Consider the following 288,358-nt stretch of genomic DNA (forward strand, 5'->3'; position numbering starts at 1 on the left):
ACCATTAATATATAAAAATAGACAGTACACGAAAATTTTGCTTGGTGTTAGGAATGAGCAGTGTCTGTGTTTTTGCCTATTACATTAAAAAACTGATTTTTGTTGAGTCTGGTGTATTTTATCTGAGGTAAGGACAAATCTTTAAATGAAATTCATAATATGGCTGTGTTTATCTAGTGGCAACACCACATAATAGAGTTTATGGAGTTTGCGGCAGATGTTAGTGTGAGAAGATATTGTGACCCAATTTTAAAGCAGCGGTACGGTTCTGATAACCGGCCAGGGGAAATCAGATAACACTAAGTATTGTTTTGAGCTCGATCCAGGAAATCTACAATAAATAACTATATATAATGCAATCAGAAATGAAATGAATACTTCCCATATTGTTCACAGTAAATATTTTATCTGCTGCAATTTTAAAGTTTTGATGTAATGTGTTACCAATAATAAATATGCCTAAACTTCGACAATAAATTTGATATTTAAAAATACTTCTGTATGTAACTATTGTATTTATGGACAAGAGAAAAAGCTACCGATAAGTTAATTAAACAATTTTTGTCGAAAAAAGTAATAAACAATATTTTCATACTGCCGATTATAAGTAAAACTCAATAAGAGATTTGTTGATAAAAGAGAAAAATAGTTCCCAAGAGAACATGCGGAAATTGAGCGAGGTTTTTGATAGTCCAGTTTACATGTTGAAATGTTCACTTTGTTTTCAAGCTGCATATGCAAGTGCAAATGAGAATATAAATTTACGTCAGAGTTTTCGGAAGTTTATTCAGGTTGTCGCAAAAATGTTTGATGCCTGTCACTCAGAATTTTTTGGTGTCGTAGCATATTGTGCTAATCATTCTCACTGCTTTATAGTCTGTGTTTCAGGTAGCAGTTCGTATACATGTCCCCACACAAACAATTTACAACAACACAAAAATGAGGGAATGAGATGCAGGTTATGAAAACCAAGCCCCAATACTTTGCATGCGCTGAGGAAATAGTTGCGTCTCTGATTAAATGTTTGCTTAAAATGTAAATAAATTACATATAACAGCAGCATAATATTCCGACCATAAAATATATTATATAAGGGTGTTATTATACTCTGTACCTGATGTCTACATGATGTTTGACAATGTATCACTCAGTTTACAGATGAAACTAATGGAAAAATTCTTCTGAGTGGTCTCAGACACCCTCATTCTATGTTGTCCAAAACTGAGATGAAAAGTTTTATTCTCATATAAAATAATAGATGGCATTATAATTTTGTATAGTTCATTCTTCACGTTTAAGATAACAGCCCGGATGGCGAAAGATTGTGAACTCCATGGTAACAAGCTTTCCCCGAATTTAGTCTTTTTAAATTAATTCGTAAATACAGTTTTTACTTTTAACTTTTTACTGTCGTTTCCAAATATTTTAATTTTTCCACATTTTCAAAGGATTTATTAGCTACCTTTATATGACGTTTTTTCCATGCAGTCCATGGCCACAACACACGAATATGTACTTAGTTTTCTCTGAGTATACTTCCAGGCGCCCTTCCTAATTAGTCTCTAACAACTTCTGTTTTTCTTTGTCACATGTTTTCGTACAATTAATTAAAATTCCCAGTCTGAACCACACGCTAATGTGCCCCATTCAATTCCAACCCTTTTCTGAATATTCTTGATTACACATTCTGAAGAAAAATGAAAATTCAGCGGTAATGAAGAATCTTTGTTCAAACAAATATAATGTTAAGACGGTCATTAAAATGTCAGGGGTATGAAAACCAAATGCAGTCAATTCATAAACAATTATTTCGCTAGCACGTCCGAAATTTACTGTATTACGGAAACCTGGCTTAATGACTCTATATTAAGTTAAAATATTTTTCCTGAATCCTATTACGTGTTTCGTGCCGATAGGGATTACGTAAGCTCCAATAAAAAACGGGGAGGTGGAGTGCTGACTGCAGTTTCAAAGTCTTTTCGTGGCGTTAAACGAAGGTATGATCTGGAAACGATTGAAGAGTGTGTGTGGATTGAAATTCCTGTTAGAGACAACCACAGTCTACTTATAGGGAATCATTACTTTGCCCCGGATTGTGATATAAAAGTAATTTAAAATTATCTAAACACTTTAGAAGTAAATCTAAACTCGCATCTCTGTCGGGTGGTCATGTTAGGAGATTTTAATTTCCCAAATTTTGACTGGCGAAACGGCACCCCTTCCTCTAATTGTTACTACTATAACAAAATTAAAGGAAATTCTCTTTACGCCACCTCGTGCTTTCTTGGTCTAAATCAGCGCAACAACTGCGTTCCTAACAATGCTCTGCTCGACCTTGTCTTTACAAACTTCAGCGATCTCAGCATTTCTCTTTCTCCTCACTCGCTGGTCCCTCCTGACCACTATCATCCGCCTCTTGTCCTTAGGGCTAACGCACACGTAAGACAAACAGTCAGACGACTGTTTCGTCGTTCGCACAAAGCCCTTAAGAACATATGGAGATGCGCACACTGTTACGACACGACAACGTTCAATGGTTCTGCTCTCGGTGCTATCCTCATTACCTTTGATTTTTCAATGTTGATTTTCATTCCATACTCTCTACCTGTTTCCACTAACTTGTCCATCATGTTCTGTAATTCCTCCTCTTCCTTCGCCAATATTACTAAGTCGTCTGCATACTTTATAGTCGTTATCACTCTTCCTCCAATTTTGAAGTCTCCTGTTCCCTCCAGAGCTTCCTTGGGAAGCCATTCCCCGTACAGTTTAAAAATAATGATAAGCAGCATCCCTGTCTTACACCTCTACCTATCTCAACGCTGTTGGTGGAACACGCATAACGTAGAGAAATGTGCAAATATTCTTTTTTGTGGATTATTGAGAAAGTTGTCTTAGGGGCCCAGTGGTGATAATATCAATATACTTAAAGTGGTTTGAAAAGATGGGCTGGATTCAGCCGGCTCAAGATGTGGTTCTGGGGTGGGTTTTCCTAAACACAGTAATAAAAATTCGTTTTCAGTAAAAATAATATTTTTTTAACACATGAGTAGAAAAAGGTTTATTTATAAAATTTACGAATGAAATAATGATACATACTTTCCAATAGAAATTTTTATTTTCGAATTCATTTTGGGACATAAAATAAATGTTGTATTGGACGGAGTGTAAAGGGATCTGCTACCAAAAAATATATCTTTTTTTTACTATTTAATAAAAAACGGAGAGGAAATTAAATTTAAGTTGACGCAATGTACCAGTACCCATGGGAACGTCCAGAGTTGGAATCCCTATGATTAGGTTACCTTTCCTCTGAACGTCCCCTTCCCTCTGCCAACAAGGCCGATTCGTCCAGAACTAAATTAAGGAATAAATAAGTTTATTCCAGGCTGCAGAACGGTGAGTATACCTGAAAATTTAAAAGCCAGAGGAAGCTGTAAACCAGAGAAGATAATTTAAACTGAAAAAAAGAGATGCATATTTTAAGTTAATGTAAGAAATGTCGATATCTGCTTTCCTATATATACCAAATAACTAATTTGCTTAAACATCACATCATGAAGTAGCATAATGATCTTGCAGCTCTATGAATTCGGTCTTTCAACATTAAATTAAGGCTGGTCAGCTTCATGACCGGACCAATTTACTCCTGACGCAGAATGTTGGGGGCTTGAAAAGCCACAGAGGAGAAAAAATTGCAGACCGCTGCTGGGAATAGAACCACGGTTGCCTTGTAGCTTCAATGACTAACATCTCCTTGACACAGAATTTCCTCTTTCTTATTCGCTTTAATCCTTTAAAGCCAAAGGTAATGTAAATAATATTTTAAAAAACTCAGATCCCGTTTCAAAGAAACTACAAGCCACCATTACAATAATCAACAGATTAACGACAGATAAACGCTGTTTAAGAAATTAATAATCACTGTTTGTTTCGAAATTCGAACGAAACCCATAGATAAAATCTGATGCGAAATGCAGAATTATTGAGCTCGATCTATCTAATACATTGGAGAAGGTATTACCCTTTCATACCTGAATACTAATGATCATCCATCGTTCAGACGCAGTGAATTTTAAAACTTTTTCAAAACGTTTTAATAGACGATGGATAAATTCCAAAAGAAAGAAAGAAAGTCGTGAGTTATTAAATGCCGTTGTATTAAATATATTAATACTTGAGATATTACTGGAATTACGCCGGATAAACAATGACATTGAAGCGGTCCTATAATAATAGAGAAAACAATAAGATTACTTTATTTATTCGGTCTGAGCGATACTTTATCAAGAGCACAAGATACTTTAATGAATGTGGCGTAATGCGAAACACAGCTTAATGCTTCTTCTTCTTATTTTCCTAAAGGACTGGATAAATGGGGCCTGTCATGAGGATTAGAAACGAAATTAGTCTTTCCATCTGCTTTCAGTAGTGCCTACAAGAAATCTCCTTTTTTGCCTCTGACACTGGTTCTGGGTCATCGTGGAAAATGTCAGACGATAATCTGTATTCCTCAATAAGTTTTAAAGCCAGCAAAACATGAGTAAGCAAAGTGCACCTGTTGTCTTATGAGGTAATATTTACGTAAAATGTAGGCTAATACCTTAAGATAAAAATACTTTTATAATTTCATATAAAAATCTTTAAAATTTGTAATTTTTCCATGCTGGTCGTATGTCTCATTTCAAAACCATACATGTATAATTCTTCCTTTAATTATACCAGATTAATTTAGGTTTAGTGATATCGCACTATTCCATTCCGAGCTGGATAAATGTCTCGTAATAAAAAAAAAGACAGTGTTTAACAGAACGAATTATGGGTTTTCGTTTTTCTTGTATTTTATTTGTGTCTTTTGTTGATGTAAGCGCCAGGTTACTTTACGTCCTACGTTGCATACCCCAATAGAGATTCTGGCTCGATTCGCCACGGTTCAAATTACGCAACGGGACGGCAAGGTATTTGAATTTTTATGAAAATAAGTCGATGTGGTTTAGTACTGAGCTTATACATAACTCCCGTCACATCTATAGTTTTCTCAGTTTCTAAGTCGCTGACTCGGTTGCTCAAATAAGCGTGTTTGCATATTAGTCTATGAGTACCTTACCTAATTAACATTGTTATTCCTTCCAGTTGGAATATTTCAAAATACCAGGCCCAAATAATAACAATTGAGATCTCAAAAACCGCCTACAAGAGGAAATCTTGATGTCAGCGGAGCTTTGCCTCAACACTTCTATCTTTCATTCCTCTTTTTAACTGATAAACCATATAATACTTTGAATGATGGCTTTATTAAAATGTCCACACACCGTTTGTATATAATTCATTTTTGTGTACTTTAATGTGTACATATGGCGACGTTGAACATATTCTTTAAACTACATTACACAGCACGGCTCCATTTTAAAATGAAATATGAGCCAATTATGGCGGAATTTGTAACGGAACAAGACTCGTGTTTTGTTTTCTGTGTTGGATTGCACAGTAAATAAATAATGCGACGCGCACTATGCTCGGAAAGCTGTGTGTAATACACAGAAAATAGTAGAAAATAAGTGCACGACGCAAATTTGTTGTTGTTTGTAGAATCAACCACACCTAAACTATTTGTTGGTGTGATTAAGTCTGGTGATCAGCAAAATATGTAACATTTACTTCGAGGAAACTATGACCCATGTGCTGACTGTGGTAGAAGTAAAGTGGTGGAAAGACGAGCAGCTTCTGTAAGTTATTTTATTTGCTTTAATATGAATACTGAGAAAAGCCATAAATTGAAAAGCTGTTCGGGGTTCTACTTTACTCCAAACTTTCAGCTTTTCTCGCTGATAATTTCTGTAGTCTGAAATTCTATCTACATTCTATGGATGTGTAATTCGTTACTAATCTCCACTCTTCCGCACATTTCGAAGAGAAATTCCTGGTACTGAACACAGAAATATATTTCATCAGCTATATTTCTATTTAAATTTCTTATTTTAGAAAGAAGACGTTTAATTATTCCGCAAACAGAAAGTATTTGTACTGGTTATATTTAATTCTAGATTAAAATCACTTATTACTCTTAAAACACAATAGAGATCAGAATAAAATTTATTTAAACAAACCATTGAAGAACAAATGCATGCTATAAGTAACATTCTTTTAATTACCGTCTTAGTAATTTAATTATCTGGAAAGTCTGTCTGCCTGTAATTAATTTTACACGTAATATTAATAGATATATGCGATGCTCAATAAACAAATAAATGAATAAAAATGGTCATGTTAAAGGAGGACTTACGAGTAAGTTAAAACATCATTGTAGACATTATACTTATAGAAGTAGTTTCGAGTCATATTTAATATCTTATAAATCGGTTTATTTCCTAATGTTATCAAGATGAAAGCAATTGAAATTAAGAGGACGCGTACACGAACATGGTTTGTTAGTTATCTTCATGTAGAAGAGTTCAAGTCAAGTATCTAAAAGTAAATAAATAACGAAGGATAGAAAAAGGTAATTGAGAACTTAAAGAAAGTTCTGTATTCCACTGTATCAGAGGTATTTCTTTCAACGTAGAATTCTAGTGGAAATGTTCTCCCGTGTAATAGGAGTTCGTCGTTCCTTCGCCCAGCTGATGGCTTCTCAGTGCCCGGGGCATAAGACTAGGACGATTTATGGTGTCCATTATGGTACCAACGCCCTTAGCTTACGGCTGTTAAATTTCGTACACGGAAAATCTTAAATATATTCTTCTTGATACCAGTCTTAAACAGAACGTCGTTTCCATTTACCTTAGAAAGCTGAAATTAACACAGTGGTACACATTTTACATTGCAATAATAATTATTATTCATGGCTTTATAGCAGAACCGCTATTGAGAAGCTGAAAGTGGTTAGATGGCCAACAAATTTTACATCTTTGGAGCCAAAATGTTCATTGTCGTCTTCAGAACAACTAATTTCTAGTAAAAATAGCTCAATTCTCTCAATATCAACTTAAACAAAAATAACCCAGTAAGTTCTCAGAAATCGTATTTATTGGTTTTTTCAAAATTTTATAGAAATATGATTACGATTTACGTACAACTTGAGGCTGATTTGATAGTTTTGTTAAAATGAAGTTAATATGAAATATAGGCTATAAATTATCAATCACACGTCGCTTGTAATTTTTGGACTTATGACCAGGTACCGACGAAATATTATAATTATCATCTTGTGAGGCTGGCTACGCATGTACAGCACATGGGAAGTGGAAAATATACAAAACAATTTTGTCGGGAAACCTAAAAGTAAATATTTTTTGGATATACTAAGCGCAAATAGGAAAACAAAATTAAAATGTTTCCCAACTATATTGTGTATTTCCTGAACCTTTAGGAGTTATTCTTCTTTTCCCGAATTTGTGAAAGGTACAAATAATGATGTTGCCTATTATGTAGGAAAATAAATTAAATTGATACAAAGAAACGCCAACCTTACGAAACAGTATCTGAATTGTGACCTGTCCCTTAGAAGCTATAGGCTACAAAGTGATAACGAATAACGAGAACAATTTTATTGCCCATTTCAAGAATGGTGTAGCATTACTCTAGCTTAGTATGAAGCGTTACAAAAACCAAAGTGTTCTTCGTTCATAGTCCGGTGCAGTTTACGATTTTAACTGCATGGCAGGACCGTGGTTGCCTTGTCACACCGCAATTTATTTCCTGATCCCCGTTTCCCTCGTTTCAACACACACGTGGAACTAAACATTTTAAAAAACGGTATTTTTCAAATTCTAAACCAACGTTATGCAAATTAATCTTTTTAATAAAGGACCATTTGTGTCTAAAGCCGCTGTCACAATAGTTTATCTACTACGAAGTTACAGAGACAATTCAGGTCACCATAACGATCTAGTGTAGAGTCTGTCCTAAAAACTGACACTCATTCAGGCAGTGAAGATGTTCCTGGGTTATGGTACCCATAGGTTAATTACCGATGTCACAAGAGCTAGCCATTCAAGCCTACATTGATCTATTTAAATTCAGTCTATGTCCTTACACACACTTTATGTAATATTAATTTAATATTAATCCTCTATTTATGACTATAGCCCCAAGGTGATTTTACATGTTGATATTTACCAATCACAATTTTCTACATATTTTTCATCTCAACGACATAATTATCATATACTACCTATGCAAATTACGGAATTTCTCATGTAATTGTATCACTTCTGTTATTATCTCTTCCTGGAAAGATCGCATTTAAAATAAAAAAACAACAAACCTTTTGATTATGTACATACTTTGAAATGTAATACCTGAAACCTTTGAGTCGTTCGTCTTTAATCTATTCTAAATTAACGAAAGGAGCAGAACTGGCATTATAAGCGTTCTTATTTATATATAGGTTAAACTATAGTGGTGGGAAGTCAGCAAGAAACAAATCAGTTCTGAACATTCTCTACAGTTCAGAACTATAATGGCCACTGTACCGCAGGCTGGGCCATTATTGGCTAGATTTGACTGTCTTTCTGGTCCACTGACAGCCAAATCTCCAGGGATTAAAGCAATTGGAAATCCATCCATTCGAACAGTAGACGGGAAGGGTTGGTTACTGGAATGACGAATCGCCCAGAGATTGCATGGAAGTGAGATCTGAAGTGTATGATGCAGACCCGGGTTACTGTGCTGTTTTCATAAATTAAATAGAAAATACAAATATACGTTATTTAATGTGTTCCCAAATATTGTTTCTATGTCGAGTGTTTCCTATTCTCAATAACGTAACTATATGCAAAAAGCGATATTCAAATGTTACCTACAATCAGTGACACAGTGACTCTTACGCACGCAGTAGCCAGAGGATACGCGATTTAAGATGCTCTCAGCAGATTATCACAGTTTTCGAATATTTTGACGTGAAAACGTCTTTAAAATCGATGCCGGGTGTGGGGAGGCAATCGCGCCCAAATGAGCGACAGTTTCTGTCGAAGTAATTTCAAACTTCAATAACTCGGCTACAAATAGACGTAGCGCCGCCATCCTAGTCTCGTTTTAAAGAGGAAGGATGATCGTTTGTGCCAGTACCGCTCCGACATTGGTGGCGGCCGGACGTCGCGAACTGCGCACGCGCAAATTGAACCCACGATTTTCGACTTTCCGGATTCGACACGTGTCCATAAACGGGATCATATCTCAGAGACTAATTATCCGATCCGAGTGAACCAAGAGTTGTTTTGAAGAGGAGTGTATATGTTACAACTCATCCTGGGCTCCAAGTGTGTATCTCAGAAACTCAAAAGGATACGAGGCTGTGAATTTGAAAACGTTTGAAAATTTCCCGATTTTCTTAAAATGTCGCGATATATGAGGGCAAAGTACAACCAGAATTACAAAAATCGGGCACGAATGCGTAAAGCACACAATTCCAAAGAGAATGACACCGAAAACGCCGGGCCCGGATCCAAAACCAACGCGCAGTACTGCCGCGAATATAGGCAACGTAAGCGCGCTCTGACAACTCAGGCGGCATCTGACGAGCCTGGGTCAAGTATGGATGTGGATTTCGTTGCTGATGAGATAGAGAGTGCAATGGAGGTCGACCGAGACCCATCGGACCCACTTGGCATACCCAATATGGCGACGGGGGCCCAAAATTGGACTTGAACCGGGGCCGACAACTACTTTAAAAAACAAAAATTGCCTATCAATTTTTTTTTCTACGTACTCAGAAAAGATTGACCCAAATATTTCTTAAAGCCTCATTTTATTAAAATTTCTTTTAAATTTCCAAAGATCTTGGCAAGAAAGACTACTATGAAATTGAATGCTGCATTGACAAATATTTTTTGGCTTTGGAAATCTGGTTTACATGAGTTATTATATTATGGTTTAATTATTGCAGTGACTTAGGTATATTTTGAAATATCTATATGGAACTGTCATTTAAAATTAATGTGGTCTACATATATATTTAGATATTTTATTTAGGAACACGATTACGTCAATGGCTGCCTGGAAGCAGCTGAAGTGACCTAATTTTAACTTAGGCATAAATGGAAAGATAATATTAAAATGTATCTTAAAGATACACACTGTGAGAGTGTTGGCTGGGTTAAAGTAATTCAGAATAACGTCCAAAAGAATGGTTTAATGAAGACGTTTTTGACCAACTCAGCGGTTATTTCTCAATAAATACTTCGCTACATTTACTTAATTATTTAACGGCTACTAATTGAAATTTATGTTGAGGTATCATATGAAAACTATGCCTAAATCTAATTTTGGCATCAGAATGTTTTGTGTTAAACGTCTGCCCATGGTAGGATTCTCGCCTCTGAATTGCATAAGTCAGACAGTCGTAATAAAGCAACTAGAATTTTTAATGTAAACAAGGTCAGACGTGCTTCGAATAAAGAAGAGAAGTATGTACATACGCGGAATGTATAATTATTTGAAACTGAAAAATGCTTCAGAATGCCAGTAAGAGCTTTCGCTAATTGCATTGTAGACAAACTACTGCTATTATTACAGCTTGAAATAAACCGTGCAACTCGGAGATACTGTAAACTAACGGACTCTAGACGACACGGTTAATCATGATTCGACAAGACATAAACTACTGGAGTGTACATAAAAAACACTAACTTCTTTAGAGAATTCTGTATCACGGTTGACAGCAGAAATATTCATATTAAAGTAAAATTAAAGATGCCTGATTTGAAGATTTCACCGCGGTTTCAATATGATGATGTACCGTAGGTTAGCAGACCTAAAGTTTAAAGAACACGTCCTATAACACAGGTTATGTGACGTTACTTTGAAGTTTAGCATGATAATTAACATCATTACAGAAGATATTTGTGAAGACGTCAAATGGATTGCAGTGGCACAGAATTCTGTCCAACAGAGGAATTTTGTAAGTACAATGATGAACTTTTATCTTCATATAGCAGTGGGTTCATTGAACATTCTAATAGCGCTACACGTTTCGGTGAAGGCTGTCTACAGTAGAGTTAATTATAATAATCTCAGTTTTAGTTACTTATTGTATTTCGTTCCATCAACAGCCCAGTAGCCAACTACAGATACGGCACAAATAATAAATTAAATATAAAGCCAAAATAACAACAGGAACACGTAATAAATATTAAATAATTATCTACAAAAATGCAAACTAGTAAATAAATTCTACAAAAGAAATTACTTTAAAGCAAGCGTAAGCAAAACCTAATATTTACTAAATATGCCAACGTCTTAGTCTTTGGACACAGTATTTGAGGCTGATGCACGTTTAATGGATGGCCAATTTTTACGTGAAGCACCAACAACAAACAAACAAAAATCTCTAAAATTAAGACAAGGAATGCGAATTCCAGCAATTACGATGTAGGAAGAGCAGAATTAATATCCATTGTTAACATTAACAAGAAAATGTGCACTTAAGTGGCGTCTCCCTCATAAGCTATGAAAGGTTTTGTATTCTAAGGCATTATCGCAACTTAATCGGAGGACAGAAACGATTATAACATAGGTTATAAATTTCCACTGAACGCTCTGGTATCTGTAACAATAAAGTATTTAAAGATAAGAGAACTTCAGGTTCCGTAACAGACGATGAGCTTCTTGAACAGCTACGCGACTATAAGCTTCTCAAGAATATCTTTGCTCCCTGCAGTATGTTGTTCATAACAATATATTATTTTTAAAAATGAGTATTGTTATTTTCATATTCGCAGGCATATTTTTGTCATTCAATAGGAACAAGAGTCGAATATAATCAACAAACGACAGATGATATTTTTGTATGGATTAAAGGAAAATATTAATATTATGAGACGTACACACCCGTGCCTTTTCTTTAAAACAAGTTGGCAGAAATGTTGCGTTATATTTCCGTTATACATTGTGTATACGGTTATAAAAAGTGGTATAATGGGCTGGCGTGTTGTGGAAATAGCCGCCAGGTTTAGTTCGTTAGCACAGAAATTACAAGCTATATTTGGCTTGTGCATCCTTCTCACAAACACAACGGCTCGACGCCTACACACTCATGCCTTTGTATGAAGCTTCGAGAGATCCACGTTTTGCTTGGTAAAGCTCTGATCTCTGCTTTGAATGCAGATGGAAATGAGAAATCTGTAAATTCAGAAACTACTGCATTTGAATACATATATTATCTAAAACCTTTTAGAACGGTAAATATAATTTATTGGATTTCAAATGCCGTCTCCAATAGTACAAATAATTTTTACACATCTAATGACTGAAATCCTTCTTTATTATAAACTTCTAAATTAAATACTATCTAAATCTAAATACGCCCTTAATTTTGATTTGTATTGTTTATAAGTAAGCTATGATATATTTTTCTTATGAAACGCTGTGTCGATGCATGACAGATATTTTTATATCAGTTTACATATGAAACATTACTCAGATAAGAACGCAAATTTAAAGTAGTTGTTGAAAAATAATAATTGAAAACTAAGAAAATTGCAAAACTCAATTGTTGCTAGGCAATTAAATGATGCTGATTACGAAAGTTTGGACATATAGCTCGAATTTGAAACATAATTTCATTTAAATACCTCTTATATAACTACCATTACAGATTACAGGAGGTGAGAGGATTATATACCAGGATCTGTAGACACAAATTTGATTTATCTACCTCATAAAGTGTCTTATACGACTGTGTTTGTTAATAATGTTGGTCTTAAGTTGCATACAGTCACTCAATCTGTCAGAGATGAAGTGAGGGAGTAATTGCGCCAGTCGGCGATTCGGTTGGTCAGTAAATCCATGCCACGTGGACAAATGTGAAGAGCTATTAAAAAGAATCTGATTGTGCCTGTCGGAGATAAATGTATTTTTCGATAACTATTCATTTCATATTGATAACGCGTTTTATAAGCCTGGTCATCAATTAAAATAAATCATATGAACACATTTGGTTCAGATACTTTTATTTTGGTTTGCTGCAGCGTTGCTTTAATCTACGAGCGACGTATAACCACAGTTTTTTCAGTTTTGTGATGCGTACATTTAGTTACTTCAACTGACACTATATTTTCATGAATAGCCATCACTCTTACACCCTACAGCAAGTCCTCACACCTTCCTGGTATTGCAAGCCACCAGTTTCGAATATATTTCCATATTAACATTCTGCACACTCATGTTGTCATCCATTCGAGGTCCTTCCCAGTCCATTGCTAACTCTTATTTTACACTGTCTTAACATGGTCCTACATTCCTCGAAATTTTATCACATGATCACCCAAATACTAAACCAACGGCGAGTTGATCCTCTATCAAGAAAATATATTATTTATTTACTTACCGTTAATGAAACCACACTGCCATTATCTCATACTACATAAATCGGTCATAGGTGTCAAACAATCTTTTGTCTCACAATTTATTTTATTTTTAAACGAACTTAACTAAGATAAATTAAGTTCAACTGATTCGTTCGTAAGCAGAACTACATGAGTAAACATTTTTAGAGAATTTAGCTACTGTAACTATGGCAACCAGCACGGATGAAACGACATTAGTCCTAGACAAATATTCTTTTAATGGAAGTTCATTCATTAGGTTTTGACTATTTAAAAACTAATTAAACTCACAGATACTTAAATAGATAACCCCAGAAATGATAAAGATATATAACCGACGTTTTCTCATGGCAGCGTCAACTTAAACACATTTTGTCACATTTATTATTATTTCTTTTCAAATTAATATTTTAGAAAATATATACAATTCGTTTAATACTATATTGACATGAGGAATGGCGAATAGACAGAGATGACCATGACTGCATATAGAGCAATTTTAATGACAGTAGTTTTTAGTTAATCAGAAGAATATTCCTTAACATGACAAAATTAATATTGAGGAGATGGGTTTGCCACACCCCCATTAAGTAGGTCTTATATACAGTTAACAGCGGGCTTTAAAGGCCTAATTAAACAATGATAATATGAATATGGAATATGAAGCTCATAGGAAAACAAAATATGAATACACAAATTTTCGTCTAAACTCTGCAGCACCAGTGATTGATTTGGAGACTTAGTAGCAGATAACTGGTTAATAATAAGATGCAGTATTCAATGAAATACTATGCGAAGATGAACTGAAATGGTTCAGAAAATATTCCAGCGTCTGATTTCTGTAAAGAATACGATGAATCATTTCACAAAAGCACGGCACATTCTGGACAAAGGAGTAACAATAAATTGAGCAGAAACCTGAACCATAATGCTAGTTAATAAAACGAATAATGACAAAGATAAATTGAAACACTTTATGCTAATTTAATCAATAGAGTTTAACTGATCTAACAGCTACTGAAATTAACTTACTTACGCAACTTGCTTTTAATTAAATTGTTTGTAATCTACTATTGAATTTATAACGTACCACTTACTTAACAGTGAACATCATGTCCGTAATTCAGACTCATTCATTTCCCTTTAAAACACAATCTCATTACGAAATTGAGTGTCAGTGTTTCGTGCTCTGTACTAAGGCTCAAATAAACACTTCTTTACTACAACCGTAATGGCGACGACAGTTTAATTTCAAGCTGCTTTCTAGAGTAGGATGGTTAGTTTTATACTTACTCGTCTTTTGGATCGGTTTCTCCATGCTTTTAGTGACACTATGGCAAGTCCTTATATTATTTATTTTCGAATGAGGTACAGCGACTACACGCGATGGTTTTGGAAGGAAGTTGGAGTAGCCTAATTACTTGTAACCCCAGAATTTTCTTCCTGCAACAAAAATACCGGTGTTATTTTTGGATGTCAGGGTTCTATGGATAATTAGAAACTAAGTAAAAGCAAACCTTTCTTAGTCTTCCGTCCACACACACTCTGGGTACATACTTGGCGTGTGGCATTGTTAAGCCGGTCAAATGTTGTACAGATATAAATATTCTCGCTCATATTTCAGAAGTGAAACGTGGGTTATGAGAAAATTCTTAGGGCATCACTGGGCTTTAGGAGACAGGCTGCAAGACTACAAACAGAGATATCCTAAAATTGTCACTGAAGCTGCAACCAACACGTATGAAGAATAAAGGAAGGCATTGCCCCTAAAGCTATTTCCAGACTTAGAAGAGATAAAACGATCTAAGAACAAAAGAAAATACCAATTAGGATTCTCTTGATCGCCCTCTGAAGCACAACAAATTACACAGAAATAAGAATTCAAAATGTGATAATGCGGAAAGTGAACCTTTCAAATACAAACCCTCCTTTGTGGAAAGTCCGAAATTTTGTGCAAGTTATCTGTATTAATGTTAACTGATGGATGGTTTTCTGCCCGCTTCTAGAATTTCCCGCCGCAAGGACCTATCGAGGTTAAGAGCGCCAATGAAGCCTCAGATTAGTGTTGTCAATGTAATCAATGGTATATTGGATGGAACCTATGAGAGGAATTCAGTTTCACATCGTGGGGAGGGGTGATCGAACACTAAACAGCGCTTTCGGCATTAAGTTCGAAAGGCAGGAGTGATTTGGCATCCAAGGTATGCACACCGTAAGACCTGAAGTAAAGCCACTAAATTAATCAGGATTTTATATCCCAAAGTCTTGAAATATATAAAGTTGAACCTGATGATAGACGTAGGTAAGATTTGAAACCAGCTCCCATGACAAACGCCTCTTAGCTAACTCCATGGAACTTGATAGTCGCTGGGATGATCAAGTAATTTACTGCTTCTTACAGATCACAATACTGCATTATCGTACTGACAAGAGCTAGCCAGTGAACCTCATCCTGAGCCAGTTGAATCCAATACATTATATATTTAGCTTCCCAAATGTGCCTGTGTCTCCCAAGTGTTATTCTCGTTTCAGGGTTTGTAACTGAGAAACTTTGTGTGTATTTATATTTTCCGTATAAAGGGTACATGTCCCACCTGTTACAACATTCTTAAGTTTACCAGTGTGCCGCCACTAAGTTTCACGTACGCAGTGAATTTTTATACGAAACTTAATATTCGCATGATACAATTCGACAAAGGCAGGATCTTATCTTTCGTAATTAGAATTCTTAATACACACATAGAGCCAAGGTGGTCTAGCGGTTAGAACGCTGGCCTTGTAATCCTGGGGTCTCGGGTTCGATTCCCGGCGGTGCCCGAATTTATAACTTGTGTTGGGCAAGGCCGTGGTCTAGGCATCACGAAGTTTTCCTCCGGGGGCTTCCCCGGTTTCTCCGTGGCATCCCAACAATTACTCCATTCACACACAGAAGAAGGCAATGGCAAACCACTTCATGGATCATCTGCCAAGAACGTATATGAACAGGTCCCAGTCCGAGAAAAGGATGGAAGGATCCTGTTCATATGGACCTGTCGTCAGACAGAACACTAAATAAAAACACTGGTTCATCATCGATAGTTATATTCGATATATTATGTTATATTTTCAAGAGCCTCATTTTTATAAGCCAAATATTTGTATGTAGATACATAGTTATGGCCACGTATAGTTATGTACCTCCTTATTAAGTAGAAATTTTGTAGTGTGCCATTATGAGTCATTGATAAATTAGGGTGTACCGCGGTAGGAAAAAGTTGCCGAACACTGTTTTAGGTAGATATTATTTAGAGGCCAAAGGATTGAGGCAGAATATTCATCCGAAACCAGTATTTACCTACAAGCACACACGATGTCAGTATCCAGAACACCAACATGAAAACTCTAATAATATTTAACGAAGAGATGATTTATGAAGATTCTTACTGTGCAATTATTTCCCCCTCTCCCTGTCACGTCTTCTGTCACAGGTTCAAAAGGTTCAAATTATTTCTAGAGTTTAATGCTTCATTCTGATCATACAAGTTATGTATTCCACGGCCAGGATTACTTTTTAATATTTGCACTTGATCACTTTACTGACTTAACTCTCGAAGTTTCCGACACGTAGAGTCTACGCAGAATGCTTAATACAGTAACAACGAAGTCCTGATAACTAAAATACAGACAAAATTTTTTTTCTCAGATAAGACCTTCTTTTTATCCATTCTTCATCTCGTGCTTAGCCGCTATATGGAATCAAGGCGTGAGAAACTAAATTCGATTTCCTGTTGGCAGAATTCCAGGCGCCAGAGTTCGAACACAGAATGTTAATCACGTGATGCTTACGTATGCAACGACATCACCTGAGGACGGGTTTCCAGCGCGGTAAATTAATGTATCTTTTCAACACGACTGTGGTACTAGTTGAATGACCGTGCCCGAAAAAGATGAATGGTAAAGCTAATATTTTTCTTTGGATTGTCTTATAAAGAAAGATTAAGTGGATGGGACATAGGTCTCACCTGGTGGAAACACGCGTATATAAAATTCGGTTGGAATGATTTATGATGAAATGCAACTTCGTAGGTCTGGGGCAGAGGAGATTGGAAAATAAATTGATTATAAAGTTATGAACCGGACTGATGTGTGCGAAGGCTGGAAAGCATTGGGGCTCTTCTGTGGTGACGCCATGACACTTCAACCTTACAATTGGAGATTCGTAATTAACAATGTCTTTGAGAAATAGATTGCTACAGATATTTATCTTAATGGAAATGACCTATCTTGAACATTTAAGCACTATTTGCATTTTAAATTCTCTTCCGAACCAACAGTTTCACTACAGTAATAATGACGTGTTCAGACACTGTAAACTGTCTTAACAGTGAGGACAAAATGGTTTTCTCACCCTCCCTGTACCATCCACTTTTCACACACTCAGTATCCGACTGGATACACAGTTAAAAACACCACGCCACAGAAACGGAGTGGAGTCTTACAAGGGCAGATCCACGCTCTGGCTTATTTACTCCTCCGAATGAGACTCCGGTACTCACTGGACAGGAGTTTCGGTAACTCCTTAGCCGATCGGGGCACAACGGAGGCAAAGAGAAAATCCTTACAACATTGTCCTTAATTTAAATTTAGTATTGTAGTAGAAATCAAATTACGTCATTGAACTAAATTACTATTTAACAAGTGGTGATCGCGGAGAGCTGCCGGTCTCCAGTTCTTGTTAGAGTTATAATAGGATGCATACAGGCCTTAACACACACACACACACACACACACACACATATATATATATATATATATATATATATATATATATGTATATATAACATGACCGGGAAATACTGTTGTATAACTAAAGACTGTTTATAACAAATTCTTCTCGGGCTAGAATGTTTACTTTCCGCCTAGGGGCTACATAGTATGTGGTGAATACCATTTATTTCTCTCTGTATAGCCTCTCTGCAAGAATGTCAGATACTTTTACCTTTCCTTCTGTTAAGTACATAATAATTGTTTGATACTAATGCCTCCATAATTTTAATTGCCATTATTGCATGCCGTGCAATGAGAGACAAGAGAAATAATAATTTATTAAAAATCTAACAAAAGAAAGATATTAATAAGAATGAACTAGGAAATATGAACAATATTATAATCGATGTTGATATTACGGATTGCAACGCCGTGAAGACTTGTAGATAGACACTAATGTTTTGGAGGAATATACTGTCTCCATCTTCAAGTCCGAGAATTTTAAATTTGAATAAAAATTAATTAACGGGGCAGTCGACCTTACCTCCCTGTCTGCTCAAATTGCCACTGTGACAAAGCCAAACCTCGGCAGATTTTTGTATGTGTCTACATTACCAAAGAAAACTCACAACATCTAGAGTAGTGCGGTACTGGTATATCTTAAAACCTAACCTAACAACACATTTTATGGAGATGGTTTAAGTATATCAGGGGATACGTAACAGATATAAGAAAATAATAAACACAATGCAAGTATTTTAAATAAATTCTATCACATTTTCTGTTCTCATATTTCAGTGTTCCAAACTCTTTTCAAGAAAACTGAAGCTTCTTTCTGTCACCTGTTTTATTTGAGCTGAATATTAGAAACAAGTGGACACTTCCACGTGCTCTGTGGCTTGGGGGGGGGGGGGGCCTGCCCTGAGTGTATACACGCAGTTAATGGACACACACGTCTTAATCGGTTCTGTCATTATCACCACTTTTCCTAACTAACTGATTCCATGCAGCAGAGACATTTTTGAGCTAGTCTTACACCTCGTAAAATTTCTTGCATTTCTTATAGGTTAACATATTATGTAAGAACCATTCTATAGGAAATGTCTTTGTTGATGTCTCTTTTCTGGGTTGTTGCGCAGTGTAGTCATCGTAAAGATAATGGAGGTGTAGCAAGGACCTCTGAAACGTCGATAAACCTCAAATCCTACAAATGTTCTTATTTCCCTCTTTTGTAACAATTAACTGCACTTTTAGATATAAGATATTATAAAACGTTACCATCAAAGTACAGATATTTTGGAAGTTCACAGAAACATGCAGCGCAGACATGCTGTAGTTCTTCAGCGACAATAAGGCTGAACGTGTTAAGTCGATGATGGGAAGTCACTATAGACGACAGAGCTTGCAGGGTAAACTAACACGTATAGAAAATAATAATGTTTCGTAAAAAAAAGCAAAATTGTCTTAGGAGGCCTCTAGTTTTTCGTTTGAACTTTATGTGATAGCTCGAGATTTTTCCCAAATTAGTTCCAAATATCTGTAACAATCTAACTAATCGACTGACCAACACAAGATGCAAAATCAATCTTGAAGGGATAATAGTCACTTATATGGCTAAAAATTCCTGACTTTCCTGTATACAGACAAAAACATGTAAATTATAACTTTTTATTTGTCCAACAATTCGGCGTATGTGGAATCATTCTGATAATAACCTTATACAGAATATGTACAATGCATAACGCTTGTCTGTTCTTCTATCCACAGTAGACCTATTATTAAATTTGCAGAACCAATTTCAGAGGTGGGGACCAGCCCTGTTTCTACAGTAATTTCATTTTGTAAGTTGTCTCACCTTGTTTCTCTCTGACCCCACTTCCAATTTTCTTCCACACCGCTCAATATTACCCAAAAGCATTTTTCTGCCGGGCTTCAATAATACCCAATGCGATGAGAAATCACGACCAGACTATATTCCAGCCAGCGAAAGAATTTCGTCCCTTTCAGAAGCAGGATAAGAAAGTGGGGGAGATAGAAAAGAGAAAAAGATATAGGTTTAAGAGGGAAGAAAATGGAAGACATAAAACTCGAAAAAATTGATGAGAAATCAGCAGAAAAAGATAGGACACAAATGAAATTATTATCCTTAACCTGCAGTTTTCCGAAACTCAAATATCACGTGAATGGACTTACTCGTAGAGTTATGTATGATCCGATAGAAGAGTATTATGCTCCAACTTTATTCAATAATTGAATTTATAAAACTTTTGTTCTTAGTGTTTAATTAACTAGTTATCACTTTAATGCATGCTAAAGATGATATAAATCACATCCGATATACGAAATATATTTTCACTATAACGTAGGTAATGCTCATTTCTACCAAATATCTCTCCTACTCTTGCACAAAACCTCCAGTTTCGATTTCGAAGAGGCTGTCAACGTCACCTTCTTCACCAAGTAAGTAATTAATTGGCTCCATGGTACAGGGAATTTATTCAACTGCTGATAGTTTTTTAGCGGGTCAAAATAACTGTTCTTGTGAAATTCAAAGGATTAATTCCGTGTTAATAAGAAATCTTAAGTCGATAAAATCATGAACTAATGATCAGCAACCTTCCACACGCAAATGGTCTCTTCCTCTTGGGTTTTTCAAAGAAACGTTTTATTCAGTTCTTGATTCAGCTCAAATACGTAACATGTAACTGCCATCAAATACATTTGAAGTCAAGCACAGTAACAATGCTGAGTAACAAGTGCAATTATGAAGTTATTTTGTTGTGAGATTCTCTCTTCCATTTTGTGACTTGACAACATTTCTCTCTAAAGAAGCATTGGGGACAGAGCGAGGTATCGTGGAAATGATTGCTTAAAACCCTTTATTCGTTTCTTGAATTCTAAATTCCTGATTTACTAAGATCATTACTGTCTGTTCTTCTGCTTCTGGCCACGAAGTTAGACTAACAAATTATCTGATTTTAATCTCATATCCATTATTTTTTGGCTTAAATTATATCCTGAAGCAATTTCTTGTTATGCCCAGAATAATGATTTTAGTGTAGTACCTGCTGTTTTTTAGCGCAACGTAAATCGAATTTCAAGTACAAGTAACTGAATATGGTCTTTTTAAACGCGAAGATTGAAGTCCTTTTGCACTTATCTAAGTCCAACACTATAAAATCTGTGAAAAAACACACATTTAACGAAACTCTGTATCCCTTTTGGAAGGGAATATCAGGATTTGAAAGTTAGTAAACTTTTAAGAAAATTAGAAAAAAGAAAGTTATAATTAACACTCGATTTGACAACGATTGATAGAAATATAACCACTTTATCATTAACTGCTTGAGATGACACATGTACGAATATAAGGCTGTTGTTAATAAATTTCCTCTCAGATAAAAGACGCGTTTATATAATGTGTTTTGTTTCTGAAGGTGCTTAGAATATGAATTATAAACATCGTTTTACTACTATATGAATCTATGGCCAGTTATCTTCAGTCGGTCACAACATGTTGGTGTTCGTCCTGTATAAAATAACGTAATTTTAAAAATGTTAAATTTTCTGACATTGGGACAAATTTCACTAAACAAGACGCGAGTATTGATACTGACTCAAATTCCATTAACAATGTAGGCTGTTAAATTTATTGTACCTAACTGAATTTAGGGGTAACATTAACTGTGGATTTACAACGACGAAGTGTCATTATTCTATGGTAGCACATTCTAGAGGACATTTTGTTTCAATAACTGAATGTACAAACAGACATCCCCTTAGAGAAGTGATTGATTAAATTATTCTTGCGTTCCTCAACATTTCTTAATCTTTTTGAACGAAAATTCTGTATGCGTTTTTATAAGCCCTCATGCCTTATATGTATGCTATTCAATTTTTCTCCTTCATTCGATTATTATAGTTAAGAGTACAACTTATGAAGCTCCTTATTACGTAATTTTCTCCAGAGTAGAGGAAAGGACTACATAATGAAGAGCTTTAAACATTTTCCATAAATATTCTAGATTTTTCAAGTAAACGGTAAAATACTTATTTTCTTGAATGTCGTTCTGAGTGAATACTAAACACCCTACTTAAAAATGATATTATTTAATAAAGCAAAGAATAATATTTGGCCAAGCACAGGCGGAAACTGAGTTCAAGATATTAAAAGTTATAGCAACAGTGATTTTGTGTGTAAATAGGAACACTGAACTTCAACAGAAAGACAAAACAACATTGAAGCAACAGAGAGCGGTGGACGGATACCGAATTGATCGTCATCATTTATTTATTTATTTCCCTCAAAACAGGGAGAATTTCTCTAATTACAGGAAGCTAACACAATTCAGCATTTCTAAAGGTGTATAATTTCTAAACGTAACCATGACGGAACATTAATTTAATATGCTACTAGCAGTGTAACATGCACAGATGGCTTTAGCAATACCCTACCCAATGATTCAGAGAACCATACAAAATGGCGTACATTTACTTGACTTTCGAGCAACACAAATACATTTTAAAATGGTACTGGATATTTGAGAATGTATTTTAAATATATGTTAACATTATGAGACTGGCGTGTTCAGGCAATAATATAGGAAACATCGATCATCAACGAGTGGGGAATATTCTGCTATGGTTTTGCAGCAATTCACACAATCGCCAAAGAAATCTGTAAGTCGCTAGGGAGAATGGAATTCGGATCGCAGAGCTGAGTTTTGTGAACGAGGTGGCCGAACATCCTCAGATTTCCTGACGAGGCAACATTCAAGCTAAAGGTCACAGTGAACCGACAACTGCAAATACTAACATTCTGACAATCCGAACATTCATGTTGACAAGTTAATGAACTTACCAGGATTTACGATCCCGTGTGATGTGTCATTCAACTGTACCTTGAGACAGAATTTCTTTAAATAGGCATTTACTATTTTGAAGTAACTCATCAAGCTAGTTCTCGCAAGAAGAAAATGACATTTACTTCCAACAAGACGGGGCACCCCCACACTATAATCACGATGTCAAGGCCTATTTTACACATAATATAAAGAAATAATAATAATTCAATTCAATTATTTATTAATAATGTGCTTTATTTAAAGTTAGAGGGCCAATTGCAGATAGCACAAAGAAACACAACAAAAGAACAACAATAAAGTTGTCAATTACATGACTTCAGCGAAAGTTAATGACAAAGCCAACTAGTGAGCGGTAAAGAAAGAGACTACTTAAACTTTGTTTGCAGAAATACGAGCTGCTTATTGAATTGTATCAGTACCCTAGCAAAAATAAGGTAATTAATTTATAAAAAGATAATTGAACACGCAAAACTGGAACAAACAAGATACTAGATTATGACAGTACATAACTTGGATGATAGCAGCAGGCCTATAATTCTAATTACACAAGTCAACGTTAGAAGAAGGACGCAAAAATAATATAAATTTATATAGAATGCAATTAATAACTAATAAACGGAAAGAATAATAGTTAAGGTGATTCGTGGCAAACCTCCCCCCATAGGTTTCGCCACAGTTTACAGTAATATTGCTCCAGCAACAGCAGCAGGGTTGCAAGCCTGGGCTTTGTGAAAGGGGCCAAGGCGAAACGTTGCTTCCGATGGAATAGATGTGGTCAGCGTTTAGACGCTAGGCCAAACGCAAGTATTATTAATTAATTAAAGGAAAATAATAACAGAGACGGGTACACGAAAATAGGCACAAGAGTCAAACTTTGTCTTTAACGTGGTGCAGACAAGCGAAACAGCATCAATTATTATTTCAAAGAGTTTTCCATGTCAGAGGCTCTAACCCTGTGGGAAAATATAAAGATAAATAGTACCCTGGTTCATATCTTTCTAGTACCAATAAGGACGGAGGGTGAATTCCTCACCCCAATCATGTTGCTGTTGTGGGTCTTGGCAGGAATTGTTTGCAGGCAAGGAAATTCCTTCACAATCACAATCAAAAACAGTTGCGAAACCATTGTGCGCAGCGATATTTGTTGTCTTGAATACAGACTGCGTAGACCATGGATCTTCAGCATCAATTTCTCGTGTCAACTAAGAAGACACAACACTTCTGATATCCGCGTTGTTTGTGGAAGTGCTGTTCCAATTTAAAGGTGTTTGTGACGGACAACCTTCCTGCAACTGCGTCAGGTACGTACGGGATGTTTGAGCGGTGGACGTACCCTGACAAAGGCCAGAGGTTATTCGAAATGTGACAGCGCTGACTGCTCTTGCTAACAAGAAGAATAATGAATGGTTTGTCCGTTTCTCGTCAAATTAACTATTCGCCTAGGTTGGGATAGAGCCCAGTAAATGAAGTCTGTGAAGAAGTGGAGACGATTTAGTTTGTTTCATTTCCTTCGTCCCTCCCTCCCTCCCGGTCTCTCTTACTTCCATCCCTTTTTCTTCGTTCCAAACTTTCCACATCGCCTCTCTTCAAACCTCTTTCAATCGCTCATTCTTTCCTTCATCTTCTTTATTTTTCATTCTTCTTCTCCTCCACTTTTCGATTTCGTATTTTTTTGGTTTTATTTTTCTTTGTATTATCTATATTTTTGTTTCCTTTTGTATTTTGTCTCCTTTCTCCTTGTATATTTTGTCCCGAATCTTCAGCAGTATTCCTTCTTGGGCAATTCCACAGAGCAAAACACAAACAAAACTTCAAGAACAGGATACAATAAATATATATTTTAACAGAAAATTCCCCGTTTCTGCTCTACAGATTGTCCCTTAATTTGAAGAAAATATGCAGTGATTTTTACTATATATTTTAGAAATGGAGAAATTTTCATATTCGCTATGGCTGTAAGCAGTATATATAATTATATTATATATTTCTTATATAATTGTATTATTATTATTACACCTCATTTCTATTCCACACTATAATGACACTTGATATAGAATCACTTTTCGTGCTCCAGTACATCATAAGGCCCTCAATTAAAACTTAGATACTTAATGACATCTATCATCCTCGGCATTAAAAGACGCCGTCTCCAAAATTCTGTTGCAATTAGGTGTGCTTTATGTATAGTACGAAGTGTTGATTTATACACTTCACTAATATTAATTATATTAGTTATAAAAAGTGTTATTATGTATTTAACTCATAGGTTTGACGTGTAAAGATCAATCTCTAAGCTAGTCGGGTCTTAGGCAGAGACATGCAGCTGCAAACCTTAATCAAGTGTTTCTTTCTTTGATAAATATTACTCAACGTAACAGCTGTTGTCACAACACTCCTACACCCCAAAATCCGTTATCGCTCTGAGCCTCGTCGGGTTATTCCTGTTTTATTTAGGGGGGGTACAACGCTTTATGCTACAAGAAAACGGAAGGATTTCACCCACTTTCCCGCGCAGCTCCAAGTCAATAGTAGAACGTTGCTAGCTTTGCTACGGTGCGAATTCTGAGCCGTCTTCACTTGCCTGGACTCCACTGCTCGCGTTGCAAGCGTGTGAGATCTCTCTGTGACCTTGACGCATGCAACTAGGTGACTGCTACACAGATGGAGGAGTGTTGTGTCATAGTAACTGATTATTATTTAAAGTCTGTCAAAACAATCGGCATTTAGGGCTAGAATCAAATTTGATTTTTCCCAAATAATTACCGGGGACGCTGACAACTGAAATGCTACGTTCAGTGTCACGGTCTTAACACTGAAAGATACGTGTAGTGCTGATTTCAAAGTCATTGAATTTGCGAGGGTGAGGGGAGGATCATATTTAGTGCCGCCCAGACCACAGTGCGGTTGCGCGCGGTGGTGGGTGGACACAATGGGTCACGGAGCGTCTGAAGCTACTTTTCAGTCGCTCGTAAACTGTTGATTCTAGCGGTCGCGATTCTTGAAGTGCGCCCCATTCAACTGCTATCGTGTGACTCAAATTGTAGTATTTTAACTGTTTCCAACATCGGGTCTGTGTCACCTCACTACGTAGTGACTAACAAGTGTGATGCGTTTTCTGTCAGATATGTCCAGACAGACAAATTCCATGCTTCTTATTATCAAATGATACGTATGATCGAACTTGAAACATTGCCAAAATTCTTTCGTAATTACAAGATTTGTACATCAGACTACAGTGCTACATTCAGTATATTTACGAACTTGTCTACGAGCGCCAAACATGAGCACGGCACTAACCGAAAACATTCTCTACATAACAAGAATCAAAGAAATGTGTAACAACTAAAATTCAAACGCCAAAGTTTTGATTGAAGTATCTAATACGTCTGTAAAGATCCATTTCAAAGGATATTAACATGGTACAGTCAGTCGTAATAACAGCAAGTCCCATTAGGTGTCTAGCCAAATAATCTACCGGCCCAGTGCTCAATTTGTATATAGTTTTCTGAATAAAGAAACTTCAGTGACAGTGTCAGGTTTGAATTATGTCGGTATTTAATGTACTAGCTCGTAGCACTGGGACAGAAATATTTTATGCAAGATCTATGGCAGCCACTTAATAATAAAATTAATTTTATTAGTAATTTTGCTAAAGTGAGAAAAATAAAATAATTGTGAGCTTAGATTTCTGAACTGAAGGCATTCTTTAAAATACTTACAATTTTAATTTGAAAGTTTCCTCTGTCACACATAACAGGAAGCTGGTATTAATTCATCAACTCCGAGTTTCATAAAACATGTAATCCAAATTAATTTCTGTGAGTGTCCAACAAAGTTACGTACAAACTTGAGTGCTTATATCTGAAATGTTGGCATAGAACTTGGAAAAACAGAAAGTTTTATAACTTTCTGCTATAAGCCAATTTTTATGAGCTATTGTCTTGCGGGGTGTTGTAACAAACATCCTAGCAATGAAGAGTGTGTTATAATAAGCCAAGGACAAACTTTACATCAGGCCTAGTCTGAATACAACAACGTTTTTCTCAGGGTTATCTGTGATCATAGTGTAGTTGACGTCGGTTGAGTTAACTGTGTTGATCATCCTTATCAGCAAAAAACCTTGTCAAAAATATATTACAGATCTGTTTACATTTTATCTGTTTTAATTTAACAGACGCTGAGAAAAATTTATTAACCTAGGACAGCCATCACCAGCAAATAACACAATAAACATAAATTTAATTCTGAGATGGGTCTTAATTGGTGTACAAAGTGTGAAAAAATTTGTTTCTGAGAAAATGTGAAGACCTGTGTATTATTCATAAACGTATGATCATGCCAAAACCAACAAAAAGGGACATAATGTGATATTTATTCAAAAATGTAGTAAGAAATCTTGTTTTCACATTAATGTGAAACAATTTAAATGGATGTGGTTTTTGTGGCTAAATAACTACATTATTAACTGTCAAAAAACAGATTCAAATACCGAAGTGAAGAAGACTGACCCTACATATGAATCAAGCAACAGTCCATTTTATTGGTGGCCAATTTGTTACGATGTCCTATTGTTACACAGTACTGATCTCCACGAACAACTCAAATTTTATTGCCTACACCTGATGAGAAATTCAGATTTTGAATCTACGGAAATCTACAATAAGTAATGGCTATTTGATTATCGTAATGACGAGAAATTTCGATATGCGAATAATGTATCTTCTTTTGTTATTTATTATAACATTTATGCACTACAAAATTACAGATATATTTTTAAACAGGCCTAATTAAAAAGTAGATTTAATTTCAAGAAAGTTTTTTTAAACATAATACTAGTGCGTCTACTTTGACTCATCGGAGATGATAAGAATACCAACCACCCGGGCGTCTTTGTTTGTACGACAGTGTTTCTTGTGTACTCAACAGGTGGTCCCGCCTCGCAAATGGAAGACTGAAGCGCGTATTTCTTGTAAACAGCTCAGGGATATTTTAACGAATAAGTGTTAAAACACGTCAGATATCCACATTTTCTTTCAACCGATCTTGCACTTGTTTCAAAATCATAAATCGACTCTGTTAATTTATCTGCTTCATTCAACAAAAATGTAGTTATTTTCAGAAGAAATTTGAAAAATTACAATCGCTGTGAAATTGTGTTTGTGGGGGCAGAGGTGTACACAGTGAAAATAAACAGCACACGCAAACAGTAATTCACATGACGTGAATTTACAGCATGATGGCGAGTTTAAATTTGAAAAAATCATTAGTGTCGTGCTAAAATACAAGTGATATATATATATATATATATATATATATATATATATATATATATTATGCATCTGTTTCATACATTAACATATACGTGTTCTAAGGAAAATGTACGGAGAAGTAACTCTTTTGTTTCCAAAATATCCTGCTCACTTCGTTTAATTTTTGGCTACTGTTCACAATGTAATTTAATTTCTTTATTTAGACTAACGTTAAATCAATAAGATTGATAATTTAAATTTAATTAAACTTAATAACTGCATTTATAAGTACAGGATCCTCGTAATCCAAATAAGAACAGAAATATGTGCCGATAACTGCGTAAAAAAATCTGTTTATTTCAATCGCTAGGATCTGCCCTTTAAGAGGTGTCTTGAAGAGCTTCAGTGATTGATTGCGTTTCTGTTTAATCAAAAGTGTGCGAATGAATTGGAGAGTCTGTTGAACACCGTACGGAGATGTGATAAACCTTCAGTGTCAGTGTTGAGTGTGATTTATGGATCCCGTCCGGTAAATTTTGATTATCTAAAAATAAACAAAAATGCCGAAGACTGATTCAAGCGCGAGATGAACCAGCTTATGTGCACAAAAATACATGAAAAATCTTCAAGGAACGAACATGAGGCCTAATGTCTTGAGTAAAGCTAAAAAATAATTAAAAATAACGAATATTTTCCATGTGAGAAATTCTTGTGTTCTGCTTTGCCTCTTGCAGAAGGCTATCAAGATTATTCCAGTTAATAGTAATAATTAGAATGTCTGAAACAGCCTCCATGGCCATAAACCAGTCACTGTATTTTATGGTATCCACCGTGGAGACCAACTGCTCCGATTTCTTCGACAGCAATTGCCGCTCTAGCAAAAATGACACCGTGGAACACTACGACATTATCCACGACCACGCGGTCCAGGCATTGTTCTGCATCCTATACACCACAATCTTCGTTCTGGGTGTGTTCGGAAACGTGCTGGTGTGTTACGTGGTTGGCCGTAACCGCGCTATGCAGACAGTGACTAACTTCTTCATCACGAACTTGGCTCTCTCAGATATCCTGCTGTGCACCCTGGCCGTTCCATTCACACCACTATACACCTTCCTGGGTCAGTGGATATTCGGCAGGGTACTCTGCCGCCTAGTTTCATGCGCTCAAGGTATCAGCGTGTACATATCGACACTTACACTCACGTCAATAGCCATAGATCGCTTCTTCGTGATAATCTACCCATTTCAACAGCGCATGCAGCTCATCACATGCATCATAATTATCTTTAGCATTTGGATGTTCTCTTTGATAGTCACTCTTCCGTATGGAATATACATCAGACATAGATTCTTGGACGGTCGGTATTACTGCGAGGAATTTTGGCCGTCAGAGGACTTCCGGCAGCTGTACGGTGCCCTAACCACTTCCATGCAGTTCGTACTTCCTTTCATAATCATAGCTTTCTGCTATATTAAAGTTTCCCTAAAATTAAACGACCGTGCCAGGGCTAAGCCGGGTTCCAAAAACTCCAGAAAGGAAGAACTTGACAGGGAGAGAAAACGCCGTACAAATCGCATGCTTATCGCCATGGTAACGATTTTTGGCGTTTCTTGGCTTCCACTGAACCTCGTTAATCTCCTCAATGACCTATACATTCCAATCGGTTCGTGGAAATACTACAACCTGTGCTTCTTCATGGTGCATGCCATAGCGATGAGTTCCACATGTTACAACCCCTTTCTTTACGCATGGCTCAACGAAAACTTCAGGAAGGAATTCAAGCAGGTTCTGCCTTGCTTCGTACCATCAGGTAGTCGGTCGTCGGCTTCTGGAGCTATGGGAAGAACCGGAGGATGGCGGTCAGAAAGAACATGCAATGGAAATGAAACAATGCAAGAGACTCTGTTACCCACGTCCGTCATTCATAGGGCAGGTTCGGTAAGAATACAGATGGCGACTGACGCTCCGACTCCTGGCAAGGACACAGACGAACATGTATTGCCGGTACAGAACAAAGTGTCGGAAAGTGATTGGCGATGCAAAGTTGACCACGTGGATGTGGAGACAGTCCTGGTCCCCGCGGCAACATACTCTACAGGAGACGACTCGGTGCATCTGCAACTCACGATTGCAGGCGACAACAGCTCAATGTCATCCCCGAAGGCAGCGAATTCGTTGAAGACGGAGATTAAGGACACCGCTCAACTGGCCGGCATTCTGAGGGAGACTCTGTAATCCTCTGCACAGGTAAGTTGTCTCACGTCCCGGCAATGTTTTTGTTGATATCGTCATTCATATGTATGTTTATTCATTACAGTTACACACAGAATTCATGTTTACATAACAATGCACAACTGCCTGAGGGATTGCGGGAATTTATTTAAGTGCAGTCATCAGGCAATTTGTTGTTTTATGTCAGTAGCCTGTTAATTGTTTTCATATTTTTAATGTATGGACAGCGGTTGGAATCGAATTCGGGTCTGTTAAGCTTATCTTTTATTACAGACTACATCCACCATAATCACGATTACAGAAATAATCACTGTCAAAGATTTACAGGCATATTTACGGTTGGCAAATCAATCACTGCCATAAAGCTTTACGGAGAAAGTCCGGAGCAGTGAATGACCTTATGTTATACAGTTTGTCCCACTTAACGTGAAACCCACCAAGACATGCAGCCGTAGCAGCAGCGAGCGAAGTTCCGGGAAATGTATTAGTCGCAAGGCGGAACACAGCCGTCACATGCTGATAGCTGGGTTCCGAGTTACGCAGGACTCTTTATCCAGTTCATCGAAAAGTTTTGATATGTTACAGATATCGCAGCAATATCCTTACTGTCAAGTATGGTCCCTGTACCGATGCTTATTAATTAAAGACTTCTATGCCTGTTATTCTCAAAACCAACTTGCAATAATTCTGTCCGTTAACGATACGCCTGATTTAATAAGAAGTTGCAACTGATTACTTTTTCGTAGAAACGAGACGGTCAGGTAAGAAGCCTGCTATTTTCTAAACGTATCAATGTGCTGCGAATAATGTATAAGAAATGTTTTAGCAATGAACATAAAAATTACAAATCAACACGAGTGCATGTTTTGTACTAGTAGGCAAATACCTCACCAATACGTAACGTTGCAACGTTTGTAGTTTTCAAAGAAAAATACATTTAAGTTTGTCGGTTTTATCTTGAGATAGAAATTATGCTATCAGTAGTCAATTATTTATTAGTTTAAACAATTAAACAAGAAGCCGAATCGATGTACGATATTTATTATTCTGCATTATACAGAAACTAACCTTAACAAAAGTACTATTATATTATGGTACAAAGTTGCTGGGCACTGCATTGAGTGGGGAAAGGAAAACAAAGACACATTCACAGAAATCATATCGCATGCATGTCGTTATAAAGTAATAAACACATGAACAAAATTCTCATATCTCCAGTTTGCGTATGTTTTTGAGAATAATTACATCAAAGTATTTAGATTGTGCTGGAAATGTAGGTGAAATAAGCATGAAATGCTTACAGAATTTTCCTTGGGAGAACTTTTGAAGAATAGACACTGAAAAGACCAACAGGCAACTGCGAGGATAATATTAAATGGTTTCTGGTATGATACATTGAGTATGTGAAGTTGATTAAATTGATGATAGTAGAGTGGGCTTTGAGTTCCGAGTTTTATTACAAAAGTTAGCGAGGAAAATTTAAAAAAAAAATTACAGAAAACGTGACCTACCAGAGTTCGAAAAATTAAATAATTGTTTGTTACAAAGAGAATTGACGTAGAAATTCCGAGATGCCAACTAGGCCTACATTTCTGCGAATGTACAGGTGTTAATGTTTAAATGAAGAAATGTTCTGTCATCGTCAACAAGTACTGTATAAAATTAGCAGTTGTTAAAGATTATATTTTCCAACTTGCTAGTAGGTCGGATTTTTCTCGATACCGTAGCTCTGGATTCAAATCTATTCTTCTGGCTAGCGTACTGTAGACCAAGAGACAGCTGACAGCCATCATCTTAAGAGGCGTTTCGAAATAGAAACGGAAATAAACAATGTGGTGAATTGGGAACTGGCGGATATGATGCGACCGGATTTTTGGCGCCAACTCTCGCATCTGTCACTAGAGAGCATAACGTGTTTTGAATGTTTTCACAGATGTGTTTTAAACAAACAAGACAGAGACATCAGCACTTGCGTTTTCTTCTGAACTTAACATTTCACTCATTTCGAAGAAAAATATCTGTTTACAAATAACTGAAGCGCTTTGACATTTAGAGTACATGATATTAATGCAAATCATAAGCCACATGTACGTTGAAAAATATTATGAAAGCTGTATTACATAAAAATATAACTATATCCACTTTACAGCATCACATTTGACTATTTACAAACAAGTGATTTCTGTTTCGTTCGATCGCACAAAAAACATATCTATATGATTTAAGACGACAGTGTATTGAAAGAAAATAAGTATAAAATTAATCTATATGGAATATTAGGTAAATATAATCTTCCTTAAGGCGGTATATAATACTGAGTGATGAGTTTCAGACATCTGGAAGTGAATTAAGAAGTGTCACAGGTAAACGGATTCTTCAGAATTGCTCATATACGCCCTTATGTTACACATGTGGTTTAAGGCTAATAACTTGAACTACTTTAATGCATATAAATAAAATATAATATGAATGTTATACGTAATTATTATCCCAAATTCATAAATCCTTCGCAATTATTTCTAGGGCACAAAACGTAAATTAGGCTAACATTAACTGACTGATTAAGCCTTCATGGATTTAGTCAATAAATTTCCCGCCTTTTACGGAAACCGAAGGTCCACCACCATGTTGACCATAGATTGTTATTGCCCGTTTCCTGAGCAAGGTGAACAGTTCTTTAATATTACTCTGAATATCGCATTGCTACACCATCTACTTGTAGATATTATAAATGGTCCCTTGGCTTTAAATTTTCCAACAAAAATTTCGCAAGAATTTCCCATTTCTCCAATGCGTGCTTCAAGCCCCATTCGTCTCATCGTCCTTAATTTAGTCACCCTAATAATGGTTCATGAATATAAATTGATAAACTCTCCATATTTAATTTTTCCACCCCCTGTTAAAACCTAAACCGAGATCTTAATGACCAAATATTTTAAAAGTTATCTCAAACATCAAGTTTCACTCACACTCATTCAAAGTAACAGGAAAGATTAAGCTTGTAGTTTTACATATTTTATGCTCTTTAATCTTTGCGTTTATAGATAGAACAGTAAGAAGTCGAAGGATTTTAAGTGAATGTTGGCATGGATTTCCGGAATATAAATTGCTCTGAATTTCTTGGCATATAAGATTATTCCACTGCACCTTATTTTACCATCGTCACAATAGTACTAATCTAAAGTGGTAATAGACTCTTTTACATGTAGTTATACTTGCAGCAGACACCAAATGCTTCAGTATGTTTACTGACATCACTCGTAATGTTTGAAAAACACGTATCAAAGTCTAGCTATCTATAGCTACAGAACTAACAAACAGTCTAACTAAATGTTATGGAATGTTCCTTCACCTGTGGATTGTAATTCAGCTGTATACAAGGAACCCGAACGTCCATTGCCTTTTCACAAAAGCATAATATTGGATTATATCCTGAATTAGGTCATTCCAGCTTAAAACGTTAATGACTATTCTAAATCCATGTTCATGTAAATTCGGATTACCTGCATGTATTTACTTCTCTTGTGTGCTACATAACCGGCCAATCTGAATGTTTTTAGTTTAATAAGCAGATATAAATTTGGCGACAAGTATAAACGTAAAGATCCATAAGGTTCATGCAGTTGTATTCGTTCTTATATTCTTTTCTCGTTCTTGGGTCTGAAACGATTCCTAATACGCCCTCGACCTCTGTCGTTTCCACAAACTGACAGACAAGTTACTAAATTAGAAGAAATATTTTAAATTATAGTTATAATTTACATTTTTTAGGTTTACAGTATATCTGAAAAATAGTAAATTAAGAATTTAATGATAGGATACATTTCCCTAATATAATAACACGGAAATAGTGTCTAATGCGAAGTGATGAGATTTTCGGACGCCATTCACAATGTACTACTAACATCCTAAAATATATGCAGAACAAGTGAGCCCTGTTCAGTTCCGTAGAAAAATTGTATGAGAAACTTCCTTTTAAGAAGGTCGGTCTATATACGGCTTACACAAATATCAGTAGTAGCTTTCAAGTTTAAACTGTTTAAAGCTGCATTAAAAACAAAAATAAATTTAATTCCACGAATTATTTGCAGAAATCGTATACAATTATTATGTAATGGTAAGGTCGGCTACGTTTGTCTACAATCTCTGAAACTAATGAACGAATTTCAGCGAAATTTAGTACAGGAGGTCTGGACTAAAACTTGTTACTTAATGTATTTTCGGTTAGAATCATTATAGTAAAACCAGTTATTTATGTGAGGCTTAAAACGGCTTATTGTCCTGAAATTTAGTACTTACGTGACATGAAATGCAGATATTACCAAGAACGGTTAGTTTTACAACAACTATTTTTTGCAATGTTGACTATTTTACAAAATACAGAGGGAAATAATTTTTGAATCTCTTCAGCGAGTGTTTATAGTGATTAGCTTCCCAACAAAAGTTCTGTGGCCAATCTGAAATAAATAAACATCAACGCCAGTTTCAGAGAAATTTATCGCCTGATGGTTTGACTAGCCCGAGCCAAACCGGCGCAATAAACCTGAGCTATGGACGCCAGGGATTAGCTAGTGTCGGCAGAGCAGCTGTCTGCACACACCCGCAATGATGAGCCCAGGTCCAAGCACCAGCAGTCTGGATGGACCTTAAGGACAGAAAACTGAGCACGCTGGCTTTCCTGATCTGCGTAGTAATTCTTATACACGGAGTTTTACTTTAGGACTATGAGTTTTGAGGTTCTCACGGCTTAGAAAATATCGATGCTAGTCTTCCGGGTTGTGGCTTCGTGTAGTCTGGTAGAAATTTACCGATGTTTCAGAGTAGTTGCACCGCCCTGATGATGGTGGCAACAAGTACCTCTTAAGCGTCGATAAAATTCTATCAGACTCTAAGACGCTAGAAACCAGAAGACAGCCATCTTATTCAACAAACTGTCTAACAAACGGTTCGATTCCATGCAGCATAGTCCTTGAGAAGCAGACAATAACTTAACTAGTCCAGAAACGCCTTTTATGTTACCTGAAGCTTCATTACTATTTCCACAAATTCGCCACCTGTCCCTACCCTGAGTCATATCGAACATATCTACGCCCTGTCACCCTGTAGCCTATTTTTAAGATACGTTTTAATATTTTACTAATATCTACGCCTAGGTATTTGGAAGAAAGACGATATGCCAAAATATTCAATTATTTCTGCAATGAAACTTGTCTACGCTTGAAACGAGCACCTAGCTTTCTTCAACTAAACATTCAGAGATCTAGAGGATAAAATGCTCCAAGAAAAATAAAACATTACGAGAAGTAATGGTCCCACGGAGTAGGAACATTTTGCTTCTACCTAAAGACAAAGAAAAAACATTGAAACGTCGCATGTCTTACAATATTTTTACTAAGGAATTTTGTATGAGTGTCATGTTTCGCTTACCGTGGTACATTTGATTTGACTAGCCTAAAATACAAGGAGGTGATCTTTGCGGCTTCTAAGTACTTTGTTATAAAATATCTTTCACTGGACACTTACTTAATCATTCCTACGTCCAAACATTTTCCTTTGCACTTGAGTTTCAAAACACTTGTAATTTATGTTTATTTACCGTCATAATATAAATTAATTTTTACAACCATACAAAATAAATAGCTACAAGATTTATGAATTTTAGTCCCATGACGTTTCGAATGGTAAACTAAATTCCACTTACACTTCCTTAAGTAACTACACAAGTACTGTTCTAGACATTTTCTGAGATTTAACTTATGTATCAAATATATATTGTCACGAAATTTAAGTGAACCATAACTAACTAGATGGACGGAACAGAGCTTATATTATAAACCTATTTGTCGTTCAGCTATTCTAGAAATGTATTGCCTATCATGAAACCAGAATGTTCATAAGGTATTAATAAAAGCTTGTCAATTATCTCTCTACTGATTTAAATAAATCTACACTCATTCTAAGATCCACTTTAATATTATCCTTCAATCTGCACCTAGCTCTCTGAAGTCTACTATTCCCTTCAGGTTATCCGGCTAACATACACCTGCTTTGCTAGTTTATCCTGTGCATGCTAAGTGTATCACCTATCTCAATGTTTTTAATTTAATCCTCCTAATGTAATTTTCTCCAGAATTTTTTTATTTCATTTAGATGCAAATGTTTTCCTCAGACCTAAGTTTTTTATTACCCTTAACGTATATGGGATTTGAGATATTCACGACGGGAAGACAAGACTATGAACTTCAGAAATGGGACACCGTGTGTTCACGCATGTGGTTACCAACGTTTCCAAAGAATCGACAGCGCCAATTTTCAGAACAGAAACCCCGAAGGTATACGTAATAGTTTCCTACATGAAAACAGTTTCTAAAAACAAGATATTCACAGTCCAAACTATCAATTATTCTTATCTTGATGTGAGACCACGTTTCACACCCACACAAAACAACAGGTTACATTAGACTTGTGAAGATTTTAATCTTCGCGGTTTTAGCCAGCAGACGGGAAGACAGTTCTGAACTGAGTGGTAGCAAATTAAATTTAGTGATTACAAGTGAATTACAAATCACGGGATTTTTATAAGTTTGCAGTTGGTACTATACCAGTAGTACCGTCATCATCCCCGCTGGTACTCATCCATCTTAAAAGCCATGGCCATAAACCGAAATCCATAAAAGCATGAATTCGTAACAATGTAGGCCAATAAATGTCACTCATTACCAGCAGCGATAACCATTAAGATGATTTCATGGCCTGAGTATTAAAAACACAAATCTGATACGAATATGAATTACTAATATGCCACTAAGATAGAAGATCCTCGTGCCAGTTTTATGCGCAGAAATTTTATTTCACAAGTACTGACATATGTATGACGGCCATATGTTTTAACGTCAGTTTTATGATAACTTTGCGAGGATCAGACGAGATTTTACTGCATTTGCTGGCCTCATAGCGTAGACGAAAACTACCGAAGACGGAAATTTCTGTCTACAGGCCTGCATAGAACACTTTAAAAGTTGAAGGTGTGACATTTGACTTAGAATGTTAAATTATTGCAATTTTTAGGTGTATGTGGAGGCAGCATATCTACTTTAGACACTGGTCATATGGTAGAATGGCCATTACGATAAATGTTAATTACTGTACAAAACTAATACCAAGAAGTGACAGTATGCACTTTAGAACCAAGCAACATATTTCACAGTCGACAGGCGACTGAATATGCAACAATCTAATACAAGATTAAATTAATAATGAAACTTGACATGAAGACAGGTCACTATTATGTTGTGTTTAGTTGTTTCACACAGTTATGTGGTACATTACGTCATTCATTATTTCAAAAACAACTTAATATTATATTAATTCGATGCATCAAATTTTCTGGGTTTTAAAGTGGTTTTTACGTTTAGATAAAAGTGGTAGCAGCAGTAGATATCAATTGATGTAAATTGCTATAGGCCTGGTAATTGCTGTAAAATAATGTTACAAACAATCTTGCGGAAGAAACGAATAACCACAACAAAGTAATCCTAAATCACAGAAGACATCTATCACATAAACTTAGCTAATGTGCTAAAAATATGAACACTGGCTCTAAAAGAATTTTAATAAAGGTACAAAGAATGTGATATTTCATATACATTCCATAGACTTGAACCACAAATACTGAGTACAGCTGGCATGTCTGTATCTTCTTATATATAAAATTTATTAAATTGTGTGTGTATGTTTACTTATAGCTCGAGGATGGATCTACAAATATGCATCAAAATTTGCATGCTTATTTCACAAGACCAGGAAGAGGCCGCAGAAATGTTCAAAGCCCAAAAAATTTAATGAATTCGAGTCCAGGTGAGGGAGATCCCTGTAGTTCGGAAAATAAGCACGATGGAAGAAGGGCGCCAAAGGCGAAAGCTGTTTGTGTCAAAATGAGATTACAAGAACGAAGATTACAGACCTAAAATCTGTCCTGATTTCGAGCCTCGGTGAAATGTTGGGTGTAGGGATAATTGTTTTCTATGATGTTCAACGACACGTAACAGTTTATCTGAAAGATGGAACACTACAGGACAATAGAAACTGATAATTTGTCGAATTCCCCCGCAGTAACACTACGCTGGTAGTTACCGATAAAAGGATCCAAATTTGGGTAATGTGCTGATTCTTATATCTATGAAGTTTGGTTACTATGGAAAAGAGCTGTCATGACATCAGAGTCAAACCATTCCGCCGATGTTTTGCAGTGTCTTACAGAATTGTAACCTCGTCTACACCTCGTATTGTTTTCATAAATATGACCAAACAAACGACATTATTAAATGAAAATAAATTAGGTTAACTTAATAGGTGATCTTCGGTTAGCATAAAAATGGGTGAATTAAACTTCGTATAGTACAACATATTTGGCTAGCATGAATTCCGTAAGATACCATCTACGGTTATTTATTTCATCTGATTAAAGTGTTATTTTGACCTCTGACTATTAGCTTGGCTGGAATGAAATTTTCGACTTACAGAATTTAGAGTGATTTTTTTTAGAGAAGAAGTTTATAGAACTGTAATTTGGATTGTGAACCCAAGAATAACTTTAATTGTAAGAAAGTGAACGAAAATGATCATTTATCACTGTACTAAATACATGTTTAGCAAAGAAATTTTCACTTACTATTTCTCTAAAGCAGGAGAAACAGACGACATACGAAGTTCGTGAGATCTCCATGTTGATCTTCAAATGCTACAGTAAGCAAATGGTTCATGAAGATCTATCATGGCAGAAAGTTTGAGAACCCATGTGAGCCTATTGCTGCTTCCACATCTGAAGGTTCCGTGTTTGTATTATTAATATACCATGACTTCAAGAAAGAGCAAGTTTGGGAGACCACAAGTAGCTTGATGTTCACACCAACATGAGAATCGTTTGTAAACCACGAGCTAATATTTCAGGATAGCATAAGAAATCAGAAAATTAAAAATGATCACTTCCAAGTTCTGAAAACTGCTGTCATATTAACGACCAGATGACCGAATGTGATTGAGAAAACATTTTGATCTAAAAGTTCTGAAAACTGCTGTCATATTAACGACCAGATGACCGAATGTGATTGAGAAAACATTTTGATCTAAAAGAGATGGCTCGAAAAGACGCTGAAGAAAACTTCTTTATGAAGAGCTTCATCGTTTCTGCCCTTCGCCAAATATCATTATAACTATGAAGCCAAGGAGGATGAGATAGGCAGGGCATGGAACACGCAACAACATTTTGGTGGTGAAACCTGAAGACACAGACGTAGATGTGAAGCCAATATAAGGACAAATCTTAGGGAAGTTGCCTGGGAAGATGTGGACTAGACTGTTCTGGTTTACGGTAGGGACCGGTGACTGGATGTTGCGAATACGACAATGAATCTTAGGGTTCTAGACAAGTAAGGAGTAGGGGAAATTTCTTGACTAAATATGCGACTATCAGGCACTTAATAAGGATTATTTTCTAGAGAGTAATTAACAGTAAAAAAATTTCAGATTTTAAGAATGAGTTACACATTCCACACATACACAACAACGAAAATATCAGAAGAAGACAGAGCATAACGTTTCGTTCTGTAATAGTTAATTCACAGGTAGAGATGTATGAATTTAAATATATAGAATTATTTTACCAGTAACATTATTCTAAATGAAGACTTGGTCTCTCGCTCTGGCAGAACAATATCGAGAAACAGCATTGTAGAACTAAAGCATATGAAGTGTGGTAGACACAATAATTTCTTCCCGAAACGCCTTGTATTTTTTCGCTTGCACAGTATGAAGCAATTATATTCATAGCAAAAACAATTGTTTATTAATTTTAACATAAAAGTAACAAGAAGATAACATAGAGCCCAGGTAATGACCAAGCTTTTGCGACTCGAATTAACTTCTGGAACAGAATTTTGTATTTATTAGGATGATATATGAAAATAACAAAGATAAACATTATTATAATCCACATGACTTTGGTAATCTGTATGCAGCAGAACATCTTAAGTGAAACCGGCTGGTATAGAGCTTAATTTTATTGCTGGCATTAAGGACGGTTTGTAGCGATGGGAAGGGTGGATAATAATCCAAATACATCTTCTTCAAGTCAACACCGAGCCGGTAAGAGCTTCAAATACACAGCGCAGCGCAACTTAGCTTTCTGGCTTTTTTCAGACTATTCCATAGAGACAGCGTTTGCTAACTTTGCTGAGAGTGTCTGCGATTTATTAAACTACGATAAGGGTAACCCAACCAACTTTATAATTAAAATCTAGATGAAGGGGTTGTGCTTCTCACAAACACGTCTTTAGTTTTTATCCTACATGGCCAGATTAGTTCTGGGGTCCATCCACCGGCCTGTAGTAACGATACGATTTAAAACACTGGAACCTATTATAAAGCAAGGATTATTTTATGCTGCTCTATATCCCGTATTTTTAAAATATCCTTTTGCCCTGGTTATGAATTTAAATGAAGCATCAGGTCTAAATTGGGAAACTTGAATACATATTCCTAACATAAATCAATGGAGAGTAAGCCATAAAATTTTCTCAAGTCTTCAAACTTACTTTAAGTTTAATATGTGACTTTTATAGAACTTAATTTAGGACGACTGGTAAACAGTATTAGTTTCGGTAGCTGCTTATAAATATAGATAAAATCCAGCTCATAATTTATACATTATTTACATTTTTACTTTCTTTTGAAGATGGCTGTCTTCTGAGTTGTTACGCTCTGTAATCTGGTGGAAATTTACTGATGTGTCGGAAGTCGCCCTGATGATGGAGGTAGCAAGGAACTCTGAAACGTCGGTAAACTTCTACCAGATTACAAGGCGCAACAACCCAGAAGAAGCCATCTTTAAACTCAGTCGTGAAAATCTGATATCCTATAATTCTTTCTCTTGTTAATTACATTTCTTTCATTGCCACTGCCACTGTTTCTACCTCAATTAAACTGGCAATATAACTGAGATTACTTTTCTTGGTACTGGCTGATTTTATAAGAAATGTAATTGTGATACTGTCAGAATTTTTTGGTTAATATTCTACAAAAGTAAACTGCTTTGTGTAATGTCTTGGCCTACGATCCTTGATTAAAATTAGACAGCTGAAAGGTTCGTATTTTATGCTAACATAATTGCGTTCATTCAAGCTGCTATAATTTCCAGAAAGTATGAAAAGTTTGGCACCAGACAAAATCTGTCTCTTCCGCTACCTTTAATCTTACCTGCCCGATAATTACTGTCTGTTGTAATACATAAAGCGACCCGTTTCCACGCCGTCTCGTTGCTACGCAACAGTACACAGCTTAAACTAAAACAATAACATTATGATACAGCCCTCGTCACCATTTGGCGACATGGCGTCAAAAAATAGAAAGACACGCCTGATGTCACATCGTTTTGTGTTTATATCTCTTTTCAATGATAAATAATAATAATTTAGTATTTTTCTGCAGTAAACTAACTTTGTATCATTTAAGAGTTTAAAGCGATTAGTTGTTATTGTTGTAAAGTGACGAAACTTAAGAAAATGGATGTCTTCTGGGAAATTACACTGTGTAGTCCTGCAGAAGCTTATCGACGTTTCAGAGATACTTGCTGTCTCCATCATCAGGGCGATCACTCGTCACTTTTTGCACTTTGTTTACATTATTGTGAAATGCCCATTATTTCTTAGACTACATGTTTCGACTGACAGTTATTACCAGGTCCATAAATTATGCAAAAGTTACTGAACATTTTTGAGTTATAAAGTGTGTTTTTGCGAAAGGCTTAATCCTTTAATGTCCTCAATATATTCTGTTTGCAGCACGGTACGGAAACATTGCCTAAAAAGGAGAGAGTGAAGATTTTTAAATATTTAACAACAGAATATTTTAAGCAAATATTGCAGAAATTTGTATGTGATTTATAGACTTGATGATGTCTGAGTATCAGTCAAAACATGTGGACTAACAAAAATGGAAATTTAAAATCAGTGCGAAAAATGTCAATGTGGAGTAAGTTTCAGATTGTTGACACAGAGAATAGCGTGGTTTTTACTCTGTACGATTGCTCAGTGGGATTTCGCACACCAAGTCCTGCGATTGGACCTGACAATCTAACCATTCGTCTTCCAGCTGGAAAGACGGCACGAATTGTGCTCGAAGAGGCGTTAAATAAGACTGTTATATAGAAATAAACAAATGTACTTCTTCTTCCATTTCAAACAGGGTAATGTGAAATATATTTGCAGCATTGTCAGACCAAGAAACAATTTAATAATTTTTGTGAAATTTAAAGAACACAGAAGAACAAATAATACATTCGTTACTACGACTAAACATACAAAAATGTTTTAATACTGGTTATGCTATCATCATCGTGTTGTAAAAGGCTTACTGTATTTAGCCTATGGGGGAAGGCATACAAAATCAATGTCAGGATTAAATAAATTATTTATAGAATATATGCCCTGACAAATAATGATAAACAAACATCGCATTCGAACCGTACATAACGCTTGGAGCAAATGGCCCTATATCAGAGCGCCCATAAAGAATCACAAGTTGCCACATGCAGTACCAACTGAGCATCAGATATGGCCGCTCTCTCGTTCTATTTTTATTTTCGTATGTTGCCATTAAGTCCAGCAGTTATAACCTGAAATAAACTGGATTTACAGGCAATGGATTTACCAGCGATGCTTGACCGGTTTAAAAATACGTCCCTTCCCTCTGTCTACTAATTGTGTAATGTTCCTTTCATTGCTTACTAAACCCCAACGTTTAATTTGAAAAACACAAATTGCTTGTTTTCCATGAGAATGTGCATTGCCTTCCTATGGCTACCAAAACGCATCTGACTTACAGAAATTGCCAATACCGTGTGTCCAATGAAGTGGGTGGTATGCTACGTTACGAAATTTAGAATTTTTATAGGATTTGAAATTTTAATGGCAGTGAGTCTGTAGAAGTTTACCGACGTTTCAGAGGTCCTTGATGCGTCCAACATTAGCGCAATGTCTCCCTAATAATGCAGACAGCTGTTTTGTTTGTTTGTCATTAGTCTTTCGACTGGTTTGATGCGGTCCTCCATTTTCGCCTATCTTGCGCCAATCACTTTAGTTTCACATATTTTTACAGCCCATAACCTCAAAAATCTGCGTCACTTATTTCAATCTTTGCCTCCTCCTACAATTTTTCCCTTCAACTGTTCCTGCCATTACCAAATTAACCAATCCTGGGTGCCTAAGAATGTGTCCCACCATCTCATCTCTTCTTCTGGTAAGATTTTTCCATAGACTTCTTCCTTCGCCTATGCTGTCTAAGACCAGCTCAGTACGAAATGGAGACAGCAAAGACCTCAGAAACGTTGGTAAACTTCTATCAGACTACATGGCGCAACAACCCAGAAGACAGCCATCTTCAGAATTCTTGTGTGTACGTAGGCCAATTATTATTAGTCACATGCATTAAACCAGGAAGAGAAATTGAAGGTGTGCCAACCGAACTACTTAGAATATATCTCAAAGAATGCCAACTTCTGCAATTTATCGGGAGCTACTTTGTACCACCCTAAAAGAAGAAGGGACAGAAGTCGACCACCAAAGAGATGGAAGGTTTAATTTGATTACCCGTGAGATTGAAACAGGTCAAAAGGTTGCAGTTGATAGTGATGAGGTGCCATCAAATTTTTAAGAACGTATTTATGAATTACAGATATTACAAAGATGGTTTTCGTATTGCAGGCCTACGTAACTATGTAAAAGTAGATGCTTAATCACGCAACTAAGGGCATGTCAATTAGGCCTAAAATCTGAATGTATGGGAACTTAGGATGACAACTTCTTTGTCGACACTTCAATTCAATTCAATTCAATTCTTTATTATGATGTCTACGTGGAACACATTTCAGGTTAAAATGGAAAATCCTAAATAATACAGGTTAAAAGAATCTACATAGACAAATAAACAGATACCGGAGCCAAAGTTTATTTGGATGATAATCATGGGGTCAAATATGACGACAGTGTACTGGGAAGAGTGCATGTGTCTACGACGTGTGGAAACTAATAAAACAAATCCAATTTAAGACGATTTTCTTCTTGGTCGTTGCGTCTTGTAATCTGGTTGAAGTCTATCGATATTTTAGCGGCGGAGGCAGTAAGCACCTATGGAACTTAGGTCAGCTATTAGACTACACGGAGCAACAACATTGAAGACAGTTCATATTTATACTCGCTGTCGTGAGAACCCGAAATCTCACAAATTCAATTTAAAATTAGCTTAAACCAACACTATATTACCCAAAAGAGCCTAACTTATCTTATTCTATGACCGCAATATGACCTAATCGAAACTCGTGTTATCGCGCGCAGAAGCGAACAAACTTGTTCCGATACAGACAATAAAATCTAGATTTTGTCACGTCCGTTCGAGAATTTGCATGCATATTCAGTGGACTGTCAGGCTTAACCACCTTTTCTTTTGGGGAATCCCTGAGTGCACAACATAATGAAGTTCTTCACAAACATAATATAGGATATTTAATATCGCTTCAGACAGCAACAAATATACGTCGCTTGCGTGCTTTGTGGCTAGCGTTATTAAATTTTTAATACAGTTTACTTCTGTTATCCAAAAACGAGTAAGAATAGACAAAGGCGTGGTGTTGTACGGTATGTCTGTAACTGACACCATTGCCAGTGAAAACGATTGCTTTTTAATCTATGCTGAATTTTTATTACTTTTGTTTATTTTTCCTCCAAGCAAGGAACGTAACTCTGGATTAATCAGTTTTCAACTAACCGCTCAGCTTTCCGCTGCTATGTTCGGTTAGTGCGTAAAATTAAAATGGAAGCCCATGCTAGTCTGTCGCCGGTATCAAAGTCGTTTCCGACGTTGACCGCGGGAAATCACAGCAATTTCAGAGGCGCGTGGGTACGCGACGTGCTGAAACCGACTTAATTTAAAGACGTAATTTCGTCAGACTAGATGATGTTCATTTTATACACCGTACTGATGTACGGTAACGTAGGCATGAATTTAAATTGAGAACTTTGCAAACGACGATTCTGCTCTAACATTTTCAAAGATTTCTGAAAAAAGGTCTCAAATTTAAGATAAATTTAAAATTTGTTGTAATAATTCTTGAGTTTTCGGGAATGTTGACTTTTAACCGACACAATACTCGCCTCACTGTACACTGGCAACTGAAATGTTTGCTGAAATGTCTGGAAACACCCAACATTCAACGCGACCTACTACCGAAAGTAGAAGTCACACGAATTTAGGCATTATTTTTGTGACATGCATAACATGATTGCATAATGTTGTGGAGTTCTCTGTACCTCCGTCTGAATGATAGATTGTAAGGTTACACGTTCATTAACTTCAAAGATTATCAGAAAGTTCTTAGGAACAAGGCACTTTCAACTCAGGAGCAAAACAAATTGATCTCGATTAAGAAATAAGAAAGTTACTAACAAAATAAAGTTATTTACAATGATCTGGCTTCAGTTGAACATTTTGAGGCCTAGTACTAACCCCTCCGTAGTGTAAACGGTAACATGGAACACTTCTTTATCAACACTTTTCTGGAATTCTCTATCAGCCTTCTATTTATTATTTTTCAGCCAGTTTATTATATTTCTTATGAAAAATGTATGTAAATCTTCTGTAATATCATCATTCTTCTTTATACTAAAATAGGACTCATAACAGATGACGATGTATATCTTTTGTCTGCCTTTAAATGGAAACGTCATTATCCTAAATGTGGAAAGTTTTAGTATTTTAACATATATAACTTTTATTTGCGTGCTTATTTGTCCTGTCAAATACATTTTAATATTTTGGAAAACTTTTTGTATTCAGAACGTGAATTTCTCTGCAAATAGCCACAAAGTCTTTTTAAGTAAAATTATTTTAAACTTTTTATTTCATATTGAAGAATGAATATTACAAAAGAAACTCTTAATGACTGTTCTTGGGACATAAATATTAGACACAGTCGGGAAATGTTCACTTTCAAAATAATCGCATACTGTCTGGTCTGGGCTTCGAGATGTTCACGCATTTAATAGATATTCAACCAATCCATTTCCCACTGAACGTTTGATTAGGATATTTCCGAAATAATAGGTCATAATTTGAAGCTGTAGCATCCTGCTGCACGACTTAACCTACTATTATTTCAGACCCCATTCACACTTTTGCGGTACAGCCCACATTTACAGAAGGGCTAAGTTCAAGCAAACCACGTGATCGACATTTTCCTAGAACCTTAGCCAACGGACCGAGTAAATGTCCGTCGAAATTGATACCCACATCATGAGATGGAGCAGATGCTACTGAAATTCATAATAGATGTACTGAAATAAATATCCATGGCTCAACTAGAAGAATATGTATCGTCTTGAAAACGCCGTAATGTCTTGATATCAGTCTTGCTTTTATCATAAACATCTGTCACTACGTTTATTGGTATGTCCAGGTGTAAATGGGGTTATCTTTTCATTATCTTTGCAGCTCTACGCCAGGAATATTTCCTCCATTGAGAAGGTCTGTACCCAATGTTTCGCGTGAGGGAGCAAGATTATTAAATTTCCGCAAAGAACATTGTTCTTTTGACTTTGTAACGTCTTCGCTGTCTCCCCTCCTTCAACCGAATCACTGGAAAGAATTCTACATTCTGTCTCTTCATCGCTCTTGGTTTCCACGTAAAATACTGGTCTATAAAATATAAACAATAAAATTAAAAGGGAGCATAGTTTTTTATACTTTTGGGGCTGTACGAAATAATAAAATATTTTTCTCTTGTATTTCGATAGATTATCAGAGAATCAAAAAGTATTTTAAACAAAAATTGTTATTAATAAGATCTTTAATTTGTATTCTAAGTATGTAAAAGTTATCTATAGTGCTTTCAACTTCATGCATTGTAGACGTTATGTTAAAACGAGTGACAACAAAATTAAAATTTTCAGACGAATTAGTGTAGATATTCTCCCGCATCAGACATCGCACAAATTAAATTCAGCCACTTACAATATGAAACCTACGAACGGACAGACACATATCCATTTCTGTTCATTCTGTGCACGAAGTGCAAAGAATGTGCAACAGAAGACAAATGAAGCTGATAAGCGTTCACGAATGTTCACTATAAATTTTGAGCGGATATTTACGTGTTTGAGCGTAACCGACAGTAAAAACCACTCAAAAAAAATACACCAGTTTCACGACATGGGGTATTTTTAACCAGGCTGATAGAACAATGTGATTTTCACAGCCATTTGTTTGCTTGTGTACAACATTAATGTTACAAGTTTTCCAGTTTCAGTCACAAATTCTCCAAAATAAAGAAATAATTAAAAAATACGTTTAAATAATGATAACCATTCATTTATAGACGAGAATAAGTTCTTCCCCATAAACGCCATGCATATTAAATATATTCCATAAAATCTTAAATATTTGAAAATAATTACGCTATAATGCCGATTAAAGTATGTTACTTGATTTAAATGTGTGTGTGTGTCAATTGTAGAAAGTTGTAAGCGTCTGATGTAAAGACAGTTATGGATTATGAACTAGAAGACTATAGAAAGTTATCATGTGTTGTTTTAAGAGATGTCCATATTTTATCTAGGGGAACTAAAGCTACTCACAAACTTTCTCATGTAGGACAGCTAGCCTCATGTTCGAAATTCGAAGCCTGGATCTACCGAGTACGAAGCAGGAGTTCTAGCCACTATACAGTGACATTTGATATCGCTAAACTTAGATTTCTGCAAGTACTAGAATAATTTTGTATTCTCTTATATGTGGTCACCGTTTAAACACGCCACCACTGTTACGTTTGTACATTTTGCTTCGTTGAATACAGGATAGCTTAATCAGTCATTATTTCCTAGTAGCTGGACGACCGGGGTTTTGATTCCATTCGGGTCCAGGGATTCCACCACCACGTACAGGCCTGCTCTGCGGTCTCGTTTCTAGCGAACAGTGGGGGCTCTTCCCCTGGGGCCGCTGAGTAGCGCTGGGACCGGAGAGTTCAACTGACCACAGACGTCTGTCTAGTGTCGGAGTTATGAGCGTGCCCAGCTGTACATCTTAAACATCATATCGCTTAAATAAAATGTTTCTGCCATTCAGCGCAGAACTTTTTCGTATTTCTGTCTCATAGATACTTTACGTATTAATTAAAGCAGTCTTATATAAACGAAAGTAATTTATTTTACCTATTGTTTGGCACGATATGTCGAGTTTATTCTGTCACTAATAGGGAATGATAATTTATAGATAGTAAATATTTGATAAAATGGCGCTGAAGAGAATATTAAAACCTAAGGAAATAACAGTAGAAAGTAATCTTTACAATAAGAAGCCATTCTTCATAAAATATTTAATATTTTCGTAAATATATAAAATATGTTGAGATTAACGAATAGTTAAGATAAATGCATAAAAAAATTTAGGAAAAAATTGCCTGGGAGACTCAAGTGTAGATGGAAAATCAATATTAAAACACATATCAAACTATTGGCCCGAGGGTCTGGTTACATAGATTATGTTCGGGCTGAAGCTGGGTTCAAATATAAACAGTCGAAAGTCGTAAGGAACATTTCGGATATTCTCTTTTTGCAAATGGAAAATTATTCGTATTTGCGCTCATCCTATACATTTAACACAGTCGGACTCCGGAATCAAATCCGAACGACTTAATTTTCTTGGAGATTTTTGTAGTTGCACTCCTCCATCAGTTCGAGATAATTGTTTAAAAAATTGGCAACTGATAGTTTTGTACCGCTCCTCATGCACAAAAATAACCTTAGATGTTCTTAGGTCGTCGTAAAAAAATTCATTTAGAGATTAGTGGCATTTTTTCATTGTACGGTAGTCGGGGCAGATTTGGATATGTCAAGGCTGGAACCGAATGAATTCGGGCTTTATTTGGGTACGGGTAAAATATTTGTTAATAAACTTCGGGCTCGGACCAGTCAGGGAAAAATTCTAAAATTTCGATTCGTGCAGACCTCTACTATGAACACAGAAATGTTCCAAGCTGAATAACAACGAGCATTTCAGGGCCGTCGATGTAACTCCTCACTGGTTATGAAAGATTCTGACTCATGAAGTTAGTTTTATGGACATAAAATACCTCAACCACAACCCATTTATACCTCGGTGTCGCGGCACGAACTCCTCTGCTCTCTGATGACGTATTCATGGCAGTGAGAAAGTTTAAACAGAATCTGCAGACTCCGCGTCAAGTGTGAACTGTATTTCTAGAGCAGTGTCGTCTTTTTTCAGAGGAGTGCTGTTTCCTTTTAGCGGTGTGCTGACTCTTGTTAGAGATGTGCTGTTTCGTATCACTTGTCTTGAAGCTTCGAGTCTCTTCCTCTAAAAAATACGGACAGCGGTTTACGGGAAGCCGGTACTAATGTTACACCACTACAGCCATTACACTCAGACACCACTCTGCACCATAATGTTGAGATTGTTCCGCCAGACATGTTGCAGAATTCCGCTACACGTCCGTTGTACGGCATTTCTGAAAACGTGTGTCAGTCTACAGACCTAGTGTTTTATAAGGTAAAAAACTCGATGTTTTTGCAGTGTCAACAACAGGATAAAATCAAAAGGTGTACGTCCTATCATATGATGAACGGATTACACATATTTCCCTAGATAATTCTTTACAAATGTTATTGTAATTGATACAAAATAAATCTAAACAAAATACTATCGTACGTAGATAATCACACGCAATGCAGAGATAGAATATTTTTCTCTGCATTTCGTTAAATAGCCTATTCACCGTATCGAAGACAACTAGAAACCATCTTACGATACAGGAAACATTTTTATGATTAGCTATTCTGTGAATAATACACAACTCGGCTGTTGACTCATTTAAAGCGTGGGTTATATACAAACGATGCAGATGAAATAATATGTGCTAGACGTAATTTAGTATCGATTCATAATACTAAATTTAATCGAAATCTGTCAAATAGTTTCGGATATGGAAAAAAACCCGGACAGATGAAATTAAGCGGTCTCTTTATTGTACGTTGGTTTATATACATTGTAAGAAGTATGCATAAAATATAAACTTATATTAAAAATTCTTTTTGGTACTAGCAATACTTGCATGCTACGAATAATAGTTACAGCACTATGCATCGGTTTCCAGAGCCTCGTTTATGGTCATGAATCTTACCAAGGAACTGTTATCAGAATCAAACTCGTCAGAAGAATCCAACTAGGAAATGTATGTAAAAATGCCTTGAAAGATCGCCCTGATAATGGAAGCAGCAAGGACCTCTGAAACGTCGGTAAACTTGTACCAAACTGCACGGCACAACAACCCAGAAGGGAGCAATCTTTAGACTCACCGCCGTGATAACCTCAAATCCTTCAAATCATCCCTCCCCTCGTACACACACAAAACACATAAATCGATGCCTCGAGCGGGATTAGAACCCGCGATCTCAGTGCTCGATAGGTCTAAGGACGATAATTTTTATTATTCAACTCATGTTATTCAGGCTATTGAAGCAAAACGTTAAACTAGAGGAAATTTAAATGAAATCACAAGTGAAGATACATATATTTCAATAGGAGGATTATATTAAAATGGATTCTTATAGGAATAGGATATGAATTTATTGGACCGGTTAAACAAAATCAGGGTTGTATCCAACAGAGGACTTTTGTAATACTAGCTAAATTAGTATAAACGTTGCCAAGGCACGATGTATTAAACAGTTAGGTCGTCTTTTACAGATCTTATTTAACAAGCCAAATTCAATTAATAAAGTTGCAGTACCCTAAGTAAAGATGTGTAAATATAATTTAATGTTAAACAAAACAAAAATGGAAATTCATCCTCATTATCTCCCATTCATGTTTATTAATTAGAGCAGAAATTGCATGTGTCGGAACCATGTGACGCTAGGGAAATGAGGTTGTAGTTTGTTCCAGAGAGGACCGTACCAGAGTTGAGGAATGTAAGGAAATGTCTGTCATAGAGTAGTTTGGGCACACCACGTACACACACAGCGTGTCAAATATACAAATTCTATGCTCTGTACAGTTTCGTTTCTGTAGAAATTTGGACGACTGCCTTACTTGGAAGGAAAGACATGAATTAAAAGTGTGTGAAAACAAAGACTTCAGGGAAATATCTGTGCTGAAGTAGAAGACGCATTTTAGATGTTACAAAACGAGAAAATCTGTGTTTTTAAAAGTCACCCATTAAAATAGTGTAAAATATAGGCAGTTATAAGGGACTAAATATGCGACTCTAATGGGGAGACAAGAAGTGCATAGAAAATTTTCGTGTAGAAAACGCTTTGTGTAGCAACTACGAAGACAAGACAATACAGGATGTTGAGAGATAGAGAGATTTCCATAAGACTTCCGTGACCGAATAAACAATTTTGGATCGGTTGGACATGAAGAAGGCACGGAGATGAGAAATAAATGAATATTTTGTCTGGAAAAACAGAAGAGTTGAGGCCACATGGAAGAAACACACGAAGATCTAATATTTTGTCTTAATGAAATACCCTTTTATGGTGTAGAGTTGATTAGTGGGCACAATATATAGTCCAGTGCTGATGTCATGTGAAAAAGACAATGAATTTTCGAGTTCTATACAGAAACGTAATTTCTGGAGAGCGAAATGATTATTAATTTCTCAAAGATCGCGCTCCACAAAGTTACATATTTTTCGAAGTTCAAATGTAAATAAAACAATTCAGGTAACAAGAACTAGTAGATATAATTAAAATATGCGACCTTTTTAATTACAATTTACAAATATCGTGAGAAACTGTTTACGATCTGGTAATTAAGAAATAGACGACAACAAATTTTATGAATTTATAAAATGTGATATCTATAACGAGATTGATTTTAAATTAACGAATTGATTTGTGATAAATTAATAAGAAAATTAATTATAAATGCAAATTTATTAATGACAAAACAGTATCTGGGACTTCTGAGACGGCATATTTCTGTAAATCTTTAGGTATGTATTTAATTCCACCTGCACCGTATATTTAAACATGTAGACATATGGACGGTTCCAGGAAGCAGAGTGCTTCAGCTAGTTGAAATTACAGAATACACAGTTTAGAAGAGATATGAAATTATAAGTTTCCAAACCGCCTCTTAATAATTACACAACTTTAGATTAATCCTGCTGCCGAGCTGCGAGGTTCTTGAATGATCTTCGGTCCAATTAGTCGAACTGCTGTTTGAACTGCGCACTAAATTGCTGCAAAGCATACATGTAATTTCTATGTCGGTAGTCATTTTATTGCAATACGTGTTTGAAAACAGGATGATGAGGAGAATATCGAAGATAAAGAAAGCAACATAAGGGTTGAGAAAGTTGTGTAGTAAGGAGCTTGATAATTGGACCCACCAAGTCTTACCAAATGATCAAGTCGAATACAAGGAGCTGCACTGCAAGAGGGACAAACTTATAAATAGATTTCTCGTAAAACTTGAAGACAAGAGAACATTTAACATGTAGATGGGAGAATAGTATTACGATGAATATTAAAAAAACAGGACGAGCAGTGGAATAAAATAGTTCAGGTTAGGGACCAGTAGTTGGCTCTTGTAAACATGGTAATGAATGAAGATTTCTGTCTTGTGAGTTGTTGCGCCGTGTAGTCTGGTAGATAACACCAACGTTTCAAAGGTCATACTGCCTCCGTCATCAGGGCCCTGATGACGGAGGCAGTATGACCTCTGAAACGTTGGTTACCATCGACCAGACTACACAGCGCAACAACCCAGAAGACAGGAATCTTCATCGCCCTGATGACGGAGGCAGTATGACCTCTGAAACGTTAGTAAACATCGACCAGACTACACAGCGCAACAACCCAGAAGACAGAAATATTCAGACTCACCGCTGTGAAAACCTCAAATCTTACATGGTAATGAATCTTTGGCTCTTTGAGTCTTTGGAGAAGAATTTCACAATCAGATCATCGAGTAAAATATTCTCAAGAATGATTATTATCCATTTAGTTAAATTGTTTAGTTAATGGTGGTTAATTGATTAGTTCGCTACTTGTTTATACCCCACTTGTTACTTGGTTTACTAGTGACGAAAGTTCTAGAGTTATACTCGTGCTGACAATAAAATGTGTCGTATCGATGTTGGTTTTCTCGGCTGTAACGCCGTGTGGATTTGAAAGTGGATGTGGGTGAAAGCAGTATGTTGATCCGAAACCATCGTATCTGCCTACAAATCCGCATGGCTTTACAACCCAGTACCAACATCGAGAACTGCACAGCCATATAAGAACTTCACATCTCAACATTCCTGCAAATAAAATACACAGACTAAAAATTGGCACGTAAAATATAAAATGTAATTAAATTAAGTAAAAAGTACTGTCACATACTTTGCAGCATTGTATTTTAGAGGCTGAACCAACTTCATAAGTTAAATCTCCCTACAAGGATATCTACAATTCGCCGTGGTTGGTATATCATTTCTCCGACATGTCTGATATGCATGTAGTCTGAACAACGAAGCGTAGGCGTAACGCAGTACTCGTAAAGTTACTTCTCGCACTCTGCAGAAAGGATAATACTTTGTCGAGCTGATTAATGTCACTACCTTAAGATAATAACAACAAAGATTTGTTATGCGGTACCCGGTTTGAATCCTGGCCCAGTTACCGATTAACTTGACAAAGATGTCAAAAGTTTTCTAACATGGCGAATAGTATTATAAAGTACGCTAAGAACAGCTTCTACCTAACCGTATCGACTCAATGTTTCGTATCAATTTCTCACACGATCAAGAATATCCGGGGCAAAATTTGAAAAAAAATACTGAAAATAGTATCGAAGTGACAACCTTGTTTGATACTTGGCAATATCTCCTGACGCCACGCACCAGAGGAGCGGGCGACAGCTTGACTCAGTTGTGAGTTGATCCACAGAACAATCGAGTTTATCTGTCCTTTGTGTTGTGAAATGGATAGGTTAAAGGATCTACATGTTTGGATCAAGTTCTGCCAGAAACTTGATAAGACGGCCACAGGGGATAAATCATGGGTTTATAGCTAAGACCCTGAGGCAAATCCTCGGCCGAAATGATCGAGGCAAATCCGATAAAATACCAAGAAAATGCTGATGGCTTTGTTTGATGCGGAGAATCTGGTTTATTACGATTTCCTCCCCAAAGGCCAAACTATGAATCAGACTGTCTACAGAACCGTTCTGTAAAGCCTTCAAGATGCAGTTCGTCGTAAACACCCTCAAAAATGGTCTTCCGGTATCTGATTTCTGGACCACGACAATGATCCGTGCCACGCGGCCCTGGGTGTCAGGGTATTCTTGTCCAGTATCCCCTTGGTTCCCCACCCACCTTATTAGATTTCGACCCCAGCCACGTCTCTCTCTTCCCCAGACTGAAAAGCACCCTTAAGGGAAAACGATTCAAAGACGTCACGTAGATACAACTAAATACGACACTATAGGTGCGGGTCATTCCAAAAGGACCGCTTGAATCGCTGCATGCAATCTACAATAAATGTTGTCTCGGATTTTTGTGATCTGCCTTCGTATCACTTTACATTACGTAATTTATGCTGTTGAAACAATGTGATTAAATAATATATAAATTATACCCCTGGTCATAGTTATATATTGAGATGGAGGAAAGGCATTATAAGAAATAAGAATGAAAAGACGTATTAAATGAAGTACGCGTTTTATAAAATCATTTTTTGCGATATTTTGTACAACACTGACTATTCACTTATTGCAGATGCGATTTTATTGTCACAAAACTATCACACTACAGATATCAGTTTGCATAGGGCCATTAATTATTTGTTCTTGAATTCCATTAATATCCATAACATTAAAGATAATTCAAGAAAAAGTTTCAGATTTGAATGATGTAGTTAAATTATAAAAATTAAAAAAATATTTGTACCGAAGATTTTAATGATTATTTTAGACTTCATATAAAGTACGGGTTATAACTAAACAATTTATTCAAAAATTAAAAATAATCACGTCAACCAACATTTAATACCATTCACTGTCATTAAATAAACATACAGACCGTCTCAGAACTAGGCATTTATTTTATGTTTTTTGTGCAAAGAAATGTCTAAGTTATAAATAAAAGATACCTGGGCCCATGTCGTGCCAGCGGAAAGCCTCTGAAATTCTGCCAATTATATATCTAACTTAGTAGCGAGCGTAATGTGTTTAAATTCTATAAGTTACTTATTCCGATGGAGCTGTCAAAGGATGTCCGACGTGACGCATCTCTTCCATATGGAAATACGAGGAATTGTGTTGCTTAGTGTGTATTGAACTCAGGCTGTGTTCTCCTCTGCGCAGTGTTGTGCTACGTGTCACAACTCCAAAAAGGATTCCCTTTATATTCATGGATAATGCATATTTATATGGTCTTCCCTCGGCCTCACCATTGAATTAATAAGCAACGCCTGTATTGCAGTTTACTAGAGAGTCATTTAAATGGTAACAAGTTAAAAAACTTGACTTTTTATCAAACTATATTTTCTGGTGCAATTTACGTTCTGGCTGCTGCGAATATGATGCCTGTTTTCTGAGTTCTTGTTTCGTGTAGTTTGGTACGAGTTTATCCGTTTCAGAGATCCTTGCTGTCTCCATCATCAGGGTAGTGATTGCCCAGACTAGGTGGTGCCACAACTCAGAGAAAAGCCAACGTTTATATTTTCTGGTGTTTACTGTGTAATGATCGGCAGCTTGGTTCACATAACTCTACAGGGCATGGACATTCGTGATAGTCGTTCACTTGATAAAGGCATTACCTACCTACAAGTTTATTATAATTTGCACACAGCATCTCGCCATTTGACCGTGTTCACAGCTATAAGAATAAACTGCACGCACTGACACAAAGTATCTTTAAGATTCAATTAAATATTACCTTCTATCTAAGCCTGTTTCTTTCAGGTTTCCTGCTACAATTTTGTACTCATTTATCCCATGCGTTCTACTTGTACTTGATGAAGTGTTCAATGAGTATAAAGGTCCTCAACATATAGTTTTCTCCATTATCTTGCTACTTCCTTCCTCTTATCCCTAAACCATTGTTCTCAAACACTCTCAATCCATTCTTCTCCTAAAACTGCGTCTCTTGTCATAATATTAAAAAGTAGGGCTTGTTTTGCAAAATCATACCGGCCAAGTTAGTACCGGATTAACTCTCCAGACTTGAATGCGGGGGATAAATGGCATGGAGGTAAGGTTAACGCGGTGAAGATGAAACGACGTGGATTGTTAAGTACGGCGCTCCATAGAACTGTATAGATGCCTTCCATGCTCCGGCCGCTGAAAGCAGCTTCCGCTAATCGTGGGTTAGTGGGCTTCATCGTACTCGGATTCGGACTGGTCGTGGTGATTCAGAGAATGTTTCCCATTGCCAGGAATGAAAACCAGGTGATGAAGCTCTTCGCCAATGACGTCAGTGACTGAAGTAATAGGGTTCCGCTCTCGAGAGGTGAGGGGTACGTCCTGTTCTAACAAGGCTTTTCGTTACGTTCCTAAATCTTCCAATGTAAACTACTCTTCAAGTAGTAATAGATCGCTCCGTTTCAAATCTCCACTTACAAAGTACCCAGGATTATATTCCTGTCTATTTTGATTCAGCATAATATTTGCATTTGAAAATCGGTCGTTAAATAACTTGCTGACTAATCTAATTTAAGTTTCCTTGTAATAATTTAAATGCGAAACAAGATACCGGATCAAATAAGATAAGTAAAAATATTCTGCGTACACCAACGGTAAAAAAACATTCCCACTATAAGTCTTGTAGGCGCTTGGGGGGGGGAGTGGAGGTATAGTTCCTCTCTTTCTTGACCTCGGCACTAGATGGAGTGAGTGGTCAGCATCACGCCCCGGCCGGCTTTATCCCCGAGAAAGGACCTCGGTGCTAATTGGTTAGGACGGTCTGGACACAGAGGTTAGAGGAAAAATCCTCTGCCCCTGTTGGGGATCGAACCCCAGTTAGTAATTATATAAATATTAGCAGTGGTTAATATAGCGATTATGTTATCAGTTCTGTATTTTTAATAAGTTTTAATAAATTGCATGTCTATTCATATAAGCAGTAGTATTCCGAAGATAACAATTCTTTCTGTTTGAGTTCATGGCCCATAATGACTATCTTTGAAGAGTGTAACACTTAAAATCTAAATTGAAGCAGATTTAAAATTAGACAGTGTAACAGAGTATTGATCAAATGCACGACAATACAATGCATTAAACTGACTGACTAGTTGAATACGTTCCTGTGTTAGTAATCGAAGGTTCAACACCCCTAACACGAAGGCCCTCTACTGGACATGATCCATCACTCGCTCAGTTTCCCATTTTAGTCGTAAACAATGTGCTCAGCTCACTATATTACAACCTTGATAATACCGGGAGATTTGTGGAAAATCACGAAGTGTGTCATTATATAATACCCTAATATGCTGGCATAGTTTACGTCATTCCTTTTATTATATTTATTTTATTACAATGGACGCGAATAATGTTCAGGACATTATCGTTTTACTCTCTTATAGACACAACATTTCGGAAACTGCTTCTATCTACAAAACGTGTCTGGTAAAACCCAAGACGATAAATAATGTTCGGAATAACATTCATATTTAATATAACGCACGATCCTCAGAAATGTTTAGATTTAATTCGTATTCTTCTCTCTGAGTAAGAGGCTCGCACATCATCTGCCTGTCTCTAATTCACCAGATTTCTGTCCAGTTACACCCACGTACTCAACAGTTCGGCTACTAACGTACCCATGCATCCAGCTACTCATCCACCAGGGCGACCGTCGCCATGATGATGAAGGCAGCAGTTTCCTCTTAAATATTGGCCAATATCTACCAGATTACACAGCCCAACATTCCAGAAGACAGCCATGTTCATTTTCATATTTGTTTCAGCAAATTACGTATCACAGAATTAAACTACCACTTTGTCTAAAGGAGAGTAAGAGGATGCACTTTTAGAAAGTTTACTACTAATGTTATGTCAATAAGAGTATTTTTTCTTGATACCCTGGTAAAGTTTTAAGCTGTGGTTACGGCCCGATAATGCAACGGAAGACTTTCATACATCACGAAAGTATATTATATTGTATTCTTCACATTTTATTATTTACAGCTGATATATTCGACGTTTCTGGAGTTTACTCTATACCAATGTTCAGGACATTACATTTTATTATACTCAGAGTTCATATTGTTGTTTTTTCTTTAAAAATTAGTAGCAACGGATGGGATCGAATCTAGGATCTTTTGATTACTAAGTTTGTACGAAATCATTAGACCATGTAGACGGCCCTGGTACGGTATACATCGTCATTGATTTCAGAACAAACAGATATCAATATAATGACAAAGACCACCTGAAGACATGAGAAGAGCCTTCCTAAAACGTCGTTTAACTAAAATATAGCTTAAACAGTGCACAATGTCAAACATAACATTGATACTATAATAAACACTGTGTCAGAAACCTTTTATCTTCTCTTCCGTAAAGAAGGTGTTCCTACGAAATGCTCCAGCAGGGCCGGTAAGTTGTTTCGATTTCTTGGCTGATTCTTGGAATATTTACGTAGTTTTTGCAACTGCATATGTCGTACAGTGTCAGTGCAGCTGGAAACCTTAAAGTGGAAAGCATGTAGGACAAAGCTCTCTTGGTCTAATTTAAGAAACTATTTCACCGGAAAGGGACTGAGGAAAATCACATAAGTTGTCTTCCGTCCCACGATGGTTCTATTCCCAGAGTCAATTTATACTACACAGTTACAAACTGTCATTGGAGACGAAACGTGACCTTTATTGATGTAAGCGTTTCTCCTCCTTTCAGCAGTTTGCTTGATTGTGTTGAATGGGCCTTCAGCGCTCGCTGAGGTCAAAACCAACAATTCCAGTTACACTCTCATCCTATATTGTCAAATATTGTTCGTGTCCGGTGCCGTGTACAACTATATTCTATGCTACGATCTTACGTTATTGTTCAAGATCCAAGCAGGAAACATTGAAAGGGAAGGAGTTATTATAAATAAAAATGTCATAAATAATCAATAAGTTATTAAAAAGATAACTTACAACGCTTACATCTCTTAAAATGTTACAATCTTTATACAAATTTCGACTATGTTAAGTTGTTCACGTCGTATTATTTATAAAAGAAAGTATGTAACTACGTATTTTAATCAGAACTATCAGAGTGCACGTAAAATTACTGCGGGAAAATTCGACTGACTAACTCAGTAGAAGTGGCAAACTATATCGAAGATCTATTGCCACATGAAAATCCAGGCTATTTCACTAAACGTTATAGACGCAGTAGGAATTCTGAAAACATAAAGATAAGACCGTATGCAGTAGCATGAAGTTCAACTTTAATAGAAATTCGACGATTGGTTAAAAAGATTTTATTGGGCACAGACACGATACGATGGAATCATAAGCCTATATTACCTTATATAACGAAACAGAAGGAAAATGCAGAATACATATTTCATAACTTTAAAGTATTCAATGGACACTTCTACGGTTTTTGTACTGGCATCTGCACCATAATATACGTGTAGAATTTTAATTTTGGTGCATACGCGTCCACAATAAATTACATGATGCTGAAATATAAGTTTATATATACTATAAAAATTTAACGATGCACAAGAAATGAACATACGACATAAAATGTTACTGATTTCATTAAGGTTATAATTTTATATATTGTTAGATAAATGTACTGTATAATAAAACAAAAAGAAAACATTTCGTGTACCAGTAAATAGTCCAAATGCTCTATTGTCTAACTTCGATGAACAGAGAAACTAACACAAAGCAAAAGATTGTTGTAACGTATGAGAGACACAATCTATTGGAGTTCACCGTTCAACTATTTTTATTGTATCCATGGAACCCAGGGCCCTCGATTTTCCCATCAGTGCTTTACAGGAAGTAGTGAAACCGAATGAACGCTTCTCAGGATATGGGATTAGAGTTTTTTTGCGATGGTGAAGGCCTACATTGCAATTTTCTGAGTTAAAATACTGGCAGGTTCTGTATATCATTAGCGACGTTTCGGAGAAACCTTCAATTTTTATTTGATGTTGTTTCGGGCTGTAAAATAGTAAAAATACACAAACTTCGGTGATGTGTTGATTTGAGTCACTTTGTTAATGGCGGTGCACGCGGAAAAAGTTGTTTCGCTCAAAGCAAGGGCGAAAAGAGACAGGAGGTCTTCAACAGGCTAAGAAATGGATTTCGTGTTAAGTAACATGAATCAAGCTTAAGAAATTAAGGCGGCCATCACATACGTGACACTTGACGTAGGAAAACGAGCAGTCGAGTCTCCCACGTTCCAAAGATCGACTTTCACGCAATAATAAATAATCAAACGTTCGACCAGGCCGAGTCCGAATACCAAAATTTTTCAATGTAAGACGCAGATCCAAGTCTCACTGTTACAGCTACTTGACTTTTTATACAGAACAGCGGCAGGTAACTGGAACCTTGGCCATCCTCCAGATGATACATGAATGACGATAATGACATGGAAAAACCGAATGACGTTGAGAAACACCTCTTACAGTGCCACTCTGTCCAGTACAAATCCCATACGGACTGACCTGGGCGCGAACCCGGGTGTCGACAGTAAAACAAAAATATGTACCTCATACGAGGTTTACGGAAAGTTTTAAGACTGTGTCAATAGAGGGCGAACCGGATGTAGTACGAGCTTCTGCCGCTAGGGGGGTGCGGCCTACATTCATAGTAAATCAGTGTGCCAGCCGGCATCATCGAATTAGCATTTGTTTCTTAGTTACGGGCGTTTTGGTAGTGCATTACACCGACCCTCCTGCGATTTCGGAATGGCGTGTGCATCAAATTTTGCCAAAGACTCGCCAAAACGGCTACGGAAACCTATGAAATGCTAAAGCAAGCATTTGGGGAGTCCGCAATGGGTCGTGCACAAACTTTTGTGTGGCATTCACGTTTTAAAAATGGCCGAACCTCTGTCGATGATGACGAGCGTTCTGGACGACCATCTTCGAGCACAACGCCCGAAAATGTTAAGAAGATTCGGCAGGCCATTCACGAAGATCGACGTCGTACCATCAACGACTTGTGCGACATTGTTGGGATAGGCTATGGGACCTGTCAGCTGATTCTAAAGGAAGAACTCCACATGCGACGCATCATGACAACGCGCCAGCGCACACCGCCCTCAAAGTTCGGCAGTTTTTGGCCTCAAACACCATAGCCGTCATCCCGCACCCTCCTTATTCGCCGGATTTAGCTCCGTGTGACTTCTTCCTCTTCCCAAAGGAAAGGAGATTTGAGACGATACAAGATATTCAGGCAGAATCGCAGATGGTGCTTGACAGGCTGACAAAGAAAGATTTCCAGGGATGCATCCAGGCTTGGCAGCGGCGCTGGGATCTTTGTGTTCACTCCCAGGGGAACTACTTCGAGGGTGATGGATGAATTTAATACCTGAAATAAGTGTACGGGTTTTTATAGAATATAGAGTTTGGTAACTGGTTTCGACGTTCGTTAAATAGACTGCGAATGCGACTACAGCCAAGACAAGGAGTCGCACTCCTGTCCGGCGAGGACACTGAGCCTAGGCATCTAGAGGATACAACGTACAAGTACTTCCGGTTTAGCACGGTGGGACTAAAGAGGGTTTAGACAGGAGACTGGATTTTGTAACGCCATTTCATGAAATGGCGTTACAGTAACGTACACTGAAGATATTAAAGTGTTTAACATTTGAAATTTGTTTATTTTTGGATCGAAATGTTTACTCTTTTATCTGAAGTTAAATTTATAATCATTTAAAGATTTCTGTAGATTGGATTCTACGAAATGATCAAATAAGTTTAGCCTAATACGAATTTTCAAGTACAAACACCGTAAAAAGAAGTGTAACCAGACCAGTAATATTATTATGACCACACATAAAAGTTGTCTCCACTATAACTTTCCATAGGAGGTTGTAAAATCCTTAGAAAATTCAATGAATCCAAGACATTGCCAGTCACTTGCCGAGTAACTTCGCACTCTCTTAAATTTGTTCTGATAAGTTTAATCTACTTTTATGGCTTTCAGTGTAAGAAACGGAACTTTGTTTTGTGTACACTAGTGATTGTTGTTCCGAATGTGGAGGTGGATGTGTCATTTTACCCTATAAGTACGTGTAGTTTGATTTTAATTTCTAGTTATGACGCATCTACAATCCTTTCACTCCAATGAAGTCTTCCGAGACACACACAGTCATTTCAGTTAACTCACTAACAAACTAATTCCATAGAGAAGAACTCTTCAAAGAAAGCTAACAGTTGTTCAGCTAGGCAACTAAAATATGCTCCTTTTGTGGAAGCCGGTTTAGTATGACGTCCGCAGTGGCCTGTCCCTGGTCAATATCTCGAGTCAAGAAAAAAGATTCCACAATCTCGCGCTCTAATATATTTAAAGTTCATCTAAATATCATCTTCCCATTTTCGCAAATGTATTCTAAATTGTCTGTTCCGTTTAGATTTTCTATCAAACTTTTGTATAAGAATTTAATCTCCCCAATACGTGCAAATGCCTAACCTACCTTAACCTCCTGGATTTGAACATACCAATAATATATTTTCAAGTACAAATAATGTTCCTCGTAACGAAATTTTATCCATTCTCCTGTATATTTCTGTCTCTGAGGTTTAAATAATAATAAATTATTTTGATTTACATACATAATATATGTGCTTTATCTCAGTTGACGTCCTTGAGGAAATAAAAAATTAACACAAGAGATATATTTCTGCATGTTGTCATCGTCCGGTTCACTTATGAATAGTGCATATAATTCTAAATAATTATCGGGAAGGTAGAAGGTGAAAACGATTAAAAGTTAAAATAGAAAAGCAAGAAAGAGTTAAAATTAAAGGTTTAAATTAAAATTCTGTATTGGTTCGGTCCAGGTTATAGATATTATTATATTTATACGATTTACCTTGATTTGTCTTTAAGGGAACACAATTCATTTTGAAGAAAGTATCTGGTCATAATAATTCAATAATTCTGAAATATGTAATATTTCTCACTTTTTTGAGGAAATGTTTGGTACCACATTCAATATACACCAAGGTCACTTCCTCTGCTTGCGATCTGCGATCATACACTCAGCGGACAGAAATTATTCTTATTTCTGAACTACGACAACAAAGGAAAACATTTTAAGAAAGAGAAAACAAAAGAAAACAGTAATGGGCATGCACTCCTGACCAAATACCAGTCTTACATTTTCAAATGTTGGTAGGATTTCACATAAAGCCGATTTTAATATAGAAAACTGAATAAGTTGAGAAAGTGCCGTTAATTAAACTAAAACCAACAAAATTCCAGCCAGATATACACGTCGGTAATATGCCAATATGTTACAGACTGATTATTTAACCATGCTTCTCTCAGTATTATGTTAAAGGTGTCACACAACGTCGAATAAACAGTAAGGTGATCATAAATAGGCGAGCATTTAGAGCCAGAATTTTTCTTCGACGTGCGATATATAACTTGAATGTTTAATGTGTGTCGCGTGTAACCCACCGGAAGATCCGGAAACTACCCAGACGGAATCGAATTTGGTACAGAGACAGAAATAATCAGAGACCAGACTTTAGAATTCTGTTATTTGGACATCACGCTTCTCAAACAGCTAAAGAGTTCTATAGAAGAACTTCAATCTCGAATACTATATGGGAGGCAACCCCCTCCCCCCACGCACCTCTACGGACCCGTGAATGGCGCTTCGTAAATACGTTTTATGTTGTAATAAGAAATAATTTAATATTTATAAAATTTAATCTTAAAGCCTTGCATACCGTTCAGTGTTAAATATTTATAAAAATCATTCATATAAACAAAAATATTTACACTTAAAAAAAACACTTAGTGTCAAGTGAGTTTCGACATACAATTCATAAGACGATGATTTGTTTGCGACATTTTTATGCGCCAGCCATCGTCCTATAAATTGTATGTTTTAATATACAGACTAATGAATTAATGTCTTTGCCACTGATGATGACCTCTTGAGGTCAAAATGCTTTTGGCATTAAGTGTTTTATCAAAGTGTAAACAGTTTTGTTTGTATGCATAATTTTGTTTTTTTAGATAAATGTTCATAAAATTTATGTAATATAAAATAATGCACACTTAAAAAGATGCTACATTTGTCCGTTAACACATAGGTCTTCTATGAAACAAAAATTTCCCTTAAGTAATAGACTAAATCTGTTCTAGTTTTATCATTTGTTCAATATTTCTCTGCACTTTTAAACATGCTGACAGCATTAGGTAATATTTCGTGTTCTCAAGGCGGCGAGTATGAAGAAAGTCTTCTGAAATGTTGCTTTGTGTAGTCTAGTACAGCATTTTTCAACCTATGGTAAGTTTACCACTGGTGGTACGCGAACTAAGTAAGAAAATGAAAGGATGATATTAACACAAACAAGTTTTCCCTAAAAGCGTTTGGTTAGTGATACATTTAATGTGTTAAATTATAATTAGTGGTACGCCAGCGAAAATGGGTGACAGCCCCTGGTCTAGTAGATAATTACCGACATTTTATTGGTGCTTTCTGCCTCCGTCATCGGAAGGTTTTTCAAAGTGATTATCAGTGAATTTTACTCGAAACTTCATTCCTACCGTATTCATAATTTAAAATGTCTCGCAAAGAAGTGTTGATCCACAATTTGCAAAAATGCCGGAGAGGTAGATTGTGTAAACTCGGGATGTCGCTGCTAGGAAGAAATTTCCACGAGGAAGAGAAATCTTGACTGGTAGAAAAACTAATTACGTCTTTATAGTTGCTCTTCGGTGCAGAATTATTCTGAAAATTTCGGTCTGTATTTCTGAGGAGATTCTCAATGGAGATTACACAAGGTTTCATGAAAAGTTTAACGTACCTTTTATATTCTTGGAAGACGGTAAATGTGTTCTCAAAATAATTCATAATCACACAAGAATATTTTACATATTTTTAAAATTTTGTACTAAAATTTCCATTTTAGTTTAAATTTGTTTGAATGAAATAGAAATGAGACTAATGTTTTCGTGTAAAATCATGAACATAAAGTAAAAACGTGCCTTTGAACGCCGATATAGAAGGAAAAGATAGTTTCTTACATTGAAATAAAAAAATAGGTTGTGTAAACGTCCCATTATATGTGTGACAAGAGCTAGATCCCTAAGCCATTCGTCCTGCTTACAGCAGTCTGCAGTCAACTCCCATTTCTTCTAAATTATAAAGACAATATTTTCCAGTTTCCAGAATCTTTCAAATGACTTTTATTTGACTTGCAACAGACATTACAATTTAGAAGGAATTAATTATTTTCGTCCCATTGAGTTTTAGGGGATTAGATTACAAAATTCCAGCTCGAGCTTGAATTTTGCTTCCTACTGAATGAAGCACGTAAGAAAAATCTAAGTCATTGACACAAAGATCCTCCATGTAAGTAATGCTATAACATTTACCTATCTTGAGTTTCATATATGTTTTCCAGCAAAGCTACACAATAGTTTGAGTTTACTATCATTGAAAGGACCCCGCTATGTAAATTATACATAATTTTTCCCAATATGCCCCTTTTTCAATATAAATTTCAATTCCTTTGAAGCCTAAAATTATTCATACCTTTCGTGGAATTAGTTGATGCAAATATAACAATTTTTCAATTATATCATATTTCTTGTTAGTGCAAAGCACAAAAAACATACATGAGTTGTATCAATGTCATCAAACCTTCCGCCAAAAGCTGGTGGAAATTATTTTCATCCAACTAAGAAAACAAAAACAAAAAAGTTTTTGTTCAACATTGCCAGTCAGCAAAATGTTTATTTAAAGTATGATGTCATGAACCATCTACTTTATTTTTGGCTCACGACTATGTTTTGACAGTTCAAAATACTTGATTTTATAATCCCTTCTCTTTCAGAGTATGGTTTTTGCTTAGAAATATTTCATACGACACAGTTACCATTCTTATTAACCTCTATTTTTTTTTGAAAGACTGACAGTTTTTCAGACAATACACTTTTCTTTTTAGAAGCAAAATAGGAACGTCAAGTTGAGCCAATAGGATACTTGAATTAGATGATTTAGTTTAAAATTCCTTTTTAAATTAATGCATTTTCTAAGCACCGCAAATCAAACATACTGGTTCTGCATCTATTTTATTTTATTTTATTTATTTAGTGTTCTGTCTGACGACAGGTCCATATGAATAGGATCCTTCCATCCTTTTCTCGGACTTGGACCTGTTCATATACGTTCTTGGCAGATGATCCAGAAGTGGTTTGCCATTACCTTCTTCTGTGTGTGAATGGAGTAATTGTTGGGATGCCACGGAGAAACCAGGGAAGCCCCGGAGGAAAACTCCGTGTTGCCTAGACCACGGCCTTGCCCAACACAAGTTATAAATTCGGGCACCCCCGGGAATCGAACCCGAGACCCCAGGATTACAAAGCCAGCGTCCTAACCGCTAGACCACCGTGGCGTGCATATATTTGATATGCAAACAAAAATCAGTTCTTCCCAAGTTAAGCTAAACTCTCCGAGAACATTATCTCCATATTTCCCTTTGGACTTGGGGTTTGAAGAAATGGGCTTATTGAAGGACATTTTACACAATGGATTTCACCAACAAATATGAATGAAATAACTAACACTAATAAAATGTAAAACACTGCAAGACTATCGAACAGAGCACACAAATATAACTTTCGGAACGACCGACGAGACGTTCGTCCTTGCAGAAATGGTGTTATGATGATTTCATTAGTGATGGACTAAAGCCAACAAGAGGTAAATATAAACCGTATGTTCCCATTTTGTTGAAACCTGGGTCGCAGTTTCTGTTAATGAAAGTGAAATTTACATTGAATATGTATGTAATCGTTACTGATTTTCAGATCAGCTGTACAATCTTTGCGTTTTTTATCACAAATCTTGAAGTGTGCCATTCTCAAGAGCTCCGCGTACCACAAGTGGTAAGATTGCCAAGGGTTGGGTACCCTTTGATATAAAGATGGCTGTTGTGGCCTTTACGTTCAGTATCTTGGCATTGACTAGGAGACAAAGGACAAACCGCAACTTTCTCAGTTCGGTTAGACGATAACGCATCTGAGATTCCTAACAACAGGAAGCTACATTAATTCCCACTCGCTTGTCATTTGTATACTGCGGTATTTTGTCGTGGTATATTAAACGTGCGATTCCTAGACTTACATTACTTCGACCACGGTAGATGTGCAGATATAAGCATAAGAAATGTTCAAACAATAATTAAAGGGAAGAATAAATTTTTATATCCGCCTTAAAATAAAAATCAAGAAGAAGGCAATCTTCATGTATTACAAATGACCGAGAAACAAACGTAAATTTGTGAAATATAATAATTCACAAATTTATTCTCATGTTTATCTATCGCCTTTATAAAATACACTCATCAGAGTGACTGTTGTATCCTTTATATAAGTGACAATAAATGGTTTAAATAAATTAAGTCGTAAAACAATTTTACATGAACACCAAGTTTTATTCGACGTAAATATATCCACTAGTTAGACTGAAAAAGAAGACTGACGCAGTGCCAGTACATACGACGTTGACGACGTCAAGTTGAAGTATCCGATGCCCTTAACATTATTCATTATAACTATGTACAATAAGTGTTAAATTATACAAATACAATTCAACCCGTTAATAACTTTCAAAACATCTGACAGATTATCATAAAACGATGCATGAATAGTACGCCACTCTATTTCTCTATACCTTTGTACTTTATGACTATTCATCAATAATTCTACCATCATGGCGATAACGCGAATTTCTCGAGTCTAAGCAACACCGTCTTAAAAATACAGATATTTGAACAATGCAATAAGAATGAATATCAAGCAGACCTCGGCAATGGATAGAAAAAAATGTTCACTTTCACACTTCAGTCGCTGTACCCCGACAAATACGTTCCCGATAACTGGATGGGAATAAGAGTCCATGACAAAGGGACATATCGTGTTTCTGCCAGTAATCTGTCTTTGAGACAAAGGAATAGAGAATGCGAACTTTGAATCGCAACTTGCCTTGAGTAGCGGAACACGAACACGGGAAAGAAACTGGTACTCGGACGAAAGAAATTCAAAATCCTCTTTAGAAGCCACGTATGTCTACCTCAAAAGATGATAGTGCACAGTCATCATCTTTAGCGTATGGTTCGGATTTTATGTGGGCTGTATCTATTCTGGATTAATTATTTTTTCAATCTAACCGCTATTTACTTGATTTCAATTTCACGGCTACCGGCGACGAGCATGAAGATTGCTGTCATCTGGGACGTTGAATCGTATACTTTGGTAGGTATTAACTGAAGTTTCAGAGGTAGTATGCATCTCTGAAACGCCGGCCAGTATCTCCCAGACTACACAGTGCAATGTCCCAGAAGACAGCCATCCTCCCCTTTCAGTTTCTTATTCAATATTTCTAATCCAAAATGGATATTACATAAGGTATTTTGACGTAAAAACGTCTTTAAAATCGATGCCGGGTGTGGGGAGGCAATCGCGCCCAAATGAGCGACAGTTTCTGTCGAAGTAATTTCAAACTTCAATAACTCGGCTACAAATAGACATAGCGCCGCAATCTTAGTCTCGTTTTAAAGAGGAAGGATGAACGTTTGTGCCAGTACCGCTCCGACATTAGTGGCGGCCGGACGTCGCGAACTGCGCACGCGCAAACGGAACCCACGATTTTCGACTTTCCGGATTCGACATGTGTTCATAAACGGGATCATATCTCAGAGACTAATTATCCGATCCGAGTGAACCAAGTGTTGTTTTGAAGAGGAGTGTATATGTTACAACTCATCCTGGGCTCCATGAGTGTATCTGAAAAACTCAAAAGATACGAGGCTGTGAATATCTTCAGAAATTCTTTAAACTTGAACTAGTGAATGATTTGGACAAACCAACCACGCAAGGGAAAACTTGTATAGATTTGACATTTGCAAGAGGTATTCAAATAATTTCAAAGCCATATGTATCCTACTTTTCATACCACTAGCCTGTATTCAATATATTCAATTTGCAAATGAATTAAACGATTCAAAACAAAATTTTTGTTTAATTTCAATATACTACACATGATTGACGTTTTCACGAAAATAACTGCGGCAATGTTCGACACTGCCTATCAATTTTTTTGTTTTGCAATTTAGTAGTTACCAAGTTTTATTGAATGTTCTGTCTAATATCACCTGTTTCTTTAACTGTATTATTCAAATTGAATGTGTTTTATGTTCGTCGAATGTCAAAGTTGCTTTGTTGGTATCTGAGTGCACACCCCAGCTGATATTCCTGAATTTTTGGGACACTAAGGCTTTAACTGTGTTAGCAAAACAAAACTAAAAGATGCTGTCTTGAATGTTGTCAATCCACTCAAAGTCTCACACACTATTATTGTAATAATATTCTCCCATCGGTCCTTCAGATTTCCTCGCAAAAATCTGCATGCATTTGTCATCTCCTTCACGCGTCCTCCATGTTCCATATAGCTCATTTACCTTCAACTGATCACTTTAATAATTTTTGGTGAAGGTAAAAATTATGGAGCTTCTCATTACAAACTTTTTCCAGCGTTTTTATCTTGTCCTCCCTTCGGGCCACAGGTGAAATAATACTGACACCTAAGAATAAATTTGTTAGACTTCATTCTGTACCGCGAAACTGCTTGAAAACTTCTCGATTCTGTGGAGAGTTTGTGAGCCGTAGTGAGGGAAGTGCTGTAAGTGATTAATTACAGGAGTTTGGTCTTTATAGCACAGTAGACTACTTTGTGTAAGCTACTGTGAAGTGATCGGGACAGTAAACGACAACTTACCGGCCTTTTAAAATTATAGCTCTCTCATCCACGTTCTAACAACACGAAACTTTGCGTTGCCATGTTCTAAATCTGCCATAATAAACGAGCTCTGGGCCCAACCCACCCTTCATTCGCCCAGCCTGGAGTGTTTGCGGGCGACTGACGTTCACTTTGAGCTGCTTAATAATTGAGGCCATTTTGCATCCAGTCTTCGTGTCAGGAATGGGCTACGCTACTGGTCACTATGTATCCTTGCACTGCTAATGATCGGGTAACGTAACAGCGAGTTACACTAAATGTAGTAATAAATTGAAATCAAATTGGTAACAAAATTAAGATGAAAGTAATTTCTATAAATGCTTCCTTCCATTTAATACAGAATAATTATCTTCAAGTCTTCAACTCACCTACCTAAGGACTCAATGGTTAAAACACATACAAGTATAATTTTACTTATTGTTTTATTTGGATATAAAACTTGGTTTCTCACTCCGAGGGAAAAGCTCTCTGTCTACAGTGAAGTATCGCCGATAACAGTGTGCTGAGGGTGGTATATGTACATGTTCCTGAGATAAATGATGAAGTGGTAAAGGCTAATCAGCACACTAGGAGATTTAATTATGATTACAACTTCTCACATAATATTACTAGCATGATGTGACAGAAATTGTAATATTCATCGCAGAAAGAAGAAATATATTCAGAATTCTTGATCAGAAAATGTCGAGGGACGAGACCAATTACAAGACAAAGACGTAAATTAAATGATAATATTAATTTGGATGTTGGATAAATAAGATGTTATCTAATGGCGACTTTTAAAGTATGGTGATAAATCACAAGGCTGTATAAAATATCAGAGTTTTGTTAACCAGCCAGTAATAGTCTCTTTAAGGAGATTCGACCACCTACTCTTATACCTAAGCTGAATGCAACCAAACGCAGGTAAATAGTATCAAGTTATGAAGATCGGATGGAATTTTATCGATGTTGTTACGAACGACACTTCGTAAAAATGAGTAGGTAAACATGCTACGACGCATTTAATCTAAAAACTTAAATTTAAATATTTTTTCGATGTAGTTTAGATCTTTAATATATTGAAGAAATAGTTCGACAAGCAAAAATCATTTCTGACAGCGCAGTATTACATATGCAGGGCGAGCAAAAGCCTCCAGAAACTTATCTTACGATCATCTTAATCTGCTTAGCTCTCCGTGTCACTAGACACCGTGATGCATTTATTGGCAGTTCCATATTCATGCTGGCTTAGATAATTGTTATGCAGACAGAAGTTGTTCGGAATCTTTTTCATCCCTTGCAATAAATTAGTGAGAAAACATAATCCACGATAATTTCAATTCATGTCATTTAAAAATCATAATTAATGACGGTAATATCACTCGATGCAGCGATGGAGTTGGCAGAATAGCAGTACCGCAGACAAACAATTTGAAGCTAAATGTCACAGGCAGTTGATGGAGAAATCTTTAATTATATTAAAGTTAAAATATCCAGGAAAGTTCCATAAGCCACAGTTTACACATTCTAACTCGAGATTCTGACTAGTCAGAGTAAAATATATGCAAAACAATTTGCAAAGTTTCCTTGCAAGTTTTAACAGTTTGGTCCACCGGAATATAAAGGTTCTTAACATGGCATTCATGACATTTAATAGAGCAGCTATTCCGGTTTTACACTTTGTTTAATTCTCGTCATAAAACAAAATAAACCACCCTTCTGTCTGGCTAGCTTCATCATAAACGAGCTGAGTTTTAAGAATCTGAGCATTTAACTGAATTCTCGTAAGTACGCGTGAAGGCTACAGATTCTCTTGCTTGTGGTAGGTAATCTGCAAAATGTAATCGAATTCAAGTCGCTCTACGAGGGAGCGGAAAATCTTTCTAAAGCACAGCATAAATGCCTAATGCAAGTCTATTCCCTTAAATGAACAGAATACCGCCATATCTAATAGCTGATTTATTCTTAATTTGTGCCTCTCTTTCAACTGATAAAGTTAACATGGCGTCGAATAAAATGAGATGATAAATGATGACTAAAAAGGGTTTCTATAAAGGATACCGGGGTTCCTTTCTCTGTGGTAAAGTGGCCTGGCGCAATGCTTAATTATGTACCAATGATGACGATACCTACATATTACCGCTTCAAGGAAAAATGTTATGCCGCAACTAATGACATGACAACATGATCATGTATTTGGAAAGAGGAGGTCATAGTCTATTTGAAAAGACTAGTTCGAAATTTGCTTGCAGTGACTGAGAGAAATAAGTTAAAACCTGTTAGGATGGCTGGTGAAATGTCCTAGATTCTAAACGGTAACCAGTAAAATAAAAGCATATAGCTTTATCGCTACACAAACCTGTTTAAAGTTACAGGGAGTATCATAAAATGTTAATAACCCAGATTAGTGGAAACAGAGCGAGATAACAATGTGTCATGCAACCAGTGGAACCATTCAGACAGGATAACTCAGTCTGTATATCAACGTAATCGCAAAATACGGACACCGCGGCTTTATCCAGAACTAGTTAAATCCATGCGAAACCTCCACAAACTGTTTCCCTTAATATTAGAGCTAGAGCAACTCACAACTTAAAGTGATTGAATGCAGACGACTGTGGGATCGATTCCTTTTTCAGCGTTGGAGACTTTTCTCTTTGCCATCACGTCCAGACCATCTGGTAGGCGGCCAACCCTGTCATTTCCAAAGAAAACCGGATTAAAGCTACCGGACCTGAAAATAACTTCAGTTTAGTGTCATGGAAAAGAACAAATTTACTTATACCTTCACTGGTAGATGATTAGGCAGAAGAATGACTTTATCTAACAACCAGAAAAGAATTAAATAAATCACATTGTTATAAACACTAAATAAAATAAATTTGAAATCTACATTTTAAAAGAGAAAATTATAATTGAGGTACGAAAACAGAGTAAGAGTTATTTTGGGAATAAATTGATAAGAATAATATTAGGATCCAAGGGAGCTGAAGTAAGTGGAACTGTATAAAACTTCACAATAATTACTCATTAACTTATTCGTCTTATATTACGATAAAGGTGAACCTAAAGTTGGTCAATGTGTCCAAAAAATCTTTTTTTGAAATAACGACATGCGCCACTTAATTCGAATTGAATATTTCACACTGTTTTGAAGAGTAAATAAAAACTACCCTGCCATCTGAATATAAATTTCCAAAGGTAAGATTTGAGGTTCTTACAGTGAGGAAAAAAATACGGCTGTCTTTTGGGAAGTTGAGCATGTAGTCAGTTAAATAATAACCGACATATCAGGGTACCATATTTTCTACATAATAAGGGTGATGTATAATTTTTAGATTTCAAAATTTGTGTCTTTCCCTGGGAATTTAAAACCCAAATTCCAGTTTTATTTTTTTGTTTTTCCATTGTATATTTAATGTAGGATACTATATGCTAATTCATCACTTACTCTTATAATGGTTTAGGTAAGCAGACCAATACATTTTGAAGTTTCTCATCAATTATACAACTAAATAAATGTTAAGTTTAAATGTTGTCATTAAAGTTGAATTTGTTTTCAGAAAAACAAAAGCAGTTTTTAAGCTGGCTTAATGAACTCACTGAGTTCAAATGTCAAACTAACGTTTTAGGATATAATTAAAAAAATTAAAGTTCCGAACAGTGAATTCATTTGAAGTTTATAATTTGTCCAAATAAATAAACGTCAAAGAGGGTTTACTGTCTGACTCAATACGACATTGTCAGGTTCTAGTAGAACGTTGATACAAAACAGCTTTGTAACTGAAATTCGTTCTGTGTAATACTCGCACGTCAATATGTATGAATCTCTGTGAATTAAACTTCTCATTTGTGTAAGCCGGTGCCATCAGCAAATACATTAATGCGCATCGGGACTTATTCTGCAGATTATCCGCATGGCGCATTCAGTGCGCGAGTCAATTTGTGACAAGGGTGTGAGCAGAGATAACACCGCGCCTACAAACACAGTATGTGCGTTCAGCTCGTTGTTGAAGTGTTTACATGCATCACGCAATTGGATCGGCGTGCGAGCCTCGCCCAGACAGCTAGTAGCCTTTTGTAGTGAACTGAAATTCATTCCTTTTCTTATGAAGTTTGTCTTTCGTTGGGACGTAAAACAGCCAATTACAAAGCGGGGTGGAAACAGCCTTCAGGCGAAGTCTTGAGTTGAAGCATGGCAGTGGTATCGTCACACGTTCAGTGTTGTCGGCCTTTGCGAATCTTGCATCTTGAACCACATCACTCGGCTGTAAGGTATAACATACTTGGTAACACTTGTGAGTTTGGCTCTACCACGTCACCCAACCGAAAACGGCCGTGAAACATGTCTCATTCCACACTCCACATCATGTTACATAACGTTCTGTTGATTAGTTTACACCCAGGATTCACAAAAAAAATCTTTCCTAGTGTACTAAGCGTCTGGTACTAGCAACTCGGTTTGCTTCTACCAATATACAGGTAAGCACACACCATATGTTTCACACGTCAGACTTCAGGCAGATCAAAGTTCAATATTCGTCATACCGAACAACTAACTAATGGGTAACCTGTGAGTTTACAGTACAGCCGTTATAATGTCACTTTACCAATGCAGTGTATACATAATATAGAACAATGCAGCCATTTCCATGCCTAAATAGCATCGTGATATAATACGTACAACACACGCTGTCAAACTGCGTCAAATACGTAGATACCAAATTTAACTTAACGTTAACCACAATCTGTAACTGATAATCTGATAAATTTAAGAACAGGTGGATTATATAGAGTGCTGACGATGGTGTGTGAAAGCCGGGGTTATTGGGTTTTTTGACTTTGCCCGTCGTCCAAGGTTAAAATGTGTACGACGTTTCGAAAACAGAATCCGTTTTCGTCTTCAGGTGTATGAGGCAAGGACAACTGCTCTGTTGGGTGCGATAGAAAGAGCTAGTCTCAATCATTGATTTAAGAAGACGAAAACGGATCCGGCTTTCGAAAAGTCTTGTTCATTTTAACCTTGGACGATGGGCAAAGTCCAAAAAACAAATAACCCCGATTAAGAACAGATATTTATTTCTAACTCAACCTAAATATCAACAATATAATCACAAACAACCACCTCCCATAATTTTACTGTGTAATATTTAAAACATATCCGTATATATAAAATAAAACGTATATCATTGTACGACCATCACCTTGGTTTAATGAAGTAACTTAATAAGACAATAGAATACAAGAGTTCAAGGAACCTGAACATGCCCTAATCTGGCCAAAATGTGGTGTAACGTTTTACTGTTGCAGCAGAAGGTGATTCGTTGACGAGGAAACAAGAAGGACAAGTCCCCTTCTCTGTTAACGTCCACTGATACAACAAATGTCTGTTTGAATCTCGCTATTAGTAACATTTCTATAAGTGCATATGATTCTTTGCACTTATATAGGCCTTTCTAACTACGTACTTAGAGGACCTCTTGGGACATTGAACGTTATTCAGCTAGTCAAGAAATTCTGACCTTATGGACCACATCTCAATGTAATACATTCCACTTCATCAGTTCACACGAAAATTTTGTCCGAAAAAATTGATAGGCAGTGTCGAACACTGCCGCAGTTATTTTCGTGAAAACGTCAATCGTGTATCGTATATTGAAATTAAACAACATTTTTGTTTTGAATCGTTTAATTCATTTTTATAAATAATTATTTCTTAATTGGTACACATCCATACTTGACCCAGGCTCGTCACATGCCGCCTGAGTTGTCCGAGCGCGCTTACGTTGCCTATATTCGCGGCAGTACTGCGCGTTGGTTTTGGGTCCGGGCCCGGCGTTTTCGGTGTCATTCTCTTTGGAATTTTGTGCTTTACGCATTCGTCCCCGAGTTTTGTAATTCTGGTTGTACTTTGCCCTCATATATCGCGACATTTTAAGAAAATCGGGAAAGTTTCAAACTTTTTCAAATTCACAGCCTCGTATCTTTTTGGGTTTTTAAGATACATACTTAGAGGCCAGGTTGAGTTGTAACATATACACTCCTCTTCAAAACAACACTTGGTTCACTCGGATCGGATAATTAGTCTCTGAGATATGATCCCGTTTATGAACACGTGTCGAATCCGGAAAGTCTAAAATCGTGGGTTCAGTTTGCGCGTGCGCAGTTCGCGACGTCCGGCCGCCACGAATGTCCGAGCGGTACTGGCACAAACATTCATCCTTCCTCTTTAAAACGAGACTAAGATGGCGGCGCTATGTCTATGTTTAGCCGAGTTATTAAAGTTTGAAATTACTTCGACAGAAACTGTCGCTCATTTGGGCGCGATTGCCTCCCCACACCCGGCATCGATTTTAAAGACGTTTTCACGTCAAAAAGTTTAATGTTGCCTACAATATAGCCTAAGAATAGGTATTCTGTTCTGTTGGACTTAATTTCTACCCTTGAAGACACAGACGATAATTCTTCGGAAACGTTGATAACCATACAAGAAATAGACGATCGGTGTCACAACTTAGAATACCACATTTAAAATTCCTTCATGTTGAGAAATTCAAATTTCAAATCAGGTTTAACTTATTTCGGAGTCCTCTCAGCGATTCTCTCAATCCAATTAATCAGTCAGCCCGTCAGTCGAGCTAGTCAGTCATGGAATTAATTCCATGACTCTCAGTTTTATCAGCCCAATTAGTCAATAAACCAGCTCTGTCCACTGCACGCCATTGTAATCCTGTTTTTTCATTTAGTTTAACTCAGTTGTGTTCTGTTGGTCAGTGATTCTCTAAAGCCATTTAGACTTACAGTCAGACAGTCAGTCAAATCTAGTCCAATTATGTCAGCCTATTCAGTTTTAACAATCAGCCACGGTTAAATCAAGAATCTCACTTCAGTCAGTCAGTCAGTCAGTGACTGAATAAGTCAATTAAAGAGTAAAGTCGATTCAGGCAGTCAGCAAGTCAGTCCAATGTCGTGCTGTATTTATCTGAAGGGAAGAATATGCCTTGGAATTGAGAGAAAGACATCAAAAGCCATTACCCAGCTCCGTTTTACTGCCAGTGTGAGTGAACAGTAGTCTTGAGAGACTGCAGGCGATATTAACTAAGCAGTTTAATGACTGCTTCCTTGACGACGTGAGGATTCTTATTTAGTGTCGACGCTATTACTGTGAGTGAGGACGAACAGAGAAATGGACGGAAGAGGAATAATGCATTAAAGGAACACGTCTGATGTAAATTCCACACTAATTAACAATTCTCTGTTTAATGTAAGTTTTCCACGCAAGCCATTAATCGTGAAGTTTCACAGATCGTTACAAACAAATAGAAAATGCACCAAGAATTTAGTTCGGCGATCAGGAAAAATTATAAAATAATAACAAAGAGAAGATAGAAGAAGAATTTAAAAAATTTAGAATGCCATTTTTTATACTTTGTGAATAAAATTTGACTTTCATTATCAAAAAATTCATCTCCGTACGATGCAGTGGAATCCACTGGCATTACTCAGTTCCTGATACGTTTCTGATTACTTTGACTAAATAAATATTGTAGCTGACATCACTTAATGTGGACGAATGCTGAAAGCTGACAACGAATTCAACACAAGCTCTTGGGTAAGCTCTAATCTCTGTTTAGATTTGAATGAAGAGATTAGCTCTACAAAATACACAACTACACAACACCTGTAGCTTTCCATGTGAATATTGCAATTAACAAAGCCTATAATGATAATAGGATTGGCATGCAGTTTATATTAGCAAAATGTCTAAATTATAGTACGAGTTATTAAATTGTTATATGACTTAAAATCACAATAACGCTAGCACGTTTGCCCTATTAATGGTATAATTACGACAATATGAGAAGTCTTAACAGAGATTCATTTAGCATCATAAGCTTCTGAAGAAAGTTTATTACACATAAAAATTAGAACCAATAAAATTAAAATAGCCTATTGTTAACTTCTTAACCTGTCAGAAACTAAAATAATAAAGATATTTATTTATATTATAGTGGAGTAATCTGTGACGTCAAATAAAAAAGCAACCAACAGCAACATGTAAACGTCTAAATAGTATTTGTTGTTCTGAATTCCTGCAATGTTTACTTATTTCTGTGTGCATATTTAATTTATACTTTCTTCTATACTTCATTTGGACACTCAATGGCTGAAAAAGAGGAAGTATTTTCAAATATTCTGCATACACACTAACCGATGTTAAAGTCCATACTTTCAATTCTTACTCACTAGAATGCAGAATCAATTTTCCTTATGCAAGAAAGCAACTGTATTTTTCAATTTCCTGATTACTGAAGTATTTTTCTGCGAGGATTATCTCCTGCATGAAATGGTAAAGGTATAATTTTATACAACATGCTGCCAATGCTTAGAAATACGGGTTATTTTTTTATTGCAGATAATTGTCTTCTGCAAACCCCGCGTCTCCATGGCAGGTTCCTAGATTTGTCACGAAATTCAGAATTATTTATTTATAATTTAATTAACAACACCTTTTCAGTAACTCAGACAATATATCGTCAAGTGTAAGGATAGTATTGAATAGTGAATTTTAAATTATGTGCAAGGAAGCAGTTATGACCTATTTAAGGTACTATTTTCTAATTTACTCTAAGTGAATGAGTAAAACCCTCTGTCAAGTTAGACGGTGTCCGGTCCGAGATTTGAAACGGAGATTTTCCGAATACGAAGCAGGAGTGCTAACCATTCGACCACAATGTTCGGTTCCATAATTATTACCTGGCTAGAAGTTCTTTGCTAAAACACTTTATTACAGTAGTGTTCCGCAGCCATTTTGGTGGTGCAGAACACTGCTATCAAAATTTCTGCTATCGCGGACTCCCTCCCCAAAATTATAGCACACACTTTAAAATTTTTATCAAACAGAATATAGACTAACAAAATAACAGGTAGAAGGCATAGTTTTGTCATGTGTTTCCTCCGATGTAAGTAAAACAGGCGATAGTAAAGAATAAAACTTGCAGAAATACTGTATAAAAATCAATAAAAGAGTAGAATCTACACCTCCAATAGTTCACAGACTTCTCGCTGAGGTACACTGCATAATTTATTGGAACCTTACATGTGTAGCTCTGCTTCATATTCAGGAGGTACCAGGTTCAAGTCTCGGCCCGGACCCTGTCTATAGTGAATGAGGTTTCACTATGTTTTCCTCAGTCCCAGGCAACTGTCTGGATAGTACCTCAAATTAGGCCACAAAGCTTCATTCCACTTCATTTTCAGTTCGTTAGTCACTGCCATCCTCTCATCCGATGTTATATAGCCTAGATACCTACAGTCTTTAAATAAACAAATAACAGATAATTAAATAAAAAATAGTATATTTTCGATATTGGGTGAAGTCAATAAACACAAAATTGTGCTTGCTTATACATTGACCTAGATAAATGAAACACAAAAGTTGTATACCTTAGTATGAAAAGGGAATTTACCTTTTATTTGACCCCCGACTTCAAATTATAATCACGTCTCCTTTAAACACAAAGTTAAACCAACTCATTACGTGGACAATTACACGGTATCCTCCTCAAATCATTGTAATGCTGTAGAAGTCGACCATCAACTTCAGATGAAATGAAGGATTCTCACACAGAAACTCAAGAGAGCACAATGGAAAAAGAAAAAGTTTAAGCTGGATCTCTACGTAAAGAAATCAAATTAAACCTTTGGCGCAGCCGGTATTTCGCATGATAGGGATTAATTTGTTTAAATGGGAGGAGTTGGGGAGCGAAATTCGAGAAAAAATAATTTATTTTTCTACAATATGTAATCTCTTTACTAGTGACTACTTATTTCAACGTCAAAATGCAATATACTGTTCAATTTGTTTACTAACAACGGTACTCATGACTCTTTACAGACCAGTATCTACTGCTTTTCAGTTTTAAAACAACAGAATTCACGATACTCTGCCTTGAAGTGTTACAATTACTCAATTTTGTTAACAGTGGATATTTTGGTTAGTGTGTAGAAAGTCTTCATCAGCTTTGGCAACGATTCATTTGTTTATGGTTTAATGAAATTCTAAATGTAAACTTCACAACATCCAACAGTTATGGATGACAAATGGAAGGTCTGTGTTCCCAACATCTTCTTCTGCTCTTCACAGATAGTTCCAGGGTTTTTCGACTCCACTGCCATCTTTTGGACATGTTTCTCGGTTTCTCCATCACTGCCCTCTGTGTTTGTGTGGGAAATCAGTATTTACTGTAATAAGTTATTTTTTCTATTTACAGAATAAATATCTTTTGTATATTTCCGGTTATAATTTTATGTAATTAGTTCACAGTCCTCATAAATTTAATTTCAGCTGCTTTAGTTTTAATAATGTATTACTATTCTTGTTCTTCTCAAAAGTTCCAGCTTCATGTTGCCTCTTTTCTTCCTTGTCTTTTTAATGTGCTGTTTATAGTCCCATATATTCCTCGACAGAAATACATTTTATTATTCATAGTTTAGTAAGCTTCACATTGCTTACAAGTTTGACAACGCGTAAAATTTGTCATTCAACTTAAAACTGAGTTTATGTTTTTTCCAGTTTTAGAATTTTGTTTTTATAGATTTTATATAATGTACATTAGAAACAGTCAGACGAAGACCGATTCTGCAAGGCATCAGGTGAGGATATTTTTTTTTTTGGGGGGGGGGGGGGACCGAAAAATCAAAAAATGCTGGAAATTGTCCAAAAAGCGCACAAAACAAAAGAATTTTGAAAAAATTCCACTTTCAAATTTTTTTTAAATCTGCAGAAGATAAGATATCGGATTTAATTGAAATCCCCCCTCCCCCTGCCAATGTTTCTGGCCAAGCTTCACCCTTTCCCCACCTGCTTCAGTATCCAACAAATTTTTGCCCTCTTCTTAATCTTCGCCCTGCTAATGAAGGCAGTTAGCTCCTTTGAAACGTCTGTCAGCGTACAGGGCTTAGCATTCCAGAAGACAGTCGTCTCCATCTGTACTTGCATTATCTGCAGTACTTAGTTCCATTTCTTGTAATATGTGTAAGACAAACAAACGGTGTTATAAACTCCAAGTAACGAAATCTGGGCAAGAAGCAATTACAAATATTTTTGCGAACTCAGCGTCCATTCAAGAAGAACTGAGAAGGAAAATAATGATACCAGATGCAGACTTGGCAGATATAATTTAATGAAGCATATAAATTCCTTAATGGGCTGTTCCCAGAGATGCAGACGCAGAAGGGCAATGTCATCGAAAGTGCGTAATCAGCTCAAAGTTCTCTGTCCAATAAAAGAGATCGGCTGCCATTGTCATATTAGGGGAGGCGGTTTTCAAAAAGGCATATGATTAATAATCTTTGATCTCGAAAGTAATGACATCTTTAAACTTGAACGTACATCTCAAACAATGTAGGGGCCTACATGCGTGTAAACCTTTCGATTGATTTACGTGTACCGTTTAAAGTATTTTTTCTCTCTTCTCTAGTGTTCAATGTTAAATAATTTCAGCTATCGTTGAATGTTATTATAAAACTAAAAATATTAAAGATATCTTATTCCTTACAAGGGTCGTGGTTTAAAAATACCCGTTTTTTAATTTTACTATGCAGTCTATATTATCGGAATACCACACAAAATAGATACATTCAAAAAACTACTATGACTTGTTTCGAAATTTACATATTTTAAACAACGACAAAGAATTGAAAAGAGGATGTAGGTAAGAACAATAAATTTGGAGTGCTTAATATATATATATATATATATATATATATATGTATATATGAGTTTGTAAAATTCAAATAATAAGTTAGTAAATAAATATATACACACCTACGCACATATTCTGCAGTATTACCATAATTTCAAGAGAAACATAATATCAAGCCGAGTAAATCCTGCAATACTTAATAAAATTTAATATTAAAATACTGCACCATTCTTCATTCTATTTTTGGTGGTTCTAAACTTTCGAAGGACAGATTTTTAAGTTATCAACTACATCATCTTTAAATTAATAGTTCTGGATTATAAGTGTAATGGATTAGAATCTATGTCTGTAATGTCTGCTTTTCAGCACGTACATTAAGCTTGTACGGATTTCGTTCTTTTATTATTTTCATGGGATAATTTTGCATTTCACCTGCAGAGGGTATTTATATATTTCCCATGACTGTAAACATAAAAGCTATTATTTACATTAACACTGTCAATGCACCTATATAATTGATACATTTTCCATTTTATTTCCGGTGGAACATGAAATTTTAAATAATATCCAGTTTAATTTTGTTGTTCACTGGTTTAAAGTATTAACAACCAACATCTACTTTCACAAAAATAGAATAGAAATAATTTATTAAATACAGACTGCGTTTTCAATATTGTTATAAATATTTTATTTCCTAATTTCGCCAGATATTTTCTTAAGTTTTGCGAAATCTTTAAAACATGCTATTTGGATATTTTCAAATGGCGAACGAATCTCCCGAGACTTTTCTTCAGGAGTACCATAGTAACAGATACTCGTACATTTATGTGCCAGGTGTTTATTTCAGTTGATGCTAGTCCTCGGAGCGACGTTCCATGTCGTCAGACATCGCAACAAGATTGCCCGACGGTGACTCGAGGGACGTCGACACCGGAATGTAGGTTAGCAGCGAGTGTAGGAGGCAAATTGGCAAACGTCAGCTCGATCTACTTCATACACACAAGCCCGGCACATCTCTCACGCCAAACGTTGTAAAATAAAAAGTTGGGCTAGGTTGTGTGGAAGACAGCAAACCGCAATGTGTGAAGATGGATTCACTCAGAATCTTAAAAGTCGGTATCAGTATCGAGATACAGACAACAGATAAAGTTTAGACTTATAATAACAACAAGAGTATATTATTACTAACTACTGCGTTATTTTATTTTGAACAACTCAGTTGCTATGGTACTCATTTGTCATTGATACAAATTTGCAGTAAAACGTTAATCAAAATACAGTTAGGCCTATCTATAACATGGCAAAATCAAAAAAGAGTTTTTTTTATTAAATTCAATATCCACCATTGGAAAATATGTTTCCAATGAAAGAATCATACTTCAGCGATTTCCTCGTTTTGTTATGTACTAATTACTTGGTACGACGAGCGCTTGTAAAAAAAGTATAAAGTTTAATTTCACTGGGAGTTATATTGCACCAAAACAGTCCAAAATTAAATTTGCTCTTCAGGATCAAATTTCACCGTTGAATGCAAAAGGATATGAAATATCCGAATGAATGAACGAACAGGAAAATAGACACTCGTGACCTCTCCGGAAGGCATAGCCAATTCACACATGCAAAATATCCCTTCCACACATAATATGAATTTCAGGTGTTAACCGTAAATCGTCTGCTAACTCTCGTAGTGAGGGTTTGTGTAATAATGATAAAAACGGATCATAAATCATTTATAGAAGGCTCAAGGGTAACTGAAGCAAGAACTACCAGAAATTCCTTGTCGTATTATATACATCTAAATGTCAGCTGTCACTATTTGTTTCTTTCCTAAAAACCTTCCTTGCGGCAAACAGCTTATCTTGTACGAGCTAGAAACATGGTCTCTGACATTAAGGGAACAATACAAATTGAAGAGGCTTCAGAACAGCTACTAAGCTACTATGGAGTACACTTGAACATAAGATGGAGGACATGATGGGGAGGGGTTGAATTTTAATAATAAGGAGCTTCATAATTTGTATTTCTCAACATAATAGTTGTGACACAATCAAGGATGGTGGGATAGGCTGAGCATGTAGAACGCGTGTAACAAATCAGAGAAATAAACACAACATTTTAGTCAAAAAAAAAAAAAACTGAAGATAAGATGCCACTTAAAAGACGTAGACATTGATGAAAGGATAGTATTCATGTTAACCTTAAATAAATAATTTGCAGATTTGTGAAATTGTTTTTTAACTACTTAGGATAGGAAAAACTTGAAGACACAAATAATTTACGCAAAATTAAAATTGGGGCTTACAAAAATATTGATAATTTCTTGCCTACCTTAATGACTATTAGCTTCTTAAGACATACTTTACTTCATGAAGTTAGTTTAATCTAATTGATAAGTATGAAGATTCAAACAAATTTCTTTAGAGACTTATCCGGGTATCAAATAGACCTGTATGGTTTCCTACATCTGCTAGATTACATAATTTGGGCATCCGCCATATGTTGACATTGAGACATTTGTTGTCAGTAGCGGCTCATGGCTTAAACTGTTGTTGGGGATAAAAACAAACTAATATGTTGAATATGAATTACTCGTATGGCATAGTTGGGTAATAATAATAATAATAAAGATGATGTTATCAATGTGATTAATAATAATTTTAATAGCAACATTATTATTCGATGGTGACTTTTTTGGGTTGACGCGCCTTGTAGTCTGGTAGAAGTTTACCATCGTTTCCGAGGTCCTTATTGCCTCCGTCATCAGGGCGATGAGTCATAATGATGGAGGCAAAAAGGACTTATGAAACGTTAGTAAACTTCTAAGGGATAACACGGCGCTAAAACCCAGAAGATGGCTATCTTTGGACTCTCTGCCTTGAGAACATGAAATCCTACTTATAATAATAATAATAATAATACAAATAAAATATTGTTATAATTATTACTCTTATTTTATGCATAGGGATTTTAATTCTCTGTATTATAGTATCCTACGTCTGTGGCCATATAGATACTTTCATTGCACCATTAAATCGCATGCTTCAAGTTATTTCATGAAGGCTATATGTAATAATAAATTCGCTAGAAGTTATCGTATTTATACAGAAACTGCCCTTTTCGATGTTTCTGAGAACAGAAAACTCGATTACTTTCAGATCGAATCTCGGCGTGTCTGCAATTACATCCTTGTGGATATAAGTACAGCTAGAAAATTAAAACACTCTTGTCCCAAGGAGTCCCTGAGGAGTACTAACTTAACGTTCTGACTCCGCCGTTGAAAATGGTGTTAATAATACTATTTCCTCTAGTCTGTGTAGTTCTGAGGGGATGTTTAGCAGAATCTTTCCTTTGACTATACTCCAAAGAGGAAAGACGAGTTATACATTGACAGATGGATCATTTCTATAAACTACAGGTAATTCCCTCTTTAATTTATCCTTTGAAGACACAGGATGGTATTTCATAACACCATTCACAGATTTGCTAGGAAAACATTCTTTATGCACCATGAAAATCAAACTTGCTTCTTGGAAAGTATGTTTTACTTGTGTCACTGTTACATCACACGCTCCTTTTGCTGCCACATATTTCCCCCTAATATCGGAGTTTTGTATAGCTTTATGAACGATTACTGTATTTCTGACACTTTTTGCCACAAATTGTCCGCGTGCTACAAACTGAATTTAAAACAGATAAAAAATACAGAATAACTCGTCATTCAACAATCGAGCTAGCCAAACTGACTCTCTGTAATATATATATATATATATATATATATATAATATATAATATATTTGGTTTAGACTATATACAGAGATCTGTGGCCGCCTAACACCAGGTTTACATACGTAGCACTATTAGCACTACTGCTTACTACAACTATTCACTAATGCTACTCTACATGACTATTCCTTAATCCCTAATACTATTTACATAACTCTTTCTTATTGCTCTCGTGCCTTCTATCTCAGTGGCAGTTCTAAATTCCTAATTTTGACCAGCCTTTTACATCTTCCTTTGTACAGAAATTTCCCTACATCCCTGACCTCCGTGTCATTCGTAGTGCTTAAAATTTTCTTGAAGGCCAACTCTTCGCCAACGGTGAACCACTTGTTCCTCAGGAGCTGTTCCCTCCACCTCCCGGTTTCAGTACACTGTAATATTATCCCAGCCATTTTTATCCTGAATAATGTCACAGCTTTCTGGCAGAGCATCCTTGTTAATTTACACCGATACCTCAACTCTGCTTTGAAAGTTGCAAAGTATTTCCACGGACGTTGGGACAGTGCGTTCACAGAGATTTCTTAACAAATCTAGACACTTATGTAAATAAAGCAGTTTTGCTTATTTCACTGTTGAACATACTTCCATCATTTCTAAAATCAGTTGATGAACGAAACAGAGAATGAAATATACATGAGAAAATGTATATTTGATCTTGACTTTAACCTCATATCCCCCTCCTCCACTGAAGACAGTGGCGCCACCGTACGTTTGAGCAATTAAATTTTGTCCAAGTTTGTAGCGTGTACTAAACTTGACGACGCCAAACCTTCAGCCGTGCGATTTTGAACTTGAATGAAGGAACGGAATTTTCCAACCTGGACGTCACGTTTCACGTTTTGTAAACAACGTAACAAACTGAGACTTACATGAAACGTCCGTCGATTCTTCGGTTTGAACTGACACTAAGTTATCATCTCAAATTTTATTCATTTATATTTGCTTGTATACTCTATACATACAGTCCACTAATTCATTTTGAATTGTTCCAAGTGTTTCTTGACACAGTAGTGCGGGGAAGGTGTTCATCTAAAACGCAATATAATCTTGCTAATTCTGACACTAGTTCCAGGAATGTTCGCGATTGTACGGTGTTTTACTTTCATCATGCCCTCTGACGGATTGTTCGTCCGTTCCAATGAACTTTATACAGATTATTATCTTGCCTAAAGCTTATTGTGGTGGTGAATGGATAAACGATAACTCTTATGTAGCTGAGACAGAATGTTTACTGAAACGAAAAGTTTATATTTTACATCATTGTGATGTGCACTATAGAGACTTTGTATTTCTTTTATTCATTCGGATAAATGTCACAGATCTCTAATGCCTATCACAGTCCAATTACTTTTGCTCTCAAACAAAACGAGAGAGAAAGAGAAACATTATTTATTTTCCTCCTTTACAGTCAACGATCTTTTATTGTCAAAACAAGACGTAGAAAATGACCTATTTTGATTCTTGCCACTCTGCTGAATTTTAAAGTATCTAGTTTGATGCCCATCAACATTTTTTATTCCTAATTGTTCTTCTAAGGGGGAAATTAAGTTTTCAGAAGTACGTCTATTCTATTCATTATTTATTAATAATAACGAAACAAGTACAATTTCATATAAAATAAAATAATTTATATTGTTCCTAAGAACACAATTATAAACATAAATAAAACTTTAATTAAATATTAGACTGCGAATAATCGAATATATTACTCCGATATCACTGCTCAAAACTGCAACTGAAGCTTTTCGATACACAGAATATTCTGGCCCCAGTTCTCACCTCCGAAGTAGCAAATGGACGGAAGAATATTTCCAGGAGGCTGGAAAAACATACAGACGTTAGATTTAGAGTAAAGCCCATCTGCTATTCTGTGCCTTCAGTGAAATTTAATTTTTATTAAGATGACAAAGGTAAAGCCTCCAGCAAAACCTTTTAGACTTTACTGGAAAATAATTTTCTCCTTGTTTCTGCTAGTAGTCTGTGGTGAAATCCAATAACATGAGGGGCTCTTTTTACGCAAGCCCGGCAAAGAATCTTAACAAAATGCAGTTCCAATATATTATTGATATGCGTTACAACGTATATTAAAGCAAGCTATGTATTTGGCAAGTGTATTTCCATGCACTAATTGTTCCATTGAACTATTTTGTTCCTTTGAGAAAATTTTAAACGCAACGTATGAACTGCTTTTTGAAATTCCACTCACATTTTTCGCTGCTCTCCTTAACATAGTGTGGCTTATTCTCAGAAGCCTCCAAGGAAGCACCGACCCTTCTTGTTCTGTTCTGAGAGTAATGCGGTACTAAGGCCAAGTTAGTTTGTAGATTTTACCGAAGAATTTGCAATTCTGCACAAGTTCCTGGACAAAGGGCAAAAACTACCAGCGGATTTACAAAAGCATCAAAACTCAGGATATGGAATATTTTTAATTACAAAGGACTTTGGTGATGAGCTCTGAAGAGACTTAGCAGCTTCAGATAAGATATTACTCGAGGTCTATGAAACTCGAACGTGTGTAATTGCCTCGCTCTGTGCCAGATTATCGTGCCAGCAGTCAATCACAGTTGTTGACAGAACTTCAAAGCTCTCACCAAGTTGGTTGACGATAATATAGAGGAACTTAGCACAACTTCGTGTGCAGAAGGGAGTCTCTGAGTTCCACCAGGATTTGTTGATTAAATCTTGGGTTTCATGTCATCGCTATTTCAGTTCCACATGTAAAACATCAATGAAGGATATGGGAAGATAATCATGACTCAGTGAGAATTTCGAAAGAGGCAGTCGCGGTTTATGTGGTAATTGAATAATCAAAGTGAGGAGAACCTTGGTGATCCTCAAACAAAATAGCCGATAGGCCGACCGATATTCTGTCCATATAAGCTATCGTCTAATTACTGCTTTAAAGTGTTACACTTGAATTAACCTCCTCAATGTCCAGTGTGCAAGAATAAACATTACTTTCTCAAAACATCTCAGCAAGTCTCTCTGAAATATACTTTTCTGCACAACTTTACATATTCTTATATTTACTTTCACATAAGAAACGTAAATAAACCGAAACCAAATGTCATGGATTCTTTGTTGAAATTTATGTACGATCTGCTTCAGACAGGCATTTTTTGACGTTAAACATAACTCAGGAAAAAATTAAATGGTAAACGGGAACAATAACGTATTTACCAAGTACGATGATTCTTGTTATACACGCTTCTGCTTTACACGTTTTTGTATATCCATGGCTTTATTTCAGTATTATGAGGAAAATCATTACCTATCCGCTTCTAGATGTTAAAGCACCGAAACCTCTCCAGAATTATAAAAGAAAACGATGCAGATAATAAGCTTGGAATCAAAGAATTTTTGTGATAGTTTAACATCAAAGTAGCTACTTTTATGTGTTTATTATATTTTAAGCATTTTCATTACATGCGGCGATTTGCAGGAAAGCATCTCCCACACACCAGCACGTCTGATTTCCCCAACCATTTAGAATGAATAAGCCTGCCTCGAACGTCCGTCCATTGCCTTTTTGTCAGTCTTAAATAGTTAAATTTATTTTGGGATTTAGGTCAGTCTGGATAGCACAGTAACAGCGGTGTATAAGACAGCTAAAGAATTCTATCGATTTTAAACATTTTTACAGAAACTAACACCTGCAATTGACACAGTAACCTCTGCGGTAACATAAAACCAAGGTTAAGTTTCTTTACGTATCACACATAAAAGTGTTGAAAATATGTGCATACAGAACCCATGGATGCTGCCTGATCCCAGACAGCATTTTACACAATTTACTATGACTTCTCGTATTTCAAATATGTATCTTATAGGAAATGAAAGGAAAGTAATGAATTTTTGTGGCTTGGATTCTATGTTTGTTAAGTTTTTATTAATTTATATTAACCTAAATATTCACTACAAAACTGAAGAATTTAAAATAAAACAGACGTTAAAAGTCCTTTCTAAAAATTTTGTTAAATGAAATACGACGAATTATTGGATGCACTTGATAAGACTTAGTTCTCCTTCGTTATTGATTCTGGAAGTCTGAAGGACGATTCGAGATCCTGCTTTCTACAACCTTTTATGAATTATATATAATCAATAATTGTATAATTAGTTTTTATAAGTTTATTCAGTTTCTCGTAAAAACGTCACAAAATAAGACTAAGACCCATGGAATGCCATCTATGAGCGGAAAACAAACGGGCGACTATAGTTTTGAGGGATATAAAACAGTACGTCAAATGGGACAGACCTTGGTTTCAGGTCAGACACTGAATACTCTGAGAGTTGAATATCTGAATGTTCATAAACGGGATGATGTGAATAACTGGCAATCGCCCTACTCAACTGAAGAACAGTCCGGTACTTGGTTTTTTATTCTTTGGGCCATAAAGTTCGGTAAGAGTACTGCAGGGCCATAACACAGAAGAGAGCGTCTACCTTCAACTGAGAGCTTAAATTCCGCCTTCGAGGCGATCGCATTTGACTGAGTAATTCAGTGCATCGTAAACAGGAGATGATTACTTACCGTGTACGTCAAGCATGTCAAACTCGTGGCCCGCGGGCCGCATGCGGCCCACAACGAATATTTTTGCAGCCCAGCCAATATAACGGTATGTAAGAAACGTTTTAATAAAAATTTCGTAACTTAATTTTTACAATATCCTGTTATACATAATTATTAGTAACGAACTACAACGTTCGCCAATGACTGATTACTATAATCGTGTTCCATCCATTTCCCTTACGCGCAGGCGCACCATTTCCCCCCACTAATACTAGCAGCGAATATTTTAGCAGCCGATTATATATACCTACTACCACGTGCCAGTGCCACGTCATTAGTCTTGTACTGACTTGAGAGAAGAGATGCCAAGTGTTAGGAAGAAAACATTAATTTTATCGTTGTTCTTGTTCTTTTTTTATACTATACTTTTCGAAATAAACCTACGTTTCTATGAAAATTGAAGTTTTTGTTTTTTGCGGTCCACATAAACTTAAACCTTATTTATTTGGCCCGTGTTAGCCTTTGAGTTTTACATGCTTGGTGTACTTTATATTAGCTGCAAATAATACTGATACCACTTAGAAATAAGCCATTAAGATTTACCAAGGAGCAGGGGAAACTTTTTTAATTGTTGATGTTGGATATAACACAATATGTGTGTAGAGAACAATGTGATGAGGAATATGTTTTGATCTAAGTGAAAGAAAATTACAGGTGGGTAGTGAAATATTCACAATGAAGAGCGTCATAATTTTTATCACAAGAATATAAGGTGGGCGGAGTACATGGGAGAGTTTTATAAATGCATACAAATCTTAGCCGTAAACCGTAAAGGGTAGTCATTGGAGCAGAGACGAAAGACTAGTTTTAAAATCGGATCTTAAATAAATAATTTGTGAGTATTTGAACTCTATTTGTGGCACACGATACGGTTTAGTCGTAGATTTCTGTGGAAACAGTAGACTACTGTATGTTCAGCTTCCATAATAGGCGGAAAAGTTATTTCTTTACTTGAGTGACTATTAGCTTTTCAAAACAAATCTGCTCCATTGTGTTAGTTAAAAGGCAACTATTAAATTTAAGGTTTTAAATGGTGTCTTTTACATTCATGCTCGTCGCAGCAAAGAATTTTCTATCCTTTCCGAATCTTCCAACCGTGTTATTTGACATTCCCTTATTCGTGTAATAATATCAACCATTTAATTTCCGTCCTCAAATCTGAAGTGTAGGCCTATTAGAATTTAACAATCGATGTTCATTCAGCGCTCCAATAAAATGAATTTTTGCCGATAAATCATCTTTGTATTATGCTGTCATTATATCAGATCAACATGGAACAGATCTTTCATGCACACAGAAATATACATTTTAAAAATCCTTAGGAATATAATTTCAGTGCGAGCAACCAAAATATTATTTTTGGCTTGAGAATCCACCACATTAGTTACTATTAATGCTAAATGAGTTAATTTAATTTATAAGTGATATAAATAATTAACTTAATATAAATTAAAATAAACATATTAAATCGTATTTCATGAAACAGAATACTATGTTTCTTTCCGCTGCAGTTCTTTACAGGGCACCTCGTATATCCACTTTATTGTCCACTTCAATGCCAAATAACACTGTAGTTAACACAGTGTTGATAAATAACTCACGAACCAAAGGGTTGACGTTCGCGCATGGAAGAGTACGGTTTAAACACTGAAGGCTTTGTGGTTCGTCCCATTTGTATAATTCCAGGATAAGAACAATGAAGTGACGTTAGAACTCTTCCCTCAAGTTCTCTGTTGACTGCTCAAGCCCATTTATTCTCTTCTAAAAATAAAACTATCATTACTGAAAATGATTATATGATTTCTGAGGAGACTAAGGAACATGCATTTTGTTTGTTCGTTTGTATATTGTTAATCCAAAACAACATTAAAAGGCTATATCTGTTGGTTTCAAGTTACTGAGCACGAACGTTCAAATTTCTTCTGAAGGTCTGTGACGATGGCGCGTTGTTGAAGCAAATTACTTTGTAGACATTAAATCTGGGACGATGCATAATGTCCAAAAAGTAATTTGCTTCAACAAAACGTCGAAGAAAAATATCCTCATTGAATGTTACAATGTTCGTCAATTTAAATTTCTAAATTAGGTGAGTGGTGCATGAGTACACTTTGTTTCTCCTTTGTTAATACTCTTACAGACTACAGGCCTACAGAAACCTAATACGAAGTGTCCTCATTTTCTCTCTTTGTTTACTTTCGTCTCAGATTCTTTTACTAGATGATCATAATCGGATTTGAAGCGGACAAGCGATCTATAGTCGACGCGCCATTGTTTTGCTACTCTTATGGCTCGACAAGAATGAATAACTTAACATAAAATTGGCCAACAGAATTATGTATTCAAGAGATTGCCATAAATAAGCAATTTAATTATTTCTGTAAAATTTATTCACTTAAAACCGTAGGCAAGAAAGGACGCTTTAGCTTATTATGAAATTTCTTAGTTTGTTTATGGAAGTAATCTTAAGAAATAAACTGCAAACAATAATTGGTGACACAAAAATGTGATCAGTTAAAATTTAAAGAACATGTAGACAGATACATAAAATTCTTTCACAGAAGAAATAAAAATACATGGATTTATGAAAAACCAATTTAACTTTGCGACCTTAGAATTGACTTCAGATAAATCATTTCTTTTGAAGAAGAAGCAAATTATGGCAATATGTATTTTATATTACTAAAAATATTTGTTAGTACCAATCATGCAATTTGTCTTTTTTCAATCTGTTCAATAGTAGTTATTGATATCACAGCTGTTTTAACTAATAGAAGATAAAAAATGATATAATTTTATTCTTACCAAAGTGATGTCTATTCCCATAAACAAAATTTTCGTTTATAATGAGGGCATAAATTACAAGTATTTGCAAACAAAGTAACAAGAAAATTATTTGGACCTAAGAAGATTACGCTATTAGGAACTAAGATTAGGTTTACATGGGATCAGTTTCAAGATTTATGACATCACTTGGTATCGTTTGTGAAATGAAATTTCGGTGTTTGTGATGAACTTGGAGTGGAAAAAGAAATACGTTCAGAATTTGTAAATAGAATACGTCTTGAAAATTGTTTCTTAGAAGGTTAAGAATGAGATGGGACGGCAATAATGAGATGGAAGACAGAGTTACAGATTCTGTAGACCGGAAGTGAGTGAATATGTCTCATTGTCGTGTCGTATGATGGGTTTTAATACGTGAAATGTGGAATCTTCTGGAGTTTATACCAAACAATTATTTTGCAGGTTCCTTTAAGAAACTAATCGACAAACTATTGGGGGTCTTCATATAGTACTGTGCCACACTGTAATTGGTTCCTCTACAACGAAGTGATCTATTGTGATTGCAGTTGTGTGAAGTGAAAGCAACTTGATAACATGACTGATGGTCTAGATGTACATTCACTGGGAAACTCTCCACACTCGAAATGAGACGCCCACTGAACAATATTGTACTACAGTCTCATGGGTAATTAACAATGTATAGTTTGTGGGCTTGACGTCATACAAAACATAAAAGTATTTTCGGGTGAAATAATTTTTATGTCATTGAAAACACGGATAGAACTCGGTGTATGATTTGCATAGCCAGCCCACTTCAGCGTTGCATTTACGAAACGCATTGTGATTTAGTTCTGCGAGCGTAGATTTATCGCTCCACGAGTCCGTACGATTGAGCTGCAAAAGTACGCAACAATTTTCAATTTAATTTGGTATTGGATGTGTATGAAGAGTTGCGAAAAGACTGCCTAATCATCATATATCACGTAAAGTAAGGTAAATATTTGCAGGGATTCTTTATGTTTTAGCACAAGCAAAGAATAACATATGGGTACGTTCTGTCTGCCGCGTCCTTCAACCGACATCGTGCTGCCATCTATCATTGGTCCTACGAACCGATTATTCTGCCATGAAACTGGATAATGAGTGAATGGATTTCCGTAAAATTTGGTTTGAAGGCTTTTCCACTTAAGGCCACACCAACCTTAAACTTCTTTTAGTTTCCTGCACCTGGAAATATCAACTTGATGGATGTTAAAACTTATAAGGTGGGAGGACGATTTTAAGTCATGACGTCATTACCCATGGTATTGTGTGACGACTGATTACGTCATCTTCCGTCATTTTTTTACTAGTCAGAAATAACTCGAGAGCGGTTGAACAGATTGTCATCAAATCTGTTATGAAGGTCATGTCATTGGAGGTTAGAATAAACTTGTCATTTTTTAATTTCCTAGAGTCGACAATGCCGAATTCAGGAAACCACTTAAAATAGTTGGGTTCATTAAAATATATTTAATGAAACCTGTAGTAACATCAGTGTGGGCAAACATTTGTGTTATGCATTTCCTATATGGAGTGGCCTCAATTAAGGAGGTACTTTCTTACGACCGCTTTTCATCTCTACTTTAGAATATTTCTGGCCCATGCTAACGATGTTAATTTACTGGGCGAAACCATAAATAAAAAAACTACCGAAGCTCAATAATATTGCAGACGGAAATTTCGTCTAGAAGCAAACGCAGAGAAGACTAGGTACATGTTAATGTTCCTTCACCATGCTACAGGAAAAAATCATTATATAAATTTAACTCGAAGAAATACAGAGCAGACTAAATATGGGGGATGCTTTCTATCAGAAAATTCAATAAATGGAAAGATTAAAATATACAAGACTCTAATTTTACCTATTTTCTGTTTGGGTGTGGGTACAGGGCTCTCATTAAGAGGAGAACAAAAATTGAGCACAGGAGAATTTATGACAGTAAGAGGGAAGAAGTGACAAGAGTCTGAAGAAACAAACTGCACAGTTAAAACTTACATAAATTTTATTTTTATCTAGGTATTTTAAAGTGATAAAAAGGAGGAGGCTGAAATGGAATGTGCATGTTGTACTAATAGGGTAGATGAAGAATGCGTACAAATTTGATTTGGATAGTCTGGAGCGAGAAACTTAGACGAATCTGAGAGGATTTCATTTATCTGGTTAAAGATAGGGGACGGTGTAGGTTTCTTGTGAACACATTGATGTGGTCCATAAGATGCGAGAACTTCCTCGAGTGTCTGACCACATTATTAGCTTTCCAAGAAGAACCCTGTTCTATGAAGTTAGTTAGAATGAGGATATATCAGCATGATGAATGCACGAATTTGTGAGGTGGTAAGATGATTAAACGCGATGTAGTCTTTACCCACGAACATCTACGATGACTGATGACTTCATCAAGCGTGATGATATAACTTGGGACGCTTTAAAGCAAAAGTAAGTCGAGAATGGTTAAACGATTTTTTTTTGTGAAATTTGGAGTCTAGTTGAAAATAGTGATTTAAAATTTCCTACAGTCATTAATACCAACGTAACGGTTCCTCATACATATGTTGTGGAAAGATGATTACTTAAGTAAATATGATATACCGCGACGACTGACTACGTCATCGCCCATGTTAATATATATCAGAGATTATAGGAACCATCTATCAATGGCCATACAAACCATTTGATTTCACACCCGTCAGACGAAGTTTAATGAGTACCTTCGATTATTTTGTGTATTAAACAGAGCAGGGCTTTGAATATTGATTTTCAGTAGTGAAGAGGATATATTTTTCAACATGTCTGCCCTTACAATATTAAGAGAATGTAGACAGACATAAATTAGGGGCTGTGCGAAAGAGTTACATTGCAGTCACTACGTCTTAATCTTACGAGCAGTACATAAACTTATACCACATTACGTTACCCCAGGATCTTATAATAAGTTATGCTTCTTCAATACCTGACACCTCCGATGAAGTTAAGAACTACCAAAACTGAGAGACCTTCAGTGTTATGACACTCACACCAAGTTTGAAGAAGTTCAACCTGTTCGTTTTCAGATTCATGTATTTCAATAAAATTTATGTAAAGGGACTTTGCGAAACCAAAACGAATAACGAATATTCCCGGATATTCGGTCAGAGGGTAAACCTGTGTGTGGGTGTTAGAAATTACAAGGATGTACGTATGCTATGGAGTGGAGATGAGAATTTATTGATTTTCAGTCGTAAGGAAACTGACAGTCGCTTCACATCACGTGTTGTTTGGTCGCAGTTTGGAAAATAAAATTCGCTAACAAAGATATTGTATTACTTGTTAATTAATGTTCAATGCGAAACAGAGTTTCGCAGTGCATTGTGCCTGCAAGTCCCTCCAGGCAAATTCCGGCATAGTAGCTTAAATTAGACTACGACCGCTTCCTTCCTCATCCTTTCCAATTCAGTATTCACTGTCATCTTCTTAATCTACGCTATATAGTCTGAGCTACTGAAAAAGCGTCGTTAAATAATAGTAAAATAACGCGAATTTCGGACGCATTTTATTTTACTACTAAATAAACTCGGCTGACTCACCATAAATATACTACTGAAACTCACATTAACATTACTCTCGTGTATATAATATTTAAGAATTTATTCCTAACCTCAAAGGAGGACAAAACAAGTAAAAATAACACACACAACACTTCACTATTTTAAGAAAATGAATGCTGTTTGCAGTAAGAATCATACGGAACCCATTCATAAAATGCAGTCTTGCTGATTTTTAAATGTGGGACATATAGTCACCACTACGCTTTATAGAGTTAAACAAGCTCTTCTATCAGTGACATAATACACATAATCACATGCATCATGCAACGTTCCTATAATATATTGGGGGCACATGCATATATACAACATGAATCTAAACCTAACTTTAGAATATACTTTGCAATCTGACGGATAATTTAGCGTATCCAAGTTAAGAGTAAACAGATTTTATTGCTTTCCAGGTGACCGTTCTTCGATTAACTTCACTGGACTTCCATATAACGAGGTACTTCTTATTGACACAGCGAATCTAAAAATTTTGATACAACCTTCAGACTACCACCGAGGAGCAACCTACGTTTCTTCGTTTCGCAAGACAATTCCGAATTATATCAGTCTCGATCTTGGTAAATACTGAGCAAAGAGACCAAGTTTTATGAAATTTCTACGCCTAATAGTTGCACGAATTTCTTCCAAAGACTGTGGATCGTTCATTTACACGTTTCCTTCCAATGTACCCCACAAATTAAAGTTACAAAGATTTATATCGGGTGATCGCGGAGGCCAAAATCCTCAACTTATGACTCGTTCGCCGTAGAATTAACATAGCGCAATCATAAAATTGTTGCATTATCTTGATTCACAAAACGCCCATACAATATATCTTCATCAGTCAGTTGATTGAAAAAGGGTAGCAAAAATCAATATTACACAACATTCGAAACCGGCTGTTTTGTGAAATAACATGGGCCTAATTGTCCTCCGCGTACCAATTGCACACAATACCTCAACCTTAAATCATGCACTGACAATTCATTTATAGCATTAATGTTTTCTATGCTCCAGTAATTTTTACTGTAACCACATAATTTGTTAATTCTTGAAACGACCTACAGCGTTGTATACTTGACTAGCAATCTGAACGCTAAATCTATGTACGACTGTAGATTTTAAAGGCCGCAACTTTACTCACTTTTTACCAATGTGAGTTTTACTGTTTGCCAACCTACGCTGAACAGTCAGAAGACGTAACTAATTCTTAGGGCTTGCTTCTAATCGAGCCCCCGTGACATTAAGTTCTTATTCAGTCAGGACATGAGTTTTTGTGGATTTCTTTAGTTCAGCACCGATCCCACAAAACGTATTTGTTACTAGATTATAAAAATTTCCTTTACACCGCACTGTGTTGCTAGGATACTCTCTAAAAAACTTCGTGTAATATTTCCTTAAGAAAGAACGATGTAAAAATGCACAGAATATGAATCATTTATGTACAAGACTGTATTTTATTTTTAAACATTATACTTTACGACACTGCTATCTGAATTTGTAAGTATCCCAAGAATTGACCATGCTAAACAAACAGCTCTATTGATATAAGCCAACAAACATAGCATCGGGCGGCTGAGCGAAAGTTTGGCGGCAAACAGCGGGCCAGCGTCGGCGAACAAGTTTCTAACCAATCGGTCCTAGGACAAATTGGATTCCTCATTTCAAGAATTTTATTTGACAAACAAATCTTAGATTCTTTGTCAGTAACTAGAGGTCATGCTTATGCTGATTCATATCCATTGTAATTACATAATGGATCCCTTATAAGCTACTGAAAAAAAAATCATTGTAAGCAATTCAAAACACGCCCCAGATGGCCATGTGACGTGTGGGTGTCACGTAACTGCGTACTATCAACCGTTAATTTCCATTATCTGTTGCACTATATGGACAGTAAGCAGTTTGAAAGTGCGCAGACATTGTAAAAACCGTATTGTCACTTTGAGGCCTCCGTTTTATCGTTTAATACGCGTTTTGTGGAAATAACCACACAGAAGACGTCAAAAATACGTTTGTGGAAATGCTTACGGAATTCAACTTGCCGAACCGCAACAAAGTGCATCAGCTGATTGACAAGTTCAGTGATACCGGAAGAATCGCGGACGCGAGGGATCGGACATGCCACGTGTTCCAACAGAGTACAAAGTGGACTACTGGACATTTCCGGCTGGGAAATACAAATCTGGAAAAAAAAACCACGCCCAGAAGTCACAGGAAGCTTACATCACATATTCATCAACGTGGAGCGCGCTTAAAATATCAACTGTACCAGCATTCGTATATGTTAACATCAGTGCATGAACTCAAAGAGACTTTTTTCCGTAGGAAATCATATCAGCAAAGATGCCTCGTTTCATTTAGCAGCGTGTGATCGGCATTTACTCCGAATAATATTACAGAGGCAAAACAGTGTTATCAAATCTTATTGCACGGTTATTGTCAACGATAATTTTAACTTGTTACGCAGTCCGTCACTGGACTTGAATTAACACATCGCCTGCGGCTGCAAATAATGCTCCACTGCATCACGTCTGCTTCATGTACTTCGTGAACTATTAATTTCAAGGCATATTTAGCCATCGAGGTCGACCGATATTAGTGCCATGATTTTTCTCCATGGGGAGCAATTAAGGTTGCAGTCTCTGTCATTTGAGGGATACTGGATACTTTGACGACCCGTTCTTCAAGTGCCTGAGCACTGCGGGTCCCAACCTTTCGTTGGCTTGATCTATAGACATTCGGTAGGTCTCCTTGGACTAGGGATCAGCCCGTCGCAAGGCCTCTACCTGTACACAGGACAGCACAACACAGAAAAACGATGAAAAACTTCCATGACTTGAGTGGGATTCGAACTCACGGTCCCAGTGACCAAGCGGCACAAGGCCCACGCCTCAGACCGCGCGGCCACTGCGGACCCCCATTTAAGGGAAGTCATCTCTAATTTCAATTTGGAATATTCCCAAATGCAAATTTCCAAAGAGATAAAACGAGTAGATGAGTGAAGATGGCTGCATTCTGGGTTCTAGCGCCTCGAAGACAGCAAGCATCTCTGGATCGTGGGCAAACCCTTCCTACCAGAGTTCACAGCGCAACAACCAAGAACACAGCCGTCTTCATACTCGCTGCCGGGGGAACGTTGTCGCACTAAGTAGATTCTTGTGTACAAGCACGTGGGGTCCACTTCCAACGCGTGTTGTAACTGGTAGCTCTAAGGATGTTCATCATGAGAAATATATTTGTTCTTACAGGTGCAGAGGGACTTCTAAATCGCGCTGTATAAATTCTAAAACATTGTAAATGTAAAAAATCCTATTATAATAAATATCGGTCTGTCTGAATTTTGGTATTTACTGGTAACGGATAGATGATGATGGTGTTATTACACCAAAACGTAAAGCCAAATGCAAGTTTGTATAATAACAAAGACAGCGCTTTGTTGCTGGCTTATTTTAGGAATTCCAAAAAGGTTGATCTTTTCAACAACATTAATTCCTCACTGTTAATTTTTGTTCACCAAACTTTTTTAACCAATGGCAGACTCTAATTTGTATTACTGTTTCTAATTACACAAGATGAGATATTGCCTTTTTTTAACTACAACGTAAGAATATATAATTTATTATACTAATTCACGGCACACCTGAAATTTTGTGACAGCACACCAGTTGTGAAACACACACACACACACATATATATGTATATATATTGCTATTATATGTCTTTGAAATATATCAGAGGCCGAGTTACACAGTTTCATTAGTTGCCATCCTCGCATCAAAACAGTTCGTGCAGCCGCCAACTTATTTTATGTTGTAAGATTTGAGGTGTTCACAGCGATAGAAATTTTCATCTCTATTTTATATTCTTATAAAGAATGTATTAAAATGCTATATATTATTGTGTGAACTGCTAAATTAGGGACCTTGTATTCGACGACACTAATGACTCTCTAACCTCACGAATTCGTTGAACACAAATGATTCTTCTGTTGAACTCAGTAAACTGAAATATATCAAGACAAGAAAGGACACGAAAGTATGATATTTATACGGAATTTCAAGAAAATATGTCGATCAGTGTGTAAAACATTGATGTTTGTGTATTTAAGTCAGGGCACGGGCTAATTTACTCAGCTAACATAACAGCGAATAATTAACCATTTGTTCCGTCAGAACTCGAGAACTACGATTATGGTTAGGGATCAAATTGTTTAAATTTAAATTAACAGACCTGCCAATAATGAAAATACTGTAGTTATAAACTTACCGACTAAAAATATGTGCTAGTCTCATTATGGTGATGGAAGCATTTTAATAAAATAAAGTTCCATAAATCATTTCCTCTACTTTTTATATATCACTGATTTATTCCTCTAAAAACAATTTTTATTCACTTTAACTGTACGCTTATTCATTATTCCTGAAAACGTAAGCATGATGGTATCCTGTTCAAGTAAAATTTATAACAGATCTATCCGTCGATTATTCTCATAGGATAAAAGAACTTTACCTATCACAGTGTTCTTTTCTGTCTCGAAATAAGAATAAAGGTACCTAAAAATCCCTGGTTTCGTATGTAGATTGTTATAGAAAATGTCTACAGCATATATAAACCATCACTTCTTTTGCTTCATGACCTATGTACCTATAGAATTCTGCAGTTTCCACTGGGTCCATATCCATCCTTTGTCCCCATAACGAAACCATTGAAATTCCTTCGTCCAAGATTTCCCATTGACTGCATTCTTTATCAAAGACAGCACCCTTCATATATAAGATGTGGACGCAGTATCGTGAAGAGAATCTCTCGAAGAAAGAGCCTTTGTCCTTTTTTCTTCTAACTAAACGGACGGCTTGAAAATACGCGCGCGCGCACACACACACACACACACAAATTGGAACCTAACTCCAAAAATATGCTCACACATATATATAGTTCAGGCAGTTATCAATACAATACGAAGTTTTCTCTGTGTCAAATTTCACTGCAGAACAATTAGAAATACAAGAATAAATGGTAATAAAAGTGTTTTCCCTCTTCACACATGCTTTTTAAAATACTATAACTATTAAAATTTACGTTAATATAACTTCAACCTTTACCTCCCTGATACTAATTCCATCGTGTCTTATTATTCTTAAAGGTCAATAATATCTGAGCTAGTCACTAAATTCACTGCCATTTTTCTGGCTCGAATTTTAAGTACCTACTTCGCATGATACCGAGATTCAATCTTAGCCTCAGCCACTTGAAATCTAATTCATACACATACATATTGTTTCCTGAAACTCCATCTTAATGTAATCGACACAGGATTAATAAGGAATCTTCTTTCTAGTTATTTTTCGATTAAAATTCTGTATTAGTTTTCATCCGCTTATGACAGCTTTATGCTCCGTCCATTTCACCCTACTTGATGAAGTCACTAGATGGCTCAAATGTGAACTTTTTTACAGTTTCCTGGTACTTATTCTTCTCAGGACCGAATGTAATTCTCAACAATATGTTCTCAAACGCACTTATATAGGCCTATTAATTAGCGCTTCTTTAAATTAGTCAGTCACATTGGTGTCTTTGTTTTAACAGATATTTGGCATAAATAATTTCAGTTAATGGAAGTAAATGAAAATTCGCATAGAGACAGATACGAGAAGAAACGTAACAGTATTAAACAGTGGTTCTTAATCATTATTAACCGCTACCCTAACTGCGGGATCATAAATAAATAAGAAAGGAAAAAAGTTAAACAGTAAAACATTTTTAACTGTAGGCATGTGCAGGTGTGACCGAGCTTCGCAAATTTACAAAAGCAGATACTGCACCATGAAGTTTGGTAGAATTTTGCGGATGTTTCAGAGGTATTCCTGCCTCCATAATCAGGGTTATCATTGCCGTGATGTTAAGGGCAGCAAACACCTGTGAAACGTCGGTAAACGTTTGCAACACAAAATGGCGCAACAACCGAGAAGACATTCATCTTCATAACCGCCGCACTAAGAACCTGAAATCTGAATCAGATATCTGCTGAGCGGGTAAAGAACAGATAAAACACAAACAACCACATGTAAAACAAAGCAATTTTTAAATTTAAAAAAAATTAAGAGAATGCCACAAACTTAGTTCAAACAATGGCTTTGGTTTTTATTCGAAATGATTTCAAAGCGCTGAAGACGGACTACATCGTAGTCAGTCATCCATTTTGTGACCGAGCCCCTATCGAAAATCGTCTTCTCCCCTCTTCTACTTTCTGTTCGTAATAGCATGGCGACAGAATTTTGGAACATAAAGCAGAATTAATTAACAATTTATTTAGAACAAATATGGGAATGTGTCCTGTAACAACACGGTGTTCAAATAATTTTCAAATATTTTAATTTAATTTTACCTTCTAACACAGTTTTTTTAGTCTTCTTTTAAACACTTTTCCTGAAGAAAAATTAACAATGTGAGTAGGTCTATAATTCATGTTTTACAGAATTTTAGTCTGATAAACTGAAAGTACGAGACCACTTTGAGAACTAGAAGTGAATGAGTGGATAATAAAAAATAAAATTCGAATATGTTGAGTGGATTCATGTGGCTCGGGTATGCGTCCAGTGGTGGGTTATTGAGAACACGTTAATAAACATTGGGTTTTCATCAACTTCGGAAAATTTCTTGAACTGGGTGACTGTCAGTTTCTCTATGAGGACCGCAATGAAACAATAAGTGTTCTTCACCATGTACAATAACTGACAAAATTAATTGCCTGACCGATCTAACATCCGATCAGTTAACTCGCTAACAGATCCCCGTATAAATTATTAGCTTAGTTCTTTCATTCCACGATTATTTCCAAAGCTATTGCTCTATTGTTACAGCTCGTATATTTTAGACAAAACTTTGGCATGTGTCATAGCTAAGGAACTGCTTCTTGAGGTCGAGCGTATAAGCTGCTCCTAGCCTTCAGTGTCTTGCAGTAGACAGCCAAGTGAGATACCAAGAGCTGGTGTCGCTTTCGACATCCAAACTGTGAGTGTAATTAATCTTTTGAAGCCGAAGCTCGTTTAATTAATGTTGAAGAATTCAGCTTTGCCTTGAAGAACATAAGTCACCACCACAAAGATTAAATGGTTAATGCTATTTAAGGAAATATCACACGAAACCCAAAAATATAAACTGAAAGTTTTAATTCTTGTCAAAGAAAGAGGGTTGTATAGTTACCACTGCCCTTTAAAAGTTAATGTTTGCCAGAGCATATATGGAAGGTAAAGGAAAAAGTTTGAAGTAATAAGATAAGTAAGATACAACCGAAATATCGCACTAAACTTAAAAATAAACATTTCACAAATGTAACATTATTTACAAAATTAACATTAAATAAAGGTAAAACGATTTCTCTTCACGCTAACACATGCAATGTATTGTTTTGTATTTTACATGCATATAAATAAATATTTTAAAATATCTCTTTTACGAGAGGAAGGTCAAATTTTATCAGAACAGCCCTCAGACTTTACAATATAAAATAAGCAAACTATTAACACTATAAAAAGACACTAGTGCCAAACGCGTTTCAACCTCAAGAGGTCATCATCAGGTTGAAACGCGTTTGGCACTAGTGTCTTTTTATAGTGTTAATAGTTTGTTTGTCTCAGAGTTCATTTATTTGTTTATTTTATATTCTATGCACTACACGGTATGCAAAGTTTTAAGACTCAGACTTTACGTTGATCACTGCTTAGTTTCATTATGATGTGGCTTCAGTACATCGCGAAGATAAGGATAAAATTGTCAGATAACTGCTGCGTATGCATAGGTAACTAATATCTGACAAGTAAACTCATGCTCACAACTAATAGTAACATTACCAGCACGTGTGCATCGCAGTGGAGAGGGGTAAAACTTCATGGGATATATTCCAGCAATTAACTTTTCATCGATAACCGACCATCGTTAAATAACTTATGATCGAACTAACATTAATTACTCCATGATGGTCTTGAGGCTACAGCATGATGTATAAACTTGTGATATTCAATTTTCATGATTGTGTATGACACATATGAGGAGACATGTTTCGTCAAAATTAATTAAGACTTATCCAGTGCATTATTTACCATGCCTTCTCATAATGCCATGGGTTTTGCTTCCTTTTATGTTAGTAATAATATGGCGTCACTGAAGACTTCTCGGGTGAACAGTCATCTTGGAATTGAATTATTCACGTTTTCGGAGACCTGGTTCTCCCACCATTATTACAGACTAATCGATTAATTCCACGCTCACACGACTGATCTGTCGAGCTGACTTGATTGATCCCACCGAAGCCCTGATGTTGGAGGCACAGATAGTTTCCGAAACTTTGGAAATTAAATCAATTCTGACATGAAATGATCGACCGAGAAGACGAATTTATCTGAAACATGTATAAGAATGTTAGAAGAAGTACTTGTAAGTACTCGGGGTAGAAAGTTGGATGAATTTACAGCAAAGAATTAACTGTAAATGGAGTGAGATAAGCCTGCAAACAATAACTTACAAGTAATTTTCTTTTTATTTACTTACTTTCTCCGTTTATATTTCTCTTTTCTTTCGTGTTTATATATGCATATGTTGTTTTCTTTCGTGAAAGGGCATCACCCTTTGACTTCTTCCTCATGAACTAGGTTATAAAGTATTCACATTTCTTCTAGTAAATGGTTGTTGGAAGGAAACTTGTGATTTCTATTTTGCTTACGTCATAAGCTCTTCAGCCTGTTATTTTGTAAGCTGTAAGTACATTATAGAAAACTCGTGCTGTGCTTGCAGAGACAAAAAAGACTCTCAACAATTTCCACTAATGATCTTCTGCTCTCTTTTGATATGTGAGGAAAAAAAGTAATTTTCGGCGGGTCGCAGATTTCATATTCTTCTTCTGCGTTTGTTAATGCAGTGACTGAATAAGAAGCCGGTCAAATATAACGCACTCTTTCAGTTACATTGAGTGGTAGCCCTGGTTTATTTCTACAGCTCATGTATTTCCAGTAATATGACATCTTGTTTAAAACCTTATGTTCATTTTTTTAGTTGCTCGTTTTCATTGAAAATATCCCAATTTAACAGTTGTAAAACTCAGGGATTTCTTTTCGTCATTGGTATATTTATTTCCGTTCCGTTGACAACACTTCACAGAACCTTTTATTGTGAGTATCATTTACTCTATTGTAGTAAAGGCGAATTTATTTACTAAGGAACAAAGTAACTGGTAGAAGATATTCCTTGAGCAGCTGAGAATATTACCCTGCCTGTCTAGAAATTACAAGTTTATATGGAACACAAAGGTTGATCGCATACAGTTAGCCCGTCTGTGGGGCATATCCGGTCTCATAGCAAAATGGCCGAAGCCTCAAGCTGTCGACTAACATATTTTGAAATCCACTGCGATATAAGTAGCCTACGTGCTAATCTGCAAATGTCAAATTCTTGAAGTCCCATATACAGGATGATTCTAAAAGCACTTTACAAATTTGAAAGTGTGTAGAAATTTATTCAGAAGGCTTATAGAATCGGTTGAGGTGTCATTTTGTAGCAAAACAAATCAAGGTTTACCTCAAACAGTCATTTCGGTTCGATGTGATTGCCATTGCTGATACTGCAGACATCCCACCTGAAATCAATTTCTTGCCAAACACGATACAGCATATCTGGTGTCACTTCTGCAACTGCGGCGGTAATTCGAGCTTTGAGCTCGGTGAGACTGGCAGGCAAGGGTGGAACAAACACACGATCTTTAATGAAACCCCATAAGAAAAAATCGAGAGGTGTCAAATCTGGAGAACGAGGTGGCCATGCTATCGGCCCTGTTCGACCAATCCACCGACCTGGAAAACTGTTATTCAGGAAGTCCCGGACTTCTGTGAGGTAGTGAGGTGGTGCGCCGTCTTGCTGGAAGTGAATGCGTCCTTTTTGGTCATCTTCGTCTAACTGTGGTATGAGAAAATTTTCGAGCATATCCAGATACACGATACCGTTGATGGTTCTCTCATGGAAAAAGAACTTTGCTAAGGGCACAAAACACGTTCACCTTTGGGCTGTCACGAACATGTTCCAGAGATGCACGTAGATTTTCGCTGCCCCAAATCCTGCCATTGCAGGTGTTTACCTTACCACTGACATGAAATGTCGATTCATCACTAAAGAGTATGTAGTCCATTAATGTTTCGTCTTCCTCTATCCGATGCAACATTTCTTCACAGAATTCCTGACGAGCCACTTTATCTTAGCCAGTAATTTCTTGCACAATGGTAAATCTGTATAGTTTTAAGTGCAAACGTTTTCATAACACGCGCCAAACGGTCGGTTGTGAAATGCCAGTCTCACGAGACGCACGTCGCGCTGATTTCGCAGGACTACAGACAAAGCTCTCCCTTACTCGTTTCACGACAGCATCAGAAACACGCGGGCGACCGGAGATTTGTCATGGCGAACAGAACAACCAGTCTCAACAAAATTTTTGTGCCAAGAGTAAATTGTAGGTCTACTGGGAGGATCCTTACTATACTGGGTGCGAAAATTTCGTTGAGCCATTGTCGCAAATTTCGTTTCTTCAAACCACAGCACACAGCGAGCGCGCTCCGCATCTGTGAAAGTAGCCATTTTGAAATTAACTGCCGCTTGCGCTCGCGGTGACAGAATTCGGTACTACAGCACAACGTGAGTCAAAAGTGATTTGTTTTGCTACAAAATAACACCTCAACCAATTCTGTAAGCTTTCTGATTAAATTTCTATACACTTTCAAAGTTATAAAGTCCTTTTAGAATCACCCTGTATAATGAATGAATGAGTCTAGAAATTTCCCGTCTTCAAGCAACCCGGTGATACGTTACCGTGAGCCCGTCCTCAGCCAGAAGAATCCAACCGACAAACTCATACCCTACTTAGACCAATTTTAGAACAAAATACAACATAAATTCTGTTCTTATATTTCGCCTTGCGGCCCGAACTGGGTTTTGTGTATCTTACCGCTTAATGGTGAGGTAGTGCCTGTACGCTCACATGTTGCGTCTCCGAAACTGATCAGCGGATTAGATAAAATTTGGCACCGAAATCTACACTAAAACATGTTTGTGAATTTTAATTCTGACTTATCAATGTACAATACAAAATACAATTTTCACTTTAATTCAGGCGTAAATATTCTTATGACAAATTCATTGTACAAATAATTGTAATTAGGAGACTGGCGCTGAAAAATGGTAGGATTCGCAAGGTGGCCCACTATTTGAATTTAGCAGTAACTGTAAAAACAAACGAACAAGCCTAGCATCTGTTTGCTGTCTAGTTGTGTGCCTGCAGTACCAATTGCAGATGATAAATTCCTGTCTGTTAGTGCACGAAAATGTCTCAGAAGTGCTGATTACGAAGAACGCTTAACAAATTCATCTAAATAAATTTACTAATATTTAGATAAAACTAAACACGGCAAATAATTATTATTTTAATACATAGAGAGAAAGATTATGTAATGTAATTTTATAATCTGTTAACATATTAAGGTATTTTTTGTTACGAAGCCGAATAAAAATATAAGGAATTTGGAGAAAATGGTATTCCTAAGCCGGACCAGGCTGTTAAATAACCCGCATGTACTTTACCGCTCTGCTTTGTGGCTTCCAAAGTGTGTAACATTTTCACAATTTCTATTTGCCCCTTTATTCTCACTTGTTTAGGGGCTATTTATGCGAAATATCAGAATTATATTTGCAACATTAAATTAGTTTATTAAATTAGCCTGGTCAACTTTAGAACTTGTATCATTGCTAATACGTCACTGATCTCTACTAAATTAATTTAAAACATTTTTTGATACAATCCAATTTAATGCAGTACAAATACAATTAGGACCTGCCACTTTGAAGCTCTATAGGACAATGCTTTACACCATACATCTGAATCTACAATAAATAAAATTTAAGGCCACTGATTTATGTAAAACAGAAAGAATGTATTTGAGAAAGTTTTCGTATTCCACAGTAAGCATTTCACTCATGATATATTGGCCGTCCTGCAAACAAGTTTTCCGAAATCCTGATTCAGCTGCAGAAAATATAAAGTTTCACACTATACGCTTGGGAATGTGTTTTATTGCTTCATAACGCTCTTTTCGTGAGAATTCAACACGGCCTGTCTTCTGCTCACAGCCAACCTCTCAATTACCGGCATGGCGTCCTTTAAAGGGATAAGGGTCAAGAACAGAGCTCTCATACTCCGCGCGTGTGCAGTTTTTAGACTTTCCCAACAGAAGCAATTTTCACACTGGCTTTCCTAGCTTCCGTTTATTTCTTTCTGTTCAAGATAGAAGCGGCTTTCCGAGACAGAAACAAATATAGTATACAAACTATTTTACCACCTCCAGTATAAAAGCGGCGAACAACATATTTTTAAAGAGAATACTTATCTACATAGACTTTAAAGCAGAACTTGACCACAACTTCTTTTTTAAATTTTTCAATCTAAATTATGATAATGGTAGAAATTACGAATTAGCAATTACAATAATTTTTGGTCAATTAATTAATTAAATATATTCGGCAGAGTCCTTGAAAAGCTCATATTCGCTTAGGTCATCAAGAAATTTTCGCATTCTATGGAACCCAAAGTTTCGCCAACGTGATCAGAAAATCCCGCCGCAGTTTTATACTCTAACTAGTCAAATCCATTCTAAGTCTCAGATCCTATATCTGGCTCTCCCAAGTGGATTATTTCTATGGGTTCTATGATTTTCTTAACACCAATATGCATGGAGTATGTCTCATGTGTCTTTATGTAATCACAATACAATATTTAACGAATAATATGTAAAAATTATAAATCCTCTTATTAAGTGAGTTCCTCTACTTCCTTAATCTTTCTTAAGGGAGTGTTCTTGTAGTTTTTATATGCGCTTAGACCGAATTCGAAAAGAGTGTCTGTCGCCTGCATGTATCATTAAAAATGTTGGTGAACGCAAAATGAAACATAACGGATTATTGTTTAGTCATTACGCGACACTGACAAACATTAACTGCTGTCGCTTTGTATATTCTATTATGGATATAGTTCTATACAAAGATAGCATTTAAAAATTTGTTTATTTAAATAATTAAAAATTCAATAATATAGAAAATTATGCATTATCTATGAAAGTCTTTAAAACACAATTTCGACTACATGAACCGTGTTCAATAACTCAACATTTAGCCTACAAAATTTACTTACAAGTTTAATTTTGTTATTAAAAATATATATAAGTATAAATGATATTTGAGTTTTTAATTCTTTGTCGCAGTTAATATTGAAGTATTACAGTCACTCAAACACAGCGTAAGTAACTAATCTCGAAGCGTCAGTTCATACAGTTTATTTAACGACGTCTTTTCATTAGCTCAGACTATAGAGCGTCGACAGTATCAGAATTACAGTGAACATAAACCGTATTATTGCAAACTCCGGTCAATCCCCTCCCCACCCCTCAATCACAAATTAGTCGGCTAGCGAAGTGCGCGTGGTACATATCTACCCCATGTAGTGTTCCAACAATTTCTTCAACAGACAGACTCAAACTTCCAGAATGAGATAAGGTTTATTGCATACTGGGTCGTGTGGAGTGAGAAAACTGTTGATTACCTAGTGGAAAGCCTTGCATTATTTGTGATTATGCAGTAATACGCGGTTACCGATCGGCGTCAGGAGACCGGTAGAATAGTATTGAGACGTAGAATGACATTAGTTCAAGAATTCCTTAGGTACGACAAAGAACTGAGATTAGTTTAGCGAGACAATGACAAATATAATGTGGTGTGGTGAACATTTTTGGAATGTCAGTGTACTCAAAACCGTTCAGCTTTTCAATGTTTGTGGGATCATTTAAACATAGAAGTTATAATTATTAGGGTGCAGACCTCTTGAGGCTGCGTTCATAGTGGCTCGGAGCTCCACAAAACCTGACCTAACCTAACAGGTAATAGACAATCTTTAGTCGAGATTAAAGCTTTTAGAGAACGTGAAGTTGACCTCTCTACCCAATATAGTGTAAGAATAATTTGTTGTACTTTCACTTCCGCTCAGCCAAACGTCTTCACGGCGTTTTGCATTTACAGAGGACAACCAAACGAAGAGCAATGCTCCACGTTACATGCCGTCCTAAGAATAGAGTTCACAAGTCGAGGTAATGAACTATATCTCAGCAATGTACAGGAGGGAACCTTATAGCCAAGCACAACATTCTTTCTACTGAATCCTTACTCAATTTGCTGGATTTGTCGTCGAATAGGTCTTCTACCATTAGAGGACCTTCGAAGAGATTTATAAAAGCATCTGAAACCACACAAAGTACTACGTAGGAATAAAACTACATCCCGAAATAAGAGAACCACAAGTGTTTCAACAGATTATAGGACTGCAGGTCAAAGGACTGAGTGTAATCTTGGTGACAGCGGTACCGGAGCGCGGTCTGCTGAATGAACAGCACCACATTATTTTTAACCAGTAATAATCCGCTTATATCTTCTGTGTGCTAAAAGTTACAACAGTGGATTCAGCACGCAAAGACGAACTTATGTTTGAAGTAAATGTTTGAATTTCACTACTACACTCCCTTGGGCAGTTGTTTACACAAACAAAACACTGATATTATTAAATATAACGATTTCTGATATTACACATGACAATGCTACATAAAAAAATATATAAAAAAATAATACACACGGCAACTAAGTATTTAGCATGCACAAAACTTTTCGTAAGCAGAATACTCTACATGAGAGGGTGCTAAAATATCAGAATGCTTAAACTAACTAGTTTACTTCAAATTAGTCTCTTCCGTTGGTGGGTATAATTTAATTACATAGAATAATTCTTGGAATTTTTAACGATGCTGTTCCCGATATTTACTGGGGATTTTCAGTCGCTATGTTTATGGCAGTGTCGAATTGCGAGATAATTTGAATTAAATTCAAAAGGACATTTATGGATATGTGGCAGCTTATTTTATTAAACAAAACATATATTTACTTCGAGGGACTAAGGTAAAGCGAATGTATTTCGTATGTCAGGGTAGCCAGTTAAATCTACAAATACAGTATCAAACCAAAGTGACCCGAACGGTAACACGAATGTCAACGTCTGGAACGCGACGTTTGATAAAATTTCAAATTCATATTTAATGTAATATTTATTTATACGGGAATGCTTTAAATAATTGGTGACTATTTACAAAGGTTTGAATGTGACCGTTATAACATATTTAAAATACGGTTTCATTTTTCGCCCTAAAAGACTAAATAAAACCGTGATAAACCTCAGGTTAACTGGTAACCCAGTCGAGATTAGAGCAAGAGATTTTGACAATACAATTCTAGGTTGTCACAGTCACATCAAAATACCTGGTGGCCTTTAGTATCTTGCTCCAAAAATTATTTCCAGAATATGATTAATTTTTCTGTTACAATAATAAAAATTTGTGTAATTCAAAACTTCGATGCGTTACGTTTTGTACGATTTATAAAAATGTAATTATAACATGTCCTATGATTGCATTATCCATGTTGTATTTCCACATAAGTTTTGTTGTTGGTGCTACAGCATGGCAGGAGTCTATTCAGTTCAAATAATTTCTAAGCCCTCTTCACAACGACGGCGACGCCACACATGGGTGATCAGTCCACTTGAGAAACTCGCCACAAAAATATCGACGGAATTCTGGACAGTTGCACTGGGTAGTTTTTGGTCTCGTGCCAACGTTTCAGAGGGCAGTACGACTTCCATCATCAGGTTAGAAACCAGAAGGTAATCGATATTTACACCGCAGTGAAAACCTAAAATTTCACAGAAGGATAAAATTCCTTACTAATTATATTGTTCAAACTTCTGTGTTAATGTGAAGAATGGCGAGAGACAGACATACACACATCGATGGGCGTACAGGATGTTGTTAGCCGTGGCAAAGCTTTTTGGACACCTGATAATGAAAAGTTTGCTCTAACGTGAGACGATTAATTAAAGAGAATGTTTAATTAAGCTGGATGTGATTGGAATGCATTTACACTTCCCGTAATGAAACCGTCTCTGGGGCAATGATGGCAGAGAGGATACGCTATTGTAATTTACTTCATTTTCGTAATTCCTTGGGCATAATTTATGCCTAGAGCGAGTTTTAATTAAATGAGAAGAAAGTAGTGACCTATTTGGTTTCTTTATACTCATTAATTTTTCATATTTTTCTCATACTTGCGTCCCGGTTTATCGTAATTAAAAATGCATTGTCTGCATAATTAAATCTTATGAATAATTAAACACAATAATTAATGCTACTATTAATTACATTATTATCCATTTTTATTATAATAGGAGAATGGAAACATTTCGGAAATAAATTGAAAGTAATGAATACTTATTTGATTTTCCTTGGTATCCTAAATGTTTTTCCAACCTTAAATTCGTAACCAAAGGGAAAAATAAATAATATGGGCATAAGGATGTATTTTCAGATATCCTACCTTCTCTATTGTAAATGTATACATGTTTAGTAAATCCTGCATACTTCAACAGAGTTTAATGACACAGACCACTGTCTTTAAAGTGATCGCATTCAACACAATAGCATGATTCATTTCTATCTGTACAGTGAATTGTAACGATACAAAGCCAATACATTATCAAATTACATTTGCTGACATTTCATGTTTCAAGAATTAGACTTTATATATGCCTTAATACCAATCCTCAAAAGGGAAGGACAAATTAAACGCGGTACAAAACAAAACATTTATTCGCCATTCTAAGAAATTTGAAAATAAAATTATAGTATCAAATTTATTTTCGTTGCTATGTTCGGAATCAAATGTGGACAGTGGCTTTGTTGGCATTGGAAATAATAAGATATTAAAATTAATAATTTTAAAACCGTTATTTGGAAGAACGAAAAGCAGATGTGAAAATAAAATTGTACTGGATTTCAGGGAAAAAAGGAGTTGACTGAAATGTAACTGGAATTTGCTCAGGATCCAGTCCAATTGAATGATTTTGTGTTGCAGGTGCTGAACCACTGATATATGTTGTCAGAAGGATAGCGTTTACATCTCTTGGTACTTTTAAAAATTTTAATTAAGCTATTGGAATTTTTATAATATCTTTGTTCTTCTCAACTGAAGTATCACTTCCGTATAAAAGTATCGGACATGCCATTACGTTATAAAATCCCGAGCTCATAAAAAGCATATAGAAGAATGCTGTTCAACAGACGTTTGGCTTTCAGAAACATGTTAACATATAGCATGTTTTTATCCAAACAGACACAAAGGATATCAATATTTGAGTGGCTCGAAGCACTATATATATATATATATGCTCTTAGTCGCCATTCAATAAGCAATTGTTGTGACATAAACTTAACTGTCCAATATTACTGTTAGTAGTTCGTGGAATTCACAGAACTAAGCTCCAAAATCAATGTATGAAAATACGACAGAGGAACGTAATTTGCAATAGAATTATAACACTTTGGCTCCATACATTACAGGTCTCAGTGATGTCATGGGCTGGATATGTTTTCAATGAACGAGAAAACAGATGAATATAGAAATGGAAGTGAGGGGCATTTTCATCAGAGGGCCCCTTAAAAATAGAGATGAATGCAGGTGATTACTAACACATCTTAAATAATTAGATTGTTATTGTGTTTTGTCATATACACATGAAACAAAATTTGTGAACAATCTCTCGATAGTGCGATTGCTTACTAAAAAGCAATCGAAAACGTTTACAGTATACGAGGTGCGATCAGAAAGTTTTAAGACTGTGTCAATAGAGGGCGAACCGGATGTAGTACGAGCTTCTGCCGCTAAGGGGTTGGGCCTACATTCATAGTAAATCAGTGTGCCAGCTGGCATCATCGAATTAGCACTTGTTTCTTAGTTACGGGCGTTTTGGTAGTGCATTACACCGACCCTCCTGCGATTTCGGAATGGCGTGTGCATCAAATTTTGCCAAAGACTCGCCAAAATGGATAAGGAAACCTATGAAATGCTAAAGCAAGCATTTGGGGAGTCCGCAATGGGTCGTGCACAAACTTTTGTGTGGCATTCACGTTTTAAAAATGGCCGAACCTCTGTCGATGATGACGAGCGTTCTGGACGACCATCTTCGAGCACAACGCCCGAAAATGTTACGAAGATTCGGCAGGCCATTCACGAAGATCGACGTCGTACCATCAACGACTTGTGCGACATTGTTGGGATAGGCTATGGGACCTGTCAGCTGATTCTAAAGGAAGAACTCCACATGCGACGCATCGCAGCCAAGTTTGTGCCAAGGCTCCTGTCTGAGGACCAGAAGCAGAATCGACTTCTCGTTTGTCAGGAGCTCAAAGATCTTGCCGGATCGCAGGATTTAGTTCCGTGTGACTGCTTCCTCTTCCCAAAGATAAAAATTCAGCTAAAGGGAAGGAGATTTGAGACGATAGAAGAGATTCAGGCAGAATCGCAGATGGTGCTTGACAGGCTGACAAAGAAAGATTTCCAGGGATGCTTCCAGGCTTGGCAGCGGCGCTGGGATCGTTGTGTTCACTCCCAGGGGAACCATTTCGAGGGTGATGGATGAATTTAATACCTGAGATAAGTGTACGGGTTTTTATAAGTGCAGTCTAGAAACTTTCTGATCGCACCTCGTACGTCCTCGTCACCGTTGAATGACGCAAGCTGTCAATTGATCAAGTAGCGGTCGCCTCGTAGTTGTAAAAGACATTCGAAGCGATTTCAGTCAGTTTCATGGCAGACGGCAGTGCGCCTCACGACATTAATTCGAACACGCTTTAATATGAAGATAGCTGTTTTCTGGGTTGTTACGCCGTGTAGTCTGGTAGACGTTTACCGACGTTTCAGTGGTCCTTGCTGCCTTCATCATCAACCAGATTACACGGCTCAACAACCCAGAAGACAGCCATCTTCACATTCACCGATGTAGAAACCTAAAATCGTTCGCGTTAACATGTCGGAATCGATCGTAGTCACAGCTGCCTGAAGTCTCGCCATGAGATCCTCGATATTCCTGAGAGGGACTTGGGAAACGTGCTCCTTCAGATTTCGGCACAGTAAAAAATAAATCGGAGTTGGATCCGGCGACCACGTTCCTGGATATATAGCGTTCAACCACTGTCAGACACCGTCCCCATAAAGCGATGGAGCTTCGTCTTGCTGAAAATGCAATCTCTGCTTTACGGCTAGAGGCACGTCTTCAAGCAGCCCCGGTTGAACAGTTTCCAGAAAATCACTATGTCGTCGGACAGTCAGCCAGTCAGGCAGAAGGTAGGGGCTTATGGCAATGTCCCCGACGATACCAGCATAAAATGAACTTGATACCCACGTTTGCGGTAATCATGAGGATTATCCGGTACCCAGAGGTGACTGTTGTGGACATTGAACACACCCTCATGATTAAAACACTCTTTGTCTCTCCACAGAATGTTGTGTGAAAAGAACTTTTCGCAGCGTGATGACTTAGCCATTCGCAAATTTACATCTTATAGGACGGTCATCTGGAAACAGATGTGAGTGGTGACAGGAATGCAGTTGCTTGTCATAAAGTACTTCGATGACATTGAGTTGCGATAATCTCAATTCTCGTGAAATTATCAAGTCAGTATCTGCGTATTTCCGTGCAGCTGTTACAGGCACCGAGGGTTATGACCACGTCACAGTATTCGCCGTGTGTGTATTTCACAATCATTCCGCCACAACTGAGCACTGTTGTGAATTGTGTGTCTTAATAACGCACTTTGTGTTATGTCTTGACAAAAAAACACTGTTGAGAAGTGTATTACTCCATTTGACGGTGAATTATATTTCAAAAACTAAGCGTCACAGGACATATGTTGTGTAACATTTTCGACTTATATATATGCGCATACATTTACACACTTATACAGGATATCGAAATGTTAGTTTGTACAATCCTCATGTAAGATAATGTTAGTAGGACCGACAGTAATTTAAAAATTGTTATTTTCTCCCATGTCCGCACAATTTAATTTTTGCGAAGGAAAGCGAATTATCAATTTAAGCTAATGAGTGCATCTCGTACATGTTTATAGGTATTTGTTCACTAGACTAAAACTCTGAATTTGATAGGTGAGAACACTTAAAAATCTCTGTATCTTCATCAGAAAAATATAGAAACCTACAGCTAAGGATATATAATGGAGTCTCGATTATCCTACCTTCGGTTTTCCGAAATTCCGTTTCATCCGAAGTACAAATTACAAATTTATTAAGAAAGAAACTGTTTCATTTAAAAATTTACAATATGTTACATATTTTTTTGTTCGTAACTTCTTATTATTTGACGCAGTATTATTCTTTCTTCGTAATTTAATAATGTCGAAATTTGCGCTGATATTTTCCCTCGTCTTTTTTTAGATTAGTCTTTTGTGCTATTCAACATTTTTGATTATCCAGACGTCCTTCGGTCACGTTTAGTTCAGATAATTGGTAGTGTACCATATAAGTCTAATGCACACTGAAGCGCACATTGCAACAGCTGAATTGCAAGTTGGATGTATGCCGGAATTCACATCAGAATGAAATGAAAATGAAAATAATATATTGTTTTGCAGGTAACATTTTCATTTGATGCTTAGTCTTGTTGAATTTGATAAATATTTAAATCTTACACACTGATATTATTTCATTGGAACTCTGTACAGTAAGTAACTGAATTTTGTAATTTTATTTTCAACTCCGACATTTACGTGCAGTTTAATTACCATCTGATACAGTCCTACTTTCAAGGTTCTGAACAGCAACTGTGATACACTGACTAAATTTCTGATTGAATAATCTCACTAAACAGAGTAACAACTCAGAGTTATTTAACCGACTAATAAGATGGGATTTAAAAAACAAGAATTTGAAACGCCGCGTCCAAAAACTACCGTGAAGCTCAACCTGAGCCGGTTAAAACCAATTAATATCATGAACCACTATTTCTGTAAGACACGATTTGGTTTAAAGAGTAATATCAACCACCGGCGATCCCTAGCAGACATTTTTTTATAAATTTCGATTTTCTTTGGTGCATGTGTCATTTTCTCCTATTATATACTAAGTAAATCACCAAAGATCTAATTTTCTCTATGATAAATTGTCTTCCTTATTTTAGAATTAGATATTTAGGCCTATGTAAATCTATCAAGAAATTTTCAGTGTTAATCTAGCCCGAAAGCGACCACGTTCACAATTTCCCTATCCTGAGCTACATTAATCCAGTTCACAGTCACACACTATTTTTATGAACTGTATGTTAATATTATTCTTATTTCTATGCCTCAAGATAAAGATTTATATGTTTTGTAGGTTCGCTTATGCATTCTGCTCAAAAATACACACACAAAAGAGACTATATATCGAGTCTGAGAGAATGTCTACTTTGAAATGAGGCTGCGTTTGTGAGAAAGAATTTCGAACCTTAAGTTCTCTTTTGTATATGGTGTCGCTTTTGTAACTTTTCAGTCAATATTCTTATTACTTTGAAATTGCTTTGTAGTTTCATACCAGTTTGACTTTGATGCTACAGAATTATTGCGCTTACAAGTTTTACTTTTTTAGTTTTATTCGAATTATTTCCCAGGAATACCACACCAACATGGTAAGGCCGAACACGTTAACTTCTGTTCCACAAGAAGTACATAGGAACAAAGTTTTCTTTCCCATTGACTTCGAAATTAACACTTGGAAGGAAAGGTTAAACTTCTTTGACTCGTATGGTGAATTGTTTTAAAATCAGTGTCAGATTGTCAAACAAATTGAATGGACTGGAAAATGTTGTTTTCTGCTTTTTATAAAACATGACTTTTGAAAGGATTTTTAAGGTGCACTAGTGTTTTGAAGTTACAATGAAGTAGAAAGCTTTGACGACGTTCTTAAGCTAGCTTAATTTTCGCGAGGAACTGGATACATTGGCATATGTCATTAATCTTCAGACACTATAATCTATAAATTAATATATAGAATTCTGAATACAGGGATATTCTATACCAGACAAATTTAAGTGGTGAGTTGTACATAGAAGAAGGGTGATTTAAGTCTACATAAATACGGGTCGCCAAATCACTAATTTTCAAGTCAGTTCCCTTGATACATGCTGCAACTGAACGGACATGTATGTAGTAGCCTTACGCGCATTGCACGGCTGTACGGCACATTGCCTACCGCGTAAATGGCGGTATTGTATTGTTATTGAACTTTGTACGCAAACAGAGCATTAGAGTTGTACCAAATGACGCTGGTCGTAATCACCCTCGAACTGCACTAACTGCTGTGTACAGTAGTCTGTCTGTCTGTCAGCGTAGCGTAGGTGTGGTGTTAACTCTGTTTACCATCCTCGCCAGTCTTCATCGGTACATCTGATAGGTCTCAGACCTTCCCAGCTAATTATCTTAGAAAGTTAGAATATTTAGATGATGACTGTTATCTGGTACACTTCTGATGCTATGTTTCCGTAAGATGTATTCGTTACCATCACGCGGAAGACGATTTGAAGTACAGCCGTGCATTGTTCATTAGCGTTCTTTGTTCGTCTCATACGTATTTTGTAGTCGTCACCAAATTGCATTCTTCAAGGTAATACAAAAATTGTACAATGTTGCAATACAGACAGCTGAAGCAAGACAACTCAGAACTCACAGCGCAGCTAAACTGGCAACGCTGTACTGTTGAATTTGACCAACGTAGTAAGGGTGGAGGGGCCATGTCCTTCCATTGCTTTGAAGCATGCAATAGCAAACATTCGTGTGCAAGTAATATAATACATTGATAACATCTGGTGATGGACGTTGGAGTCCGAAACACAAGTTTTTAACGAAGCATCTTTAAAACAATGTTAGTTTGATAGTATATATGTGATTCACTGGAGATAGTATAACGGTATGATATTCAAAGTAAATAACATTTCTATCAATGAACCTTTTAACCTTGAGCCATTTGTACCTGAGCCTAGTACTTTTGAGGCTGAAGTTTCAATTGTTAAGTTCAAAAGGTAAAAATCGCCAGTTAGTGATCAAATTCAGGCAGAAGTGATTCGAACAGGAGGTGAAAGATTACGTTCTGAGATTCATAAAATCCTTAATTCTATTTGGAACAAGGTAAATTGCCTCAGCAGTGAAAGGAGTTTATTATCATATCAATTTACAAGAAGGGCGATCAAACTGGATGTAATAATTAACTAGGTATATCACTGTTATTAACTCCATACAAAATGTCATCAAACATCCTTTTCTCAAGGTAAAGTCCATACGTAGAATAAATTTTTGGGGGTCATTAGTGTGAGTTTCGACGTAATAAGTCAGCTATTAATCAGATTTTTTAATCGTCGGACACTAAAGTAAAAATGGGAGTACAATGAGACAGTAAGTAATCGATTCACATACTTCATTAAAGTAAGATAAGTATTGTACAATATTCTCACTGGATTTGCTATACCCATAAAACTAGTTAAACTTGTTAAAATGTGTTTAAACAAAGTCTAAGTTATACGTAAATTTTGTGTGACACGTTTCCTGTTACAAATTATCTAAAACAAGGATGTGCTTTATCGCCATTTCTTTTAAACTTTGATTTAGAATACGAAATTTGTAAGGTCCATGAAAACCAGGTGGGACTGAAATTAATGGGAGACATCAGCTTCTTGTCTATGCTTATGATATAAATCTATTGGGGATAACGTAAATACACAAGCTCTAATTGAAGCTAGTAAAGAGGTTGGTCTAGAATTATACACAGAGAAAACTACATATAGGTCTATGTCTCGTCACTAGAATGCAGTGCAAAGGCTTAACATAAAGACAGCTAATGGAACCTTCAAAATGTGTCAAAGTTCAGATATTTGCGAGCGACTGTAACAAATAAAAATTTGATTTATAAGGAAATTAAGTGCAGATTAAATTTGGGTAATGATTGCTACCACTCAGTTCAGAAACCTTTGTCTTTTCATCTGCTGTCTAAAAACGTAAAGATTAAAATATACGAAACTATAATTTTGCTTGTACTTTTGTGTGGGTGTGTAACTTGGTCTCTGACAATAAAGAAGAAAAGCAGACTGAGAGTGTTTGAGAACAGGGTGCTGTTAAGAATATTTGTACCTAAGAGGAATGAATTACTTGGAGGCTGCAGAAAGTTCCCTAATTAGGAACTTCATAAGTTTTACTTCTCGCCAAATATAATTAGACAGATCAAGTCAAGGAGGATGAGATGGGCAGGGCATGTAGCCCACATGGGAGAGAAGAGGAATGCATACAGGATTTTGGTCGTCAAACCAGAAGGAAGAAGACCACTATGAAGACCTAGACGTAGGTGGGACGATAATACTAAAAAGGATATTAGAGAAATAGGATGCGGTGGTATGGACTGGAGTCATCTGGATCAGGATCGGGATCAGTGGCGAGCTCTTGTGAACACGGTAACGAACTTTAGGGGTTGAGAAGTTCTTTAATGGCTGAACGACTGCTGGCTTATCAAGAACGACTCGGATTCATTTCATAGAGTATGTAATTTTGTAAACTGTTTTATTAATTTAAATGCAGAATCTTGTCTCTCTGTAAAATACGGGTCACTCAAGTCCGTTAAAATTGACAAGGTGTTTGTACAAGGTTAAATTTCAATTAGCGTAATGTCAGGGGTTAAATAATTTAACTTTACCTTCCCTTCCAGCAGGATGTAACGTGTCAGCTTTCTTTCATTATGACCAACCAAAGTCTAAAAATTACTAACTAAAAGGTGAATGAAAATGGAACAGTTCACAGCTTTAATACGTCTCTAATTAATATTTAACTTCGAAAGAGTTCGTTAAAATCTAAAGAACTTCACTCAAAATCATATTGTACCATATATAATTATAATCCAACGCTCTATGAATTATAAGCAGATTTGAAACAGTTGATTAATGAGCTCAGATACAAAGCCATGACAGAATAAAACATGTATCAATCTATTGCCCATGAATCATTATGGTCACCTAGAATACAATCAAATTAACATTATCGCGTCTGAACATGTCGAGCCTCGCCTTAACTCTGGGATTCTTTCGGATCTGTGGGTATTAAATGTACATAAATTCTCTACATGTGATACAGCCGGATATTCACTTTCGCTAATAATACACAGAACATGTAATTATTTTCCTACAATATATGTCTATATTTCTTTAGTGATGAAGCCGAGAATAGGGACAACTGGAGAGCTCTTTTTGGGCAGAGCAATGGACCTGTCGTAAGACAGAACACTTAATAATAATAATAACAGTATTGTAATACTCAGTTAAGATCATAGAAATTTCATTTGTGTTTACTACAGTAATTCGCTGTCCTTTGTTATGGGTCATATGCACAGTGTGAACAAAATGAAGTCACATAAGTGTGATGGTATTTGTCACTCTTTCTTTCCATCCGTATGTTTTAAACCGAAAGTCGTTGATCGGATTTGGCAGAATTTGGTGTGTTATGTCTACCCAGAATACGTACTTTTTAAATTCTTACAATCGGTAATATCAACATGGCTAACGTAAGTATCTTTGAGATGGGTGCGACGCTATTGTCACTTAATATAAGGTTTTTGGGTTACAGTTTCGACAAATAAGTAACTTTTATTAAGGACAGTTTTGGGCCTTAATAAATTGTATAGTTAGATTTACTTTGATTGAGGTAGATAATGAATCACTGTAGCTGTTCATTTTGAATTTGAAATGAAGATAAAAAATGAACAACAACAAATGATGCTTCAGTCATTTCAATTAATGAACATATAAGGGCATGGCGACAATGTAGATTTCAGGTAATGTCTCACAAGATATGTTCGTGTAAGTAATAAGTTCTTCACAAGAATAAAATAAATAATTTTAATACTAATATTCATCGTAATAGTGATCTGCAACATATTTGATGATACATTATATTACAACCGTTTGTAAAGGACACTAGCCCAAGACCTACGTTGCGTTTCTTGATCCAAACTGCCTAAATATAATATTAACAAGTTTACATTAAAACAGATTTTATAATTGAAGTAACAAAGTTCTGTTTTATAAATAACTCCCTCAAAAATTAATAGGCTAAAAGAAATCCCGACACATAGGTCTGCTTTACAGTCCATTAAAAGAAATCACTACAAAGGCCTTCCATATTCTTAAAATCCATCATTCACATACCATTGAACGATGTATAACATATTCAATAGAAAAACATAGTTAAATGAAGAAAAATAAGTCAGTTATAGTTTCTGGCTGACGACAGTAATGGTATAAAAACGTGACTCTTATTTTATTGCCACAAACCATGACGGCTTGGGTTTTATCAGTTTATCTCAGTTGGAGACACATTCCCACGAGTCATTTTGAAATACGCATTGCTCCATATTGGTCAGGCCTAGTGACTCTCTCGTACATTGCAAATAATATTGTGTGAGGGGGCATCACTTTTCCTTGTCGAAACTAAGCATGATTCTGCCTTTCCGTCTCTAACAGTGGCATATCCCTGAGTTGATTCACAGGAAATGAAGATTTTTTCATGTTCTGTTCCTTCTCCTTTAACTTGATTAATGACATCCAGCGAAAAAAGAATTACAATCACATTTCCATGGTAACGCTGAATATCAGAGTAAATATGACCAAACATAACCCTACTCTTTGGCTTTCATGTTAGGCACAGACTAGGTTTCTTTTTCTTTGAAAACTTTATATTTTTAATGTTGTCATGCCATAATGCCCATGTGTTTGCGGGCTCTAATAACATCTGACATATGTCAAATCTCAAAAATCTTGGTACCAAAGTCATGACAGTACATATTACCATAATTTTATATTCCTGACTTCCCTGTCACTATTAAAATCAATATGACGGTTTCTGAGGTTGAGAAACGCCACTGCTGAATTAATACGGGCATTTCGAACCATTATAGACTATTCAACATTCACAAATATTTATGTTTACTTGAGTTCCATTTAATATAATTTTCCACTTTTACTAAGGTGTCTCAAGTTGCCTCTTCCCTTCAAATTTTCCGACAAAACCCCCAAAATGATTAAATTACTCTAGGGAACATAATCCATCTTGAGAAGTTACTGGTCTTTCATCTAGTGAAGAAATTTCCAATATTTTATAGACGTAAATGTTTATTGTTTTGTTCACAAGAATCCGCTATTACTTGAAAACAATCCAGAATTTCACAACATGTTTTAAGGTAAATTCTAATATTATCTTCCTATTTGGACCCAAGTCTCCTTAACGGTATTTTCCATTTAGGTTCTCTGGATACCAATTCTATATATTCATCTGCTCTGTGACTTCCACCTATTATTTGCTAACGCTGTGATGTTTCAAATAATATGATTATCTAGTTAAAGAAAGCCTCTTGTCGAGAATCTCACACTGCTTATTCAATACCAGTAGGAGAATATTTAGTGTGATGGATTTACGTTCATTTGTTTGGGAGGCACATCCACTTCCGTCTAAGCTGTTATGAGCGTTCAGTCTGAGTGCAGTGCAAAGAGCAAACGAAGGCCTAGTTTGTACGAAAATGGAGAACTGAAGACGCCTGAATCGGATGTTGTTAATAACTAGGAATATTTCCTTCTCTGCTGATATATCCCTTCTGCCCCCAAACAGCTCATCTCAGACACGTCGACCGCCAAGAATATGCAAAACTAGAAAGCGCAGTGAAACTAACGATCTCTTGCCTTGGAGCAGTTTTGAAATTGCAGGAAGTGAATGGAAAGAGACGGTCTCTGGGTAGACATCTTGTAAACACACTCTGAAATAGTTTATAGCCTATAAAGTTGTGACGAAGAAGACGGATAGATTGGGAACAAAAGAGACGCATGCCGCAAACTTTGCGATCCTGTAAGTGCCAAATAGTGCAATTCACGTTCTTTTTTAGTAAATATCACAACTTCGGGTCACTTTCCTTAGCTGATAATGTATGAGATTAAAGTTATTATTTCTTATTCTAAACTTAAAAATTAACAATGCAAACAACAATTATGACACCTCCTTTCCTCCAAATGGTTTAATCTACATGGAGAGTCGGGGAAAAGCCAACTATAAATTCATGATTATACAACCAAGTGAGACATTTCCGTAACTTACACCGGTATAGATTCTAAATATGTTACTTTTATCCTACTCGCACACAAATCAACGATTCGTGTCATCGCCATATTTGTAACCGTTAACACAGAAACATTTCTTTGAACTATCAGAATTTATATTTTCATCTTGGTGAATCTGTAGATCGTGGTTTTCTGGGTTTTGATGACATTTTCAAGGTAAACATGGAAGCTATACGTTTCTCTGAAACTTTGTTAATATCCAAGAAGATCACACAGCATCACAATCGAAAAGACCGGTATTGAAATTTTCGTACAGATTCGTACGTAAGCTTCCAACCGCCCTATACATAGTTTCATAAGTATTGGTCGAATTGTTCCTTAGTTACTACTTCTTTTCTTCTTTTGTAATCAATCCTAGGATTGGTTGGCAGCAGCTTGAGCTGCTGATATTTGGGATATCCTGAGGATCTTTAATGCGGTGGATTCCCCTTGCCTTCCGCATCCTATGCCGTTGACCCATCCGGGTTTATCCGCCTTTAGGGGTGATTTGTCACCCCAAGGGCATGAGGGTGCCCTGAACCTCCACCAGCTCATTCACCCTCCGAAGAGGCTGTTGGCACTTGGTAAAGGGGACCACTTATACCGATGGTCACTCGAAGTCCAAATAAACTTCTAAATGTAAATTTCGCTCGGCCACCATGTTCTTGTTACACAATTTACAAAATATATCTTCAGTAATGTTGCATACTTTCGAACAGTTACTGCGTGGTCAACTAGAAAATTTAAATAAAGCAACTCTTGTGTCGCTCCACACTAATAGAGCCTGAGAAATAAACACAATGTCATCAAATAAAAAAAGCAGGAAAGTAGGAAAAAGCAAAGACAAAAAAGGGAAACAAAATAGAAATAAAGAAATGAGAATATTGAATGAGTTCGGAAATGTGTGGGCAGCTAAACTATTCTGGCGCCCTCGCCATAATTTTACGTTTGATCTTTCTGAATGGTGCTAGTGACTAATGAGGTCAATAACGTTTGAGTGGGCGCTGAGCTTGGCGTCTGTATGACTAGGCTATGACATCATCGCTCAGGACTTCCCATCCAACGTCGACTCTTGGCCGATGATGGCTGCGGATTCCCCAGATAACCTAACCCAACTAAGAATGCCTGAGAATTTTCCAACTGAGCCACGCTTGAAAAGACGAACGTATGGTCTTTATGAAAATTGCCCGTTATTGCTGCCCGATCTTAACCGAGAATGGAAGGTGTCGATAAACTCTAGTAACAATACCAAATATAAAATTTCGTGTGGACACGCTAATATGTCGGTATAAAATGCTGTTGTTTATGTAACTTCAAGTTGTGAACGCAAGTAAGGAACGAGGGGATGAAGGAATCGAAAAATAGTAGTCCAGACTGAACATGATCTTTTCAAGATGTTCTGTACCTCACTCTTTAGCGTGCTGCTTGAGTTTAATAGAGAAACAGCTGTTTGCTGTGTGACTCCCATCAAAGTAACGGCTGTGTTCCTTTCATCTACTGTGGAGTTCAGACGTCACGACCTTTGTAAAGTTCAGATCCATAAATGTGCTTAAGAGGTACTTGGGTAATCGCCCCACCGCTCAGTAATGGAGGTGCCACTGTCCAAGTCATCTCTAACATAAATTTCATGGGCAAAACCGTAATATTAGTTATATTACACTCTTGTTCTGCAGTAAATACTGTATGAAAAAAATAACGTGGTCTGATTTTAATGACTTGTTCTGGATTTTATTTTCATTATCATATGGATGCAAAGTTTGGAAAGGGTCACCTTTTGCATTAGCTACTGATCCAATGGAAAAATGTTTCCTTTAAAATCAAATCAACAGCTTCGATTATTTGCCGTTTAACATGTTTCCGATTTACTCTGAGTTTATTTCGAGGCCTGTTACAGTGGTAGACGCTTGCGCAATGCCTCACTGTTTACCATTTGTATGTTTGAATATTTGAATATTGGAATAAAATGTCTTGCCCAAAAATTGATTCCGTGTGATGAAATAATCGACAAGAATAAGGATATTTCAGTGGTCTTTAAATACCACATATCAATAAATGCATAAGTCCGTGAACACAGCATTAAAATAAATTAAAATTCTAAAAACTAACCTTTTTTTCACAATACTCACTATTTACATTGTAGCAGTACATCAACAGTTCAGTTACGTACATATAAACTTGTCCCGATTTTACACTTTATTTATCAAACGACAAAATTCGAGAGTAGCAGTCGAAAGGTCGATCTTTCAGTGCCATTTGTGTTATGGCTGCGTTTTATTTATCCAAAGTCAATACTTTTTGAAGTCAACTTCCTTTACCTCACACAGGCTTAAAATATACGGATTATTTCATTTCCGTGGTATGAAAGAAAACCAATTTTTTTAAAACTCGTTCCAGCGTATTCTAAACTTTATACACACAGTCGCTCCAACTTTAATATATCCAGCTACTTCTAGCATGGGTATAATTTACTTATCCGAATAGCGACCAATGTTCTTAAAAGACAAGTTCATAAGCAAAAATTCAGATTGTATATTTCATACTTTTCCCGTATGCATAAAACAGCTTCTTTCTGTATGAACGGATCCCCGTGGGATGTTAATTCCATTTCACGCATGACTGTTGTATGCTAGAACACACAGAACATTACCCCGGCAACTTTCTAATGCAGCCTGCTTCTCTTTCTGTGCACATCTGCCACCATTTAACACCAAAATGGGTCACGAACTCTTTAGTATTGCACTAGGCAGCCTCTTTAAACGAGTCTTTAATTTCTCAACGCAAACAGAAATCTGATGCAGAATCTTCTAAGGCCACCTTCCAGCAAATGATTAAAATAAAATTACAGTTAACGGCATAATAACAGTCTACATTAAAAAATATGAAAAGTAAAAGTTATAGTTTATGATAGAGTCAAAAATATCTAAAAGGAAAATTTTGGGAGCCCGTAATAAACAATGTAACTGAGCAGCAACAGATTGGAATTTACTTGTATAACGTAAACTGTATTCTAGGATTACATAATGTTTTCAATTTTAATAACGCGGTCTCTCATTTAAGGATGCTGTTCGTCCCTGATCTTAACATAGCCTGTTAGTAATTTAAGGAGTCTGTGAAAAGAGATGTGCATTTCATGTTCACAAATTATAGAGTACCAATATAAGCTTCTGAAAATACAAACAGACAATATTAATTATTTTCTTACATGCACGTATAATTGGGGCAGACATCATTAGGGTCAAATTCTACGTTATTTGCAGAAACTGTTCACCGTCTGCCTCTGTACGAAAACACAGTATGGATGGAAGCCTAAACTAAAAGTTATTAGACGAAATTTAATTTTTGTATATATCGGTTCAACAAAAGATACTGTAATTCACATGAAACTTAAGTCATAATTTAGATATTTTCTTAAAACCGGGTTACCATGCCAATAATACATTTTGACATTATAATGAAATTTATCATTACACTGAATATTTAATTATATAATCTTTTGAGGAAAACAGAAAGGCAGTTTCTGTGTACAGTAATATTTGTGGTGCGATTAGCTTTGTATCTACAGAAAAGCAAATAACCATAGCCCTAAACGCATATCAGGTCAAGATCAGACAGAAAATATTTTTCTTGAATAAGGTGAGCTTGGAAGGTGGCTAATTTGTCACACTGTCTTATTTAATCTGTTTCTCCTAGTCGACACATAAGCATGATATTCATATTCTCTTGTTGACGACAGAAGCAGAGCAGAGAAAACATGTTCGTTATATGAGCAGACCTACAATCTAAATGTGGTAAGCTACACTCGTCACTGTCTGAACTGGGGACAAAAGTCCAGTCCATGTTGGACCTCACGTCATGCATAAATGAAAGATGGCAAACAGCTGGTTACGTGAACGTGGTTCTCGAAGGTGCTCACTATTACAATCCGTTTTGATTTTATACGGCGCGTTGCTGTAAAAGAGATATGAGAGCAAATCTGTAAGCGCAATTCAATGCAGCAAAAAGATACATTCTTTGGCTAAGCAAACACGACATAGGTCACTGATTATTTAGGGCTAAATGTCCCTTCAGTCAGTTTTCGTTCTCTGTATGCGATTATAACTGATGTTATTGCGGCGTGGGACGTGATCTGTGTCTGCTTTTGTTTCGTTGCCTGGCAACTCTTTGACGACTAAAATAATTAGCATGCAGTTCCACGGCGGTAAATAATAGCATGTTGGGCAACTGGACCATAAAGGACTGTCATAATTAACAATAAATCTTATCGTTTCAATATGTTTTTAAAGAAAACACCGGACAAAATACGAGTGTCAACCTAGAATTTACTGGATGGCGCAAGAAATAACCGTAGAAATTAACGGCTTTACGGATTTGAATCAAACTCGAATAATTTATGTATAGAAATATATGTTTATTTCGGATAATTCGTGACATAGGAACATAGTTTCCATTTTGGATGTTAGTCTTTTAATTTACTGAATTTAATTGAAATCAGTATAGAAATTAATTTTTGAGATTTATTAACGTTATTTGCTGCATTATGTGGTAGGTCTATATAGGGTATATACAAAAATGTTATTGATTTACGTTCTATCATTATTGCCTTCAAATAAGAAATAATTAAAAATTCTATTTTGCGCTGGGTAGTTGCGTTAATTACATACCGACGTTCACGCTAAATATATAACTTAGTCGAAAACTCTGAAATCACCACCTGAATGGGGACATTCGGAACTGAGACTACGAACGGAATCCGATGGACGGTGGCGGACAGCAGACATACGAAGAGGTACATTGACGTGACAGTGGAGGCTTATCTTCAATTATCTCAATGGAAAGCAGGGTAAACATATATACTGAAGATTTGAGATTTTCAGGGTGGTGAGGATTAAGTTCCTGAAGATGGAGACAGTATGTTTCACCGAAACGTTGGCATGAATCGACGAGTTCAAACGGGGTCAAGACTCAGAAGAATGACATAAACAGACTGAAATCTGTAGACTAGTAGCGCGGAGTCTTGCAAGTGCTTGGATATTTGTGCAGAAGTAATAAATGTAGTTCCCTGAAGTGAACACAAATTATGGCTTCCTCAGTTGAACTTTGCTTTACATGTGTGGGTGTACAGAGAATGTGGAGGTAGAAATTAACAGACTCCAGGCGTCGGTCACATGTGAAGTTGAGTGACCAGCTTCACGCTTCGAACGGGGTAAAAGGAGCTGGTACCCACTAAATTGAATCTGGATGGACTTCAGATCTGACTCAAGTATCGTAGCAATGAGAATAGTAATTTATGTCTTTTTATGTATTAGCCTGCTATTTTAATGTCCATATATTCGAAAGCTTTAGGGTGAACTCTGGGTATGAAGTATCGACCTATCGTACGGTTATAACTGGTATAAACCAATACTCTTAAGTGCACTTGCTAACTTCCATATAGTAGGCAAGGATTCAAGATGAAATTACTGTGGCGAATAGGGACCAGCTCGGGACATTCGAATTAGTTTGAAAGCTTTATCCAATTACAATTATAATTCAGTGTTAATAATCTCATTTCTAGAAAAACTAAAACAAAACTATTAGTATGAGAACATGGAATGAATTGCTAGCGAAAAGGAAGGTCCTGATAAAGCACGATTAAGACGTGTGACATTCACTGAAGTTGTTTCAATATGCATTTTTTTTTTTGTGATTTAACATTCTGCATCCGACTATATGTCGTCTATTAAAGAAATAAGTATGTTGGTCTCAGTACTGTAAAAACAAACTAAAGCTATCCCGTTACACGCCATGAAGGCGCTTGAGGGTAGAGGAGGTATAGCTTTTACTCTTTCTTAACCTCAACACTAGGTGGAGTGGGTGGCCAGCGTCACGCCTCGGCCGCGCTTTACCTCCGGGAAAGGATCCCGGTACCCGTTGGATAAGAAGATGGGTGGGCCCCAGAGGCTAAAGGAAACCTCGCCTGTATGCCGGGGATCGAATCCCGATTATCCAGTCCATAGTCAGTCAATATACTTACTGAGATACCTCTTCTCAGTACTGTGGTACTATGAAAAGCACATTACTGGGAAAATACCAAAATCAAATATTAAATATCTTTAGCGTGAAGTCCATGCCCATGTTTATATGGATCCTAATTCCGGACGTTAACACGAAAAAAAATTAGAGAATTGAAAGGACACAAACTCGCTTCCTGAAAGCATTGCGGGATTGAGAGTGACGGGTCATAAATGCAATAATAATATTAAAAAGGAAGTGGTGATAATAGGTATTAATACAATTATATGGAATATTGCAAGAAATAGCGTAAACTCAATTCGCTATTCATGATGTATTACTATACTATAATAGCCAAATTACTTTAAAATAGTCGTGCTGCTACTACCCACAGAGCTGGGAACCACTTCAACGGAATACTGCATTGCGCAATTATAGTATGTTGAATTGCATTGTACAATTTGCATATCGCAGTGTTCCGTCGAAGTGGATTGTAACACTCTGGGTAGTGGCGGTATGATGTTTGACAATTTAAGCAGTTTTCGCTACACGCTGCATTATTAAATAACATAATATTTAATGTTTTAGGTTGGATTTATTGTGAAAATTATCAATAACTTCCCTTTTTCCGGGATATCTTTATCTTACTTTCAAGTAACCACGACTTATCTTCCATAACTGACCGAAATGATTAATGCACCCACAACTTTAGGGAGACCTGCATTACTCTCCACGCCTTATACTTCTACTTATAACTTTACGCAGGACTATGGGTCTACCAATTGTATAATTAATGGCTTATTCTTGTAGTTTTTGCTCGATTTCGTATGTGTAAACACATTCCACAGATTCCCTCGTCTCTCCATTCGCATGCAACTCGAGGGAGCGCCGATTCTTCACATGACTCTCTTCTGTAATGTTAAATCGTGTATTCCCTTAGAAATTGGCCAAAATTTCAAAGGTGTTTACTGCCTCCATCATCAGGGCGAAAGGCAGTGTGCACTTCTGAAACGTGGGTCGATTTCTACGAAGATATTTTGCGTTAGATGTTAGGAAAATTAATTTTCAGTTTGTTATTAATTAGGCGAGGCAGATAAATAATATGTTATTTTGTTACTAGGTAATAAATTTATTTAGGTTAGTTGGAGGTCATAAATATAGGTATATATAAATCATTCTTTATTGAAACCTCTTCGAAAATGAATACTTGGTGGACTCAAAATAACGTGGGAACACTACATTAAGATCTTTCGCTTCGAAATGTGTTAAAGTGGTATTAAAGCGATGGAACTTGTTTCAGATCGTATCAAATGTCAGATCGGACCTTTGAAATCTTGTAGAACGTGGTCTTCTGGATTTCGACGTAGTTTGGGCTTACCAAAGTTAAGTGGTTTACTTAAGTTTGTATAATTAGTCCGTTGGTACAATTTAGTCAGCCCTAACAGACCAACTGAAGTGTCCCTCTTAACCTGCACGACGAACTTCACCTTATGGCCTTCGACAGAGATTACAAAAGCAATATTCCCTTTACTTCGGTTTGCCTCGACGTCTCCTCTGTGTCACCCGCAGGAACTCTGCTTAAGAATCAATTACCCCTGCTATTAATTTGCATACTAGAAGATGGTGCGTTGTATATTCAAAGGGGATCTAATTACATAGTTTATCGCATAATATAATAGCACGGCAACTGAGAACTATATATAACAAAATGGCTAAAATTTTGAAGCTTTAAATTACACGAAGAAATTTAAGTAATCTTTAACACGCTAAAATTGCAATTAAGGTTAATGTGTATATATATAACATCTGCTGGTTTGTTTACCTCGTGTCGAAAGTACAACATGGTGAATGCTGGTTCCTATTTGTTTTATGATTGTTAGAATGCGTGACGATTATGAACAACGAATAAAATTGCTATTTGCCTTCTGTGTTCTGAATATTGTACATATTTATTTCATGAAACTAATTATGTTAAGAATGATATTAATCTTAGAAATTCATTAAGCTTTAATTAACTGTATGGAGCAGAGTTCAGGAGGTAACAGTCGCTTAGCTAATCAGGGAATTTTCTATCTTTACGAAATCCAAGGATTGGATCTTATCCTCATCGACATAAATCCAGTCCATATACACACATCCAATTAGTTTAAATACGTTTTAATATTACTATTATTCCATCGATGCATAGGACTCACAAGCTGTCTCCCTATCGGTTTTTTGAATGAAAAAAACATGTATGTATTTAGCCTGTACAGTTTGCGTTCCACCCACATGCTCCTCCTCTTTCTTCCTTTCCATTGAATAAAATATTACAATTTTGTAACAAAGTAAAAGTCGCTGTTAAGAAAAAATTTCAGGAAAAATCTTAAAATAAACACGTACAAGACTACAGAACATCAGGGCAAAAGCTGCTCGCAATTAGTATAGGTCAAACTAGGTTTTGAAGACAGCTACATTGAAAGAATGTAAACATTGCACATGTGGTTCGTACAAGCCAAGGCAAGACTCAGTGACGAACAAAATGCAGACACTAGAAAGGAATTAAATTTTTAAGTATGGTGTGTGCATTTAAAGACTAGCAAAACTGGTTAAAAATGATGGGGCATGGAGAAAACTGCATAATGAAGAACTTAAAAATCTGTACTCTTCCTCCAATATTGTCAGGGTGATTAAGTCGAGAAGAATGAGATGGGCTGGGTATGTAGCGCGCATGGATGGGACAAGAGGTGTGCACCGGGTATTGGTTGGGAAGCCTGAGGGGAAGAGACCGCTGGGGAGACCTAGACGTAGATGGGAGGACAATCTCAAATGGGTCTATGGGAGATAGGAGTTGAAGGAGACTGGATTTTGTTGGCTCATGACAGGGTCCGGTGGGAGGCTTTGGTTAATTCGGTGATGAACCTTCGGGTTCGGTAAGCCATCTAGTTAGAACTGGTTAAAACACATACTGAATGAATACAAAGACTGCGCAATAACAAAAAATGCAGTGGAATCCAACGAAACTACATCCAGAGAATTTAGAAAAAGAACTAACAGGTATAATCTCACACGGTTCCTAACAATGTCACCTCAAAAGGTTTTGGAAGCGTAAACTCGGTAACTCACTGGAGGCTGGACAATTATCTGTTAGCGGCCACAATGCAATTAACAGTCTCGCCTCACTGTTACAACATTTTAATTCAATTCAATTAAATGCAATTTAATTCCTTATTTTAACGTGCTGACTCCTACGGGAGTCAATTACAGAGTCAGTGCAAAAATATAAAATAGGTACGGATAATAATAATAATAAAAATAGCTGCTGCTCTATGTACCTTAGGGACAAGGTCTGTCTCGGGTACATGGACGTAAATACCATATAAAATGTTGAATAGATGGAACAATAACAACAATAATACATAAATGCTTGACTGGTCTTTTCCAAATATTGCGACAGTTATATTTCATTCATAGATTTTACTGTTCAAAGAACAGGAGTCTCCAGAATCTAATATATTTTCCACAAGGGATTACTCTACTCGGCGAAAAGACTTTTACAAATCTTACAGCTTTTTTAATAGTCACACAAGTTACGATTTACCGGCTTGCGTCTGGGAAGACAAATCTTCTAGCAAAACGGAACTTGTGTGGCGAATTCAGTCAGAAGATTTGGCAACAAATCGAGCCTCTGATAAATCTGCTGTCGTTTGATTTTTTTCCTGGAGATTTACACAAAAGCTTACAAGACGTAACGTGTGTGGGTAGAGATGGGAGTAGAGGTAAGAATTTGCAGCAGTGAGTCATCGTTATCAATGAACACAGCGCAACAGAGCCATGTTTATTTATTTGTTGACATTATCATTATTGTCGTGAAGGTTTCTTTGTATCCTAGCCTCATGAATTCATCTCCGAAGTAATAGAATGCATAGATTTATTTATACAACTTGAGAAACAAGCAGTATTAAAACAAACAATTGGAAAACTACGTATTCGAAGATAGTTCAAAGCGTATTTGCGGGTAGCTCCGTCCATTCTAACAGTATTTTAATCAACAAAATTACAGGAGAATGTTTTGATTTATTGAGTCAACTTCTTGGCACATTTAAAACGTTTTGTCTCATATTTCTGGCATTAAAGTAACAAACAGAAAGGCCGATTAAAGCCGCGCCATCTTTACTTAACATGATGTAGCATCAACTGAAGATTAACGGACGGAGTATGGAATTACGACGTGTAAGGGCTTTCAAAGGTTTGAGGCTCACCCATAGAGTTATGCTGTAAAGGGACCACAACATTATAAATCCGAGTTACGATTATATGTATGAACAAAATGTTAAAAAATCTCTCGCCAAGAATGATTTGATAAAAACGACAATGGTAATGGAAGAAGAAGTTTTTAAACAATCACATTCACAGCATTGTGGCGATTTTTCAAGTAAAACGCTGAGATTCCTGTTGAAATTTGAAAGAATAATAACTGACTGTGAATATCTTAACTATGTTGAGATCATGGATCTATAGTTTCTCGATTATTAACTGCATATATAAAGTTCGCTTGGTATTTCCGATAATAATACGACAGTTATAACGTAATTTTATCTTGGAATGATGTAAGCGAATGCAAGTTATAAATAACTGGCTTAGACGTCACAGCATAAACACACACACACACTTAGAAATAATATATGACTGTCAGTCTTGTGCACAGTTTCGCCATAAGGGCTCCAAAGAAGATATCAGAATAACCTTGTTCCTAAAGCCCTTCATTTTATAAATTATAAACGCGAATTCTTTAATGAGTGGAACACGTGTAATTGGCAAAATTAAGTATAAAAATAATGAATATTTCACCCGCGCATAAGCATGATGAAGCCAGATCTAACGCCGGAACCTAATTATTGTGTCTGTTGTGCAACAGCGGTACATGTTTCATGGGGCTAAACCAGGATATAATGAAGGAGATTCCTAGAGAATGTGACATTCATTTGGCAGAACACAAATTTGTTCGTCCTTCATGAAGTCAAAAGAATCATCGTAACGATTAAAAAAGCTTTCTAATGGTGTAACCGTCCTTTCTATTTCTTACTGTACATCAGGACGCCCGGCTGGTTACAAGGGGTTTTGTGTTGGGTTCGTCTGGGTAGCTCAGGGCATGGACTCTTGCCTTCAAGGAATATACGGGTTGGTGAAGAGGGGTTTCGGGATCAACTTGCGAGGCAGTGGAATAAGAGGGGATGTCGTTCAGTTTCATCAGGCACGTTTATTAATTTCGTAATTTCCCTCGCCGAGTGCAGGACTACTCGCCGCCGAGACTAAAGCGTCAGTGTGTCTTTTGGAATCTCCTTGCTGGACGCACACCGCGTTCAGCAAGACTCCCCCAAGACTTTTGAATCTGAAGAATGTTTCCATTGGCTGAGTGGTTCATCACCTTAACCTTACAAAGTTGCCGCCGATAGCTTATTTTAAACCTATTGGTGGATAGCGACGTGAATTTCCCTAAGTCTTCTAACGGCTAAACACATCTGGAAGAGCTTACTCATCCCACCAAGTCGAGCCACCGATCATAAAATCACCTATTCACACAGTCACGTAGCTGGCGCCAGGCAGTCGCCCGGTGGAACAAACAAGTCTCCCAAGATGTGGCCCGAACTAGCGATACTAACCGTCAACTCAGGAAAATTCAATACAATTTGAATATAAATTCCGATTAAGGAAGGCGCTACCGAAACAAAACTAACTTAGGCCCCTTTCCTTGCGTATAAACTGGAGTAATCGCCAAAAGTCCAGTCTAAGTCCATCTCCGGTCTGCCTGCTCGAGAATCGAACTCAGAGTGGGCTGTCACAATGGTCAAAACCTCAAGCCAAATAAGTTCAATATGAATATTTATTATCGATCTATTCGCTGCTTTATATAACGATACAATTATTTTTTGCCTTTATATGCAACAACTTACTGTGAAATTTTTAAATGGAAATTTCCAAATAAGTACAAAGTGAAACTGAAATGAAGAGTGATTTTTGTTACGTGTGACAAAAGTTGTCGGACTTGGTGCCCAATGAGCCCAGTGTTACGAAGAGCTTCAAAATATTACTGCTGTGTACTGCACAGTAATAACGAAATGTGAATTCAAGGCACAGGCACATGGTGGAATTTAGTAAACACTCATTAACGAAATTAATTTTATTTTAACTCGGACATAAACACACTGTTAAAACAATGCTTTTCATCAGATGATGTTTTAATGTTGCCGGTGGATGCCGTTAATAAAACAATTTATATATAGAGTGTAGAGCAGAGATATTTGGAGTTTGAAGGTTATGTACATTACAGATGGCAGTGGGAATGTTTGTTCGTTGAAACTAAGTGTATCGTGGAAAGTTTATCCACTTCGCAGAGTGGCCAAAGTGTGTGTGAGTGTGTGTATACACAAATACACACACTGGTACTTTTCTGTCCAGAATCGATCCTAGCGAGGAAAGGAATGATGCAAAACGTCGCGAAGCGACATCGGAAATTCCGGTAATAAAAAGTGTGATCTAATCCAAGAAGTAAGCTTTTTCAAACTTCTGTCCAAACTCCTCCACTCCTCCAATATTAAAGTGAGACTGTTAGATTTGGTGTTCTGACGGCAGAGAGCGCTAAAATGGTTTTCTGCTGTTTCGTTGGGTCTTGTATTCTGTTAGAAGTTTACCGACGACTCAGAGGGTTACTGCCTTCATGTTTAATTGCCCTGATGATGCAGACAATAGGTACGTCTGAAACGTCGGCAAATTCTAACAATCTATATGTTGCTACAACCCAGAAGACAGCCGTATTTGACCTGAAAGTGTGAATCGACATTCACGCCAAGAAAATATTAATTTTGCGAGATGGTGCATATATAAAAAACAAAGTTCTAATTAATACAATCTAATTGGAAAAATACATTTGGACATGTTCCACTTCTCGCCTGAACTGCTAATCCAAGATAGAGCAATTCCTCTCCTATTGGCTCGCTAAATGCCATTACGGCAGCGTTTGCCGACCTATGGTACACAAACCACTGGTGGTACGCGAGCCAATGTTGAGTGGTACGCAAACTAAGTAAGAAAATCAAAACAAAATATTGATAAATAAGTTTTCCCTGAACTCATTTAGTCAGTGGTACATTTAATGTGTTAAATTAGAATTAGTGGTACGCCAGCGGCAAAGTGTGAGAACCCCTGCATTAAAGCACTAGATAAGGGTAGTTATTGCACTATTCTGTTATTTTCAAAGACTCCAAAACCACCGTCAATGAAAATTTCGATCAACCTGGGCTGCTAACCGTTGTCAGTTTATGTGATTTTGCTTTTGAATCTGGCCCCCTTTTTAATAAATGCAGATTCATCCTAGGAAAAGAAGTCGTGACTTGATCCACGGACCATCGGTTTTTGACGGGCCTCAACGTTACACTCTCTATATATGGTATTTTCATTCATATAATGTATATAAATTTTCACGTTTCTATGAAACCTATTTTACCCTGGGATTAATATTCGACATATTAAATAACCTGCAAAGTAACATAAATATACCCAACGAGGAACAGCGTGACGTGTAGTAATCAAAAATATAAATGTTCCCGTTCACTTGGGAGCTAATGGCAGAACATATTTTAGGAACCACGGAAGAAAATAACTTTATAACGTTCGGAGGAAAATAAAAAGAACAGACAGTTTACTGGCAGCCTCAAATTGAGATAAGTAGGTCTACAATAATAATAATAAGATATTTCATTACATACGACGACGCAGACTACAGTGTCTGGAGAAAGGATGTTTTCATCTTGTACTAACACAAAGCAGAAGGCAGCAATTTCCGTTGCAGACCGACTGTCGTCTGGTAAATGCACATGTCAGTGTTCCATCAGTCTCGCCCATAATAACTACCAGGATGTAAAGATCACATACTTCGGCAGGGTATTTTTCAAGCACGTGCGTCTTGCACTGTTAGTTCAGTGTTGCATTCTAGAAATAAAGGGAACCAGGAGGGGTCCACTCATTTGCAGCAAGATATTGTTCAGTCCCCCTTTTTTGTTGTTTGTTTGACCTTTGATGCATCCAAACTTTATTTCTAATTTATATTCCAGATGTTCAAATCTACAATTAGATGGGTCGGGCATGTAGCACGCATGGGGAATGGGGAAATGCGACACAATTTTTGGTGAAAAGACTTATGGGAAGAGACCATTCGGAAGACTATGCGTAGATGAGAGGATAATATTAAAAAAGGTATTGGAGAAATATGATTTTGGTGTGTATATTAAATTTATCTGGCTCACGATAGGGTCAGAATTTTCGGGTTCCACAAAAGGCGGGCAATTTATTGACTAGCTTCTTGTAACCCATCGCGCTTTAGCAGAGAATCATTTGTAATGTTAAGTAGCAGTTCAGGTTTTTACGGCTGTGAGTCTGAAGATGGTTGTCTTATGGATTGTTGAACAGAGTACCGACGTTTCAGAGGTACTTTCTACCTCCATCATCAGGGCGATGAGTGACTTACAGATCGCCCTCATGATGGAGGCAAGAAACACCCGTAAAACGTCGGTAAACTTATACCAGATTACAGGGCGCAACAACCCAGAAGACAGCTATTTCCATCTGTAATGTTAATTAATGTTTGCTTCATTTCATTTCAGAATGTTAATTTATGTAAATTGTATATGAACTGTCTTGTATGTTAAAGCATAAAACATTGTAAACTAAGAATCTAACAAAATATCAATAATATTAACAGAGATTATTTAAATAACAAACAATACCATTTACTAACACATTAGTTTCAGTGTCTTTATGCCTAAAAGGCCAAAAAAAAATTTTGTTCACACAACGGCGCCTTTTCAGGCTTACCGGTTATACCATGTCGAATAGTATAAAAATCGAGAATCGAACCAGACTACTCCCATGTAGGAAGCAGGCTGCTAACGACTTTAGCCGCGTCTGTATTGGCAAAAATTGTTGAGAATCACTTCATCGTACACAGCTGAGCATAGGTGAGGAGAGGAAAATTTCCCTCACAAATATATTTAGTTTTAATTCGCCGATTCACTTAAACCGTAAACAACTTAATACGAATAGTGGTTCCCAGCAAACGTACACAGTGATATTTCAGATTCTCGTGATGGGGACCGTTTTTTTTAATTTTGTGTCGTGTAGTCTCACAGAAACGAGCCGACGTTTATCATCGCCCTGATGATGAAAGTAGTAAGCACCTCTGAAATGACGGGTCACTTTCTGCAAGAATATTGGGCGCGACATCCCAAAAGACAGTTACTTTCAAACGAAGTATTGAAACACAAGCCGGTGTATGACGCGTTTGAACATAAGACATAAATAAATATTCTCAAGACATGCTGGTCGTGTTCCCCAGTGTCCTTAGTACAAGCATCAATCTTCCTTCACATGTTCAAGAGCCCCAGCCGGGATAATGCCGATGGTATATTCAGTATTCGCTTTCAGTTGTACGGATTAGAATTATTTTGGTAAATGTATTATTCAAGAAACTCTCACAGAAAATCCAGGGACTGTCAAATATGGGGATCTGGGTGGCCACAAAACCTTCAGAATGTTTCTTCCTCTGAAGAAATTCCTTCAGTATATCCAAAGATTTTTCCGACCGTCTGGCACATAGCGCCATTCCGCTGAATCCAACAGTTTCGTTCGTAAGGTTCTAGTATGGTACAGAAATTCATAATCATCGAGTAATATGATTCAATACAATATTCTCTGTCAGTGTGATTTTAAATGGTTCAGTCTGTGCCATTCAGTCACTGTGATAATTTATAACGCTTCATTTGATAATATAACTTATTATGTAAATTCTAAACACAGAATTCGTTAGCAAACCCCATTACGTTCTTACAGAGCTGTTTATTGTTTCAATGACGCATTTAAACCCATGTAGTTTTAAAATTTAATTAACTACCAAATGATCTTATAATCTTCCTCAAATCAATTTGTAACCAATTTCGTGCATGATTCACTGAGTTCGAGCATGGTTACAGACGCGACGATGTGAACTGAATGAATGTAAAGAGGCCTCGTGAGAAATTATATAAAGCAATCTTTAAGTTCAGTGTTCCTTAATTTTTATATAGCAGTTTCTTTTATCAATTTATTTGTTCCTTTTAATTTCAAATACCCCGATAAATTTGCACCCAGCAGCCAATAACATTTGTTCCAAAGAATTACAATTTTACCACTATCATTCCTCGTGATATTCTTTGTAACCATGACTATGAAGTTAACACACATTTTTATTGTTTACATTTTTTTCAAGAAGGATGACGTATACTGGGTGTGTTGCGCATATGAGATATGAAAAATGCATAGGTCTACACAAATGTTTGTCGGAGAAACTGACTGGACGACCTATGAGTATAGTTGAATTACGTTATAGAGATTTTTGAGGAAATTGGATATAAGCAATTTGTTTGAATTTATCTGCTACAAGATTCAGGAGAGTGGCGGGCTCTTGTAAAACAGTGATTATACTTTGCTTCTATTCAAGGCGCAAATTTTATGTTATATAAACGCTACTGAAAAATGAGGCATGGAATTAAGAATCTTTATTTATTGTACAATTTTTATACAAAATCTTCTCTGTTTTATAGAACAAGGCTATTCTTCTAAGTTTAAAATATTCGCTACACTAAATACGTGTAACGTAATAATTGTAATTATTCCACGACGACTTTAAAAAAGGAATGTCGTTAATGCTATTAGAATAATTATGACAGCAGGAAAACATTTATTTATAAACATATCCTAATTAATACCGTTTAAACAAAACACTGACATGAGTTCTATCCTAAACTAGCAGTGTTTGGTCCGTGTGTTGACATCCAATGTGTCTAAAATACGCTTTAATACGTACCTCATACCTACGGTTCTCTCAAGAGCTGTTATTATGGGGTTTTCTATAGAGAATTTATTTCCCTTACCTGATACATATAATACAATTTATATTTTTCTGTTGTAAATATTTTAGCAATATTAGGTGCAGATTGCCCATTATGAACAGGACCCTGAAGTTATAAGATACTGTCTGATTGGCGTAAATAGAGCAAGACTTATTCTGGCCATGTCTTATACAGATTGATGGAAAAGTCACGCAACACACATTAAAATATTTATTTATGTTTATAATTTAACATAATTTTACTGGATTAATAAACACACAGTATGGTTATAACCATACAAGAAACCACGAAGGTCACGTCGTGTTTGAAATTGCTCGTGCCAGTCCGTCAGCTGTCTTCATACAGTAGAAGCGCAATAAGTTTCCATTGTCGAAAACTATTTAGCATCTCATTCTTACTTAACTTGCCAGAATGAGTTTAGGGATACATTACCAGATTCTACTCTGCCGAATAGATCAACAGTATCTCTTTGGTGATCCGTTTCTAAGCATCAATCGCTAAAAGAGTTGGACGTTTCCAAAACTTATTACTTCATTGTTTTTGTTTTCTACTTCAACTTTATTTTTACACAAATAGAACATTTGTCGGGAACCGGTTGAATAAAAATATTTCAGAACATTCTTTTACTGACAGCCGCTTTATTATATGAATGCAAGTAATTAATATAAATACTTGTTGATGTCAAAATAAATGTTTAGGGGCAACTACGGATTTCAATAAGAGGCATCAGTATGTCATTCTATTTATTGTGTTCAAGGCCGTTGCGTTAAGTTCTGTTTAAACCATTTTATCAGTAACTTAAATGAAACAATTAATATGTGATGCATCGTCAGAAGTTTGAAGCCTAACACCCGTACAAGAATATTAACGTTCAGTAGGAAAAATGCTCGTATCTGTGTTCATTGCTCAGACCTAACCTAACACTTCTCTGAAGCAAAACGTCTTGTACCTTAATGTCAATCTGAACCCGAAAATACAGAGAGAGTGATGAGTAAGGTAAAAATAAAATCATGAAAGAAATCGTGCTTTAATATTAGTTGTTTATTATATGCTAACAAATATTACTTCTCTGTAATGAACTTTTTAGAACTTGCCTAAAAAGGAACATTCTTTTTACAAACCTGAAACATTGAAAGAAATACCATTGGATAAATGTTTTCAGTCCTGTCACTACAATGATAACCAGTCTTCTAGATATTGGAGTAGGACAACTCCTAAAACGTCTGCAATGACTTTTTCCATGATTAAAATAAACATATTGGCGTATGGTCTATTGAGTTTTGGGTCTTCATTTTATTCACTGAATGTGTATATATTTTTTTTGTACATTCAGTTTTTCGGTCCGTACGGAAAATAAACTTCTCGAGAAACCTAAGCTCGTGACGTTCCTTATCTCTTCTACTTGAGGAGCTTGCAACTTCTGGGATACTTCCTGTCGATAAATTCCCAAAAATGTTATTTCCAACATTTCATATCTGAATTTGTTTTGTACTAATTCAACGTATTATTCTTCGTATATCAATACTTGAATGCAAGAGTACTGAAGAAAGTCTCTTTAGTTATTTAGAATATTTTAAATTTTATATTTTTATATGACAACTGAAACCTGCGCGATCGTCAATAGAGTAGTATCAGCCTCAGCGAAGCATTGGTTCGACCTCTCCGCAGTTTTCAGAAGGTCTTATTAAATCCACTTCACCTTGGGAAATATTATTTCACAAGTAATAGGGGTACTATTCGTATCTACGCTAGATTTGTTAGACTAGCTGAGGGCTCACAGTGTTCCTGCAAGTAAACCAATGTTTATTGCCCGAAAACTTCCATAAGCCTGATCATTTGATATGTATCCTTCAGTATCGTACAAAAATGTTTCCCTAAACCAAACATCTCAACCGGGACTCGAATCCAGTAGAGTTTTCGGGACTGTGACCTTCTTTTCTGTAACCTCCTCTTTGAATCAAACAGCTATGGTCTTGGCGCCATTTTCAAATCGTATTTGGTTTCTGAGCTACAGGAAATAACATCACCGAGACTCGAACTCAAGACAAGTTATTGCAGTTTTGATTTACTTAAAGTATCTTTCTGGTCCCAAGGAAATTGCAAGTGTGGTGCAATCTGGCATATTCGTTCTCGAGCTATAAGTGAACATAAACAAATAAATATACACATACCTACATCACACATCTTTCTATTAGAACGTGCATTATTTTGTGAGAATATTCGTATGCAAACTTGGTATACGATTTTAGACTGTTTGTTAAGGTCACGGATTCGACTCTCGTCAAGGAAACATTTGTTTGTATTACGTTATTCTTTCTTTTCTTACAGAGGGGTTACAATGGGTGATCCATCGCTCAAGAAGGCCTAACACATACCGAAGATTGTCATATGAGAAGTGATTCTGAGAGTGACTGTTCAGAATTTCTGAACGGTAAATTAGTAACTCGTGGAATATCATTTGACATTTCAAAGTGAATTTATAGGAAACCCCCAATGTTCCTTCCACAAGAAAATTGAAGGTATGTAGGGGGATATCATGGAAAAAGTACTTGAAAGTCTTCATCGATTTCTTGGAATTCAGGCTATATGGCTTCGCATCATCATCGTAGACTCAACAATACATTATGCTTTGTATTCTTGGGCCAAACTCGGCGATTATTTTGATGAAAGTAGTAACAGTTAAAATCCCACTGCCCTACAACGGTTTAACACTATGAAAATGTTGAAGCTAAACTTATCACAAAGATTACTTCCAATAGACGGACACAAACCTCGACAGCTCCCGGGTTTGAACCCGTAAATATTTAGGAAAATGCAAAAACGTTCACCCCAAAATAATGTATGGTAAATTGATCTTTTTACCACAAAACCCTGTCGAGAAGTCCTTGTTTAAACTTTGCATTTTAAATCCAATGTACTTTGTGGCTTTTCATAGCAATTTCTTTTGTCGTGATACAAACGCATCCTACGTCCCGAAATTTTGCTACAAGTCAGTGTATTTCTGACTTATTCAGTACTTCTTTGCCAAGATACTCATTACTAGAAGCTTACACAGCAACAAAAGATTTCAATGCGAATTGATGTTCAAGAATGAACAACATAGGCTCTGCTCGTGAATACGCAATGTTCGCAGGTGCACAGGTATTACACCAACTAGCGCGAACGACGCCATAGTGACCTTGGCTAGAGTGTCGCAAATAGGATTGGACAGCACGTGGAGGACGGATCTGATTCCGATTTAATTTTTGTACAGTAGTGCGAGACAGTTGTTGGATTGCGTTTTAAATGGTACACTCTATACTAGTGAACGTTAAAAAATGTAATTTAGTTAAACTTCTGAATTCACACAGTTATCTTATCGGACCAACAAGTGTAATATGGGTTCCGACACCATGTTTTCAGTAAATGGGTTAAAATTGGCTTGGCATATAACTAAAAATAACAAGATATATAAAAGAGTAAAATTTTATGTGAAATACTTCAAAACATATCACTTGAAAGACCTAGGAAATGGAAAGATAACATTAAAATGGATGTTACGGAACTAGTTTGTGGTGACGGGAGGTTGTTGGAACTGACTGAGGGTCGTATCGCGTGATACATATTTGGTATCAGCGGTGATGAACTTCTGGGTTCTGCTATAGTAGAGAACACTAAATTTGTTAAAATAAGTAGGACACTGGAGTTTCACGAACCTCCGCGTTCTTCGGTTCGATCCACAGCTACAGGGTAGGAGCAATCTCTCTCCCCCCCCTCCCGCACAAATTCATCGTCATGTTCGCAATTTGATTATCGTCGCCTGCATTTTTTTATACTTTGTTCCCGGTAGATGTGGAGTATGAAATAGCATGTAGAAAGCAACTTTAACGTCGATCCCGTATAAGACAGAGACATATGCTTTCAGCACAACGTGCGTCATAATGCGTCATATGCAATTCTTCATACATCAGCGATTTATCGAAATTTACATAAATCTGTTGTACCGTAGTTAATCCGTACCGATGCTACAAATGCGGGTTTGCATAAATTATCCTACCAAGTATTCCTTTATGTATATAGATGCACTGCCAACAAATGTTTATGATAAAATGTGTAGATAATAAAGTCAGTCTCTTGCATTTAACTAACTCCATTATGAACTCGGTGCCTGAACACTGACAATTCCAACGCCGGACAATGAACACAATTACGGAACGTAAATATCCCATTAAGTGAGATTACAGTTTTGAGATGAAGTCATCTTGGATGCTGCACCTTGTAGTCTGGTAAAAGTTTACCGATGTTACAGAGGTCCTATCTGCATACATCGTCAAGGCCATTATGGCCCTGATGATGGAGGGGGGAAGAACATCTGAAACGCCGGTAGATTGCTATCAAACTGCACGGCGTAACATTCCAGAAGACTGATATCTTTGCCTCCCTTTTTTTTTTTTTTTTAACTCGATATGCATGGCATCCTCCCATTTCATTATAGATCTTCGAAGTGGTGGTGGTATCAACAGGATCTCACCAAAATCCTGTATGCATTTTAGAACACCCCAAGATGGCATACATGCCCGGTCCATGGTAACCACCAAGATTTCTATTCCTATTGGGCGATTTGTACGTACCACGAAATCCATTCCATGTTATGTCCTTCACTTAGCTGAGAAATATAGTAAATTTCCGTAACATACAACGATTTTCTGTGAATTACTGTGAGATCTGAGTCTGAATAACAAGATGGAGGATCAATCCTTGCCATCCGTCCGATGCTGATTATTAAATACTGGCAAATTTGTATCTGCCTTACATATCTGAATACTGTCTTCTGTTTAATCGTCCAGAGGAAGCATAATTTCTTATATCAGCGTAAACAAACCACGAGACATATCTTATGACTTCAAATAAAATGCCATAAAACGATTGTCAGCAATGTATTTCCTTCTTCCAAATATCCTCATTATAGAATGTAGGTCTTTAATATTTCATGTCGAATTTCAACATATGCAATATGCAAATGTAGCCACTCAGTGAGACATTTGCTTTTAAAAATGTAGAGTAACTATTTTACTGCCATCATGTGGACTGACTCCTGTCGCCCAGGTTGATGAATGTCATGTGTCCCCAGAAACAGTTGCTACATATTGACCATTTAGAGACAGCCACGTACTTCGAACGCTAAACAAATCGGCAAAAAACTTGATTGACGTACTCAGTGTTGATTAATGACAAATACTCTATGTATTATACAGAATACAAGATTTTAGCAGCTTTGAGTTGCATTAAAATTTACTCACAGACTGATAGGCTACACAGTCTCATTTTACTGACGGTGAACATTTTCATAAATTTTAGGGGGGTTCGTCTTTATTCATTCTGTATTATATACGAGGCGCGTCCACAAAGTAGGTTTCCCACTCGTCCCACAGCTAGCAAACCTTATATTGCGCGAAGCGACTGTGCGTACGTGATAGAGCAATGACGTAGCATGGCGCATGCACTAACGGTACTTCCCGCGTTCTCATAATAGCATCGTTGCAGCTGTTGAAGATGGAGGTTCTTATTCCAGCTCCCGCCGACTGTGAAGTGCGGTCAGTGATAAAGTTTTTGAATGCACAGAGCATAGCGCCGATAGAAAATTCATCGTCAGCTGTGCCGGGTCTATGGGCCTAATGTCATGAGCAAGCAGATGGTGCGTCGCTGGTGCAGACAATTTTCAGCAGGCCATTCAGAACAAGCGGCGCGGGATGCTTAGTGCCGGTATTGTCTTCCTGCACGATAACGCTAGGCCGCACACGGCTCGACGGACAGCAAGTCTCCTACAGGAGTTCAGCTGGGAGGTGTTTAATCATTGATCCTACAGCCCGGACCTCGCTCCCAGTGATTTCCATCTTTTCCTACACCTCAAGAAATTCCTGTCCGGTCAGCGTCAGCGTTTTGAGAATGACAGAGAGGCGGAGATGGTTGTCACACAGTGGTTCCAATCCCAGGCGGCAGACTTCTACGACACAGGTATTCAAAAGTTGGTCCCACGGTATGACAAATGTCTCAATTCCGGTGGCGAATATGTTGAAAAATAGCTGGACACTTGCTGTATCTGTTGCAATAAATATTTCCATGAAATTGTGTTTTGTTTCTGTAAACGGCCCCAGGGAAACTTTCTTTGTGGACGAACCTCGTATAATTTAGATTTTAGTATACTGTCAGATGTGTTTCCAGTTTCCAGTCTGCGTTCTGTTTCTCCATTTTGTGTTCTAATTAAGGTTACTCCCAACAGCGATATAACAAATATGTCTGTAATGCCTGTACTTCTACCATTTTTTCTCGTATCACGTGTTTCTTTTGGAAAACATACACTCGATTTGCATAACGATTTGTGTAACTTTAGAAGAGTACTTCTTTACATTATTATTATCCACTCAATCCATTAAACCATTTAAAATATTATATTATTTTCCGGTAATCAATATGTTCCATGGAGCACAGTTCTAATGTCATTGACGGTTACACAGTGGATACTTTGTTTAAAAATGAGGTGGATTTATTTATCACTGCTACAAATGACTATTTTCTGGTCTAGTCTCTGTCGATTCATGAATCACAGTTCTGGTTATCTCGGTAAAAATGTTCTTCTCACGGCGGCCGGTAATCGTTCACTCCTCCCATGGTAACACACAGCGAGTAGGTAGGGATTCGAAGAAGATGGTTGTGTTTTATCTGAAGGTAATGCCCACGCATTCATCAGGAAAAATCGAGAAAAACCACAAGAAACTCTAGTAAGAAACAAGTAACTTAATCTTACCGAGATCCGAAACAGATGCCTTCCGGTTTACCGCTATAAATCAGTGTTACTTGATAATCGCTGTAATTAGTAGATCTAAGCGTGGGTTGAACCAAAGCGACAAGTTACGGACTGAATGATTCGGTATGATCCGAGGGCTTTCTCTTTTGAATCGCGTCTGATCTTTTTGGGGGCACACAAACCGTCTTGTACAGTGATAACAGGATTAAAGTTCTTAGTCACCTATATATATATATATATATATATATATATATATATATATATATTAAATCTTGTTCGTCTAATCACAATAAATTCTTTTTAAATATTAAAATATTACAATAATTAACATTTAAAATATTTAAAATATTAAATGATGTTCTTTATCGAAATATTCGAATATTTCGACAAAGAACATCATTTAATATATACTTATTACATTACAATATGACGCAACTTTACCATCTTATCACCTATATCTAGTTTAAATGTATAGAATATGTGTGCGTACACCTACATAAAGCGTAAACTTCATGTCGTGGTGCTTGGACACAGGGACAACATAAACAAATCGTACGCCAGCAGTTCCCAGACTTGGAATCGCGGGCAGTTGGGTGTTTTGAAGTCTGTGTTGCTGTGCTAACTGTCTGATTATAGTATACATACATTTAAAAGAAAAAAACAATATTAAATTACAAACGTACGTGCACAGTTTAATATAAATATTACTTCGTAGAAGTTATTTACAGTTATTTCTTTAAACATTAGTCATGATGTATTTTTAAGTATTTTCTTTTTGGAGTATAAGACGTTTTATTCGTATCAAGAGAATCTGAGATTAAAATATTTAGGGGCTAACGCTTAGGCACGGGTTAAGAACTTCGCAGTGTGATTGTGCATACACGTAGGTCACGGTGCAATCTGTGATGCTACAGTTTGATGCGACTTGTGCAAGAAGCTTTCAGTTATCTTGGCTCAGGGGAACGTCTGGCGTTAAAGATATTTGTAGAGGTGGGTTTGCTTCTGGTTCATGAACGGAATGCTAATTCAATAGAGAAACTAGCGATGTCAGCATTGGTCCTATACGTGTCGGGATCTTGAACTGGCTCCAGAAAACGTACAAAGTAAGACGTTGTCAGCCTGCTTGTTAAGAATATTCTTATATTACTCAGTAATAAAATGGTTTGGTGAACCAATGCGTGGGTCATGGTCTCTCGAACTCAATGACAGTGAGGTTGAATCATACAAGAGGCAAATATATATGTCTGCATTATCCTGTGCTGTCTTTGTAGGTACAGACCTCGCGTACAGTCAACCCTCGCAAGATCTGATACTATTTAATACCAAGTTTCAGGAAACCTTAATCTTGCAACAACAAAAAATCCAGAAAAACCAAAGTTGAATGTAAGCTACAGCGCCTATTACTTAGTATTTGTTGACGTTGCAAAACATGTTATTCAGTACTTAATAGACTATTTTAAAACCGTTAAACAGGTCAGATTTGTATCTTATATGCGTCATGTTTGTGTTTGATTAAATATATTTATTTTGTACAGTCTATACACAGATTCTCTTCACCAGCCGTCAGACGCACGTTACTCTACACAACATCTCTTGATAAATATAACGTCTGACTACAATAAGCAACTTACCATGAAAATGGAAAGCTACAAACAGAACTACGGATCATTATAATGTATTGCATCAAATATCTAATAGTTTTTAAAATATTTTAAAATGATAAAAACCTGAAGACGACGGTATTACCCGTCGAAACATGTCGTTTTAATAAAAGCGCTAAAAAATATAATGTAAAATCGTATTTACGATTAAGAGCGCTAATATAATATTTTACACAATAAAATGTTTTAATATTATATAATTTTTACAACACCAATAAAATTCAAACGTTTGTGTATAGACTGTACAAAATAAATATATTTAGGTCAGATTTATTTTATATTGTTCTCCCTACAGTATTCGTCTATCTTCAGATCATTTTCTCAGTCACATTATTTGTTAAAACTTTTGTATAAACTTAAATTTACAATAAAAGCAATAACAATGATGTAATTATTAATGTAAATAAAGTTATAAAATTACACATGTATATTTTTAAATTTGATCCATATATTTATTTTATGCACTTCATGTTGTCACGTTTTTGGGTCTGGTAAAAATGTGATATCGCAAGGCATCTGCTGAATGCTTTATAGAATTATGTGCTTTTGTTTATTATAATATAGTTTGTGTGTTCTCCGATATCACTAACTCTGTAGTAGATCCTTGTAATTTTTCTTTCAGTATGATGGTGCATTTACAACATTTCGGAGGGTCCATCCATACCAATGCACGTAAGAACTCGAGAACGGCTCATCGATTTCCATGAAGTTTAATATTGTGATGCTTTCCCAGTATCTGTCGAAACATTACAATTTTAGTCGAAATCGGTCAACAATAAAGTGCACCTTGCATTACTTACATTGATTTTTGTGCAATAATAATCGGTTAGGGGAATCTCTATTCGGGGGATTCCCGCGTCTGGAGTTAAGAAACCAGCCACCCAACCATGTGGAGGATTCCTCCGCGACGACGCTACCACGCAGTTAGACAGGCGCCAAGCAATTCATCCACACACACGTCATTGAATCTAGGAGCGTCTGACGTCACTGGTACCAATCACGGTCAAAAGTGAAATTCCGGCGAACGCGCTACAATTGTTAAACCATGCGTACATTTCCCGAATTGTTCTGTTATTACTTTGCCTTCGCCTTCGCCATTTAAGCCTTAATCATGTTAATGCGCAAAGTATAAATACGTGTTGTATTTGGTTGTTTTAACATATTAAATAATTTTATTATTTTATTAGGCATGTTTTTCTTTGTAAGGAAAGCCGTGCTGTTGGAATTATAGTGTACGTTCATGTGCGTAACTCCATTTCCGTGTATCTGAAAAAGAGCGCAGTGAAGGCTTTCAAGTCATGGACCTGCGGGTTATGTAGGTCACACGAATTTACAGTGTCCGTCTTCATTAACTCCATGCAAAATGTTTTCCGGAAGCTGACTCTAGGAATAGGGGAGAACAAAGGTCGTCCTCGGCAGCGTGAGAAACAAGTATTTCCAGATATTGAGAAAACCGGAAGATTCGTATCAAGGTTGCGTGGAAATGAATCAGAATACTTTGTCATTTTTGACTCTGAGGGTGGGGCAGTGACCAAGTGTGTCCCAGAACTGATCAGAGATGGAATAACTGCACTTTCAGAGCGTTAAGAAACAATGGGAATATTAATGAGTACTTTTATTTCTTAGTTTGTTTAGCCTACATTTGCTATCTGCTTGAATTATATACCTTCGAATTGTAGAACGGTTAAGAATGATGCGGAATGAAATGATTATGGAATATTTTAAGGTAAAGTCCTTAAACTAGAAATGGCCTAATACCACACTTACATCAAATAAGTTCTGTCAACCGTCCACGTTTCCCCAGTGTCGAATTTTGATCTTAATGTTGAGTTCGGTTAATATACTGAATTGTCTTTCGGGCACAGCCCACGTAATCGAACCAGAAACTTTTACGTGCTCGTGTATGAAACAGGCCAATCTCCAAACGAACTGATTACACTTACTAGCCGTTGTCGTCACTGAGCTGAGAACATGAACTCTGATCTAATAACATTCACGACACAATAAAAACGCGCTGTTCCAAGGAATACGCTTCACAGATTCGCGAAATACATGCCACCCAGCATTTCCTATTCGTGGAAAATGTTCTGGTGAAGTGTTATTTTGTTAGCAGTTTGAGTACCACCAACGAGAATTTAAGTTTTCTGGGTTTTAATTTAAAATATGGATAATACTTAGATATATACACACACACACACATATACATACGAGGTGCGATCGGAAAGTTTCCAGACTGCGCCTATAAAAACCCGTACACTTATCTCAGGTATTAAATTCATCCATCACCCTCGAAGTAGTTTCCCTGGGAGTGAACACAACGATCCCAGCGCCGCTGCCAAGCCTGGAAGCATCCCTGGAAATCTTTCTTTGTCAGCCTGTCAAGCACCATCTGCGATTCTGCCTGAATCTCTTCTATCGTCTCAAATCTCCTTCCCTTTAGCAGAATTTTCATCTTTGGGAAGAGGAAAAAGTCACACGGAGCTAAATCCGGCGAATAAGGAGGGTGCGGGATGACGGCCATGGTGTTTGAGGCCAAAAACTGCCGAACTTTGAGGGCGGTGTGCGCTGGCGCGTTGTCATAATACGTCGCATGTGGAGTTCTTCCTTTAGAATCAGCTGACAGGTCCCATAGCCTATCCCAACAATGTCGCACAAGTCGTTGATGGTACGACGTCGATCTTCGTGAATGGCCTGCCGAATCTTCGTAACATTTTCGGGCGTTGTGCTCGAAGATGGTCGTCCAGAACGCTCGTCATCATCGACAGAGGTTCGGCCATTTTTAAAACGTGAATGCCACACAAAAGTTTGTGCACGACCCATTGCCGACTCCCCAAATGCTTGCTTTAGCATTTCGTAGGTTTTCGTAAGCGGTTTGGCGAGTCTTTGGCAAAATTTGATTTGTTCATGAAAATCCGCCATTCCGAAATCGCAGGATTGTCGGTGTAATGCACTACCAAAACGCCCGTAACTAAGAAACAAATGTTATTTCGATGATGCCGGCTGGCACACTGATTCACTATGACTGTAGGCCGCACCCCCTAAAGGCAGAAGCTCGTACTACATCCGGTTCGCCCTCTATTGACACAGCCTTGAAACTTTCCGATCGCACCACGTATGTATGTATGTATATATATATATATATATATATATATATATATATATAAAACATGATTTTTATAATTTTTCGGGGTCATTCTTAATGTGAAATGGAACTGAAGAGATGTTTTAAGCCTGTAAGTGTAAGTATGTCCATATATTTCAAAATATTCTTAGGTTATTTCTTTAGGGAAAACGTCCCGTTCTTTCCAGTGTGTTAAGAACTGCTAATACTTATTTAAAGCATCCGCAATGTTGAACGGTCTACAGAAATCAACTAATAAATTGATTGATTGACTGGTGTGTCACTTCATGCAGATTTCTCAGATTACGTAGCGTCGAAATTGTGGATGCTGTGAATGACTCGATCCATTTAAAAGCAAAACTCCATCAGTGTTTGTCTGAACGAACTAGGAAACAAACAATTATATGTGTGTCATAACATACAGAAATCAATAAGTTCCTCAAAGTCTTAACGAAACATTTTTCGATATGACGATTGCATGTAGGCCTAAGTATCGGTTTCTTAGCGTCAGTCACATTTCCGATTCCCACCGCCATTTTTCTTCAACCTTCCTCTGTCCTTCCACTGCTGTCTCCTTTTGCTGCCTCTACTCTGCTATCATCCATCTAACTCTCGGTCTATCCCCCATCGGTGACATCTCCAGCACCAATTTCAATAGTTTGTTGTCCGCCATTCTCCCGAAGTGTTCCTAAAACATTATTTTGTTTTGGAACCTTTCAAAACGGAATTTTGGAAACCCATTGTTTATAACATGGCTATGGAGTTTTGCCTTTGATACTATTAATAATCATCTCTAAAAACTTATAGTAAAACATTAAATACAGAAAGAGCTTCTGCCCCTGTTCAGGGAATGGCTTTACCCTTAATTAACTTTGAAAACAACAGATTTTGTAATTCCATGAAGTCCGTTATCTCTGTAGTATTGTTATGTTGGAAACAACAGATTTGTGTATGAAAAAATTAATATGAGAATTAATGAATTATTCAAAAAAAACATCAAACAATATTTGTTTTGATTTGCTTTGATTTGCTTTGATGATACATACTCGCAGAGTACACATTTGCACTCTTGTTTAATCCGGCTCTTATTAAAACTGGTCGGTCGCGATTAATCCTTAAAATTAATTACTGTGTATACAACTGGCTGAAGTGAACTCAGTGGATATCCAATATACACAAACGTGTATCAGTTATAGTTATGTCCAATACAATATAGACAAGTTACTATAGGGTTGTATACTTAAAATATGGTTTCGATTTTGATATATTCTCTGTTCGTATCTCTCGTTATTACCCGGTTCCATGAATTGGTTTTATAAACGCAAGCCAAGAAATGAAGTCAATGACATTTTTAGTTTAAAAAAATAATAAGAAAGTCACATAATCACCTTTTTAATGCATCTAGTCCAACGGTTCACATATTTCTCAATTCCGTCATAATAAAGTGTTTAGGCACATGCTTGGTCTTACACTATTCTTGCACTATTTTCTTTTATCTCGTTTATTTCCGATCCTGTTGCAGGATCCTCTGTTCTTCGGTTGATCAGGACTCGAGGGTCGGTGTCTTTAATAACCTCAAAGCTGACACAGTCATTTTGTGCACCATCAGTAACAACTTCCCGCCATTTTGTGAGTGCAGTCACCAACGCACTCGACTGCTATTCCGTAAATTTTACTTCTTCCGACTAACCACAACAACTGAATCACAGATCGTTGTTATATTTTGGCGGATTCTAACAATGGAGCGACCATGTTAAACGTCACAGTATGTGACATTTGCGGTTCTCATGCCAGTAAAGACATCGACTGTGCTCTTATGGTTTACGAGACCGTGCAGACTTGTAAGGAGATTTTAAACTTTCCTCCGAAAATATAGTAACCACGCACAAGACCATGACTTAAAAATCCAGAATAGTCATAAACTTGCAACAATATTATCACTACTCAAGGCAATGAACATTAATTAGGTTCAAATAAGTTAATATTCATATTATTAGCATGCAATATATTTTTCAGTGCAGCCAACGTCACTTCCTGAGTGAACTTGGCTTTCTTTCATAAATTTCATGTAACCGCATTTGTTTTTTATTTCTTTTTACATCATAAGCCATATCCAGAGATTTAGTTATATTGACTATTTATACAATGGATTGATGTTGTAATAATATTGATGACTTAAATTTAATTATATTTGTGTGCTTTGTAACAAAGTGTACGGCATTATAACACTATAATATTACGACTGTGCAAGTTAAAATATGCTGAGTGACACGATGATAATAGTACGTATTATCTTTAGGTCATTAGCTAAAATAATACAACAGCGAGAATTATAGGGGCTTGTAAAATACAACATAGACTGAAAAGATATAAAATATACCTGAATACTAAAAGAAAATAGGTGGTAGATTGGTTTCTGACGATATATACTGCAAACTTTCACAAGATACTAGTTCAACTCGCTGATTCACGTCACGACATGACACTTTCTGCCGCAGAAAACTTTCTTGATCCTCTGAATGGGTCTCAAGATACTAGGTTAGAAGCAGACCAAAACCCTAAATTCATTCTTCATTTCAGCTACAAGACAAAGAAAACGATCTCGAAACTTCAAACAAGATACGTGACGCGTTTGCTGCAGACTGCCGTTTGGAGGCCACTATATGAGGAACCACTGATTCGCTGAAGTAAAATAAATTCCACTGGCACATCTTTGGAACTGTTATTCCGTGACAAAAATAAATTGATGTTTAAGCACGACGCCATTAAGGACATTTGGGGCAACGTAGGCAAAGCTCCACGCATTTTTAAGATGTGAATGGTCAACTACAGAGTTCCATCAGAATTACGCCAGGCTGGAAGAACGCCAATGCATTAGCTTCATGAGGCAATGATAGAATGCATTACCCGGTCTTGTAGATGGCGCCTGGAGCACAGAAAGTTATTGCGCCTGCCGAGAGTCGAACGCTGGTCGTCAAGCCTAAATACAGTCACTTACTGAGTGAGAAGAATGTGACTGAGCGGTTAGGACTTCAATGGATTAAGTAACAACAAATGCGGTAAAAGAACGATGCTCACATTTGTGTGATAAGTACTGCAGTCTTATAAATAATACCTGTAACCCTGTTATAAGTCAAAACCTACCGGTTCCGTGGTTTGTATATACTCGTTTTGTAAGCTGAAATGTTGTGTGCTGGCGTACACACAAAAAAATCAATATTTCTTAATAGCTTTCACACGGTGTACTACCGGCCTGAATCTGATTTATGTGCTACTTATTTGATAAAAGAAATAGATGTCAGACCGAAAGAAACCCGCACAAAAACAGCAGAAAATTAAATGCAGATTCAAAAACTACAAGACTTAAAACTTGGTCTTTATTTATACAGCCTGATACTAAAACGAAATGTATTTTGTCTTATTCTGCATTTGAAGAAGTAGGCATTATCGCCTCTTCCGGTTTCACTTCGTTTCTTTCGTTGGCTTTCCCAAATCTCCTCACTCTACGCGCTACATTGTAATGCATTTCCTCGCAACTTTTCGCCATTCGTTCGCTACACGTGTTTTATTTTTTTCCTGTAATCTTCAATTATTTCATTTACACGTTCTTATTCCTTCATAGGAAATATTATCCAAGTTGGAGCAACTTTTACCTTACGTATAAACTTTGTGACTAAAGCCTGTTTGTTTTAATTCGTGCTCAGTTGTCACTGCCATATAAAAGTATGGTGTAGCAATAACTTTGTAGAATTTTAATTGTACATTATCTTCTTGTTTGCATTTTAATTTCCATTAATGGCTACGAGCATGGTTTAGTAGGGGCCTGTGCATTTTTATTTGTAGTCCAATAAAATAACAGGTCACACACGACTCAAATTAAAAAAAATATGTTACTTTTTCCTCAATATGGCTATGAATTACTATTTTCGATCTTATGCAATATCTTCCTAATAATTCCATCAACTTAGTTTATTTACTTGCTTATGTAACAAATTTGTCAGTAGCTCAGAATATAAGGCAATCTGATATAGCGTTTTCGCTGATATTTTGAATTTAATTAGACCTAATTTGCAATTTATTAACGTATCAACATCTCAATAATGGTATCGCAAACAGGAAACCGGGGTATGAAGTTTCATAACGACAAGCCCTTACAGGGAAGAGGACTTTGACGCAAACAGATTAATAGGTTTTTCTAGACAGACTCAATATTCTGATAGCAACAGACAAACTCACAGTCAGTTCTGTTAAACGTACTGGTCCTGGTCATTATAGGTTTATATTATGCACATTGTGCAAATGCCAGATGGGAAACAATTCTGTAATTGTGTAATTAACCGTGCTTGGGAATATCGTGTTCGCAATGATTAGCAATAGACATTCAGCACTTCCGCCTGACAGCAGAAGAGAAACACAACTGTTGGTATTGTGTCCTGTGGTAGAGTTTAATTATAGGTATGCAGTTTAAACTTCCAACAATTACATTGTGCAGACGTAATATAGAATAGATTACACATTGTGGCTACGCTGATAAAGTTTCACCATGAGAAGGCGGAGAAATATACTACAGAATGTTTGTTGTTCACTGGAGTGAAAACATGAAAGCCAGAGTTATCCACGAAACTGTCAGTTATCTATAAACGCAATATAATATACCAGAAATTAACGAAACGGTTTTGGGCGTTTTCACAGTTATACTTGTTTTGTAACCACGTACGTGATTCAAGAATAAAAGGTTTAACATAGAGAAAAATACAGGCCTACAGCATTCGTTAAAAACAAGAATACAAAAACCTACAACGAGGTTTATTGCATGTGTATGAAAGCTTGTCTACACCAGGAAAGGCAAACTCAGAGTATATCATAAGAGTCGACTGGAAAAGAGGCGGTTTGTCGGTTGGCTGCCATATTGGCGGGGAAAATCATAACCGCCCATAATTTAAAATTCTAAGCGCAAGCTTAAAAAACTTTTAAATTTCATCTTTTTCCAGGACATACAAATGCGTATTTCCCATTTATACTTCTTTCAAATGAAATATAAAGCAGCGAAGTACAAGTAGTTTGACATTCACTGAAAACTGACATTTATTAAATTTGGGACTATTTTATCACAGATGCTGTGCAGTTCGAGAACTTAGTCTGGCATCAAATGTCGAAACGTTGCGCGTTGTTTGCGTGACTAAAAAGTAAAGTAAAGTTTGTCCCACTATACGCCATGTAGACGTTTAGGGTGAGTGGAGGTATAGCTCCTCTCTTCCTTGACCTCGGCACTAGATGGGGGTGAGTGGTCAGCATCACGCCCCGGCCGGCTTTACCCCCGGGAAAGGACCCCGGTACCCATTGTAGAGGAGGCTGGGTGGGCCCCAGAGCCGGTCTGGACGCAGAGGCTAGAGGAAAAATCCTCTGCCCCCGTCGGGGATCGAACCCCAGTCGTCCAGCCCGTAGCTAGTCACTATCCTGACTGAGCTATCCCGGCTCATGTTGTTTGCGTGACTGGCCTAAGAAAATTCCGTAGATTGACGTTGCTTTAGATCGGGATACTCAGAATATTCGGCGCTGAGAAAGAGGAAGTAACAGAAGGATGAATATATTTACTTAATAGGGGAGTTCTAGAATCTGAACACAGATTATTATTAGTGCCGTAAATCAGAAACGATGATATAAATGACTGACGGTCGGACAGGCACAAGTAGCTACTATTTCTTCATTTTATGAACATTTTTTTACAATTGACTAGGTAAGACAAGAGTGCGTTTTATTCACCCAAAATTGTCCTTTACTCTCTGCTAAGTAAATGGTCGCATCTTGACCGTCTCTCCGCCTGCTTATTTCCAAAATTACGCAAGAACTAATTCATTGATTCTGAACATGTCCGGACTGTGACCAAGCAGAAATTATATGGATACTCTAAGTTCTTCTGCAGATAATGAAATATGACTTCTCTATTTACCTTGGAATGTTCTTTCTTCATTTTAGAGGATTCAAAAGTTTTAGGCATGCTAATGTTATAATTTTAAAATAAATAAAATATCTTGAATATATTTTATGCTTAACTTGACCATCTCAAGATTAATAACCATGTTATCGTAAAAGTCCATTGCTGCATCAAATGTAGGAAAGTATCGCGCTCATAGAACGAAGTTACTGACACAGTTACAACGAAATTATATTGAATATGAAATTATGTCGAGTCTGAATGCAGGAAACAGTTCGAATACCAACTTAATGAATTTACATTCCTCTATAAGGAATCACGAATTAAAATCTATGTAGAACTACAATCATTTGACTTGCTTCTTCTTTCCTTCATCTTATCTCCACAGATAAGCGACTCGGTCTACGTCGGTGTCAATATTCTGTTAGCATCGTCTCGACTTTCTTCTTATAAATCTTCTGCTGTATTTTTAAGATCCTATTCCTTTTTCAGCCACATGTCTTCACCCTCTCTACAATAAGGTCTTCCTGTCCCCTCCTGTCGCTTCAACTTTGTTAGTGATCTAAGTTGAAGATTTCTGTCTTCTGGGTTGTTGCGCTGTATAGTCTGGTCGATGTTAACTAACGTTTCAGAGGTCATACTGCCTCCGTCATCAGGGCGATGAAGATTTCTGTCTTCTGGGTTGTTGCGCTGTATAGTCTGGTCGATGTTAACTAACGTTTCAGAGGTCATACTGCCTCCGTCATCAGGGCGATGAAGATTTCCGTCTTCTGGGTTGTTGCGCTGTATAGTCTGGTCGATGTTAACTAACGTTTCAGAGGTCATACTGCCTCCGTCATCAGGGCGATGAAGATTTCTGTCTTCTGGGTTGTTGCGCTGTATAGTCTGGTCGATGTTAACTAACGTTTCAGAGGTCATACTGCCTCCGTCATCAGGGCGATGAAGATTTCTGTCTTCTGGGTTGTTGCGCTGTATAGTCTGGTCGATGTTAACTAACGTTTCAGAGGTCATACTGCCTCCGTCATCAGGGCGATGAAGATTTCTGTCTTCTGGGTTGTTGCGCTGTATAGTCTGGTCGATGTTAACTAACGTTTCAGAGGTCATACTGCCTCCGTCATCAGGGCGATGAAGATTTCTGTCTTCTGGGTTGTTGCGCTGTATAGTCTGGTCGATGTTAACTAACGTTTCAGAGGTCATACTGCCTCCGTCATCAGGGCGATGAAGATTTCTGTCTTCTGGGTTGTTGCGCTGTATAGTCTGGTCGATGTTAACTAACGTTTCAGAGGTCATACTGCCTCCGTCATCAGGGCGATGAAGATTTCTGTCTTCTGGGTTGTTGCGCTGTGTAGTCTGGTCGATGTTTACCAACGTTTCAGAGGTCATACTGCCTCCGTCATCAGGGCGATGAAGATTTCTGTCTTCTGGGTTGTTGCGCTGTATAGTCTGGTCGATGTTAACTAACGTTTCAGAGGTCATACTGCCTCCGTCATCAGGGCGATGAAGATTTCCGTCTTCTGGGTTGTTGCGCTGCGTAGTCTGGTCGATGTTTACCAACGTTTCAGAGGTCATACTGCCTCCGTCATCAGGGCGATGAAGATTTCTTTCTTCTGGGTTCTTGCGCTATGTAGTCTGGTCGATGTTAACTAACGTTTCAGAGGTCATACTGCCTCCGTCATCGCCCTGATGATGGATGCAGTATGACCTCTGAAACGTTGGTAAACATCTACCAGTCTATACAGCGGTAGAACCCAGAAGATAGAAATCTTCATACTCACCGCTGTGAAAACCTCAAAACTTACATTGTTCTAAGTTCTTACAAATTTCACAATTTGTTTCAGTATTCTTGTTCTACATGTTCATGGAACTTGGCGTTTAACTCTGAGGGAAGAATAGAGAATAACAGTACTCGAGAAGAACGCACTGAGAACATTAACAGGACCCATGAAAAAGGAAGCAAGAGGTTTGAGGTTACTATGAGGAGAGTCGATAATTTAATCAAATATGTGGTCGGAGGGGAGGGAAGCAAAAAAGGAAGAATAAGGAATTAACGTAACAGCTAGCTGAACCCTCCAAGGTATTATACAGCTCCTGAGAACCAGGAAAAAGATGATATTAGAATGGATCTAGCAAATAGATTCTAAATATGCGAACTGAATTGGGCTGACTCTGCGTAGGGCCCACTTGAGGGCATTTATAAAACTGATAAGGAACGTTAACAGTTCTCAAACGCAAAGAATGTTTCAGTCAGATACACACGAGTTAACTAACAAAAAAGATTTAGCACTAGAAGCTTAAAGATTTTAAAGTATCTAAACTACGAAGGTCATGAAATATTCATGACAATCTGTTGGCAATACAGATACAGTAAAATGTACGCTTTCTAACAAAACAACAATAAAAAACCTTTTTAAAACAAGGAATATAATTATTGTTAAACGTATGTAGCCTTCTGCATGTTTCGCCAGGGTAAAGCGGTTGGGAGTAAGATTACCACTTATATTCAAGTAGTGCCGAGGTTAAGAATGCAAGAAATTTTTCCACCACTACCCATACGTCTGCATTGCGTGGTGTTTACTTCAGAACCAAGGATGTCTTTAGTTTACCCAATGCGTGGTTCCACTGTGTGAATAAATAACTGTGCCTCAGTGAGCATCTCTTATCCGTGAGGTAAATGGTAACGTACTCTGTCATACGATCACTTGACCTTTGACAAAATGAGTTTTTTAATGTAAATGGAAATATGTGGACGTAGCGCTATCACGACTGACAGTTTCATGAAAGAATAAATTTAAGGCAGGCATAACAGTATGTGGAACGTCTCGCATAAATACACAAGGGTAATGTTATGTTGTGGGAGCGTGTAACCACATACTGTAGCGGTCTGAATTATTTGATTTATATTTTTCTTAAAGAAAATGCGTGGAATATCTGAAGGGAACAGATCGCTTGAAAGATCTAGACTTAGATGGCTGTTAATTTCTTGAGGTAAAATCTCGGCCATAAAATTAGTTATTTTTCTTCTTTAGTGAAATATACATACAATTTATTGAAACTCTCTGTGTAAAATAATATTTCTTGCTAGTTCAATAGAACAAATTTTGTAAATTAAACAAATTTCTTATTCTACTAATAAGTATTTATTCAAAATATGGCGATTTTATAGTAGAATAGAATGCATCTCCATTAACTAGTGAAATATTTACCATGATCCATTTAAAAAAGCAACACTGAATTGTAAAAAAGAAACCAATATTTTAAGTTAGAAGGGCATCCATTTACTATTAAGTTAAAAATTATTTGTGACAAAATATATATTAGGATTGTAATACACACCAACTTCTGAATTCTCAAATTTCTTCTGCTCATCTATCGATCCAGCTGTGAATAATGAAGTTGTTATACCCACAATCGATAATGGCTGGGTTGATGCTCTAATTGGATCATAAAATCTTATTTTGAACGGGAGACACGTGACAAATAACCTTCCCATGCTTCACATCAGCATCCTGCTTTACCAACTTCAGCGCACACGCGATCCATCATTTCAAAATGTAACGAGAGTTGAAACGTGTTGTTTTTGATTTTTCATAACTCAACGGGCATGGTGTTCATTTATTGTGGCTTCAAATCTATTCTTATACATTTAAATCTGCTATTGTAAAGCTAATCACTATATAGATTAATCATACAAGAATAAGAAATAATTAGGCTTATCTAAAAGTACTTTAAATAAAAGTAGTAGTAATTAGCTCTAAGGGTTATATGAAGGGCCAATGCACTGTAGGATGATCAGATTTTTGATAAAGTCATAAGATTTAAATTTCAGCTTCAGGTTAAACAAGGGTTACATTGGATCTACAAGGAAACAAATAAAATTTTAACTACAGCTTCAGCGTCGATTCTCAATAAGAAGTTTGGTCGAAATGCGTTCCACACTTCTGAGATGAAACAAGCGGACGGACATCACCATCTGCATAGTCCGTGTTAATCTTACACAACTCATGGAAAGACAACACATTAACAATAGGTTCAGGAAAAATGCTTTACAAATTAATAGTTATACAAACTTTTTGTCTACAACTATGTCCGTTCAAATAATATACTATACCTCCACGCATTCACAGCTCTAGGTAGGACGTAACCTGTGGGGTAGGTCGGTGATATTAAGAAAGTTAAGATGTTATACAGAATACCGAATCAGAAGCAGAAATAGTTTTTAGATCAGAATATGGAATTCTATGAGCGTATACAGTCAAGTACACTTAATGAGTTACGAATTGTCTCGGATTTGAAATCGGTGATAAAATATATATACCATGAAATCTGTCAGACCTAAGAAGTTAAAACTTATATCAGATTTTGAATATGTAAACATTTTTAGGAGTGGGATTTGAGGTTTTGACGACGATGAGGCTGTCTTCAGGGTTTTTGCTGCTTATAAGTCATCGTCATAATGATGGAAGCAGAAACAACCTCTGAAACGTCGGTAAACGTCTACCAGACTAGAGGTCAAAACAATCCAAAAGACAGTTATCTTCATTTTCAGGAGTATTAGGAGCAAATTATTTAATTTAAATTATTAATAGGAAAAGTTTAAGAGTGAAAGATATCGATATAACATTACTTGAAGATGACTGTGTTCTCGGTTGTTGCGCAGTATAGACTGGTAGGAATCTGCTGACGTTTCAGAGGTGTCTATAGTACCTCTGAACTGACCATCGTCATACTCACCGCAGTAATAATCTATAATCTCATGTCAGTTTTTATGTTTACTAAAGTTTTCTACTTGAAATAAAGTGCCGTAAAATACTTTTAGAAGTTTAAGACAGGGTAAATATAATACGTATTTGCTAGGGTATAACCATGGGTAAAAACAAGGTTTGTTTTGAAGGGTTTATTCCTTCAGGATAAAATTTGTGGAAGTAGAAATTAAGTGGCTCTCAGTCACAAAGAGACGGTTCAATAACCTAAGAAAGTAAATTAACTTGTTCCCTTTAATCCCCACTTCAAACAAGTTTGCTTCAATGTACTAATATCCGAAGTGGAAGCAGATGTAAGATGAAGAAAGCTTCTTCAATACACTCTCATCAGTTTGATGACAAAGCAGTAATTATATATATATATATAGTTTTGCGGAGGTTGGGAGGTTTCTAAGTCCTCTGGAGTGAACGTACCTACTAACCGCATTGTGGCAGTAGTTTCTTGAGCCAAACGGTGCGACATTGATCCTTTACAGTTTCATCGAACAGAGACACAATCATTTCTCGCTGAAGGGGTGCGTGGCTCTTAGAAACGCAAGCGAGGAGACCATCAAGTGGGTTATTAATGTGGTCATTTCCTTTTCTAGTTCGTGAGCTTCACAAAGGCGCAGGACTGATTTCTCCGTCAAGACATTCATAACTACTCTGGTTCCTGTTCTTAGCCTATCAAGCGATACTGAAGTCACAAGTGTAAAACTGACCACCCACGTGACTGCTGAAGTTAATATGAGCAGAATTTTACTTTCAATCCCTCCACCCTATACACCTCCCCTGATCCTTGGGCAAGGGGATTATTCATTCACCGTTCATTTTACGTATATTTTATTACTTTCCTTTTGTAGTAATCCTTGGATTTTGCAACTCATTTTACGACGCTGTCTTAACTACTATAGACAGTACCTATGTGAGAATAATTAAATTATGCGTTGAAATGGCTGCTGAAGGAAGAGGTATAAACTTATTTTAAGGTCTCTAAGCAAATTTGTATGAATATACTGAGGAGAACAAGGAAAAACTCGGGCACTACAGCCAACACCCGCGACGCGAATGAAACAATTCCCTAAATATGAAACATGACTACTAACCACTCAACCGAGAATTTGAATATACGAAAAAAATTCATGACGTATTTAAAAAAATTAAGGTGCAGTGGTAACATTATGTATCGGCTGCTTAAACTTTAAGTAACTCTATATATTGTGTTGGCGGAGTGTATTTATGGAATTTTGTATTATTCTAAGAATAAATAAATACTATTATTTTCAACAGTATTAACCAATTAATCTTTGTAATGGAGAGGCACTGTGCGTTGTATGAGGAGGAAAATTAATGTTTAAACATTAATTAGATGAGCTTCGGACTTCAAAGGGCCAAGAAATTACGAGCCCAAGTACTGTAAGGTTCCAACTGGGTACCGGTCAATACTATAACTAAACTATCTTAAATGAAGCCCTTCCCAGTGCTGGGTCAGGTCGAGGTATGTTAATGTGTCTGGTTAAGTAAGTCTAAATATGATGATTATTATTTGCGTGAAAGCATTATTGACATGAAGAATCAAACAGATAAAATTTCACAGGCTTACAAATTCGTATTAGAAATACGTGAAGCTAAAAATATTATACATTAATAAAATGAATCCAGAATTCTCAACAAAGTTACGATGTGTCTGTAGGATCCATTTACAGCTTAAAAATGTAGCGACTATAAATTAAAATGAGAATAGTTATGGAAGCAGTTCTAACATGTCTAAATACTATCTATGATGGCATCTTCTTGGAGGGAATTACTTTACGTTGTAAACGCTTTTACCATACATGAGGTATGTTTAAAGAGACACATGTCTTTACCAGTGAGTTATTGTGTTTATTTAATTGAATTTTTTTTCCCGATTATTTCCAAAATATTAAATATTAAGGTATTAAAGACAACAATTTTATTTCCACTTCTGAAACCTCGGTAAACGTCTACCAGACTACACGGAGCTAACATCTCAGAAAACATTCATCTTCTATTCCTCGCTTGAGGAACTGAAATCCCACCAATTTTAAAAGCTATTTTGGATGGATGTTAACAGAAGAAGATCGTAAATTCCAGATGTCAGAAAAAGGACTTCTCAGGAACAGATTTTGAACTAAGACAGTCGAGATAAATGAGGTTGGAAAAAGTTACTACGCGACGAGAAACTTCTTTGTTTATAAACGAAAACTTGTAAAGACAGGGGATTGAAAAAAGAGGTTAGTGTATGTAGTTTTGTTAGTGAAACTAAATATATACAACAGAAATTTTGAGGGTAAACCAACTGAGAGCTCCCATTAGGACGAATGTTGAAGATGAGAAAATAATGGTAAAAAAGTTATACAAGAAATAGGTGGAATTATTTCAGGAGCGTGTCAAAAGGTGGCCTTCGGTACTATCAATGTTAAACTTTATGGTTTCGCAGCCTACTTTTAAATTCTACTTCTCAGTACTCTACAGTATAAAACACATGTACGTATCTAGCATATCGGTCAAACAGTTCCGGTCAGTATCAGAACACGTGATCCAGCAAAGAATCGGACCGGAAACGAGACTATTAAAATACTTGAGAGTAATGTGAGAACACTGTTGAGAATATGTGGAGATATATCAGCCAATTCTATGGTAGTGTTGAGTTTGCCTTGGAGGATTGTATTTCGGAAGATGGTTGATCTAAGAGTCATTCCAAAGCTATTTGGATGTACATTACTCAGGATTCTGTCCATAATTCGACACAAAGAGGCCTTCGACCGAAGGACTGAACACTAGTTACCCAAAATTATGTCTTATGACAGCGTTCAAGAAACTGAGTTGAAAATTTCTGTTTCAGGATGGGCGTGGAAGGCAGCGGCTGCAGGAGATGAATGCAAACCTTCCCTACCTGCAGACAGCACAGAAAGGTTTCGTGAAAACGGATTTCTTTCGCCTTGTGAAGTTTGGAAAAATCTGGATAATTATTTGAGTAAACAAACTACAGACACATATACTACGAAAATATTTATGTATACAATATGTATATTGAATCCCAGTCACTCCTCCCATCCTACCTTGTTACAAAGGCCTAAAATGGAAAGAAATTTTGGCCTATAAATCGTCATTTGCTTGTATATGTAAGTAAGCAATATTGACTAAATTAACTATCAATTAGTAAATGCTCCTGTTGTCAACTCTTTTAACTTACACACTTGCTTTGGAATGATAACTCAGTTATCTTTATTGATGTTACTAATTGTGTGGTGAATGTTGTAAGCCCCAGGTTAAAAGGTGTATGTGAAAAAGTCCCATGTAATGAGAACTCAGTAGCTCAGAGAAGTACACGTAGATTATATCAGTTAGGTTTACATGTGTAAATCAAGGAGGAGAAACATTCGAATAGCAATTGTCTGCGTTCGTATGTCTTGCGTAGTGAGTTGTGTTATTCCACGGTCTATGTTCAAAATTTGTGCATTAGCTGTGTAATTTTTGCTATTCGTCAGCTATTAAGAGGCCTTCGGCCACCACTTTTGCTGTTGAGATTATCCGAACTATAGTATATCAAGTATATCTTCTGAATTGAATTGTTGACGTTGGACTGAGGTAATACAGAAGACCTGTCTGTTGTCAATCCTGACAACAATTGTTCGGATCCATAATTATTTAACGATAAGATCGCATGGAAAGAAGAATGGAACTCTACACACCAAAGTAAGGATATCTAGGAGCTACGTAGTCGTCATCAAAATCTATCAGTCAGTGAGTAAGGCCCTTTTTTTGGTCCGTTCCGGTTCATTCTTCTAGAATTATCTTTAAAGGTGTACATACGAAATGCGTATATGGCAACTCGCTGAACTTCGTTGTAATTAATCGATACACTTTATAGGATATACCAAAAGTTCAAGTGAAATAATTAAAATTATTATGATTAAGCCAAAATTAATATTTGCATTATTTTCTTTGGATATCACCAATTGCAGGCTAAGAATGAGATATATAGAATTTTAACACTATTTTGACCCTACATGTAGTTTGTGTGTGACGATATCAAAGAAAAGTCTCTTGACACTTCAAGTAAATAACTGCTACAACGTTATGTAATATTAATTTATAAGTCACAAGAAAATATAAGATTTGAATAATTTCCGGCAATAGTCTTTTAGGGCGATCAGCCGTGAGATAACAAAGTTCAAATCCAATGTTTCGGACGTTATATCTGGGTTTATCACCATCCCGCCCTGATAATGGAGGCAGAGGCAGTCTCCGAAACGTTAAATTTTAATTCAATTTTTACACACTATTAGCCCGAAAAGATTTAATTCTCATGGAAACACCATATAGAACTATCTTTCAGCTAAAATATCTAAACATATAAATACAATTTATACGTCGTCAATAATTTAAATTCAGAGACTTTCCTTTTCGATTTTGATTAGATTATGAGAGTTAAAGTTAAAAACTATCAGAAATATTAGCACCACTGCTGACAACTTACAAGTTAGAGGACACGTGGAAAGTTGTTGATACGTCTTCCACATTCCTACGAAACCCATGAAAGAGGTTCTGAAGTGGAGAAGATTCACTCACTGAGTTGACACCATCAAACCTGAAATTTCGAAACACATATTTATTTTATTATATTTCACATTAGAGTTCTTAAATGCCGGAATTTTATTCGTCGAGTGATATAAATAATAACATAATTCATTCTGTGATAAATTGTTTCAAGGAGAGTTTACCACAAATGTTTATCAATCGGTAATTGGTCTGGTTTACTTCTTTGTTATGAGTCTTATTTACATGAAAATAAACCATTTTTATAAATTACAAAATATGGGTTACTTAGAGCAACGCGTAATTTCGGCTTCGGGGATAAACGGCATTGCCATCTTCAAGGTGAATGTCTGAGGGGGGTGGATTAGACAGCTGCTGTGGTGCACTGACAGTGGGAATTGAGTGGGACGCAATACATCAATCATTCCAGCAAATATTCGACTCGATATATCCCTGAAAGCAATTTATCCATTATAAATCCAGCCTTGAAAACCAAGGACAAGAATTACTCAGATAAAGTTTCAGCTTAACAGAGAATTGCTGAAATCTTCATGTTTCGGTAGAGTCCAGCTTTAATACACGTTACTATTTGTATGTAGAGAAATTTAATCTTCATTTCAAAATAAAAGTTTCTAGGCTTAGAAGTGAAGTTTGAATGCTGTGTATATGAATTATTGTGTTTGAATCTATCAGTCAATGTCACCCTGTAAAAGAAGACGTATAATAAGCGCCCATGTTACTCTAAATTTTCTTTATTAATCCCAAATTATAATCTCTTGCTCATTATTCACCCCTCGTCGTTTCTTTTCAGATAGAACGAAACAAGGATTTTCAATTCGACACATAGAGACAAACATGAGCCCCTTCAAGCCATGATTATTAAAGCAGCAAGAAACTGTAAACTGACATGGCTTAATAAATGCCTTTGTGTGTCGCTGAAATCGTCTTTTGTTCTTTACTGAGAAGTGAGGGAAGTTGAACACTGGATTCTAATACGGTATTATTTAAACTTTACCTAAATAATCTTTCCCTATGTAAATTTGTTGTGTCAGCAGTGAACACAATCACAACTGTTCTGTGCAGATCAGAGGTAGACACTCATTAGATTCGTCTATCATGTGAATGTGAATACAATACATCTCGCAGAGTGGGAAGTTGGGAGTGGATTCCGCCATACCTGTCAAAATGGAAACATGAAACTAGTGCATATTCTTGGGAATTTTTCTCTCTATTAATTTAAAACATTAAAAACAAGCAACATTTAGGAAGTTGGATTGATATCAGCTCTTTATGATGGATCCAACTGAGTAGGTTTTATGGTTTAATCTGATGACGGAAAAGAGTCAGCTTCCCAAACATCGCGTGCTTCTATTCTTTTTTAAATTAACAGGAGAAAAAAAAAATATCTAAGAATATGCATCACTTTAATGACACATATTCTTTACAAATTTTGAAATATATACTTAAAATCATTCTCACCACTGTGGTATAGTTGATTATAAATTGAATTTTGATATTTATGAAGAACATAAAATGTCTCAATTCGCTTTATCATGGCGATATTTTAAATTATGACTCTCCACATTTCCCTCCCCAGCTTCCCTTTTCTCGAGTGAGCTATAAGCAAATGCTCATCACCTGACTTGTATATGATTATGCAGTAACAAATGTACGTAATGCCCCTTTCACATGCTATGAAAATTTCTTCCACACGCCAAGAGAGTAATATAAAATGACCATAATCGCATATTTTCATATGGCTCCATTGCTATCTCTGACCAGATCAGATAATTCTGTAACAAGCTTCGACGAAGAAAGTGAAGTCTAATTTCAATACATTGAATGGGAACGTGCAAATAATAGAATCTCTTACATGGAAAGAGAAATAACACAAACGCAACATTAAAAATTTTGTAAAGATTATTACGGTTTTCACATATTTGATAAATTAGCTATTTATTTAAATTTCATTTGCTTTACTTATATCTAATTTGTCTTTTGTTATTTCAGCAATATAAAGCCTTTATTGTAGACAAAGTTAAGATGCCCTGTGTTTTTATAAATTTATTTAAGAAATGTTTTCCTTTATATATTTATAGAATATGTAAAAATAAATATGCAAAAAATTTATCCAATAATTTTAGTACAAAAATATTATTTTCAGTTATTCCACGCATACTTTGCGTAAACATTTTATTTATGTTAGAAAATTATGAAAGACTATTGCAACTTAGTATTTTATATTCAGCTACACGGTTATGAGTAGTCGGTGCTAAAGTAAAGAGATGGAAGTCCATAAATTACAAACCATAAATGTTTTCTGCTCTAAAGCCTGCAGTTCTTGTTACTTTTAATTCAGCAGAACTACGACTTTGGGAGTAAGTTTATGAGTAAATTGTACAATTATATATCTATAAATTTTTGGGTAAAATCAATGTCTGATTTACAACTTTTCGAAAATTTCTTTCAGTTACCCGAACATTTATGACTTGCACATTTTACCCTGTCTCCAGCGATATATATATATATATATATATATATATATATATATATATATACAAACTGTTTGTTAATTTAAATGTTACAGAACTAAAATTTAGTTTTTTTTCTAGACTAAGATTATTACAGTTGACAAACTAGAATCTACGCAATACGTTATTACAGAAATTCAATAAATATCTAATACAATCTCTGTTATTTTTCAATAAAGCCAGTTTGAATCCTACGCTTAAGTAAGCATATATCATACTCGTATTGTAACTCCAAAGACATTCATTCACAAACCGAATACTCATGAACTAGTGTTCTAGAATTCAGGGTAGCAATGGACGCATTGTGTAATTCTTGCTTCTAATTGTAACAGTCATGTATCAATTAAACACTGATTATAACATTGAATGGTATGTGTATCTTGTATGTAATCTATATGATTATGACGTTGTAAAATAAAATAAAAGCTCAAGGCAAAAGCTTTTTGTTATCTCAAAATAAAATCCCAATATTTACTTTCAGCTGAATGTAGTCATCACTTCCACATCCTATTTATCTTACATAACAAAGCAGTGATATTATCCCAACTTACATGTAGATCTCCAAAGTGGTTTGATGATTTTAGATAATTTTTTTACGTAGTTCTCATTTTGAATTAAATTACCTGCTGATTTTATTCGTCTCCAAGATAATCTCACATATTCTTCGTTGTTTCCCAAATCTTAGTTTATTCAATAAATAAAACATATTATACAGATGATCCATTACAGGCTATCTGGGGCGTTTCGTTCAAGATAAATAGAGATTCATACATTCTTCCACAAACTACAACCAATATCCTTTAATTTAAAGCTTCAAATTGAATGCAATAAATGAATGTTTACATCCGGCATCCGTTCAGCAGAAAAGAAGTGAGGATGAATATCAGAATAAAATTAATGTGCGTTTTACTTTGTTTCTCATGATAATGAGTACTTGATGGTATTCAGGGGACAGAAGTATGAACCTGATACTTAAGACGTGCCGTAAATAAAGCCTTACGATGCCATAATAAGAGGCTTTATGGAAATGAAAGCGCTTATTGAGGCTTCACTTAAAAGCCTAACTTCCAGGCAAACAACAGGCTATAAACACGATTAAACGGTACATAAATAACAATACTTTAAGGGTGGTATAACATAGTAATGTTGCTTAAGTTCGTTAAGCTTCATTAACATAAGATTTGATGTAACGGACGGTATTAAAGTGTAACAAGAACAAAAACTTCTAGGGCCTCTTAAAATAGGAGTCGATGTATTTTCCAAAAGCATTCGTTGAGATTGTGCATTCTGTTCTTCATGTTACGTTCAGTTTTTGCAGATTATATCGAATGCTGAGCAGCTAATTACACTACAGATAGGCTACTAAACCGACTGAGTTATCGCTTTTCTCAAAATATGCCTCATATGAAACAACATAAAACAATTTTGAACTGTGAATTAGGTGAAGGTTATAAACTTTACATTATGTAGGAATCAAAATTTTAGATGATATTTTTAAACTTCGTACTTAAGATTTGAATATATTGAAAAATAGGGAGTGTGTTTATTCGATAAAACCTAACCTACCTGTAAAATGAGACAAGCCGAAGATCGAGAATGTGATAATGTGCTGCTTGGTCAGAGCTATCAAGTAAGCGGTGACAGATGACAGCGGCGCATTAATTGACTGATTATTACCAGGAGAACGCCGAAGGACTAGAAAATCCTTTTCATCTGCCATGTTTTTCACGTCTAAATTTTGTTAGGATCTCTACAATAGGGAACCAGCATCTAAGCTAAGACACTGCCTTGATAGAGAAATGCCCAGATATTAATTAGCTTGTTAAATATTGTAGAAAGCGAATAGCAAATTTAATTGAAACACGCTGTATATAATAAGATTTTAAACATTACGATGCGGGGATAAATGAAGCATAAGAAGGTGCAGATGCGCCGAAGTGGAAGCTAACGTTGTGTCTGATAAGTAGTTCAAGTTTTAGATGAATATATTGCACATTAGAAAAAAACTGAAGTTCTGAGAATCTCACGGCGTTGATGGTGCTTATTATGGTCTTATGGATTATGATGTCGTGTATACTTGTATTTGGTTACGAACGTTTCGGAGGAACACTCTGTCCTTACTTAAATTTTTGAACTTAAAGGCGTTTGCCGTCGTTAGGTTGAAACTTATCGCTTCCAAATTCAGGAGTGTGTAATTCTCAGTCCTTAAGGCAGAGAGCGTACGTTCTTCAGATATAATTGTACCCACCTCCATGAGTACATATCACCGCAAGTCAGAAGACTACATTCTATAAAGGTGACTTAAATACAGGATTTTCACTTATTCTTTGTGAAAAGTTCAACTGCTACCCGTCATTTGTTGTCAGTATATAAATAAATAGATAATTGGGACTTCCTTACGTCGTGTTTCAATAAATTACATTTCCAAATCACTCAAGAAACACCCATTAACTTTGGAGTAGGATTTATTGTGCCCTAAATATGTGTGCAAAACTAGAATTTAAAATAATTTTTTTTATAATGCATATGTGTCGAAATGTGAAGGAAGTCTCTACGAAATATAATATCTCTACTGCTTTCCATATTTATCAAGTGTAAACCGGGTATTAAGTGCAGTATAATACTCTACTAATTGCAGCTTTACCAAAAATTAGCTCGCATTTGTTGCAACCGGGCATGAAAACCTCATTTACATAGATGCAACATCATACGCGAACGAGTTTACTTTAAACTGGAGTTCTCATTTCCATTATTATTACAATAAGCATTAAGTGTTTTCTGTGTGAACTTCTGCAGTAGCTATTCTAATTCAATATTCAACTTCATTTAAATGATACGAGTATTATTAAAAACTTAGAAATAACACATTTCCCTTAATACAGTCAAAATTAAACTTGAAGCATTTTGTGGAATCATAATCGTGTATTTTATTAAATGTAGATTTTGATGTTTACACATTTTAATTTATTAATCATGTTAATATAATGATATTATATAATATTTAAGTAAGTAAACAATTCGATGTTTCTGAAACACATTTTAAAATGTTTTTCTACACTTACTTCAAGTGACACAAATTAACATTAGAAGCACTGCATGGTTCTTAGCATGCAGTGCCTCTAATGAATTTTAATACATAGAAAATGACCAAAAAAATGTTGCATTAGTAATATCCAAAATTAAAATATTTTCAAAATGCTTCGATTTCAAATATAACTCGGCCAAAAGTATTATTGTTTCATAATTATTCGGTGATTAAATTTATTTCTATACAACCTAATAAGTTATTTAAAATATATTTCTTATTTCCAGGGGGTGGGTTAATGTTAATCATGTTCGTTTTTCTAAAAAGTCTTACTTTCGTCTTTAAGATCTACTCCACGCACTGGAGCATAGCAAAACAGATTTGATAAAATTCATTGCTAGCCATCGTCAGTTTGTTTGCGCAGACGCAATTAAATACGATGCAGCGTTAAGGTCCATGTCCACGACAAGAATTTTCGCCGTCCGCCGTTCCGATAGATTTACCGGGTTGGTAGTGATACATTGTTTCACATGAGAGTTCTCAGTGGGACATGCATTAACATTTATAGTTTAGATGCGTCATGTTTGTGTTTTCAATTGATACATATATTTATTCTTCAAGTCTATACACAAACCATTTTAATATTGATGTTTAAAATTAAAATTGATATAAATAATTCGCGCTATTCATCGTTTTTCTCGATGTTACAATTTGCGCTATATATTACAACATGTTTCGATGTCTCAGCATCATCTTCAGGTTTATTTTTTAAAACTATTCAATATTTTTTAATGCACGCTTTTCGGTAATTGTAGATTGTAGGTTGTAGTTGTGGATGTTCCTTTTATCTTCTGATTCTTTGCATATTATGTGGCGTGTTTATATTATTTTGTTCATTATTTCAGGAGTTGGATGTGTCGTGTGTCCTCAGCTGGACAGGTCTGATCGGGTGAATGTCAGTTCACAGAGTCTACTACAACCTACAATCTACAATTACCGAAAAGCGTGCATTAAAAAATATTGAATAGTTTTAAAAAATAAACCTGAAGATGATGCTGAGACATCGAAACATGTTGTAATATATAGCGCAAATTGTAACATCGAGAAAAACGATGAATAGCGCGAATTATTTATATCAATTTTAATTTTAAACATCAATATTAAAATGGTTTGTGTATAGACTTGAAGAATAAATATATGTATGCATTAACATGTCTACGTGTCCACGAGCCGGCGAGCTCGCCGTCAGTCATCAGTTGGTCTTGAGAGAGCGTGCAAGTTTCATAGTCTGTAGTATTCTTTCTTTTCTTTTCATTACAATGAGCAAAAAAATGTCAGTAACTTGTCAAATGTTTCTTTTGACATTCTAAAAAAATTACATGCTTTGCGTCGTCCTGTCGTAGTTTTTCAAACAGCGTACTAAATTCACCAAATTTAAATCGGCTTTGCAACGCAGGATGCACCCAATACCTTCTACGTCGTCCCTGTTTCTTTTCGTAAAAATAATATAGTGCAATGAGAGTGCATACATCCGTATCCATTCTACCGCACCCGTGCACAGACTCACCTCGACTCGAGTGAAACATTTTCCGCGCGCCTGCCGTCTCCGTGGACAAGGCCACCCGGTTTTGTCTACCGGCCGGCGGAAGACGAACTGTGATACATTCTAAATTCTCAAGTTAGCCACTTTTGGGGCATTAACAGTTGCTTTCACGCATTCTTTTGACATCACGCATCTCAAAATTATACCTGCGTAATATTCGTTGTACAGTTGTGCCATGTTGTTACTTTTGATTGTGCAATTGTGCATCATGAAAGGCGAAGTACGATAGCAGCCTGCAGGTAAAAAGAATTGCAAAATATTTCACAACCCCCCCACCCGCTTCGGAATTTGGCTATTTTTTTTTAAATTTCGAGCTCCGCCACTGCATTTTTTTAAACTCACTTGGATCCGGAAATTAGTTTGTAAAAGCTTACAGGGCAAACTTGTTTAACACGTATTGCACGAGAGAGATGTTCCAACGAATTCATTACATACAACTAGCAGATCACATTTAGATGTAATTACATAGCTCTTTGATAGCTTTATGGCACGCGATAACCCTGCATAGAGCAATATGGTTAGCACTTACGTTTCGTATTAGAGACGCCTTGGGTTAAAATTACAGAAGGTGAGTCCTCTAACCTCAAAATACACTTCATGGTCTAATTCTATCCCTATAGGCAGATTCTGGAACAGTACTTTAAATAATAACTACGTCCTCCTAACACAAACTTATGAATTCATTTTTCAGAATTATTCCCCCATTCTACCCTTCACAACAAGTGCAGTCTTGGAAGTGTCGTTAAATAAATCAAGACTCAAAAGTTTACTCCAATTTGTTTCTTTCTCATCTTAAATCTAACTTTTCTTTACAACAGAAATAAAGTTATTTTTGTTTTGACGTCAAACGTACAGTTTGATCTCGCTTAAGAAACGAGACGATAAAACAGCACAGCTACGTATTGCGGCGGGGGGGTTGTCATGGTAATCAAGTACTACTATACTCAAGCTATAATTCTTTTCTGCTCGACGAGTAGCTCAGTCTGTTGTCTGGGACCAAGTCTTTTTCTTATTTCTCGTGTGTAACAAATTGTAGGCGTCATTGGGACGGACCCCGTTGGGAGTTTTCCAGCTTTCAAAAACGATTTGTAGGACTCAGTCGGCATTTATTTTAACTGTCTATTTCGTTTCGAAAATTACAACGTAAGATTATGAGTGGAATTACGTGAAACTGTGGCTATAAATATTTACTGATTGAGAGTTTTCTCAGGAAACTTCATTTCAACTCATACTGTGTCATAGTGACGTCATATAATAATAGGAGTGAGAGGATGTACTCCAGAGAGTACACGTAGGCATCGCTCTCAATGTGTCGCTTCCGTCACTGGCGTGTATTATCGTTTGTAATTAAAAATCAGTTCTGTATCATGCTTTTCTCGTAAAGTTTTCTGTACCAGGAGTAATTTTTTAATATCAACAAAGTTTAACTGTTTAAATTAAACTGAAAATAAAACTACTGTTACAAATTTTATTAAAATCAATTCATACGTCTTGCAAAATGCAAACAAATAAATACGACCTCCTATTTCAATGTTTATTTTACACATTTCGATGCAAGGAATCGAGAGCTGAGTGCGACTACAGAATGTGGATCGACTTATATGTCTCATTACCAGTTACAGATACACAAAACAAAATTTGTAAATCGTTGTACTGGTAAGGTAAACAAATTTTAGTCCTCATTTAGGTATCAATTCGTTTATTTACATATTAATTTTTATACTGTTCAATGACTGATTTATTATTGCGATTAAAATATTTTTTATATTATGTATGAAGAAGTGATAGTTTAGGCTTCCAGACTGTTGTGTTCTTCAGAGGCCTATATTAACATTGCTGCAACGAATTTATTTCAATCGCAGGCCGAAATTTACTATCTCGGTCATAGAAAAATAGGTTGCACTAGTACTTTCTTGTTGGAACAAACTGAGTGGGTAACGTGCTGAAATAATAATAGAGGTAAAAACAGAAGGGGTGGGAATCGGGTAGAAAGTTAATTAATTAACAGCAAGAATCGCGAAGATCAACTATTCGATAATTATTACAATGCATTTACAATAATCTTAGAATTGTATAACAAGGTAACTTTCTCAAGACAAAAGCAACATTAATTACATCAATATGACACTAGTACAAATGCAGCAATTTTAAATCGGTAAGATATCAGCCCAAAGTTATAAAATTAATTCAACAAATAAAAGAACAGAACGAATGTAACATGAGTTAGGAATAACAAAACTAAATTAATGAAGTAAAACTAGGCATGAGACAATTGCCAGAAAAGGTCCTTAAGGGAATTATGAAATCTGAATAAATGCTCCTGAAATGATTTACTGACATATGAGGCCAAATCAGGGGATGATGCATAAAAGAAGTTTCCAAGTATATTTGCCCAAGCGGACCACTTTAAATTCTACAGGCGATCATCACAATGTCTGAAACAGCTTGAGCCGGGCGGAGTTACTTACCAGATACAACAACGTCAAAGAACAGAAAAGCACGAGCACGCGCACACACACACACACATAGCCTGTCGGAAGCAAGAAGGCAAATGCCAGGAGCATCAAAGCGTTAGGGGTGGAAGGTCGAAACGGAGGGTAGGTTGAGGGGAAGGCAGTAAAAGAATAAATGACCTTAGATGGCATTGCATGGTTCTGGTTCGAAACCAGTTTCATCCAACGCGGAATTTCCAGCATTCTCTTACGTGTAAGAAAGTCAACAATCTATCCTATTAAGCTTCACAATAATCCAGTCATCGAAAATGTGGATTATTACCTTCACACTTGCCAAGCCGTCAGAGATCAGTGCAGAATTAGGCGCATACCACAGCAGTACAGTTTGATATAACCTGTTTTAACAGCATAAGCTCATGTAGGTTTTCACGGCGGTGAGTAGGAAGATGGCTGTCTTCTGGTTTGTTGCGCCGTGTAGTCTGGTAGTATGTATTTCAGGTTAAGTATCCACAAAATCAAAATATTCATAATATGATAACGTGGACATGTACGTACAATAAGTAATGTACGACTGTGCCATCATAAATCAAAGCTGCTCTCGGTAGACGCCGTGAAGACTTTACGGTGAGGCAACGGGGGTAGATCTCTTTCTGGTGCTTGGCTTCGGCTCTGGATGGTGGTGAATGGTCAGCAACACGACGGGCAGTTATTTAACACCGAGGAAAGTACCACCGGTACCCACTGGATGGACTGGGGGGGGGGGGCCTGATTAGGCTCCAGAGGCGGTGTTGACGCTGAGGCCAGAAGAAGAATCCAATGCCCCTTCCCGGGATCAAACCCCAGTCATCTAATCGGTAGTCAGTCATTTTAATGACTGGTCTAAAAGATTCCTCTATGTTAGCAATGCTCAATTTTATAAACAAAAGAAAATGTTTAATGTTAATACTTTTATTACGACGCGCGGTTGAGAAAGACGCGAAGTTGTGTAAAATTTTGGACCTGTATCATTTTATTCAATTTTGGAAACAGAGAAAAGTCCATAATTTTTTAGGGTTTGTCTCTTCAAGACGGACAATTTATTTTGTACTTGCCACTATCATAAGAATTACGATTTCGGCGAAACACATTGTTTTATGTTTTGAACATCTCTGATTATAATATAAACAAACAGTAAATGGGGCAATTTCCCCGCTATCGTCACTGCAAGACTTAAATTTTTGGCATAAACCATTTTTTGTACGACGAGGTTTTGTCAAGAAACCGGGTAAGACGAACGGACGGACTGACGGATGGCTTTTATGGGTGAGTGTACAGATAGGAGCAACATTTAACACCCTGAATTAACACCGTTGAAGTTCCTACCTACAAATGCACACAGCATTGCAGCCCAGAAGACCGACATTGTTATCGTGAGTGCCTGTGAACCTAAACTGAACATTCTAAACGAATTACTGTAACGAAGTAGCTTATGTTAACCAGACTTTTCTCACTTTCTATGCAATTCAATCCATATCACAACTTTCTATATCTCTAGTATTTGTTATCATTATCCTTATCCCAGAATCTTCAAAATGGCCGCCTACTGTAGGAGATTCCAGCAAATAATGAATGCATACGCTAAATCATTTTAAAACAACACATCATCTATAGATTATTCTGACAGAATACTTCAAACACAAACGACTAGAAATATTGACTAACAAGAAATGGAATGCATGCGATTGCATAGAACTTACTACAGCGATCAAACGAACATATAAAAGTGTTTCGGAAAAGATAGTATTAAATACTTCACGAAAAACATGTTTGATATCGAAATGGTAATCTGATTTAATGCTAAGTTTCAACCATCATAATCATGTCCAAGACACTCGCAAAATAACTGGAAACGCTAGCGTGAATGTCGGATTATATTACAACAAGACATACAGTTCATTCTGGACACCTGTCATCTGGTCACGACAGTTGTGTCACACTGCAGTGTGATGAGTGAAATGCTCAGCTTCATTTCTCGTTAGGCTTGAAGTTGTAACAAAGTTAGCACTACAAAGCGTGGCACATATCCAAGCAACAAGTTTATATCTCTCGAAAACTTTAATGAATCTTCATGTTCTATAAAAGACGGGGAAATTCTTACTTCGCCAGTAACTGCTACTTCTCAAAAACGACTCTGAGTCATGGAGATAATTAACCATGAAGTTCTAACTAGGTACTATTACCAACTGCAGTACAGAAGATAATTAAATTAAATTCCGTTGCAAGAAGCAGAAACTAACAAAAGCATGTAGTACTAATAGAAATTTTGTGAAAAGGAAGAAATTAAAAGTAACTAAACATATAATAAATCTAGACACTTATTAGTTCGGAGAAAGTGTCGTCAAAGAGGCTGTTCTTGTTAAACACGTCCAAAAATCTGCATATAATTTTCGACAAAGGCGAACCTGGCCGTAGGTGAATGTTTTACTTCACTGATAATGCTACAACTAGCAACAATTTTATTTTGACTTTTACACACAAGAATAACAAGACTGTCCTAATGGAATGACAATTTATTTTGCCGTTAGAAGGGTTAATAAGACATAAAGCATCGGTAAGTTTTCTGTAATGTAGTTTTCCACAATATAAACAATTCAAATTAGAATCATAAGTACGTGAAATGTCAAACCAGGAAAACTATAAAGACAGAAATTAACAAATTGTTTAGTGTATTTACTATTTTATTCAATCAGTCCATGTTAGGTTACCCTATATGGCAGAAGCTTTCACCTAATTAAAAGCATTATATGAAAATTTAAAAAAAAACTTTTTATGTAATGTAATATAAGCCCTAAAGTCCTTAGTGTTTCAGAATGCGCATAATTAAAATGACAATGAGAACCCAGTTTACTATCTAACATAACACCAAATTAATCGGTAAGCAAATTAACATCACTGATAAGGTAATTAAAATGGATATCCGTAAAAGTTAAAAATCTTACATAAAATGTATACTTTTGGTCTTGCGTGTCCAAAATGGAAACTTAGATTAATGTTATTGTTAAACAGAAGGACAGTTACCTGGGAGTCTCATTAATGTTCTTATAAACAGTTCTATTTTTGACTTTTATTATAAGAACGTAGAAAGCTTCCATTCTCAAAATTAATTTTAATATGTTTGATATTAAGAATCATAATTATAAGATTATAAGCATAAATTCTGTCTAAATAAAATTACTCTAAATATTTAATTCCTATTCTGAGTTTGCCGCTGCACAACACATTTCAGAATTCAACACACTGAGGGCGCAGTTAACCTAAGCAGGAAGATGGGGCTTAACAGCTGTCTGTATTCATGCAGAAGGAATGGTTAAATCCTGGCGAATTCTTTTAAAACTAATCACCGTAAATGACAGCAGACAAATGTTCTTGGGTTTATGGATAATATTTGCTTCTATAAAACTCAACGATACTTATCGAAAGATCATGTTTAAAAGACTGATCAGAAGTGCAATAATTTGTCAAATTTCCTAGCAGTGACACTCTTCCTATCAATTCAATTCAATTATTTATTTTAAAGTGCCAATTCATCAGCTACATTAGCCTATTACATGATTTGCACAAAATGATAAAATACATATCAAAAAACAGAAAATAACCAGAAATAAGTGAAAACAAAACTAATTGTTTATAATTAATCTTAATACTTTTTCGTATGGAGAAAGTGTCTTCAAAGGAGACATTATTTTTAACAGAAATGTCCAAAAATCTACACGTGTTATTTGCAGCAAAAAATAAATTTGCTGATGGAGTTTGTCTTTATGAAGTTTTCACGCTAATAACAGAAAATTCCCTTATTTACCTTGCAGGTACACGAATGCAAACAGTGACCATGTTGAAATGACAATTCACATTGCTCTTAAAGCCATTAATACCTAATAAATCATGGAAATGATGCCAGTTTGATAAAACGTTCTAAACTTTAAACAATCATAGTTCAATCATATCAAACTAAAAAACGACGTTAACAAATTGTGTAATTTCTTTATTTTTTCTAAACAAGTTCAATTCAATTCATTTATTAAAGTGCTTGACAACAGCCAAAAAGGCCAATAACAGCCAAGCACTAACAACAATACAAACATTACAATACAAAAGCAAACAAACAATGAACTGAAAACATAAATGTACAATATTGATAACTAATAAGTAAAAAACTAAATGTTATAGATAAGTAAAGTAATAATTAAACTAAAAACAGTTTAATTTTGGACAAACAACATACAAAATAAAATGTTATACTAAATAAACAATAAAAAACAATGATTATTGTTTAAAAAGCTGGCTGAACTCAGTAAGCAAAACACGGTCTTTGTTAAAGATGTCGATGCTGCATTGGTAGCAGAAACACATCTGGCAGAGGGACTGACCTTGAAATTACGTTGTACAGTAAAGGTAGAGTAGACTCTGATAGACCTAGTGGGTACGCAGAGACTAACTCTATCAAAAACAGATGAGCAACTAATTTTGCCTTTAAAAACATTGATGAGGAAAAGCGCATCCAAAAGCCTCCTCCTTAAATGTAACGATAAGAAGTTTAATCTAACTAATATTTCATTGTAATTATAGGCACAAACGCCATTAAAGAATCTAGTGTAACATAGAGCTACAAATTTCCTTTGAATCCTTTCCAATTTAAAGGAATCAGTATTAGTAATAGAGTTCCAAACAACGGATGCATACTCAATTTTGGAACGGACTAAAGTACTGTACAAAACAGATAGGCTATCAACAGTGGAGAAGGAAGAAGTAATATACCGAATCAAACCTAGCATTTTTAAGCCTTGTGAGAATATATAGTTGATATGCTGGAGAAAATAAAGCTTACAGTCCAGTAGAACACCGAGATCTTTAACACAATGGGAGCGTGCCACCAGGTTGTTACACAATTTGTAATTAAAGTAAATAATAATAAATAATACAACAACAATAAAAATAATGAAATAATAATAAAAACATTTCCATGGCTAAAAAAAGAAGATATGAAAGGGGAAACTGAAAGTCAGATTATAGCAACACAAGACCGGGTACTGAACATTAAATATTATGCAAGAAAAATATTAAAAACAGATACAGACAGCAAATGCAGATTATGTCAGCAATTTGATGAGACGACAGATCACGTTGTGTCTGGATGCCCAGTGCTGGCAAAAGAGCAGTATGTACAACGACATGATCGTGTCTGTACTCAGTTACATTTTAACATATGCAGGAACGCTGGGGTAAAGCTAGAAAAGAAAAATTGGTATGAACACATTCCGAAGACAGTGGAGACAAGTGAAGATGGCCAAATAACTATTTTGTGGGATCAACTAGTCAAAACAGAGAGAACTATTCCAAATAATAAACCAGATGTTATAATTAGAAACAAAAATGGGACTTGTCTCTTAATTTATATGCAATACCAACTGATATAAATGTAATTAAGAAGGAAGCAGAGAAGATCTTGAAATACAAAGACCTTCCCTGTCGAAATTCAACGAATGTGGAGGGTAAAAGTAAATGAAATTACAATAATTACAAGAGCAACTCCAACTGTCTTCATGTCACTCAAAACATATTTGGCCAACATCCCGCGCGAAAACGATATTACGAAAATTCAGAAATACCCCATTCTAGGAACGCCATACATCATTTGAGAGACGCCCATGTAAAATATATAATGCGTGCAACACGTATTAAAAAACAAAATATATTTCAGAAATAGTTGCTGCACAATGTACCTCAGAGGTAAGGTTTTTCTCAGGTACATAGAAGTAAATATCCTGTAAAATGCTGAATAAATGGAATAATAATGATAATAATAACAATAATGTTACGTTTCAGCAGAATTACTAACATTGGTTACGAAACCCTTCAATATCATTCAGTTCAGAACATTGTAAAGCAAGCAGTTTGCCCACTCACTGTGTTTTAGCTTTCCCTGCACTCGTTTATGGGATTATTTCTAGCCGCCGAGGCTAAGAGTAGAGAAAAGGAGACGCGGAAGTGCTCAATAAAACATTTCCTATGGATGAACCGCCAATAGGCGATATCGTTTCACTGGCGGCATAGGCCATGACCGCCATATCAGTATATACTGGCCAAATGAAACATGAAGGAAGCAAGTTTCATTATCTGAGAACAATTTCCTTTTCTGACAGGCTACTACGTATTTGCAGGAACAACACGGATATCTCAAATATCTCAGAAGTATAAGTTTTTCTTATTAAAATAGTAATATTAAGAACTTACTGGAGTTACATATGTTACAATATTTCTGTGCCTGTTAACGTTGTCCTGATTAATAAAAATAAATCTTGCCGCTCAATTTCTTTCTGTGTATGGTTAGCAGCTTGTGTCCCAGATTCATAGCTTTTCTGGCCTGCTCTAACGAGTGAGAATATATTTCCGCATTCAAATTTTTCACAATTTGTTCATGCAAAATCACTGAAAATCCGTTTGTTATTAATATTCTAATATTAAAAAGTTCACGACGGTATAGCTGAAGAAACAGAGGCTAATCTTTCTCGATTTTCATAAATAGGTGTTACTATAATAACTTACACTTTACTGGAGATAAGTTTTTAAAGGCCAATTTTATTTAATTAAGCAAAATTTCTTAGAGAACTTCAATCTGCAAAGTATACAAAATTGCTACCGTCAATACTTTAGTTATAACACAACTCTGTGTTACAGCCCCTATTTCTTGCCTGTATACTTTGTATAAATATAATTTCTGAAAATTCCAGCTTCCAGAGTGTAATAAAGTTTAGTTACTGAAACACAATTTCACTTCTTCGTTGAACAACAAATTTACGATAAAATTACTTTTGAAACAGAGCCAGTCACAAAGTTCTGAACAATCTTTCATGCAGAACCTCGTTCTGATCACTAACAGGTGTACAATACAGACAAGCATTTTGAGCAAAAATACGCTTCAAATACGTGTAATATTTTCTAAAAATCTATACGAAATTATTTTACCTATCGATCAAAAGTTGTATTGGGACAGAACGCCAAAGCAACTTGTCTGTAATGAAAAAAAAATTCTGTATTTTTCTCCAGTCATCCTATCTGAACGCTTGGCAGAAAAATAATTGGTATTCTGAAAATGATAATCTGATTAGCTTCTTGATCAACAGGCCTTTATTACTATAGGACATATTTTAGTTCTAACACCTTAAACACACACAAGTATTCATGGGCCAGAATGGTTGGAGAAGGGAGCGGAGAGAAGGCAAAAAAAGAGGACACATTTAAATGAAGAGGAGGAGTGGATTAAAAGAAGAAATTTGTTCCTCGTGCTACCTCCATTACTGCACTATTCAGAAAGCAATCACTGCACACAAAATGACTTCTTCCTTAAATCGTGGGCCTGGAAGAGTCGAGATTTCGTGTTACAGGCTTTGCGATAGGTCGATCACTAGAAGAAATCTTCGAGAACCGTTATTTATCAAACATGATAGAAATAACTGAATATTCATTGGGGGATCCCTGCCCTGATTTATGAGTAACTAACTAAATGGTGTTAAGTGATCTTCGAAATTTTATAATTATTCAGTAGATCAAGTAATTACCTTCTTTTCTGAAACTTATGTGCATCCCCGTTTTCATAATATATTCAACTGTACCCTACAATCAGTTTACATGTTAACATTTTATTTATTTAAATTTAATATTAAAGTTATGTGCCAAAACAAGTCTACGTTCTGCTAGTGGTAGCCTTTACTGGAGTACTCAATTAAAAATTTTATGAGATGTTTTGTTTTCTCTGCGTGATCTGCGTGACACACTCAACTCACATCTCTGAATTCAATAATCTCAACATCATTATGTAACATGGTTAACCTTCTTGTTTCGTAATAGAATCGACTTTCATTTTACTTTATTTCTCCAGGTTTAAGTGCTTTACACAGCAAGGATTTACATTCCTTGCGCAACGATAACTTTATATGCCTTAGTCTTAATACTACATAAACTGATTCATAATGACACTTAATTATTCGAAATAATGCAAACACGAAGGGAGGCGAAGGGACGATGTTGAAAATTCAGTCATGTGAAAAGCAGCAAAAAGCAAGGACGACTTGTTGAATGCGAAATTTATAATCTACAGATAACATTAATATGTAAGAAAAGGGACAAGAAAGATCTTAGTAAGTTTAAGGATCCATTGGAAAGGATTTCGTTTCAATTTTCGGAAGACTCACATAAAAACTCCAAAGTACGTGTAAAATGACAATACTGTTGAAGTACAGCAAAAAATTGACAAATCCAAAATTATATTCGAACTCATCATCGAGTGTTTTTAAATTGTTTGTATTAGGCATTAAGATTCACACTAAGACTTAACTAACTACGATAATTTAATAGCGTTTTTAATGAAGAAGCTTGCTGAGATTTTACAGGGAAATACATCTATCTTGTTTCAACCGCTTTCTCTCTTTCTCCGTTTCCTTTTCCTCTTTTTCATTTTCCATCCATTTAATTTATTCATCCTTTTCTTCATCAATTTCTTAACTTTGATTCCTTAACCCTTTCTTTTGTAATTCTTTCACATCTCTTTTACAGCTCAATCTCTTAGATTCTTTTCAAAATTCCTTTTACATCACACATTGTCTAAAATTAAATAAGTGGTTATACCATATCTTTTTTAAAACGTTACACAAAAATCACATTTTAAACAGAATTAAACTCGAATTTCGTAACGTCCAGACATACACTATCCCTCAAAGACAAACACTGGCACAATAAATTAATTATTTAATGAATTTACCACATTTATTTATTAAATTTACACACTCACATCGCGAACCAGTAATATATATTATCTACCACACAGAGTTTTCCATTGAAACTGTTCTATTCCATGCTCTAACGATTTATCGTTGAAACTATTGTTTAGGCCCGTGTACCTATGGAAGATTTTGCCATTTATCATAACCGAGAACGTTTTCCATCCGCCATCTCATGTATTACGTCACAGATCAATGCCACAGAGATATCGTGCCCATTTAATGTCCTCTCTTTGAAACACAGTTTGAATGTATAAGACTAACTTTTAATAATACAGATTACTATAAATGGAAACAGTTAGGGCTATATGAAATGCGAATTAATTCACGTTTTCTTATACATTAACAGAGTAGTATCAAAAAAATTATCTGATCTTAAATTCGTTTCACTTTTAATCGTACTATTCCGACTGAATGGAGAAGGGCTGTCAGGACTAAATATCGGAAAAATTGACTGCCCTCCAATACGCCATAATGGCCTCCTTCCAAACCCCTCCATGCTACGATTAATGATCAGTCACTTCTCTTTCGACGCCACAGCGTTTATGCAGTTGATTCTACGTCTTCATACAACTTGATAGTAACATCAATTTCAATACTAAACTGGCCACTTATATCTTCTTCACGTTCTGTAAATTTATTTTTTATTTCAAACCATAAATAACATACCTTTCCTCCTGGGTGAATTCTTTCCTTTATATATAAAACAGAATAAATTACAGGTTGTAGCTGTCAATCTCGACACGAATTGCTGTTAACATGCAGTAGTCACACCATACATCATAAATGGTCGTCATAGTCTCACATACGACTTGCAGACCTGCATAAAAATGAAACTTAACGCAGAAAGCAATAGAAGATGGCTGCCTTCTACGTTGTTGCGCCGTGTAGTCTGGTAGAAGTTTACAGATTTTTCAGAAGTCCTTGTTGCCTCCATCATCAGGGCTATAAACGGTTTGTGGACAATTCACCTTCTACAATACTAAAATTTTGTCCGTAAAAAGTTTCGACGGAGTCACATTAGGGAATCCAATGTACTATCCAAAAACGTGTGTTAATGTTAAATTGGGTAAAGGTTACTTTTAAGCAATGCAATATCGCATAGATGTCTGTACGGGCCCGGACCTGGCGTTCGGTCTTTGACATGAGCAGATTCCAGGGCCGGGCCTGGTAGTACAGAATATATTCGGGTCACGAACGGGGTCGGGTCTGGTTTAAATAATAGCAATAGAACATTATATAGAACATTTCGGGTTTCCTTTACCCTTCTTTTTTCTCAAAAATATGTCCCGCTCCATATCCGCACTGTCTGAGGCTTCGTGCTTCGGACAGGTGATACGGAATGCGCTCTGGTTCGAGTCTCGGGGAAAGAAATTTCTCATGAGCTTTCAACCGTGTATGGGACCGGTGCCAAGCCAGCAGCGTGAGGAAATTGGGGAGCTACAATGAGTAGCGTAATCCGGTCAGGAAAACTAGCAATGGCTGGGGATTCGTCGTGCTGACCACACGTCACTCTGTATCTGGTTGGATGATCGTTCACCTCTGCTTAGGCATGTGAACGTGAGACCAGCAGTCAAGTTAGTCGGCTTTGGCTCTCAGAGTCCTGTTACGCCACGGACTATTTTATGTATTTATAGTTGCGTTTATTTTACGCTCGTGACACAGACGGACCTCGTAAAGAAATCCCACCGGTTTGATTTTCTCGGATATTTTCTTAGCTTCCCCCTCCCAGATACAGAGATACCACCCTACAAACTTGTCATCCGATGTTTAAATACCATTTATCTAGAGCCAAATTAACCTTAAATGTTGTTAGAGTGCGGTTAAATAATTAATTTCAGGGTTATTGACGTTTGTGCAATAGAAAAAAAAATGTATTCATGATACTATAGTCAGGATATATTGTAAATAGAACAGGCTTCATTTGGCCTAAAATAAAAGAAAGAAAAGCTCTTCGGGCCGGAAAGGGTGAAATTCTAAAATTTTCGATCCGTGAAAATGTGTAATGTCAGAAAATGAATAAATTCAGGTAATGACTTCTAGAATCCAGCTCGGAAAGCTTAATCTTTCTGTTCTCTATGTGTAATCATTAAGATTTAAGTAAGCTTGATGTGATGATATCTGAGTTTTTAAGAGTGTGAAACTTGGTGAGTGAGGGAATAAAATGTGTTGAGCGTATTTAATAACAAGGTTCTCAGAAGCGTAACCAGACTTAAGAGGGATGAAGTAAAATGACGCTGGCGGAAATTAATAAATTCTTGAACGTGTACTGTTCACAAAATATTATGACAGTAATAAAATGAAGGTGAGCGAGATGGGTAAAGCACTTGAAACGCTAAAATAAGAATTGCATTTTGTTAGAAGAGACTGAAGGGAAGAGATCACTTTAAATGGATCTAAAATAGGAAGGATGTGCTACGATGTTGTGGGCTGTAACTATGCCGCCAAGAAAAGACTTCAGCGGTGGATTTTATTAAATAACAATGGGACTTAAACATTCTGTAATTCCTTAACTAGCTGGGCAACTGTTAGCTTCTGACCGGAACTCTCCTTCATGGCTCCATGGAGATTGTGACATATATGACAAAACTGCTTCCGAGTGAATTTATTTCCGACTTTTATTTGGTAACAATAAATAATAACCTCGTTACAGAGAACACTTCCTAACCTGTGTTACAATATCGGAGAAATAGAACGAGAGTATATAATTGTAATGTTACAAGCAAAAATGTAATTATGGAACTAGAGAAAGCGCCTGCCATTCGCCCAGACATTTCTTAAAACAGACTGTACTGAAATTACATGTTTAGTTTCATGATTATACATATTCTAGTCGGTTATTGTCCAATTATTTACCGCTGCGTCACCGCGAAGTGATTGCAATGAAACAGCTTTTTGTGGCAGAAAACTCGTTATGATCCCATAGCAACATTACGGAATAGAACGAAGGAAACCACTGAACGAAATGATTTTACAAAGAAAGGAGATCAAAATCAGATGATCAGAATTCGAAATTTATTCGCAGCAAATTTTGGTTGGTAATGGGAATTAATCTAATAAATTAGACAAGAAGTTGTGACAAAACGTGCTTAAAATGTTTAGTAGCATTAAGAATAATAGACTGTCATTTTGTGAGGTCTGTTATTATTATTATTATTATTATTATTTTATTTTATTTTGTATGTCGTTTGTCCAAAATTGAACTGATTTTAATTTAATTTAATTATTATTTTAATTATCCATAACATTTAGCTCATTTACTTATTAATTATTTTGCAATAAATTAATATTGTACATTTATATATTCAGTCCATTGTTTGTTTGCTTTTGTATGTTTGTATTGTTGTTAGTGCTAGGCTGTTATTGGCCTTTTATGCTGTTGTCAAGCACTTTAATAAATGAATTGAAGTGAATAATTTTAATTAGATGAACAGCCATTATACTTAGCAACAAACCTGTTGGCAGCAGTGGTCTCCTAGACCTTGTATTTACGAACTTCAGTGAGTTGGGTACTAGCTTTATTGATACTTTTATTGTAAAGCCGGATGTTTACCACCCACCTTTTGTTATTAATGTCCCATTGTCCCTGGAAACAGGTATAAGAAATTCCGAACTTTCCTACCGTAAATTTGCATCTGGGGATTACACCCTGTTGTATAGCATTCTGTCGAGTTATGACTGGTCATATATGTACAGTATCACCGCTGTCGATGATGCTGTCGCTAGCCTGAGCTCGGTTGTTTTAAATGCTATAAATAGGGCTGTTCCCCGCGGGTTTACAAGAAAATCAAAATTCCCCCACTGGTTTTCGAGTGCCTTACGGTACTACATCTGGAAGAAAGATTTCTTTTACAGACGTTTTAAAAAGAACAACTCTGATTATTTTTATAGTAAATTTTCCTTCTATCGCAAGCTAGTGAAAGCTACAATCAAGTCTGACAGACATATTTGGTTGAAGTCGATTGACGACAATTTAAAGTCGCAACCCAAGCAATTTTGGAAATACGTGGCGTCACGTAGAAAAAGAAATTCCACCTGTATTCAGCTTGAGGTTAACGGCACTCATTTGGCTGAACCCCATTCTGTTGCCGATGCATTTGCTAAGCATTTTCAGTCGGTCTACAGTGCCTCTTTAGGCGTATCCCCTTCCCCTGTGGAGTCCTCTGACTTCTTGTCTTTAGCCCCTATCTCCGAATTGGACATTTGTAAAGCAATTCGTCGTCTGAGACCTTCCAAATCTGTCGGACTTGATGACATTCCTAGCTTTGTTATAAAGGATTGTTCGGAAATCTTTGTTCCTGTTCTCAAGCACATCTTTAATCTAAGTTTAGCACAGAACTATTTCCCTATTTTATGGAAACAGGCAGCAGTAGTTCCTGTTTTTAAAAAAGGTAACTCGGCCACTGTTAGTAACTACCGACCCATTTCTATACTTAATACTTTTTCCAAATTATTTGAACTTGTTATTTATGATCATATCTCACATTACATAAAGTCGAAATTAAATCCTTGTCAGCATGGTTTTACTAAATCTAAATCTACAGTTACTAATCTCGTAACTTATCTTGATTTTATTAACCCAATAGTTGGCTCCCAGGGTCAAGCTGATGCTGATTATTTTGATCTTAGCAGTGCATTTGATCTTGTCCCTCACAATCTATTACTCAACAAGCTCAGTGCTTTTGGACTCTCTGATGGTTATGTACACTGGTTTCGTAGTTACTTAACCATCAGACAATCCCAGGTTCGCGTTTCTGGAACTCTTTCGTCTCCTTTTGTAGTCCTCTCTGGAGTTCCACAGGGATCTGTTTTGGGTCCTCTACTTTTCAACTTGTTTATTGATGACATATGTCAAGTAATTAATCATTCTAAATGCCTTCTTTTCGCTGATGATATCAAAATTTTTCGTGCCATTAAATCTCCCAACGACTGCAATCAACTTCAAACTGACATTGACTCGGTACAAGGTTGGTGCACTGCTAACTTCATGAAACTCAATATTAGTAAAACTACAGTAATTTCCTTCTCCAGGAAAACCACTACTTTGATCTTTGATTATAAACTTTTTCATTCCTCCATAACACGTACCGATACCATTAAAGACCTGGGAATATTTTTCGACTCCAAGCTCCGATTTCATAACCATGTTGACCACATATTTTCACATTGTATTAAGTTGCTGGGTCTTGTTCGCACATTAACCTTTTCGTTCTCTTCTCTCGATTGCCTGTATATGTTATATGTAACCTTAGTCAGATCTAAGCTTGAGTACGCCTCGGTCGTTTGGAATTCTATTACGACTACTGATGCCAACAAACTGGAACGTATTCAGCAGAAGTTTGCAGCCCTTTGCTACTATCGTTTCCTCCCCCAAGTTCATTACAGCTACGCTGATGTGTTAGAGTTTTTAAAACTCCAGACCCTGCGTAAGAGAAGGCATTGCAGTGATGCACTGTTCCTTGCGCAGGTTTACCGCGGTTTTAAATGCTGTCCTTCCCTTCTGGAAGCTGTCGGTCTCCGCATCCCTGCTCGGAATCTGAGAGATTTTTCTATGTTCAGTTTTAGCCCCTTGTTCAAAAACAGTCCTTCTGCTAGATGCGCATCAGCTGCTAATGTTGTCTGCAGGGATTTGGACATATTCGAGACGAAAATTGTCACACTTAATCATATTCTATAATAGCATAATTTACTTAATTGATGCATGTTATTTTACAAATATCCTAATGTAGTTAGTAGTAATTTTTTGTGTACTTTCAGTATCAATGTATTTTATATATTGCTTGTTTTACCTTTTATTTTTTACTGTATTTGTGAGTTTATCTCTGTGCTGTATCTGTAATTGGCCACCAGGCTGTTGATACAGCACACAAATAATAAAGAATTGAATTGAATTGAATTGAATTGAAACCTGGCGAGCCATTAAGACCAGTTTCTGTTCCGCACTTGTAATTGGCTTCTCTTAAAATATCATAGTACTACAAAAATGTCCAAGTACTCCTGGGAAACAATAAATCAAGATATAATTCCCACTAATCATGATATGACTATTGTCACGTGGTATGTCTGGAGCGAGTTTGAGGTATATCCCCTGAAATCCAGTAGGCTCAGACCATCACACCTGCGTTGGAATGTGGGTAGTCCGCCCCTATCCCCATTCAGTGGGGATGCAATTGTGAATACGAAGTTCTGTAATAACACTAAACTTCACTGCAGTGAAGCGTACAACCTGCTGGGTGTATTTACCCGTGATTTCGAATATAATGACGATACATTAAAACATGGAATAGTGGAGCGTGGAGGCTAAACTCCACACGTTCCAAACCGCTAAGTGAAGGTAAAGAGGGGAAAGGTACAGAAACTAAGAAAGTTGAAATAAAGGAAAGAAAATAAGGACAAGACGGAAGCTGAGAAATGAGGAAAGGAAGAAGCTTAATGATGAATGGAAAGAAATACAGAAACGAAAAAAGTATAGGATGATATGAGAAATAGGAAGATTGACAAAAATGAAGGAAGAAGCAAATATAATATAAAGAAAAGAAACGAAGGAAGGATAAAGAAAAGGGAACATTCAAATGGAAGAGTCGATGAGCAAACACTTTGTCTCTTTAATTACTTGGAGCAAAGAATCGTAAAACTTAACACCGCAGCGTAGAAATCAGAAAAACAAGACAGTATCACGCCAGGAGATTTAATTTGCATTCCTCTTTCTCTGTTACAGTCACTTCTGACACAGTTCCATTTTGTCATACAGAGTACGAAGGAGCATGTCAGCTTTCAACCCTTTCCGCTCCCAGAATTTTTTTGTGTTAGGTTCCAGGCTTGTCGCAATGTAATCCAGGAATATCTGAGGTGTTTCTTTTCTAGGGAGGAAGATAAATGATCTCAAGTTCTCTGGCCTTCCTTTCCTTACTTTATTATACACTGGATTTCATAAGGTACATTAATCCTAAACCTTAAACATATTTTTATGTAAAGAACCATTACTTAAAGTTACACGTGATGTAGATTACATATAATTTATCACTACGACCTACGATTTGTCACAATTTTCAGCTAACAAAACTACGCGTGAGTAATTATTATCGCATATTCAGGAGAGGAGGTTTATCGTGTGAAGTAGACACAGTGGTCTCGGAATATTTTAACCGAGGCATTTATTCTGCTCGTTGCTTTGGTGCCTGTAAGCAGGACGCTTCTCTGCAGAGACAGTATTTTATTCTCTTCTGGACCTCTGGAACAGACCCCGCCTCTTAATAGACAAACCCCGAAGCGCTTATGTAATTCATAGACCGCGTGGAACTTCATCTATTACATGCCCCATATGCATGGCGTCGTTCCTATGCAGAATAACAGCATTACCTAGTTTTTATCCGCTTCGGGGCCGAAACTTTCCACTGCTTTCATATTTGAACTTTTTGTCTAGGCAGCATGAGGCTATCCCCATTCATTGAAAAATGTCACACAAATATTAACCCAGAGAGAGTGAAATGTGTAACGCCTATATCATATTGATTTGTTGACTCTTCGGCTATTTGAAGACGCCGTTTCAGTGGCGGGAATGTAGGCATAACTTTGAATTGCATAAAATGGCCACGAGGTGTAAGTATGGCAGGGTTTGATAGGCTACGGCCGTATCCTGTTTCCTCAGGGTCTTGTCACAAAAGCTTTCTAGAGAGGTTGAGGAACAACTTCAAAGTTAATGAGAAGTTTAGTAGTTTTACTGTCGTATTCACAAGAACCCGCCAATGGGCGTTAATCTTATCCTGATAAATGCAGCACAGATTTTCTACAATATTTCTGTTGGATCCATTTAAATATTATCCTCCAAACTACGTCTGGATTTCTACACCTTCTCAGGATGAAAAGTGACTTCATTGATCGTGACAAGGCATATTTTCTAATTATTGCTTAAGAAGATGTGCAGCAATTAGTTTTCAATTAATGTTTTTTTTATCATCACTTTTATGTTCTTAAAAGGCAGCATTCGAAAACTGGTTTTGTTTTATTTCAGGCGTCAGGGAACCTTACCTCTAGCGGACCCTTAGAATTAGGCTCACTAATATCACTCACTCTATGGTGCAGGATAATATTTGAAAACTAGATTTTATACTCCGCTTGTCAAACAACAGCCCACTTTCTTTATGGAACCTGAAAGCTCATCACCATGTCCACAAAAGACCGTCACCGGACTCTGTCCTAAGCTAACTGCATCAGTTCGTTCCATCTATGCTTATATACCTAGTATAAATCTTAATGTTATCCTCCCATCTATGCTTAGGTCTTCCCAGCGGTCTCCTCCACCTTCAGGCTTGCCAAGCAATACCTTGTAAACACACCTCCCTTCCTATGAGTACCACATGTCCCGCTAACCTTATCCTCCTTAACTTAATCACCCTAACAATATCAGGTGAGGAGTAAGGGCCATGAAGCTTATCAATATGCAATTTTCTCCATGATCTGACTTCCTCCCTTTTAGGTTCAAATATCCGCCTCAACACTCTGTTCTAAAAGACCCTTAATAGTACTATCCTCTTACAAATTGAGAGACCAAGTTTCGCATACACACGACACAAATGGCAAAATTACACTTTTTTGTACTTTAATCTTTTTCTTTTTTTTTTGAGACGAGAGGACAAAACATTTTGGATTGAATGATAGTAAGCATTTCCTGAATTTATTATATTCATATTTTCGAATGATACATTAGCATCCTTATATATTTTGTTTTGTCCTGAATTCTGTTGCTGAGTCATTATCATCTACTTCATCTTTCCTACATTTATTTATAGACCAACATCCCTACTAGTCCTTTAGAGTGTTTCTGAGTTCGCTTTTATGTTATTTATACTTTCGCCCAGCAGACCAATACAATCAGAATAGACGAAACGCTGATCTGTCTTAATCAATTCCAAACCGCCCTGGGCATCTCCTTATTTCAGACCAATCTGAAAATAAAAGTATTGGAAAAATGTTTACCTACTCGAATTTTGTTAGGTTTCACTTAAACACATTTTAATGAGCCTGACTACCTTCTTAGAAACACCAAATTTAATCAAAATATTGTAAAAACGTCTCTTTTAACTGAGCCATAGGCTTTCTTTAAGTTGATGGACTGTCCCATTGAACTCCCACTATTTGTCTAGTATCTGGCAAATGTAAATAATTTGATCAGTTGTAGGTCTACTATGACAGAACCAACATTGATAATGCCCAATAATTTCATTGGAATATGGAGTCAGCCTTGCTAGAAGAATGTTGGATGAAATTTTGTACGCAGATAAGAAATAGATTACTCGATAATTATTACTATAAGTTCTGTTATCTTTCATATGAATTGGTACAATAATAAATTCCTTTCAGTTCTGTGGCATTTCTTCCTTATTCCATATGGAGCAAATACGTTTGTGTATATTGGAACGCAACGTTTCGCCTCCTGCTTTGACCAATTCGGCCGGAATCTAACCATTTCCCAGGGATTTACACTTTTTCAACTTCTCAATAGCAATCTCCAATTCGGTTCACAATTATTTAAACACGTAAACAAAAGCAATTTCTCAAACGTTGCGTTTTGAGCGAAACCAATATGGTGAATAAAGATTAAGAAATTGAAACTAATTTCCACTATTTATAGAACCAACGCCAGTTTAAAAACAAAGGGCAGACCTATCTGAAGACCTACAGTACAGTAATGGGTCATGATAAAACATTCCTGAATTTTTGGCTCTAGTCAACAGGAAAATCAAAGCCTTGAAACGAATCTTGTAATATACGGGTACTACATTAAGGGATGTAGGCTAGTGTGTGTTATCACTCGATGGGGAGAGTGTTCCCACGTGTGTAGATTAAAGGAAGAAAGCGGTTAATATGAAAATGGTCCCTCAGAGAAGTGGCGCATTTATTGTCTCGAGTCTCGTGCCGTAAAAGTCTCATCTCTGCACAAACTACTGAGCATTGGTTTTGTATGTAACTGGATAATTAATGAAAAGAGAGTGCTGAATTATATAACCTTGTATTTGTTAGACATCTGTTTCAAATCTCAGCAAGTCCAAAGTTCCTTTATTGCTTTCGCTCATTCGTACGTACGCCGTGACATAATTGGAGAAGGGTTGGGCAAATTGTCATGAAATTTGACATTTGCGAGATTTGTTAATGCATATCGAAACTTTAAAGTTTTCTTTAAAATCGGACAACAATACCGAACACTTTGCATGAATAGCTACACGCGTGTCTGCCCCCCTCCGAAATGGGTTGTTGGGGAATTTCCGGGCAATTTTGGTAACAGTTCAAATGTGAAATTTTTGAGAACGCATCAGAATCGTTACGTACTTTCCTGATTTGTTAGAATATTTGTCAGTCTTTGCAAGCGCGTTTTGGGACAGAGGCCGAACGTGCCTACTTTTTTACTCCTGGCATAAATATTGTACAATTAATCATCTTCAACGCTCATGTGACCCTATATAGTATAAAGGTTGAAAATGAAACATTACCAGGACCTTTTCAAAAACCATACGTAAATGACAAATATGTTTTAGACACAGAGGCTCAGTCAATTATAGAAATGTATCAACGAAATGAAGCAAAAGTCGATAATAATAGCTTGGGGATTTTGTGCTTTTAACCAACCAACAGAAATAATGAGTGGTATAATCGATTTTGCCAATGGTTTACAACTTGCCTGGGGCGTGCTTAACCATAATATCAAATAGTGCTCTTCAACTGGTAATACTGACCGGTTTTGAATAGGTCTGTGTGTCGAAAATTAACCAATTATAGAATGAGCATAGAAATCTGCTTAGGATAAACCATAGGAGTGGGCGAGGAGGCCGTCCATCAGGGCGACCAGCTGAAGGGTCGTATGAAATCGATTTTAATATTTCTTTTTTCAGCTAAAAGAAATGTGAATAGCGCGATGCTGTGTTCGTGTTCTTTAACACATTTAATACCAAAGTCAACATGGCGTCAAAGCCCTGAAGAATGCTATCCGGATATGGCGAAATTTGCAAGCTCATTTCTTTTAAACACCGTAGCTGAGCCGCATTAGAAAGTGGACAAATATCAAAAACTCAGACGTGATAATATAACAAATAATTTATAGTGCTGAAAAAAGTAGTTAAGTTTGTTGTGAGAGGGATTTTGTATATAATAATAATTTCTGAACGTGCAATGTTTGCCTATCCTACAGCAAACGAACAATATGTGGTACTGATTGGTGCGGAACAAAAACAGAAACGCTGTCAAGTGGACTGTTTACGTAGTGATTTTTAATAAAAAATATTCCTGAAGCATTGTTCAGACAGCTTGATTCTTAACAGCTTATAGCTACCTATAAACATTGTCAGGAAACAATGTTTGCATATAGCTTGCCGAATATGCTACCAGACCAGTCAGTTTAAAACGTTATGTATTTTGGCTGGAATTTACTGCCGCTGACTATTATATTTATATTAAATAAAACGCGGAAACCGCAGACGATGGTAATTTAAGTATTTTCTCAAAACACGAACAAGGTATCGAGATAATATTTTGTTAGATTTGAAATTAGAAAATTTAGCTTTCAAGGTGTTCTCGCGTGTTCGCATTCTGAGCACTAGGTTGACAGCTCAAGAAGGACTGATGACATGTTTCGAAAATATCCACAGTTACAAACTCTGCATTTTGAATATATTTTTGAAATTTCTTTTGCCAAACTCGAAGGAGGCTTATTTGCAAACTGCCTGCACACAATGTTTATGTACCAGTAATTGTCTTTTGTAGCTGCATTACCACAATATATCTACTAATGTGAGAAGTAGGATATTTCATGTTCTCCACCGAATGCAGATCAGCTATGCGACCCCCACCACTGCTTCAGGGGTTCTTCTGCGCCAAGTGATCGGAGAGTAAAGTTAACAAATCTCCGTCTATGAGCACAAATATTTTAGAAAATAAATCTTTTAGACATGAAGAGGAATTAAAATAATAGTTGAAGAAGGCTGTTATTATTTTACGTGTTTATATTATAATACTGTGTATTAGGTAGCTGATATAAGGACCAGGTGGTCAACTGTTTCCATCTATTAATGTACATAACAACTAATTAGCTTAAGAGTGCGTGATACTATACAGCCACGCGTCCATTTTAATTGCGTCAAGCTTAATTAAACGCAGAGACATAACATACCTTGTACAACAAATATATATGACGCACGTGGCTACGCTGGTAATGAGAGAGACTCAGCGTCATAGTCCTACGACTTTGTACATGGATTTACCATAAATTATGAACTGACTTCGCTCATATTTATTACAAAATAAAATGAACACACTTTCGGTTAATTTCCACTTCATTCTATCGTCAAACTCGAGGCACGCTGTTTGGAAACAACTGAAGTAAACAGAGACCGAGTGATTTATTCCACTTTGCAATCAACCAATAACACCGGTTTTGTACTTAGACGCAAATAATCAAAGAATAATACAGTTTTGTGTTAAAGAAGGAAGTAAATTGTCATAGAATAACATAAAAACTATATATACAGGGTTATTCAAAATTCCCTGACACATTACAAAAAATCGTTAGACTTGAATGGTGCAATGGATAGAAACATAGGACATGCCGATAGAAAGAGAAACTCTCCAAGTTTATTTTACATACCTCATAAATGCTCTATGTGCCCGCCCTTTGTGAAGCGGGAGATGTCAAGCCGATAATCCATTTCCACCGACATCCGCTGCAGCATGTCACGATCGATTTATGAGATGGCAGCGATGATTTGTCTTCGCAACTCAGGCAGATCCGTTGGCAGAAGCGGTACAATGACCTGGTCCTTAACGTATCCCCACAATAAAAATCACGTGGCGTCAGGTCAGGTGATCGGAGTGGCCAACGAAGCAGCGCATAGTCATAGAAAATTTAAAAGGTATGTAAAATAAACTTGGAGAGTTTCTCTCTCTATCGGCATGTCGCATGTTACCATCTTTTGCACCATTCAAATCTGGCGATTTTCTTTAATGTGTCAGTGAATTATGAATAACTCTCTCTCTCTCTCTCTCTCTCTCTCTCTATATATATATATATATATATATATATATCGTTAGTAGAGAGTGGAAGATAAGTAAACATTTCGAGGCATACGTTTTAAAATATGAATAACTAGGCCTAGAAGTAGATGTAGACAAAACTAAATACATGGGCATAAAACGGAATTAACATCAGCAACAACGCCAGAACATATTTATAAGTAACACATCATTTAAAAATGTTTTAATACCTAAGTATCTGGTAACATCAATAACAAATAGAAATAAGGTCAATGATGAAGTTAAGAGCAGAATGCAACCGGGGAACGCTTGTTTTTATTCAGTTCAAAAACTGTAATAATCTCTTTTACTACTCAAAACACTGAAGATCAGGATATATAAAAACAATAATTTTGCCGGTTGTCTTGTATGGTTGTGAAACATGATCTCTTACCTTGAAGGAAGAACGCAAATGACAAAAAATGGAAAACAAGTTGCTCAGGAGGATATCTGGACCAAGGAGGGATGAAATAAGTGAGAAATTTAGAATATTACGTGACGAGGAGCTGCGTCAATTGTACGGGTCAGCTAGCACAGTGAAGAAAATGATATCTAGGAGACTCCGATGGGATGGTCATGTAACGCGGCATGGGGATTTGAGTCAAGGGGTGGTGGGGAATACTGAAAAATGACCACTGGGAAGACCAAGAAGCACACGGGAGGATATCAAGATGTATCTCAGTAAGTTGGGGTGTGAAGATGGCAAATGGATGTAGTTTGCTGTGGATCGTGGCCGGTGGCAGGATTTGGTGTTGTTGGTGTTGAGCCTGCGGGTTCTGATACCAGGGATTGAGTTAGTTAGGACCAACAGTGAACTAGTACAGACTTAATTAATATATGAGAGAAGATGAGATGAAGTTAAGTATTGTCTGTATAATTCTGCTTTGTAGGTGTCAGAAGGCACAACTACATCAAACCACACATTACTTAGTGATACCAAACAAGGTAACAGTAATTAACACAGAATTTATAACCTTGGGGTTAGCCTACTGTTGCTCTCAGGTTTTCACTTCAATCAATTTTCTAGGTGCAAGTATTATGTCAGCGAATTCACACAAAAGAAGTGCCCAAGTTACAAGGAGTGGTCAAACGACAGTTCTCAGGTGTTTCTTAGAAACCTTCAAACATTGAAACCTTTGTGAAGAAGCAGAAGGAGAAGACAAGAAGACATGTTGTTGACAATACCCGCTGTCAGCTCGTCAGACCTCACCGTGATGTTGCTTGAGACCCATTAGAGGGTGGCAGAGTATGAGTACGGTCGAGTAACGGGGGAATGATGTCACCAGAAAGAAACAAAAGGGGACAATGCACAATGTCGCCTATCGTGTGTCCTGACTTCAAGCTTTGAAGTATCTGTTCGTAGTTCTCGCTCCACTGCCTGCCAAACGAGCCCTGGACTCCTCATCATTGAGATTCTGTCTAACCCTCACATGTCACGCACGATGTCTCACTTAGAACACTGATCCCGTTAGTCCAGAAATATTTTGTTACAGAGGATGGATAAAAGGAGTGTTCAGCCATCTCGCATTAGTTTAAGTTAACTATTCGTGGGTCTCTAATAACAGAAGTTACTGGAGCAAGTTGCCATGGGTACAGGGTTTAAGATACAAAAGCTCAACATGCACTTCGAGATCTAGAATGATTGTAGTTTAACCTCCACTGTCCTAAAACCCCTTCATAGCGTGGGTTTTTGGTGCTTAGAAATAGCCTTGCCCTTATTTTGCTTGAAATGCGTCGGCCCATTTTAAGAGTGTGACAGAAAGACCATGTTATTAAAAGAAAACTTTATTTTAATTACCTTGATGCTGCCAAACTTCTAAATCTTATTTATTAATTCATTGAACGACGCTTTTAGGAACTCAAACTATATTTCGTCTAATGGCAGGATAAATCACGAATTGGGAAGGATATGGAAGGAAAAGATAGTGGTCTGATTTAAGGTACTTTACCGACTCTTGGATGAAGGGACAAGGATAAACCACAAAGTAGTCTCTGAGACACCCAAAATGCGAAGTAGGAGCGCTAGTCTTATCACCCGGCAGCGAGATTTTAGTTTGCTCTGTAGACATACATCGCACATGCAAAAGAGGAAGAAACATTCATAATTTGTAGTTTAGTTTACAGTTGAATTGTGTGCTAAATGTTACAGACCCGCGCGTAATTCTCCACTCTTTATTAATTTAATTGTTTAAAACGGAAAGATAAATTCACGAATGCACTGATATCAACCCGACTAACAAATACGACTGGCCAAATTATGCTTATTCTTTGAAGGTATATTAGCAAATATTAAACTGTGTGTGTTCCGAATTTCGCATGGTTGCCACTTTTGTATTATTTACTAATAAGTAAAAAAATGGGGCGCAGTGCAAATGAAAGACGGTACTGTTGTTTGTTCAGAACCAGGTTTTAGAGTCATAACAGGAATCCATTATAATAATAATGAAATTCATTACACCCAGACCATTACACAGCATTAGAGATATGAGTGTTTGTGATGTCATCGATCGACAGTTATTTTCTTATTTTTAAGTCATTTGTTCTTTTGTTTTATCCAATTTCTACACTCTTTCTTTATTATCTTTCACTTAGTTTGATGGCTGGTTTGTTTAATTTTTCATTCCTTCTTTAATTAAAGTGGGCACATTTTGGTGTCGGCTGTACGAGGTGTTGTGGTATAAACGAGTCTTCAACCTACTTCTGTAAAATGAATGCTAAGTGTAATTCTCATAAATTTCGCATCGTTTTACATTAGTTAACTACTGGGCTGTTATAAAGTAATTTCGCTTTCAAAAGATTTAATGTCGGTCAAAGAACTATTAGAAACTTGTAAACATTTGTTCATGATTTCATTAGTTGAATATCACTTGATTAATGAAGATTAATCTATCCCAAACTAAACTGATTTTACTGATTGTCTTCCTGTTCCGTACAGCGATTTATATAAATCCTGCAATAGAAAGTTTGATTACATGTCATACTGCTTCATTGAACATCTCATTCAGTGATTAATGTCTGTAACATTATCTTGTAACTGAATCTGTAAGTATGATATAACAAGCCCAATTTTTGGGAAATATGATATTGTATTCTGTAAAACTATCCGCAGTAATTGAGTGATAGGAAACATGAGACTAGAAAAATAATGAGTAAAAGGATTATCTACGAATTCAACGACGAGATTTCGATCCCAAGGATGGACAACAAACTTAAGAATGAATCTGGGTTCCATCCAACTGTCTACTTGTACTTACCGGGTACAAGAATTCTTATTAGGGGCTTGACTGGTGGATCATCAAAATGTCAACTGACCTCTATTATACGTAAGAAAGCCTGGAGATTTATTTTGCGCGTACTGACATGCCTTTATAGTGGACTAACTTACAGATTTTCATTGAACTTGGCATGATAATCATGACGTATGAGACTACTACACGGCTCTTTACTTTTCGTGTAAAATCACAGTTAATTTCGAACATGTGTTCTCTATTTGTTCTTATGTTTAGTGACGAAATATTCCTTCAGTGTCTTCATGAAGACCTAAACAAGTGTTCTTGAGTCCTGGCCTACATAAACGTGAGCTACTCCATTTGGTTTTTTGTTTAGTGATCCCTCACGTTCGTTTGTCCTAGATGATTTATGTGAATTTCTTTCTTTCTTTCTTTCTTTTTAAAAAGTTTATAAATTTATAATAGGCATCTCCCAAAACACAAAGAACACTTAAGCACCAAACCAAAAAAACAAAAAATGAACTATTGAAATTTGTGACACATGATATATTCGAGCACAATCAATATTTTTGAAATATTTCATTGTCTATTATAACCAAGTTGTATACAACTTTTCATTTAGAAACTTTTAAACAACAAACAAAATAAATGTAATAAGTTAACATGCGCGCACAGAACGATAATACCGTTGCGAAAATATTGATAAAGGGAGGATATGATTGTTTTATGGGTTTCTGCTCCGTGTTATTTGGTAGAAGTATACCGACATTTCAGAAGCTCTTTCTGCATCCATTATCAGGGCAATAAGTAAGCCGTAGGATTTGTGGTTCTCAAGGCGGTGAGTATGAAGTTGGCGAGTTACTCATCCTCCTGATGTTGGAGACAGCAAAGACCTCTGGAACGTCGGTAAACGTCTACCAGACTACACGGCGCAACAACCCAGAAGACAGCCACTTTCAATATGTAAGCCGCTAGCGAGGAATCGGTCTCAGATATAATAAAATACAGGAACCAGTCGGACATGGTAGAACCTTGACCACGGAAGACAAGTGTAGCTCGGGTATGAAAGTGAATAAAAAATTGGCCCTTTGTATTTAATTTACCTTCTTGTGCTGACTGTGTAAGTGGCTCCTATAGCCGTTCCGCCAGCGCGTTAAAATAGGAAATTGAATTATGGAACTGAATTAAGTTCTTGTCTATTGTAGACTAGAGCTGTTGGAAAGCGCTGTAATAAGTACACTTATATCAACAACTGTTATTACACAGTTGCATTCATGTGAGTTAAGATAACATCTCAAGGCCACATTTTCAGGTAAATTAGTTCATATTGAAGTCTGCTATACACGAAATTGGTTAGAATGGTTTAAAACGGGATGAGGATAACTTTGGGGAGAGGAAGATGGGAAAACACTTGTTAAAGATTAGATATAAATGGGATAATAAAATAAAGGCAATATAAGGGTGGGGATTCTTGTATGTTAGGAAATTAGCGTTGACAAAAACAGATGTATAAGGGCTGTGAATTTAATCGGATTTGGGCGTTTGTACAAGAGAATTTTAAAGTAATTGTATTATATGTAAACTATATAAACTCATGTTGACTTATAGATACAATTATAATGCGAGTAATATTATTACTCGCATTATAATATTATTAATTTTGTCGTTTTCATACACAGTGTTGAAGATAGAACAAAAAACCGTAAGTTATATACTTTACTTATTTATTCATTCTTGGTTTACTTAACAATAACTTAGATTATATTGTGTACAGTTCAATGGTCGGATCATTAGTGAATAATAAATTCAGAACTCTGTTAACGGCAGTCAAAATGAACGTAACGTGGGCCAAATTTGAGTCCACTACTTACCGAATCCAATGTTATTTCTCTACTATTTTCCTTAATTATCTGCGACTTGATTGTTTTTTAGCATGCAATTCGCACGGGCTTAATGTTTCTGATTGCTGATTTGTACTTTCATAGCTGTAATTACCTATATTTTGAAAAAAATATGTTTTGATCCACCATAAATTTAAACATTCTGTATCTGCACAGCTATTAAATAGCTAATGTTAGGTATGTAACTTCTTGTTATATTATCTGTTATCATTTCTGTTGCAAGGGTAATCACTATCATAATTTAGGGCATGTAGCACACTTACAGGAAATGAGAAACGAGCAAAATCTTGATTGAAATTATGGGATGGTAGGATAATATTGCAACATATCTCAGAGAAATGGTTTCGGAAAATGTAACCTCCAATTCCACAGCAGTACAGAGTTGATTGGTTGGCGTTTGTATACACGGAGTTGAACCTTCGTATTACATGAAAGCTGAAAATTCCTGCCCCGCTTTTCAACTGTTAACTGATGAAGGAAAATCGTGTACCATAGACAGAACTATAATAAGAACTCCATGAAACGGAACACGGCTTTCATTATCGTGGCCAGAGCAATATCTAGATGAACCCAGAGCAAACGCACAAAACTGCACTTCATCACGTGAGCTTACTAGTTTCTTTCTTTACATTGACAGGCTGTTATTCATCACCAAACCCCCTGGTGGAGGACCAACCCTTGCCGCCTATCCGCGACTGCGTAATAGATATATTTGCTGTTCCCCGCACATGGAGACCATCTCCACCGTCTGCAACATGAGAACGTACAGTACCATGGTAATAAGGGGCCCAATTAACTTGCACCTCATTTACGAAATTGTAACTTAAGATCCGTTTACACAACAATCTTTGTTTACTTTCAATTTTCATTTCATCCACTATATGTTTTGGTCAACTACGGACCATCATCAGGTGGTATTATCTTACATGAAGGATACTAATAACTATTAAACATTAAAAAATCCAACTTTATAAATTAGTTAAAATCGAGATGAAATAACGTAATTAAATACTTTAACAAATGTAAGTGCAAATATTGGGTAAAATTAGATTATCACTTACGTCACATTTGTGTTTTTAGTACCCAGCTACAAGGATACTTATTTACATTACTTGTTATGCACACCGTAGAATGGGGTCTGTCGTTAATACGTCTCTTAAAGATGCCGAAGGAAGTATATCTGTAAATACATGAAGTATTTTTATAAAGTGAAGCTTACGCGGCGACTGAAGTTGATGAAAGACATGAAATATTTCTCTCATTTTGAAAAGGCGTATAAGATTATTGTTGTCAGATTTATTTGTGAAGTATTCTAATCTTGTTTTTGGTTTTAATTTTAACTACAGCCAATAGTATCTAAACATTATTTTGTTTAAGGATAATTAGTCTTTAAATAAACCAAACATTATTTTAAACTGAATCCGCACAAGGAGCATTAGACATATTCACACGAACTGAGCTTGTACTAAGAATCAAAACATTATTATCTCGGTCTCTTAGTAAAATGGATGTTGACAGATAAAATTCTCTTCTTCATGTTGTGTATGAAAGAAACGTTTTTGATCGATATTCCTGTCGCAATGTACTGAATAATTTATAAACAGTTTGACAGGACTCGGCACTTATATTTATGCACGTCCTTTTACGTCGCAGATTTTAACCAAGCAGCCAAGACGCACATGAGGCCACATTGGATCCCTAGATCCTTACTATGCACAAGACGTCACTCACTTTCAGGACTGATAATTCGGCTCTTAAACCTAGTGGCACACTTGGATTGCTCAGAGACGTCTGTATATTTGGACGATATTAAGTAGCTTCTCTGACAATTTAATGAGGTCGTGAAACATTGAAAATTTAAATAAAATATTTTTTCTAAAGATATGGAATATGTATTTCTTGCGGGGACTGGAGACTGAGTGTATATTCCGTCAAAACTCCAGTGTTTCGGACTGTTTATAGTATTCCATCGTCAATGACTGATACTGTGTGATAACAAAATATATATAAAAATATACTGATATATGAAACTAACCTAATACTTTAGTGTAGGTCGGATTGTTATAATCGGACCCAAGATTAGCTCTGATTTGTTCTGTATTAAATCTGAGAAGTGCTTAAGATCGATATTCAATTAACAGATATAACAAAATTAACGTCCCTGATCTACGAAAATGAAATGTTAGTTAAACTGCAAGTCCCCCGCAATGAGATCAGCATTACTAAACAATTACATTGACTGAAAGGAAGGAAATTCTTGTTCATTGACTGTCCTAGGTTTCGCATATAAGAACGAGAGAGCGATGGTTTGTCGTGCCGAGAGACCGACAGCTATCAGATTACAATGTTACAGGATTTTACGCCGTAGCTCAACTGCTGTAAGTCCGACACCAAGTATTTAGCAGAGTTTTCTAAAATATTTTCACCATGTGACCCATTTAGATGGACTGTGAATGTAGCACGCATAATAGGAAAAACGTATTCCGAATTACGGCGGAGAACAATTTGATGAGGAAGACGCAGGTGGGATCATTGGGACCTTAGAAAAATAATCTGATCTATAATTGATTCTTATGCTATTTAATACGGCTGTTTAAAATAAAAATGACAATGAATTGTAAGTAGGTTAGGATTTTTAGATACTGCTTATTGTTATTTAGGGGGCTGAATAAAACCTAGGAACCTAATTCAGGGTAGTCATTTTCAACCGAAATCTGTTTCAAAAATAGAGCTGAGGAGATGAAAGCATGTCAGCCATGAACACTGCAGTTCATTACATGGACGTCCACTCATGATACCAGGATGGACATAGCTGTGCTTGATACAAGAAAGGAAGATAATATGAAGCTATCTTCAAATAACAAGACTGAGATTCAGCAATTATAAACAAACATTGGTTTTTCTTAAGTTAAAATGACAGACATGGTGAAGGGGAAGAATGTTGAGATCATGTCTTAGCTTTTTATTCGATGAAATTTATACTGTTAGAAAATATGTTAAGAAATTCTGTAATACTTTATTGTGTATTTTATAAATAAAAAAATTCAAGGCCTATTCACATACATGTAAACTTTAGAAGAATAAGAGACACTATGAGTTCTGTCCAGTATTATTTTTTATTCATTATTTTGGTATTCATGTCTAAATGGAGAGACGAGAATTTATATAGTTTTTCTCATTTTGTAACTTCTGCTGTAATCTATTAAAATATTTTTCAATTGTATTTTATAAGACGACTTTCTACTTTGCATTTGCTACAATAATGTTCGTCCAAAGACAAATTCCAGAGTTATTGTGGATACTAAAATTATCCTGCCAGATACAGTTAATGTTGAAGCGGAATATTTCAGTTAAAGTATGTTTTTACTTCCGTAACACGATATTAAACATTCTTTGTTTAATAAATATACAGTTAATTCTATACAGTACATTCCGGTTAATTGGGTCATCGATTAATCAAGGCACCCGTTTAATTGGATAAATCTTAAAGAACAAACCTTTTTAACTCTTCACGTGGAACTTCGCATAAATGGGGCAGCCGCTTAATTGGACCAAAGTTTTCTAGTCCCGATGTGTCCCAATTAACCAGAATCCACTGTATTAACATACAGTATGTACTTTTGGGATTTCAGAGACCTCCTATAACCATTGTTATTGTCATGTATCTCAGTCCTAATGCATGCAAATCTTATTTTCATTCTAAATATCACACTAAATTTCTAAACAAAATTTTACGGTTTTAAATAAACTGATAAGAGAGAACATTCTTGTGACGCTTAAGAAACTTACCTACTGGGCAGTTTCCACAATAATTAGCAGCTGTCAAGACCACATGGGCAAAAACACGTCATACCTAAGAATTCAATTTGAATAGGACACGATAAGAAGAATATACTGTAGGCAGCAACATGCTTCTCATAATATACGGCGTGTTTGATCCATCATTACGCTGTCCGCGTTAAAGTAATATTGTCATGTCGAGAATAATGACATCTGAAACAGCGGATCGCTGTAAACGTTATATTGGAAGGATTTTACTCAGTTCTGGCGCGACTTATTCAGAGTGACAATCTCTGACAACGAGCCTAGAAAATTTTAGAAATCGAATATATACATCGTACTAGATCTTCAGTGATGCTAACGATGAAATACGGCACACGCATACAACAAAAGTGACTAAATGAATAGGGCGAGATATTCTTTTTGAGGTGTTAGTGTTATTACATTTCACGTTGTATTACATTAATAAGATTTTACGTCATTAAAGCAAAACTTACTTTCGTTTAATGGTTTACTTGTAATAAAGGTCAATAAAAATTTGTACACCAATTTTCTATATTGGAATTTCTTACACACAGACACGCAACAGTAAATATTAAACAATAAGCGAACCTAATGTGTAGTTTTGATAAATATGTCACTGTCAAATGAGGTGCACAATTAAGGCTTAATATTGGTTAAAATCGTGGAATGCGCACACAACTACCGCTCCTAAACCCTGGATACGTGTAATAGGCGACCTGGTCTGCAAAACACTCAACATTGTCCTGGACTACGTCATCCAGACGCTAATTGTTTTTACATATTAGAGCATCGTCTTCGGGAGAGAAGAAGTCTTACACGTCATCAAGAACGTGTCCCAGATTTTCCAAGGAATGTACGAACACCAGCCACTGAAGGTGACATAACTGCTGGTGTGGAACGAGAATATTCGAGAAGCTCACACGCTATCGATAGTGAATTGAGATTGACCCAAACTTTGCATTTCATGATGATATACATGCATGCCACTTTTCCAGAACGATCAGTTTTCAGGAAACAATCTATGAATGACTGCAACAGCAACAAGCTGCCTACACGCTCTGCGAAAATAACATTTATCGGACGGACGAAGCATATTTTGCGTGCGAGTGAGTCTTGGACGTATTCAATAGTCAACTCTGATCACGGGTTAATCCTCCCGCTAACAAGCACGTGGATATCAAGTCCGCTTTAGCGTAAACGTGTGGGCTGCTTTATGGGGGACAATCTCGTGCCGACAACTGTGATTAACTTTACTGAGCAGCTCTTCAAAAAGTTGTGCTGGGAATTGTTGAAGATATGACCCTCGCCCCGCGGCAGAAATTATGATTCCAACACGATGGAGTCGCACCGTACTATGGGAGAATATCCAAAAATGACATACCTACTAGGATGGAAAATTTCTGTGCAGGCACTTGAAGGAAAACGTATATGCAGGCTCACCCACGAGTATCGACTCAATATGCTGCTGTCTGTCGACATATTGGAGCGTATACAGTAACGTATCAGCGAGGCGTACATTTCGAAAATCAATTATAAATGTGAGTCACTCTGTAAAGAAATGTTCTTAATACAAACATTAAAATAAAATTTATGTCCCAATTTAAGAATCGTTATTCTCTATATTCAATACATTTTTTTAATTTTTATATTGGCGCGGTAAACCGTTCATGTGCCCTATATACGTTATTAATGTTCTCATGGACTCATCAGGACAATTTTTTTAATCAGCAACTATAAAGCCAAGGAAACAGGAACAGAATGCAAAGTCCATTGGGAATGACCATGAAATACTAATAAATCCAGAAAATGATAAGAAAATAATTTTGGGTCCGATTATCAATGATATTACTTGTTGTGATTTCATTACATATATCTATAGGGACTACAAATATCTGACGACACTGCTATAAAGTTGGTGACAGTGCTTTTTATTTTCCGTCATAAAAGGCAATGATAGACATGGATTTGAGCCATGAGTTAATCAGAGTAAATGTTGCAGTTTGGGGCAGAACTGGCCGCCACCGGCTCAAGGATTACTGGAAGGAGAGTCAGCAGGATCGAGAAAAAAAAGAATAGCCATCCCTTTACTTGATCTGTGAACTTTAACTTGTTCGGAACAGAAAACGTATAAATGTACACCTAACATATGTCAGGAAACAAAGATATAACTTGTAGTCTATATATTTAATTCTGAATGGTGCAAAAACTGCGAGCGAATGAAAGATAGCACATACGGGGATGTACCACACCTCATTCGAAAGCTCACGTCACGCATGTGACCGGAGAAATAAAAACTGAAAAATTTCGCCTTAGTAGTTAAAAATATGTTTTTGTGCGTTATGTAAAAGTACATGTACTTAGTGGGCTATGGAAAATTAAACAGTCTTTTAGACAGTTCACGTCTTTACTGATATGTTTCTCGGATATAAATATTCTTTATTAAATTACATGGTAAAACGAGTAAATCTGCGCAGCTACACGCCACTGAGGCACTTGGGGGAGGATCACGTTACTAAATGGAAGTAAGTGGTCAGCGTCATTCCCAGACCGCTCTTTATCCAATGAGAAGGAACATTTAACACTTATTGGATGGAGGCTAGTTGGGCTCCAGAGCCGGTCTAGAGGCAGAGCTGTCGGTGATAGAACCCAGGTCGTCCAGACCGTAATAAGTCATTCTAATGAGTAAGCTACCCTGGATCATAACGCAATATGAAACTCAGATAATCAATTACAGACACACACACTCTCTCTTTCTCGCTCGACATGCTCCTCTAACTAGTAAGGAAGTGCTTATAATTTATTTTAAACTAGTAACAGCGTGACTGAATAAATGTGCATGAGTTGAATTGCCGTTTGCAAAAAAAACGTCTAAACTTAATACTTTTTAGTCCAAGTGGTTTCATTGTCGCTGTGAGTTCTATTAGTTTGTTTCTGTAAGTAAAAGCTATTCATTTCCATTGGAAGTGAAACACACCAATTTGTTAAGGCGGAAGCACTGGGAGTTAACAAAGTGTGCACGAGATTACATAGTGTGATTGCTAGTACAAAACATACTATAGCACTACTATTTTAATTAAATACATTGCCGGGTAAACTAGTTTTAGTGGTGTGAATGTGAGTTCAAGTTGATGTATTGTCAGACTACAATGATGAACAATGACGTATGCCAGCCATAAAACCATTGTCAAATAAACAAAGAATACACAGATTTATAAAACGAAATTATAAATTAACAATATTTCTTGTTGCCGCTGATATACTCCCTTTTCAATTACGAATACACTCGTAAACTTCTGCAAATTAAAATATTAATATTTATTTCAAGGTGATTTGAAAATATGAGGAAAATCAGAATGAAAGCTGTAAGTAAATCTGACGATGTAACTCGAATTGTAGAATCTTACGTAATAGAAAGTTAGCAGACTTTTAATTACATTTAATTACATATTTTAAGCTCGGAAATTAACTCAGCGATAATCTAAGTGCTTAAACATTTTACGAAGGTAATGTGTGAAAATGAACATACTTTTAAAAGATATACTTCGATAGACTGAACGTGTTAAAGAGAAATCTCACTGGGCCTATCAATATTACGAGTTCATTAATTCATTCCTTTATTGGGTTCAACTCTACATTCAGAAGACAGTGTAAGTCTAATACGGGCTTTTGCACATCACAGCTTAATATAGCATACTCTAATGGAACTATTCTCTTGCTACATAGACTTTATTCTTGTAACTAAAAACCTACTCTTCCATATTCCCAATTATGTAATATTAATTTTATTCTCTAATTTGCATTTAGCTTTATATACATATTTTTCTATGTTTTTGTATTCCAAAGTCTTAGTAAAATTTATCATTCTCTTGTAAGATACCTCTTTATTTATAATAATCCAATTTATTCTAAAATAAATTATTTATTCTACGTCTTCGTCTTCAGACATTTTAATACAATATATAAAACATTTTCTTCCTCTCCACATAGAAGGCGTATACCTATCTGAAATACTTTCCTCTCCCTCTGTTTCCAAATGCCAGTCATATTTTGTACTAACTCACTTTTCTCATTTCTTATACAGCAGCCTACGCATTCTTCCTTAACCCACATAAACAAAATAAAATATTAACGGCATCTTATCCCTCATATCTCAAAACAGATTTTGGTGTTGTATGTCACTGCATATTACTATCAAGGGGAATATGAATGTACCGAACTCCACGGTAAAGGACGTTCCTTAAGCAACTGATAGCGTCTCAACAGTTCAAGGAATTCGCAATTTCCATCATAATGTTTACGGAAGTGGACGCTGTCCTGATGTTGTTATATTCAGCTTACATCTTCAAATCATATTCTCTACAGTATATTATAATACTGTCGTCTTATAAATGTTTACATATCCCGGATGGCTTCTATCCACGAGGATGCTCAAGCCAAATTCATAAGCATTTATTGTTTTAGTATTCCTTCCGCATGATCAGCGCATCTCAGCGAACTTTATTCAGTCATCAATTCAATACTATGCAGCCATCACCGTATATTTTCTTACATTTCCTGGGTTCAAAATTTTAGGTCAGAACAGGTTGTAGTTGCCTGAAGTTCGTTGTCAAAACAATTTATTGTTCTTGCAGTCAACTCCTTTGGGCACTTTGGACAGGAAAATTTTGTGGTTTCAGTTAGTTTGACAAGTGTGAAATGTTCTCGGATGAAAGCAAAGTTAGATCTCACAACTGGAGACATTTTGGACTAAGTCTATGGAAATAATTTCATGTAAGTACTGAGTTAACAAAATCAAAAAGTATTTTCCGAAATTATCACTTCCTTGTATAGAGGAATTACGTATATGTAGAAAAACTGAATTTGGAGTATCGAATTCTGTTAGTATTAAAACGATTATATTATAATTATGTAATGTTTTCTGTATAGATTAGTCACATTTACACTCACGAGAAAACCTGCTTATTCATTTCGTTTTATGCTCAGTGGTAGAAAAGTCTTAAGACGAGGATGTTGGTGGGTGCATCCATGGAGCAGTAGCAATTTTAATCGCAGATGCCCTACTATTGCCAAGTAAGTGTCAAAGGATGACAGACAACTCCAATCATTTTATCGAATGAACAAAGAAAACTTTGATGAAGTAGTCGGTTTTGAGGTTTATACGGCGGTGTGTCCAAAGATGTCTTTTGAGTTGTGGTTCCGTGTAATCTGATAGAAATTTACTGATCGCCCTGATGATGAATGAAGCAAAGACCTCTGAAACGTTCGTAAACTACTACTAGACTAAACGGCGCTACAACCCAGAAGAGAGACATCTTTAATGAAGCAGTTCTTGTTGTTGGCCCAGTGATAACTGGAAAGGATGCCAAATAAGACCATTGCTAAGCGACCGATTAGGCCAGTGGGAGACAAACTATTTGGGCTTCCATTATAGTTTTATTCAGACGGAAGCGTTTTATGAAAAACAAGTTTACTGATACTCTCATATAATACGCACCACTGATTAATTAAAAGTTACAATAGTTGGACACCCCTAAAACCCATAAAAGTACGGTATTCAGGAGGGATGCTAACTAGAGACACGCTCATTACGACTATTAAATGAGTAATGGCGCATAAAAATTATATTTCTGCTAAGTATTAATCAAGTCTTAGATCTGAGCCATCAACATAAGTTTCTAGGGCTCTCTTCTCTCGCAGCAGATGCTGGGTTCATGAGTGAATAAGTTGAATGATTCCTCTGATACTAATACATAACGTTACATGATAAATGAGGTAATGGGCCTATTCCATGCAACAGATGTTGGCGGTGGTGGTTTTAGTGTTTTAACAATTTAGTTGCTATGAACGAGATATATCGCTTTGAGTCTGGACCTTATTACCAGTATAAATTTTATTTCTGACATAGGACACAAATGCCTTACCATCTCTTGATACTGCCCTTGAAATCAAAAGTCCATCATGGAAGTGCTTAACAAAGAAATGTTATTGTGTATCCATTTCCTATACGTCCATGTGTATTACAGTTCTTTCTCGATCGCCATATAATTTTGTGAGCTCTTAACAATTTACAGTAATAAAATTCTGTTATTTTGAGAGATTCAAAACCACGTGAAAACAAAAGTTTTACCGAAAGGCTTTTTTCTTGTTCGTAACTCAGAAGTTCGAACACAATTCATGTCGGTAGTGAGGACGAATGGAAGCTAAAATATATGAAGTCGGTGAAGTCTGCAATGACATGAATTTCACACTAAGTTAAAAAATCCGTCAATTGGCGGTTACACATAACTAACAAAGTAATTAACCAATGGAGCATAGTCTTTTTTGAGAACCTAAAGTTGATCAACTTTTAAAGAAATACTAAAAACGGAGTTTTATTATTGCGTTCATAAAATCCTACCACCGGACTCTGTCCTGAGCCTGGTAATTCTAATTTACCGCCTCACACGCTGTTTGGTGAAAATCTAATTTTATATTACCCTCCTATCTACGCTTTGTTCTTCCAAGTTGTCTCTTTCTGCAGTCAGACTTCTTGACCGAATTATATGCGTTTCTACAGTGCGTGCAAAAATGTTTCGTCATTCTAATCTTTCTTCTTTCAATCATTCTAATAAAGTTTTGTGAAACTTTTATTAGAATCAGGGATAAGCAGCCCATTGGACGGACGGACGGACACACGTAACTGTAATAAATTTGAGAAAAAGAACTCGTCTTGTGATGATGAAAGATTTGATTCTTGGAAAACGAAACTGTGAATCTAACCAGTTCAAAGAAACTTATCCATAACAAATGAAGAATTAAAAGAATAAAGGCTAATAAAACATATGTTCCTTCGGAACACTATAAGCAACGACCCAATCTGGTGTTTAGTGATAAAAATTTCTATTCATCTGTAGGTATTTATAATGACAGCCGGAAAACCTTGTAATCATCGCGAGGCCTCTGTCACGTAGCTAGTGTGGCGCATTCTTCATACATCACACTTGCGTCATCTCTTCTCATGACGCGTGTGTGGTTTCAATTTGATCGTTTTCTGTCAAATTGATATCCGCTTGCAGAATGAAGCGAAAATCGCGAAATACTGAACGGAGACGGGAGGCAGCATGAATGCACTACACGTTTAAGTGCAAAGTAATTAAACACGGATAAATTTAAATCCAAAGATTTGCTTCTTTTTAAAATCGGTTGCTCAGTCTGAACGAAGAAACTTCAATTTCGATATCTGTAACAGCGGTAAATTAATAACGTGGCCAATGAGAACGTCTATGAAAATGGCTGAGGAAAAGCTTTCCTAAGTAGGATGTATACTTTTTCAAATCTATTGTGAAATTATTTTCTAAAGATAAGAATATAGGTGTTCAATACGTTAATGTGTATTCCAACTATTTCTTATTCCCTAATTATCTTGAAGAACTGTACAGATTTATAGTATTCAACCCAGCCTACTTTGACTTGTGACGGAACTTGAAGCAGCGCCTTGAAACTGAAACACATTAATCTCCATGATTCATTACCGGCCTCTAAGGACTTTGCTTATTGGATTTCAACACGCTTCAAATTCACAAGTAATCTTGACACGTGACAGGTGATGCTCGAACATCTGAAAATGAGTAAAGTTACCCTCTGTCCGATCGGTGTGTCATGATCTCTGCACCACAAAAGTGAATATTGTTTTGTTTGGTGCTGCTTAAATCCATGGAGCAGATTCCATTCTTAAAAGCTTAGAGTTGCTCAGTCAGGCATACATTTTCCGCTCTTAATGGAAACAACAGAATAATTATTGGGTTCCCAAGAATTCTGGTCCGACTTTATCTTGAGTCGAGTTACTGTAACATTACACCAATGTATTAACTATTGATATATCGTAGTGTGAAAATGTATATTTTGTTAATATTAAGAATCGTTTAGAATGTAAGAAGAGAAGCGATCGTGGCCTATTTAAAGTACTATACTACAATCCGTCTGAGGTGTTGCAAGTGTGTTATACATTATATACTGGTTTAACGGTTTAGACTCTTTGCAGAATTTTTTAAAAGCTCTTACAAAAATCCTTCGCGAGCTCAACATAAGATCTTACAAAGTGTTTCTATATTACTATTTTCTTTTCAGAAATAATATCCGTAGAAGAGTCTTCCTATGACATGTAGAAAACAAAATTCTCCACTGTTCTCACCAGAATTCTTCATTCCAAAAAAGCTTACTAGATAAACAAGTTGTTTGATAGGGATGCGGAAGTCTGCTACCACCTTGCTAGTTTAAAGAAACTAACATTCTTCAGCAACAATTTCTGAAGATAAATTCTTCATATTTTATTCTTAAGTAGTGCGATGTTTATACGTAAGGGATGGATTACATAAATCTTTCAGTATGAACCTGGAGGTTTCCTTTACATTATGTGCTTGGTTGATGCGGAATGAAATTCACGATATTCTAAACTAAGGATGAAAGCTTAGGCGGGATTACAAAGAGACGGAAATGAGGAAAAGACGAACAAGAAAATGGTAGCAGCATGTCTATTATATCCTACTGAAATGGCTCAGTTCGCAAAATATAAATCTTATACAATTACATGTTCATATATTCTGCATATCAGTAACTGGCGATTATAAATACGAGCTGTGTTGGACTGAGGCCAGTATCATGTTCCTGTTTACCATTGTGACAATGTAACACGCCAGTAAACAAACAGTGTTTCTACGAAATTCTAGCACATGATGCGATATCTACATAATAACACTACCGACAACAATAACTAAAATAATGAGGCAGTGGGATGGAAATGGGGAAGGTTGCACACCTCTGTCTTTATGCTTAAAGTTCATTTATTGCAAATAATAATTTAATGTTGAAAAAGTAATTAACATTTTAGAATGGACGTTGCATATAATCACGAATATTTCTTTGCTTACAAGACTAATAAATAGCAAGATTCGACACTGGAGAGAGACTAAAACCTTTTAATTGTAAAGAAAACTGCACTATCACCGAGGTCAGCAAAGAGCCCTGTTGGAGATAAATTACTTGTTTTTTTAAAATGTACATTAAATAAAAATTGTTTCAGAAATACATGGAAGATCTTACCGACATTAAAAATACCCCACAACCTTTATCGTATATGGCCTAACATCATAATTACTTAAGTATTATTTGGATTTACAGTTCAAACATAGTACAGTGAAAATAAAAGCGACAGTTTCTCGCAATGGGAGTTGACTTAGGGTGTACAGAGCCGGAATTGAACACTCTGGGGCAAACAAAATAGAAGTACGGCGAGATAATGCGTAGAAAAACATGAAGAGAGTTTGGTTTTTCGCAATTTAATAGCAATGATGGCTACTGGAGGGTTGAAAAAAATCCTAGTTCAAAATAGGAGAAAAGGATGAAGTCAGATAGGCTTTACAATGACAAAGCGTGCAAGAGGTAAGTGGATACATGAAATGGTAGAGGAAAATAAAATTAGCATGGCGATGTTACAAAATATCATAAAGGACATTTTTTATCAAAACAGACCAATTGAATGAAACTACAGCGAAGAGGAATTAAGAGTTTTGTGAATGTGTGAGAGACGAAACAGAAAGGGAAATAAAATAATTCAAATTTCGTGGAAAACTGACGCAGGAAGGAAAAAATTCTTTGGTATAGACGAATACACACATGAACTATATTTTGACACCCTTAAGATAACTGAAGTTTTTAGAGAAGGAAGTTGAAGGTGGATAAATCAATTGGCATATACACAATGTAAGGCTCATATTTAAAGAAAGAAGAAGCACTGAAAGGAATTAGTAATCTAGCTGGTAACAATAGAGAAATTGAACAAGATTATAAATTGGAGAAAAGGTGACTATGCAGACAACTTATTATGAATCTGAAAGATGCTATGAATCAATACGATGTAGCACTTCTGATTTAGTAAATAAACTTGCCGTAAATAGAAACAATTACGAACTCTGATGAAAAATTCTCATATGGAAACAGAGATACAAATAAGGAACAACCCTAAAAGGGCAAAAAATAAGAAAATGAGTTAGTTATAACCGAACTTTGGACTGCTAACCCAGCATCAGGTTCAGTTCTTCTCACAGACACGTGGTAGAATTCGCAGTAGATTTCAGTGGCGAAGGGAGACAAAGGAAAGGCAGAAGTGAGCCGACAAATAAGTAAGACGTTGGTGACACGAAACCCTGATGTACAATGTTAAACTTTACTATATAAATAAGTCTATATTTTATATACAAACTCCAAACTGGATCACACACACTATTATAATTTTGAATATTTTGTTCTCATTAAAGCATTACTTTTGATTACTTTCTTCAGCCTCTCCTCATCAACTATGTATTCTAACTACCCCCTTCAAAGACAATCTTCCCTTCTCCACAACTAATGTTCAACCCTGGCTTAGCTGGTACCAGGATGAGGGTCCACCTACGGAGGCTTGACCTTGTCACTGTGCAACTAGCAATTTATGATCCCGAGCAAGATTTGTTCCCTACTTCCAGCACAAATTGGAACTAAAACAAAACAATTCTGATGTATGAAAAATATACACTAAATGCGGCTGATAAATTTGAGGGCCGGGGTTCGATCCGCGCCTTGTTACACAGTGCTTAATTCAAACATAAAATCAATAATTTTGAGACCAGGAACGGGTAGGTGGATAAGAAGGAGAGACCAACCAAGACGGAAATACATTACATCAGGAAAGCTAAGAGGAACAAGATCGAAATAAACCAACACCCAACAGCTGACACCGGAAGCAAGAGGCTGGACATCACACAACAAAAGGAATTCGAAAAGTGTGTTCTACTATTACCGGCTTAAAGTTTACTGGACTTAGGTAATAGCCATAATTGGCTTTTAATTTTCCCACCGCTGTTCAAGAAGACAGCAGCAGAGGCAATCAATACTCTGCACAAACAAAATACGAAGTGTATGATTTGAAGTTTTCGCAGGGGTGAGTATGAAGATTTCTGTCTTTTGGGTTGTTGCGCAGCAAAGACCTCTGAAACGTTGGTAAACGTCTACCAGACTACACGGCACAACAACCCAGAAGACAGGAATCTTCAAAATACGAAGTAGTCGTTTTATGTACACGAAGATGACTTAGTGAATACATCAAGGGAAAAGGGTGACCTTCAAAGAGAATTTGACATACTGCAGGAATGGTAAAATGAAAAGAATTTTAATCACGCTTTCCAGAACGTGTGGTAGAACTGCAGAGAAGAACTAAGTAGAGCGCAAGGGGGACAAATCGAAATGGTTAGCCCCCTTAAATATGTTGGTATCAAGGTACAAAACACAGGTCTCACGTTAAAGACAGGGTAACTGCAGTCATTAGAGCCATGAAGGACATCCAAAGCCTAAACCTGTTGTCATAAAACATAACGATCAAGAACTGGAAAGCCAAAATAACGCCGATCCTCACATACGGCCCAAAACCAAATTGGGAGCACCTGAGCTTCGAGATTCCAACTGCTACTACCTTGCAGAAGAACCACGAAACAAGTACTAAATCAAAAGTAGTTCAGAAAAAAGTCTGCAGCGACTTTCATGGTACAGAGGCAATGGACAAACGCCAACTACTTGCTGAGACACCTTACGAAACGTATGGCAGCGCATCAAATCCACCGTAAGATGTGCAAAGAAAATCTTTCCACTCCCCAGATAAAATTTGCGCCTGTGGGATGTATGATAGCACCTGTGGTAGATACCAATTCCAACATTTTGAGGTCTGGAGTAGAAATAATCTGTAGTCACGTACCATTGTTAGGAAACATAATGGACGAACAAGTCAACACAAAATTAAATGATATTGTATAGACAAAGACAGTAACATAACAAGCTGCAAATGGAGGGACAAGGTAAATAAACAACAATATAAAAGAGGCAGTAAATATATTGTATTCTATGGTTAGAACAACAGGGAGAAAAATGGAATAAAAATTTTAAAGTCAGAAAAAATAAGACCATTGTTATGATGAGAAATGTCAATGGAAGAAGACAGAAAAAATAGCCCTTAAGGATTATAGAGAGAGAGATGACTAAATACAGAAGAAGAAACAAGCTTCGCCCCACAAAGAAAGTTGCCCCACATGTATAAGATTTTTAAAAAAAATTATGTTATATATTACATACACATAACAATATTTATTATCTGTCTATAGGAAAAACTATTATTACAGGTCTGATATTCCCAGACGATCTAACAGTGTTGTCACTTTCTGAAGGCAAAACTAGAGTAAATATAAAGCACAGTATTTAAAAAGGGGAAAAGTTGAAGAAGGCCGAAAGATGAAATATATGTAACCAAAGTATAGAGATAACAGATAAACTGATACATATGGAATTACCTTTGGGAAATGCTGAGGGTTGGAGGAATGACAAAGCATTAAAAAATCGAAAGGTAATGACACATTAGAGCTACTTGTAAATGTTTGGCTACAAGTCCTAACACGAAAGTTTATACATAAGAACAAATAATACGTGTATGAATCCCAGACAATGCATACTGCTAAATTATGGGGATCAGATTCTTCATGAATAGAAACTGATAAAATACATTGACGATTCCTTAAATCATACCACGTATACGAAGATGCTCAACAAATGATGTGGCAGAAATTAAGCGAGAAATGGACAGGAAATAAGTAATAATTTTGACAGTTAATTGGTGACAACGAAAAGATCCTGACAGACAATATTACGAAGGACTCAAAGATAACATAAGACGCGAAAGAGAAGTTATAAGTACAGGGCTTGCATACATTTGGCACAGTCAGCAGAAAAACAGACACCAGCATATTAAAGATGACTAGTAGAGAGAGATGTAATATTATATATAAGGTAAAACATTGTTTTGGATGATTTCTAAAAATAATTCGTTAATATTTTACCACGAGTTATGGAAGAACATACGTAATTATGAAAGCAACCATTTGGAAGATGAGAAAGTAATATAACGGGGCTGGAAAGAGGAATATGCATCCTGTGTAAGATGTTAAGCACATAATGTTGAGATAACCATAACCACAACATAAAGAATGAACTTTATAAGTGAGAGGTGACTACATATGAATAACTAGCATGCTGGAAAACTATGAATTGTAGAAATAAAAAGCATGAAATCATTTTAGGCGAATAGCAATAAAGACAGAAATAACTAACTAACTAACTAACTAGATGGCTTACGGAACACGAAGGTTCATCACCGAATTAACCAAAGACCTCCACCGAACCCTGTCCTGTGCCAACAAAATCCAGTCTCCTTCGACTCCTATCTCCCATAGATCCCGCCTGACATTATCCTCCCATCTACGTCTCGGTTACCCCAGCGGTCTCTTCCCCTCAGACTTCCCGACCAATACCCGGTACACACCTCTCGCCCCATCCATGCGAGCCACATGCCCCGATCATCTCATTCTTCTTGACTTAATCACGCTGACATAAAATATGATGAGGAAAGAAGGAAGATAAGCGGAAATAAGGAGAGTCAATTTAATAGAGTTACAAATTTTTCTCCGTCAAATAAATGGACGTTTTATTACAGTATTTTTAAACACAAAATAAATTCAGACTAGATGGAAGATTTCCTTTAAGCAAGAAAGGAGTGTTGGATTGAGAAGTTAAACTAGACGCATCAAATATCAGATATCTACATTTTTTATAGAAAAGTATCGCAAGGGTTTGTGAGAAGTTATCAGCCGCTAAATGTAAAAAATGTACGTACATTCTGCTACACCACTTTGATTCTGGGTAACAACATTCAGCAACTATGACGTGGTGAAAGCACTAAAGGGCAACTTACCTCAATATAACCACCCCCTTCCCCAGTCCAATCGTACCAAAATTTGGAAAGAATTAAATATTTTCTTAAGGGAATTTTAAGTTTCACCACCGCGCTTAGTAACCTACGTGTATCGGATAAATTAGAAGGTAAATAAGGAAGGGCCGATCCTTCCGTCCGTCTGTTTGTTTGCCACGCGGAGTGCCGTACAATCGATCGAACGACTCGGACGCGAAGCGACGTGACGCCACAGAGCTCACTGGACTTACGCCACCCGACATGTTGTTGGACTGTGAATGTTGTACTTCACACAGGCATATCAGAGGATTGCGATAAGGGTAGTAAAACAGTTTTTCAACCTTCCGTTACTTTATTAATTTTTCTTTCATTCTTTTATCCTGTCATCCCTAGTTTCTGTCCCTTTCTTTTTGCGTGTATTTATTCGTGTACATCTACTATACTCTACTTTATTTTGCTATTACTTCCGTTTCTGTATCTTTACTTTAATTTCTTTTGATGAAGTATTTCTTACGTGAGTCAGTTTATTTCAACCAAACAAGAAAATAAATTTTTAGAATAAATAAGAAATAAGATGTCAAGGACCTCTGAAGAGTCGGTAAACTTCTACAAGACTATACAACCCAGAAGATAGGTATCTTCAAATTTACCGCTGTGAAAACCTGAAATCCTACATAAGTAAGACATTTTTAAAGAAAATGTTTAAGCATGAAGACCAGTTCCATTACAAAGACGTATATTAAAATTACAAACATTTATCTGTAACGGAACGAAAACTGCCTTCCATTTTTCATCTTAATGAATTTGTTTCTTAGTACAGTCCTGTGTTTCTTTGCCTTTATTTTATTTTATTTTCTTTACTCACAACTTCTTTATAATAATGTATAAAAATATTTTTTAAATATAAATAAATAACATATACATATGTACATTCGTAAACACAAGCATAGAGTTTAGAGTAACACAAATTCTCATTATTTCGCAGATGGCTGAGATCGTTATAAAGTTCAATTTAAAACTTGTCTGAGCACAAGAGAGAAACGATCTGAGACACTCTACTCTATATCTACATAAAAACAAATGCCTGTTTGTCCACCAAAACCTGGTCGTATTAGAACAGGCTTCGCATGTTATAACACGTGAAACTTCTAGCTTCTGAAGAATGTGATTCCAGGACTGTTCTGTAGTTCACAACTATTTATCTTCGGGCTTACAACTTAATACCATGCATGCAGTAGCAGGAAATTAAAGGAGACGTCTTGTGAACTAAAGGGATGTAACAATATTTTATTATGTGTTTGGACAAAAAAACATGCACTGGGAACATAAATTCCTACCATAATTTTGTATAATTTATCGTCTTGCTCCTGTATGTTGCATTTTTCGCCCTTCTCATCCTCTTAGACTTGATACGAGGTGCGATCGGAAAGTTTCAAGACTGTGTCAATAGAGGGTGAACCGGATGTAGTACGAGCTTCTGCCGCTAAGGGGTTGGGCCTACATTTATAGCGAATCAGTGTGCCAGCCGGCATCATCGAATTAGCATTTGTTTCTTAGTTACGGGCGTTTTGGTAGTGCATTACACCGCGCAGAGTACGAATTATAAAGTTTTAGATTATGTTGATTTCTAGAACATCCTCTTATATCATTATTCATACTTCCAAATATTCTAATAAGTATTTTGTTCTCAAACACTCTCAGTACATGTTTTTCCCTTACTTTAATAACCAAAGTTACGGAAGCATGTAAAATTAAAGATTTTGTAGTTGGGCAAAGAAAGAAAGGGACACTGACGGGATGGTGGCAAAAACTCCCCAAAATGAATCTGTTCTTAATTTTCTAACGATTGTACAAATAATTATGACTTGTCAATTTCCATGAATATCTGAACACCGATAAATTGTTGTTTCGATTCCTCTTTTTTTGCATTATGGTGACAAAACCCTTAACGCCATTAAGTATCCTAAATATATCTTAATCATAAACACCACTGTCGTTTTGTCAAAATACATCAGGAAAAAATAATTTTTGTTTGAAGAATCTTGCCTGTTTAACGTCAGTTAAGTTTACAGTCTTACTGAGTAGAACAGAGTTTGATAAACTACAGAATGTATGGCGTTTTAGCTCTCCTTCCCCATGAGACTTCATGACTCGGTTTTTAGCACACGGAAAGTTTTATCTTCGTGTACGTAAGGGCTAAAATTAGGTTAGGAATACACATGAGCCAGTGGTTTTATAACCCAAAAGACGTGAGGAAGACATGTTCGACAGATTGCATAATGGTGTAGAAAGATCGATACAGAAGTGAAGACCAAAGTTCCTTATTGTTGGACAAACAATTGTTACAAATTTGCTATACGAGACCACACCCTCTGAAGCTATTTTAGTCACCGCTGCTGCCCTTGAGCAGGATCCAATATGGTTAATTGAGATTGTTGTTTCCTTTAGATGTCAGACGCAGTGCCAGTGATCAATCTATCTAAAAGGCTTATTCACTGTACTTTGTTTCCACAACCAGATTCTGGGCTAGTAAAGAATGAAACTGTTTCTCTAAAATGCATTGATGATTATTTATATGACTATGTTACAATAGAGTTCTCTCCAAATTTGGAGAGTAAGGAAATGTTATCATACTTCTAAAGATAAAATTCTATTAATGTTATTAAAATCTCCAAGTTTCTATTACCAGAGAGTCGTTTAGTTTTTCACATTGTACGATTTCCTAAGTTTTTACGCGCCTGTTTACTATGATTTGAAATTTAGAATGCTATAAAAGCTACCACAGGGATGTAATTTGAGATGGTAGCATATGTAGAAGCACGCTTACAAATTACCTTTCTCTGTTAACACCAGATTCATGTTTCTGCGTAACATGACATTGAAAAACGCAAGTCGGTTCGTCATACACCACGTTAATGTACTGGGTAAAACTGCGTCATATCCTCAGTACGACCGATAGTGTTGTGGGGAAGCATAGTTTCCACTTTCTGAGTTCTGATTTAAGCAGAGCTAAACAGAACATCAAATAAATAAGTCATTTTGGCTTTTCCCACCTTAAATTAGCATCATCGACTGGAACAACACTTAAATCATTCAGCAGCTGTGATTGACGAATTCTTATTTTATTTATTATGTGTGAGGGCAACAGGGACTCAAGGCTTAGTTCAGTTTTTTAAAAAAAATTATATAGCACAGTTTAAATACACATTTTAACCAATCATCTATGGGGCATTTGAAATTCGATTTGGGAAGTATTTGGTGCTTAGATTATTGCCCTGGATGTCGCCTATCCAGACAAAATATTCTGGAGTTATTCCGGATTATACAGACACATTCTGCAAGATTCCAAATTGTCATTCCCGTCGCTCTGGACACTATAGAGCACATGCATTTGAAATAGTTATGTTAAATAATATAACAGTTTATTCGTGGATCATATTATAAGTGTAAAATGAAGCTTTCGACGTTGAGCAATCTGTCACAAAGGATCTTTTAAATCTCACTGTCATGCATTCTTTGTGCAGAGTGAACAAACTGGACACATTTGGTAGCATTACTATATTTATGTGTTTCTGCTGACAGTAAGCATACAGCACATGAAATAATGAATCAGATTGCAGATGTCAATGTCAGCATCAGCCGAAACGAATTATCCTATCGGGCGTTATTTAATTACAATCTTTAGATATTTTTTCATTTCATTTTTTAAAATGTAGGCCTATTTCATTTCAATCACATACTCGCTGCTTTAATTCCAGCTAATAATTCTTTTCATTTGACTGATCATTGTGAACAGCAGAAATGTTATTGAATGACGAGATTGAAAAGTGAATTCACAAATATTTTGCTTTTCTGTTTGTTGTATTCTGTAATGTTCTACCAGATGGATTGAAACAATAGAGGGTGTACAACATGCGGTCGACGTTATTGGGCTGTCTCAATGGTTATCCATGCCACAGGTTAAGGCATAGCTTCTACTGAAGCATTCTTCTTGAGCCAAATTTAAAACCATTTCAAACACACAATTTATTTGCCTACAAACTTTATTTCGAAATAAATTTCTATTAGGTGAATACGAAAGATTCAATAATCGCCATGTATGTACCTGTCGAATAAAGAATTGCATTTATATTTTAAAAGGGCTTTGGTCAGGACGACAGATTTCCGGAAATTTGCCTAACAAAGTCTCGTAGACCGACGTTTGAGATGTGGCTACTGTCAGGGCGATGGACAGTGTGGTAAGTCAGCAGTTTCCAACGTGTATACCACAAAAATTTTCGAAGATAAATTTTACTTCCTCTTGTAGCCTAACTCTGATATCCAGTGTAAATGTGTCGAAAGTACAAAATGTTGGGGACTTCTACTTTGAAGATGTCTGCCTTCTGAGTTGTTGCGCCATGTAGTCATCCCCCTGATGATGAAGGCAGCAAGGACCTCTGAAATGTCGGTAAACTTATATCAGACTACACGGCACAACAACCCAGAAGACGGCCATCTTCAGACTCACCGCCATGAAAACCTCAAATCCTAGGACTTCTACTTTATTTAAAATTATTTAGTATTAAATAAAATATTAAATATTAACCGGCTGATCTTCTAACAAAGATGCAGTGCAGTTTCTTGGAGGGATGTGCCGAGTTATGATTTAGATAAGCTCCGGTAATGAAAGCCCTCATAAGCACAGAATATTACAACCATCGTAGTAACGTTTACGGCTGTAGACGAGGCAGGGAGATCTGAGTGAAGACCCGGTGATATTGCGTGCCGCTTTAACATTTCTTTAACAGTGATGCTAGACATACATGGCTTAACCTGAGGGAAAGGAGATTTGGAGCCCCCTCCGGTCACTGAAAGTATAAGGTAGACAGTATGACCCTCCAGAAATTAAAAAATTGTATGCAATTTACAATTTAGAGAGCACGTAATATTGAACTCTCTACTATTACAATTTTATAACTTATTAGTTCTTTGCAAATCATTTTATCGCTTAATTCTGTATTCCAAATTTTGCATTATGTAACAAAGAGAATAGCTTAATATAATTCAAGTTAATTTCTTTCAACCTAGAAATGCATGAAGCATCTTGAAGGACCCACTACCTCCTCACAATAGCCTAAACGTAAATAATGGCATGTTATGAACACACGGAGACTTGGTGCAATGTATTGCATTTCATCCTAGCTGTACGTGCCTCGAATCTCTTACAATTTTGTGGAATGTATAGCAAATACAACCAGTCCATTAGCAGGCCAAGCGCATTTTCCAGGCAGCACCAATCCTTGAGTTCAATTTGATTACTGGTAAATAAAATACGAAACATTCTGAAGTGTGCCTTATTACTTCACACATATTTTAAGCAGGTTCAGTGCTTACGACAGCCGATAAATTAGATTGGATGGGGCAGAGAATAAATAAACAGGGAATTTTTATGGGAAAAACATTTTTAATGCAACTACATTACCGAGAACAAGGCGGGAGAATATATATGGACAGATGTAGGAAATATGATACCTCGTGCTAATGAGAATTAATTGACTCAGGATAGTGAAGAATTAGTTTTAGCGGTGTAAAAACTTTGGATTATACAATCATAATATCATACATCTGTTAAATGACTAAATATCATCAAGCGAGTTATTACATGAAACGCTGATATTTATTCAGCTGGTTAAGGAAATCACTGCTTTGACGGAATATTTCAATTCATTACCGTATTCACAACAATCCGAAAGTTAAAACCTATCCTAAGCTGGCTGACTCTAGTTAGTAACATAATACCCTATTGTTCTACTATATTATTTGCTAATGTTCTCCCACCTTCGCAAAGGAACCTTTTCCCTCAAGTTTCCAACTGAGTCTGTATGCATTTCTTATATGGAAAGGCGTACGCCATCAATTCTACTTCTGTTGGTTGCAGAATACCCTGCAGAAAGATTCTGACATTCACAAATCGCATGTCGTCCTCCCATTGCGACTCATGCACGAGATTCTGCCATAAATAGTAATTTACTAATTCTTTTTTTAAAATTAAAGACGTGTAGTTTCCGGCCCAAAAACAAAAGCTAAAGGAAAGACCCTTGTCGGCGGTTCGCGAATGTGACTTATTCATAGCCTTCAACCTAAAGTTTCCTATAAGCCGCCTCTACATCCCCTAATATGTACGAGCTGTGCCCTGTTTACAAGACTCCATCTTAATATTGCACTTGAAGGTTTAGAGAGCATCCAGTCTTTCATTGTGCATACCAGTCTGTGTGTTCCCAGTATCTTGTCCTCTTTTGTTTTACACAGAGTATCTCAATGATATTGGTTTTGGAGGTTCACGTTCGAGGTCTGTCCATAGCCTGAAGTCTCGTCCCAGTGGTTAATTCAATGTTCCGTCAACCAGCGCTATCTTGTTGGCCGAGAGCCAGTAATAAAACCATTCGAATCTCATACATCAATCAGCCCCTTGCTTTTACAGAGCAAGCTGTGACATGAAGAGTGCAAGCTTACAGCTGACAAAGATTAACTGCATTGCTCAGTGGCAGCAAGTCAAATGTCAGGAAAGTGATTTCCATAAAGTGAAAAATATGATTACATATCAATTAAAATACAATACGTTCCATACGAACGTTATTATACAAATATTAAATTTGAGATTATCAAGGTGGTGAAAATTTTGATATTGGTCTCCTGGGTTGTAACGTTATGTAGACTTGAAGATTTATGTCAATCCAGAAGACAGAAATCTTCATACTCACCACTGTAAAAACCTCAAATCTTACTTATGTAGACTTGTTCATGGATATAAGACTTTCGGAGAAAAATTCTGCCTCCATATTAAGGGCCCAATCGTAGAAGTCTAGAATTAATTGTGGTAGATATAAAATTTGTAAGTATTAGATCATCTACAGATCGATTCCCAAGCTATGAGGGTACTAGTGAACTCAAAGCAGGTAGGTACAGAAAATCACTTGCGAATTGAAAACCAGTACTAACAAAAGAAACGGCAACAAGCCTTAGAAACACGTGGAAAATAGAACGGTTGCGTCATTCAATGTGAGTAATTGCAGGCGGTGTCCATTTGCAATGAGAGCATTAACGGACGAACCGGTGTCCCGCCTTGAAAAAGTAATCAAGTTCCGTACACTTTTATGCTGGCGATCTGAATGCTGCGACCAGGAAAATAAATGGCAGGTGCATATCTGAGTTTCCACTCGTTCAGGTAACACGGAAACATTGACATATGAACATAACGATAATCTCTGTAAAATGCCAAAGTATATTCTCGTGAAAAGACGTTGAGCGTCCAAACGCAAGATTCATTATGGGATGTTTTTAGTATCTCTGAAGAGGGGTTAAGATATAACTGGCACGTCACGCTAGACTTTGGAAATAATCATCGTTTTGTCGGTAAATTATAAATTCGGAGAGCTGGAAACTAGTAGTGAGTCACTCGGGTATGGTTAAAGGGGAAATATGGCACATTTGTTACATCAGAAGTTCGTCGTGACGTGAACATCAATAAAAGTAAGCAGTTCATCTGTGAATGTCGAGGGAAGGCGGGCTTTGTAGAGGAATACGAATTAACGCTGCGCATGTAAATTGTAACGTACGGAATTACTTGGGCCACATCTTAACTAGTTTGTTCCACCACCTTGGTTCTTAATGCAACATGGCTGCTGTTTCATACCTCAGTAAAATTGTCTCAATTGTGTTTAATAACCCTGGAAGTGAAGATCGCGTTGAAGACGCAGAACGGCTTTTAAATTAGAACCGGAAACTTCGCATTTATTATACACAACTTCTATCTTCTAAATGTCACTGCGTTTTGTCGCGTTTGGCACTCACCACTTACTTCGCCCCGAGAAAGACCTTATTCAGCGAGTTAACTAGCCATAATTACCAGTTACATGAAGCCTGAGGAAAAATACCCAAGCCGGAGGGGGGAAAATAACTAGAGCGTCGTGGCTGTCCATAAATTGACGCTTCCTACAGCGGCGGGACTCCTACAACAGATGAAGATGGAGGCAATATTTTCCTGCAAAACATGTATCGGATTGCAAGTCCACAAGCAGTTACAACACAGAAGATCAACATCAACATTATTAAGCGCACTTTCACTAAGTTCATGAAATAAACGTAGAATGGAAAGGCTGTGGCATCCCCTTCGAATCCATGTTTCATATACGCAGAAGACGGATTGGATTCGTGACATTTACTACTCTCGGTCTGAATAACAATTACAATGCCTATTATTTGATGACTCGCAAATAACAAAAAAAAAAAAATCAAAGTTTATAGACTTTTGAAGGATTTGAGGTTTTCACAGCGGTGAGTATGAAGATTTCTGTCTTCTGGGTTGTTCAGGGTGATGACGGAGGCAGTATGACCTCTGAAATTTTATTTAACATCGACCAGACTACACAGTGCAACAACCCAGAAGACAGAAATCTTCATCGCCCTGATGACGGAGGCAGTATGACCTCTGAAACATTGGTTAACATCGACCAGACTACACAGCGCAACAACCCAGAAGACAGAAATCTTCATACTTATCGCCCTGATGACGGAGGCAGTATGACCTCTGTAACGTTGGTTAACATCGACCAGACTATACAGTGCAACAACCAAGAAGACAGAAATCTTCATCGCCCTGATGACGGAGGCAGTATGACCTCTGAAACATTGGTTAACATCGACCAGACTACACAGCGCAACAACCCAGAAATCTGCATACTTATCGCCCTGATGACGGAGGCAGTATGACCTCTGTAACGTTGGTTAACATCGACCAGACTATACAGTGCAACAACCAAGAAGACAGAAATCTTCATCGCCCTGATGACGGAGGCAGTATCACCTCTGAAACGTTGGTAAACATCGACCAGACTACACAGCGCAACAACCCAGAAGACAGAAATCTTTATAGACTTTTCTTTAAAATACTGTTCTTCATATTTTACTATAGAAAACGAAGAAAGGACTATATTTCAAACTATAACTTTTATTTTCGATTTATATTTTTATATTTATATATTATATTTATGAGCCGGGATAGCTCAGTCAGTCAGTAGTGACTAGCTACGGGCTGGACGACCGGGGTTCGATCCCCGACGGGGACAGAGGATTTTTCCTCTAGCCTCTGCGCCTAGACCGGCTCTAGGGCCCACCCAGCCTCCTCTACAATGGGTACCGGGGTCCTTTCCCGGGGGTAAAGCCGGCCGGGGCGTGATGCTGACCACTCACCCCCATCTAGTGCCGAGGTCAAGGAAGAGAGGGGCTATACCTCCACTCACCCCAAACGCCTACATGGCGTATAATGGAACAAACTTTACGTTTATATTATATTTATATTTTGCCAACTTCAAAATTTTGTAGCGTTCACAAACACAAGTTGTAGATATGAGCATATTATTTCGGTCATGTCTGCCTCTCCGCAAGTAATATCATGAGAATCGCTAAAAGGATTTTCACTAAATTCAATACTGGAGTGTTTAAAATTTAAAATCCAATCAAACACATAAAAACCTACAGACATTACTGTGCAAATTTTGAACGTAAATCGCTAGATATATATTGATCCTAAAAGTGTTTCTTGAATAGAAGTTTTATAGAATATTGAAAGGCATATTTTATGTGCGACATATTTTTCAGAAGTCTTGATATTTTCGAAATAATAAAACAAAGAAATTTTTATGATCTGTCATCTCATATCTGAAGAACCGTTGGACGGATTCTGATAGTATTTCATAGGCCTATTGTAGGTTCCTCTTCGTTTTCCCCACCAATTTTGAGCTTTTTATAGCAGCAACAGAAATTGGAATTCACGAGTTGGAAAACTGGACTGGATAACAGAGACAATGCGTAAGAATCATTCCTACATACGTACATTACCAAACTTTTTTGGAATGAAATATAAGCTTATGTATTCCTCTACTAATTATTATGTTCGACTTAAATCAGTAATAAATAAATTTAAATTCCAACGAGGTATGGAACATCATAAAGAAAATTTTCGAAAAATGTGTACCTCAAGCTTTAGTACACTTTTCTACTACTTTTAAGGCGTTGCACACTTCAGCTATCATGTTCAGTTCTTTCACACAATCAAAGTATATATAATTTAAGAATATGGAAATCTATCTGAACTTGATGACAATCTGGGGGATTTTTACAGATCTCTTCAGCTTTGTGTGAAGTCGACTGAGACGATGATTTGAGTGGAAATCCGGTATCAATATTCGAATTTTATTCATTACACCTTTACCTAATTGCCATTTATTATCATTTATTTAATTTAATACTGTATAACATTTCCATTTGTACAGTGTGTTTAAATTAATTATTTTTCTGCAAACAATTGAAGAAATTTGTTTAGTATTTAAAGACAAGTTCACAATTTTTCCTTTTCAAGCTATAAGTGCGGGAAAATACTTAGCAGGGTGGTGGTATCTATTGTCTTATCTTTAGTCTTACCATCTCATCTCCTGTATGCTCTACTGCCGAATGGCAAGTCAACTGTCTCCTTTCTGAAAATAAACTGTATCTTCCTTAAAATTTAATCTCAGCAAAACCACCGGGTGGGATAAAAGAATTCGGAACGTAACGAATTACATTACTTTCACAAATTTTTAATGATATTTTAACGCATTCACTTTTAAGAATTAAAAATGTTAAACAATGTAATACGAGAGAGATCAAACTGACATTAAACAAATGCCTGTCAGATCAATCTTCCCTGTCTGACGTTACTGTTATCAAAAATTCTCCTGGGACACAGATGAAGAACTACGCCAACAGTGGCGGGGAATGAAATGTTTTTTTAAAGAAACACTAAAATTCAGATTAGTCGGTTTTAAATAAATCATGACAATTGTATTTTTTAAGCATTATAATTACTATTCAACTGCAACAACCATTTTGATATAATCCTCCTATTTAAGATTAGATGTCTCAAGCGGATTCTTCCGATTTTAAGAGCAAAATTTTGTATACATTTCTCATCTCTGCTATGCGTGCTTCATGTCCTTCAAGGTCATCCTCTTTGATACGATCACCGTTAAAAGTGGGTGTTTACTAAAATATTCGCTCATTCCACACTTTTTCTTTTATCAGTCTGCTGATACAATTACTAGGAGTACAAAACCAAATAATTTAAAATAAGGTGTGAACCGGATGTCAAATGCACATTAATAAAAACCTCTAGCTTTATATTCCTGGATGAAATGTTTCTTGTTCATATTTCTGCGGATTTCAGGACAGTAAACGGTTTTATCATAATGAAAATACGTTTATATTCGGGTATTTGTTTACATTATTTTAACTACTTTGATGGCTTTTGTCGTCGTCATAACAGAGTGCAAATTAATTTAATAACCTCTTTCGTAGATAGTCGTTGTGTAGGGTACTGTATCCACACTTTTATAAAGGATTAAACAACTCTCAGTATCACAAATTATGTTTTCTGGTTCTTTGATTATTTAACGAAGACCTTTCAACTGAAGACTTTGTACGTTGCCGGGCTAATTGGAAAATAATCACGGCTAAAGAGTATACGAGAATTTAGGAGGTACCACTGGCGTATTAAAAATACTACTGAAGCATTCGTTTCTAACACCACAAGACAGCGTTACAGTAGACAGCCAGTAACCCGCGTCGAGATCTAAATTGCGTATAGCCAAATTCAAGCACTCTGGTAGTTACCTGCGCAGAAATTCTCAGTGTTGATTAATTTAATTCTTTCATGCCAGTTAACGCACAACGTGCCGTCATCTCTGCAGGAGACGGTCTGCAAGTAAGGGCGTCTGAAATGTGGGAGTGCTTTGTGAAATAACGAGGCTGCAGCCGGCGAAGGGAAGCATAACGACCACTCCTGACGACTGCTCACCCACAGATGTGAAGGTGGAGTGATTATAAGAACAGACTAGACACACCCAGAGAGTAATTTAAGCGAAAATTAAATGCTGGGAAGGACTGCTAACTTACAGGATTTGAGGTTCTCAAGGCGGTGAGTCTGAAGATGGCTGTCTTCTGGGTTGTTGCACGGTATAGTGTGGTAGAAGTTTGGGGACGTTTCAGAGATCCTTGCTGCCTCCATCATCATTGCGATGATCGCACTGATGGTGGAGGCAGCATATACCTCTAAAACGTCGGTAAACTTCTACCACACTACACCGTGCAACAACCCAGAAGACAGCCATATTAAGTGGTACTTTGTAGTTTAAAATCAGTTGTATTCAAATAGTCTATCTAAAAATGTAGATCAAAACAAAAAACTACAATGTTACTTGCGTTATATGCGTATGAAACTTAGCTTTCGCATCAGGAAAGAACATGTTTTGAGGCTTTTTGAGAAGAGTATCCTGAGGAAAATGTTTGGGAGAAGACATAGCGACAGGAGTGTAGAAAGAACTGAAAAAGTAGGAGCTTCGTAATTTGTATGTCTACTCTCTACAACATTTTTTCAGGGACACCAAATAAAGAGCAATGACAAGGGAAGGAACTTGTAGCATACAGAATAGAAAGAAAAAAATTCATATAAAATTTTAGACGGAAAACGTGAAGGAAGAGAAAACATGCAAAACCTGGAATAGGCGGAAAAATAATAACAAAGTAAATATTAGAGAAATTGTGTGTGAGAATGTCAACTGTACTCACGCGTTCTAGGACACGCACGAGCCCTACGGAATTAATACTGTAAAATTGGCAATGTACATTCGGGTTCTATGCAAACCGTGGAATTTCTGAATATCTGAGCAACTATTGGCTTTTCAAGAATGATTGTGCCCCATAATAATTTAATTAAATTATTTATAATAATAATGACAATATTAGTAACAACTAGTAACAAAAGTAACAGCAGAATAATAAAAAAATCATTTTCTTTAAACATTAAAAAAAAGATATACTTACTTCCAAATTACGCCCAAAATGGATTATAAGCAAAGAGCACAAGAAAGAACAACAAACGAAATATCTCTCTTATCATAATTTAAAAGGAAGTTTCTTTAAATAATCAGAGTCCCTGCTACACTTTGATGTTCTTCGTCAGATTCCTAAGTTAATGAAATGAACAAAGCAGACGGGCAGAATTTCGAGATCAATTGAACGTGAAGATTTTACGTCACTTGCTAAGAACGTGAATAATTACCTTCTTTACTTAATCATAAATTAGAATCTATCATTACTTTAACGAAAATGTCAAAATAATATGTAGAGTTTTGCTTCTAGGAGGTGTTTGTATTTCAGATAAAATATTTCTTATTACGTAAGTGAAATAGTAATTAAAGAAAATCAATATCTCTGCTCTTATTAAACACTTTTAGGTGTACATATAGAACTCGAAGGTTAATTACTTTGTTTTAAAAATCCAACCACTGTATATTAAGGTCACGCGGTTGAACAAAGCCCACGCCCTCACATCCTTTGTCTTTAAGAGACATCTTAACATTGCCATCTCATCTACGTGAAGAACCTAACTGTCCTACATCAGTGGTATTCAACCTGAAGTACGCGTACCCCCGGGGGTACGCGAATACATCTTAGGGGATACGTCAAATTTAAAAAAAATATATATATATTATTTTATGATAAACACTGAATAATCAGTAATGTAATTTATTTAATTTATTTTAGATGTAGATTATATACTATGTATAACTTGAATTATACACCAACAACTTTAGGGGCACAAAGTTGAAAAGAAATTATATCTGGTGGTACGCGAACAAAAAAGGTTGAATACCAATGTCCTACATGGTCTCTTCAAACTTTGCATGCCGTGTAGTTTATTGGAGTATAAAAATAAGCATACTTGCCACTGATGATGACATCTTGAGGTCGAAACGCGTTTGGAACTAGTGTTATTTATAGTGTAAACTGTTTTGTTTATATACGTATTTTTGTATGGTCTCTTCAAATTTTTCGATTGCGTATTTTACGCTAATTAACTAATGTATGCTATACGTATGTCCTTACACATCACTACTAATGGTAGCTATAGGCAAGACATAAATACCCACTGTACTTCAGGGTCACACTAGATTCCATAAAAACTAATTTAAAAAACTTCGAAACAGACTCTTTATAACTGATTACAGTATGTAAGCTATTAAAAGTTAAAAACATCCAGATAAATTATTTTGAATATCCAACTATTATCGTTCTGGATGACGATAATTTACATTCTTCCTTACTCCCTATAAGTTAAGCAGACGACAAAACAATTACATGATGGTGATCGATGGCTCATTCAAGTGAGGGCATAAATGAACAACCGGATTCAATATAAGGCGAGAATTTCTGAACTAGTTGAGCGTACTAACAGTTCCTCAAGAAGGACTTCGATCAAAGAAATTCCTTTTTCTAATAAGAAACGATCGGCTGAATAGTTAACCCAGAGATTGGTTTGAATCGATTAACAGGTTCCTAATAGGAATATGATTTCTTCATTTTCAAATCAGATTTCATCTTTTATTTTACGGGTCATATAAATATGTGGTCCTGCCTAAATGTTAACACGCCCGGAACGTAATATAAATGCAAATAGACGGAGGCAAAGCTCTGCCCGCTCAGCACTATTGTTTAAGTTCATAAATACACTCAGGAACAGGGCTTTGTCATTTTCCGTTCCAGTGCCACCGGCCGAATGCCACTTCACTGAAGGATGTCATCAGAATCATGAGCCCTAAAACGCACACTGCACAGATCAATGGCGACTACTTCAACGGAGGGGTGTGGGTACCATCTACTGTTAACTCTGAGAACGCGAACTTAAATAGCAAGAATGACCTACCGACTGCTATTTCTCTTTAAATGTGGTTGTCTGTGGTAGCATTTTTCACTTATTGTAACTCTTCCTTTCTCAAATGAGCTTTTTATTATTTGAATTTAAAAAATAATCTAAATGCCGAGTATCCGACCGATATTTCTCCATGGTACTTAAGGTTTTTGTTTTACAATATAAAATAAGAAGAAAATTATCCCACGATATCTATAATTAATTTAATAAAGATAACGGAAATTCATGTACTAGATGTTTTATTTTAAGAATTATGATGACTGACTGCGGACTTGACATTCGGGGTTTGATCCCCGACAGGCGCAGAGGATTTTTCCTCTAGCCTCTGCGTCTAGACCGAATCTGGGGCCCACCCAGCCTCCTATCGAATGGGTACTAGGGTTCTTTCCAGTGGGTAATGCGCGGCTGTGGAGTGACGCTGACCACTCACCCCATCTAGTGCCAAGGTTAAGAATTAATCAGAATTATATCTTGACAGATTTACTTTTACTTCATGATGATAGAAAAGCACATTTTTTATAAATATACAGAATTTTGCGAACATAGAATCAACATTAGTTGGCATATTTCATGCACTCATTTTATATGAAATTTGGGATTTTCGATATAAGCCTAAAAGAAACTTCATAAGTGAAATTCAGTTGTGTGTTGCTTACACTTTCTTTGATGTCACACTTTTCAAAAAAGTTACGCTATTTGCACGACGTACATAAAACAAAAGCATGACAAAAAGATCATATTTACGAGAATCCGTATTCATGTTTTGTCTCAAAAATTTTTAAAACGACTTTCGATAAAATTTAGTACAGGTGGTGGACGAACTTAAGTCTTGCCCTTACTAACCTAAACTTCATAATAATTCTCAAGAATTTCCTTCGCCACCAAAACTAGGATCATAAGAAATAAACAACAGGAAAGACGTATTAAAAATATATAAAGTCAAATGTAAATAATCTCCTTTCTTATGCTGTAGTTTAGGTCATACCATTTGTCATTATTCTTTCCTTGCACACGCTAGAGCGGGACGACTCATTTCGGCTGTTTGAGTCAGATATAACAATTTTCGGAGGAAGAAGGTGACAAGAACAGAGTTGGTCGGCTTCTGTCTGCTGCAACTAATTCAAACTGACATTGTAACAGGGATGGCACGGGGAGAAGCAGTTCTGACTAACTGCTTTTAGCTGACATTTGTGCCCGAAAGAGCTTCATAACTCTGTGAATGCACGTGCGCAGTTACAATACAGACCTAGATCTCTTTAAAATCTACAACTTAAAAAATACATTCCTTTCCGTGTGGTTCATGTTCAGAGAATAAAAAGTAGCCTAACGCTACATGTACAGCGTACAGTTTATTACTTTTAAATCAACTGACTGGTACTTAAATGTATAAACATAAAGGATATTACGTACGTAGAATAGCAAATAACTCATCTTGCGGTAAAAAATACGTTTCTCAAATTTTAATTACTTTAAATTGTAAGAGTTATTTTAAACTGTAGCGAGGGAATAGGGGGAGAATATGTATGAGTTTGGATGTGTCGGATTAGTTTAGGTATAGCTAGGTTTGTTTAGGTTAGGTTTGGTTAGGTTTAAATGAGGGTAATTAAAATGTAATGGGTTAGACACTGTTGATGGCTTATTTAAGAATTTAATGTTCTAGAAAAATCTATTTTGGGAAGGAGGCAAGATTTACATAATATTTAAAATGCTTACAGTAAAGAACGCATGATGAAACTGTGTATTCCTGGACGGATAATACTTTTTTGAATTGTTTTAAATTTTAAGAGTTAACTCTAGTAAGACTCCGATATCGAAATGTTAAAAGAGATTGAGTTTTATAGAAAACAACACGATTTAAAATAAAAATTAAATGTGTTAATGGTAGCAATTATGTAAGTCATAAACACAATTCAGTGGTAACGATATATTGCGCTTGATATAAATAGGAAACTATCATCTATAAATAGGAAACTAATCCACTCTGACATCGAAAGTTATTGTAACATTCAATAACTTTATAATCAGTTGTCACGACATGTTTGTAAAGAGTATTTTGAGGATATGAATTGATATAAGGGGTATAAGAATATATTTTTGTAAACAATTAGACTAGCCCTAAAGTCACATCTGGATTCACTATATAAAGTCGTGTAAAACAATGGCGGTCCAACCGGTAAATAGAGAAATGTAAGATCTGCAAAAAGAGGGTACCGAAGTCAATACGGCAACCAAAATCGCATATAAATTTCCGGAATACATATTTTGAATATACTAACTAATCCATAAACATATCACTTATTTGTAGTAAGTACATTCATGTTATTTCTTAGTCTAGCTGATTTGATAGGAAAGAGACCAAGCGACAATGTTAAAACAAGTTTTATCAATAAGCTGACTAAAATTGCCAGTACCTGTCTGCTTGATAAAAGAATTCAATAATATACAACTAACCACAAATTACTTTAATTATGATAAAAGTTAAATAAAAATTAATAATTGGTAACTGGACTAAAACATTACTAAGTATCAACTGAATAAAGCAATTGGCAAAACAAGTAAGTTCTAACTTCCTGAACTACTTAGTTAACGAATTATGTAACTGATAAATGACTGAACTATTATGTAAAGAAATGAGTAAATACAAATGAAATTAAAAATGGACCTCCTTTGCTCCCAACATTCCCAGTTACTGGTCAGAAATAAAGCCAATAAAATGGGACAGACCCTTTGCTAATGTGCTCTGCTTGGGCAGCAGGCGAAGACAGATGGGCATGGATTAGTAGAGGAATGATTATTACCAGGGAATTAAGCAGAATAATGACAGAAACCTTGTTCAGTGCTACTTCGCTCAATATGAATTTCACTTAAAGTTATCCGGGACTGAAACCGGGTGTCCGCGGTAACAAACCAGCGTCTAGACGCCTGAGCTATGATACGGTGAACTAATAATAAATTTAACTATCTAAATGACATATTTGCTGATAGCTACATAAAATAATGCGCAACAGAATGAACTAACTTCAATGACAAATCTGGTTTCGCGAATAAACTAACCAAATGAAGTACGTAATTAATATGCTAGTTATCTAACTTCCAGCCTTATTTATTCGTGTAACTAGCTACATGACTTACTGAAATCATGAGAACATTTTCCTCGTGGACTTGACGGTTATAAATCTGAGCAAAATGCCCAATTTTAATAAAACTTAAGTTTAATCACCGTCAATACAAAATGAAATGGATTCCTACTTAACGGTCTTTCTCGCAAAACCGCTTTCTCTTTTGAAATCCCCGAATTTCCATGGCATTGAAATAACTCTTAATAAATATGACATATTCTGTATTGATTTAGACAATCAGCGGTACAGGATTACGTCGATATGCTAGTTTTGTGGTCAGTGCTGTTTGATTTTGATATTGTTTTTTCAGGTTTTGGCGCCGCCTAGATCCTTTAAGACCGACGATGGAGACAGTATGATCCTCCGAAACTTTGGAATCAGCCGACGGACTACACGGTACAAAATAACCAGACTAATATTATTCTCACCGCTCTAAAACTTCAAATTTCATAGTTTTTTTTTATTTTACAAATACCTATTGTATATATATCTTTTTAAATGAGCAAGAAAAAAACTGCAATGTTATGTTATACGTACGCAAATGATAAATCATTAATATGCTCAATAACGATTATCAATCTGCGCTGCATTTACAAGCATCCTATTTTTTTTTTTATTTGTTTTCCCAAGCGATGAATGTAGCTCCAGATTACGAGTGTTAGAATTACTAAGCAAAAATTTACCAATTCCATGGTCTATTAAATCCCTCAGTATATGTCAACACTGAACTCGAAATCCGTAAAGCGTCTCAATTATGAACCTTTGCTGTAGATACAAATATTCTGATTTGAAAGCATTTGGGAATGAAAAACAAAGAACAAAGAGAGACTATCGGTTGATTGCTAAAATGTTTATGAAACAGACAGACGGCCGAGAGGGATTAGCAATTTAAAATGGAAAAACATTACGCATCTTTCAGCAAAAAAAAGGCTTAAAACGATCACAATTCTGCTAATCGCTTCTAAAGCGTATGTAGGTTGAAGAGCACTTAGCTACTTGAATAAGCTGCTTTAAGTAACAACATTCAGCGCAGACTTATTAATATTCAATTATGCTCGAATTCTTTTTTGCAATTGTCTGAGACACAAATTTAACTAGCAGAGTTTCTGCAGTTTTACTGTAGGGAAATCAGACAAAAGATTACATTTCTCATCAACTTTATTATCAGAAATCTGTACATAGACCTGATCATTCGAAACGTATAGTTGAATATCACAGAAAAAGTAATATTCCGAAACCAAATATATTAGCCGAAACACGATCCTACGGCTATTTTTTTAGGTTTCTGACCTTGTTTCCTGCAATCTTCTCGCCGTAACCAAAAACTGAAGACAGAAGTAGAATCCAGATTCCGAAACGTTTTAATTTTATTTATAATTCAGATGATGGACAAAGTCCAAGACAACAGTAATTGTTATTTTACAAAACAATTTTGCACAGTCCTTCTATCGTGTTTAATTTCCGAACAAGTATAGAAGCCATCTTCATCGGAAATCGATCACAGGGTAGTTTGTCGGGGTCGTGATCTTTGCTTTTTTAACATCCCCTTCGAAACAAAGAACTCTGGTCTTGGCTCCGTTTTTCTATTATGCTTAGTTTCTTAGCTACAGTAACCGCCCTCACCGGAAATCGAAACCAGTAAACGTTTCTGGAGTTTTGATACTCGTGTGATCTTTTCCTAGTCTCAAAGTATGAGCTTGTCAATTTCAGTACAAATCGGTATATCCGTTTCTGAAGAAAAGGGGACATACACATAAATAAACACCCAAACTTTAAACTTTATATTCTACAACATGTACATAAGCCTCGTTATCCATCTAGAAGTGATGTTATGGATATTTTTACGGTTTTAGCAATTATGGTAGAATGGATATAACACATAACTTCTATAATACTAAACATGAACCATTTGAAAATCGATGTTCAGTCAACTCTCGAATTCAATCTAATTCTTGATTATTAATGTGCTGCATGAACAGCCAGAAGGCCAATTACAGATACAGCACGAGAGAACACAAGAGCACAATAATATATATGGAAAGGCAACAACAAAGAGCTTATCAAAATTACATGAGTGCAGATGACGTTAATACACAAACGTATATTAAACACACCCCACACAATATCATGGTATAAAACATTTTTATTTTATAAAAAATCAGATAACTAGGCACACTTATATTTAGGCCGCAGATGATGATATCAAAATTTTAACCCGAGGCGACTTTCATCTTAACTGTATCACAGTTTGCCAGAAATTACATCGTACAAATACAGAAAAGCTTAGATCAATGTAAATGTAGGCTATCACCTCCATTCACATGGCTCACTCGAAAAGAATTAGGTCCTCGTATGAGGGCATTTACTCGACACGAAAGATTGGTCATACGTATTTAGTGTAGGTTTTACTTGATTTAATTATTTCCTGCCACAGAATTTGTATTGTTGACAAACACACTAAAATAGTAATTAAACTAAACTGAAATATTATTACTCAATATTAATATTGACTTCCATCCACATAATGATTAATTATTAGTTAAATTACGTCGTTACAAATTTATACACGCGTGTCATCTTCAGGCAACTATGTTGTACATAAAATTATACATAAGCCTAAAAGTATTATAATTTCTCCAAATCAGTCCATTTGTGACATTACTAATTCCTGTTACTCTTATTAATCAATTCGTATTTTGTTGCCAAGTTTTCCACTGATTTTTAAATAAAATTGCTCCTAACTTGATTATAACTGCTCTAAATGCATCCATTTGTTACAAACTTTTCGAAACAATCGATGTCTATTCGCATTTACTTTATAATTACTTGTGTACTTTTAAAACAAAATGCAAAACTGTATTTCATTAACAGTGGTAATAAATATATTTTATAAAATTAAGTTTTGCATATTTTTCATGCTTGCGTTTATGTAACTATTTTTGGTATTCATTTTCCTTCTCTGTCGTTGCCCCATTACAGATCAGAAGACGAACATCGATGATTATGTTGTTTGTTGCTGGTTGTTTTGGTTACTTTTAGTGATATTTAGTTTCTATGTTGGTTGTCGTGTACCTTAGTTGACTTATATACCTTTTTCGTTTTGTTTGGTGTTTATTCTTACACAGGTTTGTTATTTTACTACGTTTGTTATGTTCTATCGTCGTGTTGGTATATGTTATTAATACTTATCACACTGCGTGTGTAGCGACTACTGTGTCCTAGACAATTCACTTGATATATGAAGGCATTGTTAATACGGGAATACTAAAATTAATTTTAGAGGAATAATGTGTGAAATTGTGGATCGGATTCAACTGAGTCAGGAGTGGGTCTAATAGCGGACTTTTGTGAACATGGTTATAAAACTTCTAACCTGGAACGCAAGAAATGGTTCTATAAATAAAGTCGTACAGATACGTAATGGCAGTAAAGCTGGTTACAAGGTACACGCCCTTCAATTTGTCGGAGAGTAAGCATTGATCGACTTGAGGAACGAAATCACAAAGCACTCTACCCAATACACGCTACATTAAATTAGACGGAAAGAAACACGCTAACAAGAGCTTCAAGTTCATGTAATATTAACTAAACGAACAACAATAAAACAGGAAGTAATTTAAGTAATTTAATACAATTATGATTTAACATATCGTAAAATTACAATAAGTTTTAACTAAAGTTTCTCAATAAAAGAAGGTGCTCATTTTAAAGTTCTATAAGAGACTAACAGTTAAAGATGAAATAATGCGTGCGTAAATATGAAGATTATTCGAAAATGAATCCAAATAAAACAGTATATCATATTGAGGTACGTAATGGATTCAACCGGCTAAAGGTACGGACAATAGGGAATGCATCGCTCTGGATAGTATTTCACCAACAGCTAACTAAAACTGAAAGTAGGTTAAAGAAACGTTTTAATATATAATACAAAGGCCGCATATCATATTTATCACCACATCATTATTACTGAACTACCGTAGCATTGGTGCGATTGTTGGAGGTTTTTAATAATACTACATTTCTGCACCCCCTGAATTCAGGACCAGGACTCGCCTCTTGATAGGGTCCTTTGGTGTGACCTTGTGGACACTTTAATACGCCATCAAGCGCTGTAAAGAGCGGAAAATTTATTTACCAGACGATCGACTAGTATCTTATAAATATATACCTAAATCAGTGCACTTAATTTTGATTAGTGCCAAACGAAACTTATAGACCCCTTGTTGTATCCTATAACAAAGTTACTTGATTTATGAATACTATTGGCTATAGTGGAAGAACTAGACGTAGGTGGGAGGATAACGTTAAAATGGACTTAGGGAAATAGGAATCAATGGAGCGAACTGGATGCAGCTAACTCAGGATAGAGTCCGGTGGCTGGAATTTGTGAACACAGTGATGCACTTTCTAGTTCTATAAATAGAGTGGATTACTTTTTGACAAGCCGAGTATACAATCGACTTTTCAAAAATATCCTGCACTGCCGAGTGATCGATAGTTGTAGTAACTTATCTAGGAGGGCCAACACAATAATGTGCCTCTCACGAGAATTAAATTGCTTTCAATACGCAATTCTTAATTGAATACATAATCAATTAAAAGTTAATGCTTTAATAGTGTTACGTTCAAAACTCAAAAGCAATGTTATACTTCGTATTCTTTCTTTGTAACTAGACCATAACATGAACTTGTTATAGGGATGGTATTATCTTTCTGTAACTCCAATTCCAGTCGTAGAAATAACCGAAAGGATTTCAGTGATTTTTGACGTGAAAACGTATTTAAAATCGATGCCGGGTGTGGGGAGGCAATCGCGCCCAAATGAGCGACAGTTTCTGTCGAAGTAATTTCAAACTTCAATAACTCGGCTAAAAATAGACATAGCGCCGCCATCTTAGTCTCGTTTTAAAGAGAAAGGATGAATATTTGTGCCAGTATCGCTCCAATATTCGTGGCGGCCGGACGTCGCGAACTGCGCACGCGCAAAGTGAACTCACGATTTTCGACTTTCCGGATTCGACACGTGTCCATAAACGGGATCATATCTCAGAGATTAATTATCCGATCCGAGTGAACCAAGTGTTGTTTTGAAGAGGAGTATATATGTTACAACTCATCCTGGCTCCAAGAGTGTATCTCAAAACCTCAAAAATATACGAGGCTGTGAATTTGAAAAAGTTTAAAAATGTCCCGATTTTCTTAAAATGTCGCGATATATGAGGGCAAAGTACAACCAGAATTACAAAAATCGGGCACGAATGCGCAAAACACAAAATTCCAAAGACAATGACACCGAAAACGCCGGGCCCGGACTCAAAACCAACGCGCAGTACTGCCGCGAATAAAGGCAACGTAAGCGCGCTCTGACAACTCATGCGGCATCTGACGAGCCTGGGTCAAGTATGGAAGTGGATTTCGTTGCTGATGAGATGGAGAGTGCAATGGAGGTACCCAGCAATCATCAAATAATTTCGGCAAGCATCTTTATACACCCTGGACTCTCTTATAATGACATCAAGCTGCTCATCATAAGCCAATTGATACAATACAGTGAATACGCAGAGACATTCGAACTACAATATAATAGTGACATACCGCTCGTATTGATGGGTGATTTCAACACTAGTGACGAAAATTTAGAACTCTTACGTGCATACCTTCAGAAATTCTTTAAACTTGAACTAGTGAATGATTTGGACAAACCAACCACGCAAGGGAAAACTTGTATAGATTTGGTATTTGCAAGAGGTATTCAAATAATTTCAAAGCCATATGTATCCTACTTCTCATACCACTACCCTGTATTCAATAAATGTAAGTTCCAAATGAATTAAACGATTCAAAACAAAAAAAATTGTTTAATTTCAATATACTATACACGATTGACGTTTTCACGAAAATAACTGCGGCAGTGTCCGACACTGCCTATCAATTTTTGAATTGGGAATCCAACATAAACGGAGACTAAAGAAATACCGTGTTACTAGAGAATGGTTAATATTGGCTTTATACAGTAACAAAACAAGAGAGTGGCTTCGAATTTATCAGTGACCAATAGTTCTGAGTCGGTTTATAAAAAAGGCTCAATAAAAACAAGACTTTGACTGTGAGTGAAATCACCAAATTTAGTAATTTCAGAAACTTCGGTGCTTGTACAGGGTTCTTTATCTCTACAAGAAATTGTATCGTACTATATTTGCATTACTTTACGTATCAGCAAATTTGCCACAACGGATTGATGATACCCTCAAGGAGTCCTGATTCAAAACATGCTTTCATGTTAGCAGAATTTCTAAGTTTTGTCTATAATCTGATCTCCCTGATTATGGAGGCAGCAAGGATCTCTGAAACGTTTGCAAAACTTCTAACAACAACCCAGAAGGCATCCATCTTCGAATTCACCTCCATGAGAACCTGACATCCTACAATTGCTCTGAGCTGCCTGTATTTTACCTGCTTTCTTTAACACGTAGCATTTCGTACACGTCGGATAGGAAGTTGAGAAAAAGATTACAGTGCCAACGCCGCATTTGATCGATAAATCGAAAAAAATGTAATGTATCTATATTTCTTTATTAGCCTCAGCAAATAGATTGACGCATGTCAAAGAAAGTAGGCTTTAAAACTTCTCCATTATAATGCTTTTACAATGAATGTGCACAAATAAATCAGTAATTGGCTCCTGAACATTCACTCTGTATGCCAGAACTGATACTCTAAAAAAAGAAAGTAGGGCCTGCTTCTAACGCGAACGCCTTGTGTTTTGATGCGCCCGTTCGACCGGAATGCAAACTCTGCAGCAGAATGAGATCACAATGCATAATTCCTGTCACGTCCTTGGCGTTCCAGCGAGGGAATTCAGGTTCCCGTGTTATCACGAGCACAATAGACAGATCATACTGTGTCCTAGAACTCGCAGATACGAGGTCATTGTGCTGGGTCACATTCAGGCACAGACAGTGCAAATGTACTATAAAATCCACGAGTCCTCTTGTTACAGAAGAGTCCTTTGTATTGCATCACTGATTTGTGTTAATTCATTGAAAATAAAGCCTACAGATGTTAAAGAAAGTACATATTGGCACAAGTGGAATAATTTTAGACTGACCGACTGTCCAACAAACTAATTAACCAACAAATTAACTAGCTGTGCAACGAGAAACCTAAAATGTATCACGGTTCTTAAAAAAATGAGTTGTTTTATACGATACTGATCCATTTCCACCTATCTCATACTTTTGCACTGCATATCCTTAAGTTCCACTGCCATTCACCCATTTCTTCTTCCATCTTTACAATTGTACGTGATATTTTCGTAGAATGTACACAATGCGTACCATCAGGTTTTCACTTCGGCTCGTAATCTAGGAGATCCCAAAACACCAAAAATCAAAATGTTTACATAAATTGTAATATATTTCCTATACTAAATTTTACTGAAATCGATCAAGTAATTTGTTACCTGTTACACGGATATGACGCCGGTACTAACACCTTTTTTTTAAATTTAGCTACAAACTGTTGTACAGCCATTAGTTAACGAGGTTATTGCTCCACATTTACCGTAATATACGAGGTGCGATCGGAAAGTTTGTAGACTGCGCCTTTAAAAAAGAAAAAAAAAGTACACTTATCTCAGGTATTAAATTCATCCATCACCCTCGAAGTAGTTCCCCTGGGAGTGAACACAACGATCCCAGCGCCGCTGCCAAGCCTGGAAGCATCCCTGGAAATCTTTCTTTGTCAGCCTGTCAAGCACCATCTGCGATTCTGCCTGAATCTCTTCTATCGTCTCAAATCTCCTTCCCTTTAGCTAAATTTTCATCTTTGGGAAGAGGAAGAAGTCACACGGAGCTTAGAAAGGAAGTTGGGGTCGGTTCTTGCAACATCTTTGAGCTCCTGACAAACGAGAAGTCGAATCTGCTTCTGGTCCTCAGACAGGATGCGTCGCATGTGGAGTTCTTCCTTTAGAATCAGCTGACAGGTCCCATAGCCTATCCCAACAATGGCGCACAAGTCGTTGATGGTACGACGTTGATCTTCGTGAATGGCCTGCCGAATCTTCGTAACATTTTCGGGCTTGTGCTCGAAGATGGTCGTCCAGAACGCTCGTCATCATCGATAGAGGTTCGGCCATTTTTAAAACGTGAATGCCACACAAACGTTTGTGCACGACCCATTGCGGACTCCCCAAATGCTTGCTTTAGCATTTCATAGGTTTCCGTAGCCGTTTTGGCGAGTCTTTGGCAAAATTTGATGCACACGCCATTCCGAAATCGCAGGAGGGTCGGTGTAATGTACTACCAAAACGCCCGTAACTAAGAAACAAATGCTAATTCGATGATGCCGGCTGGCACACTGATTCACTATGAATGTAGGCCGCACCCCTTAGCGGCAGAAGCTCGTACTACACCCGGTTCGCCCTCTATTGACACAGTCTTGAAACTTTCCGATATTTCAGTATTTTCATGAAGAGCTGTGGAAAAGCCCATAAGTGTATTCGAATTCCGCACTGACTATAAAATTTTCTCTTTTAAATTTTTTATGAAAAATGTAAATTCCTAATTTAATACTTCTGCTTCCCACCACGCCAAAGCAGCCAAATTTTAATCGTGTGGGATTCATTTGTTTTATGTAAATTCAGTCAAAACCTGGAGCAATTCTAGTAACGCAATTTGTGCTAAAGATTTACACTTTGCCTTATAATTAATTGGCTAATTCGGGAACTGAACTTTTAATTTACTTAAGGATAGGAAAAAAATCGCTCTTTTTTTAATAAATAAGTTAAGACGGATCATCAGAAAATGGATATGCTGCAACGTCAGCAATGTTAAACGTAAATAGTCAACTTAACGCTCCGGTCATTTCACTTCACCTGGATGTAACAAACATGGCGTAAACATAAGTGCAAACTTAACCTAAAACCCATGTGTAAACATAGATTATACACACGAAATTAAGAATTTTGCTTGCATGTGCCTTTCGTCTAAACTATGTTTTTCTGCAGAACATATTCATTGCAATATAATTAACAGTGTTTACAAAGAGCATGTTTGCTGATAATTACCGTACAGTCTAATTGATCCAACTGCAATATTATATGAGCGCTGTATATACAATTAACGCTTTGATCTATCACTTCATAATAACTGCACATTTATCTTCAAAACCGGATTAAATAACGGCTGTCTAAATTTCCCACTCCTTGCCTCAAGCATGTTCACGGGCAGCTACGTGGCAGGATAAACTAGTTTCGCTGTAATGTATTAATATTGTCACTGAGATATCGAAAGTTCGGTTCGAGGTAAGCCAGATCGATTTCGTCGCTTCTTTTTGCTACCGAGTTAAAGTGGAACTGAGGGACTAATCCAGAGGAATAAGCTTTGCAGATGAGGACTCCAGGGGGAAATTACATTCTAATTGCTTTCGGGTCATTGAAGAAAAGCAAAGATACTCTACGACAGAGACGAAGATCTGAATTGCAACCATTCTAACCTTATTTCAACATCTACAGATTTGAAACACCCAAATAATCAGCAATTAATCCCATTCAGTTCAATTTATTTATTTATTAACCTGCTTGGTAACAGCTAAATGGCAAATTACACGTAAGACCTAAAATAAATAACAATAAAATACGGTATCAACGTGACAAATAAGATAAAAATAGTTAAGAAACTGACAAATATCCATAGGCAAAATTAAATCTTTGTTAAAGATATAAATGCTTCTACAGAGTGCATCATCAACAGAAACACACCTGAATGAAGGGCTGACCTTGAAGTTTAGATGTACGTAGTGTATAGTAGTTTCTGGCGTACCAAATAGGTATGTGCAGGATTACAAAATCAAAATTAGCTGAGCAAAAAATTTTGCCTTTAAAGAATAAAATAAATAAATAAATGAATAAAAAATAGAGCATCAAGGTACTTTCTCAACAACTGGAGAGATAACTAACTAACTCCTTGGTAGCAGAACCCGCAGGTTCAACACCGACAAAACAAAAGCCCGCCACCGACCACGATCCTGAGGCAACTCCATTCATTTTCCATCCTCACAGCCCACCTCCATAAGGTCCATCTTGATGTTATCCTCCCATCTCCTTCTTGGTCTACCCAGTGGTTGTTTACCAGAAAGATTCCCTACCAATATCCTATATTCACCCCTTGCCTCCCCCATGCGCGCTACATGCTCAGCCCATCAAAGCCTCCTAGATTTCACTATTCTCACTGTGCTAGTTGACCTGTACAATTCACGCAGCTCCTCGTTATGCAATATTTTAAATTCCCCACTTATTTAATCCCGTCTAGGTCCAAATATCCTCCTGAGCATCTTCTTTTCAAACAGTTGTAATCTGCGTTATTCCTTCAAGGTAAGAGACTATATTTCACAACTATACAAGACACAAGGAAAAATTATTGTTTTATATATCCTGATACGTATTCAGAGTTTTCTATATAATTGGAGTGATAAAAAATTTAATAAGTACAATATCTTCATATTTATAGCTTGAAACTGCATTAAGAATTTCCTTCGAGGTTTTTGTTTAAATAAGTCATGGATGAAATTGAATTCCACACGACAGACGTAACGTGCCAAATCAAACCCAAAATTTTTAGACTTACGTAGTCAGTGTACTGATGAAAACAAAGCTTGCTGTTCAGCAGAACAATGAGAACTTTAACGCACCAGAAGCGTGATGCCAGATTGTTACATAATTTGTAATTAAATAAGTACTCTTTGTCTGAAGGCTGAAATACGCAATCGTAGATTTACCAAAATTAAGTTTCATACAATTAACCAAGAACAAATTTTGCACTGAATTAATGTTTTGGTGCAAACGTTTACAGTCATCAGTATTCCTAATACTACGATATATTTTATACCATCAGCAACAATAAATTAATTCATATTAAATGAATGATTAAAAGCAGCGTCCAGTGACGGACACTTGTGAACACAATAATTAACTTTTCGGTTCCGTATATTCTGGAGGATTTCTTGCCTGCCTAAAGGACTTCGGGCTTCAAAAGAGGACTCTGCTCCATGAAGCTGGTTGGCTAATTTATCAGGCTTGTGTCCTTTTCTGTCGCTTCTAGTACATTTGGAATCAGTAAACTGTGTAGCATAAGCGCCGTTGCACTAAAGGTAGGCAAGAAAAAATTATGCATATTATCAGGAAGTAATTATCAGGCTATGTACGTACAATTTAGAAAAATATGGACAGCGCTCGTCAGGGTCCATTTTCTTCTGTGTATTACGATCATACTTAATACATCACCCCACGTACATACTTACAAAACTTATAAGACAATTATCCATATACTGCATATATCGATTTTAAGGTGCGCATTTCACATTTTAAATTTTCTGAAATTGGGGTGCGTTTGAAATTTGATAGCGTATAAGAATCGATGTTAAAATTTATATTGTATGACTAAACCGCAAGAAAAATTATCATGTCAGTGACCCTAGGCATGGATCAGTAAACACAAAAATAGCAACAAAAAAGATTCCAAAATTATAAATAACGGAGTTTCATACCTGAATACTGAAAATTCCTATTACTAATATATGTAGTTCCTTCTTGAAAACGTGTTACTAAATTATAGGTTCATTTTAAAATCGAGGAAATACGTCATTAAATCTAAGTTCACTGCTACGATGAGAATCTCAGTAGTCATATCTGTAAATATAATATGTGTGGAACTGAAATTGTAGATCTTATACAGAAACAATTACTTCATTATACATATTACGTTAGACACTGTTTACAATCTGAGGTATTTTTCATACAGTCGTCTCATGAGTTGGCTTGACACCCACCTCGAAGTTATTATCATAACCCCGACATACTAATTATCATTATATTACCATTTTTAATGTCGTATGTGACTGCAAATACGAATACGTTTTAGTAAGACTAAATTCCCTGACAATTCATTTGAGGGTGAGGCATATTTACAAACTTTTTACCAATAATGATTTAAAGGAAAAATTGGTTCAGCATGTTTTGGATACTGTTAGTCTGCGCACACACAGGAGGTATTTTACGTTTACTGTGAATCATATTTTCTAGGACATTCCCACAACCAAGTATATTAATATTTCTGATGCCCTTACAGTCCAGAGGAGCATTGACATATTTAATAAAGTTTGCATTCTGCGTACTGACATTAGTCAGCTTTTAAATCCTAACAAATGTTTTTCTTTTGCTTTTAATTTTATTTTATTGTGTTCTTCTTTTCATTGTCTGCCTGCAACTGGCTTTTAACTTTTGTCAAGCACGTTCATAAATTGGTTGAACTGAATTGAATTTTGATAGGAGTGGTAAATGTTGGCAGCCGGGCCCTTTGATTGCTGGAATCCTAGGTTTACCAATGCACAACCACTCAACTGAGGACGAGGACGGAGGAAACACACATAGTGTGTTGTACATCAAATACAAACAACAGAAAATGGATTTTGTCTGACTTAATATCAGTATAACAAATCAACATTTGTCAGAGACCTCTAGAGAACAATGAATTACTAACAAGTACAATATGCGTTTACATATTAAGACGTAGGCTTATTAAGCCTGCACTATAGGAAATAAGAATTTAATATTAAATAACAGCGGAACTATTCAATGAAAGTGGCATGACACTCACATTCAGAGATAAGTAAGCTTATAGTCTCGATTTGGAAATAGGAAGTACTCTTCCTAAGAGTGAAAAGAATCAATTGTTATCCCAATTCACAAGATAGGTGACAAAACTGAGTGCAGTGACTTCCAAGGTATCTCTCTTTTGTCAAGGTCATACAAAATTTTATCCAATATTTCTCTGGCACTGTTAAATTCATCTATAAGTGAAATTATCAGAGACGATTAATGTGGATTTCGCCGAAATAAATCATTTTAGAGAAAAGTGAGACTATGAGCCGGGATAGCTCAGTCAGTATAGTGACTAGCTACGGGCTGGACGACCGGGGTTCGATCCCCGACGGGGGCAGAGGATTTTTCCTCTAGCCTCTTCGTCCAGACCGGCTCTGGGGCCCACCCAGCCTCCTCTACAATGGGTACCGGGGTCCTTTCCCGGGGGTAAAGCCGGCCGGGGCGTGATGCTGACCACTCACCCCCATCTAGTGCCGAGGTCAAGGAAGAGAGGAGCTATACCTCCTCTCACCCCAAACGCCTACATGGCGTATAGTGGGACAAACTTTACTTTACTAGAGAAAAGTGAGACTATAATGGATCATTACACCAACTATTTGCGGACTTTAGGAACGCATATAACTCAGTTAGAAGACAGGTACTGTGGGTCATTTTTATTGAGTTTGGAATGCCAAGAAACTTGTTTGGTTAATTAAAATCAGAAATTTCAGAGGGAATCAGGAAGGGCTGCAATTGAATGGTCCGCACCAGGTACTTGCCTATACTGATGACGTAAATCTTCAGGGGGATGGGTGGATACCATAAACAAAAATTCAGAAACTCTCCTACAGGCTAGCAAGGAAATAGGCCTAGAAGTAAATGTAGACAAAACAGGTAAACCTCGATTTACGCCGTGGATGCGTTACTGGACGAACCGGCGTAAATGGAATCTGAGTAAATTGAAACTCTTTTTATAATGTAAATCAATGGGAAGTCAATGACATGCGTCCCCGGCACCCAAACATTGACGAATTAAGTTCCTCAAAAATTGACTTCGCCTTATCCGTGATAGCAATTTCAGTCAAGAGAATGTTTTTTCGATTTATATCATCCACCCATAGCAACAGTAATTTCTCTATTCTTTCTAAAATTTTACTTCTGCTATAACTCACTTGCGTTGCACTTACTCTCGTAGCCTGTTGCATTGACTGTTTTATTTTATATGAATTTTTCATTATGGTAGTCACAGTGGAAGGAGGCAACTTCATACTTCTGCACACATTACGACGGGTATCACCACCTTCTATTCTACGAATTACGTCCATCTTATCTTCTAACGCAATAGACCTACGCAAATTTTTAGCAACACATTCACTTCTCTTCTACAATTTACAAATATGAAACAGTTGCTACTGCAGAATAGTGGTCGAACAACACCACAAACACGTTTAGCACACAGTTTTCAGCACATTCAATGTGTCAACAAGAGGCGAACTGAGCGCATTTTTCCTTACTCCCATATCAGGCTGAACGCAAATGACTCGCCGTGAAGAGTGACCAATGCTCACGTGACTGTTGCGCAATGTTGGTGGATTTTTAGGAGATTGTCTCGCAACTACTTAGCAATGAGTGCAGATGTGACTGTATTTATAATTTAATTCAAAATTAGCGATGTAAGAATTACGATTTAGTATAAGAATCAGTACGAGAAACATTGTAAAACGTTATAAATAATAGTAAAATATATTTTATCACTTTTTTGACTTTCTGGTTTCAAAAGCGGCGTTATTCTGAATCGGCGGAAATTGAAGCGGCGCAAATCGAGGTTTACCTGTACATGGACATAATACGTGATCAGCATAAGCGAAAACGTCGGAACATAATTATAAGTAATATATCATTTGAAAATGCTTTAAAATTTAAGTATCTGGGAACAATAATAACAATCAGTGGGGAATTTTTATGGAAAACGACCACTGGGAAGACCAAGAAGGAGACGAGAGGATAATATCAAGATGGATATTATGAGCTGGGGTGTGAGGATGGTAAATGAATGGAGTTGGCTCATGATCGTGTCCGGTTGCGGGCGTTGGTTTTGTAGGTGTTGGACCTGTGGGTTCTGCTACCGGGGTGATAGCTATAGTATAAATTACATTTTTAAGGAGCTATGATCAGTTACTAAGTTATGGTCAATGTCCAGTGAACTAAAGTAAACGCTATAAGAATATAATGAAAAATATGAAGGTGTAGATGTGACAGGTTCTATTCTTACGACATTCGCCAGGTGGACAGTGTGTTGTCAAGTTACAGGATGACAGATGTTTCCTCACAAAGTACATATTTCTGTTTACTTAACTTATGGCAGTGTTGATCGTTTGACATGGTCTCAGGATGTCAACAGAAATGTATCCCTTTTCATACAGAAACGTGTATAGCACGTCTTCTTGGTAATGGGTTCTCACAAGACTCCCACTGGCTCTCAGTTGATTTAAAGTAAAAAAATGTCAGACTTTAATAATACATATTGTGGCTTAGGATTAGTCAACGTCTTAAAGCCTTAAACACGTTAAACACTGCATCACAAATGTGTTCTTGTGGAGCGTGTCCTAAATTAGTTTTTATGCGATCAGTCTATCTGCTTGAGCAATTAATCACAGCGGTCCATCCTTAAAAAATATGTATAAATGGAAGCTGATGTTGCTGTAGATAACCGAGTGGACACATTGTGCCTTTCATAAAGGTAATTAGTTCAAAGAAAGAGATGCACGAAAGTTAAATCTGTTGTCCTGTCCCCGTCACAACGCAAGCAAGTGCGTGATTTGATGCTGCCAACAGTTAAAGTACGGTTTACCAGTTGCGAATATTGCTATAGATTGAGATAGCTTCTTTTATAGTCCACGAAGCAGTTATTAACAGAGCCATTTACTTAGTTTAGTCAACCAGTCAGTCCATTAAGCAGTTTCACTGAATTTGATAGTCAGGTACTCAGCGATTAAGTCACTTAAGTAATTATTCTTATTATGCTCCTTCTCCCGAAGTTAAACCTAACCCTATAAAATCAATTAACATCCTAACGTTTCTCACTTAAACCCTAAATACAGGGACAGCTTGTTCCTCCCAAACACGTAAAAGGACCAGTAGTTCATACGGCGAAAGAAACCAGATCGTCACAACATAAAGTAATTAATTAGTCAATTGTTTAATGTGCCTAATAGCCAGTCATTCAATACAGTCATATAGTACTTCAGTTAGTTAATTTATAAGTCTAATAGCCAGCTAACCAACCGGATATTTAGTTAATTAGTTAGTTGTTTAGTTAGTCACGCAGACAAATAATAAGCCAGTCAATTGTCTATTAACTCAGTCTAATATTATTTTCACTGTTTATTTAATTATTTTGTAAGTCGATAAATACAGACATTTACGTAGTCAAACAGTTTATTTATATCATGTGTACTTAATCAGCGAACCACTCAGTCAAGTAGTTACCCCTTCAGCGTGTAAGTCAGTAAAGTTACGAATGGAATTTAAATTATTGATAATGCTTAAAAGGAATGATTATTTTTGATTACATTATACAATTTATAGATGCTACACCGATATATCGATTTGCGTAACTGGTACAGTAAATTTTTCTATTTTTGTCTACACCAACTGAGAGCAATCCACGTTAAAACAGCAATACTTCATTTAACCAATTTATTAAACGTTAAATCTTATGCAATTCCTGATGCAAATAGGTACTAGATTCAAAATGCACAAAAGGCATACTTACTTTAACAATTAATATTTATGAAATATATATTAACAATTATATAACATGTAATTTTACTAAAATTTGTCATGTTTCTTCTGTTCATAAAAGCGCTGTTGTTCTAGAATCCCATTCGAGACATCTATGTACGTGTGTTATTTTATTTAGAGACCTTGCGACGGGGCAGATAGCACCCCCCCCCCCCCCGCCAACAAAGGATCCTGCCAAATACCATAAAATATTTCGAAAGCTTAATACCCCTTGCTGCCAGAACGATTTATCTCTACAGTCATTATCGAAACTGTTGAATAGCGTGTCCTCTTAAGGTATTCTTCAATGGAAGGATATGACTGTGCTCTTCCTTGATTATACAAAATTAAAAGACTAATAGTTGTTCAATATCACAAAATACTTAACAATGTAGTTAAACAATGTCCGTATTTGAAGCAATCCACCACGGTTCAAGCTGATATGATATGATGACTTAAGAAGGTTGCTGAATTACTTCATTTAACAAAGCTGGAGGTTTATGCAGAAAGCAGTAACATCGACTGAAGGCTAAACTGATTTTTATTAAGAGGGAGAAAGATTGTGGGGGGAGATAGAAGGAGAAAGGTCATTAACAGATGCTTCCTTTGCAATTGTCGAGAAAGTTAGAGATTTATGGAAGAGGAGGATTAGGCTTCTTTGATACTTGATTAACAAACGTAACTAAAAATATTCAAGGTGTTTGATTTTCTTAATTTTTTTGATAATTTTTAATTCGATACATGAGCATCAGCATGAAATGTTCTTAAGAAAGAAGACGCTCAATTCCAATGCACGCAAATTAGTGCATTTATATCGAAAATTTAAATTAATTAAATAAGGAAAATTGAAGATAAACGTACACTATTAACATCTGCTACCATATCACTAACATTGCGTACTTCGTGTCTTCTCAATTTATAAAGGCCATATCACTAATACTGGATGGATAATGGCGATAAAATAGTTGAACATAGATAATGGATTGAGTAATTTTTTCATTAACTCTTAACGCAACAAACTATTCATCTCCCTCAGAAACACTGGATTCTTTATTTTTTATTACATCTGAAAATTAGTTCTCGTGGTGTTAGCTGGTAGTTTAAAAAAATTGTAATTTTTCATTAATAAAATCTAAGTTTTTTTCAGCTGTGTCAGTATCTCATGCATACCGTGATATAGATTATGCGAGCATTTATTAATATAAAATTTATTAGTACGAACGAGACGTTACTTAGTCTCATAGTTGCAAAACAATAACTAGGTTATTTATATGAAATCTAACCTTTTACAGAAAAAGTTTATTATTCAAGGCTGAAAATTGCTGGCACACAATGTTCTTGGTTTTATGACTTCTTGGATTCCTTAAATTAGTTTGCGATTCCAATCTAAAACCAAATAGCCTTGCCAGAGACTCTTAAAACACTTCAGAAAATTGAATCTACCAGTGCAGCTTCTTATTTTACCGATCCCAGCCTTTCGCATGCAATCCCCAACTGGACTCGTAGTACAGAGTGTGCCAACGGCGGCACTGAAGACAATTATTCAACAGCTAATGCGCATAGCTGCCATGTCGTCAGTCTCTTTATAACTGGAGGTACTACTCAGGACAACATAAAGAGTTCGGATGTCGGACGGTGTAATTAAATATGTAGGTGTGGCCGTTTGGTAATAAATGTACTTTTAACTATCCATTCTAAAGAAGAAGTAATAAGCTGTAGTTTTTAATGGAATATAGAAATACACTTGTTGACTATTTTGAAATCACGTTCTTGCTTTGAAAATCGGCATTACACAACGAGTTCTGCTCACCTTTTCTCTTGAAACACGTAGATATTTGCCAATAGTACAGAATGTTTCAAAATAATCTTAACACTTATCTAAATTTAAATTACTTACAGTACATGATGCAAGTGGAATGCTTCAATGAGTTTCAGCTCGTGCTCCTCCAATGTCCACACGTCTGCAACCTTCGTTGTTCCAAAATTATTACACTTGCTATTTTCGGTAAAAATCCCTACATTTTTAAAGAGTTCTGTATATACCACCGGGGAGCACACGACAGGAATTATAACTAGGAACAAAATGTTTTTACATATCTTTTTCTTTTATAATTATTTTAAGTAAATGAATTCTATAAGAAAGAACTATTTAGGAATTCAGATTGAATATAATTCTGTCAAATATTTTATGAAAATAGGGAATTAGGGAATGTTTCAAATTTCGTTCTGGAAACTGTTTCGTTTATTGTATATTATATAATGAAACTGACCCTCTTTTAATGTTCTATTCTTTTTTGAATTATTTTTGTTTTGCTTGTTCTATTTTGAGACGTGGAATAACATTTACTTTGTTCTGTTTCCTTGCATAAAATACTGTTACTTTGAGAAACACAGTAAAAGCAGTTCTCCTACAACTTGATGGTAGTTAATTTCCCAGAATAGTAAGAAGGCCTGTAACAAACATTTGATTCAAAGTGAAGATGCCATAGGTTTCTGTCTAACTTTACAACATGCTTTGTTTACATTGTATAAAATTAACACATGGTAGTGAGTTTATGTCTGACAGTCTTTTAAAACGTTTCATTTCTGGAACTGTACAATGAATTCCATTAAATTTGTAAGGTTGTTTACACCAAAATGAAGATATAAAAATTTAATTATTGTCGGTATGAGGCCAAAATTATAATTTACGTGAATCTCAAATACAGCTTTGTCGATTTTCTCAACATCTGCTAGTGTTACAAAGAAATTACACAAAATATAAGCATCAATACGACCGGTGACTTTCTTTTGAAGCGCGTATTCAGCAGATTACAAAGCAATATTTCCATTTGTGTCTTATTTTTTGTAGGTACATATCACTGCTTCGATGAATATTCATTCCTTACATTTAGCCCTGAAGATATACGTAGCTTATTCCTCGGATACATTGATGTCTTCCTACAGGATTACAATCTATAAAATCGACACGAACATCTTTAAAGCCGTGATAACCTTAAATCTCATAATTTCTTTATCCTGTGCACTGTGTAGCGAAGCTAACGAGGAATAGGTTCGTAATGAACGCATGTTTGACACATGATAATATATATTATACCCTTGTTAATGTTTCAAGGAAGTTCATTTCAGGCCTGTTTAACCTAAAGGGAACTGATGAGTAGTTATTTGTTTATACCGCAATAATTTTGTAGATTCATAAGACTGCAATGCAATCATATAGCAAAGTGAATGCAGAGTGGAGAAAATTGATTGGCACATAATCAGAAGATTTCCAAATAATGCCAAAGGATATTTCCTTACAGGTCAACATCACAGACCCACTAGTATGTGTGTTATTTCTTTTCCACCCACTCCGTACTACTTGAGGTTCTTGTAACAGGTATTCTTCCTTGTACTTTTAAACATTCACTAATTTCATTATCGTCTTTAACCCATTATAGTTTACTTAATCCAATTCCATCTACCCCTTCTTCCGTTCTCGACAGACCATGATGTATAACAGTATAGCAGAAAAACCTCGATTAAAATTCTGGTCGAAGAATTCAATTTTTTTATTAAACAAAATCTACCTTTTCTGTAAGTGTTTGTGACAAAGTCTGGTTTATTTCATTTCTGTTAAATTGTAATTTCTATAAGCTGAACTGTTATTTTCAGCATTGTTCATCATCATTATAATTACGTGAAGGTAGGAGAAATAGATGCCTAATCAGGTGGGCCTGAACTATCTCTAGACCAGTGGTTTTCAACCTGGAGTACGCGTACCCCCGGGGGTACGCGAAGACATCTTAGGGGATACGTAAAATTTAAAAAAATATACATATTATTTTATGATATACACTGAATAATCAGTAATTTAATTTATTTAATTTATTTTAGATGTAGATTATAAACTATGTATAACTTAAATTATTCTCCAATAACTTTGGGGGTACAAAGTTGAAGAGAAATTATATTTGGGGTACGCGAACAAAAAAGGTTGAATACCACTGCTCTATACTGTGTCCGTTGTGAATGATTCGTCTCTGTCTAGGGACCGAACAGAGTAGGCAAACGTAGTGTGTTTTAACAAATGCCCAAGATGATGAACAATGTCCAAAATTACACTAGGGCTTATTGCAAAACACTATAGTCAAAATCTTTTCGACTTATCCATTATAAGTTCTCCACTTTCGTATGTGTGTATATTAACTGATTATCATAAAAATTATATTAATAGCAACAATTCGTCGTCTGAGACCTTCCAAATCTGTCGGACTTGATGACATTCCTAGCTTTGTTATAAAGGATTGTTCGGAAATCTTTGTTCCTGTTCTCAAGCACATCTTTAATCTAAGTTTAGCACAGAATTATTTCCCTATTTATGGAAACAGGCAGCAGTAGTTCCTGTTTTTAAAAAAGGTAACTCGGCCACTGTTAGTAACTACCGACCCATTTCTATACTTAATACTTTTTCCAAATTATTTGAACTTGTTATTTATGATCATATCTCACATTACATAAAGTCGAAATTAAATCCTTGTCAGCATGGTTTTACTAAATCTAAATCTACAGTTACTAATCTCGTAACTTATCTTGATTTTATTAACCCAATAGTTGGCTCCCAGGGTCAAGCTGATGCTGTTTATTTTGATCTTAGCAGTGCATTTGATCTTGTCCCTCACAATCTATTACTCAACAAGCTCAGTGCTTTTGGACTCTCTGATGGTTATGTACACTGGTTTCGTAGTTACTTAACCAACAGACAATCCCAGGTTCGCGTTTCTGGAACTCTTTCGTCTCCTTTTGTAGTCCTCTCTGGAGTTCCACAGGGATCTGTTTTGGGTCCTCTACTTTTCAACTTGTTTATTGATGACATATGCCAAGTAATTAATCATTCTAAATGCCTTCTTTTCGCTGATGATATCAAAATTTTTCTTGCCATTAAATCTCCCAACGACTGCAATCAACTTCAAACTGACATTGACTCGGTACAAGGTTGGTGCACTGCTAACTTCATGAAACTCAATATTAGTAAAACTACAGTAATTTCCTTCTCCAGGAAAACCACTACTTTGACCTTTGATTACAAACTTTTTCATTCCTCCATAACACGTACCGATACCATTAAAGACCTGGGAATATTTATCGACTCCAAGCTCCGATTTCACAACCATGTTGACCACATATTTTCACATTGTATTAAGTTGCTGGGTCTTGTTCGCACATTAACCTTTTCGTTCTCTTCTCTCGATTGCCTGTATATGTTATATGTAACCTTAGTTAGATCCAAGCTCGAGTACGCCTCGGTCGTTTGGAATTCTATTACGACTACTGATGCCAACAAACTGGAACGTATCCAGCAGAAGTTTGCAGCCCTTTGCTACTATCGTTTCCTCCCCCAAGTTCATTACATCTACGCTGATGCTTTAGAGTATTTAAAACTCCAGACCCTGCGTAAGAGAAGGCATTGCAGTGATGCACTGTTCCTTGCGCAGGTTTACCGCGGTTTTAAATGCTGTCCTTCCCTTCTGGAAGCTGTCGGTCTCCGCATCCCTGCTCGGAATCTGAGAGATTTTTCTATGTTCAGTTTTAGCCCCTTGTTCAAAAACAGTCCTTCTGCTAGATGCGCATCAGCTGCTAATGTTGTCTGCAGGGATTTGGACATATTTGAGACGAAAATTGTCACACTTAATGATATTCTATAATAGCATAATTTACTTAATTGATTCATGTTATTTTACAAATATCCTAATGTAGTTAGTAGTAATTTTCTGTGTACTTTCAGTATCAATGTATTTTATATATTGCTTGTTTTACCTTTTATGTTTTACTGTGTTTGTGAGTTTATCTCTGTGCTGTATCTGTAATTGGCCACCAGGCTGTTGATACAGCACACAAATAATAAAGAATTGAATTGAATTAAATATTGATCGAAGACAAAATTGAATTCCTGTCTCTCCACTAGAATACCTCGTTATTTCCCAGTATATAAGGACCCGCTGAAATTTGCAGTATAAACGTTAATATGGCAATTCGTTTCTGAGAGCATATATGTTTGATTCTCGGCTTGCAGCCAGATTATCTTCAGTGATGTTATCCGTGATTTTCTTCAGTATTTATAAACTCGGGTAAGAAAATGAAGTATTCGAAGACTGTTTCTTTCTTTAACTCATCCAGTTCATTGATATTCCTCCAGAGAGTCTACTCTACATATATTTCGCGCGAGCAGTGGTGGCCCCTAAATGCGCGATGCGTAAGCCGAGAGAGGGGAGTTCGGTAGTAGTGGGGGTAGCTCAGACTCAGCTGCGGTGACGCACCGAACTAAACACAGCTAGAGCTAGAAACCAACTGAATTTGACTCCCCTCTAGAGCGTACTTTGGACGGGTCCATCTCACACGACCAAAATCAGTCCTTTGCGCAAGTGCCAACAATTCTCGCGGTACCTATAACTGAGAAGCGTCGTGAAAACGAACGCATAATCATATACGCCCTCGCAAATCATATTTATTCTCATACACTTACGGTTTTCTAAGAATAAAGTGTTCTGTTTGGACACTTATGCTGGGTTGGTAGTTCGCTGTGTCTCCAACTGAAAGCACAGACACCCATCGGTGAAGCGGCGGTGCAAAACGGAACTGGTTTTGTTATCATTAGGTCAAACTAATAATATTTATCGGGTTTCTAATTTTACGGAGTATTCAGTTACAAGCTAGTAAGGTGGTGTACAAGAACATGTTTAGAAATGACAAAATACGAAGAAAATAAAAAATACATTCAATAGAATGTAAAGGATGGAATATATAGACAAGTGGTTAGAATTGCAGTAAAGAATAATAATAATATTTCGTGTCGTAACAGCCCTCTGAAAGCCAAAGCCGACTAGCTTCACTGCTGGCCTCACGTTCACATGTCTACGCAGAGGTGAACGATCATCCAACCAGATACAGGGTGACGTGTGGTCAGCACGACGAACCCCCAGCCATTGCTAGCTTTCCTGACCGGAGTACGCTACCCATTGTAGCTCCCCAATTTCCTCACGATGCTGGGTTGGCACCGGTCGAAAGCTCATGAGAAAATTTTTTCTCCCCCGAGACTCGAACCAGCGCGCATTCCGTATCGCCGGACCGAAGCACGAAGCCTCAGACCACGCGGCTACGGCGCGGGATCAATAAAGATGGTATCAAAACACCAAACAAGCCTTGAATTACACACCTTAAATACGACAGCTAAATGCGGAACAGGGAGATGTAGGAAAACGCAAAACAAACCTCCGAAACTTCATGTGTCGTGTTTTATCCATATAATGGGGTATGTTTAAAGTAGATTCCCATAACACACTAAGCCATTGTTACAGACCTCCAGAACCGATTCATGCTTAATTGCAAAAACACAGAAAATTTCGAGTGAATACTAAATTTCAAAGGAAGGGATGTAATGGAAATTTGAGTCATATAAGATTTTATATCTTCTCACTGAAGTGAAGATGAAACAAGATCTTTTTTTGGCTTTGGAGAGAATATAAACTGCTTTTACCATAGCACCTCATAAAACTCATTTCTAAACCAGCTCTTAGATTATCATAAAAAAACGCAGAGACTGAGTCTCCATCCATGCAAATGCCACTAAAGTGATTATATAACCCACGCTTCGTTTCTCTCTTTTGCGTACGGAAAGTAATCAGAGGAAAATAATGGCGTTTTAAAGTCAGTCTGACAGACTGTGATCCAGTTTCTTTTGATACAATAAAACCCGTCGTTGACATCAATTTATCTCATGGAATTATGCGTACAGAAAATATTAAGTTCCTTTTTATGCTAATACGATAAGAGTAAAGAACTTATGAGCCATTTACTCACACATTTCCCTGTGATACATTTCACGTAATATTCTCTCATATGTTAAAGTTATAAAAAGGCACTCTTAGCTTTAGTAATCTCCATAAAAAGTAGCCTATGTGAGAACTGTGGCAAGTGCTATTAGAGAGGAAATGGGGTTTACCTTCAGTCTTGAAGCGATATTTGTTTAAAATTCCACACAGTATTTTTCCTTTAAAAGTGCAAAAAGCCATCACCTAGAGCCACACGTTAATGGAAATAAATTTGATAGCCACAAAATATTAAATAAAGTCTATATCACAAATAACTGACGCTTGTGGCAACAGGATAAGTTTTAACTTAACGAAATACATATTTATATACATTAATGAATTAGGATGAAGGAAGGTAAGATTTTGTGCTCTTAAGGCGATGAGTATAAAGATGGCTCTCTTCTGGGATGCTGAGCTCTGCAGTTTAATAGATATTAACCTCCATCATTAGGCCCAGACTACAGTCGTATTCAGGAGGAATGAAACTTGCTACAGGCATACCAGAGAATATAAAATATCTGTGATCGATATTTACATTTACGCCGAACAAAATTTAATACTTTGTGTCCTAAAATATTATATTTTCCTTTCATTCCACATGTTACGTCTTTTAGACGTTTCCTGAAGTTAAAAATACCAATAATATCAACCAAACTTCGGAAAACTAATGTCGATTGTTGAATATAAAATCGCAGAAAAATTATACTCGTCCCCCATATTGTTTAGTAAAAACCCGAAATCTTTCATTATAACCGACCAATATATACATAAAGCGTTTTGCGAAATTAATGTAATTGCTATTATTTGTGAATAAGGAAAACAATACATTGGACTATGAAAGTTTATTTAATCAGACAGCTTTTCTTCTAAATCTGGAATCTACCTCAGCAGATATTTAATTACAGAATATTCAATATGAAATTGAAGAGTAGGGTAATGCTTTTTACTGTGAAATTCAGAACAATTCGTCTTTTACATCTGCTAATAATAAAGGTAAGTTAAAGCCGTCGCCTATACTTAACCAAGAATCAGACATTAGAACATTCATAACCAAAATAAAATTTTAATTAATCTATCACACGCTATTAAAGTTGTTATTGTTGATAACGAGTAAACTGTGTCTCTATGCAACTGTGGTCTCTAATGGGTCCACTGTCGAGCCCCGGCATTCTGCACAATGAAGTATCGAGAAAACCGAAGAACTCGCATAAAAGCCTGTAACAATGCCAACTTGTTGACCACAAGTCCCAAATTGAGCAATCTCAGCGCAGACGCGAGCCTCAGCGGCGAGAAGCCGGCGACTAACCGCCTGAGCTATGTCACTGCCCTCCTCACGTTAAGACAACAGAGACTGAGGGTGTTTGACGGCGGGATGTCGAGGAGAATAATTTAAGGGGCTCCTTAGTATGTTAACCATTCAACCAAATAGCTTATTTTAGAATAATTAAATTCTTTACTATTATAATAAACTTAATGATGTTGTAGGCAGAACATGTAGCACGCATGCCAGGAATGCAAAATAAGTACGTAATTTTGGTTGAAAAACCTGAAATAAAATGGTAACTTGGAAAACTAGGCGTAAATGTAAGGATAATATTAAAATTAAATTGATGAATATAAGGTGGGGGTTTCTGGAGTGGATTTATTTGTGACAGGTTCATATGAAGATGGCAATAAACACACAAACCTAAGAATTTCTTGTCTTTATGGATGACTGAACTGGAGGTAGTATTTCGTATTACAAAATATTTACATTCAAGGAAGCAGATGAGGAATTATATGTTACTGGAGCAAATAGTTACAAAAAGGAATAAGAATGTTTCTAAATATTTTGCCTGTTCCGCGAACATAGAGTCAGTCTCCTATTAGGTTGTCAGCGGTAAGAGTCTATAACCCTGTTAATAAAAGAGAAAAGTTGAACAAGCATACGTACGTGCATACCCACAAAATGAAATGAGGGCGTGTGTATTAAAGCAAACAAAATGAATTAATGTTCAGTGGAGCGACTAAGGCTATTTATATAGGGCTTACTAAACTGCTACCGTTCTGAAACAGTTTTCATTAACAGAGGATTAAACCTGTCCTTGACGTATACTCTTCTAGTCTTTACTGAACGGATAATTTAGTGTTTACTGGCCTCCTGAACACAAAATAGCGCTTGCTTTGTTTTTTAATCCTATTTTTCGTACATTCAATTTACATCCATACTATTTCCGATCAGTCTTATTCATCCATTTTGTTTAAAACTAAGACAAAATGCCTCTTTAGAAAGGCCATACATTAATCACTTGAATTACATTACACATCTCAAGATCTAGACGTGCTCCAGAAGGGCCTTTTACTTTTATTCTTGTATATCCAGTTCAAGGGGAGTCTTTCATTTCTTTTTTACATGCACTGTTTATTTGCAAACACCAAAAACAAAAGTATTAGCTTTAGTGAAAATCAATATGGGAGTCTGTAAATAGGCTACATAAAAATAAACGAATATTTTAAGAGAATTCAGATTTTATTTCGGAAGCTTCATTACCCAAATTATTTATTACGAGAAATGTGATTTAGCAAAAATTTAATTTTACAATTACAGATTCTCTCACAGAACTGGTTCTAAACATACAAAGGTATAAATAAACACGAGTAATGTGAACCATATCTTCTTCACAGAAACACTTAACACTGTTTTCGGGTTTGTATACCGAAGATCAAATAGTTTATCGTGCTACCAATATTATTTTTTAACTAAATACTTTATCTTATCATCTCGTCTCTTAAGTCCTAAAGATCTTTAATGCCCGTTCTTCCTATCTACACGGCTCAAGTAACTTAATGTCAGTACTAGCGTCAACACCTGTTTCCAGCTACTTTTTCTAACTACTTCTCTGCGTCATGTACGTTTACAATTGCATGCCACCCTCAGCCACCAGAATTTACTAGTGGCTTTCCACCTGTTTTTAAATACGTAAATATGATCATTGAGTCGTGTTAATTTATACATTAAGGATGTGTCGGCGTAAAACTTGGTTCTTGCGATTTAGAGTTTTTGTCTTTCTATTTTCCTCAGGGGTATGCTCATATTGTATAATGTATTTTTTATATCCTGTCTCCTTCATCAGGGCTATCATCGCTCTGATAATATAAGCCGAAAGAACCTCTGAAACGTCGGTAACCTTCTACCAGACTACACGGTGTAACATCCCAGAAGACGGCCATATTCATATTCGTCGCTGTGAAAACTTGAGATCTCATTACTTCCCCGCCCACTTTTTAGTATATTTATAATCAAACAGCCTGTTTATAACGTGTTCCTCCTCAGACACAAGAGACAATCTCCTTCCTTCAAACGATCTCTCTCTACCTCACTTTCCAATACCTGCCTTCAACCACGTATTTTCATTTCTCTCCTTACGTGTGTAACAATCAGTGTATTCCTCTCAACCATATTTCTGTTACATTTAAATCATTCTTTTGTGCAGTAATCGACCCTGAGTTCTCACTTGTATAAGTACGTGGCACATGTTTGCCTTCTCTTGACAAAAGGTAAGTAGAATCCTGAGAGACTGTAATAACTGGAAACGATACGATGATACAAATATAACATTAGCTACCCATATGACATTTCGTCTCTCTGGAATAGAATAGCGTGTCTGGAATTCTCATATTCCTTTTGATATAAATAACTCGGAGCAGGCATACTATTGCATATTGTGCGTTAGCTACACCGTAAAATTATAGTGCCCTTTAAGTCACATGATATACAGTATGAAGACCCTTGTACTTATGTCCACACCATGTAAGAGTGGTACGCACTATTTTTACAAGAGGGCTTTGACGACCGAGTAATGGCGGTATCAAAATTTATATGTTTAGAAGAAATATCATAGCCAAGCTCCAGAAACCGTATACTTGTGTTATGAACATTAGATCCAGAAACGGTGTGGAGAAATTTCATTCATTAAACACAGAAACCAAGTTTTATTTTGGGTGAAGAAATATGACTACCAAATTCAAGAAAATTGGTAGTGCCAGTATAAGCATTACATGTATTTGGAACGAAATGACGCGGACTACTTCAAATAAGCTATAGAATCTACGACAGAGAACTACAATGCTCAGAATACCGTTCAGATGCCTCTAATGCCACAGATGACTTACATAGAGATAGCCTAAGGAACGTTATTACATTTTGAAAGTCTATCTAAGTTTCCAAAACAAAACTTGTTTAATATTTTAAAGACACGAAGCTCATCTACAGTACTTACCTCGAATAAATCACAACACGTCTCCATTATAAAGATCGACTGGTCTATGATGCTTAAGGGAATAATATTTTCTTATTCTGAGAATTTTATGAAACCAACAAACAGACAATCTATCGGAAACTGCTGGCATGTGGAATGTTGAAACAGTGGTGCACGTAAGTACTTCTGCGCTTTAAAGTGACACATTTGAAATTAGGGACTTCTTTTCAGATCACCCTATACTAATTTAAAATTGAAAGTGAAAATCAGTGGATGTCACTTACGCATACGCGCATAGATTACGGGTGAACGGCTTTCCATTTTGAATACTTCAATTTCCCCAACTCCAGTTAAACACAGTAACAAAATTGATATTCTATTTGGGAAGAGTAATATTGTTAAGTTTGGTGTGGATGTCGGTACAGAGAGGGGGCGGGAAGCAATCTGATACGGCTCTGCCTACGGGGGATTTGATGAAGTGTTAATTACGAAAACATGACGGCGGTATGATTAATGCCGCAGAGAAGCACAAATAAAGAACATAGTCATAATGATTATCACATTTACAAACACGTCATTACAACAACATAGTCTATAGAAACTACAAACATATCATTGTCTTCTCATGTGCCATGAGCGGTGTGTTTCTGCAGTGTGTGACAAGATCAATGGATATAATTATTTTATAAGGCCTGATTTCATTAGATGGAAATAGATCATTAGCAAGATTAAAATTGATCTTCAGGAGATATGGTGTGTGGGCGCGTACTGAATACATCTGACTCAGACAGAGGCCGATCTCGAGGTCCTGTGAGCACGAAAATGAATATTTGTTATCCATAAATGGTAGGAAATTTCATGAGCTGCGCAATTGTAAATTTCTGAAAATGCTTTTTTTGCAGGGAAATGATTTTGTTGTTTAAATCTGATAGAAAGCGCTATTAATACTATTCTACAAAGTGAGCACCGCACTATAGAATTTCATAGCAGCATATCTCTGAAACTTGCAGTCTGACGCTTTCTTGCACAGCCGATTGAGTGAACTGAAAGGGCCAGTTGGAGTGACAGAAGTGACGGGCCCATGTCTCTTATTAATTTGAAAAGTATTTCCTCGCTGGACTCTGTGAATCAACGAAAAGAGATTCACATAGAAGTAAGGTGTCTACAGAAATGGATTCGTGAGAAAAAGTTTTTTTGGAGAATTAATTGTAAAATTTAGTGAATGGGCTGGTCAATCACTACTCACAAACGCACACTTTAAAGACTATGAAACCTTCGTAAAGGAGGCGGCGAAAACTCACAACTGCGTTGTAGAGTCAAGACACAACAACAATTATAAAATTTAGTTTATATGTTACGAAATTGGCACCTGTCACAACGGAAACGAACTTTTGGTTTGAGTAAACGGTAAGGAGAATTCTAGCTTGCAGAACTGAAATATACTGTAAACAAAATATGTTATAAAGTTATGCACTGTAGTACAATGCTTTAATTGCAAACTCCCTTATGCCACCTTTCTTAGGTTTAAATACTCTCACCCTGTCTGTAAGTCGGAAATTCCGTCCCACGTTCTATCCTTAGGGCCACAGACAAAATTTCATGCCAAGAAAATTAACATACATTTACACATATGTGTATTTTAATTTTGAAATTTTCAATAAGACATGGTAAAAGAAAGAGAAAAATATATACATAGAATAGACTGAAGGACACGGATTGTGAATATTTGAGAACAACTAAACTAGGGAGATGTTTCGATCTAAGAGAAATAAAGTAACTAAAAATTAAATAAATTGCAAGAAGATCTTGATAACTTTATGTAGTCCTCGCCTAATATTACTTAAGAAGAAAACGAAGTGACACACAGATCATGTAAATAAAGTACAAAATATATGCAAAACTTTGGAGATCATTTGGAAGTCAAAATGTTAAGTGGATGTCACCTGTCGTGAAGTACTGGACTGGATTAAAGTGATTAATGCCGTGATCCATAAACAGGGAACTGAACCTGAGGTTTTATATAAGCAGAGGATCCCCTCACCAGTTTAATGGCTATTACTTGTCCCGAGTTAATTTCCGTGCACATGTTTGTGAAGTTACTTTAAACGAACACGCATCTGACAAACGTTCTGGAGACCAGCCGAGTACTGAGCCGTAATTTATTGAATATCCCTAAATCTATAAGGACCAAGATTGTAATTTTAAACATACGTACTGTTACTGCTTTCCATTTAATCCTTCCATTTCCACCTATGACAATAACATCTTCAAATGTGAATAACTGAATCAGTTAATATAGTGCTGAAAAATTTCAAATTTGTACGTAAAATGTTCAAACATGATAGAAAGCTGCTAATTTGAATACGTAGACAAGATGGATCCTAGTCGTAGGCCTTCACGCTGTAAGGATGTGGGATGGGATAACTGAACTGGCTCTTAATTATTCCCAATGGAAGTCTTTGGTAGCAAAGACACTGAACTTCCTGTTCGTCTATAAAATTTTAGTTTTAGAAAGTATAATAAATTATTATTACGTCTATTGGTAATTAGGCTTACAGGCCAATGTTACACATGGAAATCAGCCTACAACTTAAACTAATCTAAAGTACGTATAGGTAAATATTTGTATGACAAGTTTTCTACTGAAAATGTTCTAAAATAAAGAAACGTTTGTTGCCATTGCTTTTCAACTTCAATTTAGAATACGCCATAAGCAAGGTCCAAAAAATGAGGAACTTCATAAGATGTTATCGACAAATATAATTAGACTGATGACGCCAAGGAGGATGAGACGAGTAGAACATGTAGCCCGAATGGGGTGGAAGAGGAGTGCATACAGGATGATTCTGGTGGCCATAACTAAGTGAACGAGATCAGTAGGAAGACCTAGACGTAGATGGGAGGATAAAGTTAAAATCTATCTTAGAGAATTACGATGGGGCATTGTTGACTGGATTCATCTGACTAAGGACAGGGATCAGTGGCGGGCTCTAGTGAACACCGTAACGAACTTTTGGGTTTCATAAAACTTTGGGAATGTTTGAGTGGCTGAGCGACTTTTGGGTTCTCAGGATCGACTTGGTTTCATAGAGTAAGTACTGATCAGGTCCTACTGCATTGTTTAACAATTATTCTTTATAGAGAGTAATTTAGCCATCATAGCTTCATTGTATAGAATGTTTGCGTGGATGGCGAATGAGGAACAATGTTTTAGGAAGGAATCGTCCTATTTTAAAGGCATTATCGCTGCATCCGACTCTAAAGACTCGAGAAATCATCTAAAATCTGAGTCAAGAAGATAAGTCCCTTAGTCAATATTAAATATGGACCTAAGCAATACGAAGCCGGAATACTAACCACAAAGATGTAAGAAGGACGAAAACTTGAAATAGTAGTGAGAACAATTATTATTGCTTATAATAAACGAGCGAAAAAGAAACAATAAATTTCATAGAATTTTGCATGATAATCCGATTATCTCTGTTAGCCAAACAAGTAATAGATTCTAAAAGCCGTAAGTGGACGTGAATTTATGATGAGACGTGAAAACGACACAGAGGATAGTGGAGGAGAATGACATTTGAGAACGATTCTGATAAGATCACAGGAAATTAAATTACTGCAGTGCGAGTAGAAACCAGCGGTTAGCAGGAACAAAAACGGAGATGCCTCCCGTTTGGGACAGAAATAGAAATGTAACAGAGCGTGATGTCGGATAAGTCATGAATCTGAAGACCAATATGAAGAGAAATGTTGAAATACAGATGAAAAATGAAAGCTGCTTTCAACTTTAAAGTAACATCAGTCCAGACAATGCCGACAGATTTGAAGATACATTACAGAACGTCTAATTTTATATATCACAACGGATTACTTTCAAGTAGAATGCAAAGTCATGCACATATTACGTCGTAAATGGAAAGGAATGTCGAGCCACAACATGGCAGTATCTTCCGGACACAGATTAACTACCCTTACACTAATAAACATAGATGAGTAATTTTGTGCAATATTGGCCACAAAGCTGCCACAAATTATAATTATTGTATAAATAAATCAAAATAAACCGCCATTAACAAAGGGAAATTTCAAAACTCAAAAAGTTACCCAGTTCTGGCTTCAAAACAAAGTGTTTACAACGCAGATGACACTACAGTGAAAATTTTCTTGCACGATTTTACTCTGACACCAACGCACACCAAAAGGACTGTGTCCAACAATTGCACGTCTCAATTTACAAATAATTTCGAAGAGATTCGATGTGATATATTGCGCATATTATAAAATAAATGTTCTTAGGCGTATTTAATTTCTACGAGCATCGGCCAAACGTTATCCATAATTTACTGAAAAGCCAAATTTAGCTTATGAAATTTCTCGATAACAGTTAAATACAGAATTTTAATTCTATAATCAATCCAGCAACATTATTAATTTTTATGCAATATTTCTACGACTTTAACAGTTGTAGAAGAACGTAGGTTCCATTTTTTTAAGGAGAGACAAATTATTTACAATTGATCAGAAGAAGTAGCGACAGGGAGAAGTCCACGCCCTTGCCAATTAATCCGACGGACAAGGACGGTCTTGAACACACCTTTTCATAAATTTCTATTTTTCTTTTTTTCAGATGTGAGATCTTAGTCACTAGGGTCCTCAAGGTAGCAAATTAGAACGGGCTGCTACGTAACGAGCAATTTTGGTTTCCTTACCAGACGCAGCACAACGTTGCAGCTGGTCTGTGTTGTTGGAACAGTCTACAGAAATTTTTTATGAGAGGCGGCAAACCGCAGCGGTTTTCTTGGATGTAGCTAAAGCATTTGACAACGTGAGGGTCAGAAGGCCTCCTTTACAGCCTAACAATCCTAAACTTCCCGTCTAACATGGTGAAAAACAAATATTAATAAATGGGCAGAATTCCATCCCTCCTGAAAATAATGCGAAGAGATGGCGCTACAAATTGTGCGGCTAAATCTTTAAAAATTATTAAAGACTGTTACTTAAAAGTAAGATTTTTAGTAGACAGAATTATGATGGCTACAAGATGACATAACTCCAAATTACTCACCACTAAAAACTTTTCCAAATATTACTCAGCTGATTCTTTACCAACAGGATTGTACATTCTGTATTCATAGAAGTATTGCGATCTGTTAAATAACCCCATATAACAGTCTCTCAGCTAGTCGATAGATTGATTACCTTCTATGGAACATAAAGATTACTTAATATGTTTGTAACATTCAACCACTGGACCTAAACCCGATCCAGAGACGAATAAAATCTATATATTCAAACATTGTTTTATTAAGATTCGTATTAATATAACCCTTCCATCTGCAAACGTTTCTCCATGTGGTCTCTTCCTTTCACATTCATCGACTAATTTGCTGTGTATTTGTAGGATTTGAGGTTTTCACGGCTGTGAGTCTGAAGATTGCTGTCTTCTGCTGAATATTTCTAATCTCCTACATTCATAATACAATCCCCGTATTTCCCATCTTGCTTCATTTGACAAGTCTAAAAACAATGCTTTGTAACTTAACATGCAAGCAATGGGTTAATAACAAGAACTGCTTTAATTTCAAAATTAGGAGTACGTGGGAAACTAAGATAAAAATGAAACTTAGAAAATAGAATGTGACGAAAAAGAATAGGTTTATCTGCATCAGAAATGCTTTGTTGCAAAGTTGTGTCAAGGTAATAATAAATTGTTTTAATCAACAAAGAACGGGGATATCCTTGGCCAGCTGAGAATGTGAAAAAGAAACATTTTACATGCAGTCACTTCTATTAAACATGTAAAATAAAAAGAAATGCTTGATGCTAGGCCTTCGCCTTCTTGTTAGGCTACACTACCAACGCCTTGATACAAAGTCCAATTAACTAAGTGATAAATTGGAATTTCAAGGTGACGTGCAGATCGCTGTAATTGGCGACCCCCCTTAAGGAATGTCACTCGCAGAATGAAGAAGAACGGAAGAGTGAAAATGAGACAGAGAAGATTAACAAACTGGAAGATTTGATGATTGCAAGGGATGTAAAGATCATGGTGACCTAATTTGTAGCAAACTGAGGGCCCCTCACTGCGCTCCGGATACGTTAGAAGACACAGTTCCGTTTCTTAGATCTTCTAATTAAGATTAACCCTCCTTTAAAAGTAGTATGAGGCCGGTACAAATCCATATAACGTTCAGTTCGAACGCTATACAAGTTTGCTGAGTATACTGGTTTGTGTGCTCACAGTTCCCATCATTAGTACAGAAACAGGCTGTCCCAACATATTGATGCGTGCTGAAAAGCATGGAGTTATTTAGAAACGTGTATATGGAAAGAGTTTTCTTCATGACGTAATATCTGGGCTGAATTTGAAACACGCACTTCCTTCATATGCTTCAGACAATGTGATGACGCCGTCAAGGAAATATAAATTAACAATGACGCAATTTAGTGAACTATTTTGAGAAATTCCCGCTAACAGGCTACAAGTTTCGACTGGGCAACGATCAATATTTCGTAGCGGCATTAACTTTGAATGTACGAAAATATGAATGAACGTTTAATATAGGTTTTGTAGGTAGAATATATTCATGATGTGTCTCCATATGGGCATTCACACGCATTAGCTCAGGTTTATCTCCCTTGGTCTACACATTTTCCTCAGTCCGCGGTAAATCATTGACTGACTACACGCTACAGGACTGATGTATAAAATCATACAGGGCAAAACTCCGGTGCCCAATGCAGCCTCGCATCACGGCCTTTCTTTGGGTTAAAGGGGCCATATTTCTGTCTACAGCAGAGTTCCAGGGTTCATGTAGCTTCTTCAAAGTGCCACCAATTGTTTCCTCGGAGAGACGTTAATACACAGTGAACACAATCTCCTACTCCTGGAGTTTCTAACTCGCGGCCTGCCTGCAGTTTTAGATGTTATTCACACTCTAGACAACTACCTTCATTTTTCATACCAATTTTTGTGAGTAAAGAATAGAACACGACAGAATTAGTATTGACTTATCATGGCGCAAAACACCGCCACAGGTATCTGCCCAAAGACTGTGGAAATTCACTGCTGTGGCGCTTTGTGCTTATAGATCCTAAATTAGCATCCAAAATCAAACTGTGAGCACAAAAGTGTAAGTTCTGGTTGAAGGACACCTCTATTTTCTTCGGTTTTTACAAAATTCCTGTCCACAGTTGAACTACGTAAATTTTATATTAAATCATGCGTACAAACAAAACTGTTTACACATTAAATAACACTTTGTGCCAGACGCGTTTCGACCTCAAGAGATCATCATCAGTGAGGTCGAAAAGCGTCTGGCACAGTGTTATTTAATGTGTAAACAGTTTTGTTTGTACGCAAGATTTTATATATACTAGAGCAGAGCGCTCCTTTCGGAGTTCCTCGGGGGGTTGGTCAAGTTATTAAAACGCAACCAACTTCGGGGAGTTAGTTTAGTGTCTAACTCAAGTCATTTGTTTACTTGGCATTGTTGTGTTGGTACAACAATGCCGGGTAAACAAATATAACGTAACATTGTTCGATGACGTCATTTTTTGATAGACGACAAATCACGAATTTTTATAGTCAAAAATAGAAATGCACTATACGCTATCCAAGGTTTTAAGATTCGTAATTCGTAAAGTTTCCAGAACTCTGCTAATTTCACTTTTTGTTCTTTCGTGACTTCTTTACTATTTTCGCGGAATCACATTTAACAGTAAAATTTACTTGTCACTCTTCATAATGTCCTGTTTCGTCATCTTCTGTTGACAGGAAGTCCTCAAATTTCTCATTTAGTAGCCGCTCTTAATTAAATTGACAGTTATCGCAGGTTTTCTCGTCTTTGTTGGGGAATGACAATTCTTCACATTTCTGAATTAAACACTATAAAACCTAAATTATTACATCAACCTTAACAAGGTCTAAGTTACTGGTCAATGTTCTCTGCACTACTAATATAACTCCCAAATTACAAACGAAATTAGCCCGCGGTGACGTTTGCTAGTGAGGGGACAATCAAACATGCGACAATAAATCAAAGGAAAACATTTGAACGCCTGCAGCTATGACAATTAGTGTCGGATCCGCGTACACATGTTATCAGCAATGTGTGAAATCCGGCAATGTATAGCATACCTAGGCAATGTACAAAATTCCTAAAGTCGGTAAGCAAAGTATAAAAAAATCATAATGCTAATATTGTTTAGTTGTGTAAATTAAAATTAATCAAAGTCGATTAGTAAGCTGTCAAGATGGAATTTGTGCAAGATAGTCGCGAAGACACCGACCTACTGAATCTGAACATAACAAAACTTACATGTTAGTATCTCATCATCAGTAGACAGGAGGGCAAAATTATCTTAGGGTAGCTAAATAAGCCTTTGAAAATGTTACAAAGTTCAAATATCTGAGAACAACAATAACAAATAAAAATGACACTCATGAGGAAGTTAGGAGGAGACTAAATTCCGGAAATGCTTGCTACTTTGTAGTTCAAAATATTTTGTCTTCCTGTCTGATTTCTAAGAACCTGAAAATTAAAGTATACAAAACAATAATTTTGTCTGTTGTTTTGTATGGGTGCGAAATATGGTCTCTCACTCAGAGGGAGGAACACAGATTGCAGGTGTTTGAGAACAGGGTGTTGAGGATGATATTTGGGCCTAAGAGGGAAGACGATGGGGCATGGAGAAAACTGCATAATGATGAACTTAAAAATCTGTACTACTCCCCCAGTATTGTCAGGTGATTAAGTCGAGAAGAATGAGATGGGCGGGTCATGTGGCGCGCATGGTTGGGACAAGAGGTGTGCACTGGGTATTTTTGGAAAGCCTGAGGGGACGAGACCCCTGGGGAGATCTAGACGTAGATGGAACGATAATATCAATCGGGAACTATGGGACAGGAGTTGAAGGAGACTGGATTTTGTTGGCTCATGACAGGGTCCGGTGGAGGGCTTAGGTTAAGTCGGTGATGAACCTTCGGGCTCGATAAGCAATCTACTTAGTTAGTTTGTTATACATTATCGGGTTTCATAGTTTGCCGGTTACACATACGCCAAGTTATTGCTGTTCATTGTCGGTTAGTAATTGTGAAATATTACGAAATGAGCATTCGTAGAACCAAAATCTTTCTCTTTTGAACAGAGATTCTATCGAAAAGACAAATCATGTATCCCTGTTGTAAAACATCTCAGAAGAGAATTTTACAGAAAATATTTTGATTCAACCTGCATGATGAAAAAAAGTTACCTTATATCAGCAGTATTGTTAATGACGCCAGTATTCTGCTCTACCTGACCCTGTGGGCAACTGTTAGCTTCGTGCAAAACGTTAGATTAGACGCGTCGAAATGATGAATACTTGGAGGGGTTTCACTAAACCTCACTGAAAGTTTCTAAAACCAAAAGTAAAGTCACATATTGTCTTAGAAATTACTGACTCTGTTAATGGAACTGAGCAGTATGTGAACTTAAGATGGCTATCTTCTGGGTTGTAGCGCCGTCTAGTCTGTTAGAAGTTTTCCAACGTTGCAGATGACCTTGCTGCCTCCATTATCAGCAAGAAAACCTGTAATCCTTCTTTGTAAAATTAGGAATACATTTATAGCATTTCAGTAATTGTCCTCATTTACATTCTTGTTCCAGCTAGTCGATAGGAAAGAATGGATGTAGAATTTGGTCTGAGAAAGGCTGAAAAGTCTTGTCTTTCTCCGAACGTCGCGATATTGAAGTTAGAAACCCTGCTTCTCATTCGACAGGTCCCATGTTCAAACGTTAGTCCGCAGACCGAATATTATGACTGAGGGTTTTTGTGATTTTCTTCAGACCTTCTAGGCATACCAGATAAAAAATTAGGTAAGACTCGCCTGCTTAAATATAATTTTATCTTTATCAATTATCCTATAATCTGATGTTCTAAGTTTGAGCTACTGACAGCATCGTTACATAGACTACAGACAAAATAGATAAATACATATTGTCGTTTAAAGTAAAAACAAATATATCATGAAGCATAATGTTTCTAACTCATTGATTATAAATTCTTTATTTTTGTATTCACAATTATATTATTGTATAATCTAAAACGTTTATGGTGAACCGAATTAATAAAATTGTCTCGGGCAATCAGTTTTTTCAGTCGGTAAAATTTCTCCGATGTTTCAGGGTCCATCCCTGTCCTCATCAGGGCGTCTGATTTTATTAATTATAATTTTATTAGGAGCTGCTTTCAATTTCTTTCCCATTTAAGCTTTTATTAATGTAAATTGTTTCATACTTACTGATTCCCTTCCAAATGTGCTTTGAAATGTTAGGTACAGCGAAATACAATGTCGGTTAAAATCTAAATATTGGCATAGAATCCAGCGTTTCGTACTGTATGTACAATTTTCAGCAACAATCCACTTCACTCCATTCCTTGTGCCTGTAACAAAGTTTGTGTATGTTGCAAGTAAGTTGTTGTAACTTCTCTTTTGTTATAGGTGAATACATTTCATTATTGGCCTCGAGTCCGGCTATCGCCACAAACCAGAAGACACCCATCTTCCATATTAAAATATACCACGGATTCTCTCTTCATCATATGTTCCCCAATTCAACATCTGCAGCAGAATTCCTGAACAGAGGAATTTAAAATGTGAAGACGGAACTGCTCTTGGCCGTTTTCATATTCTAAATGCGTTATATAAACACATAGACTATCTTATATATGTGAAAGTTCGTGAAACCTGTTCTGCCATCTATTGAGATTTCATGCGAACCATTTGTAGCTAACTATAATTCGAATCTGTATGTCACCAAAGGAAAACATTAATGTAGAACTGTCTTTCTTTCTGACACCAGCTCAAGGGAAGAGCGGATGTGTACTATAAAAGAACTAAGAAGCAAACTCTAGAGCAGTTATTATCGAATAAAAGAAGTGAAAGGAAAAAGTAGAATGTCATCCGGATACGAGAGAAGCAGGATCCTCTTCGAAAGGTTGTATTCGCAGTGCAGAAATAAAAGAATAATTTGATTTTCTTGGCTCTCATGCCAAACGGCAGAAAACTAAAAGGTAGTGGATATTTCTACTTCGCAGCTGCACGTGCTTGCTAGATTCAAGTTATTACACTTCTGTCACTGAATTATTCTCTGTTTTTAAAATCTATAGATCTGTTATCAGAATATCACGGAGCATTCTAATTGACGGCATCCATATATACAGCCAGCTATAAATATTCTGAATGAGCTACTAGTGGATAAGAACAAATTAGGAGAAGTATGTACATTGTAAAAATTAATGTGTTTCGCTGTTAATGCTTCTGTAATTTTAATTTAAAAAATTCCTTTTAGGATTCTATTTTATTTTATTTAGTGTTCTGTCTGACGACAGGTCCATATGAACAGGATCCTTCCATCCTTTTCTCGGACTGGGACCTGTTCATATACGTTCTTGGCAGGTGATCCAGAAGTGATTTGCCATTGCCTTCTTCTGTGTGTGAATGGAGTAATTGTTGGGATGCCACGGAGAAACCGGGGAAGCCCCCGGAGGAAAACTCCGTGTTGCCTACACCACGGCCTTGACCAACACAATTTATAAATTCGGGCACCGCCGGGAATCGAACCCGCCGAGGTCAGTATGGCATTAAGACCATTATAAAACTGGTTCACGAACGTGTTTAACAAGATCTATCACTTCAGCTTGATGTTCTGATCATGAGAATCGGTTGCATGATAAACAGAAAGCCTAAGCATATAAAAAAAGAATAATGAACTTAAAATAATTATTTTTGAAACAGATTGTACGTTTTAATGCTGAATCCATGCCTACAACACTGTCTACATATTTCCATCTAGCACGGCAAAGAGAAGATAATGTACTATATATGATTATATTTAGATCCTAAAAATGATGAACAAAGGACTTGCAAGAAAGCGGTCGTGATCTCTTTTAAGGTTCTAGCCTAAAATTTCAGCAGGTTGGCTAAGGAATGCCACGGAAGACCACGGTCTAGATCGAATACGTCGGTGATCACTGATTTTTATTGTTTTGAATACTTCTATGCCTTTGCAGTACTTATTTGTAAATTTATTTCTCCATTCATTGAAACACTTGTAGAATTACATGACAATAACCACGACAGAAACATATCTCTATGTAAGACTTGAGGTTCTCACAGCGGTGAGTATGAAGATTTCCGTCTTCTGGGTTGTTGCGCTGTGTAGTCTGGTCGATGTTAACTAACGTTTCAGAGGTCATACTGCCTCCGTCATCAGGACGATGAGTATGAAGATTTCTGTCTTCTGGGTTGTTGCGCTGTGTAGTCTGGTCGATGTTAACCAACGTTTCAGAGGTCATACTGCCTCCGTCATCAGGGCGATGAAAATTTCTGTCTTCTGGGTTGTTGCGCTGTGTAGTCTGGTCGATGTTAAATAAAGTTTCAGGGGTCATACTGCCTCCGTCATCAGGGCGATGAAGATTTCTGTCTTCTGGGTTGTTGCGCTGGGTAGTCTGGTCGATGTTTACCAACGTTTCAGAGGTCATACTGCCTCCGTCATCAGGGCGATGAATATGCCAATAGGGTGTGAGGTGCTAGGTTTATAGGCTGGAAAGTGAAAGGTGTAGCCTGCCCCGAGCTCGGGGCAGGCTACACCTTTCACATATCTCTATGCTTGAGCAAGGAAGACTTTAAATTGTTAAGGGCTAAGTAAACCTCATGTCGGCACCAGATGGATGGGAGCTGACAGCAGACGCTCTGAACCTTTACCATCACTTCGCATGTAACGGCAAACTCTGTGGTCCGTAGAGCCAGTGAGTGTGAAGTTGCAAAGAAAATAACCACTGCTTATACAGAGAATCAAAGCCCGGACATCTAGTCCCTAGTCAAACACACAATAATATCAAATGTTGTTGAGTACAAAAATTAATGCAATTGTATACCAACATTTTCCTGATTAGTCACTTTTCTGGCACGATTGTACACTGCACATTAAGTTGATTTAAGAAATATTTAAAAATGTTTTTAGTCTTTCATCTTCAAAAAAAAAATTAATAAATATTTCGCAACGTATTTGTATTGGTAATTAGGTACTCTGTGACTTCTTTTAGGTTTGCTCTGCTCTAGAATTCAGATCAACAAAGTAGCCTAAGGTTAAGTCTGATATATACAGCGTTACGACATATGCCTTTAATGAAGTCTTGAGACGATTTATTGTTATTACATAGAAACATTTTATTATTGTTATGTGAGATATCAGGTTCTCACGTCGGCAAATATGAAGATGACTGTTTTCTGAATTGTTGCGCCGTGCAGTCTCCTAGACCAGCGTTTCTCAACCTATGATACGCGTACCACTAGTGATACGATAGCAAATGTTGAGTTTTGCGCGAACTAAGTAAGAAAATCAAAAGATAATATTAATATAAATAAGTTATCCCTGAACGCATTTGGTTAGTAGTACATTTAATGTGTTAAATTAGAATTAGTGGTAAGCCAGCGAAAAAGTGTGAGAACCACTGTCTTCTACGTTTACAACGGACTTTTAGAGAATGAAATTTTCTAATGTATAAGCCATTCTTCTGAGTGATACAGTCAGTGACGGTTTAAAAAATGCCCAGTTTTAAAGTAACTAAGTAGCAGAATTACGTACTTGGCTTATACAAATCATGTAAGCTGTGCAGTGAGTAAATATTTAAAAAAAAGCCTTCATTATGCTGTAGTGGTTATCATTCCAGTCCCATAATCTGGAGGTTCCGGTTTCAAATCTCGGGCCAGAGACAGGCTCTCCTAACTGACTCTGAAACTACCATTGTTTTTTCTCATTAGATCAAAGAACGCAGGAAACGTATCTTAAAATAGGCCACAGTCTCTTTCTACCAAAACGTTGCCATTTAGACACTTAATCACTGAAGTTAAATGACGTATTCAGCCAAGAAACATCAGACAACACACGAATCCTCAACGACAATACCTGCTTCTTTGTCAGTAATCAAGATGATGTAGAAGTAACATCGAAGAGGTACTGGTTTTAATCCGGCCATGTTGACGGCCATAGAGACCGTGGTTTCCTCAGTCCCTTCAGACGAATGTCGGGACACAACACGCTAACGATCGGTTCCTCTTAAATTATCAACAAATCTCATAATTCACAATAATTTTTTCATGTTATTCTGCGTCGGATAACTCATGTATTATTGAATAAGTTTGCTGGATAATCTAACAGTCAGTTCACCTTCACATGTAATTTTCAAGTAAGTGTCCTTTATCGATTTCGTGTTCTTCCTTGGAAACTACAAGTCGTGCCCAATAAAGGAACAGTATTTTAAGGCAGTGTCAAGTAGTTTCAAGCCACGGGAATTTTAAGTGTTGATGCCTGACATATTTATGGATTTATTTACATTTGCTTTCTACGTTGGAAGAAAAGTGTCTTCAAGACAGTTTCACTTTGACATGAAGGCACATCCGGTTTGGAAAGTTTTAAAATAAATCCCAACAAAATCTTTCTTTTGCCTCACGGACTGAGGACCATAATGGACGCACCAGCCTCAAAATCCCCTTTTCAGCGTCCCTTTGTTCTCCAAGTTTATAATTCATGTTATTTTCGGCCGCGTATCTTATATATTCTGTCTACAGAGTCATTCTATCTTTTCCTTTACGTAGTAATCTCTTCATTATGGACCTTAGTTTCTCAAATATGTGGATACTCCATTTTTCCAAGTAATTTATAAGCATCTAAATAACACACAGACCAAAGAATTTGCTTCACATTATGAAAATACAGAAGTGTTGAGAATAATAACAACGAGCTTTATAATTGTTAATAATTGTAAAACTATTCTTTGGGTGTATCAATCAAGGGTGATTAAACAGGAAAATGAGAATCGCATATAGAAATCCGGTAAATACCTAAGGAAGACATTTATAAATGACAGGACAATGTTAAAATTTTATCATAAAATGTAAGATTCTACAATGGTAACCTACTCAAATTGGCTAATAGTAGTAAGTAATGACTGGCCTTTGTGGTCACGGCTTTCGTAAGAATTGCAGATGGCTTTTAGACCTGCTGAATCCTTAGTATCAACATCTCAAGTGAGCCTCTGCATCGCAGACTTGGTTTTTCAGTGTCTTCTTAAGTTACGAAAATTATAGTTCTGATGTCGGAAACGAAGGAGGATCAAGATGCCAGACCGACGAAAATTGTAATGAAATATCTGTCTGCAAGTAAAGACTACATCTGTGCGTCAGAGGGACGAGTATCTGCAAGCTTATAGAATCAATGGTGACAGTTTCTTTCAGTACCAAAAGATGATTATATAAACTGAACGTCCACAGTCTTATATTTAGAACATAGTTCGATTAAACTGCATTTTGAAGTGGGCTGATTTCGAAACTTTTCCCAGCATCTGTTCAAGTGTCACACAGCAAACTTAAGTGAGGAAAGATTAAGTAACAAACTCAAAAAGTGATGCGGAGGGGATTATCATTGTATGAGTAATAAGAACGCTCACGTAAATTAGAAACTCTGCAAAATAAAATTGAAATCCTAACCAGATCATTCAGGAACACACATTATTCGACATAGTTAAAACTATTTGACTTTGGGCAACTGATATGAAGACTCGTTATTTTATACAATGGCGAACTTTAGCGTTTTCAAAATTTTATCGAGATGAGTGTCAATAAAGCGACTGGTCGAACATCCTTGTTTGATTTCCAGCAGGAAAACGGATATTTCCTATCATCGTTGCTTTTAATATGGGGACTAGCTATACTACTATTCAACAAATAACGAGAAAAGTCTTCCCAGAGATGAATGAATCTGGTCATCTTCAATTCCGCGTGTCGTGTATTCTTGAGAAGACCCTTAGGGACACGAGTAACTTGACCTTTATTGTCATGGGCCGGACTAGACACTCAGCGCCCTTTATGGGAGTGTGGGAGTTGCTTACGAGATAAAGATCTTAGCAAGCCTACGTCCACTACAGCTACCATAAGACGTAACTTGGAGTCGCATAAAATAGTAGTCGTAAACAGAAGATGGGTACTAACATACATTGCTAGAGAATTAAAATAGGTTCCTTAAATTTTCTCGGTAATTTGGGAAAATATATAATTTTTATGTTACTAACTTTACAAGGTTAATTTTCAATTGCACAAAGCCAGAGCAATTTAACAAGTAGAAATTTCATGACGGTAATCAGCATCATCAAGTTGTCAAGGAGCTGAACAGTTTTCAGACCAGTTGCATCAACGACCTCTAGTTCCGTTTACTTCACACTCATTTATTAATGTGGAAAGTTATTGCATTCTCTCAATTACATGCTTTATGTAATTCAAAGTTTTCTGGAACTTAAATTTGATCTGGAGTCATAAAACGTATTAAGCCTATAAATAAATTTCACATCAGCTACTGCTACCACCTGTCACTGTTATAAATACCAATGTAATAGGATTTTATGTGATCACAAATACGCGGAGCAATTTAAGGAACTGTCTTGTTTCTGTTAAAATCTGTTGTTAGGCACATATTAATTTATTATTAGATATCGTTGTATGAAACCTGCATAATATTGTTTTTATTTTTCTATTGAAATTGTCATTGCATAATTTGAATATTTTCTTATCACATACTCTGAGAGTAACTTTGAATTGCGTTCTACCACCAACAGTAATCAATAAAGTACCACCATGTTCAGTTACAATTTATCAAACTAGAGTGCTTATTTAAAGGAATACAATGATTATCATTATTTTATCTCACGAAAAAGTCATTCTTAGATAGTAGCGATTTCTTAGATTAAAATCAGGGTTATAAAGAAAACAACAGATTGAATTCCAGACAATATACCTGTGATTTATTTTGTAAGTTCATACAGGCCAGCTGAAATGGGAGGATCATGATTAATTATGACTATGTAAGGATTTCAAAAAGTGTAGTGGCGTTCATGCAGTTACTATCTGGGATCATTGAAAAAATTCCAAAAATATCTAGAAACCTCATTCACTGAGATTACAAATCCAGTCCTTCTTTCTTTCTTTCTTCCCTTTTTTTCCCTTCAATTGCGACTTTCCAAATTCGATGAACGGTGTAATACAAAAGTGTAACATAATATAAACTGTGCCTGATGAACGCGATAATTTACTTAAACATATTATTATAGTGTATATGCCTATTTCCTGAAGATAATGTTATTATCTGATGACAGTAACGGGGAAAGATTTAATTTCAGAAACAATTACAAGGAAATTAAAAAAACTGAGTTAAAGCAGACGACACGATGGAAATGCTCTTAACGTCTTCCCAAAACATAATTAGATTTCGATAACTAGAGGTGAAATTAATTAATCACAGTTTTGAACACAAGTAAAAGTCTTATCCCATTGATTTAAGAAATGAAAAGTGAACTGTCAGATCTAATATTTTCACTTCGGTGATCATGATGTTCCTCAACATCGCCACTTAAATCCTGAAGTTGGAGAAAATATGTTTCTCCGAAACGTTGGCATTTACCAATTAGTCTAAACGGCGACTAAACCCAGAAAAACAACACAGAATGGTGTACTAGTGCGTGCTGGTACTATTTAACAACTCCGCTTCGACTGAATATTTTATGTATTTTGAATAAGACTAAGGGATTAATTTCATTATGCAAAGATGGAAAGTTTCCGGCATTCGAATTCGGATATTAAGAAAAAAAAAACATAGAAATTTCCTATGAGGATAATGAGACACGTAACAAAACAATTAGGCAATACGGAGTTACCGCTACGTTAATCACACAGTAAAGGTGGAATAATCTGACAGTAAAGAAATTCGATTCAAAAAGTTACAGACTATAGTTTAGTATTGCCATTAACTGTGTTCTACTTTGACATTGTGTATTGGTTGAGAAGTATATAATCAGGCCTCCATCTTCAGGTAAAATTAAATGGTACACTATTTTCTGAGCAAAACCCGTTAGGTAAAGCTTGTGAGCTAATGATAACAATATTTTTCTAATAACCACCGCAGGTCAGATGATTTTCAATTCTTGAGATGGGCTTATATAAACCTGTACGACGTTATGGGACTTCATTTTAATTGTACTTCTATCTTAAGGTGGTAAAAGATTTGTCTTTACATTAAAATTTACTTTTGGCGAATCTCCGTGTAGTGCGATTTTACCAAATTTTTATTACATTCTCTCCTTTAGGTAGTTCTCATTAGCACTCTGTCCTCGACACGCTCATTGTATACTCGTACTTTCTCTGTGATGAGGGACAGATTCACAGTGGATTACAGGAAAAACAGAGTATATCTGTCAGATTGACGATTTAACACCCACTTGAAACCCGGGATGGAGCTATTTTCCAAAATGTACATTTCACTACCTCAGGATAAGTTTGGTGTATGTGTTTTAAAACACTTTAGAATCGCTATAAGAGTCTATGTAGTTTCCATCTTTATGTGAAGATAAAGGCACCCAATGTGTACAAACTGTAGTTTATGTGTTTCACTATAAAATTAAAATTTCCTGGACGTTGGTTTGACATGTCTTTACAGTACTGCAGGCATATTCAATTGCGCAGAAGAATTATGGAAATAATTTATCCTTTCTTTTTGTGCTATTCTTCTATGTGTCACGCTGTAAATACATTTTTTATTGTTTAATGTTCTTCCCGTAGGCTATCTTTCATTGTCACAAACGTTGCTTTTATTGTGCATGTTTCCAATAAAAACTTTCTCTCTGAGCTATAAAACTGAATTATACTTCACAACTGAACTGAGTTTAGACTTATTTGCGACTTTTTGCCAGCGGACAGTGTGAATTACAGGAGACGGCTATGAAAGAACGCCATTTGTGAGTTTTATAGAGTTAAATTTTAATTTGTTTTTGTAATGCCGAATTAGTATCTACATGCATTCATATTCCGATTACAGTAATTTTCTGTTCATTTTTAGGCTGTTACCTACGTCACCATTAAAATAGCAGAAAATGGTTCTT

The 288,358-nt window shown here is 36.4% G+C and overlaps 1 protein-coding gene and 1 long non-coding RNA gene across 3 annotated transcripts; one reads left to right on the forward strand and one right to left on the reverse strand.

The window, feature by feature from the left end:
- Positions 1 to 14,617: 14,617 nt before the first annotated feature.
- LOC110827666 (uncharacterized) lies at positions 14,618 to 178,455 on the reverse strand. The gene is made up of 3 exons (XR_002542443.1): positions 178,382 to 178,455; positions 168,696 to 168,806; positions 14,618 to 14,762 (listed from the first exon to the last, which is right to left on the reverse strand). It is a non-coding gene; the product is annotated as an uncharacterized LOC110827666 (long non-coding RNA).
- sNPF-R (short neuropeptide F receptor) lies at positions 25,911 to 171,726 on the forward strand. Of its 2 annotated transcripts, none has more exons than XM_087347886.1 (2): positions 25,911 to 30,429; positions 167,058 to 171,726. In XM_087347886.1, exon 1 carries the CDS (start codon positions 28,954 to 28,956, stop codon positions 30,415 to 30,417), a length of 1,464 nt encoding a protein of 487 aa, XP_087204012.1. In that variant the 5' UTR covers positions 25,911 to 28,953; the 3' UTR covers positions 30,418 to 30,429; positions 167,058 to 171,726. The 2 variants fall into 2 exon arrangements, with proteins under 2 accessions (XP_087204012.1, XP_087204013.1); XM_087347887.1 differs by lacking the exon at positions 167,058 to 171,726 and adding an exon at positions 34,898 to 36,297.
- Positions 178,456 to 288,358: the final 109,903 nt, after the last annotated feature.

The sequence above is a fragment of the Zootermopsis nevadensis genome, unplaced genomic scaffold (genome assembly GCF_977971745.1).
Source record: "Zootermopsis nevadensis isolate Lab colony 2312 unplaced genomic scaffold, Znev_1.0 Znev_ptg000012l, whole genome shotgun sequence".
In the NCBI taxonomy this organism is placed as follows: domain Eukaryota; kingdom Metazoa; phylum Arthropoda; class Insecta; order Blattodea; family Termopsidae; genus Zootermopsis; species Zootermopsis nevadensis.

Coding starts and splice junctions, on each gene's coding strand:
- sNPF-R (XM_087347886.1), top strand. CDS start 28,954: ATGTCTGAAACAGCCTCCATGGCCATAAACCAGTCACTGTATTTTATG.